We start from the raw sequence: 202,074 nt of genomic DNA, 5'->3' as shown, positions 1-202,074 counted from the left end.
CCCTAACCTCTAACCATAATCCTAACCCTAACCCTACCCCACCCCTACCCCCTAACCCCAACCCCTAACCCCCTAACCCTAACACTAACCCTCTAACCCCCTAACCCTAAACCCTAACCCCAACCCCTAACCCCAAACCCCTAACCCTAACCCCGCACCCCCACCCTAACCCAAACCCTAACCCCAACCCTACCCCCTAACCCTATCACTAACCCTCTAACCCCCTAACCCTAACCCTAAACCCTAACCCTAACCCCAACCCCTAACCCCAACCCCTAAACCCCCACCCCCACCCTAACCCCAACCCTAACCCCTAACCCCACCCCTAACCCTAACCCCCAACCCCCAACCCTAACACCTAACATCAACCCCCCTGACCCTAACCCCTAACTTTAACTCTAACCCCTAACTCCTAACCCAAACCAACCCTAACCCTAACCCCCTAACCCCAAACCCTAACCCTATCCCTAACCCCCAACCCTACCCCTACCCCCTAACCCAAAACGGCAACCCCAACCCTAACCCCCCTAACCCAAACCCTGATCCTGACCATGACCCCGACCCTAACCCCTATCCCTAACCCCAACCCACGACCCCGACCCCTGACCCTAACCCCAACCCCCTAACCCAAAGCCCCAACCCCAAACCTAACCCTAACCGTAACCCTAAACCCCCCAAACCCTAACCCTAACCCCAACCCTACCCCCAACCCTACCCCTACCCCTAACCCAAACCCAACCCTAACCCCAACCGCAACCCCAACCCCCCTAACCCAAACCCTGATCCTGACCGTGACCCCGACCCTAACCCCTATCCCCAACCCTAACCCCCATGACCCCGACTCCTGACCCTAACCCCCTAACCCCAAGCCCAACCCCAAGCCTAACCCTAACCGTAACCCTAAACCCCCAACCCTAATCCCTAACCCAACCCCTAACCCCAAACCTACCCCTAACCCAACCCTAACCCCTACCCCTAACCCTAAAAAACCCTAACCCTAACCCTTAACCCCAACCCTAAACCCTAACCCTACCCCCTAACTCTAACCCTAACCCACCCTAACTCCTAACCCTAACCCTAACCCACCCTAACCCCTAACCCTAACCCCAAGCCTAACCCCAACCCCGACCCTAATCCTAACCCCTAACCCTAACCCCCCCGACCCCCACCCTACCCCTAACCCTAACCCCAACCCCTAACCCAACCCTCACCCTAGCCCTAACCCCAACCCTAAACCTAACCCCCGACACCAACCCTAACCATAACCCTTACCCCCCCTACCCTAACCCCCTAACCCTAACCTCCTAAACCCCAACCCTAAACCCAATCCCAAACCCCCTAACCCTCCCCTACAATTAACCCTAACCCCCTAACTCCCTAACCCCCAACCATACCCCTAACCCTAACCCCAACTCCTCACCCTACCCCCTACCCCCTACCCCCTAACCCCTAACCCCAACCCCTAACCCCAACCCCTAACCCTCACCTCACCCTAACCATAATCCTAACCCTAACCCTCACCCTAACCTCTAACCATAACCCTAACCCACCCCTGTCCCTACACCTACCCCTAACCCCAAACCCCTAACCCTAACCCCTACCCTCCCCCTCCCCCTAACCTCTAACCATAATCCTAACCCTAAACCTAACCCTAACACTAACCCTAAAATCTAACCCTAATTTTAACCCTAACCCTAATTCAACCCTAACCATAACCCTACACCCTAACCCTACCCCTACAATTAACCCTAACCCCCTAACTCCATAACCCTAACCCCAACCATACCCCTAACCCTACCCCCTAACCCAACCCTAACCCCTAACCCTCACCCCAACCCTAACCCCTAGCCCAACACCAACCCTAACCCCAACCCCAACCCCAACCCTAACACTAACACTAACCCTACCCCTACCCCCAACCCTTACCCTAATCCTAACCCCAACTCCAGCCCCTAACCCAACCCCTAACCCTACCCCTACCACTAACCCCTAACCCCACCCCTAAACTCTTACCCTACCCCTAACCCAACCCTAACTCTAACCCCTAACTCTAACCACAACCCCCCTAATCCTGACCCCAACCCCGACCCTAACCCCTAAACCTAACCCTAACCCCTAACCCTACGACCCCGACCCCAACTCAAAACCCTAACCACTAACCCCAACCCTAAACCCAACTCCCTAACCCCCTAACCCTAACCCCAAGCCCAACCCTACCCCCCCAAACCCTAACCCCCAACCCTACCCCAACCCTAACCCCAACCCTAAACGTAACACTAACCCTAACCCCTAACCCTAACCAACCCTAACCCTAACCCCCCTAACCCTAACCCAACCCTACTCCTACCTCTACCCCTAACCCCTAACCTATCCCTAAGCCCTAACCCTACCGGTAGACCTACCCCTACCCCCTAACCCTAACACTAACCCAACCCTAACCCCAACCCCCCTGACCCTGACCCTAACCCCTAACTTTAACTCTAACCCCTAACTCCTAACCCAAACCAACCCCAACCCCTAACCCCTAACCCCAACCACTAACCCTCACCCTAACCTCTAACCATAATCCTAACCCTAACCCTACCCCACCCCTACCCCTACCCCACCCCCTAGCCCCTAACCCCAACCCCTACCCCTAACCCCCTACCCCTAACCCCCTACCCCTAACCCCCTAACCCTAACACTAACCCTCTAACCCCCAAACCCTAACCCAACCCCTAACCCTAACCCCTAACCCCAACCCTAACCCCTACCCCCCTAACCTTAACCCCCTAACCCCCTAACCTTAACCCTAACCCCCTAACCCTAACCCCCTAACCCTCACCCTAACCCCCTAACCCTAACCCTAACCCCAACCCTAACCCCTACCCCGAACCCTACCCCTACCCCCAACCCTTAACCCTAACCCTTAACCCTAACCCTTAACCCCTAACCCCAACCCCTAACCCCAACTCTAACCCTAACCCAACCATACCTCTAACCCTAACCCTAACCCTAATCCCTAACCCTAACTCTAAAACTAACCCTAACCCTAATTCAACCCTAACCCTAACCTCTAACCCTAACTTTAACACTAACCCTAACCCTAATTCAACCCTAAACCTAACCCTAACCCTAACCCCTAACCCTAATTCAACCCTAACCCTCACCCTCACCCTCACCTCTAACCCTAACCCTTACCTCTAACCCTAACTTTAACCCTAACCCTAATTCAACCCTAACCCTAACCCCCTAACCCCAAACCCAACCCTAACCCCAACCCCTAACCCTCACCCTAACCTCTAACCATAATCCTAACCCTAACCCTACCCCACCCCTACCCCTAGCCCCTAGCCCCTAACCCCAACCCCAACCCCTAACTCCCTAACCCTAACACTCTAACCCTCTAACCCTAAACCCTAACCCCTAACCCTAACCCCGCACCCCCACCCTAACGCCAACCCTAACCCCTAACCCTAACCCTAAAACCTAACCCCAACCGTAACCCTTAACCCTAACCCTTAACCCCTAACCCCAACCCCTAACCCGAACCCCCACCCTAACCCCAACCCTAACCCTAACCCCACCCCTAACCCTAACCCCAACCCCCTAACCCCCTAACCCCCTAACCCCTAACCCCTAACCCCAACCCTAACCACTACCCCAACCCTAACCCTAGCCCCTAACCCCTAACCCAAACCCCTAACCCAAACCCCTACCCTAACCCCTAACCTAACCCCAACCCCTAACCCTCACCCTAACCCCAAACCCCTAACCCTACCCCCCTAACCCTAACCCTCCCCCCCTAACCCTAACCCCTAACCCTAACCCCAACCCCTAACCCTAACCCCCCTAACCCTAACCCCTAACCCTAACTTTAACCCTTAACCCTAACCCTTAACCCTAACCCTTAACCCCTAACCCTAGCCCTAACCCCCAACCCCCAACCCTAACCCCAACCCTAACCCCTAACCCCAACCCCTAACCCCAACCCTTAACCCTAACCCCTAACCCCAACCCCCTAACCCTAACCCCCTAACCCTAACACTAACCCTCTAACCCACTAACCCACTAACCCTCTAACCCTAACCCCCACCCCCACCCCTCACCCTAACCCCACCCCTAACCCCTAACACTAACCCCTAACCCCAACCCCAACCCCTAACCCCTAACCCTACCCCTACCCCCAACCCCTAACCCTCACCCCAAACCCCAAACCCTAACCCTAACCCCAACCGCTAACCGCTAACCGCTAACCCCTAACCCCAACCCCTAACCCTTCACCCTCACCTCTAACCATAATCCTAACCCTAAACCTAACCCTTAACCCTAACCCCAACCCCTAACCCTAACCCCAACTCCTCCCCTACCCCTACCCCCTAACCCTAACCCCAACCCTAACCCAACCCCTAACCCCAACCCCTAACCCTCACCATAATCCTAACCCTAATCCCTAACCCCTAACCCTTAACCCTAACCCCTAACCCTCACCCTAACCTCTAACCATAACCCTAACCCACCCCTATCCCTACACCTACCCCTAACCCCAAACCCCTACCCCTCACCCTAACCTCTAACCATAATCCTAACCCTAAACCTAACCCTAACACTAACCCTAAAATCTAACCCTAACTTTAACCCTAACCCTAATTCAACCCTAACCATAACCCTAAACCCTAACCCTACAATTAACCCTAACCCCCTAACTCCCTAACCCCCAACCATACCCCTAACCCTACCCCCTAACCACTAACCCTCACCCCAACCCTAACCCCTAGCCCAACACCAACCCTAACCCCAACCCCTAACCCAACCCTAACACTAACCCTACCCCTACCCCCAACCCTTACCCTAACCCTAACCCCAACTCCAGCCCCTGACCCAACCCCTAACCCTACCCCTACCACTAACCCCTAACCCCCAACCCCACCCCTAAACCCTTACCCTACCCCTAACCCAACCCTAACTCTAACCCCTAACCCTAACCACAACCCCCCTAACCCTGACCCCAACCCTAACCCCTAAACCTAACCCTAACCCCTAACCCTAACCAACCCCAACCCCAACCCTAACCCCACGACCCCGACCCCAACTCAAAACCCTAACCCCTAACCCCAACCCTAAACCCAACTCCCTAACCCCCTAACCCTAACCCCAAGCCCAACCCTACCCCCCCAAACCCTAACCCCCAACCCCAACCCCACCCCAACCCTAACCCCAACCCTAAACGTAACACTAACCCTAACCCCTAACCCTAACCAACCCTAACCCCCCTAACCCAACCCTACCTCTACCCCTAACCCCTAACCTATCCCTAAGCCCTAACCCTACCGGTACCCCTACCCCTACCCCCTAACCCTAACACTCACCCAACCCTAACCCCAACCATAACCCCCCTAACCCTGACCCTAACCCCTAACTTTAACTCTAACCCCTAACTCCTAACCCAAACCAACCCCAACCCCTAACCCCAACCCCAACCCCTAACCCAAACCCCTAACCCTCACCCTAACCTCTAACCATAATCCTAACCCTACCCCACCCCTACCCCACCCACTAGCCCCTAACCCCAACCCCTACCCCTAACCCTAACACTAACCCTCTAACCCCCTAACCCTAACCCCAACCCCTAACCCCAACCCCTAACCCCAACCCCTAACCCCAACCCCAACCCCTACCCCCCTAACCCTAACCCCCTAACCTTAACCCTAACCCCCTAACCCTAACCCCCTAACCCTAACCCCAACCCTAACCTCTAACCCTAACCCCTACCCCCGAACCCTACCCCTACCCCTACCCCCAACCCCAACCCTTAACCCCAACCCTTAACCCTAACCCTTAACCCTAACCCTTAACCCCTAACCCCAACCCCTAACCCCCCCAACCCCCCCTAACACTAACCCTAACCCTAACCCCAACTCTAACCCTAACCCAACCATACCTCTAACCCTAACCCTAATCCCTAACCCTAACTCTAAAACTAACCTAACCCTAATTCAACCCTAACCCTAACCTCTAACCCTAACTTTAACACTAACCCTAACCCTAATTCAACCCTAACCATAACCCTAACCCTAAACCCTAACCCCTAGCCCTAACCCTAATTCAACCCTAACCCTCACCCTCACCTCTAACCCTAACCCTAACCTCTAACCCTAACTTTAACCCTAACCCTAATTCAACCCTAAACCCTGACCCTAACCCCTAACCCCAAACCCAACCCTAACCCCAACCCCTAACCCTCACCCTAACCTCTAACCATAATCCTAACCCTACCCCACCCCTAACCCCTAACCCCAACCCCTAACCCCTACCCCTAACCCCCTAACCCCAACACTCTAACCCTCTAACCCCCTAACCCTAAACCCTAACCCCAAACCCGCACCCCCACCCTAACCCAAACCCTAACCCCAACCCTAACCCCCTAACCCTATCACTAACCCTCTAACCCACTAACCCTAACCCTAAACCCTAACCCCAACCCCTAACCCCAACCCCTAACCCCCCACCGCCACCCTAACCCCAACCCTAACCCCTAACCCCACCCCTAACCCTAACCCCCAACCCTAACACCTAACCCCAACCCCCCTGACCCTAACCCCTAACTTTAACTCTAACCCCTAACTCCAAACCCAAACCAACCCTAACCCTAACCCCCTAACCCCAAACCCTAACCCAACCCTAACACTAACCCTACCCCTACCCCCAACCCTAACACTAACCCCAACTCCAGCCCCTGACCCAACCCCTAACCCTACCCCTACCACTAACCCCTAACCCCCAACCCCACCCCTAAACCCTTACCCTACCCCTAACCCAACCCTAACTCTAACCCCTAACCCTAACCACAACCCCCCTAACCCTGACCCCAACCCCGACCCTAACCCCTAAACCTAACCCTAACCCCTAACCCTAACCAACCCCAACCCCAACCCTACGACCCCGACCCCAACTCAAAACCCTAACCCCTAACCCCAACCCTAAACCCAACTCCCTAACCCCCTAACCCTAACCCCAAGCCCAACCCTACACCCCAAACCCTAACCCCCAACCCCAACCCTACCCCAACCCTAACCCCAACCCTAAACGTAACACTAACCCTAACCCCTAACCCTAACCAACCCTAACCCTAACCCCCCTAACCCAACCCTACCTCTACCCCTAACCCCTAACCTATCCCTAAGCCCTAACCCTACCGGTACCCCTACCCCTACCCCCTAACCCTAACACTCACCCAACCCTAACCCCAACCATAACCCCCCTAACCCTGACCCTAACCCCTAACTTTAACTCTAACCCCTAACTCCTAACCCAAACCAACCCCAACCCCTAACCCCAACCCCTAACCCAAACCCCTAACCCTCACCCTAACCTCTAACCATAATCCTAACCCTAACCCTACCCCACCCCTACCCCACCCACTAGCCCCTAACCCCAACCCCTACCCCTAACCCCCTAACCCTAACCCCCTAACCCTAACACCCTAACCCTAACACTAACCCTCTAACCCCCTAACCCTAACCCAACCCCTAACCCTAAACCCTAACCCCAACCCCTAACCCCAACCCCTACCCCCCTAACCCTAACCCCCTAACCTTAACCCTAACCCCCTAACCCTAACCCCCTAACCCCCTAACCCTAACCCCCTAACCCCAACCCTAACCCCTAACCCCTACCCCCGAACCCTACCCCTACCCCTAACCCCAACCCTTAACCCCAACCCTTAACCCTAACCCTTAACCCTAACCCTTAACCCCTAACCCCAACCCCGAACCCTAACCCCCCCAACCCCCCTAACACTAACCCTAACCCTAACCCCAACTCTAACCCTAACCCAACCATACCTCTAACCCTAACCCTAATCCCTAACCCTAACTCTAAAACTAACCTAACCCTAATTCAACCCTAACCCTAACCTCTAACCCTAACTTTAACACTAACCCTAACCCTAATTCAACCCTAACCATAACCCTAACCCTAAACCCTAACCCCTAGCCCTAACCCTAATTCAACCCTAACCCTCACCCTCACCTCTAACCCTAACCCTAACCTCTAACCCTAACTTTAACCCTAACCCTAATTCAACCCTAAACCCTGACCCTAACCCCTAACCCCAAACCCAACCCTAACCCCAACCCCTAACCCTCACCCTAACCCAAACCCTGATCCTGACCATGACCCCGACCCTAACCCCTATCCCTAACCCCAACCCCATGACCCCGACCCCTGACCCTAACCCCAACCCCCTAACCCAAAGCCCAACCCCAAACCTAACCCTAACCGTAACCCTAAACCCCCCAAACCCTAACCCTAACCCCAACCCTACCCCCAACCCTACCCCTACCCCCTAACCCAAACCCAACCCTAACCCCAACCGCAACCCCAACCCCCCTAACCCAAACCCTGATCCTGACCGTGACCCCGACCCTAACTCCTATCCCCAACCCTAACCCCATGACCCCGACTCCTGACCCTAACCCCCTAACCCCAAGCCCAACTCCAAGCCTAACCCTAACCGTAACCCTAAACCCCCAAACCCTAACCCTAATCCCTAACCCCAACCCCTAACCCCAACCCTACCCCTAACCCAACCCTAACCCCTACCCCTAACACTAAAAAACCCTAACCCTTAACCCCAACCCTAAACCCTAACACTACCCCCTAACTCTAACCCTAACCCACCCTAACCCCTAACCCTAACCCACCCTAACCCTAACCCCAAGCCGAACCCCAACCCCGACCCTAATCCTAACCCCTAACCCTAACCCCCCGACCCCCACCCTAACCCCTAACCCTAACCCCAACCCCTAACCCAACCCTCACCCTAGCCCTAACCCCAACCCTAAACCTAACCCCCGACCCCAACCCTAAACCTAACCCCCGACCCCAACCCTAACCATAACCCTTACCCCCCCTACCCTAACCCCCTAACCCTAACCCCCTAAACCCCAACCCTAAACCCAATCCCAAACCCTCCCCTACAATTAACCCTAACCCCCTAACTCCCTAACCCTAACCCCCAACCATACCCCTAACCCTACCCCCTAACCCAACCCTAACCCCTAACCCTCACCCCTAGCCCAACCCCAACCCTAACCCAACCCTAACAGTAACCCTACCCCCAACCCTTACCCTAACCCAACCCTAACTCTAACCCCTAACCACAACCACAACCCTAACCCCCCTAACCCTGACCCTGGCCCCGACCCTAACCCCTCAACCTAACCCCTAACCCTAACCAACCCCAACCCTAACCCCACGACCCCGACCCCAACTCAACATCCTAACCCCTAGCCCTAACGCTAACCCCAACCCTAACCCCAACTCACTAACCCCCTAACCCTAACCCCAAGCCCAACCCTACCCCCCAAACCCTAACCCCAACCCAACCCTAAACCTAACACTAACCCTAACCAACCCAAACCCTAACCTAACCCAACCCGACCTCTACCCCTAACCCCAAACCCCCAACCCAACCCTAACCCCAAACATAACCCTAACACCTAACCCTACCGGTACCCCTACCCCTATCCCCTAACCCTAACACTAACCCAACCCTAACCCCCCCTAACCCTAACCCTGAACCTGACCGTGACCCTAACCCCTAACCCTAACTCTAACCCCTAACTCCTAACCCAAACCAACCCTAACCCCCCTAACCCCAAACCCTAACCCCCAACCCTACCCCCTAACCCAAACCCAACCCTAACCCCAACTGCAACCCCAACCCCCCTAACCCAAACCCTGATCCTGACTGTGACCCCGACCCTAACCCTTATCCCTACCCCTATCCCTAACCCCAACCCTAACCCCATGACCCCGACCCCAAACCCTGACCCTAACCCCAACCCCCTAATCCCAAGCCCAACCCTAACCCTAACCGTAACCCTAAACCCCCCAAACCCTAACCCTAATCCCTAACCCCAACCCCTAACCCCACCCCTAACCCACCCCTACCCCTAACCCAACCCTAACCCCTACCCCAACCCTAACCCCCAACCCTAAACCCTAACTCTAACCCACCCTAACCCCTAACACTAACCCTAACCCCAAGCCCGACCCTGACCCCGACCCTAATCCTAACCCCTAACCCCAACCCCCCAACCCCCACCCTAACCCCTAACCCTGACCCTAACCCCAACCCCTAACCCAACCCTCACCCCAACCCTAAACCTAACCCCCGACCCCAACCCTAACCATAACCCTAACCCCCCAAACCTAACCCCTAACCCCCAACCCCCAACCCTAATCCCAACCCCCGAACCCTACCCCTACAATTAACCCTAACCCCCTAACCCCAACCCTAACCCCCAACCCTACCCCTACCCCCTAACCCAACCCTAACCTCTAACCCTCACCCCAACCCTAACCCCCTAACCCTAACCCCTAGCCCAACTCCAACCCCAACCCCTAACCCTAACCCCCCTACCCTGACCCCGACCCTAACCCCTACACTAACCCACCCCAACCCTAACCCCCTAACCCCCAACCCTTACCCCAATCCCAACCCCCCCTAATCCTACCCCTAACCCTACAATTAACCCTAACCCCCTAACCCCATAACCCTAACCCACTAATCCTAAACCTAACCCAACCCTAACCCTAACCCAACCCTAAACCTAACCCCTACCCTCAACCCCCAACCCCTAACCCAACCCTAACTAAACCCTAACCCTCACTGTAACCCCCTCCCCACCAACCCAAACCCTAACCCCCTAGCCCCCCAACTCCAACCCTAACCCCAATCCCTAACCCCAGCCCCCAACCCTAACCCCCCCTAACCCTAACAAAAACCCCAACCCTCGCCCTGGTCCTAACCCGAACCTAAACCCAAACCCTAAACCTAACCCCAAACCTAACACCAAACCCTGACCCAACCCTAACCTAACCCCTACCCCAACCCTAACCCGCTTTCCCGCGCCCTAACCCTAATACCCTAACCCCAACCATGACCCCACCCCTAACCCCAACCCCAACCTCTAACTCCCAACCCTCACCCTAACCCCCAGACCCCCAAAACTTTGAGGGAGAGGCGATCAGAGAAGTCTTGAGCATCTTTACCAGAAAAAAATGAAAGTGGTGAAGTGCACGAGGGGGTTTCTTACCTATGGCAGTAGATGATGCAGCGAAGAGAGACCGCGCTGCAGATCAGGACTCCAAGCACTGTGCCGATGAGCACCACTTACCATTCCCACTCCTGTCAGCAGGCACACAGCTCTTGCCCTCCATAATGCCACAGTCGCTCACACCCGCACTCAAGGCCTCAAGATATGGAGAGGTTGGCACACATGGGCCCCCCCTACTAACCTGGGATTTAGCAGGCTACGATGCTTCTAACGTAGAGACGGTCTATGGAATTTAGAAGTCTTGCAGATATGCAAGCTTTCTCCCACCATAAATTATTGTCAAAGGCTTTCACGGTCAGAGTGTGTAGGAAGAGAAATATGTAGTCAGAAAGGGGTTGGGTTTGAGCAGAATCATTGTCCTGCAAAAAGATTCAGCTCAACCCAACCCCTTTCTGACTCTATGTTACTCTTCCTACACACTTGACACTGAGAGACACCGTCCTTCAGTGTTACTCCTCTGAAGATGCCTGCCACAGCTGCTGGCGAAACGTCAGGCAAGAAAATACCAAGACCACGGTCACACAGCCCGGATAACCTACAAGAACCGATGATTTCCCCCAACACAGTTAATTACCTTTGATTTGGCCAGTCAGACTCAACTTCCCTTTTCTCTCCCCAATACTCAGCCCAAACTTTTTTGACAGTGGAAGGAAGCGCTTCCCTGACCCACCACCACCAGTGTGCCTCAGCTCCAAGCTCCCCACCTCCACAAATTGGGGGTGGATATGGTAGTCAAGCACTGTCGCCCCTTGTCAGTAACAGTGTGATGAAGAAAGAAGGTGGGTGAACAGGGTGACCAGTTCCTGAGGAGCCACGACAGGCCATCCAAAGAGATGTGCAGTCTCAGGAAATTCTGGCGCCATGGGAAAAGAAACTGAATTTTTGGGCATTCTTTTCTGTAAAAACAAAAACAAAAAAAACCAGAAACTTGTTGAAGTTAACATGAAAGCAACATCGCTTTTTAATTTTTCTTTTTTAACCAAGCAACTGAATTACAGGAAGGGCATCATTTAGGTGCTAAGTATGAGAGAAAATTGGGGGGGGGGGCATAAACCCTAACAGGCAGATTGGGGAATGAGCCTGAACCGCTGGGGGGGGGGGGGGGACTGTGGCTGGAGCATGGCTAAGGCAGTTTTTCAGAGAGAAAACTAGGAGGGGAGGCATGAAGCCCAGTAAACAGACTGCCTGGAGGAAAATGCCACAGGGGAGATTGCCAAAGAATGGCAGGCCCCCATGCAAAGAGTATGGGGAGACAGGCAGAAAGAACAAGGAGCGAGAAGGAGGGAGAGGCTCTCAGGGCAGCCCTGACCATCTTTACCAGAAGGAAGTCAAAGTGGTGGCATGGAAGAGGGGTTTTTCTAATCTCTGGCAGTAGATGAGGCAGCAAAGAGAGACCAGGCTGCAGGATCCGTACTCCAAGCACTGCCCAGCAGAGGCCTATCTGCCATTTTCTCTCTCGTCAGCAGGCACGGGGCTCCAGCCCCCCATAATGCCACACGCTGCTCTCCCTTCCAGTCCTTCTCCACCTGGGATTGGGCTGGCTGCTGCAGCAAAAGAAAGAGACTCAGAATCATGCAGCACCTCAAACACTAAGAGAGGGGTCGTCGAATTCAGAAGCTTTCAAGACAGACAATCCATTCCCCACCACATTGAATTACCTAAATTTTGGGCAGTCAGCCTCATGATCTCAGTTCTCTCCCCAATACTCAGCCCTAACTCCTCCAACAGAAGCCCCCCCACAGAAACACACACACAGACCCCCCGCTGTTCCTCAGCTCCAAGCTCCCCACCTCCACAAATCGGGGGTGGATTTGGAAGTCAACCACTGTCTCCACTTGTCACCAACAGTACCATGAGGCAAGAAGAGGGGGTGAAGAGGGCGACAGGCTCCTCAGGTGGGCCAGAAGACACTGTGTTTTATGGCCTTCTTTCCTGGGAAAAGAACAGAAACTTGTAAAAAATTGCCGGTAAGTAGAAGCATGTTGTATTTTTTACAAAGCAAGTGAAATATGGGCAGAGCATCACTAAGGGGCTTGTTGGGGGGGGGAATTGGGGGGCTATAAACCCCAATAGGCACAAAAAAGAAGGGGCTTTGCTCAGGTAGATATTCTGAGAGAAAACAGGGGGGCTATAAACTCCAATAGGCACAAAAGGGAAGAGGCTTCGCTGAGGTAGATATTCTGAGAGAAAATGGAGGGCTATAAAACTCACTAGAAACAAAAGGGAGAGGTCAATATTCTGAGAGAAAACAGGAAAAGGGGGACAGAGACCCCACACAGGGCCAATGGGGAAGGGGCTTCACTCACATAGGTCTTCTGAGAGAAAATGGGGAAGGGGCTTCACGCAGATAGGTATTCTGAGAAAAAATGGGGGAAAGGGGGCAGAGACCCCCCCACACACAAGCCCAAAGGGGAAGGGGCTTTACTCAGATTTTCTGAGAGAAAATGGAGGGCTATAAACCTCAATGGACTCAAAAGGGAGAGGTTAATATTCTGAGAGAAAACAGGAAAAGGGGGACAGAGACCCCACACAGGGCCAATGGGGAAGGGGCTTCACTCACATAGGTCTTCTGAGAGAAAATGGGGAAGGAGCTTCATGCAGATTGGTATTCTGAGAGAAAATGGGGGAAAGGGGGCAGAGACACCCACCCACAAGCTCAAAGGGGAAGGGGCTTTACTCAGAAAGTATTCTGAGAGGAAAGGGGGGGCAGAGATACCCCCCAACAATCCTAAAGGGGAAGGGGCTTCACTCAGGTAGATATTCTGTGAGAAAAGAGGGAAAGGGGGTCTGAGCTCATGGACCAATCGGATCTGTGGCTGGTGGCCTCAGTTACTGAAGGAAACCTGTTGCTGACCAGGTGACCACAGTGGTGGAAGAAGGACAAACGAGGAGGGCGGGGCTGCAGTCCAAGACCTCCCATTTCTCACAGGTGGCCCCCTCCCTCAGCATTTACAGCTCATTGAATGCAAGGTGGTTAATTGCCTGGCGCCGCGATTCTGGCCTTGGGGGGGGGGGCGAGATTGGAATTCCCCCTGAAATCTCAACCCCAAAAGGTCCCACAGCTTTGCTGAATCTCAAGCACAGCAGCCGTTTCCCATCTCAACTTATTCTGCAGGCCCTTTGCAGACCCCAGGCTGGGCCAAAGCCTGAAGGCAAGAATACTCAAGCAAAACCAGCAGAGGAATTTCATCACACAGATTTCCCCCCACACACACACACACACAGCACATGAAGAGTGTGGGGGAGAGGCGAGGGCAGCCTGCTTTTGCCCAGCCTCTTCATAAACTGCGGCCTGGATTTGTACCAGGTTTGAAATGCTGAGTTCCGGAAATTAAAACCCAATTGTGTCTCCAGAATGCCTGCAGTGTCAGCCACTGTACTAAATTTAGGAATTCTTTGTTTTCATTTTTGAGCGTGAAAACCTTTTCCTCAAGAAGCACAACACTCATTCTAAATGCACTGCATGAAAAACAGGATTTTCTCAACGGCAAACATTGCGAAATCTGGAGCGCTAAAACAAAAAAGACCCTCTTGCGCTGTTAGGTGCCTTTACAGCAGTTTCAAGATTGTTTTTGGTTAATGCAAATAGTTTAATGTGCTTGATAAGAGATTATTAAACTACTTAGTATTTTCAGTGTGATACAGTTGAGCTCAATATGCCAAACGGGTAGCACCTGTGGGTCAATAGGGAGCTTCTGTACAAATGCACTTTTTTCCTTTACTACAGAATTTATTTTCTACCTTCGCTTTTCCTATTTCCCACCTCTCCAAAGGCAAACTTTAAAGGAAGCATGCCACAGTGTCTCTATATAGAGGATGCAATGGTTTGCAACTCTTTACTCCAGCCATTTCTCTTACAGAAAATTAAGACACAACAGGCACGTGCGAAAACCAGTTACAATACGTTACATGTTAACTAAATTTGATTTGGTTGCATCGCTAAAAGCAATTTAGGTCTTAAAGGAAAACAAATACTGCATATCTTTCAAATTTCCCCCAAACGTCCATATTTCCCCGCCCCCCCCCAAAAAAAAACCAGCTCGCAAGCCCGTAACTTTTTTTTTAAACTTCCCCCCACCCCAAGTTCGAGCCTGGCAAGACCACCGCGGGCCTCGTGCTGCGTCATAAAACCCGCTATACGCCCCCTCCCCCCTGGCCATTTCGCGCCAGACCCAAAGACACCCCCCCCCTCCGGTGCACCGGGCGCCTTACCGGGCGGGCCGCGGAGTCCGCTTCGCCGCTGCACGTGCCGCCGCCGCCTCCCGCGCGCCCGTGCCGTCCCGCGCCTGCGCACACACCCCAACCCACGGCGGGGCTGAGTGCACTACTTGGAGCATGCGCAGAGAGCCCCCGTGGGGTAGCGGCGGGCAGACTGGCAGCCGGGCATCGGGTGACGTCAGAGTAGCTCTCATCTCTCCCCGGTGGACTGCCTCTGTAGCTGGAGGTTCCACTCTGCTGCCGCGACGCTTCTATTAAGAACGAGCCCGGGGCGGCCCTCGTGCAGGGGCTGAGTTCCCGCCAGGCAGGGCAAAAGGCGGACTCTCGGCGGCAGATTATTCCCTTGACCACTGGATGGCGGCATCTCCTCTCCCTGTCTTAGCCCCTGTGGAAGCCACTCGGAGGCGGAGCGTCGAGGTCGCGCCGCCCCCCCCGGTGCCTTCTTTGGCCCATGAAACCGCGCACGCACACCGGGAGAAGGGGGCTGGAACGGACGGCCGAGCCAGGCCTGGGGGGGGGGGGTCACTTGGCCTCTCGGCTGCAGTGCACCGGTTTGGCCACGGGAGGGCAGCACCCTCCTCCCCCACGGCTCGGGCGCTCCCCCCCCATTTTATTACATTTTAGTTTATTCGATTTTATTTTATTAAGTTTTATCTGACCTGTTCTTCAAAACCTCCAGGGAATATTTTATCTTACCGCCTCCTGAGGAAGCCTGTTCCATGGAGCGGTTCCTGGGTGGGCAGGCTTCCTCCGGGGGGGGGGTGAGCTCTCCTTCCCTGGAGGTTTTGAAGCAGAGGTTAGATGGCCATCTGTCAGCAATGCTGATTCTATGACCTTAGGCAGATGATGAGAGGGAGGGCACCTTGGCCATTTTGAGGGCATGGAGCAGGGGGGCACTAGGGGTGTGTGGGGGGGAGGGAGTTGTGAATTTCCTGCATTGTGCAGGGGGTTGGACTAGATGACCCTGGAGGTCCCTTCCCACTCTATGGTTGAAGTGGCAGTATGTTCAGGGTCTGACGTGCCGTGAGGCTGCTTTTTCTTTGCTGCCGCAGCATAAGACTTGCGCTGAGGTTTCAGGGGGAACAGAACCGAAGTGTAAGGACAATTGCTGCCCCCGTTTTGTAATAATAAATAAAAAAATAAAAATAAAGTCTGATTAAAGTCAAATAACATAAAGTGTTATAAAATAATTAAAAAAGAGGGCTCAGCTGGTATTGCGCACGTATCATTACAGCTTTTCGGGAAGAAGAAAGGCCTCCGAAACGCTTGGGGGGGGAACGACCTAGTAACGCTTCCGGTATTTGTGACGGGGGAATTTGAGTGGCTGTAACGCTTCCGGGCCCCGAAATCGGCGGGGACTACAAAACGGGGGCAGCGGTTCTAGTAACACTTCCGGTCTTTGTGGGCAAATTCCGGGCACCTAATGCGGTTGCGCACTACAGAGCAGGGGGCGGGGATTCCACCTGGCGCTTCCGCTCCACGAGACTGGGGGGGGGCTGGTTTGGCTGTGACGCTTTTGGGCACGGTTGCCATGGAAACAGGCTGGCGGCGCGGCCGTCGGGCGCGCCCGTGAACCCGCTGCGCAAGCGCCGCAGCCGTGCAGAGGGAGGGGCGCTGCTGCCGCCCCGCGGCCAAACCCATGCACTGCAGCCCAGGGACCCCGCGGGCCACGCCCGGCCCGGCCGCGGAGGCTCCGCCAAGGGGCCCGGGGCTCCCGGGGGACGTCCCGGGCCTCCGACGCAGAGTGTGTGTGTTGGGGGGGGGGGGAGACCGCACAACCCATTGCCATGGAAACTCGTTGTATGCGCAGAGGCACAGCCCTGGGCTGATCAGAGACCCGGGGCAGGGGATGCCGCCGCCGCCTTGTGGCGCAATGGAGGAACTGCCCCCGCCCCGCCCCCACCTTATTTAATCCCTTTAATTTGCAGCCCCTCCCTCATTCCCAGCACGGGGGAGGAAGCAGCTGGTGTTGACAGGCCGACCTTCTCCACCATTTCAGGAGGACTCCAAGCGGCTCCCAGTCCCCTTTCCCCCTCCCCACAGCAGGTATCCCTGGGCACGGTCACTGGGGGTGTGGGGGGTGGTTGTGATTTCTCTGCATTGTGCAGGGGGGGTGGGACTAGATGACCCTGGCGGTCCCCCTTCCAACTCTGTGATTCTAGGTAGGTGGGGCTGAGAGAGCGCTGAGAGCTGTGACTAGCCCAAGGTCACCCGGGTGGCTTCGTGTGGAGGAGCGGGGAAACCGACCCGGTTCCCCATATTAGCCTCCATCGCTCATGTGGAGGAGGAGTGGGGGATCAGACCCGGTTCTCCAGAGTCCGCCACTCCAAACAGGCGCTCTTGCAGGTCTCAGCTCTGGGCTCTGAGCTGCTCTGCTAGGGCAGCTGTGTCCTGGGGAAAGAGCGCCTTTTCGCCTTGGCTTCTGCCAGTCTGAGCGCCCAGATCAGAGTCCACTGCTCCAAACCACCAGTCTTAACCACTGCACAGAAGAGGCCACTCCGCAGGTACTGCGCTGGGGAAGATCCCGCTCAAAGGCTTGTAGATCTGCAGGAAGGCATCCAGGGCCTGGCCCCACCTTCCCAATAGGCTCACCCACTTCCCTGAAATGGATGGTGAACATAAGAGGCAGGGGATACCCCTCCAGGGGTCCTGGCAGCCCCCAGTAACGCTCCTTGGGAAGACTGTGCTAGCCCCCCACCCCACCCCCGAGGTCCCACTTTATTTAAATAATGGAGGCCACACACTCAGCTTTTTTCTTTTAAATAGAAGCAAAGTTCTTTACAGCACCACGAAAAGCCATCAAATATTGTTTTTTTCATAATAACAACAATACAGGTAGGTGGGGATGTTGGAGGGAAGAGGAGGCTGGGATCAGGATGCATAGCTCTGACAGAATGGACAGACGATACAAGTTCCATAACTTAATAAAAATATATGTTTCATATATATATATTACACATATATATCCAGCATAAGAATCTTCGAATACTTTTAAGAGACAGCTTGTGTTGTTTTTTTTAATCTCTCTTTACAACAGATATGTTCACGTGGTCGTTTCATTTTTTGTTCTTTTAAAGTATTTTTTAATTTAATAAAGAAATTTCATAGTTGTGCCAGACGTGTTTTGGAGATCAGTACTTGGAGAAAAGAGGGGTGACCAGACGACACCCTCAACCCCACCCCACCCGTGGCCACCCAGTTCTCATTAAAAAAAAAAAAACAGAGCAAAGGAATAAACCAGAATTGCATTCCCAAACATAAAAGCCATTTGTTGCCCTGACAGATCCTTGTGTGTACATCAGTATACAGCTGCACGTGTGTCAACATTACATCCACGCACGCACGCACAAACAAATTAAAAAAACAAACAGAAAATACACTGGTAGGAGATGAGATTGTATAGTACCAAATAATCCATAAAAGAAGGCACATCCTTTACTTTTGGCTAAAATGGTGTAAAAAGAACATGGCAAAGAAAATCAAAGCCCGTGTAACAGAAACTTAATTTCACACGCCCTGAAAACAAAAGTGATGGCATCTTTTACACCTTGTGCTACTCATTAAGATGATCTCGCCACAAGTCAGAGGTTAGGACAAGTCTGAAGATCCCAGCTGCACTCTAGTTCTTTCAATTAAATCTCTTTAAAACTGTTTAATATACAACTGATAATATTAACTCTTCATATATATATATATATATATATATATATATATATATATATATATATATATATTACTTTCCTTTATTCTATGGGGGGGATGACTCGTTATAATCATCTCAAATAATTTAATACGTTATAGCTTATTTTCCTCAATCCTTTACACCTGTGAGGGTTCCTGGTCTCTCTGTGCAATTCCCAAAAATCACTTGTTCATTCAGAAATGTTGAAACAAGGTTTCTTTATTGGAAGTCACAATAGATACAGTCCACACACGGATAGAAAGTTGCAAGTAAGCCAGTTTACTTCACTACCTGATTATATCCCCTACAGGATAGCAAAAGGTCACACCTATTGTTATGGGAAGCTACAAGATATATTGGTGCACTGAAGACATCAATCGTCCCCAGGGAGCTAGTTAGGGTTATCTACTTTCCAAGGCCGGAATTGGCAAGAGGGAGTGAATCAAAGCATAGCCGGGCAACACAGCAGGGGAGGCACTTGTGAGACATACCAGCCAGGAACTGACAGATATGGCGCTCGAAGGCCAAATGGTCAGAACTGCTTTTACGAGTTCAGGTGGAAGGGGGGGGGGGAATTATGGAAAGACAGTATACAAAGACACAAAGACATACAGACTCTCACAACACCCTCCAAAGAGAAAGTGTGGATTTTGTTTTCCATATCTGCAACCTAGAGGAAGGGCCTTTGCCCACTTAGCATGATTAATAACCCTGGGTGTCTGCCACCGAGCGCCTGAAGGAGCCAGACGTAGACAGTAGCCCAGGGGAAGAAGGGAACTTGGAGCAAAGGGGGGTTTCCTGAGCTTTTGATCTTCAGCTGGTACTTTTGAGCTGTCCAAACTAAGGCAGGGTCTGTTATCAGCACTTCTAACTTTCTGGCTTCTAGACTATGTTTTTCTCGTGGGAGAAGATGGATGGTGAAAGGAAGAGGGAGAAAGACCCCAGAGGCTTAAAAGAGGCCCCAAGTTGCAGGTTGGAAGGGGGGGGTGACAACAGAGTCCCACATCTGCAAACTGAGACAACGGCTCTAAAGGGAGACACACCTATGGAAGCTCAGGATAGAATCCGGCCTCTTGGCCTAAAAGCAGCAAATGCCCGAGTAAACACTGGTTTGTGAAGGCCGCCTCTGCCACTGGTCAAGAGTGTGAGACGCTCATACGGGTGGAACTTTGAGGCATATGAGGCCTGACCTCTGGAAGTTCAGCCTGAAATGTGGGAGCTCTTCTTGTTCCTTGACCTCCAAACGATCTCGGGTGCTTGTACTGTTCTGGATCTAGAGGAAGATGGGACACGAGGAAGAGAGCACAGAACCATGAGCGGTGGCTTCCGTTATTACTGAAATATCTGACGGGCTAAAGCCAACAAGGGACCCCAAGGGTTAAGGTGGCTCTCGGAAAAGTGATGCTTGTGGGGGAAATGCCACCTCAGATAGGCGCATGTAGGAGGTCAGAACTCTTCCGTTCGGCACCGTTAGCCGAGAAGACGGCATTCTGAGGCCCATCTGTCCCTTCGGATGGCAAATAATAGCTAGGAAACGGGAAGATGATCTGCAAAACATCTAAGTGGTAATGGCGGGCCTGTTAGGACACAGTGATGTGATGTGACCTCTGACCTCAGGGAGGTATAAAACCACCGTAACAAAACACGTGAGATCTATCAGAGGAAGGACGCTAACGCTTACCCCTAACTTAGCCTCTCTGGAAGCAATTCCTGATTGTGAAAATAGCACAAGCCTCTGCAAATCTGTTAAAATCTTTGTCCGAGGGCCCACAAACTAGACACCTCGGGGGACCCTGCCGCGGGTCCACGGCCAAGGTGGCTGCAGGCCTCGGGACAGAATAGAAGCGATTACAAAAATTAAGAATGCACTTCAAGGATCGATGCATAAGGAGGCGAATCAAGTTCTGTGCTGTGAATGACTCCTTGTTCTGAATGCTGGCTCCAGGAAGGCTATGAGCTCTCCTGTGGCAAAAAGATGCTGATTCTCACCAAGATGGGGATAATTTTGTTTAACACTGACAGGGAAAAGGAGGGGCCTCTCATTGCCAAGAAATTCCAGCAGGAAGAGAGTGGCCGATCAATGCTTTAACAACTCGGAGTTGCCGCATCGCCGTAGGAATGGGTAATGCGTTATTGGGATTCCTGGATTGTGCTTGTCTAAGATAAGATGTGCCCATTGAGAAGTGGCCATGAGGCCTCAAGGGTTAAGAGGGAATCCCCGTGGATCCACCCAAAGAGGCTGTGTCTCCCATCATCCTGTGGCCATTCAGATGCTCAATCGCTTACTTGTCACTGCAACTGAGAGACAAGGTGATTTGCTGTGTCCATCAGCATGACAGTGGGGACCATCATGACACACACAAGACTTCTGCAGAAATGTTGTTTCCTGGGTCAACGTCTTTCCATAGCAGCATCTCTCCTTGAACTCCATAGCAATGGAGAATCTCAACCTTACAAGCACCACCTTACCAAGAAAACGTCCAGTCCTGGCTGGCCAGCTCGGCCCCACTACCATTCCCCCTCTCCAGCAACCGACCATGGCTGGTTCCCTTTGAGACACAAGGGTGCACGTTCCGAAGCAATTGCTCCTCAGGCACACAGAGCCCAGCACTGCAGGGCTTCAACGAGGTTGGGTCTTTCTTACCTCACACCACCCCACGTCAACGTTGTAGGCCGAGTACCCATGCTTGACGAGAGCAATACCAGCCAAGGAGGACTCTGGAGTCTGAGTTATGTCATAGGTGAAGAGGTTCCGGTGTGCTCGTCTTGGCAGATGATGGAATGTATTTGGAGTATGCGGACACCGAGAGAGAGGTCTCCAAGCGCCAAATCCCTAGAGGAAGAGTCTCTACTGCCAAACACCTCCGGCCCCTCCACGGCGGTGCCGCTTTGTGACCAAACATTCCACAATTCTGGACAGGATGAATATCCCATGCCAGCCCACTGTCGACTTAGCTCTCCTCCCCACATCTGCGCGCACCCTCCCAGAAAGAAGTCTGGTACGGAAGGCTTCATTGTCTAATCAGGTGACAAGCTCTTTGGAAACAAAGAGAAAGTGCAATCACAGTCCCTCATGCTCAGAACCACAACCATTGTTTACCCAGAGATATATTTTGACCTTTCTCCCCACCCTCCCCCCAAAAAGACCCCAGGAATAAATATTCTTCTGTGGCAGCTGCAACAGCGGCCAGGGGGGTATTTACAGGTGGGTTTCTGCCATAATTTTTTGTCCTTTTTTTTTCTTTCTCTTTTCAAGTTTCAACACCGTATCAATCATGCAAACATACCAAAGCTTTTTCACGGCACCTGCCAGGAACAAGGCAAACAAGCAAACATAAAAGGAGCTTATTTGTCAAATGGGACTCGTTAACAGAACAAAACTCCCCACAGTTACAAGTTTCATCGTCACCAGGAGAAGACTAACACCGTCGGGACAAAAAAACGAAGCATGCAGCCCACCAAAAGCCCCACCCCCTCGCCCTGGGCTGACGGCTTCCCTTGGGCATCTCCCCACCCCCGCCTCTTCCAGCGCTCCCCCACCCCACCCCACCCAAAAATGGCAGACAGGGGCAGGAACCGAGACAGCAGGGCACAGCAAGAGGGGCAGCGCTCAGTCTTGGGACGAGACCGACACAAAAGGCAAGAGGGTCACCGGGACAGAACGGCCAACCCAAGTGGAAAACGAGAACAGCCAGCAGCAAAACTGAAGACTTATTTGTGCCACATTCTGATCGCTTGTAGGGACTGTCATAGAAGGTGAGGGGGAAGGACTTCAATCTTGGAGAGAGGTCAGGGACGCCTTCCCGGTTCATCAAGAAAGAGACGCATGGAAGGCTGAGCCGGAGCAGATCGCGCGGCTGCCGTCGGGCCCGGAGAAAGTCGCCAGATGACGTTCAGCCCGCAGACCAGGAACCTCCTGGCCAGAACGAGGCACGGCGGCCTTCCGCCTCGTTTGGGAGAGAATTCCAGCTGTCCTTTATTCCCCAGGGTCAGCAGGTGGTTAAGCTAGAAAAACAGGGGCAACACAGCGGAGGGAATTCCCTTTCGTTGGTTGTGTTTTGCTTTGGCAAAACTGGTCCCAAGGAAAGCCTTTCCCAAGCACCTCCCATTTGTTTCAGCACAATCCTGAGGTAATCTTATCTTCTTTGTGCAAACCCTCAAAAGACGGCGGGTGAGGGGGGAGTTTGGGGGCATGGGACGATACTCGTGGAGGCGACCTGTGCCCTTGGTGCCCTTGGCAGATCCTGAGGTTAGCCCGGGTGGTTCTCCGGCTCTCATTCCAACATGGCATCCAGCTGGTCCGCGAGGTCGTCGAACATGCTGCCGATGTCGTCCAGGATGCTGACTGTGCTCTTGGATTCCACGGCGGAGCTGAGGGGGGACAGAGGCCGGAGGGGGAGTGATGAGACGGATGTCGGCTCTGCCCTCCCTCTCCCCCCACCCCCCCCAGGCATTTCCCACTATTCCTCTGAGACCACGTTGGCATATGCCTTCCCCAAGCCCTCGAAGACAACCCAGAAACTGCAACTGGCCCAGCGTGCGGCGGCCCATTTTGGGCCAGCCGCCGGGAACAGACGTGGCCCATTTGGAAACAGCTGCCAGTCTCCATTTCAGAATCCAATTCAAGGTACAACAGTTACGACCCTTGAAACCCTTCACGGCCTGGGACTCGCATAACGGGAAGGACCAGCTCCTTCCCTGTGTGCCTGTGTGCCGACTGCGGTCATCAGGCAGCCATCTGCTGCCGATCCCCACCACTTAGGGTAGCCTGCCTGCCACGGGCCAGAGCCCGGGGCCTTTTCCATCATGCCCCCAACTCTGTGGGACGGGCCCCCTGAAGCAGTGAGAGGGCTCCCCCCTTCCTTGGAGATCTTCAGGAGGCGCTGCTAGACCTGCATGTTTGGCAGGGCTTTGGAGCTTAGAATCGACAGGCGTCTTTTAAGTTGCGGGGGGATTGCTATTTTCATTTTTGGCCTTAACAGAAAATGTTTTTAAACTATTATGTCAGTCATCTTGAACCATGAGGAAAGGTGGGATATTAATGTTTTAGTCGACAAATATAAAGCAATAAATCCCCGTCGGGTACAAGAGACTGAAGATCCCACCCTGATGCCTCCGTCTGGTGACACACACACAGAGGGTGCTCCCGGGGTCCCCGCCCTGGCCCTCCCCTGCCCAACTGAACCCAGCACCAGCCCCCAACCCCCACCCCCTCTGCCCATCCTTACTCTGATGCCTGCCCATCCTCCTGCTTGATCTTCTCCTCCACAGCTTGCAGGGCCGCCGCAAGCGAGGCGCTCGTCTCCTCCAGTTTCTGGTGGGCGCTCTCCGCACTGACGCTCTCCGCCGAAGGACCAGCCATGGAAGAGCGCGGCGGCTTGACCGGCACTGTCTGAGACGCCACCCCGCCGGGAGAGAGGGGCTTGGCTGGGCTGGAGCAGAGCAAGGGGGGTGTGCTTGACGGCTTGATGGTGGGCACCAGCTGCTTGGCAGGCGACGGTGCGGGCGTGGAGCTGGCACTTGCCGACTGGAGGGCAGCGTGGACCTTGGGAGCGGTCGGGGGAGGCGTGGGCTTGGGGGAGACTGGAGGTGGGGTGCCGTGGACCCGCTTCACTTCTGCAACAGAGAGGACAGCATCAGCACCTACCCATTTCTGGGGGTGCCGCAGCTGCATAGAGACGTGGCATATATGCCACCTATTCCCAATTTCCTTCCCCTCTTCTCCATGCTACCCCTGACATCCCAGAAGGCTTGTGAGCCCCTTGCTTATGTATGGACATGTGGTTACAGGGACGGACCCCCCCCTCCCCACCTTAGGCATAAGGACCTGGGATAGCTGGCTGTGCCTGCCGACCCTGCAGGAAGCGGAGGGATACACAGGGATCACCGGGGCTACAGGAAGAAGCAACCAAGCAGAGCACTGTCCTGGAAAGATCTGTGGCTTCTGCCTGCCTGTGAGCTACCTGCCAAGATGACAGCTTTCTCCAGCAGTGCACACTTACCTGGACTGCCAGGGCCAGGAATTGGGGCCTTTTTGGAGGTGGGCGTGGGGGGCCCAGAGGCTTTCTGGGGTAGGACAGGCTTAGGAGATACTGGTGGCTTGGCCGGTTTCTTGGGCTCGCCTTCCACGGGGAGCTGCGTCGAAACACGGTCAGATTTCTCCTGCGAGGCTCCCGTGCTGCTCGTGTCAGAGGCCGGGCGGCGCTTGACGGTGGCCGTGCCGTTCTGATACACCGACAACGGTGCCTGTTCCTGCTCCTTGTCTTTCAACTTCAGCCGCCTCTTGACCGTGTCGGACTCTGTGAGGAGGAACTTGATGCCGTCCTGTTGGCTTTGCTTGGCCCGGATCCTCCTCTTCAGGGTGGCACTGGCCTCCACCTTGGTGAGGTCATGGTGGGAGAGCAACGGGGCATCCCCCCCTTCAGCCTTGGCCACCCCCATCTGCCGCGGTCGCTGTCTGATGGTCAGGTTGCCCTCTTCGGCAAAGGGGATGTTCTCGCCAGAACCGCTCTGCGGGGAAGCTCCAGCGTGCTCCGCTCGCAGCCGCTCGGTGGGGCCGCCATCTGTAGCCGTGTCAGACTTGATGCTATCTGACCGCTCACGGCGGGCAGCTGTAACTAGTCCAGTGACGGGGCCGCTGATTGTTCGCCGGCGGTTCACAACCTCACCGTCTAGCCCAATCGCATCCTTGTGCTTCACTGTGGCCAGCACGGTCGCGACACGAGAGTGTTCTGGACTGGATGGGTGAACAGCAGCGCCGGGTTGCAAGTAGTATCCGTCGGAGCCCTTCCCAAGGCCGGGTGGCTTCTGCAGGGCGAGTCCCCGGGCACCACCGCCAATGGACGACATTTCCAACATAGCCGCGATGCTCTTGACGCTTCCAGCGCTGCCCGTATCAATAGTCCCGCCAAAATCACTGGCCCGTCGCTGCTGCTGTTCCGGGGAGGGCTCCGGTCCCTCTTCCCCTTCTTTGGTGAAGTCGTCACCCATGTTAGTGCTGGAGATTGCAGAGCTGGAACGTTTGGGGGGCGGAGGCGGGGGACCCTTCTTCTTTGGCCGTACGGCAAAGGTCTGACTGCGATTGACATTCTTATCGTTGCCCGACTGCGCCCGCACTGAATGGCTGCGCCCAACTCGCCTCTGTACAGTGGCATAGGGACGGCGTCCGGCACCAGCAGTTCGTCTCGTTCCTGCTCACTATCTGACATGGCGTAACGGTTCAGGCTGTGAGCCCTCTTCTTTGGCCGGCCGCTTTCCTCCTCGCCGTCTCCAGCCTGAGGCGGCAGGCAGAGCACGGGCACTGAGACAGGCAACACCGGCACAGCTTGTGCCAAGGGTCCTGCCGTATGAGCATCTCCCTCCACAGGCTGCGGCATGACATAGGCGAAGCCGCGGTGCGTGGGGGACTGAGGCAGTGAACGGGGAGACATGGGGCGGTCCGACTGCGGCAGCCACTGTGGCGTAGGTTTTACCTTGGCTGTGGCATGTGCCATGCCAAGTGTCTGCGGCGAGGATGGGCGGGGCTTGGTGGGCGTTTGCGGGGGAGTGTAGTGCCCTCCGGATGGGGGAAAAGATTGCCGCGGTTTGCCAGGCACTGGCGGCACGCTCGCCCGCTTGATGCTGTGGCTGTGTCGGAGACTACGCACTTTCTTGGGGAGAGTCGCCGGTCCCTCTTTCCCGTCCTCCGCCAGGTACTCCTGGCTCTTGGAGATGGCCGTGCCGGCGGCTTTGGGTCCATCCCCCAGCAGTTCTTGGGAGCTGCTCATGAGTTTAGCCCGCCCACTCAGACTGTTCTCGTGGGCCAGGCGGGCGGAGTGCCGGAAGGCCGCCCCTTCGCGGAAGTGCCCCACATGATTGACCTGCTTTTCTGCCCCTTCCTCACCAGGGCCCGTCATGGCTGCCTGCAGCTCGTTGCTCAGCTCGCTGTCCTGGAAAGTGGTCATCTTGGGGGACTGACATTCAGCCGTCTCCTGCTGGGGGGACTCAATGGCCACTGTGTCCAGCGACTGAGGTGCCCCCTTCTTCTTCAGGGTCCCAGACTTGTACTTGACGTATTCAGCCTTCTGGATCTCAGCCAACGTTTTCACAGCTAACATCAGCTTTTTCTGGTGGCCTAACAGAAGCCGGGAGATAATGGTTTCAGCCCACGAGCACAGAAACAACCCATACAAAACCGTCTTTTTCTTAAGGACAGCAGAAGAGCCCTGCTGGATCAGGGTGGGGGCATCCATCTCATCCAGCATCCTGTCTCACACAGTGGCCCAACCACGTCCCCATGGCTAGTACCTACTGACAGAGCTATCCTCCGTCATCCTTTTTTTGGATTATAAACTAGTAAACCGCAACAACTATCGGACCATTGCATTAATTTCTGTCAGTGAGGGCATGCAATCGGACCCTGGATAGCGGGGTGACTTTTGTTTCACCTCTCCTTCCCGTGGGAAAGAGAAAGGAAGGAAGAGGCAACAGCCAAAAGCTCGAGAGATCTCCATTTCAAAGTGACTTCCTGATTGTAATCCTGCTCTGATCTTAAGGTGTGAATTCTCTCTCTTGGTGTTGGGGAACCTCTGATGTTTTGCATTTCAAAGCTTTTACTTGTAAACATTCTAGCTTGTGTACTCTATAAGAATGCCCTCCAAATGATTTTGCGCCATTGTAACGTTGTGTTTCATGGATTACTGTACCCTTCCTTTCAAATAAATTCTACTTTAACTCTCTGCTAACGTCTGGAGTGAAGTTGATGATTCCTGAGAGGCAACGGAGTCTTAGAATCTGACAGTACGTTACAATCTCAACCTTTTTTGTTTTCGGGTTAGAAACAGTATTAGGATGTCGGTACCACCCTCGGTGCCGCTCAACGCGGGAGAGGAGCTTCGGCAGACTCCCGCTGATATTGAGGTTGGCCAAGGAGAAGCGACCCCGGAGCAGCAGCGCCCACCCGGGCCTACCGATGTCCCTGGGAGGCTGACGTGGACCCCCCGACTCTCGGGGGCCGGGCAGCGACAGAGAGCAGCGTCAGAACCAGGAGGCGACTTCTACCGGGGACCGCTGGCCGCTTGGTATGGAGAAGGGGAAGGGTGGAAGGACCCCACGCTCGCTCACACCCCTACCCTCACTGCAGAAGCGGCCACTCTGATACGCGGACAGAATCAGATGCTCGTTCTGCAGAATCGGGACCTGCAGACTCAGCTAGACACCTTGCAGCGGGACCTGGCAGCTGTTCTAGGGGCAGTGAGGGGGCTTGGACAGCCAGTGCAACCACCCCAAACGGATTCGCGGCCGACTACAGGGCCGCTCGTTGTTGGGGAGACTCCCACGCCCAGACGCCCTACGGCCAGAGACCTGAAGGTATCTTTCGACGGATCCAGCTCACAGTTGCCTCACTTCTTACTCCAAATCTCCGGCTTCATGAAGGACCAGGGGGAGACCTTTGCCTCGGAAGAAGCTCGAGTCAGGTATGTGATCAGCTTGCTGGAGAAAGAGGCCGTGGAATGGGCAGTGACAGCGGCAGAAACTATGCCTAGGGTTTTGGCCTCCCTGGATGAGTTCTTGTCCGCTCTGCGACGCCGGTTCGAAGACCCCCACCGGGGGGAAAAGGCAAAGATTGCCATGCGTCGTTTGAAGCAGGGAACCCGCTCAGTAAGTGAGTATGCACAGGACTTTTTATCTTTGTCATGCAAGATACGGGAGTGGAGCGAGGCCACCAAGGTCCAGCATTTCCGCGAAGGGTTGCGGTGGGAAGTGCTGGATGGCTGTTTGACTTTGGGAGATCCAGAGTCGGTAGAGGGGTGGGTAAGTTTGGCGGCCCTGGTGGAGAATCGCAAGCTTACCCTCCAGTTCTCCAAGGATCGTCCTTCGAAGACGATCCCTATCCCGCCCGCGAGAGGGGACAACGCAGCAGACTCCCGGCGAGAGGGAAGACATCGAGGAGTCTACAGTCTTGACAGGGCACGTCGGTTCAGGGAGGGAGCTTGTCTTCAGTGTGGGAAGATGGGCCATTTTGCAGCAAAATGTACCAACACGCCGTCAGAAGGGACGAGCAACAGGGCGACACAAGAGCGGGAGGCGACACCACCTCGGAATCGGGAGCACAGGAGAGCGGAGGGGACGAACGGTCGCCGTGGGGCGGCGGCCCTGCAAGCTGAAACCTCATCGGATTTCCACAACCATTGTACCCGAGATAGTTTCCGAAGCCCCTCACCGGCAAAAAACGAGGACGGCCTTCTGTGAGGGAACCGGCACAGAGGGCACCCTCGGAAGAAACCAAACCGGCTCCATGTAGGGTGAGTGATCAGGGAGAGACATTGTTGATACCTGTTGTGTTACGAAACCCCCAAGGGGGGGAACCGGTGGCCGTTGTGGCTATCGTGGACTCCGGGTGCTCCCGGACCCTAATTGATCAGGCGGTGGTAGAACGCCTGAAAATTGGGACTCGAGAACTGGACCAGCCCTTACATTTCCACCAAATGGATGGGAGTGACCTGCGGGGAGGGCCGGTTCATTTGCACACTCGCAAGATGTGGCTGGGGGTGGGAAACCACTGGGAACAGATCCACTTCACGGTAGTTCCTAAGATTTCCTACCCGGTGGTTCTCGGCATCAATTGGTTGGCGGGGCATAACCCGAGCATTGACTGGGAACAAAGGCGGGTGGTGTTTGGAGCTTCCCAGTGCGAAAAACACAGCCGGGATGACTTACCCGGAGGGGGAAGCGCAGCTGCCTTGGAGGAACCCACGTTGCCCCCAGAATATAGTGATTTCGCAGATGTATTTGAGGGGACGGACTGTGACTTATTGCCTCCTCATCGCACTACGGATTGTGCCATCGAACTGATTAAGGACGTTAAACCGTCCAAGGCCCGAGTTTATTCCATGAGTCCCCAAGAGAAAGCAGTGCTGCGAGAATTTCTGGACAAGAACTTGAAGCGGGGTTTCATACGGCCGTCCAAGGCTGCATTTTCTTCTCCTTGCTTCTTTGTGAAGAAGAAAGGTACATCTGATCTCAGACTGTGTGTAGACTATAGGGGGCTTAACGCGATTACTGAAACTAATGCCTACCCCCTTCCCTTAATCCCGGACCTCCTGAGCGCGTTACAGGAGGGTTGTGTTTTCTCGAAAATTGACCTGGCGGAAGCCTACTACAGGGTCCGGATCAAGGAGGGGGATGAGGCTAAGACAGCCTTTTCTTGTTGTTATGGTTTGTTTGAATTTTTAGTCATGCCATTCGGTCTGTCGGGGGGGCCCTCGTGCTTCATGCAATTAATTAATGAGATTCTACACGATCTCCTATTTCAAGGTGTAATAGTCTTTCTCGACGACTTACTGATTTACTCCAAGGATCCCGCAGAGCACAGAGAATTGGTGCGGGAGGTGTTGCGTCGTCTAAGAGACAATCATTTGTATGCTAAGTTATCAAAATGTGCATTCAACCAGGACCAATTGTCATTTTTGGGTTGTGTGATATCTCCCCAAGGGTTAAGCATGGATCCGGAGAAAGTGCAGGCAGTGTTAGAATGGGAACCTCCCAGAACTCGCAAACAGGTTCAGCAGTTTTTGGGGTTTGCGAACTTTTATAGAAGTTTTATTCAGGATTTCGCTCAAATAGCCTTGCCTATTACTGATTTGCTTAAAACCAAGGGGAAGGGGCAAGAGGCCACCTTTGCACAATACCAGGTACCTTGGACCGCCAGGTGTCAGGCGGCTTTTGAAACTCTTAAGGAGCGCTTTACCTCTGAACCCATTCTGGCGCACCCAGATTGCTCCAGGCCATTCACCTTACAGGTAGATGCCTCGGACAAGGCGATGGGAGGCGCACTCCTTCAGAGGGATGATCAAGGGAGACTTAGACCCTGCGCATATTTTTCTAAGAAGTTCTCTGGCCCTGAACTCAACTGGCCGATTGGGGAAAAGGAGGCCATGGCAATTAAACATGCCCTCACGGTTTGGCGACAGTTCCTGGAGGGAGCGGCCGAGCCCTTTGTGGTTTGTACAGATCACCGTAACCTCGAATCGATTTTGGGTCAGCGGAAGCTGTCCGCCAAACAAGTGCGTTGGTCAACCTTTTTCTCTAAGTTTCATTTTACCATCAAACACATGCCTGGGAAAGAAAACTGCTTAGCAGACGGACTGTCTCGCATGCCGCAATATGAGTGTCAGGTTGAGCGGCCGGTGGGTTCTCTTTTCACACGGGAACACCTGGGTTTGACTCCAGAGGGGAATAGTGCAGGAGTTCTGACCAGAGCACAAAGCCGCGCGGCGGCACAAGACTCGAGTTCGAGTCCTCCTCCAGAAGTGGTCGCTCCCACCTCCTCATCTCCAGCAGTCCCCGGGGAACCTTCGACCACAACCGCTGGGGAGGGGGGGGAAATTTCCCAAATAGAGCGAAGGGACCAGGCTGAAGGGCCAGTACCCACCTCCTTGCCGGGGTCGGATGCTGCCATTCCCCGCCTCTGGGCAGTTCCTGAAAGCCTCCCGGAGGTAGTCAAGACAAGGTGGGGGGAGGCTCTTCAGCGAGAGCGGGAGGAAGAATCTATCCCATCCCAGGTGACGGACAAAAACGGTCTCTGTAAGAACAAACATTACGTGCCCAGGGAACTGAGGCGAGAAGTATTGGAAATGAGCCACAGTTCAACTATAGGGGGACATTTTGGGTTTGTTAAATCCTTGCACCTAATAAGAAGACAGTTTTGGTGGCCTGGGATGCGCCAAGACATCGAGGTATTTATCAAATCCTGCCCTGTGTGCGCAACTAGTAAACGTTTGATGGGAAAACCCCCGGGATTACTAAAGCCCCTAGAAACTCCCGAGGCACCCTGGCAAGTGATTGGGATGGACTTCATAACAGACCTCCCGTCCAGTCAGGGGAAGACTGTCCTGTGGGTAATCACGGATCTTTTCTCTAAGCAAGTTCATCTCGTGCCGTGCGAAGGGATGCCATCTGCACACAAATTGGCTCGTTTATTCATACATTCCATATTTAAGCTACACAGATTTCCGAAGAAGATAATTTCGGACAGAGCCTCGGTGTTTGTGTCTAAGTTCTGGAAAGCGTTCTTAGGAATTGTAGGTGTGCAGTTGGGTGTGTCATCTGCCTATCACCCCCAGACGGATGGGCAGACCGAAAGGGTCAATGCGGTGATAGAATGTTATTTGCGTTGTTTTGTTAATTATCACCAAGACAATTGGGTTGATCTGCTGCCACTGGCAGAGTATGCCTACAATAACTCGGTACACTCTGCAACCGGGATGAGCCCATTCAAAGCAGTTTATGGGATGGATTTTGGACCATTAGGGGCTGTACCTACCCCACCAGAAGGCGATCCCCCCGAGGTGTCTAAATGGGCTCACACAGTGAGGAACACTTGGCCCTGGCTTGTAAAAAACCTGGAACAGGCTAAAGACAGGTACAAAGTACAAGCAGACAAACACAGAGCACCTCAGTGGGAATTGAGGGTCGGAGGGAAGGTGTATCTTTCCACTAAGAACCTCAGGTCTTTACGCCCGTGTAAAAAATTGGGTCAACGATTTGTGGGTCCGTTTCCTATCTCCCGAGTTATCAATGAGGTTACGGTGGAGTTGGAACTACCCAAATCCTTACAAGGGGTACACCCAGTGTTTCACGTGAGTCTGCTAAAACCCTTTCTACAAGCACCAGAATGGCACCCCGAACCCGAAGCGGCAACTCCCATCATGGTGCAGGGCGAACAGCACTTTGAAATCTCCAGGGTGCTCGATTCTCGGAGGCGCAGGGGCCGACTGGAATATCTTGTGCGTTGGAAACATTTAAATTCCAGTCACGATGAGTGGGTGTCCGCTGTTCACGTACAGGCTCCAACCCTTGTAGCGGCTTTCCATCGCCATTACCCTGACAAACCAGGAGATCTGGGGGGGGGCCTTTGGGGAGGCGGAGTGTCAGTGAGGGCATGCAATCGGACCCTGGATAGCGGGGTGACTTTTGTTTCACCTCTCCTTCCCGTGGGAAAGAGAAAGGAAGGAAGAGGCAACAGCCAAAAGCTCGAGAGATCTCCATTTCAAAGTGACTTCCTGATTGTAATCCTGCTCTGATCTTAAGGTGTGAATTCTCTCTCTTGGTGTTGGGGAACCTCTGATGTTTTGCATTTCAAAGCTTTTACTTGTAAACATTCTAGCTTGTGTACTCTATAAGAATGCCCTCCAAATGATTTTGCGCCATTGTAACGTTGTGTTTCATGGATTACTGTACCCTTCCTTTCAAATAAATTCTACTTTAACTCTCTGCTAACGTCTGGAGTGAAGTTGATGATTCCTGAGAGGCAACGGAGTCTTAGAATCTGACAATTTCTCATGCAAGTAAAGTGATGCTCAAAATCTTACAGCAAAGGCTGCTACCATATATGGAACGAGAAATGCCTGATGTTCAAGCTGGTTTCAGAAAAGGAAGAGGCACTAGAGATCATATCGCAAATATACGCTGGTTACTGGAGCGTACGAGAGAATTTCAGAAGAAAATCAGCTTGTGTTTCATAGATTACAGCAAAGCTTTTGACTGTGTGGATCATGAAAAGCTATGGCTGGTTTTAAAGGAAATGGGTGTGCCACAACATCTGATCGTTTTGATGCGCAACCTGTACTCTGGACAAGAGGCCTCAGTTAGAACAGAATATGGAGAAACGGAATGGTTTCCAATTGGCAAAGGTCTCAGACAAGGATGTATTTTATCTCCCTATCTCTTCAATCTATATGCAGAACATATAATTAGGAAAGCTGGATTAGATTTAGATGAAGGTGGAGTGAAAATTGGAGGGAGGAACATTAATAATTTGAGATATGCTGATGACACTACATTATTGGCAGAAAATAGTGAAGATTTGAAACAACTATTGCTGAAAGTTAAAATAGAAAGTCCAAAGCAGGACTACAGCTGAACATCAAGAAAACAAAAGTAATGACTACAGGAGAATTACACAACTTTAAGGTTGACAATGAGGAAATTGAAATTGTTCAAGACTTTCTATTCCTTGGCTCCACCATCAACCAAAAGGGAGACTGCAGCCAAGAAATCAGAAGGAGATTGAGACTGGGAAGGGCAGCCATGAAGGAGCTAGAAAAGATTTTGAAGTGTAAGGATGTGTCACTGGCCACCAAGACTAGATTAATTCATGCCATCGTATTCCCTATTACTATGTATGGGTGTGAAAGCTGGACAGTGAAGAAAGCTGATAGGAAGAAAATAGATTCCTTTGAAATGTGGTGTTGGAGAAGAGTGTTACGGATTCCGTGGACTGCCAAAAAAACAAATCAGTGGGTTATAGATCAAATCAAGCCTGAACTGACCCTAGAAGCTAAAATGACTAAACTGAGGCTGTCGTATTTTGGTCACGTCATGAGACGACAAGAGTCACTGGAAAAGACCGTCATGATAGGAAAAGTTGAGGGCAGCAGGAAAAGAGGAAGACCCAACAAGAGATGGATGGACTCAATAAAGGAAGCCACAGCCTTCAATTTGCAAGATCTGAGCAAGGCTGTCAAAGATAGGACATTTTGGAGGACTTTCATTCATAGGGTCGCCATGAGTCGGAAGCGACTTGACGGCACTTAACACACACACACATAGCACCGTGCCAGTGGGCAAAAGGAGTGAAAACAGGTTTGACGTCCTGAACTCTCTGAAGGAAAATGGAGTGGAATCTATGGATGTATCTGGAGTGAAAGAGACAGGGGTGGACTCGGAGGAAGAATCCCCAAATGTCTCTGTATTCCAAGGGGAGCTGAGGAGGAAACTAGGGAACCAACACAAGAAAAAGAAAAATAGAGAGAAATTCAGGAAAGCATCATCGAAGTCAATGTATCAAACTTTGGAAGATTTATCGGAGGAAGAATTGCAGCGTTTACTTTGCGTAACCAGAGAAGATCTGAAAGGGGTGCAATCCATGCTGGAGGGTATGGGAGATGGTCCCAACCAGGAATCCTTTTCGGCAGTTCCATGTACCTCCTCAGGTGAAGGTTCCACTAAGCCGGATATCTTTAATGACATGAGGACCCAATTGCAGAGAAGACGGTTATTCCTAAGGGATAAAATCACAACCATATCCTGTGAAATGGAGAGGAAAAGAGACCAAGCACAACAGTTACAATCAAAGTCACAAACGGAGAGTGACGAGGATGGAGAAATGGACGTGGAGGAAGTAAAATCTCAACAGGAGGGAGAGATACTTGTGGTTCCCAAGCAAGGAGGATCGATAACAGAGAAGGAAGGTAGTATATCATCAGGTGATTCTTTAGTCCCTCCTCCTAACCAAGAGCAATTTCTTCAAAAGCACATGTACCCACCTCCACACAAACTAACGGTAAAACAGGATACCATCACGACACCTAATGTGTCGCCTCCTAGTAGGACTACACCTCCTGTTGACCAGGAGGGGGTAGAAATAAAGACTGCCAAAGGAGTGAGCATAGAAGTCGGGGAACAATCCCCTGAATATCAGCATAATTGATATTAAGGGTAGTGGTTTTAAATGGTATTAAGTGGGAGAATTAATAATAAGTAACTTTATTGTTGTGAAGTGTAGCATTAATTATAACATCAATTATAGCATTAATTATAGTCATAGGGAATAATTGGTTGTTTTATTAATAAGTTGGTTCTGTTTTATGATATGCTCCATTTATTTTATTACTAAAAAGATATTACAACCGTGGGGCCTCTATTGTGTTAGCTTCTTTAATCGGGTATATTAGGTTCTATCACTTTAATTTCTATAATATTTACAATGGATTTGACCATAACTACGTGGAACTGCAGAGGATTGCGTCAGGCAACAAGGAGAGAAAATATCTTCTATCACTGTAGTAAACTTAAAACAGATTTCATCTTACTCCAAGAAACCAACATCTGTTCTCCTAGAGAAAGAAGTGCAGCCCAGAGGGCCTGGACCTGGGGGCCATCAGTGTGGTCGTTAATGGAAGGAAGATCAGGAGGGATAGCTATTTTATTTACACATAGGAAAGGCCTATGAATTTTGAAAAGTATAGGCAACGTCTATGGGATATTCTTAGGGATTATTCTGTTACCTCTAGAGAAATTATTGTGGCTGGTGATTTCAACGTGAGATCGGAAGATACTGATAGAATAACCCTCCACCATCCGATGTCAAGGACAAATAAGCCTCTAACCAAAGAGGAAGTATCTTTGAAAATGTTCCTTAAAAATCAACTGGGGCTCTCGGATGTTACTTTACAAGTCCAGAATGAACTGGATTACATGCCAACTCACCATAGAGTAACCTTTCAAGAGTAGTTTGATGTCCCAAAGGACTGTAACATGACTTATTACCATCCATTTACAGTTAGCAGATTAGACAGAATCTGGACAGGAACAGCCCTAACCCCCCGACAGTGCTGACTGCTAATGAACCCGTGGTCTGACCACGCGATGGTACAGGTAGCTTTTGCACCAGAACCATTGCAGCAGTATAAATTTAGACCTAGATGGGTACTGAGGGACAAAGACCTCAATACTTTCCATTTAGAAAGGGAGATAGAAATGACTGTTGAATCTTTTAAACTTCTGAAGGTTGAAATGGACCTACTTATATGGTGGGAAAAATTGAAACAGGCTATTAAACATACTTGCATCCGGGCTAAACGCCATAACGAGACAAAGGAATTACAGGAATATCACAGGGCTATTCAGACCACTCTGGCCATTCGCTGGAAGATGGCCCAGGGATGTCATATAATAGCACCAAGCTGGAACATAGTCAAAGGATTATCAAGACTCAATTGCGGTCGGTGGTATGCTATGGCAAATTCGTGTAAGAATATCCAAGAAGATTCTTATGCATGGATTACCTTTGGAGATTCATGGAGGCTTACACGATGGGGTCAAAGGTGGTGGGGTGAGGATTTACCACTCCCGCGCCTAACAGCAGCCTTGAAGAAGGATATTCCAGACTTCCTTGTGGAGGCGGCAATAAATATTAGGCGTTACAATATCTTGTCAACTGTAATTAAGCAGGAACTGGAAAGAGGCGTCCGCTCTTCGGGTGCTTTATACTGGCTGCTTTTCCAGCGGACAAGATTGACACCTTATGATGAAGGAAGAAAACAGAAAACAGCCTTATCGCCCTACTTACAAGATCAAGTCTTTCCCATTTCCACCTTTGTAGATAAGACCATACCCTATTTCCTACGAGATATACAATGGCGAGCATATCATCAAGTGCTGTACGTGGGAATCATGCGAATGGGTACAGTAGAACAATTTTGTAAAAGACCAGCTTGCTCTAGTATAAACCCCCCTCAATTGGAAACCATTCCCCATGTGGTGAAGCAATGTACAGCTGTTAAGAAGGAGTGGGCAAGAGTGACAAGAGGGTTGAGGTGGCCATTCCTAGGTGCGCAAGAGTGGGAGACCATAGCTTCAGGTCTAGAACAGGAAGGTGGCTTTGGACAACCCGGGCAGTTGTGGCCTCGGGAAAAGGAAAGTCTCCTTTATGGTTTTGGTAGGAAACTTACTAAAAAGGCCCCTTGGTCAATAGTTAGGTTAATCAATTTAATATTTTTATTTACCGTGTTTAGGAACAGGCGTACTGAATTTCAAACTAAACAACTTGTATCAATATCAGAAATGCTCCGGTTTTTCCTCAACGATGTTTTTAGGGTGAAACTATGGGAGGAGAGAAATACAAAATATGCGCAATGGAATAATAGGTGGGGGTGGTTTCAGGAAGTAAACCCCCCTATACCGTGAGAAAACACACACTGACTTTTGGTTGTTTTTTATTATTAGGGGACCCAAACTCCATGGAAAACGACCCTAATCAATACAACAAGAGAAAGAAGAGCAATTTTTGTTTGTGAAGTCCTAGGAGTCATTATTCGACTACTAGTTTTTGGTGTTGCCACTTATTATCTGTTTTCCTATATTACTTGAGACAAAATTTATTAAAGTTTACTAAAGTTTATTAAAATTCATTAAAATTCATTAAAATTTATTAAAAGTTATTAAAAGTTATTAAACATTAAAGTTCTATTGAAGTTTATGAAAGTTAATCAACATTGATTAAAGTTTTATTAAAGTTTTTCAAAGTTTATATTTACACTTACATTTACATTTACACTTACATTTACATTTATATTTACCTTTGTAAATTTGTAAATTTGTCAGAGTTTGTTGCTTAACTTGTCATTTTCTAAGTTTGTATGTGTTCTTTGTAGTTTGAATTTGTACTTTGTATTTTGTAATTTTGAATTTTGGAATTTCTACAATTCGCATACTTGTAATGTGGACTTTGCATCTTTGTAATGTCAGAATTTAGTATGTAGAAAGGTTTACTTATAAATAAAAACTTGATTTTCCTAAAAAAAACACCTTTATTTTCCTAACCCTAACCCTAACCCTTGACCCTTGACCCCTGACCCCTGACCCCGACCCTAACCCTAACGTCCCAAACCCTAACCCTAACGTCCCTAACCCTAACCCTAACCCTAACGTCCCTAACCCTAACCCTAACCCCTAACTCTAACCCTAACCCCCTAACCCTAACCCCCTAACCCCCTAACCCTAACCCTAACCTCCTCACCCTAACCCCTAACCCCTCACCCTCACCCTAACGCCTAACGCCTAACCCTAACCCCTAACCCCTAACCCTAACCCCTAACCCTAAACACTAACCCCTAACCCCTAACCCTAACCCCTAACCCTAACCCCCTAACCCTAACCCTAACCCCCTAACCCTAACCCCCACCCCCACCCCTAACCCTAACCCCTAAACCCTAACCCCTAAACCCTAACCCTAACCCCCTAACCCTAACCCAACCGCAACCCTAACCCCAACCCCAAACCCCAACCCCGCTAACCCCAACCCCAACCCCAACCCAACCCCAACCCAACCCTAACCCCAAACCCTAACCCCAACCCCAAACCCTAACCCCAACCCCCTAACCCTAACCCTAACCCCCTAACCCCTAACCCCAACCCCTAACCCCAACCCCTAACCCCAACCCCTAACCCCAACCCCCTAACCCCAACCCTAACCCTAACCCCCTAACCCTAACCCCCTAACCCCCTAACCCCAACCCCTAACCCCTAACCCCAACCCCAACCCCTAACCCCAACCCCTACCCCTAACCCTAACCCCTAACCCTAACCCCCTAACCCCAACCCTAACCCCCTAACCCCAACCCCAACCCTAACCCTAACCCCCTAACCCTAACCCCCTAACCCTAACCCCCTAACCCCCTAACCCCAACCCCAACCCTAACCCCAACCCTAACCCCCTAACCCTAACCCCCTAACCCTAACCCTAACCCTAACCCTAACCCCTAACCCCCTAACTCTAACCCCTAACCCTAACCCCTAACCCCCTAACCCTAATCCCCTAACCCCCTAACCCTAACCCTAACCCCCTAACCCTAACCCTTACCCTTACCCCTACCCCCAACCCCAACCCTAACCCCTAACCCTAACCCCCTAACCCCAACCCCTAACCCCAACCCCTAACCCCAACCCCTAACCCCAACCCTAACCCCAACCCCAACCCCTAACCCCAACCCTAACCCTAACCCCCTAACCCTAACCCCAACCCTAACCCCAACCCTAACCCCAAACCCAACCCCAACCCCAACCCCAACCCAACCCTAACCCCAACCAAACCCCAACCCCAAACCCTAACCCTAACCCCAACCCCAAACCCTAACCCTAACCCTAACCCTAACCCCAAACCCCAACCCCAAACCCCAACCCCAAACCCTAACCCCAACCCCAAACCCTAACCCCAACCCCCTAACCCCAACCCCCTAACCCCAACCCTAACCCCTAACCCTAACCCCTAACCCCAACCCCTAACCCCAACCCCTAACCCTAACCCCAACCCCTAACCCCAACCCCCTAACCCCAACCCTAACCCTAACCCCCTAACCCTAACCCCCTAACCCTAACCCCCTAACCCTAACCCCCTAACCCCCTAACCCCAACCCCTAACCCCCTAACCCCAACCCCTAACCCCAACCCCTACCCCTAACCCCAACCCCTACCCCTAACCCCTAACCCTAACCCTAACCCCCTAACCCCAACCCTAACCCCAACCCTAACCCCCTAACCCCAACCCCAACCCTAACCCTAACCCCCTAACCCTAACCCCCTAACCCTAACCCCCTAACCCCCTAACCCCAACCCCAACCCCAACCCCTAACCCTAACCCCAACCCTAACCCCTAACCCCCTAACCCTAACCCTAACCCCTAACCCCCTAACCCTAATCCCCTAACCCCCTAACCCTAACCCCCTAACCCTAACCCTTACCCTTACCCCTACCCCTACCCCCAACCCCAACCCTAACCCCTAACCCCAACCCCCTAACCCCAACCCCCTAACCCCAACCCCAACCCCTAACCCCAACCCCAACCCCTAACCCCTAACCCCAACCCTAACCCCCTAACCCTAACCCCCTAACCCTAACCCCCTAACCCTAACCCCCTAACCCCCTAACCCTAACCCCCTAACCCCCTAACCCTAACCCCCTAACCCCCTAACCCTAACCCCCTAACCCTAACCCCCTAACCCTAACCCTAACCCCCTAACCCTAACCCCCTAACCCTCTAACCCTAACCCCCTAACCCTAACCCCCTAACCCCCTAACCCTAACCCCCAACCCTAACCCCCTAACCCCCTAACCCTAACCCCTAACCCCTAACCCTAATTAGGATTAGGGTTAGGGTTAGGGTTAGGGTGAGGATTAGGATTAGGATTAGGATTAGGATTAGGATTAGGGTTAGGATTAGGGTTAGGGTTTGGGGTTAGGGTTTGGGGTTAGGGTTTGGGGTTAGGGTTAGGGCTTGGGTTAGGGTTGGGGGGGTTAGGATTAGGGGGTTAGGGTTAGGGGGGTTAGGGTTAGGGTTTGGGATATGGTTGGGTTGTGTTTAGGGGTGGGGGTAGGGTTAGGGTTAGGGTTAGGGTTGGGGTTAGGGGGTTAGGGTTAGGGGGTTAGGGTTAGGGTTAGGGTGTTAGGGTTAGGGGGTTAGGGTTAGGGGTTAGGGGTTAGGGTGAGGGTTAGGGTGAGGATTAGGGTTAGGATTAGGTTTAGGGTTAGCGTTAGGATTAGGGTTAGGATTAGGGTTTGGGTTAGGGTGAGGATTAGGATTAGGGTGAGGATTAGGGTTAGGGTTCGGGTTTTGGGGGGTTAGGATTAGGTGGGTTAGGGTTAGGATTAGGGTTGTGTTGGTGTTGGGTTTAGGGTTAGGATTAGGGTTAGGATTAGAGTTAGGGTTAGGATTAGGGTTAGGATTAGGGTTAGGATTAGATTTGATAGATTTTTATTATTGCACCCATTTTACAAAACAATATAATACACTACCACACACTACAATACATCACAGCAGCCAATACGATACACCACAGCAAATACACTATCAGCATCGTCATGACATCATCATCACCCCCCGTCACCCCGTACAGAAACGCCATGGTCCATAGTCCATAGTCCTTAATCCGTAATCCATAGTCCATAACACTCCAAAAGCAGCCGCCAGCCATCAGCCATCAACCATCATCCATCAGCTTCCAGAGTCCAAAATCCAAGACCAAGAGCCATAGCCCCGAGTCCAGAATCCAGAGTCCATAATCCATAGGCCAGAGTCAAGAGTCAAGAGTCCAAAGTCCAAAATCCATAGTCCAGAGTCCAAACGCCAGAACACCATAATCCACAATACACCGTCCATTGTCCATAATCCATCGGCCATCATCCATCGTCCGGAATCCGCTATAAAACAGTAGAACTGTAGAATTGTAGTCCGCAGCAATCCGCAGTCAGCAATACACAATCCACCTCATGGCACCGGTGGGTTCACTTCCGAGAACCACTGCCACCGACACCTCCAGCAACTGGCCCGCATCTGCCCCCGCTCCCAGTCCCGAATGCGTCCCAATCCGTTGACTACAGCCCGCAGTCTCCTGCAGCGGCACCACCCGGCCAGTCCGCTCCTCCCAGTCCCGATTCTGCAACACCTTTTGCAGCATGAGCAGATTCAACAGGCGAACCACACTCCACGCCGGCTTGGAGCCAGGAGGAAGCTTCCTCGGCCGGCCCACTCCCCCCGACGGCTCCAGTCCCAAGACCACCACCTCCCACGCCTGGAAGACCACGCCAGGACATGAGCCTCGCCAGAGCCGCCCACTCCCTCCTCACCACAGGACAAAACTTGACCACATGGGCCACATCCTCCACCGGCCTCCGCTCCACAGGCAGCCTGGCAAAACAGCGCACACAGAGCGTCCTCCGACACGAGAGATCACCCTCCACACGCTGCCACTGCCGCTCCTCCTCCTCCTGCTGCCGTCCGTCTTGCTGTCACTCCTGCCGCTTCTTCTGCTCCTCCTCCTGCTGTCGCTGCTTGTGCTGCTGCCGTCAAGACCGGGGCTGGGTCTGGGTCTGGGCCTAAGGCGTCTGGAGGGGCCGGAGGCAGCAACAGTAACGGCAAAAGCGACAGCAACAGCCTCTGTGGCCCGGCCCAGGGTGTGTAAGGTGGTGGTGCATGCGGATGATGTGTGCCTGTGGTTGCGGGACGAGGTGGAGAGGGAGCGGGTCCACAGCCACCTGAGCGGCTACTGTGGGGCGTCCGGCGCCAGAGTGAACGAGGACAAGAGACGCTTGTTTTGGTTGGATAGGCGCCAGCACTTTATGAGGCGTTGTGCTGGGGGTGTCATGGCGGGGGAGGCGGTGGTGGAGGGAGAGGTGGTGGAGCGTGTCCGCATCCTGGGCATTTTCTATGTCCTTTATGACGGGGGATGGCGGTTCAATTGGGAGCGCTGGGCCCAGAGGGTCGCCGACAATCTGTGGACTTGGGGGCAATGGGAGATGACCAGGGCCCAGAAAGTACAGTACTAGGTCACCTACTGTGTGGCTGCGGGCAACTTCGTGGCCGAGGTCTACCCGCCGCCAAGGGATGTGATGGCCAAGGTCTCCAGGGGCTGTTGGCATTGGCTCTTTGGGGCGGCCGACTTCCCCGTGGACCAGGTGGCGGTGCAGCGGAGGAGGACGGAGGGGGGCCTGCGCTCATGGATCTGGGCCTGTGGTTCTTGGCGAGGTTCCTGGTGGGCAATATTGTGTTGCCTCCCCCTCCCCTACCACCACCGACATCTCCGCCCCTGCCCCTGCCCCCACCCCCGGTCCCGTCCACGTCCCCTCCCCCTTTCCCTTCCCCTCCATCACCAGTACTATTACCATCAGTGAGAAAAGCAGCAGCAGCGACATTGACAGCGACATCAACATCATCATTAGTGTCTGCAGCATCGTGGGGCCATCTGACCTGGGGCGATGAGTGGGCGGCCGAGACTGTGTGGGGGTCGGAGGGTTGGTGGGCCCAATTGGTGGAGGCGCTGGACCGAGGCTTGCGGGAGGAGCAGGAGGAGGAGCAGGTGACAAAGGGCTCTGTGGGCGCTGCCGGCTCAGGCTCTGGAGAGGGTTCTGCGGTTGTTGCTGTGGCGGCGGCTGCTGAGACGACAACAGTCATGAAGAGGCAGCGGCGATGAAGGGGTTTGAGTAAAGGGGATAGGTGGAGACTGCCAGGGTTTGTGGCGGAGTTGGCCCTGGCCATCGCCAGCAATGAGGTGCCGGTGGGGGAGGTGGCTGGCTTTCTTTTGGGCCGGTGGAGGCAGAGAGAAAACAGGGAAAGGGGAGGCAGAGACCCCCCACAAGCCCAAAGGGGAAGGGGATTCACGCAGATAGGAATTCTGAGAGAAAACAGGAAAAGGGGGAGAGAGGCCCCCCACAGGGCCAATGGGGAAGGGGCTTCACTCACATTGGTCTTCTGAGAGAAAATGGGGAAGGGGCTTCACACAGATAGGTATTCTGAGAGAAAATGGGGGAAAGGGGGCAGAGACCCCCACACAAGCCCAAAGGGGAAGGGGCTTCACGCAGATAGGTATTCTGAGAGAAAATGGGGAAAAGGGGGCAGAGACCCCCACACATACAGGCCCAAAGGGGAAGGGGCTTTACTCAGATATTCTGAGAGAAAATGGGGGAAAGGGGGCAGAGACACCCCCCAACAATCCCAAAGGGGAAGGGGTTTCACTCAGGTAGATATTCTGTGAGAAAACAGGGAAAGTGGGTCTGAGCTCATTGACCAATCAGATCTGTGGCTGGTGGCCTCAGTTACTGAAGGAAACCTGTTGCTGACCAGGTGACCAAAGCGGTCAAAAAGGACAAATGAGGAGGGCTGGGCTGCAGTCCAAGACCTCCCATTTCTCACAGGTGACACCCTCCTCGTTTTCTGCTAACTGAATGGAAGGTGGTTAATTGACTGGCACCCCAATTCCAGCCTTGAGGACTGGGAGGGGGGAGATTGGGACCCCCCCTGGAATCTCAACCCCAAATGTCCCACAGCTTTGCTGAACCTCAAGCGCAGCAGTTATTTCCCATCTCAACTAATTCTGCAAGCCCTTTGTAGTCCACAGACTGGCCAAAGCCTGAAAGTACCTTTGATACTTTTTGCAGGACAATGACTCAGCTCAAACCCAACCCCTTTCTGACTATATATTACTCCTACACACTTGACACTGAGAGACACTGTCCTTCAGTGTTACTCCTCTGAAGATGCCGGCCACAGCTGCTGGCGAAACGTCAGGAAAGAAAATACCAAGACCACGGTCACACAGCCCGGATAACCTACAAGAACCCTCTTGCACTGTTAGTTGCCTTTACAGCATTTTCAAGATTTTTTTGTTAATGCAAATAATGAAAAAGTGCTTGATAAGAGATTATTAAACTACTTGGTATTTTCAGTGTGATAAAGTTGAGCTTAATATGCAAAGCGGCTGGCAGCCCCACCTACTGTGGGTCATAAGGGGGCTTCTGTACAAATGCACTATTTTTCTTTACTACAGCATTTTTTTTCTACCTTCACTTTTTCTATTTCCCACCTCTCCAAAGGCAAACTTTACAGAAAACATGCAACAGTGTATCTATACAGGGTATAGAGGATGCAACGGTTTGCAACTCTTACTCCAACCACTTTTCTTACATAAAATTAAGACACAGAGGCACTTGCAAAATCCATTAATAATACAAAGTTACATGTTAACTAAATTTGATTTAGTTGCATCGCTAACAGCAATTTAGGTCTTACAGGAAAACATATTTTAAAATTATTTGAAGATAGATGTTTTCCTGCATAGATTTTAAATTTCCCCAAAATGTCAGTCTTCCCCGCCCCCTCCAAAAAACCAGTCCGCAAGCCCGTAACTTAAAAAAAAAACAAAAAACGTTATATCCCTCGTCAAACCTCCCACAGACCCCTCCCACCCACCCCCACCCCCCGTTAAAACTTGCAAGAGCATTCCGGGCCTCGTGCTGAGTCATAAAACCCGGCGCGACCGCTATACACCCCCCGGGGGGAGGCATTTCGCGCAAGAACCAAAGACCCCCCGGTACACCGTGCGCCTTACGGGGGGGGGCGCGCGGAATCCTGCGCTTCGTGCCGAGAGCAGCGCCTGGCGAAGGGCGCGCGGGGACGAGTAAGGGCGGGAGCCGCGACCTCCGCATGCGCCGCAGCCGCCTCCCCCACGCCCCTGGAGCCCAGCACGCGCAAGGAGCCCCGCGCCTGCGCACCACTCCTCCCCACGCCAGGACTACTTAAGAGCGTGCGAAGAGAGCTCCTTTGGCGGCGGCGGCGCTGGCGGCCGGGCATCGGGCTGTGCCCGTCTTGGGATACAACACGCCCCCCCCCCCCCGGCAGGCAACTCCGCTTGGACCACGCCAGAGGTGATACCTGTTGATCTGGCGACATCCTAAGCAGGTGTCTTAAGTTGTATTTTGGATTGATCGGACAGTGGAAAACACAATCGTGGAACGTCTGGACAGTTGCGGTGACTTTTATTGTTCACGGTGCTTAACATCCTGTCCTATACTCTGGGTGAACCCTCTACTGTCCAAACCATGTTCAGAGGACTTGAGATGTTCCAGAGGATTCAAAAAAAGCCTTCCCGTGTGAGCTGTTGATTTCCGGAACTTTGCACAACCGGGAGTTCAAAGCTTACTTTGGGAAATGCAGCTTGCGTGTTGCTGATGCAAAATCCCATGTTTACATACTTAATGGCTAACCGTGCCACTCCCAGCATTTTGCCTAGGAAAGGGTTAATCAGTGTGGCACCACCAGTGTGTTTTGATTTCTAAAATGTTGTTGAGGGGGGGTTAATGCACCCCACCCCCACCCCACCCCTGTTTCCTGCCCTGCTGATGCCTGTTTGAAGGGTTTCCAGCCCTTTTTATATATCTAAACCCCCGGCCTCTGGCTTTCCTTGCCAGGGAACATCAGAGCACTGCGGGAGGGGGGGGGGGAATGTCCTTCTGGCACCAGACCGCCAGTTCTCTTCCCAGAGACAGGAAGCGAGGGTGGCGGGGGGGGGGCATCGCCCCGCTCTGCAGCCGGCCCCAGGGTATATTTTGTGGCTCAGAAACATTGAAAATAGCTCATGGTGGTGGGTAGAGGAATAGGGAAAAAAACTGCCCCCCCACACTAAAAAAATGGTTTTGTTTCTACAGGTCTCTCCGTTTCCATGCAGTGTGTGTGTGTGGGGGGGGGGGTGTCGCAGGTCATGAAGAGGTTTCCAGGTAAGGAGCCCAGCACGCATTGAATTGAAGGTGGGAACAATTTTGACTCCCAGCGCAGGGTCCTCAGAAGAGTCATCACTATGTTTCTGCTGGTCCCCCCCCCCCAAGACAACAACAAGAAGAAGGGTTGGTTTTTATGTGCCAGACGTTCTCTACCACTTCAGGAAGAATCGAACCGGCTCACACTCCCCTTCCCTTCCCCACAACAGACACCCTGCAAGGTAGGTGGGGCTGAACCAGGGAGCTAAGGGGGGGGGCAGTATGGAGCAGAGGACGCTTGAGGTCAGTCACGTCTGCCGCATGTGGGGCTGCCCATTTCCTGAGGTCCGTTTGCTCTTCCATGCGACTGCTGGCCACACCACCAGGAAAATTCCCCCAGAGCCGTGAAAAAACCCATGGGGTACGCATCCTTCTGCAAAGATGGACCATCAGGCCCTCGCAGGGACCCTGAGTTGCCTGCAGCTGGAAACCAGCCACTTGGCCACCTGTCCGTGACAAAGGAGCAACATTAATTTGTGCCATTCAACCTCAGCTTTGTCACATACAGCACAAAACACAGAGACATACAAAAGTGTCACGTGTGCATCCTGTGTAGAACGCCGTGTAGCTTTTATGTGGAATGGGTAGGGCTGGTATCAGGTTGTTCCTCTGACTTTCCTAGGAAGAAGAAGGTGAGATGATGGAACACCCCAACTATAAATACCTTGAAAGATGACAAAGACGGGGCAGTTTTGTTACCCCGAACCAGTTGGACTATACAAAGTGGGGCAGAGAGATACCTTTCCAGTGCTGTATTTTACAAATCACTGGCTTCAGACTACTCACAGGCATAACAGAAGTGCACTTTGTGTCCTTAAGGTGTTACTGGACCCCTTTGTCATAGGGCCCCTTAACATGTTGTCTGATACCAAATGGAACCCACCGGTCCTGTAAACGGCCAAGAGTCAGAAGAAAGATTTTTCAGGTTTACAGCAGATTGAGTCAGAAGGGTTCTCCCCACCCTGAAAGATGCACTGATTTTAAAAGATTAGTAGTTGGAAAAGTGAGGGGAAAGTGAGATACAAACTGTGCATTACTGAAGGGGGGGATCAGCTTAGGAGCCAACATGACTATGCAGCGGCGTAAGTGCCCGGTTATCCCGGGAAAATGGGTACTTACACTGCCAGGAAGGGCATCCCTGCTGACCCCGGATGCCATGCCTCAGTGTGGGGCTCAGGTGCCGGTGGGGCCTTCCATCGGCATTCTCCTGGCACAAATCCCCACAGTCTGCCTTTAGGCAGCTTTCAAATCCCTTTCGCCCCTCGAACACATGCCGGGATGGCGCCGATCCTGCAGCATCTTTTTTAGGGCATGCTTTCCCCTATGGAAAGGAAAAAGCCTTTTTTCCTGTTTTTATTTCGGCAAAAAAGGGTTCTTCCCCCTCTGCGGCAGCCGGGAAGCCTCTGAGGCTTCTCAGCTGTGCCATTCTGGCTGCCACACTTGGCCCACCCCACCCCCCAGGAATAGGCTCAAAGTTTCATTCAGAGGTCATGTTTGTGATTAATCGAATGAAAGTTTTAGCGCCATGGTGGACAAAATGAGACACGGCTGCTTTAGTAAAAAATGGTGGGTAGTTACAAGAAAAAATAACCATGTAACAGTATAAAAAACAATCATCACAAATTGCTAGTAATGTGATTACTGTGACCCACATTGCCCATATGAAGCTCTTCAAAGTGTCTCCGGAAGCTCTGGAGGTGGTGCACGCAAAGGGGACTGAGGGCTTCTTTGGGGTGTTTTAAAAACATTGCTCCATATTTTTAATATTGCAAAAGTTCATTAAAATAACCGTATCACACATGGTTGATTAATGGTTGCAGTATGGACTGATATGTTCCCCTATAAAAAGTACTGTCTCTCCTATGGGGGAAATCTCTAATTTTTGTCATTTCTGCAGTTTCCCAAGAATAACATGCTAAAAGAAGTTTTGGATTGCACAAGCATTTACTATTTAATTTTTCTCAGCAGTGAATAAGCCAGGAGACTAAGAAGCAGACCTAGTAAAAAATTCAAGGTATCTCTCAGACACTTACTTAAAATGTGTAGTTAGACAAAATTGTGAAAGACAGCCTCACAAATATTAATGGTGAGAGCATCTTTACCACTTATCCAAGTGTGAAGAGTTTACTTAATTAGAAGGAGTCAGATACCAGCCATATAAAATTTTATAAACGTTTTCTTTCTGACACATGGAGATGAACACATAAAGCTGCCTTATACTGTACCAGACCCTTGGTCCACCAAAGTCAATATTGTCTACTCAGACCGGCAGCGGCTCTCCAGGGTCTCAGACAGGGGTCTTTCCCATCACCTACTTGCCCAGTCCCTTTAACTGGAGATGCCGGGGATTGAACCTGGGACCTTCTGCGTGCCAAACAGAAGCTCTACAAACTGAGCCACAGCTCAGTCCATGAGCAAATTCTGAATCCCAATTGTATTCTTTGCCTTCGTTTTCAAGATTGTATCCCAATTTGCTTCAAATATAGCCCCGTTTAGTTGAGTATGTCCAAGTTGTATTCTTTGCCTGTGTTTTCAACAATTTATCCCATTTAGCCTTAAGTATATTCCCCTTTATTTGAGTGTAGCAGGATAAGATATATTTTAGCATTCCTTGTAGAAATCAATAATGTCAAAGTTTTTAAATGTAATCTTTCTCTCCACAATATTACCTTTATTTAAATTATTCACCTAAATTTTTAGCTATTGAAAGCTGGGTGGCTGTAGCTTACTCTTCAGCTCTCTGGTTTCTTTCCTTGTGGTACAGTGACTAGTCTTAATAACATCGCTAACACCAACATAACTAACCAGCATCGGAGGTGCAAGGAAGGAGGCACCTGGTCCAGCCTCATCTCACTCAGAGCAGGAAAGGGTCACCATGGCAAGGGGCACAACCCGCCCAATGTGGAACATGCTGTCCGGCCCACACAGCCAGGCCAGGCACCTCCTGGTCGGGGGTGACCGGGCAGGCTCTCCCTCTCTCCCTTGCAGGGTATGGCCGGGGGTGGGGGGACAGCCTTTTCCCTGGGCTTTCCTCCCCCTCCTGATCCACCTGATCCCCTGACATCAAATATTAGTGGGTATTCTTCTCCAGCACAGGAAGATCCAAGGTTGAAGAGGAAGACGGCCGTTTCATGTTTTCTTCAGTTCCCCTTCATGGACTTCACCTATATTCCATGTTGCTTACTGCACACAACAAAGTCTTTTTCACAGAGAGAATAGGTATGCACCATGACTAGTATCCATTTGGACTAGTAGCCATGGATAGCCCTCTCCTCCATGGACATGGCCACTCCCCTCTTAAAGCCTTCCAAGTTGGCAGCCATCCCCACATCCTGGGGCAGGGAGTTCCGCAATTGAACTATGCCTCATTTGAAGCAATACTTCCTTTTATCAGTTTTGAATCTCTCGCCCTCCAGTTTCAGCAGATGACCCCTACGTTCCGGTATTACAAGAGGGAGAAAAGCTTCTCCCTGTCCACTCTCTCCAAACCATGCATAATTTTATAGACCTCTATCATGTATCCCCTTAGCCGCCTTCTTTCCAAGCTAAGCATCCCTTAGCGTTTGAACCGCTCCTCATAGGGCAGCTGCTCTAGTCCCCTGACCATTTTGGTTGCTCTTTTCTGCACCTTCTCAAGCTCTGCAATATCCTTTTTTAGGTGTGGTGACTAGAACTGTATGCAGTATTTCAAGTGTGGTCTCACCATGGATTTGTACAAGGGCAGAATGATATCATCTGATTGTTCTGATGCTTAACCTGTACTCTGGACAAGAGGCCACGGTTAGGTCAGAATATGGAGAAACGGAATGGTTTACAATCGGCAAAGGTGTTAGACAAGGATGTATTTTATCTCCCTTTCTCTTCAATCTATATGCAGAACATATAATTAGGAAAGCTGGATTAGATTTAGACGAAGGTGGAGTGAAAATTGGAGGAACAGTAACAATTTGAGATATGCCGATGATACTACATTACTGGCAGAAAATAGTGAAGATCTGAAACGACTGCTGCTGAAAGTTAGAGAAAGTGCCAAAGCAGGACTGCAGCTGAACATCAAGAAGACAAAAGTAATGACTACAGGAGATTTACACAACTGTAAGGTGGACAATGGGGAAGTTGAAATTGTTGAAGACTTTCTACTCCTCGACCCCATCATCAACCAAAAGGGAGACTGCAGCCAAGAAACCAGAAGGAGATTGAGACTGGGGAGGGCAGCCATAAAGTGTAAGGATGTGTCACTGGCCACCAAGATCAAGTTAATTCATGCCATCGTATTCCCTATTACTATGTATGGGTGTGAAAGCTGGACACTGAAGAAAGTTGATAGGAAAGAAAGTAGACTCCTTTGAAATGTGGTGTTGGAGGAGAGGGTTACGGATACCGCGGACAGCCAAAAAACAACAACCAATCAGTGGGTTCTAGATCAAATCAAGCCTGAACTGACCCTAGAAGCTAAAATGACTAAACCGAGACTATCGTATTTTGGTCACGCCATGAGACGACAAGAGTCACTGGAAAAGACAGTCATGCTAGGAAAAGTGGAGGGCAGCCGGAAAAGAGGAAGACCCAACAAGAGATGGATGGACTCAATAAAGGAAGCCACAGCCCTCAATTTGCAGGATCTGAGCAGGGCTGTCAAAGACAGGACATTTTGGAGGACTTTTGTTCATAGGGTCGCCGTGAGTGACTTGGTGATTCTCTCTCCTCACACACACACTGTAGGATATCAGCAGCGTTATTCTCTATTCCTGGTCAGATTATGGCCAGCAAGGAATTTACCTTTTTCACAGCAGCTGCAAACTGGGTGGAGGGGAGGCCTTATTATCGTGGCGTGACCCACGACCACCCCCAGGAGGCCCCTCCCTCGGCCTGTCGCTGCCAGCACAGGGGTCCCATCCGTGTCTACGTGAAGGTGGGTGTGCCCCCCACCCCCCCAACAGGGCTTCGCTCCGCACTCTGCTCGGGGCTGAGCCTCGCTCGGCCCTTCTGGTGCCCCCCCCCCGCTCTCCTCCTCCTCCTCCTCCAGGTGGGGGGCCCCTCCTCTTCCCAGCCCGGCTTTGTTTTAAGCGCCCTGAGCCATCCGGGGTCACCTCTGGCACACCTGGAGGCCCCCCCCCCCCAAAAAAAGGCCTCCGGGCGGTGGCGACGAGGGCCTCGGCAACCCTCTCGGCAGGGTTGTTGTGAGGATAAAGGGGGGGAGCCCCGCCGGGACGGGGAGCTGCGCGTCCCCCCCCCTCGGGCCGGCTGGAGCTGCCTCCCCCGCCCTCCTCGCCGCGCCCCGCCCCTCCCGCCGCGCATGCGCGCCGCCTCCTTCCGCGCCCGGCCGCCCGCAGGAAAGTCGCCCCCCCGCCCGCCCTCCTCGCGGGAGGCGCCGCCAGGAGCGACAGAGCGAGCGAGCGAGAGAGAGCGGGCGGGCGAGCGCCGGGGGGGGGGGGTCCGGCGATGGAGGGCGCGGGGGGGCCCGGGGGCGGGCGGAGGCGTCCGGCCACCCGGGAGGGGCCCGCCGTGGGGCTCGAGGAGGACGCCCTCCAGCAGGTCGCCCGGCAGGTGGGTCCGTCGCCCCCCCCCCGGGGTCCCCCCCCTCGAGCGTAGCGGGAAGGGTCGGGGGGGGGGCGGAGGCTCTGCGCGGGGGGGCCCTCGGCAGGGGGCGCCCCTCCCCCCTCCCCCCGGGCCTTCTGGGAGTCCGTGTCCCCCTCCCCCCCGGCCTCCCCCCCAGTGCTCGTGGTGGTGGGCGGGGCGAGGCGGAGAGAGAGAGAGCCCCTCCCCCTCCCGCGGGCGCGGCCCCGTCAGGCCGGTGGGCGGGGCGAAGGGCGTGGGGGGGCGTGGGGGGCGGTCCCCCCTCCCCCCTCCGGCCCTGGACTCGCGCGGTGGACACGGCCGGGGGGGAGGGGCCTGTGTTCCGCCCTCTGGGCAGCCTCGAGGCCCCCCCGCAGGATGACCCCCTCCCTGCACACTCCCCCCCCCCGTGGGCTGGCTCAGGTGCTTCCCGCCTGCTCCGGGCTGGAGGGAAGAAGCGGGGGACCCCCTGGGGACCCCCCCACGGGGGGGGAGGGGGGACCCCGTGGAGAGCTCCCGGTGGGCGGAGGCAGGAGCGAGGGGCTGCTGCTGGTTTCCTGGTTTCCAGCACGTGGAAACGGGGGGCTATGAAACACACACGGGACAGAAGGGACACACGTGTCTCGCTCTCTCTCGGGCACACAGGTGTATTTTTGGCTTGTGCTGGGGGGGGGGCCGGGAAGGGTCCACATGAGCAGAATAGCCGGGTAAGATCATCCAGGTTTTTGGGGCGGGCGGGCGGGCTGTTGGGCATGTAGCAGTTCATTTATCTGCAGGGGGTCTTTTGTCACTCAAAGACTACGGGTGGAGGGGGGGGGGGCTCCAACCAGTGACCTCCCCGCCTGCAACTGACACCCCTTAAATGCGAGTCCCGTGGTCCTCCTCTGCTGCTGCGGACAAGGAACAGCTTCCTGCCTCTCCTCTAAGCGACAGCCCTGCGGAGACTTCAAGAGCTCCATCGCACGTGTGTGTGTGTGTGTGTGTGTGTCCCACCCCAGACCAGTCAGCACATAGGTGGAGGGTTAGATGGATGACACTAAAGCCCCCAGACTCTGCTGCAGCAGATGCTGTTGAAGCGCAGAACAGCTGGCTTGGCCCGCCCGCCCCAACCGCCACTCTGGAGTCCCCGGCTTGCAGGGCTTCTTCCCCTTCTGCCACAGAGGATGAGGAGCAGCTGACCTCGCTCCTGTGGCTCCAGCAGCCAGAGCCCTTGCTCTTATTAGACCAAGAGAGCCCAGGTGGCCACGGCTGTTTCTCCGCCAGTCAGCGTCAGGCGGCACATCCAGCCCCCCTTTCCCCCCCCCCCACCCACAGGTGAAGCATGCCAAGGGAGGCGCTGGGGAAAGGGGTGGCTCTCATCTGACTCCAGGGACTCTCCCAGGATGCCGGAAACACAGAGCCACCTTCCAGGTTCTCCGTCAGGTTCAGGGGTGGATTTAGAAGTCTCACCGGCCCCCTCTGAGAGGGAGGAATTGGAGTTTTCATGGAAGGAGAGCTGTGAACCTGATTTCCTTTCCAGGAGACCATTAAATACGGTTAGCCTCCAAACAAATTTTACATCTTACTCTTGAGCAGCCTGCACCTTCCACTATAGCGAGCTCCTCTAAGCTGAAAGGCACTACAGAAGTATTTCCCCACTGCCTCAGCAAGGAGCAGGCAATTCCTTTTCTGGAATTCTTTGGGGAGAGTGGGCTGCCTACTCCTTGTACTCCTAACTTCGCTTCAAGCGTTGCCCAAAACAATAAATAATACTACAGCTCACCCAAGGACACGAGGAAAAAATATTCAAAAAGTATTGGGTGGATAAATGGGCTGCAGTGGGGGGGCTCAGTGGAAATTGCCACCGCCTCTTAATCTTGGTAGCAAGCTGCAACAAGAAACAAAAGACCAGGGACACTATCACGATCCTCCTTGTGTGTGAGTAGAAGAAGAAGAGTTGGTTGTTAATTGCTGACTTTCCTCTACCGCTTAAGGGAGAATCAAACCGGCTGACAATCACCTTCCCCTCCCCTCAACAGACACCCTGTGAGGGAGGTGGGGCTGAGAGAGCTCTAAGAGAGCTGTGACTAGCCCAAGGTCACCAAGTGACCTTAGGCAGATGATGAGAGGGAGGGCATCTTGGCCATCTTCTGGTCACTAGGGGTGTGTGGGGGGGAGGTAGTTGTGAATTTCCTGCATTGTGCAGGGGGTTGGACTTGATGGCCCTGGTGGTCCCTTCCAACTCTGTGATTCTAAGCTGGCTTCATGTGGAGGAGCGGGGAAATCCACCCGGTTCACCAGATTAGCCTCCACCACTTATGTGGAGGAGGAGTGGGGAATTAAACCCTGTTTTCCAGATTAGAGTCCAGCACTCATGTGGAGGAGTGGGGAATCGAACCCGGTTCTCCTGATCAAACTCCACCGCTCTTAACCAGTACACCATGCTGGCTCCCTGGGTACTCCCTGGGTACGCTCCTCACGCTGGCTACTGGGGGAGAGAGAGCTTTCTTGTTGTTTGCCAGAATGTGTATTTTGAATTTTACTTTTTCTCCTCCTTAGTCCCTTTTACTTATTTTATCTCAGAAATGAGACACCAGAGGCCTTTTTGAGTTAACAGAGAACAGATTTATTGACCACTGTACTTGGAGGGAAAACTGTGGTTAAGGGAAGCATGGAGCCAGAGGAGGCGTGGATCTTCGGTGGCTTCCATGGCGCAGAATTACAGGTCTTAGATGAAGGTCACACAGTTCCAGTTCAGCTCCCAGGACCTCCTTCCGGATGCGTCACCCCCGGACTCCGCTGCCTGCCTGCCTGTCAGGGAAGGTGGAGACCGGGTGGTCTCTCTTCCTCCCCCAGAGAGAAACGCAGGAGGGTGGGGGAGCTCTCCTCAGCTCTCTCTCCCAGTCCTCACTGTGGATCTGCCCCACTTCAGGGGCAGCAGCAGCAGCCCCTAAACAGCACCCAGCATTTTTTCCATTATCTCCTTCTCAGAAGCCTGTCTGTTCCCTTCCAGCGATCCCGAGAAAGGGCCCTTCCCCCCCCCCCCGCAGTTCCGCCTGCCCCTCCACAGGGTTGGTTTCACACCAGCTTGGGCAAAGCTGCCCCCCTCCGGTCCCCAGAGCCAAAGAGCAGCTTGTGAACGCGGGGCGGGGGGGGGCAGCCCCTTCCTTCCTTCCTTGTGAGCAGAGGTGGGGGACAGCCCCTGAGCTCTGCCCACTCCCTTTCTCTGAGCTGCTCTCCAAGATTAACTCTTTGCTTGTCACAGACACCTTAAACACTAACACCTTTTATTCCAGCATGGTCTTCCATGAGTCAGAACTCACGTCATCAGATGCATAGATGTTACCTTTTCTTAAGAAAGCATAAGTTCCCTTAAGTCTTCGGAGCTGCGTCGTGGGATCCGTGGCCCCACTATCCTGTCTGAATGGCAAAATTAACCACAACATCACCCCTCCCTCCCACCACACCTGCCCTTCTCTTGCAGAATGAGCCCCTTCCTGCAGCCTTTCGATGTCCTAATTCAAGGGCTTTAGGCTTTCAGTAGCTACTTTATTGCAGCCAGCCGGCAGGATCTTCCCCCAAACGTACAAGTCTGGATAGGCTGCCTCAGTGATTATGATTGTAAAGCTGAATGTTCTGAAACCTGTAAAGTTGTATATAGTTAACTACCCAGTGTTTTAACAATTCATGGCCATGAGCAAAGTTTTATTATTATTATTTGCTGCTAAGCGTTAATGTACTAGGTCATGGAAGGTTATACATCTGCTCATCTAATGTAAAATCTACATTTCCTAGATGATGTAATTCGTTTTAGTAATAATGCTCTCCTATTTTCTATTGTACATTAATATTTACAAGTGATCTTTCCTGATTAAAGGGCTATCTTCTAACCACTTAAGAAAATACCCTTATGTTTGTTGAGTGTGACATGCTTTGCTTGTTATAGATCTCTGTACACGTACCATCAGCTAGAGATGTAATTAGAAAAAGAGACACCTTTCTATCAAAGCTAAGCCTATTCTTCTGCATTGAAGTAATTTATTTAGTGAGGATATAAAATTGTCTTAACTGGCAATATTAGTGAAATTTAAAAGCATAAATTCCGTAGTTTTCTACATGTCAAATTGCAAATACGCCCAATATTAAAACAAGAGATAGCATACAGTGTAGCTATCTTAGCATACAGTGTAGCTATCTTAGCATACAGTGTAGCAATCTTGGCACATCTTACATGTTCCAGGGGAAAAGAAGAGCCCCCCTGCCGAAACAAAATTCCCAATTTTTCCTCTTGAAATAGTGAATGTTAAGCATTTCGTGCATTCCCTCCTGCTTCAAAAAAAACCACAGGAGCTTTTTCAGTGTTCCCCAAATGTTTCATTTTTTTCTGTTGGCAAAATGGAGAAAAGTCATCTGGGGCAGGAAGGAGGTGAATGCTGTCTGGTGTACTCTCTTTAAACAGTGTGAAATTGAGGGTATTTGTAAATTTTGCTTTGATAGGCTGAAGCCAGGCTGGCAGCGAAGCGTGCAGCACGAGCTGAAGCACGGGAAATCCGAATGAAGGAACTTGAACGGCAGCAAAAAGAGGTACGTTGAATGTTTTTATTGTGCTTTATTTTCTTCATTAGAAGAAGAGTTGGTTGTTATACCCCGCTTTTCCCTACCATCAGGAGTCTCAAAGTGGTTTACAGTCACCTTCCTTTCCCCTCCCCACCATAGACACCTTGTGAGGGAGGTGGGGCTGAGAGAGTCTGGGGAGAACTGTGACTGGCCCAAGGTCACCCAGCTGGCTTCATGTGGAGGAGTGGGGAATCAAACCTGGTTCTCCACATTAAAGTCCTGTCACTCATGTGAAGGAGTGGGGAATCGAACCTGGTTCTCTAGATTAGAGTCTGCCCCTCTTAACCACTACACCATGCTGGCTCTTAATCTAATTGGAGCCAAAATGTGTGCTGTTTGTAAGAATTCCATGTAAACACCTGGAAATGGATTAAGTATGTAACGGTGTTGTAAAACTACCGTATATACTCGCGTATAAGCCGAGTTTTTCAGCCCCAAAAAAGGGCTGAAAAAGCAGAACTCGGCTTATACGCGGGTCAATACGGTAAGGTAGGGGAGGAGGGAGGAGGGAACTTACTGCTGCCGCCGGTCCCACGCCGCTTCCTGCTGCCAAGAGCGGCCTGGGGCGGCCTCCTGCAGCTGCAGGGAGGTTGCCCCGGCCCTCGCCCGCCCTCGCCGCCGCTGCTAACGGCCGAGGGCGGCCTGGGGCGGCTGTCCCGGCCCTCGCCCGCCCTCGCCGCCGCTGCTGGCGGCCGAGGGCGGCCTGGGGCGGCTGCCTTGGCCCTCGCCGCCGCTGCTGGCGGCCTGGGGCGGCTTCCCCGGCCCTCGCCAGACGTCGCCGCCGCTGCTAACGGCCGAGGGCGGCCTGGGGCGGCTGCCCCGGCCCTCGCCCGCCCTCGCCGCCGCTGCTGGCGGCCGAGGGCGGCCTGGGGCGGCTGCCCCGGCCCTCGCCCGCCCTCGCCGCCGCCGCTGAGCCGCCCCAGGCCGCCCTCGCCGCCGCTGCTGGCGGCCGAGGGCGCCCGGCCTCGCCGCCGCTGCTAACGGCCGAGGGTGGCCTGGGGCGGGCCGCTGCTGGCGGCCGAGGGCGGCCTGGGGCGGCTTCCCCGGCCCTCCCCAGACCTCGCCGCCGCTGCTAACTGCCGAGGGCGGCCTGGGGCGGCTGCCCCGGCCCTCGCCCGCCCTCGCCGCCGCTGCTGAGCCGCCCCAGGCCGCCCTAGCCGCCGCTGCTGGCGGCCGAGGGCGCCCGGCCTCGCCGCCGCTGCTAACGGCCGAGGGCGGCCTGGGGCGGCTTCCCCGGCCCTCGCCAGACCTCGCCGCCGCTGCTAACGGCCGAGGGCGGCCTGGGGCGGCTGCCCCGGCCCTCGCCCGCCCTCGCCGCCGCTGCTGGCGGCCGAGGGCGGCCTGGGGCGGCTGCCCCGGCCCTCACCCGCCCTCGCCGCCGCTGCTGAGCCGCCCCAGGCCGCCCTCGCCGCCGCTGCTGGCGGCCGAGGTCGCCCGGCCTCGCCGCCGCTGCTAACGGGCAAGGGTGGCCTGGGGCGGCTGCCCCGGCCCTCGCCCGCCCTCGCTGCCGCTGCTGGCGGCCGAGGGCGGCCTGGGGCGGCTGCCCCGGCCCTCGCCCGCCCTCGCCGCCGCTGCTGGTGGCCGAGGGCGGCCTTGGGCGGCTGCCCCGGCCCTCGCCAGGCCTTGCCGCCGCTGCTGGCGGCCGAGGGCGGCCTGGGGCGGCTGCAGGGCAGCTGCCCCGGCCCTCGCCCGGTTGTGTCGCCGCCGCCGCCAGGCCCGCGCCGCTTGCTGCCGGGAGCCCAGGTAAGCCTGCGGGGGGGGGGAGGGGTAATAAGCCGACCCTCGGCTTATACGCGGGTGCCTAATTTTTTCCCATTTTTGGGGAGAAATTAGGCACCTCGGCTTATACGCGGGTCGGCTTATACACGGGTATATACGGTAGTTCTTATTCTACTAATTTAAAATAGGCAGAAGCAGATAAGATCAGACTTTTCAAAAACTGTTTTTTTTTTTTTACAACTGCATAAAACAGAGGCATGCCTGTGTTTCTTTATATAATTACGCTGAAAGAAAGAAACCTCTGAAACTCGTTCATTGGTTTGACGGATGTTTACTAATCTCTATTCAGTAGATGGAATTGAATCAAAAGGGCCAGATTCAGCAAGTCCATATGGCTGCTAGGAGATGCTGCACCAGAGGCAGCTCACGGTAGAAGAACGCCATGGTGGGGCTGCCCATGTGCTTGATTGGGCTACCGAAAGATGCCCCAGAGATATTGGGGTCCTGACAGCATCTATTAGATCCTCCAATATGGGGGAAGGGGAGAAAGGAACTGACCAGACTGGCAAGCTCTGGTTCAGCCAGAGGAAGGCCCAGGGGAAATGAATGCACCTTTCCAGTCAGTTCTCTCCTACTTACCAGCCTACCCTCGACAATCATGTTGCTACTTGTGCAAGGATCCATTCAGTGTAGCCCGGCCCTGGGTGTATCCCTTGCCAGGACTTGTGCAACTGGATGCACGGCTTCTGGGGAGAAGTTGGCTTTGGGTGGCAGCCTCTCTTGCTCCCTCCCTACGGCCTGGAAGACGAGCCTTTCAGCCCCAGGACCTGTTCATGTGTGTGTTCTGTGCCAACAGGAGTTGGACTGTGCCAGTGCCTTTAATTTAATTTACGAGCTGACTATGAAGTGGACATAGTAACAGTTACAGTTGCATTGTTGCAGAAATAGAATGTGGACATGGCTGCACTTTCCTGTCTCTACTCAAATAAATTCCTCACAATCTCTCTGAAACCACAGCTTCCCTTTTCAATGTATCTAAACACCACATCTTCCTGACTGAAATTGTTTGCATTGAACTGTGGGGTAAGCAGTGTTTCTGCCTCAAAGTGGAATGGTTCTTTTTGTTGTAGTTGGAGAACTATTATTACTTTTTCAGGCTGCCTCCCTGCTCAATTAAAAATCATTACCTGCATGATTGTTTGGGCTGGAGGAGCAATCTGTAGGGCATGTGCACGGACCTGTAGGTAGATTATAAGTGGACAAAATTGCATTTCCCATTACTTCGTGTGTTGCATTTAATCAACAGTCAGTATTTGCAAAGAATGCTCTTTTAAGATTTTGTTCTCAAATACAAATTAAAGATGACTTGTGGAAAGGCATTTTCTCTAAAGCTAATGCTTCTCTTTGAATCAGATTTATAGACTCAGCCAGAAGGCCCCGATGGCATTTTAATCCTCCTGCTGATGCAGGTCCTCTGAAACAGGAGTTCCTGAATGGCATTAGAACAACCCATAGACAATAACGCCATGAGTGTGGCTATGAAATGCTTTTAGATGTAATATAAGAATGATTTGGTTGGGTAGATGTGCTGAACCTTTAATAGATGTACCTAAACCTTTAATGGGCACCTCTCTAACACTTCTCCCTTTTTTGCTCACTACAATTTACTTTTTCTCCTTTTTTTGAGAGAGAGTTACTAACTTGTTGTATCAGGAGAATGCTGTGGTCATAGTTTATCTTGATTTCAGTAAGGCTTTTGATAAGGCTCTACATGATATTCTTGTTGACAAGTTGGTAAAATTTGGTTAGATCCTATTACTGTTAGGTGGATCTGTAATTGGTTGACAGATCGTACCCAAAGAGTGCTTGTTAATGGTTCCTCATCTCTTGGACAGGAGTGACAAGTGGAGTGCCTCAGGGATCTGTCCTGGGTCCTGTGTTGATCAACATCTTTATAAATGATTTGGATGAAGGAATAGAGGGGATGATTATTAAATTTGCAGATGATACTAAATTGGGAGGGGTAGCAAATACATTAGAAGACAGAGCCAGGATACAGGATGATCTTGACAGGCTGGAAAACTGGGCTAAAACTAACAAAATAAATTTCAACAGAGATTAATGTAAAGTTCTACATTTAGGTAGGAAAAATAAAATGTATAATTATAGGATGGGGGAGACTTGTATTGGGCCAGTGTACATGTGAAAAGGATCTAGGGGCTTAGTAGACCATACACTGAACATGAGTCAGCAGTGTGATGTGGTAACTAAAAAGGCAAATGCGATTTTTAGGCTGTATCAACAGAAGTATAGTGTCCAGATCACGTGAAGTGATGGTATCACTTTACTCTGCTCTAGTTAGACCTTACCTAGAGTACTCTGTTCAGTTTTGGGCACCACAATTTAAGAAAGTTGTAGACAAGCTGGAACGTGTCCAGAGGAGGGCAACAAAGATGGTGAGGGGTCTGGAGGTTAGCTCCACCTCCAGCCATTTTGTAGCTGTGCCCACCATTCTGTGTCAGAATTCCAAAGGTTCCTACAGTCTCGAAAAGGTTGGGACCCTTAGTCTATAGTGTACACAGCGGTTATAATTATCTAATGCTATAGATAGTATTGTAAAAATCTTAATGCCACACCTTATCTTAACCACCTTGGTCTCCAGACCCCTCACCATCTTTGTTGCCCTCCTGATCAACATCAGGTTTGAAGTGTGGTCATGCAGCTGGATGAATATAGTTAAATGTTATGTTTTATACAACGGTATCAATGGTCTGTTGTGGATATAATTATTCTGCAACTAGAGGAGCAACTTGGACTAGCAAAATGCCTTTAGTTCGGATAAGCAGGAAGTGAAATCACCTGGCTCCGATGCTTTCCGTTGCACACCCTTTTCTTTTAATGTGAGCTCAAACGGTTGGGTGTTCTGTGCTGGAGATCAGCAGTGAATTTCAGTAACATTGTTAAACACACGGTGCAGAGTAAATACTTTTATGTTGGTTCAAAGAAGGCATAACTCATAAAGCATCCACCATATCATGTAGTTCACAATTACTTTAGTTTTAATTAGTTATTTAGTTCATTTATACCCTGCCTTTCTCCCCAGTGAGGACCCAAAACAGCTTATCTCATTCTCCTCTCCATATTACCCTCGCAACAACCCTGTGAGGTAGGTTTGGCTAAGAGTGTGTTACTGGCCCAAGGTCACCCAACAAGTTTACATGTCAGAGTGGGGATTCAAGCCGGGGTCTCCTAGATCCTCGCCTGACACTCTAACCACTACACCATGCTGGCAAAGGCTGTACAACCTGCATTTTGTTGCGCTATCGATGAATTCAAAGTCCAAGTTTGATATAATAGAAAATAACATAATAGTTACTGGTCTGACATACCGGCTAGGAGACAGATATTGAAAAGAAAAGGGCCTCGGGTTCAATCTCACCTGTGCCAGTAGACTCACAAGGAGACCTTAGGGCAAGGCCACCCTTTCTGTGCAGAGGGGCACAACAATGCTCGCTTACTTTACAAGGTTGTTGTGAAGATGACAGGAACACACTATATGCCCAGCATCTGGAACACTTGAAAGCCCAGCAGCAGACGCTTTCTTCCCCTCTCACGTCAGTGTACTCCAAGAATGGAAAGAAAAAATGTATTTATAAAATTTTAAAGTAAAACAGAATTGTTCAGGTAGGACTGGGGTACAGTGGGATTGTTCACAAGGGCGCTTTTATAAAAGGAACAGGGTCATCGTCTGTTCCTGTGCTTATTTGTATGTATTTTGCTTTTACTGTGTTTTCTACTTTTGTTTCTTTTTACATTGTTTGACATATCGCGTGTAATTTCTTTCTTTATATCGTTGGTATTTTCTGTACTCAACCCTGTGGTGTTGTTTTTGGCCATGTATTTGTGTTATTTGGTTGTGTCATTTTACACTGCAATCTGCCTTGAGTCTCAGCAAGAAAGGCAGGCTATAAATGTAGTAAATGAATTGATTTAGAGAGCCAGTGTGGGATAGTGGTGGGCTAGGATCCCGGAGACCCAGGTCCGACTCTACCATGTGAGTTGTGGGATGAACTTGGGAATCACCTGCTTCACAGGGTGGTCATTGGATGAAATGGAGGACGGAAGTAGAGATGTAAAATTTCCATAAATCTTGACTCCACGGAGGAAAAAACCTTTCACCCCCTGTTCGCCCCAATGGAAATTTTGGGGAGAAATTGAAATATAGGCAATACTTACTGTCCTATCAAAACTAAACTAATTTTTCTGCTTCAACGGCGTAGTATGCATCAGCGTGGCACGATGCCGTAGAGTCCACCACCCTCCAAAGCAGGCCGTTTTCCTCCAGGGAAATTTAGGGGTCTCTGGAGCCCTGGAGATCAGTTGTGAAAGAGCTCCAGGCCCCACCTGGAAGTTGGCAATCCTGTTCTAGGTGCAAAATGCATCTTGGATTTAGGAGCTGTATATGTGTATAATAGGATGTCACCTTTTTAAAAGCATTGCACTCATTTTTAAAAAGAAAATATTTCATAGGAGTTGTTTTTTTTCGGTACTCCCCAAAATTTCAAGGCTTTCTATTGGCCTTTTTTAAGGCCTTGGGAGGAAAATCGGGGGGGGGGGGGGAGGCACGACAACACAGTTTTGAACCTATTTTTTCTCATTTTTTTCCGGGCCTTCACATCTGTAGAGGGAAAACAGATGTATACCAATGTGAGCTCCATGAAGGAAGGATGGGAGAAAAACATACTAAATAAATATTTGTTTTTAGAATGTGACAGTACTGTTAAGTTGAAGGGTGGCTGTGTTCTCCTTTTCACTTGAACCATGAGATGTGCCAAACAACCTTTTGCTGATTGGAAGTCCTATCCCAGTTTAAACAAGTATGCCTGTACCCAAAGAATCCAGAGAATCCTGTTGTTTGTTTGTTGCTGCTGCAGGGGCTAATCACAGCTACCCATCTGGTATTATCATCCTGAAAGAGTAGAAGAGGAGCTGGCCTGTAGCTTGGGCCTTAGTATGAGAAAGGGCCTCCTCTGCAAATTCCTCTGCACTAATCTCCTTCCAAATAACGGCCTGGTCCAATGCAGTTTTCCTTCACCTTTTATGCCAGCCTGGAAAGTTGATCTGTAAACTTTTTATCAAGCACACAAATGGCATATTTGATAAATATAATTTGCCTTAAAGTGCAGTAATCTTTTGATTTCTTGTTTACACCTTATCTGTTTCTCTTTTCTTCCCTATCACTGCGTAGATCTATCAAGTTCAAAAGGTAGGGTATTCTAAGCTTTTGTGTGATTGCATGCATGCTTTTTTCCCCTTTTGCTTTGGGCATCTTGGTAACGTGACAAATCTGCTTGATGATACTTGGAAATACTTAGAAATCTTTAAGGCACTCTCAGTTCTTTCTAATCCATTAAAATACTGTTATCTTAACACAAACTAAGAGTATGCTTGATCTGCTTATTTTTAGAAAGCATTCTCCCCTGGTTTAGTACTAATGCAAAACCAGAAAGGAAGAGAACCATCCCTCAAGGGAGAAGCAAATATTCAGCTAAGGATTTGTCCATAACAGTCACTCTTTTTAATGCCACGTCCTGCACCACTGTTGAGATTTGCAGGGATCAGCAGAGGGATGAGTAAAGGTCTCTGTGTGATTTGGGGTGTCAGAGCGTGCCTGAGAATCTTAGAACCTCCACCTGGAGGCATTCTTAGTCCAAGGCCCTGGGGAAGCAAAAAAGGAAGGAAGGAAGGAGCATTAGTTGCTCTGACTTTTGGGGTGGGGTGAGGTCAGACCAAAGAAGAAGAGGAGGAAGATGTGGCCACGGTCTGACATAATGTTATCGTAGTGTCATTCGCACCAGTTACAGGTCTGTTTTGTAATCTCCTGTCTTAGCCAACTAGTAAAGTGTGTAGATTAAATATTTCCAACAACTTGGAAGGTGTGGGAAGGTACTCCCTGGAGTGTATAGTGCAATGAAGACAATATCCTGAAATGTCTTAACTGATAATTCTGCTACCATTCTTCTAATTCGTACATTAAAAATCACAGAGGATTCTGAAAGTCAGGTCTTTTGCTTCCATGTCATTTTTTGCATGTTTTCACTAGATGACCCAGTCACTAGTGATGCATCTTGAAAACAACAGAATAGTAGAGTGAGCAAATGTCCCTGGAATTCAGGGCTTGCTGTGTGCGCTTTCCTGTCTTGCTTTCATTTTAGGCAATTGTACAGGCAACAACTTGTGGAGGGTACTGCGGAGCTGCCGCTGCCTGCAATGTATTGTCTGTCTCACCTGGTTTCAGATCAAATGAGCGCTGCATGTTTCTGTTGTGCTGTGATCAGTACCTGGAAAAACACTGAAATCCCCTCCCAGCAGTGCATGCACAATCACTGCAGTGTTTTCACAGTTGTCACAGGGATGTATTGGATGGTGTTCAGGATATCACTCCTCTGCCTGCTTCCCTCCCCCCCCCCAAATCAGAACATCTTTTAAAAATTTGAAGATTGTCTCATCCATGTGACCTAAGATTAACTGTATGATATTGCATGCCCAAAAGACAGGTCAGGTGTTCTTTGCCCCCACCCAACAGTGATCCCATCTTGGGAGGTGCCCCAAGCAAGGGTGGATAATGAGGGGCTGCCTGTCTAAGATTCAGAATAAGAGAGATTACCGGCCTTTATTAAGTGGAGGGGGGGTGCCTCTTTTCTGTTCTTTGAACAGGCTGCATCGGGCACCATTTGTGCTGGTGAATGCAATTTACTATGACAGGAGCTGAGATCAGAAATTTTACTGGCCAAATCATCTAGTTTATCATAGATCTTCTGTAAGGTTTCAGCAATTAAAAAGGTTTGTGAGGCTGAAAGTTGAAAATTACAGGGTCTGAGAGTATCTTTGTCCTCTAAAAATAGTTTGTGGGCCTTATGCACAGAACTGGGATCCGCTGGTGGGGCTGGGGAGAGTCAGGCTGTAATAAAACAGACAGGTTTGGCAGAGAGGTGGCGGGGCAGACTGGGAGGGCAGGAGCGGAGGGCGTGTCAAAGAGTCTGACTTGTTTACAGCGAGAGGAGCCTGCTGGCTTTTCCTCCCCATTTAAACCATATGAATCGTGAACTAATAATTAAATAGTTAATAATTAATAAGATGGTCACTTAAAACAATTATTTAGAAAGAGGCCAAGACAAGAGTACCCGCTCCCAGTGTAACATTTCAGTATTTGCAATTTAGAAAAGAGCAAAAGAAAATGGAAAAGGAAGGGGGGAAAGAAAGAACGAACGAGAAGAAACAAAGCAAAAGCAGGAAAAAAGGAAATACTAAGTCTATCAAGGTTTTTAATAAGATACAAAATAAGTCAAAGTCACAGCATAAATAGGAAGGAGTGGCACAACACTTGACGCTCTGGTGCACCAGATGTCATCTTGATCGGAAGTCCATTGAGAAAAATGTGGAAGATACAATTGCTTTATAGAATATATTTTGTCAGAATGGAGAGAACACCCTGCTCAGGAGTTTAAAAGTTCTGCAGGTTACCTTACCTGCAGACCTTGGCCTGTTCTGGAGCTCAAGAACTGTGAAAGATTACACGTGAGAACCGTATGCCAGCATGTGCCACCACACCAAAAAGCCCGCTTCCCCCTGAAGCGATGGGAGGCAGAGGAAGATGCTGAGCCAGCTGAAGGAAGTTCCCTCCTCCTCCCTGGCTCCATATGTCTGTCGAAGGGCTCTTTTCCTATCCCTTTCCCTTTGAAAGGTTCTGATGGCCGTGATTGGCTGTTGCTCCAGTGGACAGTGGGGATTGGCAGATATGAAAAGGGGGTGGATTTAGCTCTTTCTGTCACCGACGCTTATTGCTTGGGCTTCTTTTCCACTGGTGTTGGTTCTCCATACTGTTGCAAATGTGACAATAGTTGGACTGCAAACCACCATTGAGTTCATTGGTTCTTGTAGGTTATCCGGGCTGTGTAACCGTGGTCTTGGAATTTTCTTTCCTGACGTTTCGCCAGCAACTGTGGCAGGCATCTTCAGAGTAGTAACACTGAAGGACAGTGTCTCTCAGTGTCAAGGGTGTAGAAAGAGTAATATATAGTCAGAAAGGGGTTGGGTTTGAGCTGAGTATTGTCCTGCAAAAGTATTGTCCTGTAAGTATCAAGATAATGTGCTAATGAGGGTATGGTATGTTAATATGGAACCATTGTATCCTGAAGTGATCTGTTAATGTGTGTAATCCAAAACTAATCTGTATGGCTATTGTTGAATGTTGTCTTTGTCTGGAGGTTTTTCAGGGCAGGAAGCCAAGCCTTATTCATTCTTCCTGCCCTGAAAAACCTCCAGACAAAGACAACATTCAACAATAGCCATACAGATTAGTTTTGGATTACACACATTAACAGATCACTTCAGGATACAATGGTTCCATATTAACATACCATACCCTCATTAGCACATTATCTTGATACTTACAGGACAATACTTTTGCAGGACAATACTCAGCTCAAACCCAACCCCTTTCTGACTATATATTACTCTTTCTACACCCTTGACACTGAGAGACACTGTCCTTCAGTGTTACTACTCTGAAGATGCCTGCCACAGTTGCTGGCGAAACGTCAGGAAAGAAAATTCCAAGACCACGGTTACACAGCCCGGATAACCTACAAGAACCAATGAACTCTGACCGTGAAAGCCTTCGACAACACCATTGAGTTGTTGAGAAGCTGTCACAGTCAAATAGTATCATCCTGTTACTCTGAGTGAAGATTTTTGTCTCTATAGTGAATAACAACTAGAAATAGCTAAATTGCTATTGTTAGACATGGAAGTAATCTGTTCAGTCCCCAAAGCTTCTGATCTAGTCTTTACTGTTTTGCATTCTGAATAATTGGGGCCAGTAGCTTGCCCTTATAGGCAGGATATCTCCGTGGGTCTATGGTTTTACACTCACCTCTGATCCATAACATTGAAGCAACAGGTAAGACCTGAGAGGAGGGACTGCTCTTTTCTGTTTACACGTCCTCCAGTAAATTCAGTAGTAATTGAAACCCCATAAGAAAAACAGTGTCTACCATTGGTCACCAATAACATGGTGAGCAGATCCTGCAGGCATTCTTTGACATGCAAGGCATGCAGGCACACTCCCATAGTATGGTGCAGCCTTTCACAGAGGAATTGCCAGAATCTCTCATGCTGGACACCATGGATATTGCAGATTGTGGGTGTCTTTGGCTAGACAGGATGTTAAAGACAGGTGGGGGGGAGGGAAGTTAATGACGGGGGGGGGAATGCTGTAGTAGCAAATGAAGATGGAAGCGTCAGTCAGCCTATCAAGAACAATAAGATGTCTTTTTTCAGACTGGGCAGCTGTGTGATAAGACGGGCCCCCCGCAAGGAGGTTCTCAAATGTTTGACTCTGATGGTTATCATAAGTTCATGGGGGGGGGGGGATGTTTGTCCTTTTAAAATCACCTGTAGACCATGAAGGAGACGATGCTGTCCGCACTCTAACCATTCGGCTCATGATGCTTTTTGGTTCCTTGATGTTGAATAAAACATTCCGTACCAAACTTTTTCAAAAAGGCACGCCTAATCTGATAGAGAAGATTCTAATGATTTTACCTGTCACTTAGTTGCCAGATATATCTATATATTGACCACTACCGTGAACTGAAATATTTCTTAATAGGTCTAGTCATGCTTGCTTAGTTACTTACAGCATTTATGTTAAAGCTGGTCACGCTTGCTTTGGCGGCACATAGACTAAAATTAGAACAATGCAGAGGAGATTAGCGAGAGCCAGGAGGGCAGGGAGCTCAAGCTGCTCTGGCTGTATTCCGCTCTTTGTCTTCTCTTCTACCTTGGCTGGAAGGCAAGTGAGTATTAATATGCCAGTAGACCCAGGATGTCCTGATACAATTTCCAGATTAGATTCAGCTTTGGGAGACCAGACGTCACTTCTTGGCGCATCTGTGCTATGCCTGAATCAGGTGGAGTTTGTAGCAGAGGCTTCGTACGGCCATGTACCATTCGAAGCAAAACATTTTCTGAATTGGAGGTGGGGAGCTGCTGTGTGTGTGGGCATGCCTTGAAAGTTGTGCTTCTGTACTTCTCACCTTGACTTCCTTCCTTTTCCTTCTTCTGTCTGTAGAAATATTGTGGTCTGGATGCAAAGTTTGGTGACATCGAGCAATGGATGGTAGGCTTTGTCTAAAAATACTATTTAAAAGGCTTGGGGAATTTGTTCTTATTTATTTACTTCTTTATGTGCTTCCTTTATACCCAGCCTTTCTCCCCATTGGAGACCCAAAGTGATTTACATCGTTCACCTCTCTTATCCTCACAGCCACCCTGTGAGGTAGGCTAGGTGGAGTGTAAGTTGCTGACCCAAGGTCACCCAACAAGCTTCTGTGATGGAGGGGGGGGGTTTGAAGCTGGGTCTCCCAGATCGTAATCTGGTACTTATAAGGTACTCTCAGAAGATACAATATTCCTAGCTAAGAAAGTCACTTCATACGTGTTTAGTTCTCTTGTCTCTCAGACCTCTAAACACTTTGTCTATATACTTACTATACTTATTATATTTATTTGTTGTATTGAAATCTCCCTTTCTGAGGATTGCCTCCCGCTGACGTGGGGCGGGGGTGACGGGTAAAATAGTTTTGATGGTTAACATTTGTGCATAGTTGGGCCCCGAGGCTGTTCTTTTGTGGACGGGGCCCTTCTGACCGTGGCCCCAGCTGTCGTTTCCCTTCTGTCCTGCAGCCTCGGGGCCACCGGCAGCTGCGGCAGAGAGGTTCATTCTGGCACAGGGCGGGGGGGGGGGGCATCTGCCGAGACTCGTTCCTCCCCGGTGTTCTGCCCGTTCCCTAGAGCCCTGCCTCTACGATTCGCCTGCCAGGTGCCCTTGCTTTACTACCAGCCTCTTTCGCGGCCAGTCCCCTGTTGTTGCCAGACGCAATGCTAGATGTGCTGGCCATCAGCCAGAAGTGGAACCGTTGTCATATAAGTATGAAAAAGGAAGAAGTGAGATGTGAGGAATTCTTTGGGCCTGTTATTGTAGTAGAGACAGCCTTGTGGGGCAGAAATGTTCTAAATAAAAAAAAAAAGTGTGTGATTTAACTCCAGAGCGCTCCAGCCGGGCCTCTGGACTGCTTCCTGGCTTTTTGTGGTCCTTTCCCCCAGACACCCTTATTCCTTTCCCCATTCCTATGGGGAGGTAGCAGCGCAGACCATATAAACTATGCTTGTCTCTGTTACCCGTATAGATGGCAGAGATGTGCCCCTTTATTCTTGGGGATCAGTAGTACTGAAACGCACTTCCTAGTTCCTGAAATTATAGTGCTTTAAAGCGGGCGTGTAGAATTCCTTCCCTGACAGTAGCACAACATAGAAGAATGTACCTGAGTTTGGGAAGGGAATAACAAACATCGTAGGATCTCCTATGCACCCAAGATTTCTGGAGCAGGGATAATCATGAAGTTGAGAGATTGTTCAATATCTACTGCGGACTGGCCTTATTAACCTTTAAATACCTTTCTTCATCATAAAGTGCAGTTTTGGTAAATCCAAATATAGTTTCTCAGCACTAACTGTTACTTTTAAAGTTACAAGATAGTGTTAACTTACTGACAACATTTTATCTTCCCCTCCTCCATGGTAGGAAGATACTGAGCGTTACAACCGTAAACCCAGAAGATGTACTTCGGTTAGTATTGTTTATACATTGTACTTAAAACTTAAAATAATTAATTAAAAAATTAATTAAATTATTTTTTCAGAGGGAATCTGGGGAGCCTCAACAAATTTATCAAAAGTAAAATCCTGCATTATTTTGTGCCGAGTTAAGGAATCAAGAGGAGGCCCTGGTGGGAACCTTGGCTTCTTCAGTTCTCTTGCAAAGATTCCCTCCACCCTCCATCCATTTGCACTTAACCGTGCACTGATCTTAACCACAGTTTGCATTAATAACAGTTTTCTAACCTACCATTTATAGCCAGCTTCAAACCCTGGTTTCAATGAAGAAATTACAAGTAAACACTCTCGTTTTTTGCGTACACAAAGTGATGAATGATGGTCAAGGGTGGGGAAATTTGTGCGAGGGAGGCGGGGTGGGGGTGTCCAGCAACCGGCGCGCCCTGAGTGGGTCACACTATTGTAAAATGTAACAGAAAGTGAGATGCGGATACGGCAGTAAATTATATGTTTTACTTTTGAACATATTGTTCCTGATTTTTGTGAGGGTTTTTTTCCTGCAATGTACATGAAGTATTTAGCAGTAATTTGTGGGGCAGTTGCAGGCTTCCTTTATATTTCATCTTTTAAAAATTCTCCCTGGATTTCCTGTGATGTACTGACTCACAATAAGAAGTTTGCCTGTCTTTTTAAGTCTCCAGTGTCCTCTTTGCTTTCTTCTTTGTAGGTTTCAGATGAAGATGATCGTATGTCAGTGGGTAGTCGTGGAAGCCTAAGGGTTAGTAACCATTTCTACCATTACCTGGATTGACCCCTCCACTTGGGGATGGGTTTTTTTGTGTGTGTGTGTGTGTTTTGTTTGTTTGTTTTGCTTCCCTCCCGCAAGGTAGTTTGAAATTTGATTCTTCCTCAAATTGCTTTGCAGGATTGCATGTTTTAGATTGTAAGGTTTTTATTAGTGAGAACTATGCATTAAAACCAGTGTTCTTGGGATATTTGATACTGTTACTGGAAGTGTCTTCTTTCAGTTACCTGTAGCTTGTAAGTGAAGCCCTTATCTAGATTCTGCCAACCCGGCTACACTGATCTATGCTAACTTTCCTTCTAGAGTGGATTATTATAATGTGCTCTGTGTGAGGCTGCCTTTGAAGAAGTATTGGAGACTCCATTCGGAACAGAACGCCGGGCTCCTCTCTGGGGTCAGGTGTTCGGAACAGACCACTCCGTGCTATATGAACTGCACTGGCCTCCCGTCTGTTTCCCAGCCCAGTTTAATGTGCTGGTTCTTGCCTTTAGAGCCCTGCCCAGCCTCGGGACCTCATAGTTAGCGGACTGAACCTCCTCCCTGCCTTCTCCCCTGTGCCATTTGCGTCCTGCAGAGAGCCTGCTCCTTAAGGGGCCCTCCACTAGGACTGTCTATAGGGCTACAGCGAGATCGCAGGCCTCTTCTGCCCGGGAGGGTCCAGGCCCTCTGCAGTGGCTGGGCAGAGGACGCCTGACAGGGTTCCCAACTGCCTGGAGAAGAAATGTCCTTCCCGTTCCATAGAGGCTGAATAGGATGTTATTCCAGCTTCTTATTTCCACACATTAAGCCTCTGTTAAAGAGACTGGGATTTTTTCTTCAGGCCTGTTGGCAGCTGTAGCACCTTCACTTCCTATATTTAGGAAGGCACGTAAGGCGGCCTTATTCCGGAAAGCATTTGGTGGAGGTTAAATTGTCTCAGCAGATATGGCTGTGCTCGTTTTATTTGTGTGTTTTTAAATTCCAGTGCTTTTAAATCTGTAGCTTCTGTATTTTAATTTTTGTGCTAGTTTAGTTAATTGTGCAGTTGTAACTTGTGTCATTGCGACCTGGTTGTTACATTGTTTACTGCTTTGAGTCTGAGGAGAGAAGGCAAGATAGAAATATTTTAAATTAATTAATTAAGCCACTGTTTCATGTAGAATTGTGTTAACAAAAGATGTCATTCTTTGGGGATATTGAAATACCCCATATTTTGCAATTTATAGCATTGGTTGTTGTTTCCATATGTCAAATACTGCTCGTTCAATCAGCTTTTCTTTGTTTTTTATAATTAATAAACCTCATGTAAAGTATAATTGATCCAGTATTATCAGAATAATGTTATAAACAGAAAACTGCTTTTAATTAATATTAAATGCTTTGGGAAACTCATGGAGAGTATTTAAAGCCCATTCCTGAGCCGCGCCGGCTTTGGAGGCCGACAAACGCCTCCGCCGGTGCAGGGGCCCACAACGCCGGAGCCTGGAAGGTGCACTCCGGCGTGAGTAGCCCCAGCGCCAGTGTGCAGGCCCGGACGCTGGTCCCTGGACGACGACGCGGCAGCGCTGGGCCCGGACACCAACGCAGCCTCCCGCCGACCTCTGGCAAAGGCTGCGGTGGCGAGCTGGGAGGCGCCCCAGGAGGCATAACGGGGGCATAACGGCACAGGCCAGGGGACGGGGCTGACGTTAGTCGGCTTCCTGAGCCATTTTGGCTCAGGAACGCCCCCACTTTTTTGGGTGAGTTACGACAGTTTTTTGCATTTTTTTTTTTTTTTTTGCACCATGCAGACCTCCTTAGGAGGCAGCTCCGCTGGGTTGCCTCCTAAGCCCAGCGCAGGCATTCCTCTCAGGAATGCGCTGTTACTTTCCCATTTTAGCCTAGACCTCTTACTTTGTAAAAGGATACTTGACACAGACCAGCTGAGTTTTTGTTTTCTTTAACAAAATTATCCAGTTTGTATAAGTTTTAACTGTATTAGATGAGTCTGGTGTTTGAAGTATTCATTCCAAAAACCTGATCCTTTACCTATTGTAAAAACCTGATCTTTTACTCACTGTAAAGGATCATGAAGGTCACAGTGACGGGGTTGCCTTTTCGTGGTGTAGCATGGTGTAGTGGTCAAGAGCGGTGGACTCTGATCTGGTGAACCGGGTTCGATTCCCCACCACTCCTCCACATGCAGCCTGCTGGGTGACCTTGGGCCAGGTTGAGGAAGTTTTTTCTCCAGTTGACTGTCTTTTAAGTCAAATGAATTTGCTGCACTGTGCCTTTAAGAGCGTTGTTGCTCTAGGCCAGCTTGGTACTGTTCAGTGGGTGAAATTGACTGTTTTCCTGATATTTTCTCAGCCAGTAGCCTGACTAGTTACAGTAGTCTACCCCCCTCCCCAGGTCACCATGGTATTGGATCCGCACGGCTAGATGGGCTCTGGTAGGGAGCCATCTTATGGGCTAAATGGAGACGAAAGAAAGCATTTTTTGCATCTGCAATAGCTTGCTTCTCGAGTAATAATGCTGCTTCCAATATAACTCTTAAGCTCTTAACTGTCTCAACAAGGGCCAGTTGGACCCCATAAAATGTCTGGTCAAGACCTCAGCCTTCCCAAACCAGCTCTGCCTCCATCTGGCCATGCTTCAGCTTCAACTTGTTTGCTTTTAGCCACTTAACCACAGCAGGCAGGCAGAGGTCTAAGACCTCGACCACATCATCAGGCAGATTGAATAGAGAAAGATAGAGCTGTGGGTCACATATTGATGACAATCTACACCAAGACCACAAATAGCTTTACATATAGATTGAGTGGCATGGGGGGGGGGAATCATAGAGTTGGAAGGGGCCATACAGGCCATCTAGTCCAACTCCCCTGCTCAATGCAGGATCAGCCTAGAGCAGGGGTCGGCAAACTCATTAGTCAAAAGAGCCAAATATCAACAGTACAACGATTGAGATTTCTTTTGAGAGCCAAATTTCTTCAACTTAAACTATATAGGTAGGTACACTGTTTATTAACTTAATAAACTTTAATTAAAGTTTTCAGTTTTAATTAAACTATAGGTACACTGAATAAAACTTGATATCATACTTAATAGTGATCTTATTTATTGATAAAAATTAAATTGTAACTCCCTGCCATTTCCCCCTCCCCGTCCAGAGTGCTCATCTGGAGGCCTGGTCTACAGCCATAAAAGCCTATTGGTAGACCTTGCCTCCGGCTGAGTCCCATTGGGAGGCCAGGTCCACCCATTGGCTTTCTTGGCAGTAGACCTGGCCTCCAGAGGCCCATAGAAGCCAATTGGTAGACCTGGCCTCTGAAGGGGGACTTTTCCCCCTCCTCGGAGCCCAGGTCTACCGCCAAGAAAGCCAGTGGGTAGACATGGCCTCCCAATGGGACTCAGCCGGAGGCCAGGTCTACCAAAGGAAGCCCGCCCCGCCCAACAGCTGATAGGCGGGGGGGGGGCCAGGAACCGCTGAGCCGCCCAGCAATCGCGCGGCTAGAGGGGACGGGTGGCTTTAGCCTCCCAACCATTGAGGGCAAGGGAAAGGGGGACCCGGCCATTCTCCACGACGGGTGGGGGGGAGAGACAGTGCGCCCGCTCACCCTCTCTCTCTCAGGCGCGCCAGCTCCGCAGCCTGGCTGCTGGCGCAAGCGGGCGCAAGAGCAGGGGCTCTGAACCAAGTTCGGAGAGCCGCACTCAACGGGCCAAAGAGCCGCATGCGGCTCTGGAGCCGCAGTTTTGAGACCCCTGGCCTAGAGCATCTCTGACAAGTGTTCGTCCATAAGAACATAACGTAAGAACATAAGGAAAGCCCTGCTGGATCAGACCCAGGCCACTTAAGTCCAACAGTCTGTTCACACAGTTGCCAACCAGGTGCCTCTAGGAAGCCCCCAAACAAGACGACTGCAGCAGCATTTATCCTGCCTGTGTTCCACAGCACCTAAGAGAATAGGCCTGCTCCTCTGATCCTGGAGAGAATAGGTATGCATCATGACTCGTAGCCATGAATAGCCCTCTCCTCCATGAACATGTCCACTCCTCTCTTAAAGCCTTCCAAGTTGGCAGCCATCACCACAACCTGGGGCAGGGAGTTCCACAACTGAACTATGCGTTGTGTGAAAAAAACTTCCTTTTCTCTGTTTTGAATCTCTCACGCTCCAGTGTCAGTAGATGACCCCTCATTCTAGTATTATGAAAGAAGAAGAAAAGCTTCTCCCTGTCCACTCTCTCCATACTATGCATAATTTTATAGACCTCTATCATGCCTCTCCTTAACCGCCTTCTTTCCAAGCTGAACAAGCCAATCCAGCCATTGCTTGAAGACTGCCAGAGAGGAGGAGCTCTCCACCTCCCTGGGCAATCAATTCCACTGCTGAACTGCTCTTACTGTAAAAAAATTATTCCTAATGTCCAGCCGATACCTTTCCACCTGTAATTTGTACCCATTATTGCGAGTCCTATGATCCTCTGCTGCCAACAGGAACAGCTCCTTGCCCTCCTCTAAGTGACAGCCTTTCGAATACTTCAAGAGAGCCATCATGTCCCCCCTCAACCTCCTTTTTCCCAGACTGAACATTCCCAAGTCCCTCTGCCTTTCCTCATAGGGCTTCTTGGTCTCCAGGATAGGACTGGGAGTTAAGAGCCCCTACATGATAAACTGTCTCCAGCAGCAGCCGGAGTCCCATCTGTAAGGAACAATTTAAACCAATTCAAAGTGCATTTGCTGATACCTACGTTTACCTCCAAATGTTTCAGTACGATGGTACAGGGGCACCCTATCCAAAGGCTGGTGATACATCCAGTAGGAGCCACAAAGAGGCATATGGTCCTTGTCTACACTAAAGTGGAGGCCCCTCGGCTGAAGCCACGAGCACAGCCTCTGTCTCAGGATGGCCTGAAACCAGATTGAAGTGTCTAGAACAGATAAGTCATCCGGGACAACCTGAAGTTGTTCTTTCACAATCACCTTACCAAGAAAGGGCAGATTAGAGACCAAGCAGTAATAGGGCCATGTCATTTTTCTGTAGCAATTTGTTTTAGAGTAATGGACAGATAGCCAACTGTGCAAATCACTGAGGGGAGGCACCTGAGTCAGAGACTGATTTGATGGACGTCAAGGAGTCATGAATGCAGTCCAGCCGGCTAATATAAATTGCCAATAGTTCTAGAGCGACATTGAAGAGAAGTGCTGAGAGAGAACAGCCTTGTCTTGTACCTCTTGAAAGTTCAAACTTTTTGAGGAATAAAAATACTTGTCCAAGAACATGTAGAATTTGTTTCAATCCAGTGAACAAAGGGTATCAACAAAGCTATTACCAAATACAAAGATGCTAACAAAGCCTTTAGTCACTAAAATAGACATTTTTCTCCACCCTGTCAAGGCTTTTTGCATCTAAAGAAGAAGAAGAAATGCTAGTGTTCTCTTCTTTGTTACACTTTAAAAAAAAAAAAATCATTTATACTCTCATTCTCCCTGGTGGGGACCGAAAGTGGCTTATGTCATTCTCTTCTCCTCCATTTTATTCTCACAACAACTTTGTGAGGTAGGCTAGACTGTGTGATTGACCCAAGGTCACCCAGCCCCAGCTTCCATAACGCAGTGAGGATTCGAACCTGGGTCTCCCAGATCCAGGGTTCTCCAATATGGTGCCTGTAAGCACAGTGGATGCCCCACACCAGGCGTTTTTACAAAAAGTGGACCAAGGGAGGCTTTTTGAACTTTTCATGTTTATGGTATAACACAGACCGTGACTTCATGTGAAGTGTTCTGTATAACGGATCATTTCCCCCCTTTTCCTTTCACATAAGTGCCTACAAACTGAAGCCAGATACTGCCAGATTAGTGTTTTTTTTTAGCTAACTCAGTATGTTATACTTGTTTTTTGTGTGTATGTGAGAACATATTTTTAAACAGTATACATTTTAAAAGGCATCTTGTTAAACAGAGTTTCTGCCTGAAATGTTGCAGACTTACAATCAGAGTTATGGATAACCTCAGTTGCCGACGTTTTTGTGGTTGGCTCAGCCTCCCACAGCAGCCATTCCGGAGTCAACTCCAAAGATGTCCTCAGGCTGGAGAAGTTGGGGGGGGGGGACTGCCCTGCCCTAGTCTGACGCTGTTTACCGCACCGCCCTGCCAGATGGACCACATACGTTACATGTATTTTACTGCTCCTTAGCTTTTGGGGATAAATCCTGTTTGGTCAGGTTGGATATATTTAGCAATGAATTGTTCTAGTCTGTTTGCTTGGAGTAATGTCAAGATTTTATAATCTTGATTCAAAAGACTTACAGGGTGATGAGAACCAAAATAGGGCAGGTCTTTCCAAAGCTTTGAACCGAGTTAATTTGCAGGCGAAGGCAAAAAAAAAACTTTTTTTCCCCAGGAGCTCGAGAAGTTCCTTGCCACAAAAGAGTGACTTGGTGCTTGGAGCTAGTCACAAAATGGCAGCTTGTACAAAATTTAAGGCATTCACGAGTGGGCCTGCAGTGCTCACAGGGGAAACCTCTCCTCTGCTGTTTTCCCAAAGCAGACCACTGCTTTTAGCTCGCCCAGCCGAGGAAAACAGACCCGTCCCTCCAAGTTCTCCCTGTAGGAAGCAAACAGCAGCCCTGATGCCGAGAGAAAGTCTGTCTGCTCCTTTCTCGTCCAGAGCAAAGGTGCATTTATGAACACGAGGAGGAGGGAGAGGAGGAGGAGGAGGGAAGGGTTCTGCTGTTTTCCCATTTAGTGCAAAGGGCTGCTGTGGGCGTGCTTCCTTCTCCTTCACACAAAAGAGAAAGATTAGTCACTTCCCTGTTGAAACATAGGTGAAATTCTGGAGTAAAGTTGTTGGGGACAGGCACTTTATTTTTAATTTCTTTATTGGGCATGACATTTCTTGGCAGGTAGTAGGAGAGCCCTTTAATTTTATATCCTCCTTTGATAATTTGGGAGTATACTTGCTAAAAAGTTTGCCTAAGTTATCTCTGTTTGGTCTCTTTGATAGGTAGAATTTTTGGTAACATTCAGCACCCCTTGTACAATCTGTTCTGTATTCATTGGCACGAAACCATCCTTTTTTTTAATAGCACATAAAGCTAGATCCCTCCCCCCTTAGTCTAGCTGCTGCTAACATTCTTCCTACCTTTTCCTCAGTTTTATTTAAAAAAATTGTGTTTCCTTTTCTTCTCAAAGTATCTAAGTATCAATGAATTCCTCACTTCTAGTTTCTGTTTGCCTTTTTTCTGACTGTAGGTAAATATCTGTTGGCGGTTCTGTTTTTTGCTGTGCTTCTAAAATGCTGGTCGGTCTTGCTTTGCTATATCTGCCTATGCAAATAGTGTTGATAAACTAATTATAATCCCTCTGATGTATGGCTCCCTGCCTCCCATCAGTCTCCAATCTGTCGTATCCACTTTTAAAATTGCCTGTGACAAATAAAAGGGAAAATGATCTGCTTAAAATGTAATTCCCATTTTACATGTTGTCACAAATTTACATAGCCGAGAAGAGATTAAAAACCTATTTTAGAATATGACTGTTCCTAGAATAAACACCGGTTGGTAAAGTCCTCACTGGAGATCCCCACCACAGGACTGGTGCCTTTCTGCCTGGCGAAGGCCAAGGAAATGGCTCTGAAATAGCAGGAAAATGGCTCTGCAAGTAAGATGGCCCTACACTGCAGGGTTTGTTTTCTCATCTGTCACAAGCTATCCTTTCTTCCATTCAATTCCATACACGGTGACTATTTTTAAGTCAGAGCCAGCGTGGTGTAGTGGTTAAGAGTGGGTACTCTAATTAATGGTTCCTAGTTAATGGTTCCTCATCCACTTGGAGAAAAGTGACTAGTGGAGTTCCTCAGGGATCTGTGCTGGGCCCTGTGTTGTTCAACATCTTTATAAATGATTTGGATGAAGGAATAGAGGGAATGCTTATTAAATTTGCAGATGATACTAAATTGGGAGGGGTAGCAAATACAGTAGAAGACAGAGCCAAGATGCAGGATGATCTTGACAGGCTGGAGAAGTGGGCTAAAACCAAGAAAATGCATTTCAACAGAGATAAATGTAAAGTTCTGCATTTAGGTAGGAAAAATCAAATGCATAATTATAGGATGGGGGAGACTTGTCTGAGCAGTAGTGTGTGTGAAAAGGATCTTGGGGTCTTAGCAGACGAAACACTGAACATGAGTCAGCAGTGTGATGCGGTAACTAAAAAGGCAAATGCAGTCTTGGGCTGCATCAACAGAAGTATAGAGTCCAGATCACGTGAAGTGATGGTATCGCTTTACTCTGCTCTGGTTAGATCTCAACTAGAGTACTGTGTTCAGTTTTGAGCACCACAATTTAAAAAAGATGTAGACAAGCTGGCACGTGTCCAGAGGAGGGCAAAAAAGATGGTGAGGGGTCTGGAGACCAAGTCCTATGAGGAAAGGTTGAAGGAGCTGGGTATGTTTAGCCTGAAGAGGAGAAGACTGAGAGGGGATATGATAACCATATTCAAGTACTTGAGGGGCTGTCATATTGAGGATGGTGCCGAGTTGTTTTCTGTTGCCCAAGAAGGTCGGACCAGAACCAACGGGTTTAAATTAAATCCAAAGAGTTTCCGTCTAGACATTAGGAAGAATTTCCTAACAGTTAGAGCTGTTCCTCAGTGGAACAGGCTTCCTCGGGAGGTGGTAAGCTCTCCTTCCCTGGAGGTTTTTAAGAAGAGGTTAGATGGCCATCTGTCAGCAATGCTGATTCTGTGACCTTAGGCAGATGATGAGAGGGAGGGCATCTTGGCCATCTTCTGGTCACTAGGTGTGGGGGGGAGGTAGTTGTGAATTTCCTGCATTGTGCAGGGGTTTTTGCAGGGGGTTGGACTTGATGACCCTGGTGGTCCCTTCCATGATTCTATTATTCTAATCTGGAGAACCTGGTTTGATTCCCCGCTCCTCCACATGAACCTTGGGCCAGTCACAGTTCTCTCTCTCATCCCCACTTACCTCACAAAGTGTCTGTTGTGGGGTGGGGGAAGGTGATTGTAAGCTTCTTTGAGGCTCTTTTTGAGACCTCTTCTTCTAGACCAGTGGTCGGCAAACTCATTAGACAACAGAGCCAATATCAACAGTACAACGATTGAGATTTCTTTTGAGAGCCTAATTTCTTAAACTTAAGCGGGGGGTGTTTCAGGCACCCAAAGACTGCCGAGCCTAGCACTGGAAACGAGGGGTCAGGGCCACGCCGCCGCTTCAAAACAAACCCATGTGCCCTTTTCCGCACAGGAAGAGGAGGGAGATTTAAAAAAAACCAAACTAGCGGCAAACAGTCGCCTCACAAAACGGTTCCCGGCAAAAGCCAGGGCCGGGCTGTGTCTCCACGGTTGGTTTTGTGCAAAGAAAAGCTGCGTGAGCAGGAGCTGCCGTCAGGGGGGAGGACGCCCCAGGGAGGAGAAGAGGCGCCCCAAAAGCGCGGGCGGGCGGCGGCGCTGTTCTGCCTCACCTTAGTCCCCGGGAGGGGGGGGTGTCCAGGGGGCCACTCTGGCCACGCGCGCCTGGGGACCGGCCGCGGTGTGCGTTCCTCGGCTCGCTCGCTCCCGAGCCTCTTCCCAAGCCGGAGCTCGAATCAGGCACCACCGCCAGGCGTCCCAGCCCAGGACGCAGGGCCGCTGGATGAGCAGGGGGCGAGGGGTGTGTGGGAGAGCCGGGAGGCTCGGGCACTCCGTCGCCTTCCCAGCCGCCCGCTGGGCTGAGAGTCTATTGAGGCCGCTGCTGGCCCTTCCTCCGCTGGACCGCGCTCGGGTCGAAGGAGCGGGAGAAGTCGGCGAGGAGGTCGCCGGCCCGGCACTGGAGACCTCCCCACTTCCTGCACTCGGAATGGAACAGTCCAGCGGCGGGAGGCGCGAAGGGGGACGGGCCCGTCCGGGTTCCTCCCAAGCGGGGCTGCTGGGGATATCGGTCCCAGGGAGGGTTCCCCTTCTACGGTAGGAAGGAGACGTTCGCCTCGTGAAGTTTTCCTATCGCAAAGACGTAAGGACGGGCAAAGCTACGCCGGTTGGGTTTTCCTTGTCATCTGGGATAGGACAGGAGAGCATTTATGCATGGGAAGTTTTGCCTTGGATTTGCCTCTCTAGATCGGCGGTCGGACTCTTCCCTTTCCTTCCGGCTCCAAGGGCCGCTGGGGAGAGAGACAGACCTGTTGGTGCCGCCCTGGATGAGATGCTGGTGAGTGAGGGGGCAGAGCCGCACTCAAGGGGCCAAAGAGCCGCATGCGGCTCGCGAGCTGCGGTTTGCCGACCACTGTTCTAGGCCAAAGTAGGTGCAAGATATTTTGGCAGGCTTCTCCTGGTGTGCTTCTCTTGGCTTCTCAAGTAATTAATTTGTTGATAATCTGGGCAATGGAACCACCGGAAGTAGTCCCTCCTTCAGAATAGTCCTGCTTAGAAGCCTGCTAGAAAAACCGGGCCGTCTGTCCTTGAAGCAAGGTCTCTGGCTTTTAGCTTTCTCCATGGAAGCCTGTGTGGGTGTCTGAGGCATCCCAATATTCTGGTTTGGCCTTTCCACTTAAAGAGGAGTGTCCAGATAGTGGAGGCAACCCATTTCCTTACAGGTTCAGTTTTATCTCACAGCTTAGTGCCCAGGACAGGCAAAACTCCTGTTTCAGAAGCAAATTGGTAAGTGCCAAGAGTGCTTAGTTTAATTAGTGAATGAAAGCCCACATGATTTTGGCTTCATTTGTTTATGTTAACTGATAGATGGATATTCTTTTGCTGTAGAGTTTGGCTCCTTCCCATTTTTCAATTGTGTGTCAGAAATGCATCTGTTAATTAAGTATGCATTGGAGAGGGTGTCGTAAGGAAGTAAAGTGCTTCCTCCACTAAAACATGGACTACCCAGGACTGTTGAGAGTAAAAGGGCTACGGGGGTAAAATTCCAGGGGTCCTGATCATCTTGTAAACTTCTGGAACTGGGCGCAAGTCGTATGGTTTGTTTGAAGGTCTGGATGGGGAGGGGTGTCGTCGTAGAGTGCCGTGCTTAAGGTTGAACAGAACGAGACTTGCAGTCCTCAGCAGTCTACTGAGAATCCTGTTGAAGTCTGTTCGGTGGGGATTACCCCCAGGGAAGTCTTTTTAGGACTGCATGGGATTTTTTGACTTTGCTAGTAATTTTTCATATCTTTGCATTCATCACATGGAACTTTTAAAAAATGGTACTTCAGGCCTCACTGAAATAAATTTCTACAAGAAATAAATTTCTCTTAAAGAGACTGTATCAGCATCTCTTCATATTCACTGTGATCCTTGGGCTAGTCATGAGGCCCAGTCCTATGCATGTTATACTCAGAAATAATTCCCATTAAATTTAATGGTGCTTACTTTCCCAGATATGTGTGAAAAAATTCATTCTTAGGCCATTGTGTTAGTGCCTTCTCTTGTCCAAGGACTCTGGTTTGGAATAAATGAATTATTCTCTACTTTGTTTTCAAACCGTTCCTTGTTTATGCCACCTCCCTACTTCTCCCAACAGTCTTCACAGCAGTTTTCCTTCCGAATCCGGCCCTTCTTCCTGGTCTTTCAGGCCTCCTTCCTGTCTGTTCTTGTTAAACACTCAAAATTAAATCTGAGCAGTATATATGGATGTTTGATGTGGGAGGCTTTAACAAATGAGTAGTTTCCTATTTGTAGACCCCTAAGAACATCATTGGGGGGCATTTTGGATTGCAGAGGGAGGGGAAGGTGAGAAAGTTGTGCACAGCTGTTAGAAATGCATCACTGTGTGGAAACATACCACGGAATCATCAAACCCAAACTTTTCACCTTGAAGTTGTGAAAACACATTGAAAAGTTTCTTTATTATTCCACTACTTTCCCACCCTCCTCCCTGACACTGCCAGGCTCAGGGCTGTGCAGTAACCCAGAAACACATAAATAAAAAGAATTTAAAACATACATTAGGAACATTGGGAAGAATTTCCTAACGGTTAGAGCGGTTCCTCGGTGGAACAGGCTTCCTTGGGAGGTGGTATGCTCTCCTTCCCTGGAGGTTTTTAAGAAGAGGTTAGATGGCCATCTGTCAGCAATGCTGATTATAGAATCATAGAATAGAATGATAGAGTTGGAAGGGACCACCAGAGTCATCAAGTCCAACCCCCTGCACAATGCAGGGAACTCACAACTACCTCCCCCCCACACCCCCAGTGACCAGAAGATGACCAAGATGCCCTCCCTCCCATCATCTGCCCAATGTCACAAAATCAGCATTGCTGAAAGATGGCCATCTAACCTCTTCTTAAAAACCTCCAGGGAAGGAGAGCTTACCACCTCCCGAGGAAGCCTGTTCCACTGAGGAACCGTTCTAACTGTTAGAATCCGTCTAGACATTAGGAAGAATTTTCTATGACCTTAGGCAGATGATGAGAGGGAGGGTGTCTTGGCCATCTTCTGGGCATGGAGTAGGGGTCACTAGGGGTGTGTGGGGGGGAGGTAGTTATGAATTTCCTGCATTGTGCGGGGGGTTGGACTAGGTGACCCTGGTGGTCCCTTCCAACTCTATGATTCTACAATAAAAGCTTCAAACTAACCTTCATTAATAGAGCTATTCAATATCCAATAATTAATAATAATAAAATCAATTAGACTTTTCTAAAACAATAATGGGGTTATGAGAAATTGGGGAGAAGTTAAGGAAGACTTAGGGCAGTGATGGCAAACCTTTTAAAGACTGAGTGCCCAAACTGCAACCCCAAACCCACTTATTTATCGCCAAGTGCCAATACGGCAATTTAACCTGAATACTGAGGTTTTAGTTCAGAAAAACAACTCACACATTCACATATTTTGCGTTAGAAGAAAAACACAATAACAGAGCTTTCAATGATACAAACAACTTTTTATTGAAAGGTAAAAGTTTGCATTTGGCATGCATCTCTCCAGGACTCGTCCTCTGCTCAGCCACCGGACATTATTGTACATAAGTAAACAATTATACTGTGCCTGAACCTCCTCAAGAAGTGCTTGAAACTCAACAATTCAGAGCACGAGCCATGATATAATTCACCATTTTTGTGACATCTTTGAGGACATCGTCAAATTTTTTGAACAATTAATGTGATTTTTGCTGTTGTGTGCATGCTGATAATTTGTCTACCCTTGGCTCATACTTTGTAAGTTTGAGAGCAACACATGCAGCACTCAGGTCATCTGTTAGCCTGTTTCTGGTATCAGATTTGATATAATTCAAAGCTGAAAACAGCTGCTTACAAGCATAAGATGATCCAAACAAAGTAAGGAAAGCAATCCCAAATGTTTTCATTGGCTTAAAATTATTTGGCAGAGAATTCCACACTTTAAGGATTTCATTTTGAGAACTAACTGTGCTGTCCTTTGGCATCCCTTCTATCTTCTCAAGTGTTTCATAGAATTTATTTTTCCAGATAGAGCTTTCTTGAACTTCTATTAGCTTCATTTCCAGATTTTCTAAATCTAAACAGTGTAGGCAGGAAATATCAAGTTCTTCAAATTTGGCTTTTTCTAGAGAAGTAAGAAAACACAGGGTTGTCTCCATCTTACAGAACTGTAAAAATCTGTTACTAAAATTCACCTTTGCAGCTGCTACAATGCTAGAAAATTCCTTGTAGATTTCCTGATGGCTTGTAGGATTGTCTGCAAATGTTGTAGAATTTTCTAAATGCTTTTTTAGACGGGCGGGGCCCCAGACAAACTGAAGACGGGTGGCCCCCCCGACAAACAGCTGAGCTGCCCTGCAGCTCAGCTGAGAGGGGGGGCATGGCAAGGTGCTTGGCCACAGCCTCCTGGTCCAAACTGAAGACGGGCGGGGCCCTGACAAACAGCTGAGCTGAGAGAGGGAGGAGGGGCTTGCCCCGGGTGCAAGGAGAGGGAGGGCACCAGCGCAGGCTTGGGGAGCATGGGCTTGGGGAGAAGGAGCACCGCCCTCAGCACCCTCACCACGGCAACACGGCACAGCCCTAGGCAGACGCGACGGGTCCGCGCGTGCCCACAGGTTCGCCAACACGGACTTAGGGTGTAGCTTCTTGTTTTGGAAATTAAGACAAGGGTTGCCCTTATATTTAGTTATATACTGTTGTGGTAACTTTAGTACAGTTATGAGAAACCATGAGGAGGTTAGGATTAAGTTTGTGGTAGCAATAATTGAGTAATTAAAATATGAAACCCTGAAGAATGAAAAATGAGTCTGGCTTCTAAATATTTGGGCTGGCTCTTAGAGCTAAAGAAAATTCGTCAAGGCTTTCATTTGCAGTGTATGCATTTAGTAACCTTTCTATTATCTAACCAATCCAACTCATCCCCATGTAAACAAGCCCTCTGCCTCCACACTCTGAAAAGATTGTGCTCCATGTCTTTCCTAGCCTTCCTTGTAGAGACTTCAACAGCCAGAAGCTACAGAGCTGGCTTGGCCTCTCTGGGCAGACATGATAAATCTCTTTACTATATCGATCGTGTTGTGTCATGGCTCAAAAATATCTTCTTGTCCTATTCCTGTATGTACAGTTTGTCATTGAGTGACCTATATGAATGGAATGCACATTTCCTAGAGCATCCTTGACAGGTGTTCTGAAAACTGCCAGAGAGGGGGAGCTCACCACCTCCCTAGACAGCCAGCACCACTGCTGAACTACTCTTACGGTAATTTTTTTCCCTAATGTCTAGCTGGTGCTTTTCTGCCCGTACTTTTAATCCATTATTGCGAGTCATTTCTGTTTTGCTTGCCCTGCTACTCCCACTTCCCTTTTATCCTTTTATCCCTTAGAAGCTCCTTGATCAAGTGATCTTGAGCAGCATATATCTAGTGTTGGAGGGATATAAGGATTGAAACATATCTTGTCACTGACAATGTAGCCTTGGGGTCCCTGTCGCTCTGCTACTCCCACTGGAATTCTGAGTTTGTTGATTGTGCAGTTGTTACCACCTTAAAGTAAAATGTAGCCCAGAACAACACTGCATTGGAGCTTGCTGCATTTATTAAAACAATCAGAAATTTCCCTGTTCTTTTACGCTTCCTCCCTACATTCGGCACAGTCTCGAGGGCCACTGAGGCAGCTGGCTGCCAATGCAGTTCATCTTCGTGGTTTCTGTGCAGTCCTGCATGGGATCTGTGCTTGTGCAGGCCAGCCGCGGAGAACTGACCAGAAAGCTTTTAGGAGCTTCAGGGCGCCTGGAGCGCTCCCCCTCCCCTCCGTCCCAGGCCGAGAGCGAGCCGCCAATGGTCACGTGGCGGAGGGGGGAGGAGCGCTCCTCCCTCAGTTCTCCCTTCTCCGGCGTGGAGAGGGCCGCTGAGGCAGCCGGCTGCCAATGCAGTTCTGACATCGCTGGCCAGTTCCCTGTGCCATTCTGCAGGGGGAAACCCCTTTGTGTGCCCCTGTGCCAGGCACAGACTGCATGACAGGTGTGCTGAAGTCCATAGCACAGCAGCCACATCTACCAGTCAAGCAATGGCAGCTGATAATGCTTCATTGAGTGGCACACATACTGCCCCTTGATGCCGCTCCCCCCCCCCCCCGAGAGTCTGCAGAGAGGGAGAGGAGACTGAGCGGTAGCACAATCCCAACAGAGGCACATGGCCTGAGTGCCCCCCCTTAGCCCATAGGGGATGACCACCCATGGCGCAGACAGGATGCCCACTCACTCCTCCAGCAAGAGCCTGATTGGCATCAAAATGGTCAGAGGCTGGCCTTGAACCCACAGCCGCCGCCCCCCCCCCCATACACACCGCAGACCAGCATGGTAACCACTGTGCCAAGAGGGGAGTTCGTCAGGAGGTGTGGCAGCAGACACTGGATACCTCACTGCAAGGATAAATATGATGTGCAAAGTCTCAGAAATGAATAAGGAGCTAGATTAGCCTGTTTTGCCAAAGCAGCGGGATGTGGCCCTAAATCTTATCTCTGTTTTTCTGTGGACCTGAAGCTGCGACTTGTTCAGCTAAAAATAATGTTTAGGATATGCTGGACACCACAATGCCTTTTTAGTAAAGGACTAAGTCTAATTACTAGCGTTGTAACTCACATAACACATCTTTACAACATATGCTTTGGGCCTGTCCAGTAATTCGGTCCTTTTGGGCGGAAGTAATTATTCTTATCAATTTTGTATTGTAATATTATTGATTTTGGAGGATGCCTACATACCGTATATACTCGCGTATAAGCCGAGTTTTTCAGCCCAAAAAAAGGGCTGAAAAAGCCCAACTCGGCTTATATGCGGGTCAATACGGGAGGGGGAGGGGGAGGGGGGAAACGTGCTGCCGCCAGCCTGCCTGCTCGCCTTTTCTGCGGGCCAGAAACGGCCAGCGCGGCCTCCTGGGCGCAGGGAGGGGGCCGCCGCCGCCTCATGCCCGCCTTAAGGTAAGCCTGTGGGGGGGGAGGGGCTGCATTTCCCCCTCGGCCTATATGCGGGTGCCTATTTTTTCCCCATTTTGGGGGTGAAATTAGGCACCTCGGCTTATACTCGGGTCTGCTTATTCCCGAGTATATACGGTACTTTTAAATTACTTGCATTATTTTCTGGAGACTAACTGATGGTCAACAAAAATGGACCCTCCATGCCCCTCGCTGTTGCTAGAAGACTCATATTACCATGCTGGGAAGATAAATGCCCACCGCCGGTAATCCCATGGATTGAGGGCCTTGCAACGTTATTAGCATTTCAACAGATGGCATAGGGACCACATTTGCATGTGAACATATTTTTAGATATTTGGAAACCTTTTATAGATGTTTATCAGTAAACCTACCACCATTTTTGTTATATTTTGTTTGATTTTTTTATTTCTTATTTGAGGGTTTGATTTATATTTTTTTTACAGAGATCTGGCATCACCACCAGACACCTGGGGCCAGACAAAGAATATTTCACAGGCAGGCATGGGTCAGTAGAAAAGTGCTGGGAGAGAGTGCCCGGGGGTCCCAGTCCAATCCCCATGGGGGAAGAGGAGAGAGGTGGGCCTATGTTTGCCTCCGCTCCCCCACCAACAGCCAAAGGGGGAACAGCTTGGCCTGGCTGGGGTGCTGCCCCCAATTCCCATCAGTTTCGCTGGGACACAGTTCCAGACACCCCCCCCCCTCTGCTGCATCCGTGGCAGCAGCTGCCACGCGTCCACCAACACACACACACACACCCCAGACCACTCGCCAGCCCATCCCCCGTGCACGCTGCCTTCTTCATTGTATAGGCTCCTATGGGGGGCTACATCATGGGTTTTGCTGGTGTAAGTTTTCACTGGTGTTGGGGCTATTTCCACGCTGGAGCAGCTTAGGGAGCTCACCCTAGCCATGCCCTTGGGACTGCCCCTGCCCACACCAGCCAAGAAGCTTACCCGGGTGGCCCACCGGCCAGTGGCCACAATGGGATTGCTCTAGTGGCCAGAGCCCGCGCAGTGGTGCCAGGGCACTGTGCCAGCCCAACTCTAGCTTATGCTGGTGTAACTCTGAGATGTTGTAGTGTTAAGAGTGTTGGACCTGTATCTGAGAGACCCAGGTTTGAATCCCCATTCATGCCATGGAAGCGTGCTTACACACACACACACACACACACACAAGCACCCTAAGGACTATGCTGAATGTGTTCGTTTCTACATGCATGAAAATCACGTTGTGCTTGCCTGTCATTCTGAAATCTGCTGTTACTTAAGAATGGCCTCAAAGCAGAAGGTTGAGCACATCCTTTCCCAAGCACGGATGCTGGAAAGAAGAGGTAGTCACTAAGTGTGCCAGAGGAATAAACCTCACCCAACAGTAACGTCCTGTACTTCAGAATGTGGGCAAATGAAACAAAGCCAAAGGCATTTTGAGTCCCGGTGAAAAAGGCAGGTTTGACATAATGTCAGTAAGTAAATAGATTTGAATCTCGTGTGCTCCTACAGCACAAATGGCCTGTTCATCCTTTTCCAGGAATCCAGTGGATTAGATCCAGACAAAGTTTTGCCCTGCCTTCCCTCTCCCGCTTCAGTCCACTGATCTTCCCAAGATGGCGCTCCTAGAGGATAGGAGACCCGGAGCAACAGCACAAGGGGTCTGCTGCGGGACAGGGGGGACTGTTCAACCACCTTGCTTAAGAATGGTGCCCTTGAGATTGTGTGTTTGTGTGTGTTAAGTGCCGTCGAGTCCTATTGTTAAACAGCCTTGCTCAGGTCTTGCAAATTGAGGGCTGTGGCTTCCTTTATTACAGAGTCAATCCATCTCTTGTTGGGTCTTCCCTTTTTCCTGCTGCCTTCAACTTCCTAGCATGATTGTCTTTTCCAATGACTCTTGTTTTCTCATAATGGTCGGGCAGTAGTTATTCTGTTCTCCTGGGTCCAAAGTACAGGATATTTATTTTGTTGCTCTAGCCTTTTCTCAGTTAATGTTCTCATTTTATTTTTAATCATGGTAATCTCTAACACTTAATTTCAACTGAAAGATGTGGAAGTTAGGGTTAACATGTCCCAACTTCAGGCAGTATTTGAGGGTATAGTGTACTTATGTATACAGTGGGGGGGGAAAGTATTTGATCCCCTGCTAAATTTGCCCGTTTGCCCTCTGACGAAGAAATGACCAGTCCATAATTTTAATGGTAGGTTTATTGTAGCTGTGAGAGACAGAATAACAACAGGAAAACCGCCAGAAACCCAGAAGACAAAAGTCAGAGATTGATGTGCGTTATAATGAGTGAAATAAGTATTTGATCCCCTATCAACCAGCCAGATTAGGGTTAGGGTTCTGCTGTCTACAGAAGCAATCAATCCATCAGATTCCAAACTAGCCACCATGACCAAGACCAAAGAGCTGTCTAAGGATGTCAGGGACAAGATTGTAGACCTGCACAAGGCTGGACTGGGCTACAAGACTATTGCCAAGCAGCTTGGTGAGAAGGTGACAACCCTAACCCTAACTGTCAACCTCCCTCGGTCTGGAGCTCCATTCAAGATCTCGTCTCGAGGTGTTGCAATGATCATGAGAACGGTGATGAAGCAGCCCAGAACTACCCGGGGGGAACTTGTCAATGATGTCAGGGCAGCTGGGACCATAGTCACCATGAAAACAGTTGGTAACACACTACGCCGTGCAGGACTGAGATCCTGCAGAGCCCGCAAGGTCCCCTTGCTCAAGACAGCACATGTACAGGCCCGTCTGCAGTTTGCCAATGCACATCTGAATGACCCAGAGGAGAACTGGGTGAAAGTGTTGTGGTCAGATGAGACCAAAATCGAGCTCTTTGGCATCAACTCAACTCGCCGTGTTTGGAGGAGGAGGAATGCTGCCTACGACCCCAAGAACACCATCCCCACCGTCCAACATGGAGGGGGACATATTATGCTTTGGGGGTGTTTTTCTGCTAAGGGGACAGGACACCTTCACCGCATTGAAGGGACAATGAACTGGTCCATGTATCATCAAATCTTGGGTGAGCACCTCCTTCTCTCAGCCAGGGCATTGAAAATGGGCCGAGGATGGGTATTCCAGCATGACAATGACCCAAAACACACAGCCAAGGCAACAAAGGAGTGGCTCAAGAAGAAGCACATTAAGGTCCTGGAGTGGCCTAGCCAGTCTCCAGACCTTAATCCCATCGAAAATCTGTGGAGGGAGCTGGAGGTTCGAGTAGCTACACATCAGCCTCGAAATCTTACTGACTTGGAGAGGATCTGCAAAGAGGAGTGGGACAAAATACCTCCTGAGATGTGTGCAAACCTGGTGGCCACCTACAAGAAACGTCTGACCTCTGTAATTGCCAACAAGGGTTTTGCCACCAAGTACTAAGTCATCTTTTGCAAAGGGATCAAATACTTATTTCACTCATTTTGATGCACATCAATCTCTGACTTTTGTCTTCTGGGTTTCTGGGGTTTTTCCTGTTATTCTGTCACTCACAGCGACAATAAACCTACCATTAAAATTATGGACTGGTCATTTCTTCGTCAGAGAGCAAACGGGCAAATTCAGCAGGGGATCAAATACTTTTTCCCCTCACTGTATGTATATTATGGTTAGAAAGTTCATAAAATTTAAGTATGTTCTGTGTGTATAAATCTCTTGTCTGTAGGATCAAATATATGGTGTGTGTGGCTATGAGATCTCATTTTAACAAAAGAAAAATGCAGACAAGTAAAATTGTTACCTTTACAATCAAAAATGAAAAGCCAGAGCGTTTATTTCTTTATTTGTGAGATTTTTATGCTGCCTCTCCAGAGTCCTGCTTGTTTTGGTTTACAATTAAAATAATAAAATTATCAGTATAAAAACAAGCCATTACAGTAAAGCCGGTGGACATTAAAGCAGGTTAAAACGACCCGTAGAACAAACCACAGACCATAAAACCAGTGGAAAGATGTGACCCAAAATTATGGTAGATAAACATGTTGAAAAAGAATTGTTTTTCATTTTTGGTGGAAGTTAACCAAAACGTTAATAGGTTTTACAGCCTCTTAAGGCAGCCCGTTCTTTTTTATATATATATATATATATATATATATATATATATATATATATATATATATATATATATATATATATATATAATTTTTATAATATAAAACAAAACACAAAAAACAATTAAAAAAATACAAAAATACGAAAAAAGAAAAATAACAAAAATACAAAATGCAAGAGTACATACAATTATTTTAAATATTTCGAATATTAGTTACAGTAAAAATTACAGTAATTTAAAGTACTCTTAATACCTACCACCCACCCTAATACATGTATCCCACCACCTATATTTCACTTCCGGAGAAGTGTTTGAACAGTATTAAAATTATTGATTATTAATAATATACTATATAAAAAATAACAATATCTCTATAACTCATTAACTATTTTAGTAAAATTCATTTTCGCCAGTTTGTCCCAATATGCGATGGCTTTTGACCAAGATCTTTTAAAATCTTCCATATCTTTACCGTGTAAAGAATCTGTTAATTTAGCCATTCGCATATACATCCATAATTTCTCCAGTCTCTGATTGAAGGTTTATTTACTTGCTTCCAGGTTTTAGCAATTATAATTCTTGCTGCTGAAAAGCTATATTGGCATATGACTATATCACTATTTTCCATTTTCCCTTTAGGGATTCCTAGTAAGCAAAAAGCAGGATCTATTTTTAATGTGCAATTACCGTATATACCCGTGTATAAGCCGACCCGCGTATAAGCCGAGGTGCCTAATTTCTCCCTGAAAATGGAGAAAAATTAGGCACCCGCGTATAAGCCGAGGGTGGGCTTATAACCCCTCCCCGCCCCGCAGGCTTACCTTCTGGGCTCCTGGCGGCGGGAAGCGGCGGATCCGGCGGGGGCGGCCTTCCTGCATCTGCAGGAGGCCCCCCCAGGCCGCTCCTGGCGGCGGGAAGTGGCGCGGGGGCGGCGGAGTGGCCTCCCTGCGGCCGCAGGGGGCCTCTGGAGGTCGCTCCCGGCCGGGAAAAGACGGCAGCGGTAAGTTCCCCGTTCCCTCCTCCCTCCCCCCTCTACCGTATTGACCCGCGTATAAGCCGAGTTCTGCTTTTTCAACCCTTTATTTGGGCTGAAAATCTCGGCGAGTATATACAGTAATCAAATTGTTGGTTTCTATTACTACTTTTCTCCAGAAACCTTTGATTTTAGTACATAACCACCAGGCATGCAAAAATGTTCCTTTTTCAGACTTGCACTTCCAGCATAGACCTGATTCCTCTTTTTTCATTTTACTTAACAACACAGGTGTTAAGTACCACCTATAGAACATTTTATATAGATTCTCTCTTATTTCATTAGTGATTGTAAATTTGTATTCTTTTTTCCACAGATTTCCCCAAATTTCTAAATCAATATTATATCCTAAATCCTGCATCCATTTTACCATGACTAATTTAATTCTTTCTTGTTCCAAATTTACTTCTGTTAATAATTTATAAATCCTTCCTATTAAACCTTTATTTCCTTTATTCAATATTATTTCAAACTTAGATTTATTTTTGTTAAAACCCATCATCTTATCTTTATTAAATATATCTTTTACTTTATAATACATAAACCAATCCTTTATTTTAAGTTCTTCTCTAGACTTTAGGAACCATTCTCCTTCTATGCATTCTATAATCTCTCCATAAATATTCAAATCTAAATTTAATCAACTTCCTCTTTTCATAAATGCTTCTACAGGGTTAATGCAACCTAAGGTCATATTTTCTAAAGATCTTTTATATTTTTTCCAAATCTGAAATAAACCAAATCTAATAACATGAGAATTAAATTCCTTGTTTACCTTATCCTTTTCATACCATAAATATGTGTGCCACCCAAAACGTAGATTAAATCCTTCCAATTCCAATACTTTGAGATTCTCCAATAATATCCAGTTTTTAATCCATACAAAACAGGTTGCTTCATAATACATTCTTAAATCAGGTAGCCCCAAACCTCCTGTGTCTCTATGTTCAATTAAATTATTATACGCTATTCTATGTCTTTCTTTACCCCATAAAAATTTTAAAATATCTTTCTTCCAAACTTTGAAAATTTGGGTCCCTTTTAAAATAGGTAAATTTTGAAACAAAAAAAGCATCCTGGGCAATACCATAATTTTAATCACAGAAATTCTACCCCATAGCGATAAAGGTAATTTTTCCCAATTTTTAAGATCCGTAATAACTTTTTGCCATACCTTACTATAATTAAAATATTGTCGAAGGCTTTCACGGTCAGAGTTCATTGGTTCTTGTAGGTTATCCGGGCTGTGTAACCGTGGTCTTGGAATTTTCTTTCCTGACGTTTCGCCAGCAACTGTGGCAGGCATCTTCAGAGGAGTAACACTGAAGGACAGTGTCTCTCAGTGTCAAGGGTGTAGGAAGAGTAATATATAGTCAGAAAGGGTTGGGTTTGAGCTGAGTATTGTCCTGCAAAAGTATTTTATATACTTTTATATAAAGTATTTTATATACTTTTTATATACTTACTATAATCGTTTTGAAACAAATTTAAATTATTTGGAGTTAACCAAATACCTATACTTTACTTTATGTTCAATGGTATAACCAGTTCTTTTTGATAATTAAGGCAGCCCGTTCTGAAGAGTGGGGACAACAACGGGAAGTTACTTTGCCCTTGTAGTTGAAAGTTGCCAGAAGGAGATTGCAGTAGCAGGAGCCGCTGGGCCGATCTATACCGGCGAGTGCCTCTCGCTGTAGGTTAGAAGATGGACCGCAAGTAGATAAGAGCCCCTCTGCACAGTCATTCATGACTAAGTGATCAGGGCCAGGGCATTTTTGACCCTGCCGCCCCCCCGCCTGATGGAGACCAGGGCCCTGTCTGTGGGACCTCAGAAGAGTTCCACGGGGCCGGTAAAACAGAGCCGTTGCGCCAGGCTTGTGGCTGAGGCCAGCTACGGTCTCCTGGATATGATCAGTGGCCTCCCCAACCCCCCTCACTGCTGCAGGATTCCACCTGCTCGCCTAGCTGTAATTGATTTTACACTTAAGAGGCGCCTTAAGTAATTTTAGGATATTTGGTTTATAGAATTTTACAGGGCTATTTTAAATGTTGTTTTAATGGTTTTATTGACTAAATGGGATATTATTCCCTGTGAGCCACTCTGAGCCTGGTCTCGGCTGGGGAGAGCGGGGTATTAAATTGAACTAATAAATAAGTAATAAGTAATAAAATAAATAGCTTTACTTAGCCCCGTGGGTTTTTAAAGGGAAGAGGAAAGACCCCAGCAGTGTCGCTGTCTTCTCGTCCATTGGTTTAAACCAAGTTTGAGTATAAAGGTCAGTTGTTAGGCTATAGAGAAGGTTGTTCTGATCGCTGATGAACAGAAGTCACATTCTAAATGGAAAGGCCGCTAGCCAGACCAAATTCGTAAGCCATATATAACCAGCTTCTAATTCAAGAGCCACAAAGGGCGCACATCTAGGCACTGCAAAAAAATATTTCTCAGAATTGTAAGTTGAAGTAGTTTAATAGAAGGAAAAACCCCTTGAACCAGACCAGTGATAATCAAGGGTCTACATGACTCTGCAGTTGCTGCTTCAGCTGCAGTGAACTTTCCTAAGTACATTGAGAGCATTTTTTTTTAATTTCTTGAGGATGCTTAACATTTGACAATCCCAGGTGAATAACGCTTTGTTGATATTGAAAGTACAGAAGATGCCTTTCGAAAGTGTCAGTAGTGCATGACACCAGCCCTTATCCATTTGTGTGTGGGCGGGTTTTCAGAGTAATTTCAGAAATGGTTTGGGAGAAGGTATGGCAGTAGAAGAGGTCGGGAATCTGTTCAAATCCTGTTCTGCACACATAAGTACTGGGCTCACCTCGGGTAGATGATCCTTATGATCCTGGAACTGAATGCAAATATTTACCAGCCACAGCGTGAAAATCGGGATCCTTTGTTTGTATTCTCTTTGTGCTGCTGAGCACTAATGCCCAGAATTTAGTTTCTGAATTAGATTTGAGAATGTCAGCTCACTGTCTTACAATTCATCTTTATCATTCTAGATATTCACAAGGGTGTCTCTCGCAAACCTTTGCAAAATGTTTCTGTGGTTATGGGGCTGAGCTTACCCTGTGTGAGTACCCCAATGGTTTCTCATGGCTGCATTGTTACCCACTACTTGACTATAAGGGTAATGGCTCGTAGACCGTGCTGCTAGTATATAGTGTAGTATATATCTGAAACAATTTTTGCTGTCTTTTCATTAACTTTGTAGTGTGTGCGTGTGTGTGAGCGTGCGCGCCCTTGGGTGGGTGTTGCTCAAACTTTACCCAGCCTAATGTTGTCGTTCTCAGTTTGTGAAGAATGCTAGCCATTTGTCTGACCAATACTGGTCTAACACCTTTTTCTCATCTCTGTTTGAACTATTTGGGGTATTATATGTGGGCAGCCTTCGGAATACAGTTGCTACCTGGGCTCTGGATCTCGGGCTTCTTCAAGGGCTAGTTCTGCTCGCGCAAGTCCGGTGGTGAGCATCTTCTTTCCTTCTCCTCTTGGCCCTGTTGTGTGCATGGCTTTGTTTCTTTGTTTCCCACACTTATTTCTATGAGGCTGCTGCTGTGCATGGCTTATTGAATTCAGATTAAAAGATATTGTTAAAGTTGATTGACTTCTAAAATCATCAGACTCTTCACACAGTATTTAAAGTTGCTTTCCCCAGTTTCATAGGAGGTTCTGCTTCATGAGCTGTTCCTTGATAACTTGCTTTTTTATGATTTATTGATGGCAAAATAGATGAGACACTGGAAGATCCATGATTAGTCTCCTATTTTTTTAAATACTTAACAGAACATGTTGGATGGCTGGAATCAGGACAAAGAAGTGCGGATGGGGTGGGGGACCAGAGTGTGCATTTGGCTTTCACCTTTTCCTGCTTTCCAGATCTAAATTTCCCCCTTCTCCCCAAAACAATTCCCTATCAGTTACACCCAAAGTTATGGGCCAGTGTGGAACAAATATATTAGAAATAAAATAAACACCCCTCCTTCACTTTCTCTTCTCTGTGTGGTTCCAGCTTGGGCTTTAAATAGCTGCTGCTGCAAAGAAAAGGTAGCTTCTGGTGTGATTGTTCCTGATTTTTTCCCCCATGTAGAGCATAGAGAAAGGAAGAGCCAGTGATAACCATTTAACCCAGAAAACACCATGGTTATCTATTTCATTGTTAAAGACATTCTGGGAGATGGTCACGACTCAGGGTAGAGTATTCCTGGTGTCATCAGCTTAAAAGATTGGTTAGTAAATGACGGGGAAGAGCGGTACCTGAGACCCTGAAGAACTGCTGTGAGGCAGGATAGGCAATACTGATCTTGCTAGACCAAGGCTCTTACTCAGCATAAGGCAGATTTACATACGTCCACTGTGAAAGTATTCTGAACGTCCGAGATATGAGAGTGTACACATTCCCCCCCCCCAAATCAACCCGGAGTCCTTGGAAAGCCTCAGAGCCCGCTGCTATATTGCCAAATCAGAAACGGCACCATGTCAGGCTTCAGAATCAGGCGAGTGACGGACTCCTCTTCCCCTCTCACCTGCTCTGGCCGGGGAGCTGTCCACCCACAAGCTGCTGGGCAGGCTGAAGTGCGGGCGAGTGACGGCTGCAGGGGGTCTCCTCTCTCTCTTTCAGCTGCCTCCTCCACCTTCCCCTTTCTCTTTCAAAACCCTCTTTTCTTCTTCAAAACATCTTTCTTGCTCACTCTGTTTTTTACTTTTATTTATATTGTCATTATAACAATGCTCATAATTGCAAGTTATAAACACATTTCCAACCCAATTAAAATAACATTGGTTAAAATTATAGTGAAGGAAACTTCCCAATTCTGATAACTATAGTAAGATCAACAGCCTAAAACCATTTATTCCAAAAGCACTCTTATGTTATAGTTGTCTTCTTAACCATATTTCCTATAACTTATATTCAATGAACACATTACTGATTCCTCTAGATCTAGTCTTTTTACTTTCTTCCATGAGAAATACATATGCACACCTGTGTTCTAACACTGAAGGAAATTATCAGCATCCTTCATATCCTCCATATATGTTCATCTTCCTGCCCTATTCCATAACAGATTTTACTTTCACAGGTGTAAAAAAAAAAATCCTCCCATCTTTTAACCTCCCATTCTGTTTTTTCCAGTGCTCCACAATCAGCAGCTCTGCCCTTCCTTGGGAGCTTAGTTCTTTAACATATCCATATTCTTTAACATATTTCAAGAACCAAAGACCTTTTACTATGATCTATTTCTTGAATATTTGCTGAAATATTTTATCCAAAATCTGTACATGGACAACGCTACCAGATGTGCATTAAATTTTTGAGACTTAATTTCAATACTTTGGACTGTCCTTTGGAAAGATTCTCTTTTTAGCCACCAAGGAATGAGGTAACGCCCTTTTTTGCCGTCAAGTCACAGCTGACTTCTAGCAACCTCATAGGGTTTTCAAGGCAAGAGACTTTCAGAGTTAGTTTCCCATTGCCTGCCTCAGTATTCCTTGGAGGTCTCCCATCCAAATACTACCCAGGGCCGGCCCTGCTTAGCTTCTGACGAGACCAGGCTAGCCTGGGGCTATCCAAGGCAGGGCCAGGTATCACCTTATTGATATTTTATAGAAGTTTCTTATAGACTGGTGCCTGGGTTGTCCTTATCTAAAATTTTCTTCTCTCATCCTAATAAATGAAACCTCTTTCAAAACCAAAGATTGCATAATCTGTACTGGATTCGTTTCTGATAACCCTGATATCCTTTTGATACACTTTATGATACTGTGAAAGATAACTTTCCATTTACTGCGTAGTGTTGAACATAAATTGCCACTTCTCATTTTAGTAATGTGGACTGTTTCTTCACTGCCTTGACTTAAACATTCTCTATAATTCAAATGTTTAAATGAATGACATTATGCGTCATAAGTATTAGAAATCTGGAACCACCAGAAAGAACTGAAGCATAGCAGAAGTATTCACATGACACATTAAGCAGTATTAGGATCCTGTTTACAATAAGCTGTTACACAGCAGTAAATACTTTAAAAGTATGCCCCAAAAACTATGTTAAGTGGCTTCTACCAGCTGAAGAAACGGGGTCCTGCAGGAAAGACAACAGACCAGAGAGCCGTGTCTGTTGCCACTCAGTCAGGAGCCAAAAGGGGAAATTTCATCTGTTTGCACCTGAAAGCCAGTGCTGGAGACCCCGAAGGACAGGTGGAAAGCATGTGGCCAGCCAGACCATTCTGTCACATTTGTATCCTACTTTTCTTCCAAAAGAACCCAGGACAGTATTCATATGTATTGTGCACAGTTATTCCATTTTATTCCTCTCCAAGGTAGGTATGAGCTAAGAGATAACAGCCAGCACTACTGCCCCGGCTTGGCTCAGACCTGGCCACCCACAGCACGAGTCTTGGGGGGCGGGGGATAGATGTGGGCTGTGCTTGTTGCCTGAAGCGCTGCCACCAGCTGGGATCAGATAAGCCCGTGGCAGCACCACAGATCGGGACATGGCTTGGACCCAGCCTGTGCGGGTCCAGGAAGCAACCAATGTAGGCTGTGCCTGTTCCCTCCTGTGCCACTGGCCACTAGGGCCTGGCACTTTTTGGGACCCACCAGCTGGTGGCATTGGTCTAGGAAAGTGATGGGCAATGGGCTCATGGCCTCCCAGGCTAGCAGGGCTTGGCTTGGCCAGAGAAAAACGTGCCTGGAGTGCTTACCTTGCTCTCGGCAGCAGGCAGGCTGGGCTGCCGTCTCCCTCCTCTCTGAGGGAAGGAGTGGGTCGATAGAGCAGAGGAGAAGGGAGCCCCGCAGCTCCTCCCTGTCTCTCTTTCCCCAGAGAGCCTCCTGTCCCAGCTACTTGCCTGCCATCCCTTTATGGGCCCTGACTCACAGCGTGAGAACCGCTACCATAACTGATGGCACTGTGTGTGACGGGTGCCCTTCTGTCGACAGGGCACTGTGAGTCTGCATTGTACGCACATTGTTTTCTGCCTTCCTGTTAAGCTTTCAGTGGTTATTTGACTATTCGCATGAACGACAGTGTGTGATTTTGATGTTAATTGGCCTGAGCCGCTAGTTGAGGAGTGACAAGAAAATAATCCTTCGTTAATATGCAAGAGCCTAGCTTGGTAAAACACATTACTCCACAAAGCAAATGGAGACATGCCCAGTAGGTTTAAGGGAAGATATTGTGTGTGTCGGAAAGGGAAACGGCTCCTTGAACTGTCATGTAATTGTGGTTTCTTCTTTCACACTCTAGGTTGAAGAAAGGCCTGACAAAGACTTCGAGAGGGTAAGAGGACGCAGATCTATCTATCTATCTATCTATCTATCTATCTATCTATCTATCTATCTATCTATCTATCTATCTATCTATCTATCTATCTATCTATCTATCTATCTATCTATCTATCTATCTATCTATCTATCTATCTATCTATCTATCTTGACCGGAGTGGATCACAGGGACTGTGTCATGGCCACCTTGTTCCATCTACAGTGGGCCCCCAGTTTGCTTCTGGGCTCATTTCAAGGTGCTGGTATTGGCCTTGAAAGCCCCCCCCTCCCCCATTCATACTGGTTTCCTGCCCTTTTCAGCACAGGAAGGAGGAGGGGCCGCTCCTAACCCCCAGTCTTCTTTCTGCCTCTGTGGAGAGAGGTTGTCCTTCTTGTAGTTCCGTTGTCGTCTGTAGCACTTCCTTGCTCAAATGCTTATGACTCTTTCCCCCTTAGTGAACAAGGAAAAAGATCTCTTGAACAACACTAGACAATAGCCTGACATTCAGTTTCTTATGAACAAATATAGTCGCAGCAAGAAAACACACATGTATACCATCTTTCCTCTGTCACGCTTTGCTCTTCCCTTTTCTGATGTGGGGGTGTCAGACAGAAAATCCCCAACATTACAATTTTAAATACACACACACACACACACACACACACACACACACACACACACACCTTTCTTCTGAACATCTCAGGACCCAAAGCAGGAAACAGCAATGTAAAATCAATTTTATTTTTTTAAAGCTAAAAACATTAACACCGTTCTTCTTTAAAACCCTACTAAGGGGTTCATCTTTTAAATCATTTTTGCAATCTGCTTCTAGCCTGCTTGTTTGTTTGTTTTTAGAATAATTTTAAGCTCCTCTGGCATAATGTTGAGTTTTTAATAGCAGTAGAAAAGAGCAAGAGTCCAGTAGCACCTAAAAGTCTTACAAAATTTCTGGCAGGGTGTGAGCTTTCGTAAGCCACAGCTCGCTTCTTCAGGGTTTTTAATAGTTTGTTAATTTTAGCAATTTTAGGCTGTTTATTATTTTATCATGTTTTATTTCATAAGGCATCTCAGACAAGCTCTCGGACATAACTTTTCTATATAAATAATAGTTTTTAATATTATTAAAATTACGTGATTTTATATTGATACGTTGTATTTTATTTTACTGTTACTTGCCTTGATCAGGAGAAAGGTAGGCAGATAGTTATTTCAGAAAGGTGAAGATACAGTGCTGTGTAAACTGCATCAAACAATGAAAATTGATAAATACATTGAAACCTACTCCAAAAGGCTGGCGGGCGTGCAGTGCCCTCTTCGCAGCCGTCAGAACTACTCAGCTGGACAGGCTCTTCTCAGTAACGCCATCAGAATACCAAGATGACCAGAGACAGCAAGTAGAAATCCTTTGGCCACAATACTAGATTTGGCTGAGGAAAGTTCCTGCCATTTTGGGCCCAGGATGCCCTGAAGGAAGTGAGGAAGGGGAATCGTGGGTTTGTGAGTCTTCAGTTGCAGGAAGGTGGAGGCCCCTTGTGCTAGAGACTCCTCTTCTAGGTGCAGTCTACAAGAAGCATTAGCCGGAAGGACCAAAAATGTTTCTGTACCCAACATGCTTTGGCAACAGGGTCAAATGAAAGGAGTAGTTTAGGGTGGCTTGTAAAGTCCTTTAAGAACATGTCAGACCCTTAAGAACATCATTTACAGTGCAGTCTTCTGCAGTTATTTTAGCCTAAACCCTTTGATTTCAATGGTTTTAGATTAGAATAACCGAGGGAGGATTATACTTCAAATGCTTATAGTGTGAGAAACGTTTCTCTCTCAAAATATTGTCGAAGGCTTTCACGGTCAGAGCTCATTGGTTCTTGTTGGTTATCCGGGTTGTGTGACCGTGGTCTTGGTATTTTCTTTCCTGACATTTCGCCAGCAGCTGTGGCAGGCATCTTCAGAGGAGTAACACTGAAGGACAGTGTCTCTCAGTGTCAAGTGTGTAGGAAGAGTAATATATAGTCAGAAAGGGGTTGGGTTTGAGCTGAATCATTGTCCTGCAAAAAGTATCAAAGGTAATGTGCTAATCATTGTCCTGTAAGTATCAAGATAATGTGCTAATGAGGGTGTGGTATGTTAATATGGAACCATTGTATCCTGAAGTGATCTGTTAATGTGTGAAATCCAAAACTAATCTGCATGGGTATTGTGGACTGTAGTCTTTGTTAGTCTGGAGGTTTTCAGGACAGGAAGCCATGCCTTATTCATTCTTAAACTCTCTTCTTTTCTGTTAAAGTTGTGCTGATGTTTATGAATTTCAATGGCTTCTCTGTGCAATCTGACAATTTCTCTGTGCAATTTCTCTCTCAAGTTTGATGTGCTGCCTTGAAGATGAGTGATTACTTTTTCTAGAGCGTTAAGGACCTCATGAGGCTAATGTGTGTACTTCATTCATCTTATGCTGTGTTTATATGTACAACAATATGCAAGCAGTTAATTTTTTTCTTTGGAAAGGAACATTCTTCTTCTTAAGATTCTGGGGTCCAGATTATTCTGTTTATACTGCTGCGTGTACTAAAAAGGTTTGAAGTTAATGTAATTTAAAATGTGTTTATTGTAATGTTTTAAAGCAAATGTGAGTGGCGAGAACAATATTTTTGGCACTGTAGTCATTTATAGAATCATAGAATAGAATCATAGAGTTGGAAGGGACCACCAGGGTCATCTAGTCCAACCCCCTGCACAATGCAGGAAACTCACAACCACCTCCCCCCCACACACCCCCAGCGACCCCCACTACATGCCCAGAAGATGGCCAAGATGCCCTCCCTCTCATCATCTGCTTAAGGTTATAGAATCAGCATTGCTGACAGATGGCCATCTAACCTCTTAAAAACCTCCAGGGAAGGAGAGCTTACCACCTCCCGAGGAAGCCTGTTCCACTGAGGAACCGCTCTAACTGTTAGAAAATTCTTCCTAATGTCTAGACGGAAACTCTTTGGATTTAATTTAAACCCGTTGTTTATGGTCCGACCTTCTGGGGCAACAAAAACCAACTCGGCACCCTCCTCTATGTGACAGTCCTTCAAGTACTTGAAGATGGTTATCATATCCCCTCTCAGTCTTCTCCTCTTCAGGCTAAACATACCCAGCTCCTTCAACCTTTCCTCATAGGACTTGGTCTCCAGACCCCTCACCATCTTTGCTGCCCTCCTCTGGACACGTTCCAGCTTGTCTAAATCTTTCTTAAATCGCGGTGCCCAAAACTGAACACAGTACTCAAGTTGAGGTCTAACCAGAGCGGAGTAAAGTGATACCAGCACTTCGTGTGATCTAGACACTATACTTCTGTTGATACAGCCCAAGATCACATTTGCCTTTTTAGCTACCACATCACACTGCTAACTCATGTTCATTGTTTGGTCTACTAAGACCCCAAGATCCTTTTCGCACACACTACTGCTCAGACAAGTCTCCCCCATCCTATAATTATGCATTTGATTTTTCCTACCTAAATGCAGAACTGTACATTTATCTGAGTTGAAGGGCATTTTATTAGTTTTAGCCCAGTTCTCCAGCCTGTCAAGATCATTTTGTATCCTGGCACTGTCTTCTACTGTATTTGCTACCCCTCCCAAATTAGTATCGTCAGCAAATTTAATAAGCATCCCCTCTATTCCTTCATCCAAATCATTTATAAATATGTTGAACAACACAGGGCCCAGGACAGATCCCTGAGGAAATCCACTAGTCACTTCTCTCCAAGTGGATGAGGAACCATTAACAAGCACTCTTTGGGTACGATTTGTCAACCAGTTACAGATTCACCTAACAGTAATAGGATCTAAACCACATTTTCCCAATTTGTCAACTAGAATGCTATGTGGAACCTTATCAAAAGCCTTACTGAAATCTAGATAAACTATGTCTACAACATCCCCCTGATCCATCAAGGTAGTAACTTTCTCAAAAAAGGAGATAAGATTAATCTGGCATGACTTGTTCTTGAGAAACCCATGCTGGCTCTTAGTGATCAAATCCATCCTTTCTAAATGCTCAAGGACTGATTGTTTGATGATTTGTTCGAAAACCTTTCCTGGTATAGTCATCAAGCTGATGGGTCGGTAGTTACCTGGCTTCTCCTTTTTCCCCTTCTTGAAGATGGGGACAACATTTGCCCGCCACCAATCTTCTGGCACCTCACCTGTTCTCCAAGACTTTCCAAAAATAATGGACAGACGCTCAGAAGTAACATCTCCAAGTTCTTTGAGTACCCTTGGATGCAATTCATCTGGCCCAGAGGACTTTGTTTCATTTAAAGAAACCAGGTGTTTGTGCACTACCCCAATGCCAAGCAAATCCTTTCCCTCATCATGTGTTCTATTTATGTCATGTTGAGCACCACTTCCCTCGCAAGAAAAGACTGAGGAAAAGTAGGAATTGAGGAGTTCTGCCCTCTCTTCATCTCCTGTTACACTTTCACTTTCCGGTCCCCGCAATGGGCTTATCTTGTCCTTGTTGTTACTCTCACTTTGTACATAGGAAAAGAACCCTTTTTTGTTACGTTTAGCATCTCTTGCTAGCCTAAGCTCATACTGAGCTTTAGCTTTCCTAACACTCTCCCTACAAGCACTAGTTATTTGTTTAACTCCTCTTTGGTTATAAGGCCCTCCTTCCACTTCCTAAATGAGTCTTTTTTATTTCTCAACTCTTTAAAAAGCTGTTTATGGAGCCACCCTGGCCTCTTTAGGTTCCTCCCATTTTTCCTTCTCATAGGAATGGTTTGTGATTGCGCCTTCAGTATTTCATTTTTAAGAAACTCCCACTCTTCTTGAACTCCTCCTTAAGTATTTCTGACAATGGGATTCTACCCAGCATAAGTTTAAGTTTGTTATAGTTAGCTCTCCTAAAGTCCAACCTATATGTCTGACTACGTACAGTTTTCCCTTTCCCCAAGATTGTAAATTCCAAAATTACATGGTCACGACTACCCAGAGTGCCTACTACTTTAACCTCATCAACCAATTCTTCTCTGTTGGTGAGAATCAAGTCTAAGATTGCAGATCCTCTTGTTTCCCTGTCACTTTGTGGAATAGGAAGTTGTCAGCAAGACAAGTCAGGAGTTTATTGGATCATGCATTTTTAGCAGAGTTAGACTTCCAACAGATATCCGGGTAATTAAAATCTCCCATGTCTACCACTTCCCATCTCTTTGAGAACTTTGTAATCTGGTCTAGGAGTAATCTGGTCTCATCCAAGTCCTCTGCCTGGTTTGGTGGTCAATAGCAGACCCCCACCATAATAGCATGATTATTTCTTACTCCTTTTATTTTTACCTATAGACTCTCGACCGAACTCCCATGCTCAGTTCATGTACTTCTTCACAAGTGTACACATCTTTGACATACAATGCTACTCCTCCCCCTTATCTGTCTATCCCTTCTAAACAAGTTGTACCCCTCAATCTTAACATTCCAATTATGAGTGACATTCCACCAAGTTTCAGTAATGCCAATTAGGTCAAAATTCCTGTATTAGGGCTACAAGTTCTTCCTGCTTGTTTCCCATACTCTGCGCATTAGTGTACAGACATTGGAATCCATGGTTTATGTGCCCCTAGGTTTTCGTTTCTGAACTTACCCTCAAGTTTATGCTTCCTCGCATACATGGCACTCCAAGCAAATCTTTATTGTCCTCATCTCCAGTTACTGTCTTCATGCTATGCTTTAAATCCTTGTCTCGCTCCCCCATTGGATTTAGTTTAAAGCCCTTCTTATCAGGTTGGCAAGGCTCTCACCGAAAACATTTTTTCCTACCCTGGTGAGGTTCAAACCATCTCCCGATAGAAGAGCTTCATCTCGAAAGCGTAAGCCATGGTCCAAAAATCCAAACCTTTCTTGACGATACCATCTACGCAGCCAGTCATTAATTTGCAGTATTCTTCTTTCCCTTCCTAACCCACAAGCTTTGACAGGAAGAACTGACGAAAAAACAACCTGGGCCCCCAGGTCCTTCACCTTCTTACCCAGAGCCGCATAGTCTCTTTTAATACATTCTAGGCTGTGTCAGGCAATGTCATTTGTTCCCACATGAATGAGCAAGAAAGGGTAATAATCTGTGGGTTTGATGAGTCTTCCTACCCTTTCAGTCACATCCTGAATGTGTGCACCTGGTAGACAGCAGACCTCTCGAGACAACAAGTCCGGTCGGCACACCTTAGACTCTACCCCTCTCAGTAGGGAATCCCCAATTACCAGAACATGCCTCTTCCTAAGCTGGGGAGCGGAAGATTTATTTTTGCACAGAACTGTGCTGAGAGGTGCTGAGCCCCACCAACACACCTCCATGCCAAACAGTGAGGGTTCAGCTGAATGCTGCCTAGCACCAAGAGAGCACCCTCTCCATGCCCACCTGGCCCTGCAGCTGATAGGAAGCTGGCTTAGGGATACATGGGCTGTGTGTGTGTGTGTGTGTGCTGTCAGGTCACAGTTGACTTATGGTGACCACGTAGGGTTTTCAAGGCAAGAGATGTTGGGAGGTGGTTTGCCACTGCCTTCCTCCACATGGGCTGAGAGAGTTCTGGGAGAACTGTGACTAACCCAAGGTCACCCAGCAGGCTTCATGTAGAGGAGTGGGGAAACCAACCCAGTTCCCCAGATTAGAGTCTGCTGCAGTTAACCACGACACCAAGCTGGCTTTCAAACACGGACTAGGTAACTCAGATAATGTATGATGGTGACTGTAATGAAAGTCTTGACCCTCTAATTAACAGTTGCTCCCCACACACACACAGATTTTTCTAGGGCAAGAGCCGCAATACTCTCTAAGTGGATTTGGGTTTACACAATTCTTAGGGGCTGATGAATATATCTGAGAAGGATTTTACATTTCTTTCCCAAATTCACCAAAACTTTATTTTAGACGTAAACCTCTCCCCTCCCCTGGGTCACATTCCTTCTTCCTGGAACTTCATGAATGGACGAAAGTTCTGGATCTTACAAGCCTTTGAATTGTGTTCAATGAATGAATAAGTGTTCAAAAGTGGAAAGCAGTAGCTGCGCCACTTGTTGAAGTGTAGACCAGAACAATGTTAGACCTTGCAATCAAAGAAAGAGTACGTGAAGTATCATGTGGATTCATGTGGACATTAACATGTGTGTGAATTAGGTTGTATACTGTATGGAATTAGCTAGTAATTTTGGGGCTAAGCAGGAATTTTTGGGGACTGCTTCTAATTGATTGTGAGAGATTCCTTTTTCTCACCTGCTTCATTCTATATCAGAGATGTTAAACTCATGTAAACAGACCTGGTTAGTGTTGACTGATAAGTTCCAGAGGGGTCAAGTATGACGGCAGCAGTAGCGATGGCCAAGTTCAGAGCCAGGGTGGACCCAGACCCAGCCTTTGGTAGTCTATGTGCTGGTTGTAACTCACACCAGAGTTATTGTTGTTTATGTGAAAAAAAATAAGTAAAAGTAGTTCCTTTGGTCACGTCATGAAACGACAAGAGTCACTGGAAAAGACAGTCATGCTAGGAAAGGGCAGCAGGAAAAGAGGAAGGCCCAACAAGAGATGGATTGACTCAATAAAGGAAGCCACAGCCTTCAATTTGCAAGATCTGAGCAAGGCTGTCAAAGATAGGACATTTTGGAGGACTTTCATTCATAGGGTCACCATGAGTCGGAAGCAACTTGACGGCACTTACACACACACACACACACACACACACACACACACACACACACACACACACACAGTTCCTTTGTTTGGCTATTTTTAAAAAAGGTTTTGAAATAAATAATTTTTTAATGCCTTGTTAATTACCATTACTTAACTACATATAATTCCAGGGAGTTCGTACTGTGTCAAGTTTGTCAGCGGCTACTTTGGCCTCCCTCGGTGGGACTTCTTCACGAAGGGGCAGTGGAGACACCTCCATTTCTGTTGATACTGAAGCATCTATTAGAGAAATTAAGGTAAGAAACTTGTTAGCAGCGGAAGCTAATAGGGTAACTCTGCTGTACATAGTAAGTTCTGAACACAGCTCTGTTAACAAAGTTTGCCAACAATGGAGCTGTGATACTTTGCTGGGCTAAAACATTTAGTTTGTAATATGCACTTTTACTATACTAAACGTCTTCTGGAAATGAATGAATAGAAAAATCTTTCTTTTATAATGGATAACTTCATTGTCACCATTGCTCAGTGGTAATCCAGTGGTTTTCTTGACATAATGTTTTGCGATCTTCAGGACATCAATGAGTTAAAGGACCAGATTCAAGATGTAGAAGGAAAATACATGCAGGGATTGAAGGAAATGAAGGTACAAGTTTGCTGTAAAGTGTGCTAAACCTTGGCTAAGCTTTCAGAGAGAAAAGAAGAGATGAGTGGAATTTCACTCACATTCTGCCTTGCAGAGATCTGAAACTGCATAATATGTTTATGCCATAGAATGTATTACCCTTCTCACCATGGTCCAACAAATGCTACAAGAACTGCATAGATATAATTAGACCAAAGAGCGAAATAAAGCCCTCTTTTTATATGACACTTTACAGTTGCATAAACAGGAAATGTGGAGAAATACATTTTATTTTGGAGGTTTAGGCTCCATGTTGAGATTTAAAGGTTTACCTCTCCTAGCTAAAGATAGGTAGGAAGGAGAAAGTTAGTTGCTCCCAACCCTTGCTAAGTGCCAGCCATCAACATTTTGGAAATACCTTCATGACAGGAGAGAATGAATTGGTCAGCTTACAATTTAACTGAGAATCTGACTCCTAGGGACATACAGATGTGAAGGGCTAGATTGCATCATCCTGGAAAAGATTATTTGACCCACAAGGGGAGGGCAAACAGGGATAATAGAATTTTTGCCATGGAGGTCCATCTTGGCTGATTATGTCTAGAGGAAGGAGCCCTCACACCTGAGCTCCAGAAGATGGCTGCCATTGCCGCATGGAGTAGAGAAAGGGATGGCTGCCTAGACAAAGAGTCCAAAGTAATGAGAAGCTTTTAGAACTCTGTAACCTCTAAGCTTAGAGGGCCAGCATGGTGTTGGGGGGGGGGGTTAAGAGCCGTGGACCCTAATCTGAAGAACCGGGTTTGATTCCCCACTCCTCCACTTGAAGCCTGCTGGGTGACCTTTGGTCACAGTTCTTTCAGAACTCTCTCAGCCCATGAAGAGGCAGGCAATGGCAAACCACCTCCCAACATCTCTTGCTTCAAAAACCCTACGGGGTCACCATAGGTCAGCTGTGACTTGATGGCACACACATGCACACACACCTTCTAAATTTAAAGAACCTGCCTTAGAATAAGATCAGCTAGGGCATATACAGAATGAGGGGCAGAGGAATTTACATCTTTCTTTGGTATTCATGGCTCAACCCATTGCTGTGCAGGGAGTATGTATGTGGATATTTTACTTTTAATAAATTCTTTACTACTGAATGCTGGTAGTTCTCTGTATCACGTAGACCTCCACCCTTCAAACTTGCTGTTCAAAATAGGCACCAGGGGAAGGGAGGTGGTCAGTTGCTGAACTGCTATTTCCCCAGAAGTATGCAAGTGCAGTAAGCCATCCCTGTGGTAACCAGTCAGTAGTGAGAGACGCAGGCACAAGGAGTGGACTTATTGTGGCAACGCAGAAGGGGAAGCTGGGAGTACTGGCCCTCTTGGCGGATAACTCCTAAAACGGCCAGTTGGTGGCAGCAGTACTGAAAGAGCGAAGAAAACCCCTCCGAGGGTCAGTGAGGCCAGGAAAATGGCCCGTTACTGGGTGGCAACTTGAGCTGGCGCCTAGACCCCTTGGAGGGCTCACAGGTCACCAGGGCCATTTCACTACAAGAATCAGGAAGCAATTTTCCTCCAGGTCAGATTGGCCAGGGATCCTGGAGGATTTTTTTGGCCATCTTCTGGGCATGGAGTAAGGGTCACTGGGGATGTGGGAGGGGAGGTAGTTGTGAATTTCCTGCCTGGTGGACTAAATGAACCTGGTCGTCCCTTCCAACTCTGTGATTCTATTTCACCTTTCCCTTCCCTTAAAGCCCCCATAGCCTCTCTGCTTTTCCTGCCTCCTTCTCTCCTTCCCACCCACCAGCCAACCTGCCTTTATCTCCTCCCCTCTCCAACAGTGTTCTCTATCCCGGCATCTTCTTCCCAGGAAAACTATGGCCTAGCTTCACAGTGGGGACCCTGCAAGAGTGTGTGAGCAGCATCTTATTTTCCCCTTTAGCATTTTCCCCACACTATTTTCTCTTTCATTCCTCCTGGCAATCCCAATATTATCACTTTCCTTTGCTTCCTTCTCTCCTTCCCAGGCACCCACCAGAGTAACTTTTATTTGACTCCCATTTTCAGATACAGTTATTATTTATTTACTTGATTTATACCTCAAATTTTCTCATAATGGGGATTCAAACCATCTTACATAAATCTTCTTTCCATTTTACCCTCACAACTACTACTACAGTGAGTTCTCCCTCAAAGACCAAAACAGTTCTGGAAAGGGCCCTGCCTCCTCTCCCTGCCTTTTTTCTGACAGAAACCAGGACTGATGTGGGCTGTTATCACACTAGGTATTCCCAGCAATGTATTAAGAGTTTGAAAATGTTATAAAAAATACTGTTCGCACTTTCTATGTATTCCCACCAATGTATTAAGAGTTTGAAACTGTTATAAAAAATACTGTTCGCACTTTGTTTGGCCCCTTTAGCTGTGAAGACGTCTTCCTACCATTTTTTAGCCTTGGCATCCAAAAACCCTTTTAAAGCGATGTTTTTTATAACATTTTCAAACTCTTGATACGTCGCTGGGAATACCTAGTGTGGTAACATCCATGGTTGCCTAGCAACAGCCACTGAGGGCATCTGCTTCTTAAAGGTACAGGTGCTGCTTTTATCATTTTGGGTTTTTTTAATCCTCAACATATATATTTTTTAAGATTTCCAATTTTTTCTGCAAATTTGGGGCAATTTTTCAGGAATGGAAAAAGATCTGCCTTGTTTGTCCACAGTTCATGTCTCTGGATTTAAGTATCTTCAGGTATGGCCAGGTTGAGAATTAGAATTCATGATGATGATGATGATGATGATGATTATCCTATTCATATAGAATTGGCTATATAGAAGTGGACTTTGGTCGTTATATATAATTGAAGAATTGCTTTGTTTGTGTTTGACAGAATGGAAGTTTCAGAGCAATTTCAGAGCCATTAAAGAAACGATCAGTTTTACGTTTTGAATTGTTGAGGTAGTATTTGCCTTTAGGTTTCAGTAGTAGTTGAGCATTTTGCTTTAAAAATATCATAAAATGATGTCTTTAAAATATCTCTTTGGTCTAACTGAATCTTTGCAGTTGTCCTGTATTTGTTCTATGGATGTTGAGCTGCAGTTCCTTGTCTTTTTTAAATGCATTTGTTGCTTTGCCTTAAATTCTAATTTTTAAATTCAGAACCGTGTGTGGAGATTATATATAACACGCGTGTTGCTTTTGCATACTTTATACTACTTTGAAAAGTGTGTCTAATTTCATAAAATTCTTACATTTCAAAAAAAATCACATAGTTTAGAACTGACTGGCTTCAGAAAAGCATGAGAGAATCTGGAGAATCTTTTCTAATTCAAACATGCATGCCCTTTTTAAAATTCTGTGCTACAGAATGTCAGTAGTGTCCAGTGGCACCTTAAAGACTAACCGTGTTTCTTTTCTGAGTCAGATATATGGAGATCAAATTGGGAATCTTACCTAAGCAAGGAACTTACAAGGGGGGGGGGAGAGAGGAATTGAGGTAGAGAGTGAATGCTGTCATGAACCTTTCCAGCGTAAATCATTTGTGGGTAGAAAACGTTGAAAAGTAGGTGTGAATCCAGTCAGAGAAAGTATGATTTCTGAATAAGTACAGCAGTTACAAATAATGGTTGAAGGGGAAGTCAGAGGTACGAACATATAAACAAGGTGTTTCAGTGAAAATTTACCAATAGTGAATGGCTCACTAAATAGAGGTAGTCGCCCCTGCCTGGAAGCAGGCACTGGTGCATCTACTCCTAAAGTAACCTACTCTGGACCCAGAAAATCGAATAACTACTACCCAATCTCAAGTGTACCATTCTTGAGTGAGGTGATTGAACAAGTGGTAGCTGAGCAACTTCCTGAATGAAGCAGATAGGTTGGATCCATTCCAGACTAGGTTCAGGTCTGAATGCGACCCTGTTAATTCTCCTGGACCTCTCAGCAGCATTTAATACCATCAGTCATGGTATCCTTCTGTGTACCATTTGGGGTTGGGACTGGGAGGCACCGTTTTGCAATAGTTTCAGTCCTGCCTTGAAGGTGGGCTTCAGAGTGTGGGGCTGGGGGGGACCGCTGCTTAGCCACTGGCTTCTGGGGTCTCACAAGGTTCCACCTTGTCTCCCATGTTTTTAAATGTCTATGTGAAACCACTGGGAGAGGTCATCTGGACATTTGGACTGAGTTGTCACCACTGTGTGGATGCAGATTAGCCTTATCTCTGTCTCGTTCTTCCAATAGGTCCCAGGGAGGCTGTGGAAACCATGAACCTAGATGTAGTTTTAAGTGAATAAGGGCAAACAAGCTGAAACTTAATCCTGAAAAAAGTGGAGGTGCCACTGGTAGGGGGAAGGCTTGAACCAGGAACTGGGATGTCTCCTGTTCTAGATGGGGTTGCGCCACCCCCAGAGGAGCACATTTGCAGCGTGGGGTTGCCGCTGGACCCGGGCCTCCTGTTGAACCAGCTGTGGACATTCCTGAGCAGGACATTCCTTGCCATGATTATATCATACCCATTTGCCCAGTGTAGCCAGTAGAAGAGCATTGTTGGCGACCGATATTAGATTAGATGATGTGCACGTGGATGAGCCATGGAAGGTGTAGCTGATACCAGGTCCTATAACAGTATGGTCTATGGGGACAAAGTTGGCTTCTGTGTCTGATGCAGGGTTTGGTTCCTGGATTTGTATCTGTTGGGTGATCCATGGTTGTTGGTGAGAAGCCATTTTAAAGTGGGGGCTGCACGTAAGCAAGGAAAGTCTTGCCACCCAAGGCCTGTGAAAGAGAGACGTCCTTGTCCAGGAGGGGCTGTAGGTCATTGATGATGCATTCAAGTGCTTTAAATTATGAGCTGTTAGTGATAACCGATGGTGTTCTGTTGTTGGTTTCTTTGGGTCTGTCGTGAGGCAGGCTGACTCTGGGTACCAGAGTCTTTGTTGATCAGCCCCTTTACTGGGCAGGCATTATAATAAAAAAAAGTCTTCCAGGTGAGAGTCCCTTGTCTGATGGATCAAAACAAATGCAGTTGTAACACAGCTTTATTATAGACTTTATATGTTCTGGATTGTAGTTGGAAGCCTGCCGATATGCTTGATGCTCAGTTAATTTTCCTTGTCAAGTGGTGCTTTTATCACAGTATAATTTAAACTGCTGATACATGTAATAGATTGCCCTTTTAACTGCCCTATAGTCAGCATCGAACCAGTTCCCCTTTCTGGCCTGGCCATAATGATCCTTAACCTGCCCAGAAGATGTATATAATGGCTTGGGAACAATTTTAACAAGTTGCCCAATATACAAAGGTTCCTCTCGGGAGCAGAATGAGAAGAGATTAAAGCTGGAAGATGACTGACTTCAGGGCAAGACTTTAACCTTTCCACATCCTTTGCAGTGTCGTTATTCAATTGCACTGGTCTAAGTTTATCGTAATTCTGACTTAGCTGGAAAGATAAAACAGATGGAAGACCATTACAACCTGAAATATTAAGAATTAACTGAAGAGGGAAATGGTCACCACCTGAATATTCTGTCATCTCCAAAGAATCAATCAAATGAAACAAACCAGGTGATACAATAAAATAATCAATAACAGTAGCACCACAATTATCAATACTCGCAAAGTCCCCTTACTATCACCTTGCAGGCAATCATTAACAATAAATAACTCATTGTTGGTAATTAAAGAAGCTAATTGTTTGCCTGCACAATTGATTTTAGGACCTCTAGATCTTCTTGGCTCAAGAGGGAAATTACTTATTGACTGATATTTGAAGCTTTTAAAGAAGAGGCTCTTCATACGTTGTACAAATACGAGCATTTAAATCACCAAGCAGCATTAGAGCAGCTGACGGATACATATCTCCAACTTTCTGAATATAATTATTCAGTTTGCCCCAGTAGTATGTTAATGCTGATTTATGGGCAGCCATAAGAATATATGCATTAATCAAAATGAAAGAGAGATTTAAGAATTTCCGAATAGGAGGACTATAACATTAACCAGTAAACTAACAGAAATCAAACAGTCTCTGCTTGGAGGGGACCTGTTTTAGCTTATTTGAAGGCCTCTAGAGAATAAACAGTGAAACCAGAAATATAGACTTTACTGAGCATCCAAGTCTCTTGCAACAAAACTATATCGTACTTAGCCAGAAACTTCCTAATCTCTTGGGGCCCCATTCTGTTTTCCCCTCCCACCATATTCCCCCTCCCACCATATTTGAAGAGACAAGCTTCCTGGTCTCTTCAAATTGAACGGTGTAAGAAAAACTGCACGCACAAAGGCACCTTGAAGTTTCTAAAATGTATTACCGGAAGTAATATCCCTGGATGAGGGGAAAAATCAGATCCTATTACTTTATGTATCGAAGTTAGTGATATCGGCAAGAGATTTTCTTTAGGTCCAACTCATAATTTTTTTCCATGGACTTCAGTTAGTTTAACGGAAACAACTGCTTAATAGTATTTGGACTTGGTTGATACACTGAAAGCACTGCTTAATCTCATAAATATTTCTTTCCATAGGACTCCCTAGCTGAAGTTGAGGAGAAATATAAGAAGGCTATGGTTTCAAATGCTCAGCTAGATAATGAGAAAACAAATTTCATGTACCAAGTAGATGCTTTAAAGGATGCATTGTTAGAACTGGAAGAACAGCTGGCAGAATCCAGAAGACAATATGAAGAGAAAAATAAAGTAAGTATCAACGAATGATGTCATAACAGGAAAATGTAATTAGGTAAATTTGTCAGAGAAGTGAGACATTTTCTTAACCTTTCTGCTATATGCCAATATTCCTAGTAAGTTTCTACTTTTTATAAGGTTAGGCTTCTTTTTAAGTCCTTTTTTCTGAACAGATAAATTATGATTGGTTCTTGTAGGTTATCCGGGCTGTGTGACCGTGGTCTTGGTATTTTCTTCCCTGACGTTTCGCCAGCAGCTCTAAATTCATAATTTATCTGCCAGCAGCAGATAAATTATGAATTTAGAGCAGATTCCTGCATGGCTTAAAACGCCCCCCCACGCCAGCGTGGGTTTTCCCTTCCAGGAAAGCCCTGCCCCCACACCAGTTCCAAAGGAGATTCGTCTCCCCCCCCTACAGGAATGGGCTGTCAGGCATGTAGATTGAATTCATTTATTTAAATATTACTGTCTTTTCCTTACATAATTGGCCCGAGGGGCTTTGTGACCAGGCGTGGAGTAAACCTTGGGCTTATATGCCAACCCACACTAGATAGCAGACTTTGAACTAGAAAAAGGCCCCACTGTTGTTTATGTTCTTTTCCTCAACACATTAATCATGTGAACATGGCCTACTCATGTAAGCAAGATCCACATTCGGATGGCTGCTTACAGATGACCCAAAAAAGAGGACAAAATTTACACAAAGTTTGCGTATGCTAAATTGAACTACAATTCATCACAACGCGAGCCGTTTCTGATTTCCACGTACTATCTGTTGATGGGAAACATTTCAAGGCCTCTGCTCTCCCTTTGGATGGCTCATTTTAATTTTACTGAGTGGAGATGCCCGGATGGTGGATTGAGAGAGAATGATAATATTTCTGAATTGAATATATATTTTTAATTTCCCTTCGGTCAGTCAATTATAGAATATTATGTACAAAATTAGAATAATAGAATCATAGAGTTGGAAGGGACCACAAGGGCCATCAAGTCCAACCCCCTGCACAATGCAGGAAATTCACAACTACCTCCCCCCAGCCACCCCTAGTGACCAGAAGATGGCCAAGATGCCCTCCCTCTCATCATCTGCCTAAGGTCACAGAATCAGCATTGCTGACAGATGGCCATCTAACCTCTTAAAAACCTCCAGGGAAGGAGAGCTTACCACCTCCCGAGGAAGCCTGTTCCACTGAGGAACCACTAACTGTTAGAAAATTCATCCTAATGTCTAGACGGATACTCTTTGGATTTAATTTCAACCCGTTGGTTCTGGTCCGACCTTCTTGGGCAACAGAAAACAACTCGGCACCATCCTCAATATGACAGCCCCTCAAGTACTTGAACATGGTTCATCATATCCCCTCTCAGTCTTCTCCTCTTCAGGCTAAACGTACCCAGCTCCTTCAACCTTTCCTCATAGGACTTGGTCTCCAGACCCCTCACCATCTTTGTTGCCCTCCTCTGGACACGTTCCGGCTTGTCTACATCTTTTTTAAATTGTGGTGCCCAAAACTGAACACAGTACTCTAGTTGAGGTCTAACCAGAGCAGAGTAAAGTGATACCATCACTTCGTATGATCTGGACACTATACTTCTGTTGATGCAGCCCAAGACTGCATTTGCCTTTTTAGCTACCGCATCACACTGCTGACTCATGTTCATTGTTTGGTCTGTTAAGACCCCAAGATCCTTTTCACACACACTACTGCTCAGACAAGTCTCCCCCATCCTATAATTATGCATTTGATTTTTCCTTCCTAAATGCAGAACTTTACATTTATCTGTGTTGAAGGGCATTTTATTAGTTTTAGCCCAGTTCTCCAGCCTGTCAAGACCATTTTGTATCCTGGCACTGTCTTCTACTGTATTTGCTACCCCTCTCAATTTAGTATCATCTGCAAATTTAATAAGCATCCCCTCTATTCCTTCATCCATATCATTTATAAAGACGTTGAACAACACAGGGCCCAGGACAGATCCCTGAGGAACTCCACTAGTCACTTCTCTCCAAGTGGATGAGGAACCATTAACTAGCACTCTTTGGGTACGATCTGTCAACCAGTTGCACCTAACAATAATAGGATCTAAACCACATTTTCCCAATTTGTCAACTAGAATACTATTACTTTAATGATGATTGTAAAATGTTTGTTTTATAGGATTTTGAAAGAGAAAAACATGCTCATAATACATTGCAATTTCAATTCATGGAAGTCAAAGACGTTTTGAAGCAAAGAGAAGAACTGCTTGCAGTAAGTGAATTCTCAGCACTTAGAATCTAATAGTTTCCCATCCATGTGTTGTCTGGTAACTGGTTAAATACAGATAATGTACTATCCACTATGAATTTCTCCGCAGAAGTAAATACAGTGGGATGAGCTTGGTGAAACAGTAGAACCAAGAATATTTCAATAACCTATTCCATTATTACATTCTTATCCAAACATAACAGCAATTATGGCTTTTCTACACACAAACAATCAAGGAAATGTCCTTCATACATTTTGAACACAAATGGTGTGCCCTTTCTAAAAGGTTTCTGCATTTGTATTGGAGATGCAGTAGCATTTCGGACAGTGTAAAAGATTGGAACAGTCAGGCTATGGATGGGCTGGAGGTGTTTCCTCCTGGCACAAAGATGCCCCAGGGCATCTGCTGCTAAAGAAACACTCTTCTGTGCTCTGTTCCTCTGATTATAATAACCTCAGACTTGTGTGCAGTATTCCACATTCTGAGTACATGATATTAATTTTGGTTATTACCCCCCAGGTCTATAGGGCATCCTCAACATCCAGGAAAAGACCTCCTCCTGGCCACAAGCCAGGGTCAGTCTTCTCCCTCCTCGAGGAGAAAGGGCACCTCAGTTCTCCAGACCAGTATGCTTAGGCAGGAAGCGGGGTTGTTCAGGAGCTCCAAGGGCTCCGAAAGGACTTTTTCACTTCCAAAATACTTTTGGTATTTTTCTTTTCCTCTTCCTACCTGTCCCTAGTTAGGAATATCTTTTCTGTCACAGGGAAGAGGTTTGTAGAGGTCTTGCTGCCTTCCCTTCTCCCTCCAAACTGAGAAAGTGTGGTCCAGTTGATGACTTCCTGCCAGAAGAGAGCTCATCTCTTTGCACATTCAAAACTGAACTCCATTGTTATTAAAGATAACAAGAAGGTTTATTCCTCTCCAGTGGACAGGAAAGGAAGCACGCTTGACAGCATACATTTTACTCCTTAGCAGCCTGAAGCTTCAATATAGGCCACAGGGCCCCAAGAATGTCATGATACCAGCACCTGCTTTGGGAAAGGTACCACTATTACTGGATCATCTCCTACAAGGCCAGTGTCTTTTGGCCAGCCCTCTTAAAGAGGAAGGCCCCCAGGTGAGCACAACAGCAGCTGAGCACTGTGAGCCACTCTGCTGGATGCAGGGCCAAGACTGTGCCAAAGCGCTCTCCCCTGATGCCCTCATGCACGGAGGCATCCCTCACTCCTGGCGGCAGAGGCAAGGAGTGGCATGTAGGACCTCTCCTTTGAAGGGGCTTTTCAGCTCACAGAGATGATTCCCTCAAAAGGGCACCTCTGGGGAGATTCAAGGCCCTTGCGCCACAGAAGCACATGTTTTCCCCCCAGCCTATGCCATCTATAGATAGCTGCCAAGGAGTTTTAGAGGAAGATGTTTAGAGCATCGCGGTTTTCATACAGTATTATGGACACTTTGTTAGCTTCTAAATGAAAATCCACAAAGACGGTGTTTAACAGCCTCTAGAGAGCCTTCGTGACACCGTGTGCCAAAAGAGGGGTTGTCAGATGAACTCTTGAACGATGAGGTCTGCAGGAAGGACGGAGCACAAATACTGTGTGGAGGGCAGGACTCTTTCGTGTTAAGGTGAGGAGGTGATTTTAGCTCGTCACCATAGACACAGGTTTTTGAAAGACGCTGGCCTTGAAGAATCCACCATTTTTCTTCACGGAACCTGAATAGGATCCTAAATGTCCTTTGAAGCCTTTGGCTTCCAGTGCCTCTGATGGTTATTATGAACAAGAGACTGCAAGGCTGAAAATAACTAGCCTGAAGGTTTTGAGGATGGAAATAGCTCCCATCTGTTTTCTGGCTCCCAGGAGAAATTACAACAGCCCTGACGGGGGCCCCTGTGTGAAGAAAGGCAGAGGGAGGGAGGCTGGGCCACTCTGGCCTTTTCCTTGGCTGCTTGGTTACCTGCTAGAAAGTTGGCGGAGCTTTTTATCATAAGTTGGGACGGTTCGGGGATTTCAGAAATATGGCAGGTTGCATCAGTGGGGGCTCCGGTGCATGTAACTTTTTCTTTGCTAATGTTGAAAGCTTAGATTCTCCCCCCCCCTTCTGATTAACTCTCTCGTCTGCTTTCTGTCTCTTTGTTTGCTCCTGCCCCTCAGGAAATCCAGCAACTGCACCAGAAACAGGAGGGCTATAACAGGGAAATTTCTGATCTTCAGGAGACAATAGAGTGGAAAGAAAAAAAGATAGGGGTAGGATTCTCCATCCTGTCAGAAATGTTGTTGATTGTCAGTGCTGTCATTTAAACCAAAGAATGCTATGAAAATATGTAATAAACTCAGTTAATACTCCCAGGGGTTTCTTGTGCCATTCAAGCATTCCTCTACGTGTCCCCTGGGGCGGGTCTGGATTTCCCACTCTGGCTGCAGCTTCTCCCACTGAATTGGAATCTGCTCCCTCCCGAGGGCTGCCCAGCTTCCTCCATGGGGCTTTTTAAGTACCGTGTGCGGCTGCAGTGGCAACGGGGAGGGGTCTCAGAAGCCATAGGGGACAGGCAGTAGCTCCGCCCACTGCAATTCATCCCCAAGCGCCTGTATTTTTACCCTGCAAACCTACGAACACTTTTCTGAGAGGGAGTCCCGTTGAACAGACCACAGTTGGATACTGAGTAGACCTGGTTAGGATTGCTCTCAATTTGGCTGCTTCAGTATGGATAGTATACTGCAATTTGTGTCTCTATTAAGCCAAGTAATGACTACATACCTTATCTGTTGATTATTAAACTCATAACAGTGTAAAAGAATGCACATATAAGATACTGTATATAAGGAGACCTGCATTCTGATAAACTGAGTTGCAGCTATCTTAGTAGTAACTCTCTAAACCATTTGGAGACCAAGAACAAGTTGGGTTCTTTGTTGATGTTGTTGTTTTGTTTTTAAGGAAGGAATTCAGCAACCAGAAATACCTCAATTGGGATTTTATACAAATGGAGCAAATTTCAATGTTTTGTCCACTTTATATTTGTAGATAGGTTTGGTGATGGTGTGTTGAAATCCCTTGGAACAATGTAGGAGATGAATAAGCTTGTAGTGCAGATTTGTGTTGTGCTAAGCAAAAAAGTCCCAATCTAAGTGCTTCTCTGAGTTCTATAGATACATGTTGCTGAGTGATATGTGTCCCATTCCCAGAATATAGTGCAAATGTCTTGTGTTACACACCACATTCCTTCAATTAGGACTCTGCTCCTGCTGTTTATCCCAGGAAATTTCCTTAAACAGGACTCACTGTACTCCTTATAAAGTTTGGACGCCATGTCTCTCTCATAGAATCATAGAGTTGGAAGGGACCACCAGGGTCATCTAGTCCAACCCCCCTGCCCAATGCAGGAAACTACAACTACCTCCCCCCCACATCCCCAGTGACCCCAACCCTCCCCCCACCATGCAGGATCCCACAATCAAAGCACTCCCGACAGATGGCCATCCAGCCTCTGCTAAAAGACCTCCAAAGACCGGGACTCCACCATCCTCCGAGGCAGTGCATTCCACCATCGAACAGCCGTCACCGTCAGGAAGTTCTTCCTAATGTTTAGGTGGAATCGCTTTTCTCTTAGTTTAAATCCATTACTCCGTGTCCTAGTCTCTGAAGCAACAGAGAACAAGCTAGTTCCCTCATCAACATGACATCCCTTCAAATATTTAAACATGGCTATCATGTCTCCCCTCAACCTTCTCTTCTCCAAACTAAACAAATCCAACTCCCTAAGTCTGTCCTCATAGGGCATGGATTCCAGACCTTTGACCATTCTGGTCGCCCTCCTCTGGACACGCTCCAACTTGTCAACATCCTTCTTAAATTGTGCAGCCCAAAACTGGACACAATATTCCAAGTGAGGTCTGACCAATGCAGAATACAGTGGTAGTATTACTTCCCTTGATCTAGACACAATACTCCTATTGATGCAGCCCAGAATTGCATTGGCCTTCTTAGCCGCCATAGCACACTGTTAACTCATGTTCCGTTTGTGGTCCACTAAGACTCCCAGATCTCTTTCACAAGTACTGTTGTCAAGCCAACTCTCTCACATCCTGTACCTGTGCCTTATGTTGTTTCTGCCTAGGTGAAGTACCTTACACTTCTCCCTATTGAAATCCATTTTATTACTTATGGCCCAGCTCTCCAGTCTATCGAGGTCATTCTGAACTCTGACCCTATCCTTTGGGGTATGAACTACCCTTCCTAACTTGGTGTCATCTGCAAATTTGATTAGCATGCTCTCTATCCCATCATCCAAGTCATTTATAAAAATATTAAATAGTACCCCTGTGGCACCCCACTGGTCACTCCTCTCCAGGATGAAGTTGTGCCATTAATGAGCACCCTTTGGGTTCGGTTGGTCAACCAATTCCCAATCCACCTAACAGTAGCAGTGTCCAGCCCACATTTTACTAGGTTTGTTTCAAGAAGATCATGGGGGACTTTATCAAAGGCTTTACTGAAATCAAGGTACACAACATGATCACCACCACACAACGCACTGCCTAATCATAAGTAATTTTGCCTGCAAGTGACTGCCGCAAATGTGCCATATTAAGCAGCAGCAGCAGGAAAACAAGTGAGAGCCAGTGTGGCGTAGTGCTTAAACTGTTGGACTAGGCCCAGGTTCGAATCCCCATTCTGCTACGGAAGCTTGCTGGGTGACCTTGGGCCAGTCACACACTCTCAGTCTAACCTGCCTCACAGGGTTGTTGTGCGGAAAAATAGAGGAGAGAGGAATGATGTAGCTACTTTGGGTCTCCATTGGGGAGAAAAGTGGGGTATAAATGAAGCACATTTAAATTAATTAAATATCGTAAATTAACAATAATTAAATCAAACCTGCATCAGTGTGCCATCCTGAGAAGTGTAATTTACAACAATTTTGAAGCCTGGAGAAAAAATTTTTGTTTTTAGTGGAGGAAAAAACCCAAAGATTTCTGGAAAAATTAAAATATATGCAGTACTTTCTTACCAAGCCTAAACTTATTTTACCGCTTTAATAACATAAAATGTAAGTTACTCAGCATGTAAGATTGCAGTGCTTGGCATATTTATGAAATTTAACAATATCAGTGCAAAATTGCAAAAGCCAAATTGCAAATTAAAGAGAGAGAGAGCTGTGAACTGCCTGCTCCCTGGTGCTCCCTTGGACCTCGCGTCTTCTGAGAGGTGGGCGGGGGGGGGGGGGAGTTGAAAATAGATATTGTTGTAAACGGTAAAAGTGTATTACTTCAACAGAAGCAGTCTGAGGGAGTCAAACGTAGACTCCCTCAGACTGTTTCTTATATGGATATGACTTATATGGATATGAGGTTAGACTATAACACTGAACTATTCAACAGTGTATTATAAACATTGTAACATATGAATTATGGACAGAATTAATCATATTTAAACAATTGGTGTATCCTAGAAAATGCTAGTATCGCCTCCAGCAAGACAGCAATAGGATGCTGGTTTCCCAGGTGGTGGGTATCTCTGCGTGACCGGCCTCTAAGGGAGAGGGCAGCAAAGGCTTAGCCCTCGGGAGTGGCGAGGGAGCAGGTACGGGGTCCTGGCTTCCACCCTCTCCACCAAGCTGTCTCACAGTAGCCAGAAGCAAGCTGCAACCAAGCCCCTCACGACAGCCCTGTGAGGTACATTAGGCTGAGAAAGAGTGACAGGCCCATGGTCCACCCTGCCTCTCAGCTTTCCTGCCTTCCCTTCCCCCCCCCCCCCCCAGCACCAGGCTGGACCAGTTGCAAAAGTCATGAGATAGGAAGGTTTCGTGGAAGGGGCCGCTGCCAGGCCCAGCCAAAACACACAAGTCGTGTGGAGGCTGCCTCTGGACCCTGGCTGGCTTTGTTACATCGAGTCACTGCCACAGCCATACCATTGTGAGTTGTGCAAATTGCGTGTTAGTACATTACCTGGTATAGGGGAGAAGTGGAGGTGGACCAGGAGGCCAGAATAGCCCTGCCCTCCCACCCCTCCCTTTTACTGACAGAAACCAAGGTTTGAAGACTGGTGATATTGTTGTGGTTTCCTAGCACACCCCCCCCCCCACAATGACCAGAGGGTATCAATTTCTCAAAATTACAGGCACTTCTTTTTTATTTGGTGTGGTTAGCCCCCCCCCCTCCCTGGTGATGTTTATTTTTTTTAAGGTTTCAGAGTCTTCTCAGGGTTTTAAAATGCTCTGTCTTTGTGTTCATGGCTCCAGTCTCTGGATTTAAGTATCCACAGATGGGGCCATGTTGAAAATTAGATATGTCGATGACCTGGTGCACACAGCTGTCCAGCCATATATTTGAGCCCTATAGGTGTGTTTTAATTTTGAACCCTCATATTTATATATAAGAAACACATTGGCATTCTCAGAGGAATAACCCAAAATGCTACCGAAAGGAATAAAAGTTGCTAAGTCCCCTTTTAAGCCTTCCACTGAAACTGCCTGGGTGGTCTCTTCCTGCTAGAAAGTTGCCTTCTTGGCCCCCTCAAGCCAGGCCTTGATGCTTCTAAATAAATAAACTGGCTTCCGGGCTTCCTCAAACGCAGTGAGTTCCTGGAAGCACTTTACCTCTTTTCCCCAGCTGCCCCCTGTGTCCCCCCCCCAAAAAAAACCCTGCTTAAGTGTCTGGGGACCCTTCAGAACAATATGCTTCATAGCTCAGATAACTGTAGCAAAAAGGGGGAAATCAGCAGAACTCCCTCCCTCAAATTTCTCACATAAACTTTTGCTCTGTTCATAAGGCTTTCGCAAGAGTGCGATGGGGTCAATTTTGACACCCGAGCATGTCCTCTGACTTGTCAGCAGCTCTTTCAAGGGGTTGCTGCTGGGGGAAGGCGTTAATCTTGCATGCTTCATAATACAGTGGCTGATGTGCACATTTAAGAACATTTAGTAGTCACATCTTGTGTATAATGGAATAGATTATTAACTGTCAACAGCACTGTTTCATTTTCATGTATGCTGTCACATTAGTGTGTGTGTGCCGACAAGTCACAGCTGATTTATGGCAACCCCGTAGGGTTTTGAAAGCAAGAGACCTTTCGGAGGTGGTTTGCCATTCCCTGCTTCTACATGGGCTGACTGGAGTGAACTGTGACTGGCCCAAGGTCACCCAGCAGGTGTCATGTGGAGGAGCAGGGAATCGAACCCAGTTCTCCAGATTAGAATCCACCGCTCTTAACCACCGGACCACGCTGTCTGTCTGTAGCATTAGTAACCTATCAGCCGCTAAACATTATAATGAGGGAAGCATTAACTCACTCTTGCACTACTGTACTGTATTGCTAGTAAAGGAGAAACCATATAAATTATAACTGTAAAAAGGGGACATAAAGAAACTTAGGCAAAATCATAACTTATTGTGATAGGGATGTGACTTGGAACATTTGTGAAACCAAGGATTGTAGGTGCCAGTCTCAGAGTAATTAAATAAGCTTGTTGATATGTATTTTTATATGTCGCTGTAGTTGTGAAATGTTAATAACTGCTGAGGCTGTTAAGAACATGGCTCATTTGCGAAAATGGCTATTATTAAGACCTGTAATGGAAGCCTTCATAACAGCTACAAACATGATTCCTCTTTGTGCATACGAATTCTATTATCTTTCCATATCTGAAACCTACTTATTGCTTATTTTCTTCATTTTTTTCTCCCTCCCTTCTTGTTGACTACTTATCTTTTGCTGGTTTCTTGAAAATTTAGGCATTAGAGAGGCAGAAAGAGTTCTTTGATTCCATAAGAAGTGAGCGAGATGATCTTAGAGAGGAGGTGAATATGCTGAAGGAACAATTGAAGGTACGCAGAAAAAATCAGAAAAGCTGACTTGAGCTTTGTAATAGGGGCAGGATGAAATAAATGTGAGTAAAGTACACCAGCTTTATACTTGCTGTGTAGACTGTATTGTCCAACTTATACAGCCACATTATGGTATCTAGTGAGGATTACTGTTGAGGGAAAAAGTATACTAGCATTATTTGACAGACGTCTAAATCCAAAATTGGGTAATACCTCTTTATAAAGACCACCCTCAGTATCACAGAACTGGGCAAGCTTTTGGGTTCTCCTGAATATCAAAGATGTGTGTTAAAAAAAGTCACACAAGACTTCTCTGTTTGCCAGGGCTTTTTGGGAGGTGATGGTGGTGGAGGCTGCATGCATTTTTAGGGAGGGAGGGGATTGTGTGAGGTTTTATTGTGTTTTCTTTTGTTTTTAATTTTTATTTGTAAACTACTTTGAGCTATGGAAAAGGTAGGGTATAAATATTTTAATGAATAGTTTTATTTTATTTTTAAAGTTGTGGAAGAGAAGAAAAATGTTTTTCAGGCCATGATAGAAAAGCTTCTGGTCTGCAGTTTGTTCAGGAAGGGCTGAAAAAAAAAGGGCTGAAAAAGCCGAACTCTGCTTATATGCGGGTCAATACGGGAGGGGAGGGGAGGGAGGAGGGAGGGGGGAACTTACCACTACCGCCGCCTTTTCCCGGCCGGGAGCGGCCTCCAGAGGCCCCCTGCGGCCGCAGGGAGGCCGCGCCGCCGGGCCCGCGCCCCTTCCCGCCGCCAGGAGCGGCCTGGGGGGGCCTCCTGCAGATGCAGGAAGGCCACCCCCGCCGGATCCGCCGCTTCCCGCCGCCAGGAGCCTGGTCAGGTAAGCCTGCGGGGGGGGGGGGGTTATAAGCCGACCCTCGGCTTACACGCGGGTGCCTAATTTTCCCCCATTTTTGGGGAGAAATTAGGCACCTCGGCTTATACGCGGGTCGGCTTAAACACGGGTATATACGGTAGTTTGTGCTGGGTAAAACTGGTTAAAGTTACAACAAAGCTTTTTGGTAAGAAAGAATATAAAACTCATATTCTCAAGTGGAGCCCCCCCCCCCTTTCCTTCCAGGAAGGTTTTAGTGCAGCTGCTTTGGGATATTTTGATTGGTCCTAATAAAAATTATTACGTGATTCTTATTTTTTTTTATTTTCTGGACCAGTGTGGCTGGACCATCTTTTATAGAGGCGACAGCATGCCTCTTCATTGACTGTGTTCCTTTATATCTGTGGTACAATCCGTTGACAGCAGCTCTTGCTAAAAACATTAAGCTAAGTGTGTGTTGCCTAGCAAGAAGCCACATCCAGAGTGGTCTTAGAAAACAGCCTGGTCTAGCAGCTGACATGTTGGGTTTGGAAACAGTAAAATCCGAGGTCAAATCCACATCTGACTATGAAGCCACTGCGCTAACTAACCTCACAAGACTACTGTCAGGATAAAATGTTGCTGTGAACTTCTTAGAGAAAGGAAAAGATAAAAGTATAACTAGAAGCTCTGCACAGATCGAGATATCTCTATTTATCAAAATAATTATCTGAAGAAGCATCTTCTCCCATACATTCCTGCCCGGGAATTAAGATCGCAGGGAGATGCCCTCTTGACTGTCCCACCGATTAAAGACGCTCATTTGGTGGTGGGTACGTGAGAGGGGGCCTTTTCTGTGGCAGCTCCACCATTATGGAATAACTTCCCCAGGGAGGTTCACCTGGGCCCCCCTCTTTGTCAGTCTTCAGGAGACAGCTGAAGACTGTTTTATTGAGGACAGCATTTTAATTGATTGATTGATTTAGCTTTTATTATTGGCAGTCCTGAGTGGAGTTTTTAAACTTTGATTTTTATGGGTTTTATAATTGTGTTTTTTATTATAAGTTGCTTTATTTATATTGCCTTGCGTTCCGCAGAGGAAAAAGACAGCTAATAAATGTTTTAAAGAAATAAAGAAATATCAAAATGCTTCTTCTGTTTATCAGATGTGCCAGAGGACACATGTCTAATGTGTGTGAATATGCTTTGTGTCACCTATGATTTGGCGGTTGAGCTTGCTGCTAACAAATTTCATGTCCTAGTTGTTCCACTAGTATAATGTAGCATAATACAAAGTTTCATTATTTTTAACTGCAGAAGCATGGGCTCATCCCTAATTCAGAGATGGCTACCAATGGAGAAACTTGTGGTGACATACCGTCAGGTTCTTCCTCGATTGTTCCAGTGACAGGTCATGCTGTTCAGTTAGTTGAAGATGGAAATCTAGGTAAGATCCTTCTTTTTTATCATTACTTTTAATTTAAAGAGGTAGTGTTCTGAACTAACCAATCACCAGCATGCTGCTTGTTCAATCACTTCTCTACATTTTATTTTCTACTGATGCTGATGATCATGTTGAGCATCCTGCTTTTTTTCTTTGCATTTAAAAGGGGAATTAAACTAATGCCTTTTATTTCTCCAATCTAAAAAGTAGGTGATTTAAAGGCATCGTTGATTAGTAACAGAACATGTATAAAAAGTATAAAACTATCTTTGTGTAGAAAAACATAGAATACATGAATGTTATGAGGAGCTCCGAAGTTGCTTTGCTCCTGAGCAACACATGGGGAAGGTTTTTTTTAAAGGGACTAAAAGCAGCTTACACTATTCCTTTCTCATAGTATCCTCACAACAACCCTGTGAGGTAAGTTAGGCTGAGAGTATGTGACTGGCCCAAGATCACCCAGCAAGTTTCCATGGCACAGTGAGGATTTGAACCAGGGTCTCCCAGATCCTAGCCCAGCACTCTAACCACTGTACCACACTGGCTCTCTAATGAGATAACTAGGTTAATAGTGCTTGAACCTTTAGACTAATATGGAATATTGTTATTCACACTAACTTGTACACAATACACTTTTGGCTGCAGCAGGAGGGGGAGATGAGGAACTCCCATTCCACTGGCAGAAATGCCATCCATTAGCAGAGTCCTGACGTGGGATCCAGGCAACAGGAGTAAAAAAAAGTATATATGGCCCAAATCCTCTTTCTGAAAAGAAAACCCCCCCAATAATCTTCAGCCCGTATGCTCTTGTCCTTAATACAGTTACTTACTGGGATAAAAGTCCCATTCAGATTTACAAGAAGTCTGTCTACATAACTATATATAGAGAGAGAGACTGACAGTAGAGATTGCCAGTTCTGTTGGGTCTGTGAAACCTTCGCAGTATGAATAAAAGCAGACCAGGTTTATAAAGATCATACTGTTGTTGGGGATGGAAACATTTCACTGTTCATTCAGCGTACTAATTCAATTGCTTCTTCGGCTTCTTTGGCAGATTTCTTTGCAAGTCTTTTTGATTCATTCTCTCTTCTGGGTTTTAAGTGAGGGGATAAGTTCAGTAGTATACCCTGCAGTTTGGACCCTTCAACTTTCTTAATGATCTTTTAGGCAGAGCCATTGAAATGGAGATGAAAAAAGAGAGTGTGGAGAATGTGAGGAAAAAAGAAATCTTGCAGAATACTGAGCGTGAGGAACACACAGAGGAGAATAAGGAGATGGAAATTGTACAGGAATGTTTGGACACAAAGCCGTTGCCCACTGGTGGAAATGTGGAGGCAGAGAAAATCACAGAAGGCCAAGTTGTATCAGCGCCGTCATTAAATAGTGGACTTGAGGAATCAGCTAAAAATATTTCAGTGCATGTTCCAAAAATTGTTTGTTACCATAAAAATAGCGATGTAGCTGAATTAAGGGATGAATGGGGGTTGCCAGGTAATATAACAGAAGTGAAAGAGGCTAATACTGGAAACATTGAAGATGGGGGTGTTGTAAATAAAATTGATAATCAAAATAACACAGCAGATCCATGTATGGATACTAATCAGGAAACAAATACGGTGTCAGAAATACTTTCCCAGCAACAAAGTAAAGGAAACCAAAAAGATATTTTAGTTGATGAGGCAGGAACCAATAATGATGAAGTATTTGAGGAAACTTTAGACTTTGTGACTAAGAACCCCATAGCAACTTCCAGTCAGTCAGAACCACCGAAGTTGGCAGAAGATGCTCTTACAGAAGCAGCCAGGATCGACTCCGATGTTGAGTATTCATCTGATGCCAGAGACAGTACAGAGAACAAAGGTGTTGAGAGTGGTTTGGAGAGCCAGGGTGCCGAAGAAGGGGAAGGAGGTTGTAAAATTACTGAATGGGATAAGGAAGGTACTGATCAAACTAAAGAAACAAATAAGACAGAAAATGCTATCCTGCAGCGGGAAACCGAAGTAATAACTTCAGCAGTAGAGATAGGACCATGCACCAGTGAAAACTTGCAAATTGAGCTTGTAGAGGAAGAAAAGCAAGTTAAAATGCAAGAAATCCAGCCCATGTCTCTACAACGTGATTTGTTGGTTGAACAGGAACAAAAAGAGCAAGAGACAAGAGAAAGTGACAGTAATACTGGGAAGAGTCACACTAAAAAGACAAAACAAAGAGGAGTGTTGTTGGAAGCACTGGATGCTGATTCTGAGAAAGATAATGAGCAACATACCATGAAAGAGGTTTTATCAGAAAAAACTGTTGTAGATAGTGTATCTCCAAGTGAATGCCAGATCCATGAGGAAAGAATACTAGAGAATAACTCTAAGAAATACATGGAGATAAAATCTGAATTCATACCTGTTGGGAAAACACTGGCACACGTCTCAGCTGCACGGGAAGAATTTGCTCAAGGTCATGAAGAAGATAATCCAACGCAAGTTAAATATGAGCCTACAGGAGAGGAGAGTGCAGAAGAACAAGTTGAAATTATTCAGGAGCCAGCTGTAATTACAGTTACAGAGGATATTGAAAAAGCAGCCAAAGTAAGCGAAGAGGGTGAGAATCCCAGAAAGGCAGAAGAGGTGCATGATATTGGACCAGGCATCCAGGTTGACTTAAGAGTTCAAGAAGAAAAGCCGGACAGTGAAGATGAAGAAGCTGGGGAAGAGTATCACGAAGCAATTGATTTTGGTGAGCCTCCTTCTGGAGAATTAAATATTTCTGAATGGAATATAAGCCAGGGTAATGAAGAAGAGAAAAATAAGCAAACAGAAGAGAAAGGTGGGGCTGCAGAAGGGGCAATGCAGAATGTGCTCAAAGAAGACAATGGCCATGAATGTAAGGAAAAAGAACAAGTTGCAGAAGACAATAATGAGGAGCAAACCAATCAGAGCTCCATGAACAAGGTGATAAAGGAGAGTATTCAGGAAGAGAAGCAAAAGGAATCTGAAAAAGCTCAGCATTTGCAAATGGATCCTTCTGTTTCGGTGCCTGCAAACGCACCAGGTGAAATGTTGCACAACACAAATGGAAAGCTGTTAGATGAAAACAATACAAAAGAAATTGCTGAATGTACCCCAGAGCAGATGAAAAAGCTAGGAAGAGTTGTAGATGAAAGCCAGGAGGAAACTGAAGTGAGTAAGAAGGGTAAAGGTAAATCTCGTGAAGATTGTGCAATATCGTAAATCCCAGAAACTGGGTTATTGCTGCATGTTACATTCCTGACATCTGGTAATGTTTCAGGGTAAAAATTTGCTTTTGTGCAATAGACCAAAGAAAACTGCTTTTTTAAAGAGGAAAAATTTCATTATGAACCAATTTAATATACATACATATATGAAGCTCCTTCCCTATAGCAATTATGAATGTATCTGATGATTTTCTTAAACTCTCAGGTTTAATTATCATTTATCACAACAATGCAAATCTATCCATGCTACCAATTCTTAATGAAGTGATTTTAATCATATCAAGAGTGCACATATAGTATTATCTTTTCAGTATTTGTATGAAATCTAAGACTTAGATGTCCTTAAAACCTGCTCATTTTTCGTTATATGCTATCAGTCATATTTTATTCCAGTAGTTGTAATGTACAGTACTTTCAATATCCTTAAAAGGCAGTTGGTGATTTGCCCGAGATAGAAAGTTGAACATTGTATGGTTTGAATATTAACACATTCTAAGTTAATATCACATTGTATTGCCAACATACGGCTAGAATCCTTTGGATTCAGTCCATTCACTTTAGCCATTTTGCACAGAATCAAGCCTTCCTTATGTTGAACATGGTTAAGAATATGTCGAGGGAGCATGGCATAAGAATATGTCGAGGGAGCCTTTCTCTCAGCTACTATTTCCTGCAATGTATTTCTGTCTGTGCCCCCCCCCCCCAGCACTGTACAGGAATGTTTTCTTACGTGTAGATGATTTCCCCCCCTTTACCATTTGCCAGAATGCAGGCAAATGTGAATTTCTGCATGAATACCTTAACCCATATTTAAAACCACAAAAGATAGTGGCTACTGCTCTTTTATTCACAAAACTCCTACATAGTATACTTTTTGAATAAAATGAATTCATATGTTTCTAATTCATCACTCTGTGCCTCGTTTCTAAACATACACCAGGAGGATTTTAATTGTATAATGCAGCATTTTTAATTTCCTTTTAAGGCATTAAAATCAGAGGAAGGTTCAACCTATAGAGCTTTCTATACACAACAAATGTATGTGTTGTGCAAAACTAAAAAAGCACAAAAATGTATATCACATGTATTGAGCTGGAAATAATAGAATAAGCGCCTTAAAATTTGCCCATTGTTTGCAAAGCCGTTTATAATTAAATTGATTCTGTTCCTAATGTGCTTATAACGCTCTGGTATCTAGCTGCTTCTACGTATCTTGTTGGTTTCTTAGATTAGGCAAGTCGTCACAAAAGTTTATGGTGCTTCTTGATTCAGGTAGGACCAGGAGTCCTTAAACTTCCATTTGAGCCAAAATAAAAGGCGGGGTATAAATATTTTAATAAATAATTAGTAATAAGTAATTAGATAGTAACCTGATACTAAAGTTTCCAGGCTATGAGCTGGAAGCTCATAATGCAATATTGGAAAAGGCAAAGTGCCCGTAAACACTTGCTAACTGCTGTTTAAACTAATCATGTGATTTAACTTATAAAGATTTATTTAGTTAAGATGTTAACAAGCTGTTCATTCCTGCTGCTGATCCTCCCCATAAAATTGCTTCTGGTGGGTTGGATCCAGTGATCCATTGATACCAGGGTCAGTGATCTTTCCCACATTCCTCTTCTGCCAGAAGTCCTTTGCAACTCCAAGAAACCTTTTATCTGTGCAGGTCTGGAGGCTGCAGTGAGAAGGAAGACAAGAACAAAATCAAACGTTCTGCCTCCTTCATCAGTGCCAAACCAATTATGGAAGAGGGACGAGAGGTCAGTCTCTCCCCCTCCCCACTCCACCTCCCAAACTGCATGGCTGTTAGTGATCAGAATCCCACCTGATTTCTCCCTACCCCAAGTTGTTGGTTTGGGCTGCAGAGAAAAGGAGAGAAGCAAGCTGTTTCTCCTCTCTTTTGCAATGCATACATTAAAAACCTTGCACCAGTCCCTGTTCAGTTTGCAGGAGAAGGAAGAGAAACAAGCTCTTTCACTTCTCCCCTTTGCAACTATTGCTATTGTAGTTGTTTTGTTGGGAGAGGGATTGGATCTGAACCCGACTCCCAGCTGATCCCCTGATTAGCTTTGAGTCGCCTTCTGGCCAACAGGCAGCTGCAAATGTGTTCTGCAGCTGTGTGATTTGCTCAGTGTGTTCTGAACCTATTCTTGATTGACTCAAATTTACAGTCTGTAAATTTCAACTAGGTTAAGTTCAAGTTCCAAACAGAGCGACTGAGAAATTTGTGGCATCCCTAATCACGACACCACTTGGGTGAAAGAGGAGTCCTGCAACCTATAGAAATGATTGTTTAATTTTTTAGGCAATGGTTAAATCGTAATATTTTACAAAAATATCACATTAATTATGATCTCATAAATTATTTGAGTTGTTATTGTTTGCTGTACTACATTAAACTTGATATCTGAGAAGCTTTCAGACCCTAAGTAAACTTTCTCTTACTATTCACATTCATTCTGAATGGAAGTTAGGAGTTCAGCAGGCCTTCCGTCTTCATCACATAGTGCTTATAAGAGATCGTCTGTTGCCAGCCCTTAGGGGCTGTTACATGGGGCGAGGCTGGTGTGCTCCCGAGAGAGGAGGGCCTTCTCAGCCTCAGCCCCAAGCTTCAGAATTCCCTTCCCACAGAGGCCTGATCAGACACCTCGTCGATGGCCTTCCGAAAGTCTGCAAAGAGCATTCTGTTTTGGGACGGAGGGGGCTTTGAAGGGGGCAAAAGACCAACACACCATTTTTATGGAAGGCTTTTTATTCTGTGGCTTGTATTCTCTGTTTTTATTATTGCTGAGTCTTTTATGTATCATGGATGTATTCTTCTTTCATGTTATTCGGTGGATTTTTTAAAACTCACGGATTCTTCGATGCTTTTTGCTGATTCATATGGTGGTGTTATTGTTTTGTCATTGTTGTACACTGTGTTCATTAATTTCTTATTTTAATGCTATGAACTGTCCTGCAAACTCTGTGGAAGAGGAAGAGGAATCTAATGAATAAATTAACTGAGTACACATAGTGGATATAGATCCATTCAGTAGCTCCAATGGAATGAGATTCCTTGTGGTTATCTTTCTTCAGTGCGAAGGACAATTACTGGTTTCCAGAGAAGTGCATAGGAAGGGAAGGTCTGCTTACCTCTTTCTGCCCAGTAATCATCCCCTGCAATTTCCCATCAACTATCCCTGTGATTTTCAAAAGAAGCTAGCAATGTGATGAGGTATGAGAGAAGAGCCAGGCGAGTTGGGCGCTGGGGAGCTGGTGACCAGGAGAGATAAAAAGGAGAGAGAAAACTTGTCTACAATTGCTGACGTAACATTTAAGATGTATGTTTAGTTCAATACAAGAAATTTAATGATCATTGCTGTGTGACACAATGTCCTTCTGAAATGTCCATCTTTGTTTCAGATAGGAATCAAAATACATGCCTTTTCTTATAATCCTACACTTTTAAGAATCCCCCCTCCCCCGGGCTTGAAGGGTTTGCCTTAAGATCCATCATCTTCCTCTCTATTTGAAAAAAATATTCCAAAGCCACCTAGTGGAACTTATTAAATACGAAATGACAAAATTATTTCTGCAAAACCTGTAATAAAGAGTGATGGAATTTTAAGATGTTGTATGACTCTTTGTAACTGTGTTGATTTCTTCGTACTACTATTCAATTGTAAAGATCTATGAGATTTTTGTATTCCAGTGTTTGACCCTAGAGCGATTGCATGCTAACTTAACTGTAGAAGATTAGCCGCTTTGCATGCAGCTGGCTGCTTCTACTGAAGTGGGAAGCATGCTACCTTGGCTGAAACCCTTTCCCAGTCCTGTTTGTGACCTCATTTATCATGGTACGTGCATTATCATTAGTTTCACTAACGTTCATCTTTTTTTTCTTTTTTCAATTTTATACAAAATTTGACATTTTCCACTTAAACAACAGCAATATGGAGTGTTTTGTATCTTTTTTTCCTTCTAGACATACGATTGAAAAAATTAGTTGATGAACGAGAATCTTTACTTGAACAGGTAATCATAATTTTAATACGTACGACTCTGGGTGTTATCTTTGGGTGTTGTTTCCCTACAAATTAAGGTGAATTTACAAGGTCACATTTTTAATTTGAGGATTGGAACTGTATAAAATGGCTTTATAGAGCTGAACTACAACAATTCTGTGAACTGTATAAGACAGAAAATGGAACCAAACTAAGATTTTTGTAATGTGGTATGATGCTGCATTGTATGCAAAGCTACACATCTTATTATCTATATATCTAATCTTCACATGTGTCCCTGGCCTGTGGATACTTAAATCCTCAGATGGGGGGCACACTCACCCCTAACAGGTTTTTTCTGCAAACTTAGGACCTCCTGGGTTTGCAGAAAAATCTGAAATGGAAAAGGTGGGTTTAAATCCTCCCAATTTTTAAGAGTGTGGCTGCACGTGTGCAGGGGGAGGAAGATGAGACTGCGCCGCGCTGGGTGAGCCAACAAGAAAGCAGGGCTGGGGGAGGAGGCCTGGAACCACGATGAGGGGGAAGATGGGATTCCCCCTGTGAATTTTGCGCCCCCCCCAAAAAACATATTTTGAAGTGTTTGTATTTTAAAATAATAAAAGTGCAAGAAGCTATTGAAGAAGAAAAAGATATTGGTTTTTATACCCTCTTTTCTCTACCTTTAAAGAGTCTCAAAGTGGCTTACAATCACCTTCCCTTCCTCTCCCCACAACAGACACCGTGTGAGGTAGGTGGGGCTGAGAGAGTTCTGAGAGAACTGTGATTAGCCCAAGGTCACCCAGCTGGCTTCATTTGTGGGGGTGGGGAAACCAACTCAGTTCACCAGATTAGAGTCTGCCGCTCCAAGCCACGATGCCACCCGGGTTGGTCCACGCTCATATTTTAAAACAAGAAACTCTGAAAAATATATAAAGTCACATATTTATTAAAATGTTTATCTCCTTTTTTTCCCCCTTAAAAAAGAGACTCAAGGCAGCTTTCAATAATGTAGCCTAAATACATTATAAAAACACGTAAAACAAAGCATTAAACGATTGGAGAGCAAAAAATAATATCAATGTATCTCTTTTCAAACCGTGTCATAGAGAATATATTTGATGGAGCAACAAAACACGGCTGGGGACAGAACGGGGGAGGGGATTTCAGAAGGAGGTCCCCGGGGTGCAGAAGTATCTGGAATCTTTTTTTAAAAACTCATCTAAAAATCCATCTTAAAAACTCAAAACAACAACACCACGAACAATTTTTTTTTGCTTTAAGAAACAAATACCCACTGAACGCTCAGTGGTTGCTAGGTGACCACAACAATATTGCCAAGCCTTCCAAGCTTTGGTTTCTGTAAAGCAAAGGTGTGGGTGGGGGGGAGTGGGCAGAGAGGCTGAAAACCCTGGAAAGCCCCCCCCCCGCCCCCACTTCCACGTCTCCTGATGGAGGAGGACCGGCCAGGGACAGGCCAAGCAGCAACTACCAGAAACCTCTGTCCCTCACAGCTCAGCCCAGCCTGCTGGCATTGAAGACATGGGAAGGCCCAGACAAAAGCAGAAATACAGGGTCCCTCCCCACCCCCATTTTTTCCCCCAAGCAGTATTTTTTAATGTTTCCAATGGAAAATTGGGGGAGTGCTGAAAAAGTTCCTATGAAATATTTTTCTTTCTTAGAATGAGCAAAATGTTTCTTAAAGGTTTCTGACAATCAAATATAAAGCATGAAAAAGTCTGATGCTTTCTTCAGTTCTTCCAATTGAAAAATTAGGAAAGTGGGGAACACTGGGGGAAAACCCTCCTATGAAATATTTTTTTGTTTTGTGTGAGAAAACCCTTCTCTGAAAAAGCATATTCATTCCAAATGGATAGCATGAAAAAAGTCGTAAGGCTTTTTCATTTTTTCCAGTAGAAAGATTGGGAAATTTGGGGGACACTGAAAAAACTATTATTTCGAATGAGTGAAACAAATGGCTAGGTTTTCCTCATGAACTATAGATAGTATTAAATGTTTATTTCATCTGCAGTGTTAGATCATGACAATTCCTATTGTGGACATGTACAACTTTTTCAAGAATGTGTTTTGGTTTAAATGTAAATAAATTTGGGCAGCAGTAAATACGTGTTACTCGGTTTAATGGTAATATATCATTAAAGAGTTCTCAGTGTTACAAAGTGCCAGCCTGCAAATGGGCAAAACCAACAACTGTTCGTGCCTTTGTTGTGCCCCCCCCCCCATGGAATGGCCTGCCTGAGAAGGTCAGGAGGGCTCCCAGTCTCCTGACTTTCCACAAACTATGCAAAACTGAATTATTCAAGAGAGCTTTTTTGTGCAGGTGTGACAAACAGCTGCATAATGAGGAGTTGTCCCGTTTATGGAACCTTGAGTGAAAAGAGGTTCAGAAAGAAAGAAAAACACTGAGAATTCTACAGTTGGCAGTGGAGAGAGACCGTTAAAAAACAGATGAAAGCGGACTGTTGAAGCTGACAATTCAGTCTGGCAGACGCTGTGAGGGAAAGACAGGAGTATAGGACCAAGAAGGATCCTGTGGGAGGGAAGTGATTTGAGTGCCCTTCCCTAAGGTAAATAGCTCATAAGTAAAGGGGGTGATTCCTAACCAGTTTTAAGGAAGAAAACTGGAAAATTATGTGTTTTGTTCGTGACTCTACCAACAGTTGAAATATTGTTTCAAGAAAGTTAAGTCTGTTCGACTAAGCAGTGACTGCCAAGGGTTCTCTATCTCAGTCTATATCAAAAGTATCAACGCTTGTCTAAAATGCATCATATGACTCTGTACAAAATATTTATTGTCTAAATTGCCTCATTCCTGTTGTTTAATCTACCAAGTTTATTTTCTGAAACCTTCCTGCAAACCTGAGTTTAACAGTTCCCCAAAAGAGACAAAAAAGTTAGAGGGTTTTTTTTTTCATTAAGCCTCTCTTGTGCCATATTCTAATTTATAGAAGGAAAGTTTTTGGGTGGATCCCTCAACCATCAAAAGTGAGAGTCACGAAAATAACAATAGACAAGTCATAAGTCTCTGGCGTGATCATGGTGGTTGTTGAGGAAAAAATAAAACAAAAGGAGATATGTCATAGCAGGCAATACAGTTGCAGTGTACTAAATGATTCACAAACAGCCCATTCCTGAAACAACGGCATGTGGAGTCGGCGGGGAAGAGGCGCAGCGGCACCTAAGTCGATTCATGCATGCCGTAAAACAACCCCCCCCCCCATTTAGCGGCTTTTTGTTTTGTTTTACCGGGGCTAAAAGCCCCATTGAAAACAGTGAGGCTGCACCTGCTCAAAAGCAGGCGCAGCACCGCTGTTCCTAGCACCAGCGTGTCCAGCCGAACCAGGATAGGAAGCTGCCTAGCCGGCAGCTCCTCCCCCGCCCCGCCCCCGGAATGCCCCCCTGCACCAGCGTGGCCTCTCTATGCCATGGCCGGCGCCAAGGAGAGGCCGCGCCAGCGGAGGGGGGAGGTACGGTCCCACGGCGCTCTGCCGCCGGCGGGCCTGGCCTCGCCATCAGCGTAAGTGCATGTAATCGCGCGTTTATACGCACTTACGCTGGCGGCAGGGTCATGCCTCCTCCTAAGAGGTTTCGGCCCCTTTTTCAGGAACGGGCTGAAAGTCACTTAGATAAATTATAGACTGTAGTCTATACTACTGTGTTTAACTTACTGAAGCTAGAATCTTACCATGCAGTTTTTGGATCTATTAATGTGTCATGTTAAAACTTATGCTTTGCTTCAGTTTTTAGATTTCTGATTGGTTGTACAACCTGAATCCTATTGTACTGTTTATTGAAAACCCCATCTTGTGGATTGTATTGGCTCACCCTGTGTAATCCACCTTGAGTTGAAGTGAGAAAGGTGGTCTATAAATGACGTGTATGTATGTATGTATGTATGTATGTATGTATGTATGTATGTATGTATGTATTTTGTTTATATCCAACCTTTCTCCCCAGTAGGGCCCAAAACAACTTACATTGTTCTTCTCTCTTCCCATTTTATTGTCACAACAGCCATGGTAGGTAGGTTAGGCTAAGTGTAACCAAGCAACCTTGCATTGCAGACTGGGAATTTGAACCCAAGTCTCCCATATTGTAGTCTGACAATTAACCACTGTATTGATCAGCGGATTGGACTAGACAGCCTGTATGGCCCCTTCTAACTCAATGATTCTGATTCATCATCGTTCATTCTATGATTAAACCTTCTTAGTGACCCAAAATAACAGATTCTTTTCAGCAAGTCCCATAGTAGAAAAATGCTTGACAAGTGGAGTTTGCATCTTTTTAGTGCTAATGTAATTCTTACATTCACAGATTCTGGTCTTGATCATCCTGGTTGTTACCCCGACATACAATTATTTGTAATGACCTTGTACGACCACTGGTGTTACAATTAACAGGTGTCCTAAAGTAATATTGTTTAGTTTTGGAAGAAGTACAAACAGATCATACCTTCAAACAGTTAAATATAAACACTACATTGTCCACAGAGGATGTTACCCTTAGGTATCACTCCCCCTGTGATAGATGCAGATGTTGAGATGGATGTTGTTACTCTACTATAAACTAGCATATCTTTAATACTCTTGGAACATTTAAAGCAAATGCATATTTTGATCTGCATCTAGGAATATTTGACAGTAAGTACCAATATTTACAGATAATCCCCGTCATGTCTGTACAATCCACCATACGTGAGCAGAATGACTATTTCCCAGTGGTTCTTGAGTGCTGCCATCTAGACTGCTGGGAGAAGCACCTTCTCCTGGACTCAGGCAGGGTCGTGAGCTTTTCTCCAGCTCCAGTAGGAGGGGCATCGCTTCTGACGAGTTCGTAAAATGTGATTTGGATCCTATTACTGTTAGTTGGATTTGTAACTGGTTGACAGATCTCATCCAAAGAGTGCTTGTTAATGGTTCCTCACCCACTTGGAGAGGAGTGACTAGTGGAGTGCCTCAGGGATCTGTCCTGGGCCCTGTGTTGTTCAATAACTTTATAAATGATTTGGATGAAGGAATAGAGGGGATGCTTATTAAATTTGCAGATGATAATGAATTGGGAGGGGTATCAAATACGGTAGAAGACAGAGCCAAGAAGATACAGGATGATCTTGACTGGCTGGGGAATTGGGCTAAAACTAATAAAATGCCCTTCAGCAGAGATAAATATAAAGTTTTGCATTTAGGTAGGAAAAATCAAAAGCATAATTATACAATGGGGAGACTTGTCTTGGCAGTAGTATGTGCGAAAAGGATCTAGGGGTCTTAGTCAATCATATACTGATAATGAGTCAGCAGTGTAATGCGGTAGCTAAAAAGGCAAGTGCAATTTTGGGCTGCATCAACAGAAGTATAGTGTCCAGATCACGCAAAGTGATGGTAATGCTTTGCTCTGGTTAGACCTCACCTAGAGTATTGTGTTAAGTTTAGGGCACCACACTTTAACAAGGATGTAGACCAGCTGGAAGATGTCCAGAGGAGGGAAAAGAAGATGGTGAGGGGTCTGGAGACCAAGTCGTATGAGAATAGGTTGAAGGAGCTGGGTATGTTTATCCTGGAGAGGAGACAACTGAGAGGTGATAATGATAACCAAGTACTTGAAGGGTGCAGAATTGTTTTCTGTTGCCCAAGAAGGTTGGACCAGAACCAATGGGTTGAAATTAAATCAAGAGTTTTCAGCTAAACATTAAGAAGAACTTCCTGATAGAGCAGTTCCTCAGTGGAGCAAGCTTCCCCAGGAGGTGGTGGGCTCTCCTCCTTTGGAGGTTTTTAAGCAGAGGCTAGATGGCCATCTGAAAGAAATGCTGATTCTTTGAACTTAGGCAGATTGTGCGAGGAAGGGCAGGAAGGGCTGCGTCAGTGTTTGGCTCTCGTGGCCCTTTCTTACTTGCCAGGGTAATACCAGATTTCCTCCAGGCCAAATTGGCTAGGGATCCTAGAGCAGGGGTTCTCAACAAGGGGGGAATTCCCCCCTGGGGGGGGGATTTTAGGGTTCCGGGGGGGAAAATTGGGACCACTATCCAGCAAAGTGCATATTTTTTGGAACGTACCTTTTGAGATAGACTATTTTGGGAAGGGGGGAATTGTATTCTGAACAATGGTAAAAGGGGGGAATGGAGGAAAAAAGGTTGAGAACCACTGGTCTAGAGGTTTTGTTGTTGTTTGTTTTCTACTCATAATTTATACCCATTCTTTCGAGTACTCGCCTCTGCTGCCAAGAGGAACAGCTCCCTGCCCTCCTCTAAGTGACAGCCCTTCAAACACTTAAAGAGAACAATCGTGTCCCCTCTCAACCTCCTCTTCTCCATACTGAACATTCCCAGCTCCCTCAGCCTTTCCTGGCAGGGCTGGGTTCCTCGTTGCTCTCCTCTGCATCCGCTCCATTCTGTCCACATCCTTTTTTGAAGTGGGGCCTCCAGAACTGCACACAGTACTCCAGGTGTCGCCTGACCAATGGAGTGTACAGTGGAACAACGACATCTTGCGATTTGGATGTTATTGCCTTTGTTGATACACCCCAAGACCGCATTCCCTTTTTTTGTCGCTGCATCACACTGGCTGCTCATATTTATCTTACGGCCCACCCATTACCTGTACTTCTGTAGTTTATCGTTCAATCCTTTCAGTGGAGACAATTTGCAAGGCAGCCACGTGGAAATCTACTCCTGCATACAACTTGGCGCTCTTGCTGCAAGCCTGGGCAGTTTGAATCCTGAGGGAGGTCTCTTTTCTCAACCATAGTCTTGTTGTTTTAGTTTTGATACCTTTATAACCCAGGTGGTCGCTTTCGTCCTGGGACAGTGGTGTTTCCTGGTTCACCTGAGTTGGTTTTGTTAGGGGCTTGATCAGGTCCTTCTGGGAAACAGAGAAGAAGCCCTCCTACTGGATGGAGCCAGGGAAAAACTCACGGCCCCACCTGTGACCAGGAGGAGATACTTCTCCCAGCATTATAGACTGCATCACCCTGGAACCACCAGGAAGGGAAATGCATGGTAAGTGAAGAGTATCTTCCATTTTGCTCATTTCCTTTGTTTCGATTTTCTTTCTTTCAGTAATCAGCCCAATCCGTATTCTTGGCCTTATGAAAGGCTTGTTTCAACTCCTCTTTTGCAGTCATTCTGATAGGGCATTGACCCTGCTGTGGAAGGAAATCACGTGTATCACTGCATTTCCTTCATAATCTTAACTTTTGAGATAATTATACATTTTTCTTCAAGTGCGGAGGGTGGAAATTGTCATAAGCCAGAGAAGAGTTTATGTCAGTAGATTTTCTATGCATATTTATATGAATGCAAAAATTACTACAGTATCTATTACTACAGTTTGATGTAAATTACTACAATTTGATGTTAATCAAACTTAATAGTCTCATGGACCTTAAGTGTATTATCCAGGATCCTTTAATACAGCAAAATGTCATCAAAATAAGGATTTTAAAAATATTGTCAAATTTATGGCTTTGTCCAAAGACACTCGTGTTGTGGACAAAAACAAAACCTGTTACGAAACCCTGAGGCCTCAGCCTAGGTAGCTGCCACCACTCCGTTTATCTACCCAAACAGCCAGAAGCCACAGGGCAAGCTTCTGACCTTCCTGGGATTAAAGTCAAGAAAGTCACCCCTGCAAGGTAGGACGCTTACAAAGTGAGTTTCTCAAGAAAACCATTAGCTTGGTATCTGTAGCCAACCCAGGCCACCAACCCAGCTGTAGCCAACCCAAGTACTGGAGTTAGATTGAAGCTCCTAGAAGTCAAAGACGCCACAAAATATAAAGTGATTTATTAAAATTGTGCAAGGAATATGAAAATAAGAACAGTGAGGAAAAAATATAAACTCTATTTCAAAGGGACTAACACACACTCAGCAACAGCACTGGTTCAGATACAAGATGCTACCACAAATGTTAACACGCCACCCTGGCTTTCAGTTTTTCCTCCTTCCCTCCCCCTGGTACCCTCTTCTTGGGAAAAGTCCAGCCTAGATGCGAAAGTTGTATGGTGGCAAGTTGTTCAGGCGAGTTGTGCGGTGGCCGCTGCCAGGTCTAACCAAGTAATGCAAGTTGTGTGGAGGCTGCCACTGGGGCCAGGTGAGTTATGCGTCACTTGCCGTAGCCACAGCTGCACCTGGGTAAGTAGCACAAAGCAATCTTGGAGGCTGGAAATGTTATTGTGGTTGTCTAGCAACCCCTACAATGGCCACTGAGATCTCAGAGGACAGTTAATTTCTTAAAGGTACAGGTGCTGCTTCTGTTATTTTGGGGAGAAGCTGCGGCTCAGTGGGAGAGCCTCTGCTTTGCATGCAGAAGGTCCCAGGTTCAGTCCCCGACATCTCCAGTTGAAAGGGCCAGAGAGTAGGTGATGTGAAAAATCTCTGTCTGGAGAGCCATTGCCAGCTTGAGTAGACAGTACTGACTTTGATGGACTGACGGTCTGATTCAGTATAAGGCAGCTTTGTGTGGTTTTGTCATCCTTGTTTTCATTTATTTCTTTTAGACAAGTTTGTTTTGGGGTTTATTTGTTTTTGGCAAACCTGGGGCTTTTCTCAGGTTTGAAGAAAGAGCCACTGTGTATATTTATGGCTCCAATCTCTGGATTTTAAGTATCCACACATGGAGTCATCTTGAGAATTAGATTTGTTCACAAGCAGGGAGCCTGCAAGAACTTGCACAGGGCATCTCGTTTTCCTCCTCCACGGTTTCCTCTTTTCCAAAGCTCCCGCCGCCTCTCCCCTTTTCCTGCTTCCATCTCCCTCCCCACACAGCCAACCTACCTTTATCTGCCCCCATCTTCAGCTTTCCTTCCATCCCCCGGATAGCCTCTCCCCAGGAAAAGACTGGCCCACTTTGGCAATGCCAGCCTGGCTGCCAGCTCAAGCCCAGTTGCATGGTGCTGGCTGGGTCAGTGGGCCACCTGTTAACACTTGCAGGGGGCACCTCTCCACACTGTTTCCTCTTTCCCTTCTCCTGGCAGCTCCCATATTCTCTCCCTGCTTCCATATTCTCTTCTTCTGACCCACCCAATAACCTATTTTTACCTGCCACCCATCTTCACTTATATTTCTTATTTACGTACTTTATTTTTTACCCTGCTTTTCTTCACAGTGGGACTCAAACGGTCTCACATCATTCTCCTCTCCTCCATTTTATAATCACAACAACTCAGAGAGGGTAGGTTAGGCTGAGAGCGTGTGACTGGTCTGCAGACACCCAGTGAGTTTCCATGGCAGAGTAGTGATTCCAACCTGGGTCTCCCAGACCATAGTCTGAAACCACTGTACCCCACTGGGTTTTGTGAGGCGCGTGCTGTTGAAGAGTAGCGAGCGGCTGGACCTGGGTAAGTCATACACGTTGTGTGGCATCAAGTCACCTGCTGGTGGCTGCTGGCCCTGGCCCACTGAGTCCCCAGAGGCCGAAACGGTTCTGCAAAGGGCCCTGCCCCCCTCCCCCTGCCTTGTACTGACAGAAACCAAGGTTTCAAGGCTTGCAATAGTGTGGTTGCCTAGCAACAGCGAGAACATCACTTCCTTAAAGCTACAATTGCTTCTGTTATTTTGGGGAGTTTTAGCCCCCACTTCCCCCAACATTTTTTGATTTTGGATTTCAGGTTTTTTTGGTGGTTTTTTTTTTTTTTTTTTTTTTTTTTGGCAAATCTGGGGCTTTTCTTGGATTTGTAGAAAAATGTCTTGTCTGTCCGTGGCCCCAGATTTAAAAAACAACAACCCGTGGAGCAATGTTGAGAATTAAGAGAAGTCGACTGAAATTAAATCCATCGAAGACGGAGGTACTTTGGCTCGGCCGGGGCGACTCTGGGGTGGGGTGCCGGCTCCCAGCTGTTGACAGCGTGCAACGACCATCGGCACCTGCCATCAGGAGTCTGGGTGTGATCCTTGATGCCTCCTTATCTAGGGAGGCTCGGGTCACAGCCGTGGTCAAGGCAGCTTTTTTCCATCTCCGCCGGGCCCGGCAGCTGACGCCTTACCCCTCGCACCCCTCCCTAGCCACAGTGATCCATGCAACAGTCACCTCTAGACTGGATTACTGTAACTCGCTCTACGTAGGGCTGCCCCTGAGACTGACCCAAAGGCTCCAGGTGGTGCAAAATGCCACGGCGAGGCTCCTTACTGGGGCTTCACTGCAGGATCATATAACACCCGTGCTGAAAGAGCGGCACTGGCTCCAGCTGCAGCATCAGGTCAGGTTCAAGGTGCTGTTTTTGACCTTACACGGTCTGAGACCATCGTACCTGTGGGACCGCCTCTCCTGGTAGCCCCCCCCCCCAAAGAGCTTTACACGCCACCCATAATAATTTGCTGGTGGTCCCCGGCCTGAAGAATGTGCGGCTGACCTCAACAAGGGCCAGGGCTTTTTCGGCCCTGGCCCCGGCCTGGTGGAATAGTCTCCCTGGTGACATCGGGGCCCTGTGGGATCTTAAGGAGTTCCGCAGGGCCTGTAAAAGGGAACTATTCCGCCAGCCCTATAGCCCACCGTCACTGGCCTCCCCTGGCTTCTCCCTTCCCCCACTTGCTCCTGACGACAGTGTGTGTGTGTGTGTGTGTGTGTGATCTGTTGAAATCCTGATGCATGGTGGCATTTGGGAAATTTTAAGACCACCTGTTTATAGTTGTATTATAATGTTTTATTGATGTTAATGTTTTATGGATGACTGACATTTTTATGTCACAGGGTGACTGGGGAGGGGAAGGGAAGGGAGGGGAAGTTGATTGTAAGCCGGTTTGATTTTCCCTTAAGTGGCAGAGAAAGTCGGCACATAAAAACCAGTTCTTCTTCTTCGTCATCCTGCTTGTGGGCTTCCTGGAGGCACCTGGTTGGGCCACTGTGTGAACAGACTGCTGGACTTGCTGGGCCTTTGGCCTGATCCAGCAGGGCTGTTCTTCAGTCTATTTCAAAAGATGTAATCACCTTATTATAATACTATGGGGAACAGAAAACCACACATGCTGCTGTTCTGAGCCCTTTGCAAAATGAGCAAGATGAACCTTCACCAGATTACAAAATACATAACCGAAATCAAAACCCTTAAACCCAAACTGCATATATGACTTTGCCATTAATCATAGAGATTATTAATTAATCAAAAACATTCATTAATAAGTCAATTCAGTTTGTTGAATAATCAGTCTATCAAATTATTCTTTGGTTCCTTTGGTAAATTAGACTTATCAGCTTGTTCATTATTAGTAACAATAAGTGTTTGGTAGCACAATAAAAGAAATATCACTATTCACTCAGTTCCATATGTAAATTAGGGAGGACCATAATCCCTTCAGTTATTACCTTGATCTTTTGCAATGTACTTATCCAGCATCAGTCAATTTCAGTTCATGGTATCAATGTATTAAATTAGGCAATTAAGATCACAGTCTTGAAGAACAGGGGGGAGGGGCATCGCTTCACTCTTCTGCAGCGTTAAAAACTTACCAGTGCTCCTTTTCCTATTTGCTGTCGCTTTAGTTAAAGGGTAAAAAGATAACGGCCCTAGTCCTGCCGCCCCACGACGAGTGGTGTCCTTGGTGGTTGCGCCTGGTGCAGCTGCTGCCACACGTGCCAGAATCTGGCTAAGGTGATGGTCGGCGCTTTTGAAGCGGGGGTGGCTTGGAATGCCCTGTCCAAACTGGCCCCACAGTGACACCTGTACTGAAGCTGTTCCGAAGAATGTTGTTTGCTTTATTTCTCAGAAATATTATTACATTGTTTATGCCTTGCAGATTAGAAAATTAAAAGCACAACTGGAAGAAAAGCAGACCAGTAAAACTGATAATTTACATTTAAAAGATGGAATAATAGAAAATGGCACAGAAACACATGTGATTGATCTTCAAAGTAAGGTTCCTTTCTTATTCAATGTTCTGTATTGTTTTTACCATTGGCACAATTACTATATCAAATAACCTGATATTTATCATGAAGATTAGAATTGGCTCTCTGGGCTGCTCTAGCCATTTCTTTCAAGTTGCCGCCGGCCCGGCTCAGGTAAAGCAAAAACTCCTCCTCCCCTGAGATGTCAATGACTCTTTGCTGCTTGAGCAGGCCAGTTGCAAATTAATTAGAGATGGTAATTCTTGCATTATATGGAATCAAGTGGATAGTCTTCTGTTTTCAAGCAGATGTGAGCAGGAATTCTCACGGTATGGTCAAAGATGACTGACACAAAGTAATAGGATTGACATCATGGTGGCAGTATGCATACGTACTTGGAAATATGACGTTAATTTTCAGATAATTAGTCAGGTGTCATTGGTGTGTCCTAAGAATGAGAAGGTCACGTCGGAAGGTTTCTAGCAGCGAGTGTTCACTGCAGTGCAGCAAAAGGGCTCAGGTTTCACTTTGAATCATAGAATCATAGAGTTGGAAGGGGCCACCAGGGTCATCTAGTCCAACCCCCTGCCCAATGCAGGAAATTAACAACTACCTCCCCCTACATCCCCAGTGACCCCAACCCTTCCCCCACCATGCAGGATCCCACAATCAAAGCACTCCCGACAGATGGCCATCCAGCCTCTGCTTAAAGACCTCCAAGAAGATGTGAGATGGCGCGTGATCCCACAGGCACAAGTTCCGTGGTGGTCCCTCTAGGCCTGACTTAATAACCAGTGGAGTATGAGAAACATCAGATTTATCATTGGAAAATACTGGCATTTGAACTGCCCCATATTTGCAGTGTAACTATTTTATAGTGTTATGATGTTAATGTCCGTGGATAATCTAACTAGAACCTCCTCAAGAATTGTTTTGATTGCTGTCACAACATTTTTAATTTCTCCAGGAGATGCAAATAGACAAGTCAGTGACCTCAAGTTTAAACTTGCAAAGGCTGAACAAGATATTACTACACTGGAACAGAATGTAAGTTTATGGCACATTTATGGCACTCTTTTGTTGTTTCTTATCTAAAAATGCTGGGGAGGAAACCTGGTCCTAAGCATATATGGTATCAAGCAGTTCCTCCTAAAACTCAAAATGGAACAGACTTTGGTTTCAATTCCAAATATATTTACTTGGATTTAAAATGCATTTTTTAGAATATGAAAAAGTCATTGTTGGCATATGGCTTATTCCTACTGCTCTCCAGTAGTGGAACTTTTATTGGTGGGTTGTCATGAGGCTGGCGATGGCTGCTATAGGGCACATGGATCTAAAAGGGCAATGTGACTTCTGGATTATCCAGAGGCACGTCCTGAGCAAAAAAAAAATTTGGTTGCTTAAAAAAAAATATGTTGTGAAATCCTTTTTCCACTGTGTGCAACAAGTTACTACTTATCTCGTTTTGAGCCAGGTGTTTGGCCTATTACATGCATTGGGCAGTTTGAAATTCAATACCTAAATATACAGCTTAGAAGACCGTATTCAGTCAGTGACTCTAAATATGTGTCATCAGTCAAATACACTGAAGTAATTTCCCCTGATTAGAAAGCAATTCTGGGGGGTAGATTACCTGGAAAAATACCTGTGGGTCAGGAGCATGGAACAAATTAATTCTGTCTGCTTTGTGAAGAGTTCTGCCGATACCAAGTGATGGTTACCGGGCTGCCAAAATTAGAATAAAATCACTAGGATTATTTTGTCCTAATCTTACTGTTAAGTTCCTTTCACATTAGGTAATACGTTTGGAAAGTCAAGTTACTCGCTATAAAACTGCTGCAGAAAATGCGGAAAGGACAGAGGACACACTGAAAGCAGAAAAACGTAAACTCCAAAGAGAGGTAATCCACACATTTATCTAAGTGAAACATCAATAATCAGAATTAATTATAGAAGACAAATTGCCGACTAGTTGTTGTTCCTCAGTTGACTGAATACAAAACCTGTTTCCAAGTTTCCGCCAGCTCCCAGAGCTGATACAGCACCCCTTTGTGGGAAATTTAACGTGATAAAGCAGTGATCGCTACTTATTCCCACTCCAGAATTTTTGCCCTAGAAGGGAACTGAAGATAGCTGGTTTCAACTGTCCAAGGAAGTGCTTTACTATGTCCCGATTTCCGAATAAAATTAGCCCATTAAACAAACTCTGTCAGGTTCTCTTTTTGGGGTGAGAATTGGCACAGGCTGATTGGTCACTCATTGAACTAGAAGCCAGATGCTTTGGATTCATTTCCTGACTTAAGTAATCCACGTTGTCTTCTGTCTTAAAAACAGACAGCTTCACAGGGCTGTTACAAGGGTGGATGAGCTACTGAGGTCTCTGTACCCATTTAAATATAATTTCTTTTCCAATTGATTTTCAGCTTCGTTCAGCATTGGATAAAACAGAAGAGCTGGAAGTGAGTAATGGTCATCTCCTTAAAAGGCTTGAAAAGATGAAAGCCAATCGAAGCGTTTTACTTTCTCAGCAATAGATGCCCCCTTGCACTGGAGACCACTGGACTCAACGACAGCTGTGCTGCAGAGGCTCATGTTTGTGGCTGGGATGTTCTGTTTTGTCTCGACAAACAGCGAACATTTGCCATGTTCTGCCAGACTGAGGTTCTACCTACGCAGATTCAAAACCGCTGCACTATATGCATAAACCTAGCCGCTTCCAGCGTCCACCCATGTAGGCACCCCTTCCACTCGCGAAAGGCGTGCGGGTTCAGTCCCTGCGGGCCATTTCACAAGCACACCGGGCCTCTTGTAAGCTCCTCCTCTGAAAAAACACAGCAGCTGGCTGTTGACGTTTTGGAAACGGTGGTGAAAGTATCAACGTTGAAACTGGAACTTGAATTTTCTTTATCGTTCAGTACAGGGGAAACGGATGACTTTTGGGTTTCCTCTTGGGGCCGCATCTCCAGCAATAGTGATAGCGGTAGCAGCCTCTTTGTTGACAAAGCACTGTGGAACCACAAGCCATTACGAAGCAAAACTCCTTCAGCGGAGGTCACGGAAGCGCAATACTGTCCGGGAAGCAAAAGTGACCTTAAATGACTTTGCTAATAAAAGGTAGAAGATGATTTTTTGCACCCGTTCAGTCATCATAAGACTTATTTTATTTCGAGGTCAATAGGGCAATAGCGTCACTTGAAAGAAACTTTTTATTAGTATTTAATCCTGTGTTAGGAATGGAAGGAAAGGATTTCTTTTAAGTGTAAGGTTGCAAAAAATAAATAAACCTGAAATCCTAGAGTGAGAAAGTGGTATTTAATTTCAAATTCTATTTATTGTTCACACTGGTTAATGCCAAACATAAATGTGCGAAAGGTAAACCAAGGAGCTTCCAAGATTTCAGCCCAGTGACCAACGCGCCACCCCCAGAGGGGCTCTGACCCACGGAGGTGGGGGGAGGCTGTGGTGTGGGGCAGATGCCTGGGGCGGTTCCGCAGGAGGGCTTTGGCCTGCCCCCCCCTGGGGGCAACTGGGAGGCCTGTGTGGGGCCAGGGTGGCCAAAGCTTGGGGGAATCAGCAGGGAGAGAGCTGGAGCTTCTCGTGCGGGCAGAGGGGGGACGCAGGGGGACCCCTGACTCAAGGGGGGCGTGGGGTGGGGGGGCTGCTGGTCAGGACACACGGGGGGGGAGGAAGGGAGGAGGGGGGGCGGGGGTCAGCCACAAGACCTCCCCTGACCAGGGCGGCGGCGGCGGCGGCCTCCTCTGAGCAGCCCGGCAGAGCCTCCAGGCCGCCCCCCCCCCGCCGTCGAGCGTCCGGCAGCCTCTGCCGCCCCCCCCGGGGGTGGGTGTGGGGGGGGGGGCGCGACGGCCCCGTTCCCGCGTCGTGGCAGGTTTGTCCGGCTCTTCTCTCCGAGGGGGGGGCCCTCCCCCTCCCCCTCCCCCCCCGCCCCCCAAAGGCGCCCTCCGGACAAGCCCGCGCGGCACGAAGGGTCATCGGAGGAGGCCCGCAAGGGGGGCCGGGGGTCGGGGGGGGGGGTCGGGCGGGCGAGGGGTTCCCAGCAGGAAGGGGGGCGGGCGCCCCTCTGGCCCCCCCCGACCACCCGCCGCGCGACCGAGACTGGCCGGGAGGGGAGGGGAGGGGGGCGGGCCTGCGCGGCGCCCTGGGGCCCAGAGGCCCCGCCCCCCGGCCCCTCCCTTCCGGCCTCCCCGCCCCGCCCTTCCGCCCGGCCAGGGAGGGGGTGTGGGGGGGGGCGTGGGGGGGGGAGAGTCCGGGCCCGACGGCGCTCGCGGGATGCGGCTCTCGGGCGGGATGAGGGGGGGGCTGCTGCTGACGCCCCTGCTGCTGCTGCTGCTGCTGGGTGAGTGGGGGGGGTGGAGGGGGGGTGGAGGGGGCTTCCTCCCCCCCGCGGGCGGGACCGCCGGTCAGGGCCCCCCCTCTCCCCGCTTCCCCCCGGGGGGGCCCCATCCCGCTCCGCCGCGGGGCCAGCTGGCCGCCCCCGCCCCCCCCGCCCCCCCGCCCCTCACAGCCGCCCTCGTCCGCAGGTGAGCGGGGGGGGTCCCGCCTGGGGGGGCTCCCTCTCCCCCCTCTCTCTCCCCCCCTCTCTCTCCCCCCGGCCTCCCCCCCCCCGGGCGGTTCGTCTCCAGCAGCTGCCAAACCCTGGGCGGCCCCGTGGGGGGGGGGGGCTCCCGCCGGCCCTGCAAGACCCCTTCAGGCGGGGCGGGGCGGGGGGGATGAGGGAGCCGCCGCCCCCGTCCGGGGGGCGAAAGGGGTGGGGAGAGGGGGGGTCTCTCGCCCGGGAGAGTCGCCTCGGGGGGAGGCGTTGGGGGGGGCGGAAGGACGAGGGGCGCATCTGGCTGCTGCGGCTGTTTTGCCAATGCGGGGGGGGGAGAGTGGGGGGGGCTCCTGCAGGGCTGGCTCGCGGGACCCGGGCTGCCCACTCGGCCAGCAGCAAGGACGGGGGGAGGGGGGGCACACACACACACACACGCCAGAATTCTGCACCAGCTGTGCGCGCCCCCCCCCCAGGCACGAAACACCCCCAGGTACACTTTCCTGTACTGTTGCAATATGCAAAAAGGTCACCTGGCCAGTGGCCAACGGGGCCGAGCGGCTTAGGGGGGGGGGCGGGGGAGCCAGCCCCCCAAACCAGCCCCCCTGGTTGACCGTGTAGCGGAGGTGAGCTGCAGCAGCAGGGGCTCCAGCACCCCCGGCCAAGGCGCCACGGAAAGCGGGGCACGGGAATGGCCCCACAGGTCGTGGGCATTGGCACCTGGCAGGAGGGGGGGCTGGGCTGGGCAGGTGAGGCAAGGGGGGCTGCAGCAGAGCCAGAAGAGTGGGAGGGAGGGAGGGAAGGAGGTGGGCACGCCAGCCGGGGCACGGGGGGGGGGGCAAGAGACAGGATGAGCCATGGCTGCCAGGGGGGCAGGCAGGCAGGCAGGCAGGGAGGGGTGTGGCTGAGGCCGGAGCTGCAGCGCCCAGCTTTGTTGTGCCCCCTCCTGCCCACGGGTCGTTGTCTTGTGACATCCTATGAAATCCCCCTCCGGGCCGGCTGTTCTGTTTCCTGGCCGGCTGCCCTTTCTCTTTTCCCTTCTGTCTCTGGCCAGGAGGATGCTCACCTGTGGTTGGGACAAGAACAGCATCCCAGGAGGGGGGGGGGTGGTGGTGGTATCGAAGGGCGGGGGCCAAGTACGAAGGCCCAGCCAGGTTGAGAGCGGGCAGGGGCGGGTGACACTTGGCCTTTTGCATCAGCCATGAGGAGTCGGGGCCGGGGTGGGGGGAGACAGATTTGTGGCCGGAATACAGGAGAGTTTCTGTCAATTTTTTTTATTTTTACACGTGAGACATTTTCTATTGCTCCAGAAGCACGAGAACACTGTCTGTCCAGGGAATGGCTTTAAGACGTCTTCCAATATACTCAACAGTTGGGAGCAAATTGCACCTTGCTAATAAAATTAAAATTAGAGAGCCCCGTGGTACAGAGTGTTAAGCTGCAGCACTGCAGTCAAAAGCTCTGCCCACGACCTGAGTTCGATCCCAACAAAGTCAGTTTCAGGTAGCCGGCTCCAGGTTGACGCAGCCTTTCATCCTTCCGAGGGAGGTGAAATGAGTACCCAGCTCGCTGGGGGTAAAGGGAAGATGACTGAGGAAGGCACCGGCAAACCACCCCATAAAACAAAGTCTGCCTAGTAAACGTCAGGATGTGACGTCACCCCATGGGTCAGGAATGACCCAGTGCTTGCACAGGGGACCTTTACCTTTTACGCAATAAAATTAAACAACTATATTTAGGGTTTTGTATAGTGATCAGATGGTTGGCAACTTAAAACAAGTACTGGGAATATGCCCAAAATACAGAGGAGAACACTTCCTATACAAATCAGTAAGGAGTTCAGACCAATCTTGCAATAAAATAACCTTGCTTATTGTATCCAGTATGGCCTGACCTGGACGGCCCCAGCTAGCCTGATGTCATCAGATCTCAGAAGCTAAGCAGGGTCGGCCCTGGCTGGTATGTGTTACAAGCCCTGGCTGGCAACACAATCCACTTTCTAGTCTAATTACTGAATTGGGGAGACAATTGGGAATTCCCAATATGATTTAAAAAAAAAAAAACCTGTTGGCAATCTCTCAAGATTTTTAGCAATCACATGCTGCCACAATGGTGCCCCATACAAGATTGCTGGTAATAACTTAGAGTGCTGAATTTGAGCAGTGCTGAAAAAGACTGTCCACATTTCATAAAATAAAATTTCCTCAAGAATGTAGACAGAAAGCTATTTATTTTATATTTTAAATGGATTTTCCATGTCTTAAGTGCATCAAAACGGATACCCAGATATTTATAAGAATAGACCACCTCAAACTCCATTCCCTGCAGCCTCCAAGGATCCTGTCTTTTATTTCTGAACACCATTATTTTAGATTTATTTTGACTTATGCTGTCAGTAATTAATGAATTGCTTAATTTGATTTCTTACGCCTTGCTTACTCAATAATAATAACAAGACATCATCAGCATTAAATTAACCAGCATTAAATTAACCAGATGATGGAGCCGCTACGTTCACTTTTGACAGATCATTTACCGTATATAGAGCTCAAAAAGGGCTGGAGGCCAAACGGGTCCCTTGGCCCCACTTCTTTTACCACAGGAATTCTTTCTGTTAAAAGACCCTGTTTGACCATCAAACCTGTAGAATTGTGTTTGTGTACGATACTTGAAATAAATGCAGTAATTGTCTAGAAATTGCATATATTTGTAATTTGGCCCATAGCTTTTCTCTGCTTATAGTGTCAAATGCTGACTTCAGATTTAAAAAAAAAGTCGCATATAGTCTATTTATCTTTAGGTATTTTTCAGCTAAATATGACAAAATTATCCCATTATACGTTATGGAACAGCCCTTCCTAAAATCAAACTGTTGTGGTCCCAAAATATTGCAACTATCAATCCAAGACCAGTTTAAAGTCCAAGTGTAGGGCATATAGCTTACCAAGAACAGAAGGCAATCTAATAGGCCTGTAATTCACGGGATCAGAGCAAAATCCCCTATTTTTGTAGATAGGAACAACAACTGATGACCGCCAATCTGCAGGAATTTCACCTGTTTGATCCAACTTGGTGAAAAAACCAGCCAGGACTGAGGCCCACCAAATCCAGTGACTTTTGGCCTAGTTCATCTCTGAGAGACACATCTGAAACACCTTAAGGGAGGCCCATCATCCTACACAAAAACTAACAAAGAGGATGATCACCTAAGAGATCCTAATAGCAAACCATACATTAGCTGTGGAATTGTTTTCAAATTGAGTACCTGAATTGCACCAGGGATATATCTTCCTTTCCTAGTAAACGCCCCCCCCCCCGCAAGATTGGTCCAGTTATAGGCTTAATCTTATTCATTGCAAATTTAAGCTGGGAAGAACCAAGGGGGGGGGGAAATCCCCAAATAACAAAACTTCCAAACTTGTTTGATATGAGGTTTTGCTACAACCCATTTAGAAAGTCCTAAATTGCTATTGGGAGGGGGGGCAGTATTTTAGGTGTTCTCTGTATGAATGGGTTGGCCTACTCATGCTTGTCCCAAAAATGCCTGCAGTGTCCTGGTGCTTCATGTCAAGACTTAACCCAGAGATCAGTTGTTGTTTTTGTAATGCCTCTTCCTACCAGCTATCTTGTCTCCCCCCCACCTCCCCTTTAAGACTCCAGCAGTCTTAACATAACATTTAACTAGGGTGTAACTCCCACTGAATCCGGAGGCAGCTGTTCCTGAACAAACATGCTCAGTAAACCCAGTGCATTCTAGGCCAGCAGATAGGAAGGGGCAGGTAAGTAGGGGTGGGTGTGAATGTGTGCACTCATCTGACTGCAGAGATACTGTGGTGTTTGGGAGGGGGGAGGGGGATCCTCTGTGAACACATTGACCGAAAAGCAGTCCACCGACACTGGAATGAAAAACAACAGCCAGTGGGGCGTTACTCGGCAGTAGTTCCATCAAAGAAGGGGAAGAGAGAAGATTAGTTGACCCCAAAGCATTACCCCAGAACACAGTTTGAGTGCTCTGAAGAGAAATGGCCAATTTGTTACATTGCTCTTGAAAATTAGTGAGGTTATTATGAAGGGTTTTAGCATTGTAGTGGGCATTACTCGTGTTGCCCATTTATCCTCCTTTGAGCTGAGGAACTAGATGAAGAAGTTATTGAATGAACTTTGCTGCCTTAAAATCTTCTTTTGTAATGTAATATTGTCTCTTTGTATTTCAGTAAAGTCGTTGAATAGGGAATAGAGTTGGGGACTGGGTTCTTTCAAGTGGGATTTTGTTTCTCTGCCAGATAACAGTCACCTGGGTGCTGCGTCTCCTACATTGGGGAAGATTGCACGGAGCGCGGGGGGGGGAGTGTCTTTTTTTTGGGGGGAGGGGGTTCCTTGGTAATGCTGCAGTCACATTGGAAGAGGGCCCACTGTGATGCCTTTTCCAGGGCTGGCTTGACCATCCTAGTCTGCCCTGGTAGATTCCATTCCAAGTTTCAAAATAACCTGCGGCATGTCCGTTTTTATCCAACCCCTGCTGGACCTTTCATCAGATCCAGCCTTTCCTCTGTTAGTTTTGAAAGCCAGCTGGGACTTGCTGAGGGAAAGGACTGCCGGGACCTCCCACAGCCGACGTGCCCAGCGGCCATAAAGGCACCCTTTTGGCACCCCTTGCTGTCCCGTCAGGACATTTTCTAAAATGTTGGGGGAAAGAGTAAATATTTCCTAGGATGATTTTAAAAATATTCTCCCAAATTCTCAGCTTCTCCATTGGAAAAAAATTGAAATAAGACACCGGGGGTGGGGTGTCCTGGGATTTTGTGTAGATTTCCCCCCTTTGGCCTTTCCGTCTCTGCCAGGCCTTGTTTTACTCCCATCTGTTTCTCGCTAGGTTTTATCTCACACAGTCAGTGGAAGAATCACGTGTTCAGATAAATGTGAGAACTCCCTGTTTGGCTGCTTGTCTCTCTCTGTGGTGGGGAGCAGAAAAGGGAGTGTCAGAGCCTCCCCCCCCGGCTCCAACTGTCTCTGCCGGTGCCGTTCTTGGGGGGGGGTGTTGAGGAGAGCTGCCATGTTTACAGGATCTTAGCAGCCCTTGGCATTCCATGAAACAGATCTAGGCTTAGGCTGCCTGCCACACCAGCCTCTGTTGCTCTCTGTTAGTTATAATAAATATTCTACTTTTAGTGTTCTGGCTAGATGTAGGAAGAAATTTGTTCTACCGCTACGAACCTGCAGTGGATACATTGGAGAAGATATATTTATAAATTCAGAAGGAAGAAGCTCATCTGTTGCCTTTTGCCAGCTGTTGCTCTATTTTGGCTGGGCAGCTGTCATGTGTCTTCTTGGTTTTCACGGGCTGTTTTTATATCCAGGATATCTCTAGAGGAAGTACAAAGCTGCCAGCATTCTGTGCCCAGGTCAAGAGTGCTGTTAATGATTAGCAAGTGGTATGTACCTATTGCATGCACATGTGCAACTTGGGAAATACGTCCGTTCTCCTCTGCTTCCAATCAAACAAGATATGGCTGGTATTATACACGTTATTAACCATCCTTTCCCCCCCCCCCGTACCCTATTTATTTATAGTTATCATTCTTCAGGAGTCTTTTCTCCCTTCCTAGATTGCTGGTGCAGAATCTGGTTGGCCCTGATTATGTGTAGATGGTGTCGGGATCCAGGCCTAGGTTGAGTACCTGTGGCCATTCGCCTCTTTCTTGCCTGTGTGAGCTTGTATTGTCTGAATCATTTCAGTCTGGTCTTGTAAGAGCGTCAACAGAGCGCTTCCAGTAGTTTGAAGCCTTTCCCATCCTGGCTTGGGAACCTTTGCAAGAAGTCTCATGAAGGGCTGTGAACTTCTCACTGGCCAAGGTGGAGCACTTACAGTGCTTAAGGAAGCAGGGGTATTGCAGGAGCCTCCCCCAGATGCCCATGTGTTAGCCTATTGTAGGCCAATCTCTCTGGCTCTCTTGGGATAGACAGTGGCTGAGGATGGATGCACCTGCCCTTGTCCAGTTTCAACCTGGCTTCAGGCTTTGCTTTGAGGCAAAAACGGTGAGTGGCTTCGGTGGGGGACCTCTGTTTGTGGCTAGACAAGGGAAGTGGCTCCTTGCGGGGCCGCCCGGGCCTGCAGGCCGTTTTTGATGCAGTAAGTCACTTGCCACTGTTGGAAGCATTTGAGATCTGATTGACTAAAATATTTATACACTGCTTTTCCTATTAAAATATTTATACACTGCCTTTCCTCTTGGCTCAAGGAGGCTTACAAGTAATGATTAAAACATTACAAATTAAAACCAAATAAGATTTTTTTCAAAATCCCAAATACTAGCTTCTCCGCCGTAAGTGATGTCTGCTCCATATCTTATCAAAAGCCCTGGCAAACAAAGAAGCCTTGTGGGGCACCCTGAAGATCTCCAATGACGGGGCTTAGGGAGCCCATTTCATAGAGTGGGGCCAAGATGGAGCAGTTCTGGGCTCCAGCCAATGACAGGTAGGGGAACCAGCCACCATGGGGGCAGCCTGAAGACCATCATTGGTGGGCAGGAAGATACGGGAGAATTGGGGTTGGAAGGGAAGCTCAGAGATGGCGTGTGGAGGTGTTTAAAAAAATCATTCAGGTCCAGAAGGCAATGACCGGGATTTGCGACACGAAGCCCGTGGTGGTGGGGAGGGCCACAGGGTTCTGAGCTCTCTTGTTGCTGATTGGGGGGGTCTGTTTGCCTGGGGCTGACTGCTGGCCCCAATCGCTGCTGGGTGAGCCCTTGAACTATGTAAGGCTTCTCGCCAGAGGCTCTAGCTCAAGGGCTCTTAGCGTGTGGGCCCTGTAAGAAGCTCTTACATCCTATATGTGTTGAGCTTTTTGCTTCTGCAAGCAGGGAGTCTTGTGAGGCAGTTTGGCAGGGGAGTTGTCAGGGAAGGGCAGGAAAAACTGAACTGCTCCTGCAAGGGATCGAAGCAGCGTGGCTGGCGAGGGAGCTGAGGCAGTGGCATGCAACGTCTGTGGCATGTTCCTATTCTTACCTGAGGGTAACAGCAATTACACGTGCAGCAAGTGTAAGTTGGTAGTCCTACTGGAGGAGAAGATGCAGGGCCTCGAGGCACGCTTGTCCACGCTCCGTTTTATAAGGGAAGGCGAAAAGTTCATGGACAGAATGCATGAAGCCCTCTTGAGAGGGGCAGCAGGAGGGCGAGGGCCTTGCTCCTGTGCGTTCTCGGTGGGTTCTGCAGCTTATGGGGTTCTTAGAGGCAGCTGTCTCTTTCAGGTGGTGCTCATAAGATTTCTGCTGAGTGTTTATTGTTCCACTTGTTAACTGTTCTGTGATTTATTTGTATTTTAATCTGTTACCTACCTTGGCTCCCAATTGCCTGGGCAAAAGGTGGGCCTTTACAAATATTTTAAGTGAAGAAGTAGTAAGCATTATACTTTGCTCTTCAAATAGTATTTTATCTTTACCACATGCTGTTTGTTCTGTGCTATGTAATATTTGTCATGCTCTATTTTTTAATTTTTAGCCTTATGCGGTATCATTATTTATTCATAAAATTTATATCCCTTTCTCCCCCCACAAGGGCTACCAAGGTGACTAACAAATTTAAACATGTGTAATAAAATCACATTTTTAAAACCACTTAAAACCAAACACCACAAGAACACACATTAAAACAATTTAAAAGAAAGCTAAAATACATACAAAGAAATAAAAACCACAATTAAAACATTGGGCAGGAACGAGGGATCACTGAGGGGAATGCCAGAGGGGGAAAAAAAATCTTCCACCATCTGCTGGTGGAAGACGGCGACAGAAGGGGACGGTGCGAATCTCCCGAGGGGGTTGGGGGTGGGAAGTGTTCCAGAGTTTGGCAGCCACAGCTGAGAAGGGCCCCTTCCCCAGGTCACCCACCCGCCTGATCTCAGAAGGAGGGGGCACCCAAAGCAGGGACTCCAAAGATGACTGCAATGGGTGGGTGGGTTCATAGGAAAGTCAGGGGCCTTTCAGGTATGTTGGTCCCAAACCATATAGGCTGTGTTGGTATCATTAACGCCTCTATATTTCTTTGGTTTCCCCCCTTGTTATATAGCACTCCTGGGCTTAGCCCAGGGCTAAATGCTGCTGCTGTCTCATTCCTCATATGCAAAGATCACTCAAACAAGGTTTTAATACATATTTATTATATATACCTGCAATGTCGAACTTGCATCACTGTCCATCTGCATCTAATTTCATGAAGGTGGGAAGAGACTTGCAGGTGTTGGGGGAGAGGGATTGAGCATGTATTAGTTTCTTTCAAAAGGTATACAGCGAACCAAGCAACCCTGTATTTTGTCTTTGTTTCCCCCTCCCTGTTTCAGCCCCTTGCCTAACAACGGTCAATGGATGCCATGAAGCCGTCTACGGCAGCTTCATCCAGGAATTCTGCTTCAGCAAGTTTAAATCTGACATGGGAACCCTCAGGCAGATGCTGTGGTGTGACTGGGATAAAACCTTGGGGTGAGTGTCAGATCGTCGACACCGTCTTCTCCATTGGGAATGAAAGGGGGCACAGAATTGGGTGGGCCAATGACTAAGAAACGTTGTGCCGAATCTCAAAGGAGTCCCAGAAGGCAGCCCCGCGGTCTGTGGCAGCAGTCATGGCGTCCCTCTTGTGCAAGTGGCTGCCTGCCCCGGCCTGGGTGGCCCAGGGTAGCCCCATCTCATCAGATCTTGGAAGCTAAGCAGGCTCAGCCCTGGTGAGGACTTGGATGGGAGACCACCAAGGAAGTCCAGGGCTGCTACACAGAGGCAGGCAATGGCAAACCACCTCTGAACGTCTCTTTCCTTTACTTATAGTCCTCCTTTCTCACTGAGACTCAAGGCAGATTACGGCGTTTGTGCCACTTTGGATGGTGCAAGTGGCATGGACGCCAGTGCAGGGGGGGGTCACAGTGTGCCCCCCCCTTCAGGATTGCACGGTTACTAAGAAAGGCGGGTTATAAATGAGGTAAATAAATAAGTTTATGGTTGCTTATGCATGGGAGTTTTACCTGAGGTTCGTTGCTCGCTGGACCCACACTTTCTTCTCGCGAAGCCATGCACCAGCAGTCTCCAAGGTCAAAACAAGAAGCTTGTGAGTCCCCACCCCTTGAAATGCTGCTTTGTAATTGGCTGTAGAAGTCCTGTAATTGGCTGTAGAAGTCCTGCCCCCCCCCGAAACCCAAATGCTGGGTCAACAAGCATTTTAAAAAACAAAAACAAAATGGAGCTCCCTAAAATAGAGAGCTGGGCAGACCCAGGAATTGTGAGGGCTGGCAGTGAGGTCATCTCTAATGGACGGAAAACTCGTGCATAACTCCAAGGAACAACCGAGACAGACCAGGGGCAAACGTGAGTGAAAGTACCCCCATGCATAACCGACCTATGTCTAATCAGTGTAATTTTTAGGGATGCTGAAGAGAAACTGTTCTGTGGTATAATTTGTATTTTGGATGCTCAGAACTTTAAAGAACATTGTTCTTTAAAGTGATTGTTGTCTTTGTTTTGCTGAATTGCTCCCTCATTATATTTTTAAGCCTGTGCCTAAGATATTTCAGTTGTCAGGAGTGAATGTGGAAAGTGTTGTGCAGTTCATCAGGGGGGGCAGAAATTGAGTGCAGGTTCTCTTGGTGGCAGTTCCAGAACTTGGTAATGTCTGATGTGTCAGGTGGTTGTTCCCTAACACACATCCTTTCTCTCTCTCTTTTTTTTTTTAGCTGGTATTGGGAACTTATCAACTGTACCGTCCTGGTAGCTTCAAAACTGGATTGCTACTGGCCAAACCAACTAGTGGATGAGTTCTTCCTAGCCGTTCACCAGCACTACTTCAAAGCCTGTCCTGTCTCAGGGAGGTCTTTGCGCGACCCCCCTAATACCATCCTGTGCCCGTTTGTTGTGGTTCCCGTCTTTGTCACTCTTCTCGTGACGGCGCTGGTGGTGTGGCGAAGCAAGCGCAGTGAAGGGGTTGTCTAAACCTCTCCGGTCCCTAGAAGCACTTTGCAAGGGTCTCTCGGTGTTGATGAAGAGTACCTTGGAGGTCTCCAAATCTTCCATTAAAGGAACTCTGGTTAATTCACGTTGGACCTTAAATGAGCTGTAGTGGAAGAACAGTGTTGCGATCCTGGCACCGGAATACAGGTTTTAAAAGTAATGTTTCTAAATATAGTTCAGTAGGAAAAGCCATTCTGCCACCCAGAGAAAGGTGCTGCAACTAGTTCTGTTAGAACTAGGAAATGTATCAAGAAGTAAAATGAGGGCACGGCTGTACCGTTGTGTCCTCTATAAAGCCCCTCAAATTTACTTGGCCCGCGGGTTATTCCTGGGTTATTATCTCAGCGTCTGCTGTTGTTTGACTGTTTCTTGCACCTACACATTTGCTTCATGATGTCGAGCTTTTCTTTGTGTCAGGTCATTTGGGGAAGAATACTGCGGGATATTTGGACACCGCCTCCAACAGCTGTGTGCCAGTGGTGGGACAGCCTCCGTCGTGGCAGCCTGAGCAAGTGGGTGGGGCCCGTGCTGTTGTCAAGGTAATTTTTTTTCCAGTAAGGGCAAAAGGATGGCATTACACACTTTCAATATTATATTTTTCAGTTCCAACTGCGAGCCCCATTACCAGCAGGGCAATGGCTAGAATGCCAAAAAACATGTGGTAAGATATATATAAAGTTTATGCCGCCCACCCAAAAATTCACCCCAGTGTTTCAGTTATTATGACCACCTTCTGTCCTTGGATGGGAGCTCCGCTGCTGAATGGTAGCTGGCAGAAGGGGGAGGGGGTTGGACAGGAGTTGTTGAAGTTCCCAGCACAGAGCATCGGAGCTCTTAGTTCTGCTAACGGCTTCCTTCCCTGTTCCCTGCTAGTAAGTCACACCTGAGAGCCAGCGTGGTGTAGCGGTTACAGCATCAGTCTAGGATCAGGGAAATCCAGGCTCGAATCCCCACTTGCGCCATGGAAGCCTGCTGTGTGACCTTGGGCCAGTCACACATTCTCAGCCTCGACCCTGGCAAGTATTTGGATGGGAGACCTCCAAGGGATACCAGGGTTGCTACGGGGTTGCCATGAGTCAGCTGTGACTTGACGGCAAAATAAGTCACACCTGGAGCCATAAAGCTGGGAAGGCTAAAGAGACAGAAGGAAACTCTTCATTTGGGACAGGAGGGCCATCCCAAGTGGGGGGGGGGTTATAAAAAACTTTAGACATCAGGGAGACTCTCCCCCTCTCTCCCCTCACCCCCAGTTTGGGCAGCTCTTTGCATGTGCACAAGCCATGATGACCTTTGACCAAGAGGCTCCATCTTGTCCGCAAGGCATGAGACAGTGGCGTGGAGTCCCAGCCTAGAGATTTGTGCGCTGCAATTTCAAGTAAACTTTGCCTGTCCTAAAATTCAGCATCATTGAGGGGCTATCTAGCATAGAGACAAGAGCAATCTGTGGGCTTTCCCCCTTGTCCTTGTTCACTTGCTCAGCCTGTATTGCTTGAACAGAACACATGTCTTCTTTTACTCATTTATTAAACTTTCTTACATTCTAAATGCTCTTAAGTCTGATCTCTGGAAAAACGCCACTTCTGTTTGGTCTGGACGCCTGAAGGGTGGTCCTGGGGAGGGGAGGGGGGCAAAGAGGCTCTCTGTCCCTGGAGCACATCAGCTGGAAAGGGTGGCAAAGGTGTGATTGGTCGCCCCTGTGCTAGCTGGGCAGCAGGAAGGGCAGCAGCCAGGTGGGGCTTGTACATGGCAGAGCGCCAGATGCATGACTCCGTCTTGCAGGAGATACTCCTGAGAGTCATTGGTGTCAGTTGGAGGGGATCCATTTTGTTTCTGGAACCCCGGGGTTTCTTCTGACTTCCCAGTTTTTTGTGTTTTTTTGCTTCTGCATCACACTGGCTGCTCATGTTTAGCTTATGGTCCACCCGTACCCCAAGATCTTGTTCACACACACTGGTACCCAGAAATGTATCCCCATCCTGTAAGCATGTTTCTCATTGTTGTTCCCCAGATGTAGATCTTTGCACTTATCCTTGTTGAATTGCATCTTCACATCTGCCCTCTTTTCCAGTGTGTACAGATCTCGTTGAATTGTATCACTCTGTCTTCTGGTGTGTTCTCCTCCCAATTTGGTTCCATCTGCAGATTTAATGGGCAGTCCTTCCACCCCTCATCTATATCATTTATAACAAATATTGAAAAGTACTGGGCCTAGAACCGAGCCCTGTGGCACCCACCACTGGACACCTCCCTCCATTCAGATGAAATGCCATTGACAACTACTCTTTGAGTGTGGTTCTCCAACCAATTCCCTCTCTACCTAACTATGCTAAAGTCCAGTCCGCAGTCCTCTAGTTACCCATCAGAACATAATGGGGAACCTGGTCAAAAGGCTTACTGAAATCCAGGTAAACAACATCAACAACATTCCCTCGATCCAGTAAGCTCATCTCTCAATCAAAGAAGGAAACGAGGTTGGTCTGGCAGGATCTGGTGGGGACAAATCCATGCTGACTTCCCTGGATCACCAGGTTGTCCTTCAGATGCTCAGATGCCCTTCAAAATCTGCTCCAGTATCTTCCCTGGGACAGAGATCATACTGACTGGCCTGTAGTTTCCTGGGTCATCCATCCTCCCTTTTTTGAAGACTGTGATAACATTCATACTCCTCCAGTCTTCCAGGAGGTCTTGAAGATGATGGACAAAGGGCTCTGCAAGTTCTCTAGGAAGTTCTCTGAGCCCTCTCGGGTGCACACACCGTCTGGCCCGGGAGATTTGTACTACTCCAATGCGGCCAGGTACTTCTCAACAACCTCTCGGTTCATGTCATCTGGTAGCCTGGATGTCTGCCATGCCTTGCCTACTGTCATCTCTACGTGAGCCTGTTCTCTTCTTCAGGGAAGAAACTTGAGGCAAAATAGGTACTAAGCCTTTCTGCTTTCTCTCTGTCTTTATCAGCACATCTCGTTTAGGTGTGTGATCAGTTTCTTCCTGGACACCGCACTTCATAAAAGCTTTCCATTTCTTCCTCATCAGCATCTGTAGTTGGGGCGTAAACTTGAATGATGGTTATATTGATACACTTTCCATGAAGTCTATTATTCAATCAAACTTTGCACCGTAGCCCCCTGACGGCCTGTGCTGCATCTCGCCTCACTACTAGAGCAACTCTGTTTCTTCTGTGTTTGTCATTCCCCGAGTAAAACACTTTGTAATTTTCTGGCTGAGAATGCCCTAGTCCAGTCCACTCCCAGGATTGCAATGTGTATATGTTTCATTTCTCGTGTTACGATTCCAAGCTTACCTTGATTCATACTACTCATGTTCCATGTTCTGGCTATATGCGTTGAACAACTTTTGCCTCCATTCACAGCAACAACTGAACATCCTTTCAGCTTTAATCCAGTTGCATAATTAAGAATAGCGCTTCTCGTACTTGTCCTCAACAGGTATATGTTCATTTTAAATATTAGCACGATGTTGAGTGTATGCTAGGCTTGGCTTCTGCCTTTCATTCAGTTGGGTACACATGCTTCCTGGGATCTGCTATTCTGCCTCAAGCTTCTTGATTTCTTCCATTTCATTTGCATGCTGTACTTGCTCACCATGCACGTCATGTTTGCCAAACATTGTGACAGGGTAGAACTGTACTGTGTGCAACAGTCAGGGTTGGCCCAGGGGACCCAAATGGCCCAGGAAAAGGACCAGCCCCCCCCTTCCTTTGACGCGGGCTGCTGAGCCAGCTGGTGAGAAAGGAGGCTCTGCCAGGCTCCTCGTTTGCTCTACCACACCCAGACAGGCACTGCCATGCTGGTGTTTCTCTGTGCCCCTACTCCTCAGTGGCAAAGCTGGGTGCTGCTGGGCACACTTTCTCCTCCTCACTGGGCAAAGCATGCTGGCCACACCAAGCCTGAGCTGGCAGGTGGAAAGCCAGGCCTGCTTTTGTCCAGTCATCTTTGGTGGTGGTGGTGGTGGGTGTCGGGCAGGTCAGAGTATTCTTTTTTATTGGTGCTCTATGTTGCCAGCTGCCTTTTTCCCCTTTTTTGACCTTGAGAACCTGTTTTGGGAGGTCACAGATGCAGGTCACCTTTCAGGTTGCATCTTTTCTCCGTTTCAGACCCGAGAATGCCTGTTTCTGAGGGGTTCTAGATAAACTGGTAAACGTTTCTCCTTTCTGAGCCAGAGAACCTGTTTCTTATGGTTTCTAGAATGCGAGTTGCTTTTATAAGCTTTTGCAGGTTTTAGATTGCAGGTTGCCTTTGTTGGTCCTGACACAGCCCCTTTTATTCCAGATTCTAAACTGCTTGTCTCCCTTCTGCAGCTGTCTCTATTTTTCCTTTGGGGGGCAGCCTTCTAAAATTTTGAATGAACTGCTGATGTTCTTCATGGTTCAAGTCTCTAGAAGTGAAATATTAAGAGTGGGAGTAGTGGAATTTTTTCATATGGATGTGTAATAGCTTTGTTCATACGAGCAGGGCCTTCTGCAGGTGCCAACCCGCAAATGGGCAAAAATCAACCACTGCCCGTACACGTGCCTTCTCTGTTTGGCCCCCCACCTTGTGGAACAGCCTGCCTGAGGAGGTCAGGAAGACTCCTACTCTCCTGGCTTTCCACATTGCAAAACTGCATTATTCAAGAGGACTTTCCTATGCAACAGGGCTTTTTGCACTGTACAAAAGGGTTCGCAAAATTACTTGGATAAATTATTAGGGACTGCGGTCTATGCCGCTGTGTATCGCTTTGCTGCAAGCAAGATCCTGCTGTGTAGTTGTGCATCATTTAATGTGTCATGTTAATACTTATGCTTTGCTTCAGTTCTGTTTTTAGATTTCTGGTTGTTCCTACAACCCTAATTCTATTGCATTGTTTAGTGAATGTCCCATCCTGTTGATTGTATTGACTGATATTATGTAACCTGCCTTAAGAAAGGCGGGCTATAAATAACGTATATTAATATATTTTGAACTGTGATAATATATTACTGGACATCATGATCAGAGAACTTTAGCTATAGAAAATGTGTTTTGTTTTGTATTGTTGGTTTCTTTGCCATTATTTTGTTGTTTAGATGTCCAGCGGCTCTACAAGAGGTACAGGTCACTGAAATACAAAACTGGGCATGCTTTCAAGCAATATGAAACATTAAGAATGAAGAAGGCATGATACCATAAAGGCTACTTTGCAAGTTCATTAATAATTATTAATAAACAATGCTTTGTTACTTTATGTATTTTTGTGATAAAAATGGGACAGAACTTAGCTGGTCTCTTACATAAGAAAGGCCCTGCTGGATCAGACCAAGGCCCATCAAGTCCAGCAGCCTGTTCACAGTGGCCAACCAGGTGCCTCCAGGAAGCCCACAAACAAGATTACATTATGCTTTAACCAAGTCTCCACAGATCAAAAATGGGAGACGGGCAACTCTAGTTCCTCTGGAGGAAATGGAAATGGTTGCTTTGGAAGGCAGAGTCTATGGGCCCTCTGAGATCCCTTCTTTCCTCCAACCTCACCTTCCCCGGGCCCCCACCCCCAGATATCTAGGAATGCCTTAACCTGGAGTTGGCAACCCCATCTCCTTCTTACCCAACAGTCAACCTACCTTTCTCTACCCGTTTCAAGCTTTCCCTCCCCCCCACCCCCCGCAGCTCTGCCTAGGAAACCGGTGGCCCAGTTGTGCGGTGCCGGCTGCTGGGCCAGGGGCCCACTTGCCCGATAGGGAACCCTCAAGGACTTGTGGGGTGGTATCTCACGTCCCCTTCTGTCTCCCTCCCCACACTATTTTGATTTTAACAAATACCAAAAAATTGGGAACACTTTATATTTTTGATTTTAAAAATTATAAAATTGTTGCAATGCAGAATGGCCTCTTTTTCATGGAAGAAAAATAATAATGATTCCCTTAAAATCGGGCAATGCCTTATAGCCTCAGAAAAAACCATTTAGGATCATTATTATTTCCCAAAAACCCAACTCCACAAGCTGACCTCAGTATATAGATAGGGCATTTCAGGACACCCGTAAGGTTAAAAAGAACGGGCTGGCTCCCATGGAGCCGTTTCACTGATGGAAGAATTGCCCTCAGCAGAAGATGCCGCTTCCTCGCTTTCCACGGCAGCCCGACCTGCTTCCTGGAATGCTGCTCCGACGGGTCCTGGGCCCACCTGTGGCTGCATCTCGTGAGCTTTTTGGCTTATAGAGGAAGGCGAGAAAGTTGGACGCCGCTGATGGAAATGATTCCGTCAGGGGAAACACTTTGTGGGGTGAATGTTATGGATAAACAGACATGTGAAACTACACAGATGTTTCTTTCTGGCTTTGATGGCAATTTATTGTTGTAAACCAAATACATTTTACTTCTCTATATAATCTCAGAATTAAATTATTTCAGTAACTATGGCTCTCTCATTCGTTTCTCTAAGTCCCAGGCCAATTGACAGTATCAAAATACTGAGCCTCAGTTATAATTGATATACATCAGGCAGAACTAAAGTAACAAGAATACATTCTGTGTGGAACTGGGTTTTAACTAGTTCCTGAAGCACATGCCACCTCTGTCCAAAAGGGATTTTGTGGTCTCATATGTAGTCTTTCTGCTTTAAAAGTACTTTGCATCCACAGTGCCTTTACCACAAAAGGTTTCGCATCCAAAATCGTTATTAATGAAACTGTCATATGTATTACTTTCTCTCATGGACTAGGTTCTGGAATCCTGGGTAGTTATTACTCCATATTATTATATTTCATTTAATGTAAACCAGTAAGTCTTACATATCAAGTCTCCCTAACAAAATTAAAATGGCATTATGTAAAAACAAAACAAAACTTTCCCTTTCATTGCAATAGCATGTAAAACATTGGATTTTTTTTGGTAAAACGGTACACGCATTTATACACAGTCCTTGGTTTTGCTAACTTGTTTTCACAATAAATGCAAAACAAAAACGGTGTGCCCTCAAAGATGAACCAAGAGCATGAACTGCAAAAATGTAAATTAAGTGTAAGAATTTCCACAATCGGTATAACTCGGCTTATGAGAACACCATTTTTCAGGGCAAGATGTGTTCCAAATATTTCAGTTCTATGAAGGCAACTGTTTTTGTCTCTTCGTGTTAACAAAGCCTGCTTTTATTTGCCAACTTTTACAAGTTCCAGTAAACATACTATTCCTTGCTACTAGTCATGAGGAAAATTTTTAAGTAGTGTGAATACAACCTTAATAGTGATTTTCTTCTAACTTCTGAAGCATATCTCAATTTTGGATATACAGTACATTTTCAGAAAGGACATTAATGAGCAAAGCAAACACGTTTCTTCAACCAACAGATACAATTTCTTTGCTGTACTGACAAGTGTACTCTCCATTTTACATGGATTATTATGAAGCTGGTTTTCTTCTTGGAACAACAAGGGCAAAAGACATGGACATTCCAGGCTTTGTGTTGTTTCTCATCAAGTTACAGTCAGCAATACGAGACGCTTTCGGTGGTGCTGCCGTCTCCCTTCATCATCTTGCATAGTGATTAATGTAATCTTCAACTTTATTTCGGAAGTCCTCCTAGATAAGAGGGGAAAACAAGCATTTTAAATTTTTGTAGTTCTAAGCTTTCCACATTCTATTTGCAAGAGTATCAACGTGGGGTTCATTTTTTTAGTTCCAAGAAAAATGTTACATATACAAAAAATGTTATTACTCTTTGTACATATATTACAAAAGAAACAAAAAAATGGAGTGTTGAACATGGCAGACGTGACTACTGGCATGTGGAAGGGTAGCGTTCCTAGATGAAAACAGGACAATCAAAGAATGTAACTTGCTTGATATTCCCACCCCCGCCCCACCCTTTGCATCTGCCTAGCAGTGGTTTGCATTGGACTTCAGTAAAGATCTGCTTCTCAGAGACTGCTGGTTGTGGCAGCTGCATTTTAAAGCAAATATTTTTGCTTGTAGGAAAAGTTCACACCTACAAATCAATTTATAGTGAGCATCACTAAAAGGAGCAGAATAAGGGAGAATGAAATTGAGAGAGTACAAAAACAAAATGTTAGTTTTATCGTATGTTTATTCTAAAAAATATAATAATGTATGACAATGTAATGTACTGGTGAGAAGAACTCAATCATAAGGTCTCACTTTCCAAAGGGCCCCAGGCTCAGATCCCTGCTCCATCCGTGGAAGCTCACTGGATGCCTTTGGGCCAGCCGCACGCTGTCAGCCAAACCCACCTCACAGGGTTGTTGTAAGGGTAAAATGGAGGAGAGGAGAACGACATAAGCTGCAATAGCAGGCTTCAAGGTAGCTTTAGGAACACTGAATTGAATAGCTGGTTGAGCATCTCTTGTGCTTTCTAACTAGAAGGCTACAATGAACATTAGAAAAAGGAACAGTATTCTTGTTTAGAAATACTTCCAAAAAAATTGCTGCTCACCTTGTCGCGCAAATGATGTTCTGCAGCTTCAATATTCAAAGGATCATCAAAATTCAAGAGATCCTGAAAGCAATACCAAAACCCATGAATCTTTAAATGAAAGGTTTACCCCAAGTGTTCAACATACAAAATCTGAATATTGTCGAAGGCTTTCACGGTCAGAGTTCATCGGTTCTAATAGGTTATCCGGGTTGTGTGACCGTGGTCTTGGTATTTTCTTTCCTGACGTTTCACCCACAGCTGTGGCAGGCATCTTCAGAGGAGTAACACTGAAGGACAGTGTCTGGAGAGTGGAGACACTGTCCTTCAGTGTTACTCCTCTGAAGATGCTTGGCACAGCTGTGGGCGAAATGTCAGGAAAGAAAATACCAAGACCACGGTCACACAACCCGGATAACCTACTAGAATTGATGATACAAAATCTGACTGAAGACAAGGCTAGAAAATGGAATGGCCAGGATCCAAAGACAACTTTTCCTGTCAGCTCAAGAGGGCTTTGGGGATTTATGTTTTTTGATAAGCAGCCCTGAAAGCCACATCTGAAATAAAAGTCATATCAAAAGCTCTCTGCAATTTGAAAGGTGAAACAGTCGGAAATCCCACTGAGCAAGCAAACAGACCAAGGTTACCCAAAGCAGCTTTTCAGCCCCTCCGCTTATAACGTGAGGTGTGAAGGGGGCCTCAGCTGCAGATGGACAGGAAAGGAAGGTGGGAGCTGCTTCCAGAGTAATTACTGAGTAGATGTCAAGTCAGCGGAGACGTGACTCCTCAATGCCAAAAAAGGGATGCAGTATGGCCTCCTCAGCAGAGGCTGCAGCAGGGCCACCTGCCACATGCGGGGCTCACCACCAAGATGAGAGTTTTCTTCAGAGGAGGCATGGCAGCCTCTGCGCCCTCAAGCATCGTGCGCACCTGGCTGCCCCTTGCTTTTGAAATGGGGGGACGTTTGCAGTGGTGCTCACAAGTGGACATGAGACAAAGAAATGGGGGCATGGGGGCTGGATCCAGGGCCGCGTTTCTGCAGGCACAAGGACTTCTTTGCACAGACTGCCTCAGCTGGCACCCCCCCACACACACAGCGGCCCAAAAGCACTAATGACGGCCCAGGAAATGCAGCTTAAACAAAGAAAGTAGTGAGTTTCCCTTGTTTTTTACTTCCTAGACAATAACACAAAAATTCAATTATAAAGCAATTACTTTACCAGAAGAATATATCCTTCTTTACTTTAACAGTGTGACAATGAGTGTGATTGGGAGGGGGGGAGAGTAAGCACAATATTCTGCTTTGTTCTATAAAAGGCAAATGTTAAAGTTCAAAGGAAAAAGCAGATACAGGAGTAAATGCAGTTACTTACAGTAAATAAGGAGTTTAGTCCCCAAACAACATCCTGAAAAAGAAAGCAAGTGAATTCAGACAAACCCCTCAAACGTATCACAGAGGCGTGTTTCTACCCTAAACTTTCTACTCTTACATCAGTTGTGTAGTTGTTAAGAGTGTGGGACTAGGATCTGGGAGACCCAGGTTTGAATCCCCACTCTCCCCACTCTCGCTGGGTGACCTTGGGGGCCAGCCACACCCTCTTAGCCTAGCCTACCTCATGGGGTTGTTGTGAGGATTTAATGGAGGACAGGAGAAGGATGTAAACTGTTTTGGGTCCCCATTGGGGGGAAAGACAGGGTATAAGTGAAATAAATACAAGTTAAGAGGAAGAGATGCTGGACAAACATGCTTTTAGATACCCAACCACTAAACATGAGTAAAGGAATACTGCTGCGTGGGTGTTTCAGAGTTTTGCTATTGCAAAGGAAACTGAAGACTGTCAGATGGTTTGTTTCATTGACCCAGGCATTAAACGACACCTCGGGCCCCGTGAGGAGGCTCGCCGGCACCAGTGTGTCTATTTGGCAGCCTATGCTCTTTTGGCCAGGAAATGACAGAATACAAAAAAAACCAGTCCTAAGCAACTGGGAGCATGGCAACACCACTGAGAACCACCAGTCACCAAGTGGCACTGTGGACATGCCAACCAATGTACGTAATGCCTTCAAGATGTGGACAACCCCCCTCCCCCGGCCCCCTTCTCTGGATGAAAGACTGTGGCTTTTCATAGTAACTTGTTGGCCACTGTGTGAGACGGGATCCCTTCTAATATGCAACATGTGTAGACTACATTACTTGTCATGCACAGGAGGGGTGGGAGGGAACTGGCCATTAGTGTACCAGGCCTGGTGAGGTAAAAGACGTGTGATCAGAACACCCTGTGAACCCTCTTTTCTCATTCTGCATAAAACCCTTAACCGTACCAGGAGGATCACAGAAAGATATATTTTTTTTAAATTCTCCCTGTCAATGGTATCTGAAAAGAATTCTCTATGGAGAGGGCACCTTGGCCATCTTCTGGTCACTGTGGGGGAGGTAGTTGTGAATTTCCTGCATTGTGCAGGGGGTTGGACTTGACCCTGGTGGTCCCTTCCAACTCTAGGATTCTATGCTTCTATGAGAGTCAATCTCGGGCAGCAAAGAAACAGAACAAAGGACACTGAGCTGAATTGAGTGGCAAAGAGATCCACCACCTGAAATCCACGTTGGGCAGACAATGGAGCAACACTCTTCTCCTACAAGCCCCACTCAATGTCGCTGACCAATGGGCTACTGGAGAAACCATTTCTATTGTTGAGGCCACAAAACCTGGGAGCCTTATGGGCAGGCTGGAAACGCCACCTCCTGAAAGGCGTCTGAACAGAGCGTAAGTTAGACATGGGAAGGAATGTCTTCCCTGGGGTAGAATCCCTTGGGCAGAAGTGGAACAAGACTTTCCCCAGTTAATCAAGAGAGCAAGATACTGAAGAAATACTGTAATAAAGAACCAGTGATCATCTAGATAAGGAAAAACATGACATCCCTCTAGGTCTTCAGTGGACCAGAAGCACAGGCCATGTGCACTTTGTAAATATCTCAGGAGCAGCTAAATCAAAAGGTAGCCCAGAAGGAAATTCTCAACATTTAAATCAAAGGCATTTTCTGCAAAAGGCAACAGAAATACATAAACAAGCATCCTTCAAATCCCACACTGCAAGCCACACATTTATTTCAAACAACAGGGAACTGCCAGAAAACAAAAGCGTATGGAACTTTCACATGTGCTCCAATCACTCCCCAAATCGCTGTCTCTTTTTCTAGGTTTTGGGAGGCATGGGGGGGAGCATCCAATTCCACGTCCAATTCCCATGTCCAATTCCCCTTCAAAGTACCTGCCCAGGGGCAAGACTGAAAAGCAGCAAGCGTGCTACACTGCTTTAGTGCAGGGCTTCATCCGAGCAAATTATCTTCTCTCTTCCTCCTGGGAGGGAAAAGCGACTGAGTTCCTCATGCAAGGCTGAGTTCTTGTTCGAAGAGGGGATGAGAGCTTGACTGTCAATGGGTGGCAAAGATAACAGCTCAATTCCGACTTTCCCTGTCTTCTCTCCAAAGGGGAACGGGGTGCAACCCAGCAAAAGTGGTTTGAATGGACTAGAACTCCAGATTGACAAGGAGCAGCTCAGGGAAAACCTTCACGTGACAACTAAAGGACCGTCCTAATGTCCTCTGGTAACCTCTATCCTCTCTGAGAAATCTTGGAGGGCCAGCAAGGGGCTACGAGGCTGGAGATGAGCCATCCTGATCTTCAGAAAGGGCTCAAAGAAGGGTGCAGAAAGCGACAGGCCTGTCAGTCTGGTTTTGATACCAGGAAAGATGCCAAAACAGATGACAAAATGGTCAATCTGTCAGCATCTTGAAAATGATGCAATTCTTCGTAGAGGCCAGCATGGATTTGTCAAGAATAAATCCTGCCAGATCAATGCTACTCTTTTTTAAAAAACCAGGTACAGGCTTTCCTTCATATTTTTAAAATGTCAATAATAGTTAATTCAGAACTTTTACATACTGTTTTTTTTTGCCATAAAATAATGACCAAGACCTAAAGAACTGTGAAAGTTCATGCAAGCCCTATTAATTTTATTCTCCAATCATTTCAGTATGATTCAAATATGCTTAAACTTTGGGCTGGACCAGGCATGAAGGATTTAAACCAAAGTATACTATTTCCAAAAGTTTTCAATGTATCAAAACTATTTTACATAAACATTTTATATTAGACTACCTGTAAAGTTCTAGTTGGAGCCCATCCGGTACCATCAATCGAGTGTTCTCTTAATAAACTGAAAAAGACATGCAAACACACATTATATGGGGTAATTCACACACTCTTTATATTGTCGAAGGCTTTCACGGTCAGAGTTCATTGGTTCTTGTGGGTAATCCGGGCTGTGTAACCGTGGGTCTTGGTACTGACGTTTCGCCAGCAGCTGTGGCAGGCATCTTCAGAGGAGTAACACTGAAGGACACTGTCAGGCAGCTGTGGCAGGCATCTTCAGAGGACTCCTCTGAAGATGCCTGCCACAGCTGCTGGCGAAACGTCAATACCAAGACCACGGTTACACAGCCCGGATTACCCACAAGAACCAATCACACACTCTTTATTTAGACAGAATTGAAGAAACCCAGCAGATTCTGAGACCACACCCCATAAACTCTAACAATATGAATTTCTCATACAAATGTTGCAAAGAGTACCTAGACCTGGAATTTGGCAAAAAAAAGTACAAATCCAGGTTAGTATTTTATACTGAAATGTCAAGCCATGTTTCATGAACCAACATATACTTCTCAAGAAGTTACTAACACACTTAAAGCTTGTTACACAAATCTTTATTTAAACAGAAATAAAGTTATGGATTTAGTTTTTAAACATATACAAAATCGTATTTAAGTTTCCTCCATTTGTAATGCCAGAGGTGTTAATTTTTTTAATTATAATTGTTATTGATTCCCTGTATTTTTCCATACTAATGATTCAAAACTCAAGTACTACAAATATTTTGTAAAAAGAAATAAATCTGCCAAGCCCACCTGAAAGGGGTGCAGAACAGAAGGACCCAAAGAACATCCCAAAAAGAAGAATCCCTCCTCTGCTCCACCATCAAGCAGGGCCTTCCTCCCTTCCCACTTTGCACAAGAGGAGGGGAAAGGGACGATCAGAGCATTTTCATTACATCTCCCCCTGCCCTACAAACGCTTTCAAGAAGCACAGAAAGGAGAGAGGAGCTGACGGCCAGCATGGCCGGGGGCACCGGAGTCAAGCTGCGGCCCCCCTCACCACTTCCCAAGCTTTACACTTCAGAAAGACATGAGCAACAATTTAAAATGCTCAGCAAATCTGAGATACTCACAGGGCCCTGGGAGTAAGGAATGGCAGTATATGTTGCACTTCATTATAATTTATTCTGACATTTCTGACTTACTACTGCTCAAGAAAAATTAAACCAAACTGCCTGTTCCGCTCGGCTATTACGAACACAAGAAAAGGCTCTTGTAGGTTATCCGGGCTGTGTAACCGTGGTCTTGGAATTTTCTTTCCTGACGTTTCGCCAGCAACTGTGGCAGGCATCTTCAGAGTAGTAACACTGAAGGACAGTGTCTCTCTGTCCTTCAGTGTTACTACTCTGAAGATGCCTGCCACAGTTGCTGGCGAAACGTCAGGAAAGAAAATTCCAAGACCACGGTTACACAGCCCGGATAACCTACAAGAACCAATGAACTCTGACCGTGAAAGCCTTCGACAACAAGAAAAGGCCTTCCTAAAGCCCATCGTCACCTGGAAGTATCCCAATTTCTAGCAGTGAAGAGGCGACTTATAGTGAAAGCCACAAAAGCAGCAAAACCAGGCTGCCCACGTACAAAGACTACGGACCCTCAAGGGATATCCTCCCTTGGTATAAGGGGAAACATGTCTTTGTAAATTAAAGACCCCCACCTTCCCAAAAGCCGAGCCTGGTCAGGACTGGAGAGGCCGTCAGAGTACAGAATATTGACAGCAGATGAGAATCAGTAGAAAAGAGAAGAGGGCAAAGGGAGAAAGTAGCCCCATGAAGCCCCCCCCCCAAGAGCTTAAAGACTCTTGGAGGGGACGATGGTGGGAGTGGGGATTTCAAAATCAATCCCTGCCCCCACCACCAGCCCCGATTCCTTGGAAGACCCCTAGCATGTAGTGTTTTTCCTTAAGAGCAGGTCTACTGAAGTGCTTTTGAAAGTGTTTTCTCAACATTTCCCCCCTCAAGCACTTTTTCCCCCCGATGGAAAAACTGGGAAATTTTGGGAAGCGCTGGGGGGGGGACACGGGACACTATGAAATATTTTCTCTTTTAGAATGAGTGAAATGCTATTTAAAACTAGGTATTTCTTATTTATAACATATAGCATGAAAATGTCTGAGGACATTTTGTATTTTTCCAATTGAACAACTGGGAAATTTGGGGGGGATCACTGAAAAAAACCTCCTATTTTTAATGACAACATTGGATAATGATAATTCCTATGCATAGTACTGTAGACGTATGCAGCATTTTCAACATTCTTTTGTTTAAATGTAAATAATTTTGGCAACAACTTGTGCGCTATAATGATAATGCATTATTAAAGAGTTTAATGTTTTCAGTGTTAATAAAGTTTTACTTCATATCCAAACATACTGGTAGCCCCCTGCCTATCGTGACTGTCTGAGAATGTTTCCATCCAAATAATACACTGTCTTTTGTCTACTACAGAATTTTTTTCTACCTTCAACTACTTAGATAGCAAAAATTAAAGAAGTACGGGGGGTGCAACTGTTTGCGACTCTTTTACAAGTATCAGGCCTACCTATGATTTTTTTTCCTTATAGAAGAAGACATTAATAATTTGAGACTCCATAAATATGCCAAACAGTGCAATTTTATATGCAAAGTTAAAAATGAAGCATTTTATTTATGTTGTTAAATCAGTATAAAAAGTTTAAGTTCTATAGGAAAATAAGTATTGCCTATATTTCAATTTTTCTAAATAAATGTTGTTTTTAAAAAATAAAAAAAACTCATTTTTTTAGTGGCTTCAAAATTGCTTGAAATTTTACTTCTCCGGTGACACCAACACACTAAACTCACCAGGAATCCCTTCGTTACATTACGTACAGCTCATAAGTTAAGAACATAAGAAAGGCCCTCCTGGATCAGACCCAGGCCCATCAAGTCCAGCAGTCTGTTCACACAGCGGCCAACCAGGTGCCTCAAGTAAGCCCCCAAACAGGACTGCAGCAGTTGGGCCCTTCTGCTGATCTAGCCACAGCGGCCCACACTACTGCAACATGCTCGGCCCTGACCTGGATGGCCCAGGCTAGCCCAATCTCGTCAGGGTTGGCCCTGGTTAGTATCTGGATGGGAGACCACCAAGGAAGTCCAGGGCTGCAACGCAGAGAGGCAGGGAACGGCAGGACCACCTCTATCCATCTCTTGCCTTGAAAACCCCATGAGGGGGTCACCATAAGTCGGATGCGACTTGATGGCGCTTTCCACCACCAACATGCTCTACAAGGGGCCACCTTGGAAGGCATCTTGGAAACATCAATTGGTAGAAACCGTGGCAGCAAAATACCTGTCTGGGGTCAGCAGCTTGGAACATATAACTGCAGTGCTTAAAGCCTTTCATGGCCATGATCCTCACACTCACTGAACCTCATCTCCCAGGTATACTCTGATGGGCTGGCTCCACTCTTCAGACAGTGTATTCCCTGTGGCATCCTCTCTCAGGACTGTCCACCTGGCAATGGGTCATGGACTTTTCCTGACCAGAGCAGGTCCAGCGGACACCTTCACTTTCTGAATTCAAGAAGGCAGGCAAAACTGTTTTATTTCATTTGGTGGAGAGTAAATCATTTTGGTAGGACTGGCTATCTTGTTTTTAGTTTGCTGATTTACTGTTACAGCATTTTTACATGCTTGCAGCTTCCTGCTCCTTGGTTAACCATCTTGACTCCAAGGAGATAACAGCAGGGTTAATTATTTTTTTAAACAAAAAAATAAAACAACACTTTGTCTCCTGGCTTTTAACTGTAACTGTGCTTCACTTTGGATGCTTTAAATGTCCATTACCTTAAGCAGATCTCCCCCGTCTCAGTGATGTTTGGGTGCCAGATTCTAGTCAAGCATTTTACTCTGGGAGGCTGCCGGAAAACAAGACCGAGATTACGACGCCGCACTGCTGGATAAGGCAAACCCAGTCACCGTTCCGCACACCCCCTCCTCCACCACCTGGTCTTGCGTACAAGATTCTAGCTGTGCACCCTACTGCTCCGCCCAGAAGGCAGCAACTGCCCTCTTCAGTTTGCTTCTTGCGCTACCTAAAATAGGCAGAACCTACTCTGCTGATCCAAATCCACGACACACACGCTGCCCACCTACGTCTGTGGTACTGCGGGTCTTAGATCCCCATTCTCTTTTCATCCCAAGGTAGTTTATAAAATATGACCACAAAGCCAAATGCGTAAAAATCCAACAAGACAGTACAAAGGATAACAATACAGAATAACTGGGCTTCAGCAAACATAAACCAATAGGAATGTAATTCACAGTGGGTAGCCGTGTTAGTCTGTCTGCAGTAGTAGAAAAGAGCAAGTGTCCAGTAGCACCTTAAAGACTAACAAAAATATTTTCTGGCAGGGTATGAGCTTTCGTGAGCCACAGCTCACTTCTTCAGATACAGCTAGAATGTGAATGTATTGCCTATCAGAAAGAAGTCAACTTATGTCCTAACGTGGGCATAACATGTTCTTCGAGATTAAGCCTGTTAAAAGAGAACCACCTTATAAGCCCTGAGTGCCTTCTAGAATATGCCTGCAACCCTAAGGGAACTTTCCTGGCAGTAAAGCCCATGGAAGTAAAGCCCATGATAATTGTGTCTGAGTAGACCTGCTTAGGAAGCTTCCTTAACTCTGTGAAACTTCTGCCTCTTGTTGCTGGAAGAAAACCCCCCACTATGAAATATTTCCTGTAGGGCAAAGTTCTTGATCATGTGTGGGTAATTCAACACCAAGTTTCCTCCAAAGAAACCATTATGTGAGTAAATTTCAATCTGGCTTTGAGCCTGAATTTGGGAAACAGATAACCTTGGTTTCCCTGGGCTACCTTTTGGGCAGGGGGGATGCAACCCTAATCTTCTCGTACCTCTCTGGGGCATTCAGTCCCGGGGCGTGCTCCTTATAAAGTACTCTAGATTAGGCTGCCTTTGAAGAGGGTTCAGAAACAGGCAATTGGTTGAAAATGTGGCAGCTAGAATGTTACATGGAACCAATTAGACAGAACTTATATTGCACCAATATCAGTTTTCACTTAGATCATTTGCTTCTCTGTCTGAATCTCTGACCTCCCTCACCATCCAGCATGTGTAACTGCCAATTCTCCCCCCTTCCAGGCAGGGTATATAAAAATCAATGATTTTATCAATCAGATTTTTTTATTTAAATTGGACTTTTAAAATAAAAGATTTTTGAGGGAAAAGCTATCTAAAGATAGTTTTCTATCTAAGATTATATGTATTTATGTATTGTATTTTAATTATGTTGTTAGCCGCCCTGAACCCGGCACTGCCGAGGGGAGGACAGGATATAAATAAAATTAAAAATCATTATCATATCTTTGGATACAGTTGCTAGGACTGAAACGGGGTGCTCGTAGAAAAAGTTACCTTTACCTTCCCAGTTACAAAAACAATGGGAACAACTTGTACATAAACCAAACTAATCAATATCTTACCTGAAATCAGTTATTTGAAATTCACAAAATACTCTGGATGAGAGTTTTAGGTATTTTTCTTATTAGGAAAATTACACTTTCCCCATATATAAACAGCTTGCTATGAAAAATAAAATGTGTTATGTGGGAATAGAAGGTTTGTTTATTTACTGAGAACTTCCCTTCTCAGTCTTCCCAGAGTGAGGGGTAGTCTTGCCTAATGGGGTTGAATCTTTTCCCTAAAAGCCCCCAGGAGTTGCTTTTTAGCAGTTCCAGGTGGGAGGGGGCTTCTCTCCCAAGATTCCAGACTGGTTCAGAAGTGATCCAGCTGTGATCATGTCATCTCCAAACAGCAATTAGAAGATTGAAAAATAGGACAAAAGAAAACAGACAAACAGAAGGAAAGAACAATCCTTCCTGGATCTGTCTACACCTAAAATGCCCCCCGTCAAAAACATGGCGTGTAAGACTGCCGCCCCAGAACACTGAGAAGAGAACGTCACAGTAAGTGAACGAACTTTCCACTCTCCGATGTTCCAGGGTGCGGCAGTCTTCTCTAGCGGTATACAGAATAGCAGGTGTATCCCTAGGTGGGGCACCCTCACACTTCTACTCCACTACAGCCTGCTGGCAAACTCTTCTGCTAGTCTTTAAGGTGGTACTGGACTCCTACTCTTTTCTACTGCTAGACTAACACGGCTACCCATCGTGATCTACCTTCTGCCAAAGGCTGCATGAACTGAAGCCCATTGGTCAGTGTGGCAGTGCCAAGAAGCTGCCTTGAGTACCACATCTAGGGAAGGGAATACCCAGTAAGCTGCTAAAGCAGCCTCTCCCCTCAGCAAATGGGCAATGAGCCCCTCAGGTAGGCCCTATTCCTCATGCTGTGTAGGCTAAAGCAATCCAGCCCCTAATCTGCTGGCAGAGGATGAATGCTGAGATCTTGGATCCCAAGGAAGCTCTTCTAATTGACACAAACCGAGAATCTTGTCTTCCTGAAGGACTGAGTCCTGGCCATGTCAAAATCATGTCAGAATCCAGGGCCCTCTTCGGGCCCAGGCAATGCTGTTCTTTCTATGACTGAGACAGAAACAGGAGCATGTGGAATGGAGAGTTAACCTTGGGAGTGAATTCTGGGCTGGTGAGGAGCAGACCCTTAACAATGTGGAAAATGCGGAAGTCCTCACGGACCAAGACATCTGACGCTCCGCATGTTGAGGTCTCCCGCAAAGAAAACAGCTTCAGCGGTTAGCTCTTTCAGTGGGCATGTGGCCATCGGCTCAAAGGGTGATGGCCTTCAGCACTATGTTTAGGTTCAATGTGAGGAATCTATGAACTACTGGAGAGTTTAATAGGTCAGCTCTCCAACAAAACCTCTTAGTGGGAGTATGGGAAGAGAAACAGCCTCCCTTTTGACTCACATGATGGCTGAGGGTGCTGCTGTCGGATGTTACAAGGTACCAGCGCTCAAACCCTCACCCGGCCCTAAGAGCCTCATTGACCCAGGCTCCAGAGGGATTAACTGCCCTTTCCTCCCACCAGACCTGGAACCCCATCCAGGTGTGATCATCTACCCTCCTGGTGGAATTCTGCATGGAGGTAACTTTGCCTGAGCAGCCCGGCTTCTCTGAACGGCTGCCCCTCCCTCCGCCTGCAGGCCGTTCGCCTGAGCAGCTTGCTCTGCGCTCCAAGTGACTCATGCTCCCACTGGGATTCCGTCCGTAACCACATCCCTTCAGACAGGTGGCCTTTAGAGTGTGTGCCTCAACCCAGCAGGCAGGCACCTGGTTGGGTCCCTTAAAGGAGAGTCTGTCTGCAGCCGGCACGGCACTATCCACCCCTGCAGGTCTGGTAGGAGCTGACCGTGGAAAGGCAGATGGACGTGCTGGGGACTGGCTATTTCTTTCTGAAAAGGGAAAGAAACCACGAGCCTTCCCACAAAGATTGGAACCTTTATTCAGCTATCTCAAAACCTGATTTTATTGTTCCTCTTAACATCTTTCCACTTTCAAACTGGAGACGCCTTGTTATTGCACTAACCTCCAAGTCAAGATAAGTGAATTTTCTCGCCAGGAATGCTAAGAGACACATTTATACAATACTTTGGGGGTTAGATCCTGTGACTCTGATCTGCTAATGACCATCACAACAGGCAGTTCTAGAAGGGTCAGACGGCATGACAGTGGCGGAACCCTGAGGATGTGAACTTTTTGCAACTCTGTAGTAGAAGGACCCATGTTTAGGTTCTACATGAGACTAAATTCAAGAAAAACTGAAATTTAATTTCAGACATTATTTACACCTCTACCTCTGTTATCGCAATTAAAAACAATTAATTAGTGTTCGAACAAATCATCAAACAGTCCGTCCTTGAACATTTAGAAAGGATGGATCTGATCACTAAGAGTCAGCATGGGTTTCTCAAGAATAAGTCATGTCAGACTAATCTTATCTCCTTTTTTGAGAAAGTTACTACCTTGCTGGATCAGGGGAATGCTGTCAACATAGTTTATCTAGATTTCAGTAAGGCTTTTGATAAGGTTCCACATAGTATTCTAGTTGGGAAAATGTGGGTTAGATCCTATTATTGTTAGATGGATCTGCAACTGGTTGACAGATCGTACCCAAACAGTGCTAGTTAATGGTTCCTCATCCACTTGGAGAGAAGTGACTAGTGGAGTTCCTCAGGGATCTGTGCTGGGCCCTGTGTTGTTCAACATCTTTATAAATGATTTGGATGAAGGAATAGAGGGGATGCTTATTAAATTTGCAGATGATACTAAATTGGGAGGGGTAGCAAATACGGTAGAAGACAGAGCCAAGATGCAGGATGATCTTGACAGGCTGGAGAAGTGGGCTAGAACTAATAAAATGCACTTCAACAAAGACAAATGTAAAGTTCTGCATTTAGGTAGGAAAAATCAAATGCATAATTATAGGATGGGGAGACTTGTTTGAGCAGTAGTGTGTGTGAAAAGGATCTTGGGGTCTTAGTAGACCAAACACTGAACATGAGTCAGCAGTATGATGCTGTAACTAAAAAGGCAAATGCAGTCTTGGGCTGCATCAACAGAAGTATAGAGTCCAGATCACGCGAAGTGATGGTATCGCTTTGCTCTGCTCTGGTTAGACCTCAACTAGAGTACTGTGTTCAGTTTGGGGCACCACAATTTAAGAAAGATGTAGACAAGCTGGAACGTGTCCAGAGAAGGGCAACAAAGATGGTGAGGGGTCTGGAGACCAAGTCCTATGAGGAAAGGTTGAAGGAGCTGGGTATGTTTAGCCTGAAGAGGAGAAGACTGAGAGGGGATATGATAACCATGTTCAAGTACTTGAAGGGCTGTCATATAGAGGAGGGTGCCAAGTTGTTTTCTGTTGCTCAAGAAGGTCGGACCAGAACCAACGGGTTGAAATTAAATCCAAAGAGTTTCCGTCTAGACATTAGGAAGAATTTTCTAACAGTTAGAGCGGTTCCTCAGTGGAACAGGTTTCCTCAGGAGATGGTAAGCTCTTCCTTGCTGGAGGTTTTTAAGAAGAGGTTAGATGGCATCTGTCAGCAATGCTGATTCTGTGACCTTAGGCAGATGATGAGAGGGAGGGCATCTTGGCCATCTTCTAGTCACGAGGGGTGGCTGGGGGGAGGTAGTTGTGAATTTCCTGCATTGTGCAGGGGGTTGGACTTTATGGCCCTTGTGGTCCCAACTCTATGATTCTATGAAAAACCTAAAAAATGGGCAACCTCAAATTAGTTCCTATTACCCAGTAAAATTTCTAACAGTCCAAATCAGCCAGTGCAACACTTCAATCAGCTCGAAGCAGCCAGTGGCATGTGTGTGAGGCCAGGCCCTATAGGATGTTCTGCAGATTCTGACCTTCACATTTCTTGCATAACCAGAAAGGCATGTGCAACAGGAGCAATTTTACTTGACATGTTCTCCAGTTACTCTCCTCCCCAACTTACTATAATTACCAGATCTCACATACCTACTGCGTGGAGTAATCTGATGCATTAAATAGCTTTCAAAATTAAATTTAGAATAACAAGTCGTTATCTGCCCTTTGGGAACAGAACTGCTATACTGAATGCATAACAGACGACACCCCCCCACCCCACAAAAAGAGATTCCTGCATTGTCTCAGTGACAGTAAGACCACACTTAGATCTGGTCAACTTTCCCTACAGAATACAACATAAAAGCTGAACATTTTCTTTCACCAACTACAATTAAAATGAAGAAAATGAACTTAACATGGATAATAGAATTACATAATATTTAATCTAATAAAAAACTGTTGTAGCCAGATAGAGAAGAAAACTAACGTTCAATATATATCAGCCAACTTTACTTACCACCATGTTATAGGCATCTGGAACCTCAATTTCAAATTGAAATTTTCCACTTTGATAATAACCTTCATCTGTTAAGAAAATATCAGATGCGTAAACATTTTTGCAGAAGTGTTTCGGTAAAGGTAAAAGACATCCTTTTTCTAACCAGAAATGATGAAACTTTTAGACAACTAGTAGAAACCAAATAGAGCCCCGTGGGGCAGAGTGGTAAGCTGGAGTACTACAGGCAAAAGCTCTGCTCATGACCTGAGTTTGATCCCGACGGAAGTCGGTTTCAGGTAGCCGGCTCAAGGTTGACTCAGCCTTCCATCCTTCCGAGGTCGGTCAAATGAGTACCCAGCTTGCTGGGGGTAAAGTGGGGAAGGCAATGGCAAAACCACCCCATAAACACAGTTTAAACCCTAGTGAACGTTGGGATGTGACATCACCCCAAGGGTCAGGAATTACCTGGTGCTTGCCCAGGGAACTACCTTTACCTTTTTAGTAGAAACCAAACATTGGGACGTAGTCAGGCTTAGACTGAAAGTAGAGGAGTTGGCAACACGACCACATTTAAGTCCTGTCAAAGCAACATAAACCATGATGGGGGGGGGGGGCTATGACTTCAGAGACCTCCCAGGAAAACAGACCCAGGGCACAACAATTATGAGCTAAAAGGCACCGGTGGGGTTTAAATTACCCCACCCCCCCCCCACACACACACCTTTTACAAAGTCTCATTGGCAAACACAGTTTTCATGCATAGGTCTGACACAGCCACAATGCTCATATCCAGATCGGCCAATTTCTAAGAGTTTATCTGAATTCAAAGGCATTACAAACTTGCTTATATTTCATGATGGTCCACCACACTACGAGAGGGTTTCAACTAGCATCACACTAACCTTTGGCAATACGGGTGGTACCCAAAGGGAAGTCAAGAGAAGCCACACAGCGCTTGAAGCCAAGGGCTCTCGCCAGGCAAAAAGCCGTCAAACAAGGCTCAAGAATGTTTACTGACTGAATCATCATAAAGAATGTCGTATCTGATACTGGGGGGAAAAGCATCATCTACTGCATGTGTGACTGTCTGTGTTCTGCTGTAGCAGAATCAGATGCTGTTCTTCTTCGGGTGGAGTCTGCCGGCAGTATGAAAGGTGGGTGTGGTAGAAGAAGTAGGCCCTTGGGGAAGGATGCAGGAACGCTGCTCGCACCCACGGCAGCAGCTTTGACTGAGAGGAGTGGGAGAGGGAAAAGGCAGCCAACGGCCATTATGAGCCCCCCAACCAAATTCTTTCACCCAGCTGCCTTGTCCTGCACTGGCACTATGAAAGAGCAGCAGGCATCAGTGGGGGGGGGGGTTTGCTTCTGCCAAGGAGGTGGCCAAGAAGCCGCTAGCTCAAGGTGGGACAGATACAAGTGAACCTCAAACATGTTCCAGTGACCCCCTTTGTGCAAACCAGCCATGACAAGGGGCCAAAACAGATGGTGAAGGAGGCACCGTTCTCCCCAAGAGCCGATATGCCAGAGAAGGGCAAGGATGGCATCAGCACTGCCGGCACGGGCAGCGTGGGCAGCAGCGGTGGTTGGGCGTTTGTGGTTGGAAAGAGATTTATGAAGAGAGCCAGAAGTTGCCTTCCACGCCATGCAGCTCCATTGTATCAGATGCCTTCAAGAAAGGGTTGGCCCCCCCCAGCCCCCATTCCCAGCAAATCTCTCCTGGGCAAAGCAGCACTGTGGTCGGGATGGGGGGACAACAACTCCCCTTCAAGTACACACACATCTGATCTGGAGGAGGAGGCTGAGGGGACTCAGGTGGGCACAGTTTCAGAAGCACAGGCACTGCTGCTGGCAAATGAAGTGGGTACTGTGAGGGGAGGGCACATGGCTTCTTTACTGTGATGGGCAAAGGGTCGGCAGAGGCTGAACCACCAGCCCAGGGAAGCAGGGAGGGAGAGGGGCAAACAGCAAGAGGTGGGAGGCAGCAACTGCCAGACCCACATCTCAAGGACCAGCACCAGGTCCCCCCTGGAAGAGCCTGGAGGGGAGCAGCAGGAGGCCCTTCTGCAAATGTCCCACATGCCTAGGGGAGACGACGGCGGCCCCAGCCGGCCGGCCGTTCTCCCTGGTTGAGATCACTGGTTTCCGCAGGTTTCTAGAAGAACTGGCACCCCATTACCAACTGCCATCCCGAACGACCCTTACCCCCAGGGTGGTGCCGGATTTATATTGGGGTGCCAGGCAACTGGTACAGCAGCAGTTGACCAGGGCACAGGTGGTACATTTTACAAGTGACACCTGGAGCAGCCAGCGTGCAAAACACGCCTCTCTTCCCCTGACAGGGCAGGGCACTGGGGGGAGGTGGAGGCATCTGGCGTAGGGAAACACCCAAGGGCAGGGGACAGGTGAGCCCTGCTGACCGTGCCTGTGGATGGAGGGGCAGCCACACAGACCACCACATTCAAGAGGCTCTGAGGGGCCGTCCTGCAGCAGCAGCTGCTGAGTCCAGCTACAGAAAAGCCAGGTCTCTTTGTCGTGGCCAATGGGGGCAAATATGGTGGCAGCACCACAGGCCGGGAAGAAGAAAGGGGTGCGGTGGGTGGCCTACACTCTCAACCAAGTAGTTCTTTGCAGGGGATGAAAGGCAAGGACAAACCTCATACAACTGAGTGGGCCAGAAAGGTGGCCGGGCATTTTCACAGCAGTGTCCGGGGCAATGAGCCGTTGGGGCAGAGGCAAGAATAACGGGGACGGCCCACTGCACCACCTTAACCCCCAGGTGTGGCAACTCGGTGGAGCTCCACTTGCGGTGGAGCTCCACCTTCTGGAAAGAGTGCCGGAGCAGCAGAGGGCACTCTGTGACTTGGGCACTGGAGACTTCCATTGGCGCGGCTGCTCCTCCGGGCACAGAAGAGTGGGGCATTCTGGGGGTCAAGCGGCCTATGCCCTCCAAAGCTTTGAGGGTGCAACACAGGTCCTTAGTGGGGAGGCAGCCATCCTTAGCCAGACTAAGGGAGAACAGCATTTATTCCAGCCTGGCCAGCAAGCTGCTCGGCTACAGGTCTGCCTCCTCGTGGAAGAAGGAGGAGCACGTTCTAGCAACCCTCTTGCTGTGGTTTGGGTGATTCTCTCAGTATTTACTGCACATGGAATTGTATGTTTGGAAACCATTCTGAGCCCTTTACGAAAAGCAGTTTAGAAATAAATGAATACATGTGAGAACGAATATTGTTTTCTGGCTAAAGAAATACACAACCAAGACTGATAATGACAATGAACAAGTGGCAAAAGTCAATTAGTTTGAGTACTTTAATTTGTTACACTTCACATCTACATGCTTTCAATGAAATGTTTTGATCACATGGCACAGGGCTAAATATTTTGTTTGGATAGATTGGTCTAGACTTGTGTAACTTCAAAGGGCTTTAAGAGACAATTTTTTAAATCAAAGCTCTGCAGAGGCATATGTTTATTTTATACACACAGAGGATATAAAAATAAAGTTATTTAAAGATAACAAATATGCTATTAAGTAATGCCACAGTTCTGCATACTATAGTCACTTCAAAAGGCTCTACAAATTCTAAGCAAAAGCTGAATGTAGACTCTGTGCCTAAGGCCACTATGCATGGAACTGCAGGCTCTGCAAATTAATGGCATAAAGCACAGTACTGGATGATAAAACCAGTTCAAATATTTTAAAGTAAAGCAGCAAAATAATTAACAAGTCACATTAACTAAGAACACAGTATGACTTGATTAAAAAAAATCACATTGTGGTTAATTTAATTCTACAAATACTACCTGCAGCACACGAGCACCCACAGCGGTGTGTTTCTTTGGGCAGAAGCACAGGCTTCTCTGAGATGACCACACTTTAATTGATTTATAACATTTTCATCCTGCCCCTCCTCCTAGAAGTAAAGTAAAATTTCTGGAACTTCAGAACTATCAAAAAGTGGGGGGAATCCTTTTTCTACAACCCCCCCAGGAAAAAAAAAACAAATTGGGGAAAGATTTGAATATATGCAACACCTACTGTGAACCCAACATCTATTTTTTCAATTTAACAGCGTAAAATGCATAATTTATAACTTACCTAGCATATAAAATTGTATCAATCAGCAAATGTGTGGTATTTAAAAGTATAAATGCCTCAGTCTTCCACCAGCAAAAATGCAAATATACTCCATACTAAAGAGAGAGTTGCAAACTACTCCACCCTATGTTAATTTAGAACATTTTACACATTCAGAAAATATTTGTATTGTTCCCCCAGAAGTTCTCAGTTTGTCTTGGACCAGGTCACACTTCTCTGTCTCACCCTCAGATTCTTATGGGGATAAAATGGAGGCCAGGAGAAAGATGCTGTAAGCCACTCTGGGAAGCGAAGCAGACCCTGAGGAAATGTTAAAAACTGAACCAACTTAAAGCGGTGAACCTCAAGGGTGCCGACACCCAAACACTCATTTCACTCATTTGTGAACAGCCTGTGCCACCTCTCCAAGAGAAGCTGCCTGAAGTAGCTTACAGCATTTGTTAAAAGTAAAAAATCCCTGATTCCTGCCTCTGGGAGTGTCCTGGCTGCTGCATCTTGGACATTTTCAAAGGCAGCCCCACACAAAGCACATTACAGTAATCCAACCAGGATGGAATGAGAGCACAGACAGATAATGCCTTCCAAGGAGCATCTGTAGCCGGTGTACCAGCCAAAGCCTTGAACCACAAGGGAAGACAGGATATAAACAGTTCAGTAAAATAAAATAAATAAATAAATGGCACTACATGCCACAGAGAAGACCTGAGCCTTCAACCACTGGAGTGGATCCAGCAGCACCTCCAAGCTATAGACGTGTTTCTTCTGGGGGGTGGGAAGGGGTGTGCAACCCCTTCTAAGATAGGTTAAGCACTCACTGCTCTGCACTGATCTGCTTTGTGCTGACCAACTGTACCTCAGTCTTGTCTGGACTGAGCATCAATTTATTGGCCCTCATCCATCTGATTACCTTCCATTTCCATCCAAAACCCAGGCCTGAATACAGACAGAAGTGGGTCTAGATAATCCTTCTCCAAGACTGCCTGAAGCAGCATTGCCACCACCTGGTTAAGCACCTTGCCCAAAAACAGGATGTTTGAGGTTAGCAGTGGTTTAGGTCACTGGAGTCCACAGATGCCTTTTCCAGGAGGGGTCTCACAGCTGCTTCTTTCAAGGTGGTCAGAACTGGACCCTCCTGCAGACAGGCATTTATTACCTCCCAGATCTACACGAGCAACCGGCACAAAGAGCACGGGGTGGAGTCCAGATGTGATGGGCTGAAGCACCCTACTAAGCAGCATGTCCATTTTATCAGGCCTCACCAACGGCAAGTCCCCCATTCTCCAATGCGCACTCGTGATCTGTTGTTCCACCCTGGGCAAGAAGAAAGCGATCTGGAGGTGGGGAGACTGACAACTGTTCTCTTGTCATAGACAGATCACTACTTGCTGGGGTTTAGAGTTGCAGGAATACAAAGACTGCCCTCATCTGCCCTCATGGCCTGACGGATCCAACTGGTTTTCAGACGGCATTAGGGGATCGTTCTGCTGATACAGTCAGCTCTCCTGTCGATCCTCTGGTTGACCATGGGGATGAGGAAATCACCCAAGGCAATTGACACAGCTGCACCTGGGTGCCCAGGCAGCCCCGTGGTTTTCTGAGGGGCTATGGAAACTGAATACCAGAATGAGATGTCTATGGAGAGAGTGTGGAGAAAGTCTTGAGATGAATCCAACAAGGTGCAGGCTAGAGCTCATTTTAAAGCCTGCTCCATGGTGGTGATAGTGGGAAAGAAACAATATTTCTCCACCCCCACTGCATCCACACAGTGTAGATCTGCAGAGCTCTCCCAGGTGGTCAGTGGCCTATTTGGTCCTGGCCTACAGAAGGTGGATCTGCTATGCAGCCTGCTGCTAAGCCCTTTGTGTACAGTCTCTTGCATCTGTTCCAACTTGACCAGTGACAAGATTGGAGGATCCCAGATTGCTGATTTGTCCAGTTGCGTGAGATACCTTTCAGTTTGTCCAGTCTGAAGATGTGAACAATATTGTTGGACGTTTAAGACCATACCACCTGCGTGTATGACCCTTGCCACTCCTGGCTGCATAAAACTGCTGCGGGGTCTGGGTGGGTGGTGGACTGAGGATCAGGAGACAGTAAAGGCCTCCCTGAGGGGGTGGTCGCCTCTGTCTTGATGCAGGAAGTGCATCCACTTCTAAAGAATCCTACTGTCCAGTCTCAAAAGTACAATTCTTGAGCAAGGTGATGAGTCGGCAACTTCAGGGGGTCCTGAATGAAGTGGATTGTTTGGATCTGTTCCAATCTGGTTTTAGGCCTTGGTCGCCCTGGTAGATGACCTGCGCCAGGAAATGGACAGGAAGAGCACAACTCTGTTGATTCTCCTGGATCTCTTAGCCACTTTCAGTACCATCAATAATGGAATTCTTCTGATTTGCTTTTCAGGGTTAAGGACTGGGAGGAGGAGGAGCCCCCCCCCCCCTGTGTTCTGTGGGTGGTTTTGGACCTGCCTCGAAGGTTAAAGGCTTCAGAGTGTGTAGGTGCTGGAGGGCTCTGCTGCTCTGCCCCCTCGGCCTACAGGATTTCCCCAAGGTTGCATCTTGTCGTGTGTGTCCCCCACCCCCCATGCTTTCAATATTTTTGTAAAGTTGCTGGGAGAGGTCATCTGGAGATCTGGACAAAGTTGCCACCCATCTGTGGATGACACTCTGCCCTGCCTCGAACATTCAGCAGGTCCCAGAGAGGATGCAGAAACCTTGAAGAGGTGCCTGGAGGCAGTTTCGGGAAGAACCAGGGATAACAAACGGAACCTTAATCACAGCAAAAGAGAGGGGCTACTAGTGAGAAGTCTGACCCAGGAACTGGGGTATTTCCTGTTCTGCATGGTGTTGCATTCCCCCTAAAGGAGTAGGCTCGTAGCTTGGGGTGCTGCTGGATTAGGGCCCCCTGTTGCATAAACAAATGGCAGTGGGGCCCAGGGGTGCCTTGCGCCTGCTTTGGGCTGGTGTGCCAGCTGCAGCCCTTCCTGGGTGGGAAAGATTCTGCTCCTATGATGCATGTCCTGCTAATATCTGTATTAGAGTACAGCAGTGTGCTCTAGGTGGGGCTGCCCTTGAAGACTGTCTGGAAGCTACAGTTGGTACAGAATGCTGCCTGGGGTGGGCCAGAGGACTGTATCGCTCTGGTCTTGTTCAGATCTCCCTTTGCCATTTGTCTTCCACCAGCAGATGCTTTTTGTTTTGTTCTGCTTGGAGCACCCCTAGTAACTGCTATTGGCCCTATGCCCTTACCATGTTACATTTGTTTGTCTGTTTATGTTTTTATTGAATTGTTTGTTTTATATGTACTTTATTTTAAATACTGTTTTAATGTTGATGTTCACTGAGTTGGGACCCTATTTGGGTAGAAAAGCAGCATTACAATGTTTTAAATAAAATAAATATATAAAATACTTTTAAAGTGATATGATTCAACCTTCCCTCTTAACAAGTAACAGAAAGGGAGACTTCCGGACACCCCAAAGTCATTTCAGGAATAAAATCATGAATAATCATACCTCTCGATGAAGAACATTTTGGCCTCGGAACACACCAAGATAAACCATCCTCTACCTCACAAAAGTTTTGGCAGTTTGTTTTGTTCTTCTTTGGTACAGTTTAGTTTTGGGATTATGGGGTTTTAACTGGGCAAGTTTGGCTATGTGAGCTATCAAAACTCAAGTGTATCATTCTACCCATTTTGCCTACGTTTCTGTTCAAATAACCTTTCACTTTAAGTTTCATAACTGCTATGGGAAGACCAATTCTGACATCAGAGTTTATATATAATAGGCAACATGTACACTTCAGGTTCAGGGTACCGTGAGGTTCACGTGATAGTTTCAAGACATATTTTTAAAAGATTACCTGGGCTTACAGTTAGATGAAAGTGATGGAGTTTATTCGGGTCAGAAAAGATCACTTTACACGTACCTGAAAATAAACACAAACATCTGAAAACACATGACACAAATTCGAAGTTTATGCCTCCAGAAAGCATATGCCATATTACGGGCCCAGAGCTCTGCTTTCCGTCAAACTGACCATTTCATTTGTTGGTCTCTCCCTTCTTATACAAAAGTCATTACAGCAGAATGTTAATAATCAAAGCCGTAATATTAACAAGACCTATCGCTGATATTTTAATGGGTATACATTTTAAAAAGGAAAACACAGAACACACACCTAGTGCAAATTTTGTATTTTTGGACATGAAGGCACAGATCAGAGGGAATCCCCCCACCACAAAACTGATTTTAATAGAAGTTTAAATCTCTCCCATTAAAATTACCACGATTTCAAAGTATTTCACTTTAGCTGGATTGCGTCTGAAACATGCTTTTACATCAAAGTATATAAGAGAAGCAAACAAATACTCATTACAGCTCTTCTTCAAGATACAAGAAAGGAAGATGTTAATGTGGCCATTTATAAGCAACTGGAACCCCAGCATCAGCCCAGCTTTCCTTCAAACCAGGTGGGACTATGGAGATTTATTTTGCTTTTCCGCTCAAGGAAAAACTAACATTATGCATAAATCTATACAGCGTTTCTCAACCAGATCTCTCAACTTTGACAAAAAGTTGGAAAACAAGAGTTCATTATACTGCACAAAAAATGCCAAATGCTGTACTTACAAGGTAAATTTACTTCAAGTTCTGCAACTTCTGTTAAGAAATTAAGAGAGCATTAACATTTCTTTTATATTTCGTATAAACGTGTATACATTTCATTTTAAAAAAGAACAGCATAACACCTTCTGGGGAAGAGGAGGGTTGAGGGGGACATGAATGCTCTCTTTAAGGATTTGAAAGGCTGTCGCTTAAGAGGAGGGCAAGGAGCTGTTCCTGTGGGCAGCAGAGGTCAGGACTTGTGGTGGCGACAGAGACGGAAAACACGCTGACAGAGAAAGAGCCACAAAGACTGAAGGATGAGGGCATGGGGATACTAAGAAATGGCAGGTGAAGGAAAAGAAAGTGTTGGCCATACAACACTTATGAGGGGAAGCGGAGGGACAGCTTCTCTTACTCAACTGGAAAAAGAGTGTTGACACCTCTGTGTTAATTGGAACAGTATTTTAGTTGAGTTGGTTGATGATGCAGCAATGATATTTTCAAACAAAACAGAATTACCTTTAATGAGCAATTTATCTCTAACTGACACTCTCCGAGTTGAATCAGAAGCGGAGTTCGATGCACGGGGCCCCTTGACACCATCATCCCGTTTGAGTTTGCTTGCCAGAGTGAGCATAACTGCTCTCTGCAGTCTACAACACAAATGTCAAAATAAAAGTTGCTTGTTATAGTGGTTGTTATCTATCTTTTCTTCCAAATATACAACAGTAGGCTCGAAAATTCTGTTCCCCATGAAGCTCTCTTATACAGGTAGCCTATCCCTTATCCGGACATCCCACATCTGGAATGATCCAAAAACCGGACCCTTCCAGCCAGCGTGCAGGCAGATCCGTGCTGCCTGCTTTCAATGTTTCCTCTCAACTAAAAAAATAAAATATGGTGTACTTTGCATGGTAGGTGGAGACTGAGTTTGTTTGCTGTTGCTTTTGTTTAACAGCTGGTACAGGTATTCTGGTGAGATAGTTACACCTCTGCTTTCTGATGGTTCAATGTGCACAAAATTATTAAAGCTATTGTTTAAAATTACATTAAGGCTATGTATATAAAGTGTACATAAAACATAAATGAATTAGGGTCCCACCCCGAAGATATCTCATTACGTATATGCAAAAAATTCCAAAATATTGCCACATACGGAAAGATCTGAAATATGGACCACTTCTGGTCCCAAGCAGTCTTGATAAGGGATACCAAGCGATAATCCCAGTTCGACCCTAAGCAGAGAGTTATGTCCTCCTAAACCCACTGGATGTTGATGGGCGCAGAAAGGTGCAGCTCTGCTCAGGATGGCACTGAGTCCATCCAGCTCAGCACTACTTTTTTGCCCTGCTACGAAAAACCCTTTAAATTAAAGTTGTCAGAGACAGAACCTGGGGTCTTCTGGATGGAAAGCAGTACCTCACCATTAGTCATTTATCCATTTCATGTACTTAGTTCCCACCCTAACAATGGAATCCTAAGCAAAGTCCTTCTAAGTCTACTGAATTCACCGCTTAGGATGGCACTAAAAACAGTAATCCCCCCAATTAACAAAATCCAGAATAAAAGAAAACAATTGATAAAAAATAGCAGATAAAAGACAGCAAATAACCAAAAACAAACACAATAACAAAGAAATGAACAGCAGCAGATTTTTAAAAAGATATTGTTTCCAGTACCCAAAGGAGGGGAACAAAAATGTCACCAGAAGTGACGTCACATAGGACAACGTTTTGGTTTTCTACAATCTTTGCAACACAGACAGCTGACATCTAAATGATAAGATGAAGAAACCAAAAAGCAGAGGGCAACAGCAACAAGCTACGAAACCCCCCACCCCACCCCCATGCTAGTCCTGCGCTGCCAGTGAGCTTCCAGTTCCAGGTGTTGGTGGCAGCTCACTTGAGGGCCCAGAGAGCCTCGGGGCGGGCAGCATCTCCCTGCCGTGGCAGCAGGCAGTATCCTGCCAGTGGGCAAGAACAAGTGTTCCTATTGGTTTTAATATGGTTCCAATGTAAATATTTTAAAATAAACAAATCTGGAAGGATCAGCCTTAACCCAACCACACCACACCACTGAACAACCAAACTACCACAACTTGTCTGTTTTTAGTTTGTGTCGATTCTGAAAACCTTGTGCATACATCACAAATGAGGACTATTAACATTTTGTTTTGAAATGCAAGCTTTAAAGGTGCTTGCAAACATTCTCTGTTGTGTCTTATTTTCCAGAAACCACATTTTTTATCCAGAATATTCCAAAGTTTCTATTGAGATGGGGTTCAAAAGGCTGGCTTGTTTTGGCTGGCTTTACACGAGAGAAGACTGGGGATGAGGCTCCACTGTGTGGCACGTCTCCTGATTCCCAGGGACGCATGAGTTGGAGGAGCCCAAAGCTTATTTTTTTGCCACAGAACTGTTTAAACATCATTTGTAAAAGCTGGACTGGAGAATAATGAACCAGAAACTGCACACAGACAATGGGAATCCGCTTGGGTCAAGCAACTTCACTGTACCTGCAAGACACCTAAACGCCTGCCAGAATCACAGAGTTGGAAGGGACCGCCAGGGTCATCTAGTCCAACCCCCTGCACAACGCAGGGAATTCACAACTACCTCCCCCCACACACCCCCAGTGACCCCCTACTCCATGCCCAGAAGATGGCCAAGGTGCCCCTCCCTCCCTCCCTCCCGCGATCTGCCTAAGGTCACAGAATCAGCCTTGCTGACAGATGGCCATCTAGCCTCTGCTTACAGACCCCCAGGGGAGGAAGGGGAGCCCCCCACCACCACCGCCGCCTCCCCCCCCCCTGAGGAAGCCTCTGGTTCCACCCAGGAGCCGCTCTTGACCTTTGGCAAGTTCTTCCTGCGGGCCGTCCTCCCAGAGGCGCCGGGGCCAACGTACCTTTTGACAGCACAGGTGAGCCCAGGCCAGGGAGGCTCGTGCAGGTGGCCCACTGGGCCAGAGGCGCCCCTCGTCTCCCCGTCTCTCCCCCCTCCCTTCCCCCAACCACAGCCCCCACATGCCGGCTCCTGGGCCGCCCGCAGTTTCATGGGGCGCAGGTGGGAGCCCCGACCGGGGGGGGGCGTGGGAGAGCCCCTGCAGGAAGGAAGGAAGGAAGGAAGGAGTCCCGCCGACCCCCCCCCCACTTCGTGGAAAAGCTGGGGGGTGGGGGCTTCCTCGAGGGGAGTTAAGCCTCAGCCTCCCCGGGGCCTGCTTCTCCCCAGCTGCTGAGGAGAGCCTCCAGCTCCCAAGGCAGTGCACCTCCAAAGAACAGCGGCGGGCCAGCTTCCGGGAGAGGCCTCGGCCCCCCAGCAGGGGGCAGAGACCCGGGCCCGCCAGGCCGCCCCCCCCGGCCTCCCCCCCCCCGAGGCGCGCTGCTCTTAGGACATGGGGAGGCTCCCCCCACCATGGGCCCCGCGGGGCTCCCGCTCCGCCACGGGCAGGAGGGCCCCCCGTCTCTACCACCCCCCACCCCCCCAGGGACGCCCCCTTCCGCAGCCGGCGGAGCCCCCTGGACACCTCGCCCCCCCCCGCGGGGGAGGGGAGGGGAGGGGAGGGGGCGTCGCTGCGGCTGCTGCTGCTCACCGCGTGCGGGGCGGACGGGGCGGGTCAGGGCGGCGCCACCCGCAGCAGCCGCAGCAGCCCCGGGGCGGCCCCCTTCCGCGCGGGCGCCCACACCGGAAGCATCCCCCGGCAGGCTCCGGCCGGCGCCTCCTTCCCCCCGCCCACACCGGAAGGGGCGGGGCTTCCGGACCGCGGAAACACTTTCCTGAGCGGCGGAGGGGAGCGAGGGCGGGGCTCGCGCAGGCGCACTGCGCGCCACACCCGCTCGGGCCCCCGCTGCCCGCCAGGGGGCGGAAGAAGGCGCGGCTTCCGGCCTCTCGCGAGAGCCCCGCCCCGCTTGGGGAGGGGGCGGGGTCTTTGTCCTCGGGGGGGCGGGGCTTCGCCAGGGATGCGAAAGGAGCCCGTCCGAGAAGCGCCGCCGCCCGGCGCCACAGGCAGCTGGGCCTTGCGGGGAGCCGCGACACTGAACGTCTGCACGGAGCCGGCCGGGACTGGGCCGTGCGGGAGACGGGCCGGCCCTCGGGCAGCCGTGCCGCGAATCGCCCGGCGGCGGTGAAGCTGGAAAGTCAAAGCACCCTGGCCGTGGCACAAAGCTTGGTTGTCTTGAAGGCCCCCCCCCCCCGGGCAACTCAGTATGCTCGTCTGTATTTCCTGTCACGTGTTCTGAAGGAGTTTTTACTAGAGGCAGAAAAGTCCCGCTGGAGCAGGCGAGACGGGGGGGGGGGGGCAGGGTTTAGGGCCGCACTGTGTATTGCTCGACTTCTGCACCACCTTGATAACTGGATATAATAAAAACATCAAGTGGAGTCCTCCAATACAACAAGGAACACCCTGCAGGACCCGGGACCGTTTCTGTAGAGTTAAAAACGATACAGAAAGACTCACATTTGCTTTCCCAAACCTCTTTGAAAAACTGAAATACCTATGGGAGGATACCCTGGGTGACAGAGCATTGTGGAAATCAGCCACATATCTCGGAAGCTCTGCCTTTCCCACAGCACAGCACCAAAAGAGACTCTTGTACTGCCCTTCTCTGCAGAATTACTGTTTCTAAGTACTCTGAAGTCAATGGATTTAGCAGAGTGTAACATCCAAATCGCAAGATATCATCGTCCCTCTGTAGACTGCATTGGTCAGGCCGCACCTGGAGTATTGTGTGCAGTTCTGGAGGCCTCACTTCAAAAAGGATGTGGGCAGAATGGAGCAGGTGCAGAGGAGAGCGACGAGGTTGATCAGGGGCCTGGAGACCAAGCCCTGCGAGGAAAGGCTGAGGGACCTGGGAATGTTCAGTCTGAAGAAGAGGCGGTTGAGGGGGGACATGACTGCTCTCTCTAAGTATTTGAAAGGCTGTCGCTTAGAGGAGGGCAGGGAGCTGTTCCTGTTGGCAGCAGAGGATCATAGGACTCGCAATAATGGGTTTAATTTACAGGCAGAAAGATACCAGCTGGATATTAGGATTTTTTTTTTTTACTGTAAGGGTTGTTCAACAGTGGAATCAGCTCCCACGGGAGGTGGTGAGCTCCCCCTCACTGGCAGTCTTTAAGCAGACAAACACTTGTCAGGGATGCTCCAGGATGATCCTGCATTAAGCAGGGGATTGGACTAGATGGCCTGTATGGCCCCTTCCAACTCTGTGATTCTAGCCAGGATGGCACTAGTATTCTGTTAAATAATTCAAATTCTGCTTCCAAACGGAGATTTTTCGAGTTCCTCTCTCAAGGTCCTCAGACTCGGGGCCTTAAATCCATTGGCAAAACTAATGATAAATACTCCAGGATATGGTGCGTAGGAGTGTGATTTATGAAGAACAAACACAAGTACCGTGTACAGGTAATGTGTCTTAACACTAGATGGTGATGTTGCTTCATACTGGCTACTATGAGAATATTGTTCTGATTTATGCAGCCACAGGATTTTTCAGCCTTTCACAGGGACCCCCAACCTTGTTTATCATGTGGGCACTTCTGGAATGTTGAGAAATGGCGGTGGGAATTGCCGCAAAATGCTTCCCACTGGGCCCACATTCCCCCCCCCCCGGCATCTTCTCCATACCTATTTTAAATGAAAGAGAAAGAGGAAAAAATGGAAGATTTCAGCCTTTGTAGTGGACAGTGAACATTTTCATGTAATTTTCTCACAGTTAATTGTGTAATTTCCCACTGATAATTATCCAACTGCAATTTCTCCTTTAGGATTTTTTGTCTGTTGGTGTTTGGAAGATTGGATACTACATTTCTGTACATAAGTAGCTGTGCTGGTGTGTTTTTGTAATTCAGCAAGCTTTGGTGTATGTCTTGATCAGTCTGTTTTGCTTTTTTCATTATTTGTGCATACTTTTCTGCTACTCCACTCACCTATGGGTGTTATGGGCTTGTGAGTGTATGTTTGAAGCCCCACTCCTCTGCAAATACTGCAAACTCAGATTATGTATATTGAACTGGATGGCCCAGGCTAGCCTGATCTCGTCAGATCTCAGAAGCTAAGCAGGGTCGGCCCTGGTTAGTATTTGGATGGGAGACCACCAAGGAATACCAGGGTTGCTGCTGTGCAGAGGAAGGCACTGGCAAACCACCTCTGTTAGTCTCTTGCCATGAAAACCCCCAAAAAGGGTCGCCATAAGTCGGCTGCAACTTGACGGCACTTTACCCACACACAATCAGTTATTAGATCTTAATTCTTCACATATTCCATGCCTTGCTAAAATTGACTTTATAGAGTTTGCCACAGTTCTTGGTCTAGTAACTGTATGAAGGAAGCCGCCTTGTACTGAATCAGACCATTGATTGGTCATGGTTTGTACTGTCTATTCAGACTGGCAGCAGATCTCCAGAGTCTCAGACAGAGGTCTTTCACCTCACCTGCTACCTGACTGTTTTAACTGGAGATGCCAGGGATTGAACCTGGGAACTTGTTCATGTCAAGCAGGTGCTCTATCAGTGAGCCATGGCCTCCTACAACAAACAAGTAGTTCAAAATATTGTCGAAGGCTTTCACGGTCAGAGTTCATTGGTTCTTGTAGGTTATCCGGGCTGTGTAACCGTGGTCTTGGAATTTTCTTTCCTAGGAAAGAAAATTCCAAGACCACGGTTACACAGCCCGGATAACCTACAAGAACCAAACAAGTGGTTGTTTTGCTCCCAGGTGAACAAGTCTGTTCTGATTTGCTGCCATGGCCTGTCCAGAGTTGCTCTGAACATCATCAGTTCTTTGGCATTTTCCTTCTGATGCTCTAAGCGTGTTTTGCACCCAGACCTCCTCTCCTGTCTGAACTCCCATGTCTGGCCAATATAATATACCTCTTGCTCTTCTTTTGCACCTTCTTCTGCATACTGTGTCTAAGTGTGTACTATGTGAGCTCTTTGTAAAATTGAATGACACTTTCTCTCCTCAGAATATAGAACCTTGGGTCAGTGGCCAGTTCCTCCTTGACATTCCAGAAATCTTTGATTTCCCATGGTGCTGGCAACTTCCTTTTGGGCCATTCTCTCTTTATCATCTCCATTAATTTCTGCATTGCCTTGTTTGTTTGTTTGTTTGTTTCCTGCCTTTTTCCCTCCAGTTTCTCTTCAGTGGCTGGATAATTTGTGAGGATCATATGAACCTGATTCTCCAGCTCTTATTATCTGCACCATAAGGTCTCAGTAACTTAACAACTTCTTTATTCAGCCATGTTGCATTCCTTCAACAGAGGGGGGATCACCACCTCTGGTGTACCAATAAACTTGGTACTCTACATCAGGGGTATCGAACTCAATTGTTATGAGGGCCAGATATGATGTAAATGTCACTTGATCAGGCCGGGCCAGGCCTCGCCAGCCCAGATATAGAGGGGGGTGGGTGGCTGCTTCGGCTGGCTTGCGGGCCAGATAAGAGCTCTCGAGGGGCCGGATCTGGCCCCCGGGCCTTATGTTTGACACCCCTGCTCTATGCATTAACAATCAGAAGTTTAAGCTGCCTTGAGCCCGGCCTTGGCTGGTGATTGTGGGCGGGGTTAAAAAGAAACTAAATAAATAAATAAGCACAGCTACTATATACTGCTGGACCGTTCCAAAAAGCTTAAGAGCCTCCAGATAGCATCTGCACCCAGCATCTGCTGTGTTGGAAAATAAGGCTTCCTGCTTTGTAAATGACTAAGAATATAATGAAATAGCCCCCCCCCCCCCGCATATGCACTGGCAGTTAAATATATCAATTGGGTCAGGGCAGTACCTGGCTGGGGCTTTATGAATGAATGAAGATATGCCCTGGTTCTGTCTGTTGTGGTAATAGTGAGGCTGAGATAAACCTCATTCCTGCTTCCCTTACAGCAACCACACCGATGACCCACACCACTTCTCAGAAAACCCTTTGCTGTTTTGCTGAGGGACAGAGCTTGGAGGTTCAAACAAATGTGTTCATTCATGTTCCCTTTTCCCGAGCAAACAACGAATCGTTTGAATGAACCCCGGGAGAGGGTCTTGGTCAGCAGCATGTAGCATTTCAGAGACACCCCAGACAGGCTTTAAATAACAGCCCTTTGCTGCGGAACAGCAGGTTTCGTTTGGCTCTGCCTCTGGGGCAGAGGGAGGGGGTTGTCCTGGTGCAGCAGCCGTGCGCCAGTTCGGGCCTTTTTCCATCTGAAAAGATCCACGGATGGGCTGCTAATCCGACCCAGGCATAATGAGGAAGGGGAACGGAAGAAGCGGGACGGCTCCACCTCCTAAAGCAACACACAGGATGACAACATGCGCAAGATGCAGCAGGTCTTTCCAGTCGGGTTGGAAAGTCAGAGAAAGTGGGGGAGCTGGACCCTCTAGGAGCACGCACGGGCATCTTCGTTGCCTCCTTTGGCTCTTTTGAAGGAGGTTAATACATTTTCTTTCTTATCGTTATTGTGCGAGTCCTGGTTCTTATATTCATTTTTCTTCTGGTCTGTCATCAGTTTCAGTGGGAATGGAAGGCTTGTTCTCTTGCTCTGAAGTTCCTTCCTCAGTGGTCCAAGGGGGGGGGGGCAGCCACGACCAGGGGGAAGAAGCCCCTTCCTCAAGACAGGCAGGGCCCTTGATCTTGGCTGACTCCTGGCGGGACAGATAGCTTCCCCCTCACTCTCCAAGACCAGATCGGAAGCCGTACAACTCCCACAATTATTTAAAAAATACTTCTTTAAGAAAACTTCTTTAAACAGCAAGCAATTAAAATGTGTGTCAGAGGATGTAGTGATGGCCGCAGGCACGGATAGCTTTGAAAGGACATTAGGTGAGGTGGGCAATGGCGAACTACCTCTAAACGTCTCTTGCCTTGAAAACCCCATGAGGGGTAGCCATAAATCAGATGTGACTTGACGGCAAAAACAAAACAAAAAAACCCCAGTCAGATTCGTGGAGGGCAGGTCTATCAGCGGCTACTAACCATGGTGACTAAAGAGAGCCTCCTTGTCCAGAGGCAGTAGGCCTCTGGATATCAGTGCCAGGGGTCAACATCAAGGGGAGGCCTGGGCCTCGATGCCCTGTTGTTGGACCTCCAGAGGAACCGGTTGGCCACTGTGTAAGACGGGATGCTGGACTGGATGAACCCTCCCTGGTCTGATCCCGCAGGGCTCTCTTTGTGTTCTTGTGCCCTTGGACCTGATTCTAGACAGGGTTGTCAATAATAAGATAAATTACTTTAGTCAGGCAACAGCAACACAGATCTGGAGCAATCATTGACCCCCTAGTGCTCCATAACCGTCGATAGAAAGAACAGATTTTGTGGAACATTTTGTCACACAGAGCAAATCCCAGTTTCCAGAATTATAATGAAAGTGACCCTTTTTCTGGGGTAAGATGAGTCTCGGTACTCATACACTGGTCAGGGAAGGGAGACAATCACATTGTCAAATAAACTGGGGTGGGGAAGTACCTCCCATTCGTTTTAAAGCACAATCTATTTCTTGTTCCCTCTGCCTTTTTCTTTCTTTTTTCCTCACAAGCTTCTTCTCTCTTGTTTCTTATAGAAGAAGAAGGGTTGATTTTTATATGCCAATTTTCTCTACCTTAAGAAGTCTCGAACTGGCTTAAAATCGCCTTCCCGTCTCCTGCCCACGACAGCCACTTTGTGAGAAAGGTGGGGCTGAGTTTGGAGAGAACTGTGACTGGCCCAAAGCCACCCAGCTGGCTTCAAGTGGAGGAGCGGGAAATCAAACCCGGCTCTCCAGATTAGAGTCCACCGCTCTTAACCATGACGCCACGCTGGCTTCCCTTGCTTCCTGCCTGTCATTTAGTGCATTTAAAATGTTTATACCCTACTTTTCTCCTTATCAATGGACTCAAAGTGGCCCACGTAAATTGAAAAACAAACACAGTGTCACCGTGACAAAAAAGTCAGAAGGAAGGAGCCGCATGTCTCTGCCTTCACTCACGGGCGACTGACGGCACGGCGGAAGAGCTCTGCTTTGTGAGCCTCTGCCAGGGCCCCAGGGTGCCTCCCTCAGCTCCCACCAGGGTGCCCCCTGTTCCACAGCACGGGAGCAGCCTCAGAAAAGGTGCAAGCGAGGGTTACCAGCCTCCAGATGCTAGCAGGAGATGTCCTGCTATTACAACTGAACTCCAGCCGATAGAGATCAGTTCCCCTGGAGGAGATGGCCGCTTTGGCCATTGGACTCTATAGCATTGAAGCCCCTCCCGTCCCCCAAACCCTGCCCTCCACAGGCTCCGCCCCAAAAAAAACCTCCCAGCCGGTGGCAAAGAGGGGCCCAGCAGCCCTAGTGCAAAAGCCCCCGCAGCAGTTCTCGCTGACCTCAGAAGGGCAACTGCTGACAACCCCTGGCCGGACGTTCAGAAGTGCTGCGTGGGCGCAACATGGGCAGAGGCAGATCTCATGGATACGGGGGGGGGGGTGTCCCAGATCACAAA

General features: G+C 47.5%; 3 protein-coding genes and 1 pseudogene across 4 annotated transcripts; 2 read left to right on the top strand and 2 right to left on the bottom strand.

The window, feature by feature from the left end:
• Window positions 1-23,279: 23,279 nt before the first annotated feature.
• LOC130487743 (caskin-1-like) lies at window positions 23,280-27,248 on the bottom strand (annotated as a pseudogene).
• Window positions 27,249-52,071: 24,823 nt separating this feature from the next.
• On the top strand, window positions 52,072-148,562 carry LRRFIP1 (LRR binding FLII interacting protein 1). Its single transcript, XM_056861244.1, has 20 exons — window positions 52,072-52,176; window positions 56,662-56,748; window positions 63,749-63,766; window positions 68,636-68,683; window positions 70,148-70,192; window positions 70,907-70,957; window positions 95,790-95,867; window positions 99,649-99,681; window positions 107,502-107,627; window positions 107,903-107,974; window positions 114,463-114,633; window positions 116,784-116,876; window positions 119,025-119,117; window positions 124,602-124,694; window positions 126,831-126,960; window positions 134,151-134,200; window positions 145,913-146,027; window positions 146,971-147,050; window positions 147,803-147,907; window positions 148,430-148,562. Exons 1-20 carry the CDS (start codon window positions 52,072-52,074, stop codon window positions 148,538-148,540), a joined length of 1,704 nt encoding a protein of 567 aa, XP_056717222.1. The 3' UTR covers window positions 148,541-148,562.
• Window positions 148,563-151,243: 2,681 nt separating this feature from the next.
• Window positions 151,244-160,520, top strand: RAMP1 (receptor activity modifying protein 1). Its single transcript, XM_056861243.1, has 3 exons — window positions 151,244-151,301; window positions 158,888-159,026; window positions 160,265-160,520. The coding sequence occupies exons 1-3, from the start codon at window positions 151,244-151,246 to the stop codon at window positions 160,518-160,520; spliced, it is 453 nt and encodes a 150-aa protein (XP_056717221.1).
• Window positions 160,521-168,021: 7,501 nt separating this feature from the next.
• On the bottom strand, window positions 168,022-192,287 carry UBE2F (ubiquitin conjugating enzyme E2 F (putative)). 2 transcript variants are annotated; one of them, XM_056861403.1, is made up of 9 exons: window positions 192,158-192,287; window positions 191,663-191,692; window positions 190,893-190,958; window positions 182,955-183,022; window positions 176,966-177,036; window positions 173,104-173,161; window positions 170,317-170,349; window positions 168,962-169,024; window positions 168,022-168,090 (listed from the first exon to the last, which is right to left on the bottom strand). In XM_056861403.1, the coding sequence occupies exons 1-9, from the start codon at window positions 192,273-192,275 to the stop codon at window positions 168,040-168,042; spliced, it is 558 nt and encodes a 185-aa protein (XP_056717381.1). In that variant the 5' UTR covers window positions 192,276-192,287; the 3' UTR covers window positions 168,022-168,039. The 2 variants fall into 2 exon arrangements, with proteins under 2 accessions (XP_056717381.1, XP_056717382.1); XM_056861404.1 differs by lacking the exons at window positions 190,893-190,958; window positions 191,663-191,692.
• Window positions 192,288-202,074: the final 9,787 nt, after the last annotated feature.

The sequence above is a fragment of the Euleptes europaea genome, chromosome 15, assembly GCF_029931775.1.
Source record: "Euleptes europaea isolate rEulEur1 chromosome 15, rEulEur1.hap1, whole genome shotgun sequence".
NCBI lineage: Eukaryota > Metazoa > Chordata > Lepidosauria > Squamata > Sphaerodactylidae > Euleptes > Euleptes europaea.
The sequence above is the reverse complement of the archived record's forward strand: the minus strand, read 5'-3'. Positions and strand labels throughout refer to the sequence as shown.

Excerpts from the sequence above, each read along its gene's own strand:
- RAMP1 (XM_056861243.1), top strand. The coding sequence starts at position 151,244 with ATGGCCCCACAGGTCGTGGGCATTGGCACCTGGCAGGAGGGGGGGCTG. Across the intron at positions 151,302-158,887 it reads GGGGGGGCTGGGCTGGGCAG|CCCCTTGCCTAACAACGGTC; the intron begins GTGAGGCAAGGG and ends TCCCTGTTTCAG. Across the intron at positions 159,027-160,264 it reads GACTGGGATAAAACCTTGGG|CTGGTATTGGGAACTTATCA; the intron begins GTGAGTGTCAGA and ends TTTTTTTTTTAG.
- LRRFIP1 (XM_056861244.1), top strand. The coding sequence starts at position 52,072 with ATGGAGGGCGCGGGGGGGCCCGGGGGCGGGCGGAGGCGTCCGGCCACC. Across the intron at positions 95,868-99,648 it reads CTGCTCGCGCAAGTCCGGTG|GTTGAAGAAAGGCCTGACAA; the intron begins GTGAGCATCTTC and ends TTCACACTCTAG. Across the intron at positions 147,908-148,429 it reads AACGTAAACTCCAAAGAGAG|CTTCGTTCAGCATTGGATAA; the intron begins GTAATCCACACA and ends ATTGATTTTCAG.
- UBE2F (XM_056861403.1), bottom strand. The coding sequence starts at position 192,275 with ATGCTCACTCTGGCAAGCAAACTCAAACGGGATGATGGTGTCAAGGGG. Across the intron at positions 177,037-182,954 it reads CAGATGCCTATAACATGGTG|CCTCCCAGAGTAAAATGCTT; the intron begins GTAAGTAAAGTT and ends GTTTTCCGGCAG. Across the intron at positions 170,350-173,103 it reads CTCCAACTAGAACTTTACAG|GATGTTGTTTGGGGACTAAA; the intron begins GTAGTCTAATAT and ends TTTCTTTTTCAG.